Source organism: Vicugna pacos, unplaced genomic scaffold, assembly GCF_048564905.1.
Source record: "Vicugna pacos unplaced genomic scaffold, VicPac4 SAC-SAT, whole genome shotgun sequence".
NCBI lineage: Eukaryota > Metazoa > Chordata > Mammalia > Artiodactyla > Camelidae > Vicugna > Vicugna pacos.
In genome coordinates this window covers 7,166,445-7,445,727 of record NW_027328721.1, presented here as the reverse complement: position 1 = coordinate 7,445,727, position 279,283 = coordinate 7,166,445, and positions in this window count along the sequence as shown.

Here is a 279,283-nt window from a genome sequence, read left to right as displayed (position 1 = left end):
TGCAGGAAGTTCCAGGGACAGAGACTGCCTCAACAAGTTCAGGGAAGGTATTTCTCGGACTTCCCCGAACAGGGAACACCTGTGACTGAAGAGAGCTGTGTGGAGTTGTCTCTCGAGCTCCCCCACGCACTGACAACGTTTCCAGAATCCTGAGCGTGGGGAGGTTCCACCAAGGGTCGGCAGCGCGTGGGTTCTTACGGAAAGCCTAAGCTCAACTCCCCTGAGGATTTTCCTAATGTCTCTGTGCCAGGGAATGCTAGGGGGGTTTGCAGGAAATCCCAGGGTCAGAGGCTGCCTCCCCAAGGTCAGGGAAGGTATTTCTCGGACTTCTCTGAACAGGGAACACCTGTGACTGAAGAGAGCTGCGTGGAGTTGTCTCTCGAGCTCCCCCACGCACTGACAATATTTCCGGAATCCTGAGCGTGGCGAGGTTCCACCAACGGTCGGCAGCGTGTGGGTTCTAACGGAATGCCTAAGCTCGTCTTCCCTGAGGGTTTTCCTAATGTCTCTGTGCCAGGGAATGCTATGGGGGTTTGCAGGAAGTCCCAGTGACAGAGGCTGCCTCCCCAAGTTCAGGGCAGGTATTTCTCGGACTTCCCCGAACAGGGAACACCTGTGAATGAAGAGAGCTGCGTGGAGATGTCCCTCGAGCTCCCACACGCACTGACAATGGTTCCGGAATCCTGAGCGTGGGGAGGTTCCACCAACGGTCGGCAGCGCGTGAGTTCTAACGGAATTCTTAAGCTCGTCTCCCCTGAGGGTTTTCCTAATGTCTCTGTGCCAGGGAATGCTGGGGGGGTTTGCAGGAAGTCCCAGGGACCGAGGCTGCCTCCCCAAGATCAGGGAAGGTATTTCTCGGACTTCCCCGAACAGGGAACACCTGTGACTGAAGAGAGCTGCGTGGAGATGTCTCTCGAGCTCCCCCACGCACTTCACAACGGTTCCGGAATCCTGAGCGTGGGGAGGTTCCACCAACGGTCGGCAGCGCGTGGGTTCTAACGGAATGCCTAAGCTCATCTCCCCTTAGGGTTTTCTTAATGTCTCTGTTCCAGGGAATGCTAGGGATGTTTGCAGGAAGTCCCAGGGACAGAGGCTGCATTCCCAAGGTCAGGGAAGTTACTTCTCGGGCTTTTCCGAACAGGGAACACCTGTGTCTGAAGAGAGCTGCGTGGAGTTGTCTCTCGAGCTCCCCCACGCACTTCACAACGGTTCCGGAATCCTGAGCGTGGGGAGGTTCCACCAACGGTCGGCAGCGCGTGGGTTCTAACGGAATGCCTATGCTCATCTACCCTGAGGATTTTGATAATGTCTCTGTGGCAGGGAATGCTAGGGGGGTTTGCAGGAAGTTCCAGGGACACAGGCTGCCTCCCCAAGCTCAGGGAATGTATTTCTCGGACTTCCCCGAACAGGGAACACCTGTGACTGAACAGAGCTGCGTGGAGTTGTCTCTCGAGCTCCCCCACGCACTGACAACGTTTCCGGAATCCTGAGCGTGGGGAGGTTCCACCAACGGTCGGCAGCGCGTGGGTTCTAACGGAAAGCCTAAGCTCATATCCCCTGAGGGTTTTCCTAATGTCTCTGTGCCAGGGAATGCTAGGGGGGTTTGCAGGAAGTCCCAGGGAGAGAGGCTGCGTTCCCAAGGTCAGGGAAGGTATTTCTCGGACTTCCCCGAACAGGGAACACCTGTGACTGAAGAGAGCTGCGTGGAGTTGTCTCTCGAGCTCCCCCACGCACTGACAATGGTTCCGCAATCCTGAGCGTGGGGAGGTTCTACCAACGGTCAAAGCTCGTGGGTTCTAATGGAATGCCTAAACTCGTCTCCCCTGAAGGTTTTCCTAATATCTCTGTGCCACGGAATGCTAGGGGGGTTTGCAGGAAGTCCCAGGGACAGAGGCTGCCTCCCCAAAGTCAGGGACGCTATTTCTCGGACTTCCACGTACAGGGAACACCTGTGACTGAAGAGAGCTTCGTGGAGTTGTCTCTCGATCTCCCCCACGCACTGACAATGGTTCCGGAATCCTGAGCGAGGGGAGGTTCCACCAACGGTCGGCAGCGTGTGGGTTCTAACGGAATGCCTAAGCTCGTCTTCCCTGAGGGTTTTCCTAATGTCTCTGTGCCAGGGAATGCTATGGGGTTTTGCAGGAAGTCCCAGTGACAGAGGCTGCCTCCCCAAGTTCAGGGCAGATATTTCTCGGACTTCCCCGAACAGGGAACACCTGTGAATGAAGAGAGCTGCGTGGAGATGTCTCTCGAGCTCCCACACGCACTGACAATGGTTCCGGAATCCTGAGCGTGGGGAGGTTCCACCAACGGTCGGCAGCGCGTGAGTTCTAACGGAATCCTTAATCTCGTCTCCCCTGAGGGTTTTCCTAATGTCTCTGTGCCAGGGAATGCTTGGGGTTTTGCAGGAAGTCCCAGGGACAGAGGCTGCCTCCCCAAGGTCAGGGAAGGTATTTCTCGGACTTCCCCGAACAGGGAACACCTGTGACTGAAGAGAGCTGCGTGGAGTTGTCTCTCGAGCTCCCCCACGCACTGACAATTGTTCCGGAATCCTGAGCGTGGGGAGGTTCCACCAACGGTCGGCAGCGCGTGGGTTCTAACGGAATGCCTAAGCTCGTCTCCCCTGAGGGTTTTCCTAATGTCTCTGTGCCAGGGATTGCTAGGGGGGTTTGCAGGAAGTCCCAGGGACCGAGGCTGCCTCCCCAAGCTCAGGGAAGGTATTTCTCGGACTTCCCCGAACAGGGAACACCTGTGACTGAGGAGAGCTGCGTGGAGTTGTCTCTCGAGCTCCCCCACGCACTGACAATGGTTCCGGAATCCTGAGCTTGGGGAGGTTCTACCAACGGTCGGCTGCGCGTGTGTTCTAACGGAATGCCTAAGCTCGTCTCCCCTGAGGGTTTTCCTAATGTCTCTGTGCCAGGGATGCTAGGGGCGTTTGCAGGAAGTCCCAGGGACAGAGGCTGCCTCCCCAAAGTCAGGGAAGATTTTTCTCGGACTTCCCCGAACAGGGAACACCTGTGACTGAAGAGAGCTGCGTGTAGTTGTCTCTCGAGCTCCCCCACGCACTGACAATATTTCCGGAATCCTGAGCGTGGGGAGGTTCCACCAACGGTCGGGAGCGCGTGGGTACTAACGGAATGACTAAGCTCATCTCCCCTTAGGGTTTTCCTAATGCCTGTTCCAAGGAATGCTAGGGGGGTTTGCAGGAAGTCCCAGGGACAGAGGCTGTGTTCCCAAGGTCCGGGAAGGTACTTCTCGGACTTCCCCGAACAGGGAACACCTGTGTCTAAAGAGAGCTGCGTGGAATTGTCTCTCGAGCTCCCCCACGCATTGACAATGGTTCCGGAATCCTGAGCGTGGGGAGGTTCCACCAACGGTCGGCAGCGTGTGGGTTCTACCTGAATGCCTAATCTCGTCTCCCCTGAGGGTTTTCCTAATGTCTCTGTGTCAGGAAATGCTAGGGGGGTTTGCAGGAAGTCCCAGGGTCAGAGGCTGCCTCCCCAAGTTCAGGGCAGGTATTTCTCGGACTTCCCCGAACAGGGAACACCTGTGATTGAAGAGAGCGGCGTGGAGTTGTCTCTCGAGCTCCCCCACGCACTGACAATGGTTCCGGAATCCTGAGCGTGGGGAGGTTCCACCAACGGTCGGCAGCGCGTGGGTTCTAACGGAATGCCTAAGCTCGTCTCCCCTGAGGGTTTTCCTAATGTCTCTGTGCCAGGGAATGGTTGGGGTTTTGCAGGAAGTCCCAGGGACAGAGGCTGCTGACCCAAGGTCAGGGAAGGTATTTCTCGGACTTCCCCGAACAGGGAACACCTGTGACTGAAGAGAGCTGCGTGAAGTTGTCTCTAGAACTCCCCCACGCACTGACAATTGTTCCGGAATCCTGAGCGTGGGGAGGTTGCACCAACGGTCGGCAGCGCGTGGGTTGTAACGGAATGCCTTAGCCCGTCTCCCCTGAGGGTTTTCCTAATGTCTCTGTGCCAGGGAATGCAAGGGAGGATTGCAGGAAGTCACAGGGACAGAGGCTCCCTCCCCAAGTTCAGAGACGGTTTTTCTCGGACTTCCCCGAACAGGGAACACCTGTGACTGAAGAGAGCTGCGTGGAGTTGTCTCTCGAGCTCCCCCACGCACTGACAATGTTTCCGGAATCCTGAGCGTGGGGAGGTTCCACCAACGGTCGGCAGCGCGTGGGTTCTAACGGAAAGCCTAAGCTCGTCTATCCTGAGGGTTTCACTAATGTCTCTGTGCCAGGGAATGCTAGGGGGGTTTGCAGGAATTCCCAGGGAGAGAGGCTGCGTTCCCAAGGTCAGGGAAGGTATTTCTCGGACTTCCCCGAACAGGGAACACCTGTGACTGAAGAGAGCTGCGTGGAGTTGTCTCTCGAGCTCCCCCACGCACTGACAATGGTTCTGCAATCCTGAGCGTGTGGAGGTTCTACCAACGGTCGGCTGCTTGTGGGTTCTAATGGAATGCCTAAACTCGTCTCCCCTGAGGGTTTTCCTAATATCTCTGTGCCAGGGAATGCTAGGGGGGTTTGCAGGAAGTCCCAGGGACAGAGGCTGCCTCCCCAAGGTCAGGGACGCTATTTCTCGGACTTCCACGTACAGGGAACACCTGTGACTGAAGAGAGCTTCGTGGAGTTGTCACTCGAGCTCCCCCACACACTGACAATGGTTCCGGAATCCTGAGCGTGGGGAGGTTGCACCAACGGTCGGCAGCGCGTGGGTTGTAACGGAATGCCTAAGCTCGTCTCCCCTGAGGGTTTTCCTAATGTCTCTGTGCCAGGGAATGCAAGGGAGGATTGCAGGAAGTCACAGGGACAGAGGCTTCCTCCCCAAGTTCAGAGACGGTTTTTCTCGGACTTCCCCGAACAGGGAACACCTGTGACTGAAGAGAGCTGCGTGGAGTTGTCTCTCGAGCTCCCCATGCACTGACAATGTTTCCGGAATCCTGAGCGTGGGGAGGTTCCACCAACGGTCGGCAGCGCGTGGGTTCTAACGGAATGCCTAAGCTCGTCTCCCCTGAGTGTTTTCCTAATGTATCTGTGCCAGGGAATGCTAGGGGTGTTTGCAGGAAGTCCCAGGGTCAGAGGCTGCCTCCCCAAGGACAGGGAAGGTATTTCTCGGACTTCCCCGAACAGGGAACACCTGTGACTGAAGAGAGCTTCGTGGAGTTGTCTCTCGAGCTCCCCCACGCACTGACAATGGTTCCGGAATCCTGAGCGGGGGGAGGTTCCACCAACGGTCGGCAGCGCGTGGGTTCTAACGGAATGCTTAAGCTCGTCTCCCCTGAGGGTTTTCCTAATGTCTCTGTGCCAGGGAATGCTAGGGGGCTTTGCAGGAAGTCCCAGTGACAGAAGCTGCCCCCCCAAGGTCAGGGAAGTTGTTTCTCGGACTTCCCCGTACAGGGAACACCTGTGACTGAAGAGAGCTTCGTGGAGATATCTCTAGAGCTCCCCCACACACTGACAATGGTTCCGGAATTCTGAGCGTGGGGAGGTTCCACCAACGGTCGGCAGCACGTGGGTTCTAACGGAATGCCTTAGCTCGTCTCCCCTGAGGGATTTCCTAATGTCTCTGTGCCAGGGAATGCTAGGGGTGGTTGCAGGAATTCCCAGGGACAGAGGCTGCCTCCCCAAGGTCAGGGAAGGTATTTCTCGGACTTCCCCGAACAGGGAACACCTGTGACTGAAGAGAGCTGCGTGAAGTTGTCTCTCGAGCTCCCCCACGCACTGACAATTGTTCCGGAATCCTGAGCGTGGGGAGGTTGCACCAACGGTCGGCAGCGCGTGGGTTGTAACGGAATGCCTAAGCTCGTCTCCCCTGAGGGTTTTCCTAATGTCTCTGTGCCAGGGAATGCAAGGGAGGATTGCAGGAAGTCACAGGGACAGAGGCTTCCTCCCCAAGTTCAGAGACGGTTTTTCTCGGACTTCCCCGAACAGGGAACACCTGTGACTGAAGGGAGCTGCGTGGAGTTGTCTCTCGAGCTCCCCCACGCACTGACAATGTTTCCGGAATCCTGAGCGTGGGGAGGTTCCACCAACGGTCGGCAGCACGTGGGTTCAAACGGAATGCCTTATCTCGTCTCCCCTGAGGGTTTTCCTAATGTCTCTGTGCTAGGGAATTCTAGGGGGGATTGCAGGAATTCCCAGGGACAGAGGCTGCCTCCCCAAAATCAGGGAAGGTATTTCTCGGACTTCCCCGTACAGGGAACACCTGTGACTGAAGAGAGCTGCGTGGAGTTGTCTCTCGAGCTCCCCCACGCACTGACAATGGTTCCGGAATCCTGAGCGTGGGGAGGTTCCACCAACTGTCGGCAGCGCGTGGGTTCTAACGGAATGCCTAAGCTCGTCTCCCCTGAGGGTTTTCCTAATGTCTCTGTGCCAGGGAATGCTAGGGGGGTTTGCAGGAATTCCCAGTGACAGAGGATGCCTCCCAAAGATCAGTTAAAGTATTTCTCGGACTTCCCTGAATAGGGAACACATGTGACTGAAGAGAGCTGCGTGGAGTTGTCTCTCGAGCTCCCCGATGCACAGACAATGGTTTCGGAATTCTGACCGTGGGAAGGTTCCACCAACGGTCGGCAGCGCGTGGGTTCTAACGGAATGCCTAAGCTCGTCTCCCCTGAGGGTTTTCCTAATGTCTCTGTGCCAGGGAATGCTATGGGGGTTTGCTGGAAGCCTCAGTGGCAGAGGCTGCCTCCCCAAGTTCAAGGAAGTTATTTCTCGGACTTCCCCGAACAGGGAACACCTGTGACTGAAGAGAGATGCGTAGAGTTTTCTCTCGAGCTCCCCCACGCACTGACAATGGTTCCGGAATCCTGAGCGTGGGGAGGTTCCACAAACGGTTGGCAACGCGTGGGTTCTAACCGAATGCCTAAGCTGGTCTCCCCTGAGGGTTTTCCTAATGTCTCTGTGCCAGGGAATGCTAGGGGGTTTGCAGGAAATCCCAGGGACAGAGGCTGCCTCCCCAAGCTCAGGGAAGGTATGTCTCGGACTTCCCCGAACAGGGAACACCTGTGACTGAAGAGAGCTGCGTGGAGTTGTCTCTCGAGCTCCACCACGCACTGACAATGGTTGCGGAATCCTGAGCGTGGGGAGGTTCCACCAATGGGCGGCAGCGCGTGGGTTCTAATGGAATGCCTTATCTTGTCTCCCCTGAGAGTTTTCCTAATGTCTCTGTGCCAGGAATTGCTAGGGGGGTTTGCAGGAAGTCCCAGTGACAGAGGCTGCCTCCCCAAGTTCAGGGAAGATTTTTCTCGGACTTCCCCGAAGAGGGAACACCTGTGACTGAAGAGAGCTGCGTGGAGTTGTCTCTAGAGCTCCCCACGCACTGACAATTTTTCCGGAATCCTGAGCGTGTGGAGGTTCCACCAACTGTCGGCAGCGGGTGGGTTCTAACGGAATGCCTAAGCTCGTCACCCCTGAGGGTTTTCCTAATGTCTCTTTGCCAGGGAATGCTAGGGGGGTTTGCAGGAAGTCCCAGGGACAGAGGCTGACTCCCCAAGGTCAGGGAAGGTATTTCTCGGACTTCCCCGTACAGGGAACACCTGTGACTGAAGAGAGCTGCGTGGAGTTGTCTCTCGAGCTCCCCCACGCACTGACAATGGTTCCGGAATCCTGAGCGTGGGGAGGTTCCACCAACGGTCGGCAGCGCGTGGGTTCTAACGGAATGCCTAAGCTCGTCTCCCCTGAGGGTTTTCCTAATGTCTCTATGCCAGGGAATGCTAGGGGGGTTTGCAGGAAGTCCCAGTGACAGAGGCCGCCTCCCCAAGTTCAGGGAAGGTGTTTCTCGGACTTCCAAGAACAGGGAACACCTGTGACTGAAGAGAGCTGTGTGGAGTTGTCTCTCGAGCTCCCCCACGCACTGACAATGGTTCAGGAATCCTGAGCGTGGGGAGGTTCCACCAACTGTCGGCAGCGCGTGGGTTCTAACGGAATGCCTAAGCTCGACTCCCCTGAGGGTTTTCCTAATGTCTCTGTGCCAGGGAATGCTAGGGGGTTTGCAGGAAATCCCAGTGACAGAGGCTGCCTCCCCAAGGTCAGGGACGGTAATTCTCGGACTTCCCCGGACAGGGAACACCTGTGAATGAAGAAGATGCGTGGAGTTGTCTCTCGAGGTCCCCCACGCACTGACAATGGTACCGGAATCCTGAGCGTGGGGAGGTTCCACCAACGGTCGGCAGCGCGTGGGTTCTAACGGAATGCCTAAGCTCGTCTCCCCTGAGGGTTTTCCTATTGTTTCTGTGCCAGGGAATGCTAGGGGGGTTTGCAGGAAGTCCCAGGGAAAGAGGCTGCCTCCCCAAGTAAAGGGAAGTTATTTCTCGGACTTCCCCGAAAAGGGAACACCTGTGACTGAAGAGAGCTGCGTGGAGTTGTCTCTCGAGCTCCCCCACGCACTGACAATGGTTCCGGAATCCTGGGCGTGGGGAGGTTCCACCAACGGTCGGCAGCGCGTGGGTTCTAACGGAATGCCTAAGCTCGTCTCCCCTGAGGGTTTTCCTAATGTCTCTGTGCCAGGGATTGCTAGGGGGGTTTACAGGAAGTCCCAGGGACAGAGGCTGCCTCCCCAAGCTCAGGGAAGGTATTTCTCGGACTTCCCCGAACAGGGAACACCTGTGACTGAGGAGAGCTGCGTGGAGTTGTCTCTCGAGCTCCCCCACGCACTGACAATGGTTCCGGAATCCTGAGCTTGGGGAGGTTCTACCAACGGTCGGCTGCGCGTGTGTTCTAACGGAATGCCTAAGCTCGTCTCCCCTGAGGGTTTTCCTAATGTCTCTGTGCCAGGGAATGCTAGGGGCGTTTGCAGGAAGTCCCAGGGACAGAGGCTGTCTCCCCAAAGTCAGGGAAGATTTTTCTCGGACTTCCCCGAACAGGGAACACCTGTGACTGAAGAGAGCTGCGTGGAGTTGTCTCTCGAGCTCCCCCACGCACTGACAGTATTTCCGGAATCCTGAGCGTGGGGAGGTTCCACCAACGGTAGGCAGCGCGTCGGTTCTAACGGAATGCCTAAGCTCGTCTCCCCTGAGGGTTTTCCTAATGTCTCTGTGCCAGGGAATGCTATTGGGGTTTGCAGGACGTCCCAGGGACAAAGGCTGCCTCCCCAAGGTCAGGGAAGGTATTTCTCGGACTTCCCCGTACAGGGAACACCTGTGACTGAAGAGAGCTGCGTGGAGTTGTCTCTCGAGCTCCCCCACGCACTGACAATGGTTCCGGAATCCTGAGCGTGGGGAGGTTGCACCAAAGGTCGGCAGCGCGTGGGTTCTAACGGAATGCCTAAGCTCGTCTCCCATGAGGGTTTTCCTAATGTCTCTGTGCCAGGGAATGTTAGGGGGGTTTGCAGGAAGTTCCAGGGACAGAGGCTGCCTCCCCAAGGTCAGGGAAGGTATTTCTCGGACTTCCCCGAACAGGGAACACCTGTGACTGAAGAGAGCTGCGTGGAGTTGTCTCTCGAGCTCCCCCACGCACTGACAACGTTTCCGGAATCCTGAGCATGGGGAGGTTCCACCAACGGTCGGCAGCGCGTGGGTTCTAACGGAATGCCTAAGCTCGTCTCCCCTGAGGGTTTTCCAAATGTCTCTGTGCCAGGGAATGCTAGGGGGGTTTACAGGAATTCCCAGTGACAGAGGCTGCCTCCCCAAGGACAGGGACGATATTTCTCGGACTTCCCCGAACAGGGAACACCTGTGAATAAAGAGAGCTGCGTGGAGTTGTCTCTCGAGCTCCCCCACGCACTGACAATGGTTCCGGAATCCTGGGCGTGGGGAGGTTCCACCAACGGTCGGCAGCGCGTGGGTTCTAACGGAAAGCCTAAGCTCGTCTCCCCTGAGGGTTTTCCTAATGTCTCTGTGCCAGGGAATGCTAGGGGGGTTTGCAGGTAATCCCAGGGACAGAGGCTGCCTCCCCAAGATCAGGGAAGGTATTTCTCGGACTTCCCCGAACAGGGAACACCTGTGACTGAAGAGAGCTGCGTGGAGTTGTCTCTCGAGCTCCCCCACGCACTGACAACGTTTCCGCAATCCTGAGCGTGGGGAGGTTCTACCAACGGTCAATGCTCGTGGGTTCTAATGGAATGCCTAAACTCGACTCCCCTGAAGGTTTTCCTAATATCTCTGTGCCAGGGAATGCTAGGGGGGTTTGCAGGAAGTCCCAGGGACAGAGGCTGCCTCCCCAAAGTCAGGGACGCTATTTCTCGGACTTCCACGTACAGGGAACACCTGTGACTGAAGAGAGCTTCGTGGAGTTGTCTCTCGATCTCCCCCACGCACTGACAATGTTTCCGGAATCCTGAGCGTGGGGAGGTTCCACCAACGGTCGGCAGCGTGTGGGTTCTAATGGAATGCCTAAGCTCGTCTTCCCTGAGGGTTTTCCTAATGTCTCTGTGCCAGGGAATGCTATGGGGGTTTGCAGGAAGTCCCAGTGACAGAGGCTGCCTCCCCAAGTTCAGGGCAGATATTTCTCGGACTTCCCCGAACAGGGAACACCTGTGAATGAAGAGAGCTGCGTGGAGATGTCTCTCGAGTTCCCACACGCACTGACAATGGTTCCGGAATCCTGAGCGTGGGGAGGTTCCACCAACGGTCGGCAGCGCGTGAGTTCTAACGGAATCCATAATCTCGTCTCCCCTGAGGGTTTTCCTAATGTCTCTGTGCCAGGGAATGCTTGGGGTTTTGCAGGAAGTCCCAGGGACAGAGGCTGCCGACCAAAGGTCAGTTAAGGTATTTCTCGGACTTCCCCGAACAGGGAACACCTGTGACTGAAGAGAGCTGCGTGGAGTTGTCTCTCGAGCTCCCCCACGCACTGACAATTGCTCCAGAATCCTGAGCGTGGGGAGGTTCCACCAACGGTCGGCAGCGCGTGGGTTCTAACGGAATGCCTAAGCTCGTCTCCCCTGAGGGTTTTCCTAATGTCTCTGTGCCAGGGATTGCTAGGGGGGTTTACAGGAAGTCCCAGGGACAGAGGCTGCCTCCCCAAGCTCAGGGAAGGTATTTCTCGGACTTCCCCGAACAGGGAACACCTGTGACTGAGGAGAGCTGCGTGGAGTTGTCTCTCGAGCTCCCCCACGCACTGACAATGGTTCCGGAATCCTGAGCTTGGGGAGGTTCTACCAACGGTCGGCTGCGCGTGTGTTCTAACGGAATGCCTAAGCTCGTCTCCCCTGAGGGTTTTCCTAATGTCTCTGTGCCAGGGAATGCTAGGGGCGTTTGCAGGAAGTCCCAGGGACAGAGGCTGCCTCCCCAAAGTCAGGGAAGATTTTTCTCGGACTTCCCCGAACAGGGAACACCTGTGACTGAAGAGAGCTGCGTGGAGTTGTCTCTCGAGCTCCCCCACGCACTGACAATATTTCCGGAATCCTGAGCGTGGGGAGGTTCCACCAACGGTCGGCAGCGCGTGGGTTCTAACGGAATGCCTAAGCTCGTCTCCCCTGAGGGTTTTCCTAATGTATCTGTGCCAGGGAATGCTAGGGGTGTTTGCAGGAAGTCCCAGGGTCAGAGGCTGCCTCCCCAAGTTCAGGGAAGGTATTTCTCGTACTTCCCCGAACAGGGAACACCTGTGACTGAAGAGAGCTTCGTGGAGTTGTCTCTCGAGCTCCCCCACGCACTGACAATGGTTCCGGAATACTGAGCGTGGGGAGGTTCCACCAACGGTAGGCAGCGCGTCGGTTCTAACGGAATGCCTAAGCTCGTCTCCCCTGAGGGTTTTCCTAATGTCTCTGTGCCAGGGAATGCTATTGGGGTTTGCAGGACGTCCCAGGGACAAAGGCTGCCTCCCCAAGGTCAGGGAAGGTATTTCTCGGACTTCCACGTACAGGGAACACCTGTGACTGAAGAGAGCTGCGTGGAGTTGTCTCTCGAGCTCCCCCACGCACTGACAATGGTTCCGGAATCCTGAGCGTGGGGAGGTTGCACCAAAGGTCGGCAGCGCGTGGGTTCAAACGGAATGCCTAAGCTCGTCTCCCATGAGGGTTTTCCTAATGTCTCTGTGCCAGGGAATGCTAGGGGGGTTTACAGGAATTCCCAGTGACAGAGGCTGCCTCCCCAAGGACAGGGACGATATTTCTCGGACTTCCCCGAACAGGGAACACCTGTGAATAAAGAGAGCTGCGTGGAGTTGTCTCTCGAGCTCCCCCACGCACTGACAATGTTTCCGGAATCCTGAGCGTGGGGAGGTTCCACCACCGGTCGGCAGCGCGTGGGTTCTAACGGAAAGCCTAAGCTCATTTCCACTGAGGGTTTTCCTAATGTCTCTGTGCCAGGGAATGCTAGGGGGATTTGCAGGAAATCCCATTGACAGAGGCTGCCTCCCCAAGATCAGGGAAGGTATTTCTCGGACTTCCCCGAACAGGGAACACCTGTGACTGAAGAGAGCTGCGTGGAGTTGTCTCTCGAGCTCCCCCACGCATTGACAATGGTTCCGGAATCCTGAGCGTGGGGAGGTTCCGCCAACGGTCGGCAGCGTGTAGGTTCTAACGGAATGCCTAAGCTCGTCTCCCCTGAGTGTATTCCTAATGTCTCTGTGCCAGGAAATGCTAGGGGGGTTTGCAGGAAGTCCCAGTGACAGAGGCTGCCTCCCCAAGTTCAGGGCAGGTATTTCTCGGACTTCCCCGAACAGGGAACACCTGTGACTGAAGAGAGCTGCGTGGAGTTGTCTCTCGAGCTCCCCCACGCACTGACAATGGTTCCGGAATCCTGAGCGTGGGGAGGTTGCACCAAAGGTCGGCAGCGCTTGGGTTCTAACGGAATGCCTATGCTCATCTACCCTGAGGATTTTCCTAATGTCTCTGTGCCAGGGAATGCTAGGGGGGTTTGCAGGAAGTTCCAGGGACAGAGGCTGCCTCCCCAAGCTCAGGGAAGGTATTTCTCGGACTTCCCCGAACAGGGAACACCTGTGACTGAACAGAGCTGCGTGGAGTTGTCTCTCGAGCTCCCCCACGCACTGACAATGGTTCCGCAATCCTGAGCGTGGGGAGGTTCTACCAACGGTCAATGCTCGTGGGTTCTAATGGAATGCCTAAACTCGACTCCCCTGAAGGTTTTCCTAATATCTCTGTGCCAGGGAATGCTAGGGGGGTTTGCAGGAAGTCCCAGTGACAGAGGCTGCCTCCCCAAGTTCAGGGCAGATATTTCTCGGACTTCCCCGAACAGGGAACACCTGTGAATGAAGAGAGCTGCGTGGAGATGTCTCTCGAGTTCCCACACGCACTGACAATGATTCCGGAATCCTGAGCGTGGGGAGGTTCCACCAACGGTCGGCAGCGCGTGAGTTCTAACGGAATCCTTAATCTCGTCTCCCCTGAGGGTTTTCCTAATGTCTCTGTGCCAGGGAATGCTTGGGGTTTTGCAGGAAGTCCCAGGGACAGAGGCTGCCGACCAAAGGTCAGGGAAGGTATTTCTCGGACTTCCCCGAACAGGGAACACCTGTGACTGAAGAGAGCTGCGTGGAGTTGTCTCTCGAGCTCCCCCACGCACTGACAATTGCTCCAGAATCCTGAGCGTGGGGAGGTTCCACCAACGGTCGGCAGCGCGTGGGTTCTAACGGAATGCCTAAGCTCGTCTCCCCTGAGGGTTTTCCTAATGTCTCTGTGCCAGGGATTGCTAGGGGGGTTTACAGGAAGTCCCAGGGACAGAGGCTGCCTCCCCAAGCTCAGGGAAGGTATTTCTCGGACTTCCCCGAACAGGGAACACCTGTGACTGAGGAGAGCTGCGTGGAGTTGTCTCTCGAGCTCCCCCACGCACTGACAATGGTTCCGGAATCCTGAGCTTGGGGAGGTTCTACCAACGGTCGGCTGCGCGTGTGTTCTAACGGAATGCCTAAGCTCGTCTCCCCTGAGGGTTTTCCTAATGTCTCTGTGCCAGGGAATGCTATTGGGGTTTGCAGGACGTCCCAGGGACAAAGGCTGCCTCCCCAAGGTCAGGGAAGGTATTTCTCGGACTTCCCCGTACAGGGAACACCTGTGACTGAAGAGAGCTGCGTGGAGTTGTCTCTCGAGCTCCCCCACGCACTGACAATGGTTCTGGAATCCTGAGCGTGGGGAGGTTGCACCAAAGGTCGGCAGCGCGTGGGTTCTAACGGAATGCCTAAGCTCGTCTCCCATGAGGGTTTTCCTAATGTCTCTGTGCCAGGGAATGTTAGGGGGGTTTGCAGGAAGTTCCAGGGACAGAGGCTGCCTCCCCAAGGTAAGGGAAGGTATTTCTCGGACTTCCCCGAACAGGGAACACCTGTGACTGAAAAAAGCTGCGTGGAGTTGTCTCTCGAGCTCCCCCACGCACTGACAACGTTTCCGGAATCCTGAGCGTGGGGAGGTTCCACCAACGGTCGGCAGCGCGTGGGTTCTAACGGAAAGCCTAAGCTCGTCTCCCCTGAGGGTTTCACTAATGTCTCTGTGCCAGGGAATGCTAGGGGGGTTTGCAGGAAGTCCCAGGGAGAGAGGCTGCATTCCCAAGGTCAGGGAAGGTATTTCTCGGACTTCCCCGAACAGGGAACACCTGTGACTGAAGAGAGCTGCGTGGAGTTGTCTCTCGAGCTCCCCCACGCACTGACAATGGTTCTGAAATCCTGAGCGTGGGGAGGTTCTACCAACGGTCGGCTGCTCGTGGGTTCTAATGGAATGCCTAAACTCGTCTCCCCTGAGGGTTTTCCTAATATCTCTGTGCCAGGGAATGCTATGGGGGTTTCCAGGAAGTCCCAGGGACAGAGGCTGCCTCCCCAAGGTCAGGGACGCTATTTCTCGGACTTCCACGTACAGGGAACACCTGTGACTGAAGAGAGCTTCGTGGAGTTTTCTCTCGAGCTCCCCCACGCACTGACAATGTTTCCGGAATCCTGAGCGTGGGGAGGTTCCACCAACGGTCGGCAGCGTGTGGGTTCTAACGGAATGCATAAGCTCGTCTTCCCTGAGGGTTTTCCTAATGTCTCTGTGCCAGGGAATGCTATGGGGGTTTGCAGGAAGTCCCAGTGACAGAGGCTGCCTCCCCAAGTTCAGGGCAGATATTTCTCGGACTTCCCCGAACAGGGAACACCTGTGACTGAAGAGAGCTGCGTGGAGTTGTCTCTCGAGCTCCCCCACACACTGACAATGGTTCCGGAATCCTGAGCGTGGGGAGGTTCCACCAACGGTCGGCAGCGCGTGAGTTCTAACGGAATGCTTAAGCTCGTCTCCCCTGAGGGTTTTCCTAATGTCTCTGTGCCAGGGAATGCTAGGTGGGTTTGCAGCCATTCCCAGGGACAGAGGCTGCCTCCCCAAGATCAGGGAAGGTATTTCTCGGACTTCCCCGAACAGGGAACACCTGTGACTGAAGAGAGCTGCGTGGAGTTGTCTCTCGAGCTCCCCCACGCACTTGATAACGGTTCCGAAATCCTGAGCGTGGGGAGGTTCCACCAACGGTCGGCAGCGCGTGGGTTCTAACGGAATGCCTAAGCTCGTCTCCCCTGAGGGTTTTCCTAATGTCTCTGTGCCAGGGAATGCTTGGGGTTTTGCAGGAAGTCCCAGGGACAGAGGCTGCTGACCCAAGGTCAGGGAAGGTATTTCTCGGACTTCCCCGAACAGGGAACACCTGTGACTGAAGAGAGCTGCATGGAGTTGTCTCTCGAGCTCCCCCACGCACTGACAATGGTTCCGGAATCCTGAGCGTGGGGAGGTTCCACCAACGGTCGGCAGCGCGTGGGTTCTAACGGAATGCCTAAGCTCGTCTCCCCTGAGGGTTTTCCTAATGTCTCTGTGCCAGGGAATGCTAGGGGGGTTTGCAGGAAGTCCCAGTGACAGAGGCTGCCTCCCCAAGGTCGGGGAAGTTATTTCTCGGACTTCCCCGAACATGGAACACCTGTGACTGTAGAGAGCTGCGTGGAGGTGTCTCTCGAGCTCCCCCACGCACTGACAATGGTTCCGGAATCCTGTGCGTGGGGAGGTTTCACCAACGGTCGGCAGCGCGTGGGTTCTAACGGAATGCCTAAGCTCGTCTCCCCTGAGGGTTTTCCTAATGTCTCTGTGTCATGGAATGCTAGGTGTGCTTACAGGAAGTCCCAGTGACAGAGACTGCCTCCCCAAGGTCAGGGAAGGTATTTCTCGGACTTCCCCGAACAGGGAACACCTGTGACTGAAGACAGCTGCGTGGAGTTGTCTCTCGAGCTCCCCGACGCACTGACAATGGTTCCGGAATCCTGAGGGTGGGGAGGTTCCACCAACGGTCGGCAGCGAGTGGGTTCTAACGGAATGCCTATGCTCGTCTCCCTTGAGGGTTTTCCTAATGTCTCTGTGCCAGGGAATGCTAGAGGGTTTGCAGGAAGTCCCAGAGGCAGAGGCTGCCTCCCCAAGGTCAGGGAAAGTGTTTCTCGGACTTCCCCGTGCAGGGAACAGCTGTGACTGAAGAGAGCTGCGTGGAGATGTCTCTCGAGCTCCACCACGCACTGACGATGGTTCCAGAATCCTGAGCGTGTGGAGGTTGCACCAACGGTCGGCAGCGCGTGGTTTCTAATGGAATGCCTAAGCTCGTCTCCCTTGAGGGTTTTCCTAATGTCTTTGTGCCAGGGAATGCTAGGGTTTTGCAGGAAATCCCAGTGACAGAGGCTGCCTCCAAAAGGTCAGGGAAGGTATTTCTCGGACTTCCCCGAACAGGGAACCCCTGTGACTGAAGAGAGCTGTGTGGAGTTGTCTCTCGAACTCCCACGCACTGACAATGTTTCCGGAATCCTGAGCATGTGGAGGTTGCACCAACGGTCGGCAGCGCGTGGGTTCTATCGGAATGCCTAAGCTCGTCTCCCCTGAATGTTTTCCTAATGTCTCTGTGCCAGGGAATGCTAGGGGGGTTTGCAGGAAGTCCCAGTGACAGAGGCTGCCTCCCCAAGGTCAGGGAAGTTATTTCTCGGACTTCCCCGAACAGGGAACACCTGTGACTGAAGAAAGCTGCGTGGAGTTGTCTCTCGAGCTCCCCACGCACTGACAATGCTTCCGGAATCTTGAGCGTGGGGAGGATCCACCAACGGTTGGCAGTGCGTTGGTTCTAACGGAATGCCTAAGCTCGTCTCCCCTGAGGGTTTTCCTAATGTCTCTGTGCCAGGGAATGCTAGGGGGGTTTTCAGGAAGTCCCAGGGACAGAGGCTGCCTCCCCAAGGTCAGGGAAGGTATTTCTCGGACTTCTACGGACAGGGAACACATGTGACTGAAGAGAGCTGCGTGGAGTTGTCTCTTGAGCTCCCCCACGCACTGACAATGTTTCCGGAATCCTGAGCGTGGGGAGGTTCCACCAACGGTCGTCAGCGCGTGGGTTCTAACGGAATGCCTAAGTTCCTCTCCCCTGAGGGTTTTCCTAATGTCTCTGTGCCAGTGAATATTAGGGGGGTTTGCAGGAATTCCCAGAGGCAGAGGCTGCCTCCCCAAGATCAGGGAAGTTATTTCTCGGACTTCCCCGAACAGGGAACTCCTGTGACTGAAGAGAACTGCGCGGAGTTGTCTCTCGAGCTCCCCACGCACCTACAATGTTTCCGGAATCCTGAGAGTGGGGAGGTTCCACCAACGGTCGGCAGCGCGTGGGTTCTAACGGAATGCCTATTCTCGTCTCCCCTGAGGGTTTTCCTAATGTCTCTGTGCCAGGCAATGCTAGGGGTGTTTACAGGAATCCCAGGGACAGAGGCTGCCTCCCCAAAATCAGGGAAGGTATTTCTCGGACTTCCCCGAACAGGGAACACCTGTGACTGAAGAGAGCTGCGTGGAGTTGTCTCTCGAGCTCCCCCACGCACTGACAATTGTTCCGGAATCCTGAGCGTGGGGAGGTTCCACCAACGGTCGGCAGCGCGTGGGTTCTAACGGAGTGCCAAAGCTCGCCTCTCCTGAGGGTTTTCCTAATGTCTCTGTGTCAGGGAATGCAAGGGGATTTGCAGGAAGTCCCAGAGGCAGAGGCTGCTCCCCAAGGTCTTGGAAGGTATTTCTCGGACTTCCCCAAGCAGGGAACACCTGTGACTGAAGAGAGCTGCGTGGAGTTGTCTCTCCAGCTCCCCCACGCACTGACAATTGTTCCGGAATCCTGAGCGTGGGGAGGTTCCACCAACGGTCGTCAGCGTGTGGGTTCGAACGGAATGCCTAAGCTCGTCTCCCCTGAGGGTTTTCCTAATGTCTCTGTGCCAGGGAATGCTAGGGGGGTTTGCAGGAATTCCCAGGGACAGAGGCTGCCTCCCCAAGATCAGGGAAGTTATTTCTCGGACTTCCCCGACGATGGAACACCTGTGACTGAAGAGAGCTGCGTGGAGTTATCTTTCGAGCTCCCCCACGCACTGACAATGGTTCCGGAATCCTGAGCGTGGGGAGGTTCCACCAACGGTCGGCAGCGTGTGGGTTCTAACGGAATGCCTAAGCTCGTCTCCCCTGAGGGTTTTCCTAATGTCTCTGTGCCAGGGAATGCTAGGGGTGTTTGCAGGAAATCCCAGGGTCAGAGGCTGCCTCCCCAAGTTCAGGGAAGGTATTTCTCGGACTTCCCCGAACAGGGAACACCTGTGACTAAAGACAGCTGCGTGGAGTTGTCTCTCGAGCTCCCCGACGCACTGACAATGGTTCCGGAATCCTGAGGGTGTGGAGGTTCCACCAACGGTCGGCAGCCAGTGGGTTCTAACGGAATGCCTATTCTCGTCTCCCCTGAGGGTTTTCCTAATGTCTCTGTGCCAGGGAATGCTAGGGGTGTTTGCAGGAAGTCCCAGAGGCACAGGCTGCCTCCCCAAGTTCAGGGAAAGTGTTTCTCGGACTTCCCCGTGCAGGGAACACCTGTGACTGAAGAGAGCTGCGTGGAGTTGTCTCTCGAGCTCCACCACGCACTTACGATGGTTCCAGAATCCTGAGCGTGTGGAGGTTGCACCAACGGTCGGCAGCGCGTGGGTTCTAACGGAATGCCTAAGCTCGTCTCCCTTGAGGGTTTTCCTAATGTCTTTGTGCCAGGGAATGCTAGGGTTTTACAGGAAATCCCAGTGACAGAGGCTGCCTCAAAAAGGTCAGGGAAGGTATTTCTCGGACTTCCCCGAACAGGGAACACCTGTGACTGAAGAGAGCTGCGTGGAGTTGTCTCTCGAACTCCCACGCACTGACAATGTTTCCGGAATCCTGAGCATGGGGAGGTTGCACCAACGGTCGGCAGCGCGTGGGTTCTATCGGAATGCCTAAGCTCGTCTCCCCTGAATGTTTTCCTAATGTCTCTGTGCCAGGGAATGCTAGGGGGGTTTGCAGGAAGTCCCAGTGACAGAGGCTGCCTCCCCAAGGTCAGGGAAGTTATTTCTCGGACTTCCCCGAACAGGGAACACCTGTGACTGAAGAGAGCTGCGTGGAGTTCTCACTTCAACTCCCCCACGCACTGACAATTGTTCCGGAATCCTGAGCGTGGAGAGGTTCCACCACCGGTCGGCAGCGCGTGTATTCTAACGGAATGCCTAAGCTCGTCTCCCCTGAGGGTTTTCCTAATGTCTCTGTGCCAGGGAATGCTAGGGGTGGTTGCAGGGATTCCCAGGGACCGAGGCTGCCTCGCCAAGGTCAGGGACGGTATTTCATGGACTTCCCCGAACAGGGAACACATGTGACTGAAGAGAGTTTCGTGGAGTTGTCTCTCGAGCTCCCCCACGCCCTGACAATGGTTCCGGAATCCTGAGCGTGGGGAGGTTCCACCAACGGTCGGCAGCGTGTGGGTTCAAACGGAATGCCTAAGCTCGACTCCCCTGAGTGTTTTCCTAATATCTCTGTGCCATGGAATGCTAGGGGGGCTTACAGGAACTCCCAGTAACAGAGGCTGCCTCCCCAAGATCAGGGAAGGTGTTTCTCGGACTTCCCCGATCAGGGAACACCTGTGACTGAAGAGAGCTGCGTGGAGTTGTCTCTCGAGCTCCCCCACGCACTGACAATGGTTCCGGAATCCTGAGCGTGGGGAGGTTCTACCAACGGTCGGCTGCGCGTGTGTTCTAACGGAATGCCGAAGCTCGTCTCCCCTGAGGGTTTTCCTAATGTCTCTGTGCCAGGGAATGCTAGGGGCGTTTGCAGGAAGTCCCAGGGACAGAGCCTGCCTCCCCAAAATCAAGGAAAGTTTTTCTCGGACTTCCCCGAACAGGGAACACCTGTGACTGAAGAGAGCTGCGTGGAGTTGTCTTTCGTGCTCCCCCACACACTGACAATGTTTCCGGAATCCTGAGCGTGGGGAGGTTCCACCAACGGTCGGTAGCGCGTGGGTTCTAACGGAATGCCTAAGCTCGTCTCCCCTGAGGGTTTTCCTAATGTATCTGTGCCAGGGAATGCTAGGGGTGTTTGCAGGAAATCCCAGTGACGGAGGCTGCCTCCCCAAGGTCGGGGAAGTTATTTCTCGGACTTCCCCGAACAGGGAACACCTGTGACTGAAGAGAGCTGCGTGGAGTTGTCTCTCTAGCTCCCCCATGCACTGACAATGGTTCCGGAATCCTGAGCGTGGGGAGGTTCCACCAACGGTCGGCAGCGCGTGGGTTCTAACGGAATGCCTAAGCTCGACTCCCCTGAGTGTTTTCCTAATATCTCTGTGCCATGGAATGCTAGGGGGGCTTACAGGAACTCCCAGTAACAGAGGCTGCCTCCCCAAGGTCAGGGAAGGTGTTTCTCGGACTTCCCCGAACAGGGAACACCTGTGACTGAAGAGAGCTGCGTGGAGTTGTCTCTCGAGCTCCCCCACGCACTGACAATTGTTCCGGAATCATGAGCGTGGGGAGGTTCCACCAACGGTCGGCAGCGCGTGGGTTCTAACGGAATGCCTAAGCTCGTCTCCCCTGAGGGTTTTCCTAATGTCTCTGTGCCAGGGAATGCTAGGGGGGTTTGCAGGTAGTCCCAGGGATAGAGGCTGCCTCCCCAAGGTCAGGGAAGGTATTTCTCGGACTTCCCCGAACAGGGAACACCTGTGACTGAAGAGAGCTGCGTGGAGTTGTCTCTCGAGCTCCCATACACACTGAAAATGGTTCCGGAATCCTGAGCGTGGGGAGGTTCCACCAACGGTCGGCAGCGAGTGGGTTCTAACGGAATGCCTTAGTTCGTCTCCCCTGAGTGTTTTCCTAATGTCTCTGTGCCAGGGAATGCTAGGGTTTTGCAGGAAATCCCAGTGACAGAGGCTGCCTCCAAAAGGTCAGGGAAGGTATTTCTCGGACTTCCCCGGACAGGGAACACCTGTGACTGAAGAGAGCTGCGTGGAGTTGTCTCTCGAGCTCCCCCACGCACTGACAATGGTTTCGGAATCCTGAGCGTTGGGAGGTTCCACCAACGGTCGGCAGCGAGTGGGTTCTAACGGAATGCCTAAGCTCGTCTCCCCTGAGGATTTTCCTAATGTCTCTGTGCCAGGGAATGCTAGGGGGGTTTGCAGGAATCCCTAGTGACAGAGGCTGCCTCCCCAAGGTCAGGGAAGTTATTTCTCGGACTTCCCCGAACAAGGAACACCTGTGACTGAAGAGAGCTGCGTGGAGTTGTCTCTCGAACTCCCACGCACTGACAATGTTTCCGGAATCCTGAGCATGTGGAGGTTGCACCAACGGTCGGCAGCGCGTGGGTTCTAACGGAATGCCTAAGCTCGTCTCCCCTGAGGGTTGTCCTAATTTCTCTGTGCCAGGGAATGCTAGGGGGGTTTGCAGGAAGTCCCAGTGACAGAGGCTGCCTCCCCAAGGTCAGGGAAGTTATTTCTCGGACTTCCCGGAAGAGGGAACACCTGTGACTGAAGAGAGCTGCGTGGAGTTGTCACCTGACCTCCCCCACGCTCTGACAATGGTTCCGGAATCCTGAGCGTGGGGAGGTTCCACCAACGGTCGACAAAGCGTGGGTTCTAACGGAATGCCAAAGCTCAATTCCCCTGAGGGTTTTCCTAATGTCTCTGTGCCAGGGAATGCTATGGGATTTTGCAGGAAGTCCCAGAGGCAGAGGCTGCCTCCCCAAGGTCAGGGAATGTATTTCTCGGACTTCCCCGAGCAGGGAACTCCTGTGACTGAAGAGAGCTGCGTAGAGTTGTCTCTCGAGCTCCCCACGCACTGACAATGGTTCCGGAATCCTGAGTGTGGAGAGGTTCCACCACCGGTCGGCAGCGCGTGTATTCTAACGGAATGCCTAAGCTCGTCTCCCCTAAGGGTTTTCCTAATTTCTCTGTGCCAGGGAATGCTTGGGGAGTTTGCAGGAAGTCTCAGGGACAGAGGCTGCCGACCCAAGGTCAGGGAAGGTATTTCTCGGACTTCCCCGAACAGGGAACACCTGTGACTGAAGAGAGCTGCGTGGAGTTGTCTCTCGAGCTCCCCCACGCACTGACAATGGTTCCGGAATCCTGAGCGTGGGGAGGTTTCACCAACGGTCGGCAGCGCGTGGGTTCTAACGGAATGCCTAAGCTCGTCTCCCCTGAGGGTTTTCCTAATGTCTTTGTGCCAGGGAATGCTAGGGGTGGTTGCAGGAAGTCCCAGGGACAGAGGCTGCCTCGCCAAGGTCAGGGACGGTGTTTCTTGGACTTCCCCGAACAGGGAACACATGTGACTGAAGAGAGTTTCGTGGAGTTGTCTCTCGAGCTCCCCCACGCACTGACAATGGTTCCGGAATCCTGAGCGTGGGGAGGTTGCACCAACCGTCGGCAGCGCGTGGGTTCGAACAGAATGCCTAAGCTCTTCTCCCCTGAGGGTTTTCCTAATGTCTCTGTGCCAGGGAATGCTGGGGGGTTTGCAGGAAGTCCCAGGGACAGAGGCTGCCTCCCCAACGTCAGGGAAGGTATTTCTCGGACTTCCCCGAACAGGGAACACCTGTGACTGAAGAGAGCTGCGTGGAGTTGTCTCTCGAGCTCCCCCACGCACTGACAATGGTTCCGGAATCCTGAGCGTGGGGTGGTTCTACCAACGGTCGGCTGCGCGTGTGTTCTAACGGAATGACTAAGCTCGTCTCCCCTGAGGGTTTTCCTAATGTCTCTGTGCCAGGGAATGCTAGGGGGGTTTGCAGGAAGTCCCAGTGACAGAAGCTGCCTCCCCAAGGTCAGGGAAGTTATTTCTCGGACTTCCCCGAACAGGGAACACCTGTGACTGAAGAGAGCTGCGTGGAGTTGTCTCTTGAGCTCCCCCACGCACTGACAATGGTTCCGGAATCCTGAGCGTGGGGAGGTTCCACCAACGGTCGGCAGCGCGTGGGTTCTAACGTAATGCCTAAGCTCGTCTCCCCTGAGGGTTTTCCTAATGTCTCTGTGCCAGGGAATGCTGGGGGGGGTTGCAGGAAGTCCCAGTGACAGAGGCTGCCTCCCCAAGGTCGGGGAAGTTATTTCTCGGACTTCCCCGAACATGGAACACCTGTGACTGTAGAGAGCTGCGTGGAGGAGTCTCTCGAGCTCCCCCACGCACTGACAATGGTTCCGGAATACTGTGCGTGGGGAGGTTTCACCAACGGTAGGCAGCGCGTGGGTTCTAACGGAATGCCTAAGCTCGTCTCCCCTGAGGGTTTTCCTAATGTCTCTGTGTCATGGAATGCTAGGTGTGCTTACAGGAAGTCCCAGTGACAGAGACTGCCTCCCCAAGGTCAGGGAAGGTATTTCTCGGACTTCCCCGAACAGGGAACACCTGTGACTGAAGAGAGCTGCGTGGAGTTGTCTCTCGAGCTCCCCCACGCACTGACAATGGTTCCGGAATCCTGAGCGTGGGGAGGTTGCACCAACGGTCGGCAGCGCGTGGGTTGTAACGGAATGCCTAAGCTCGTCTCCCCTGAGGGTTTTCCTAATGTCTCTGTGCCAGGGAATGCAAGGGGGGATTGCAGGAAGTCACAGGAACAGAGGCTGCCTCCCCAAGTTCAGAGACGGTTTTTCTAGGACTTCGCCGATCAGGGAACACCTGTGACTGAAGAGAGCTGCGTGGAGTTGTCTCTCGAGCTCCCCCACGCACTGACAATGGTTCCGGAATCCTGAGCGTGGGGAGGTTCTACCAACGGTCGGCTGCGCGTGTGTTCTAACGGAATGCCGAAGCTCGTCTCCCCTGAGGGTTTTCCTAATGTCTCTGTGCCAGGGAATGCTAGGGGCGTTTGCAGGAAGTCCCAGGGACAGAGGCTGCCTCCCCAAAGTCAAGGAAAGTTTTTCTCGTACTTCCCCGAACAGGGAACACCTGTGACTGAAGAGAGCTGCGTTTAGTTGTCTCTCGAGCTCCCCCACACACTGACAATGTTTCCGGAATCCTGAGCGTGGGGAGGTTCCACCAACGGTCGGCAGCGCGTGGGTTCTAACGGAATGCCTAAGCTCGTCTCCCCTGAGGGTTTTCCTAATTTCTCTGTTCCAGGGAATGCTAGGGGGGTTTGCAGGTAGTCCCAGGGATAGAGGCTGCCTCCTCAAGGTCAGGGAAGGTATTTCTCGGACTTCCCCGAACAGGGAACACCTGTGACTGAAGAGAGCTGCGTGGAGTTGTCTCTCTAGCTCCCCCACGCACTGACAATGGTTCCGGAATCCTGAGCGTGGGGAGGTTCCACCAACGGTCGGCAGCGCGTGGTTTCTAACGGAATGCCTAAGCTCGTCTCCCCTGAGGGTTTTCCTAATGTCTCTGTACCAGGGAATGCTAGGGGGGTTTGCAGGAAGTCCCAGTGACAGAGGCTGCCTCCCCAAGGTCGGGGAACGTATTTCTCGGACTTCCCCGAACATGGAACACCTGTGACTGTAGAGAGCTGCGTGGAGGTGTCTCTCGAGCTCCCCCATGCACTGACAATGGTTCCGGAATCCTGAGCGTGGGGAGGTTCCACCAACGGTCGGCAGCGCGTGGGTTCTAATGGAATGCCTAAGCTCGTCTCCCCTGAGGATTTTCCTAAAGTCTCTGTGCCAGGGAATGCTAGGGGTGTTTGCAGGAAATCCCAGTGAGGGAGGCTGCCTCCCCAAGGTCGGGGAAGTTATTTCTCGGACTTCCCCGAACAGGGAACACCTGTGACTGAAGAGAGCTGCGTGGAGTTGTCTCTCTAGCTCCCCCACGCACTGACAATGGTTCCGGAATCCTGAGCGTGGGGAGGTTCCACCAACGGTCGGCAGCGCGTGGGTTCTAACGGAATGCCTAAGCTCGTCTCCCCTGAAGGTTTTCCTAATTTCTCTGTGCCAGGGAATGCTAGGGGGGTTTGCAGGAATTCCCAGTGACAGAGGCTGCCTCCCCAAGGTCAGGGAAGGTATTTCTCGGACTTCCCCGAACATGGAACACCTGTGACTGTAGAGAGCTGCGTGGAGGTGTCTCTCGAGCTCCCCATGCACTGACAATGGTTCCGGAATCCTGAGCGTGGGGAGGTTCCACCAACGGTCGGCAGCGCGTGGGTTCTAATGGAATGCCTAAGCTCGTCTCCCCTGAGGATTTTCCTAAAGTCTCTGTACGGGGAATGCTAGGGGGGTTTGCAGGAAATCCCAGTGACGGAGGCTGCCTCCCCAAGGTCGGGGAAGTTATTTCTCGGACTTCCCCGAACAGGGAACACCTGTGACTGAAGAGAGCTGCGTGGAGTTGTCTCTCTAGCGCCCCCACGCACTGACAACGGTTCCGGAATCCTGAGCGTGGGGAGGTTCCACCAACGGTCGGCAGCGCGTGGGTTCTAACGGAATGCCTAAGCTCGTCTCCCCTGAAGGTTTTCCTAATTTCTCTGTGCCAGGGAATGCTAGGGGGGTTTGCAGGAAATCCCAGTGACGGAGGCTGCCTCCCCAAGGTCGGGGAAGTTATTTCTCGGACTTCCCCGAACAGGGAACACCTGTGACTGAAGAGAGCTGCGTGCAGTTGTCTCTCGAGCTCCCCCACGCACTGACAATGGTTCCGGAATCCTGAGCGTGGGGAGGTTCCACCAACGGTCGGCAGCGCGTGGGTTCTAACGGAATGCCTAAGCTCGTCTCCCCTGAAGGTTTTCCTAATTTCTCTGTGCCAGGGAATGCTAGGGGGGTTTACAGGAAATCCCAGTGATGGAGGCTGCCTCCCCAAGGTCGGGGAAGTTATTTCTCGGACTTCCCCGAACAGGGAACACCTGTGACTGAAGAGAGCTGCGTGGAGTTGTCTCTCTAGCTCCCCCATGCACTGACAATGGTTCCGGAATCCTGAGCGTGGGGAGGTTCCACCAACGGTCGGCAGCGCGTGGGTTCTAACGGAATGCCTAAGCTCGACTCCCCTGAGTGTTTTCCTAATATCTCTGTGCCATGGAATGCTAGGGGGGCTTACAGGAACTCCCAGTAACAGAGGCTGCCTCCCCAAGGTCAGGGAAGGTGTTTCTCGGACTTCCCCGATCAGGGAACACCTGTGACTGAAGAGAGCTGCGTGGAGTTGTCTATCGAGCTCCCACACGCACTGACAATTTTTCCGGAATCCTGAGCGTGGGGAGGTTCCACCATCGGTCGGCAGCGCGTGGGTTCTAACGGAATGCCTAAGCTCGTCTCCCCTGAGGGTTTTCCTAATGTCTCTGTGCCAGGGAATGCTGGGGGGGTTTGCAGGAAGTCCCTGGGACAGAGGCTGCCTCCCCAAAGTCAGGGAAGGTATTTCTCGGACTTCCCCGAACAGGGAACACCTGTGACTGAAGAGAGCTGCGTGGAGTTGTCTCTCGAGCTCCCCCACTCACTGACAATTGTTCCGGAATCATGAGCGTGGGGAGGTACCACCAACGGTCGGCAGCGCGTGGGTTCTAACGGAATGCCTAAGCTCGTCTCCCCTGAGGGTTTTCCTAATGTCTCTGTGCCAGGGAATGCTAGGGGGGTTTGCAGGAAGTCCCAGTGACAGAGGCTGCCTCCCCAAGGTCAGTGAAGTTATTTCTCGGACTTCCCCGAACAGGGAACACCTGTGACTGAAGAGAGCTGCGTGAAGTTGTCACTTCAACTCCCCCACGCACTGACAATGCTTCCGGAATCCTGAGCGTGGGGAGGTTCCACCAACGGTCGACAGCGCGTGGGTTCTAACGGAATGCCTAAGCTCATCTCCCCTGAGGGTTTTCCTAATGTCTCTGTGCCAGGGAATGCTAGGGGGGTTTGCAGGAATCCCTAGTGACAGAGGCTGCCTCCCCAAGGTCAGGGAATTTATTTCTCGGACTTCCCCGAACAAGGAACACCTGTGACTGAAGAGAGCTGCGTGGAGTTGTCTCTCGAGCTCCCCCACGCACTGACAATGGTTCCGGAATCCTGAGCGTGGGGAGGTTCCACCAACGGTCGGTAGCGCGTGGGTTCTAACGGAATGCCTAAGCTCGTCTCCCCTGAGGGTTTTCCTAATGTCTCTGTGCCAGGGAATGCTAGGGGGATTTGCAGGAAGTCCCAGTGACAGAGGCCGCATCCCCAAGTTAAGGGAAGGTGTTTCTCGGACTTCCAAGAACAGGGAACACCTGTGACTGAAGAGAGCTGCGTGGAGCTGTCTCTCGAGCTCCCCTACACACTGAAAATGGTTCCGGAATCCTGAGCGTGGGGAGGTTCCACCAACGGTCGGCAGCGAGTGGGTTCTAACGGAATGCCTTAGTTCGTCTCCCCTGAGTGTTTTCCTAATGTCTCTGTGCCAGGGAATGCTAGGGTTTTGCAGGAAATCCCAGTGACAGAGGCTGCCTCCAAAAGGTCAGGAAAGGTATTTCTCGGACTTCCCCGGACAGGGAACACCTGTGACTGAAGAGAGCTGCGTGGAGTTGTCTCTCGAGCTCCCCCACGCACTGACAATGGTTTCGGAATCCTGAGCGTTGGGAGGTTCCACCAACGGTCGGCAGCGAGTGGGTTCTAACGGAATGCCTAAGCTCGTCTCCCCTGAGGGTTTTCCTAATGTCTCTGTGCCAGGGAATGCTAGGGGGGTTTGCAGGAATCCCTAGTGACAGAGGCTGCCTCCCCAAGGTCAGGGAAGTTATTTCTCGGACTTCCCCGAACAAGGAACACCTGTGACTGAAGAGAGCTGCGTGGAGTTGTCTCTCGAGCTCCCCCACGCACTGACAATGGTTCCGGAATCCTGAGCGTGGGGAGGTTCCACCAACGGTCGGCAGCGCGTGGGTTCTAACGGAATGCCTAAGCTCGTCTCCCCTGAGGGTTTTCCTAATGTCTCTGTGCCAGGGAATGCTAGGGGGGTTTGCAGGAAGTCCCAGTGACAGAGGCTGCCACCCCAAGGTCGGGGAAGTTATTTCTCGGACTTCCCCGAACATTGAACACCTGTGACTGTAGAGAGCTGCGTGGAGGAGTCTCTCGAGCTCCCCCACGCACTGACAATGGTTCCGGAATCCTGTGCGTGGGGAGGTTTCACCAACGGTCGGCAGCGCGTGGGTTCTAACGGAATGCCTAAGCTCGTCTCCCCTGAGGGTTTTCCTAATGTCTCTGTGTCATGGAATGCTAGGTGTGCTTACAGGAAGTCCCAGTGACAGAGACTGCCTCCCCAAGGTCAGGGAAGGTATTTCTCAGACTTCCCCGAACAGGGAACACCTGTGACTGAAGAGAGCTGCGTGGAGTTGTCTCTCGAGCTCCCCCACGCACTGACAATGATTCCGGAATCCTGAGCGTGGGGAGGTTGCACCAACGGTCGGCAGCGCGTGGGTTGTAACGGAATGCCTAAGCTCGTCTCCCCTGAGGGTTTTCCTAATGTCTCTGTGCCAGGGAATGCTAGGGGCGTTTGCAGGAAGTCCCAGGGACAGAGGCTGCCTCCCCAAAGTCAAGGAAAGTTTTTCTCGTACTTCCCCGAACAGGGAACACCTGTGACTGAAGAGAGCTGCGTTTAGTTGTCTCTCGAGCTCCCCCAAACACTGACAATGTTTCCAGAATCCTGAGCGTGGGGAGGTTCCACCAACGGTCGGCAGCGCGTGGGTTCTAACGGAATGCCTAAGCTCGTCTCCCCTGAGGGTTTTCCTAATGTCTCTGTGCCAGGGAATGCTAGGGGGGTTTGCAGGTAGTCCCAGGGATAGAGGCTGCCTCCTCAAGGTCAGGGAAGGTATTTCTCGGACTTCCCCGAACAGGGAACACCTGTGACTGAAGAGAGCTGCGTGGAGTTGTCTCTCTAGCTCCCCCACGCACTGACAATGGTTCCGGAATCCTGAGCGTGGGGAGGTTCCACCAACGGTTGGCAGCGCGTGGTTTCTAACGGAATGCCTAAGCTCGTCTCCCCTGAGGGTTTTCCTAATGTCTCTGTACCAGGGAATGCTAGGGGGGTTTGCAGGAATTCCCAGTGACAGAGGCTGCCTCCCCAAGGTCGGGGAACGTATTTCTCGGACTTCCCCGAACATGGAACACCTGTGACTGTAGAGAGCTGCGTGGAGGTGTCTCTCGAGCTCCCCCATGCACTGACAATGGTTCCGGAATCCTGAGCGTGGGGAGGTTCCACCAACGGTCGGCAGCGCGTGGGTTCTAATGGAATGCCTAAGCTCGTCTCCCCTGAGGATTTTCCTAAAGTCTCTGTGCCAGGGAATGCTAGGGGGGTTTGCAGGAAATCCCAGTGACGGAGGCTGCGTCCCCAAGGTTGGGGAAGTTATTTCTCGGACTTCCCCGAACAGGGAACACCTGTGACTGAAGAGAGCTGCGTGGAGTTGTCTCTCTAGCTCCCCCACGCACTGACAATGGTTCCGGAATCCTGAGCGTGGGGAGGTTCCACCAACGGTCGGCAGCGCGTGGGTTCTAACGGAATGCCTAAGCTCATCTCCCCTGAAGGTTTTCCTAATTTCTCTGTGCCAGGGAACGCTAGGGGGGTTTGCAGGAAATCCCAGTGACGGAGGCTGCCTCCCCAAGGTCGGGGAAGTTATTTCTCGGACTTCCCCGGACAGGGAACACCTGTGACTGAAGAGAGCTGCGTGGAGTTGTCTCTCGAGCTCCCCCACGCACTGACAATGGTTCCGGAATCCTGAGCGTGGGGAGGTTCCACCAACGGTCGGCAGCGCGTGGGTTCTAACGGAATGCCTAAGCTCGTCTCCCCTGAAGTTTTTCCTAATTTCTCTGTGCCAGGGAATGCTAGGGGGGTTTGCAGGAAATCCCAGTGATGGAGGCTGCCTCCCCAAGGTCGGGGAAGTTATTTCTCGGACTTCCCCGAACAGGGAACACCTGTGACTGAAGAGAGCTGCGTGGAGTTGTCTCTCGAGCTCCCCCACGCACTGACAATGGTTCCGGAATCCTGAGCGTGGGGAGGTTCCACCAACGGTCGGCAGCGCGTGGGTTCTAACGGAATGCCTAAGCTCGACTCCCCTGAGTGTTTTCCTAATATCTCTGTGCCATGGAATGCTAGGGGGGCTTACAGGAACTCCCAGTAACAGAGGCTGCCTCCCCAAGGTCAGGGAAGGTGTTTCTCGGACTTCCCCGATCAGGGAACACCTGTGACTGAAGAGAGCTGCGTGGAGTTGTCTCTCGAGCTCCCACACGCACTGACAATGTTTCCGGAATCCTGAGCGTGGGGAGGTTCCACCATCGGTCGGCAGCGCGTGGGTTCTAACGGAATGCCTAAGCTCGTCTCACCTGAGGGTTTTCCTAATGTCTCTGTGCCAGGGAATGCTGGGGGGGTTTGCAGGAAGTCCCTGGGACAGAGGCTGCCTCCCCAAAGTCAGGGAAGGTATTTCTCGGACTTCCCCGAACAGGGAACACCTGTGACTGAAGAGAGCTGCGTGGAGTTGTCTCTCGAGCTCCCCCACGCACTGACAATTGTTTCGGAATACTGAGCGTGTTGAGGTTAAACCAACGGTCGGCAGCGCGTGGGTACAAACGGAATGCCAAAGCTCTTCTCCCCTGAGGGTTTTCCTAATGTCTCTGTGCCAGGGAATGCTAGGGGGGTTTGCAGGAAGTCCCAGTGACAGAGGCTGCATCCCCAAGGTCAGGGAAGGTATTTCTCGGACTTCCCCTAACAGGTAACACCTGTGACTGAAGAGAGCTGCGTGGAGTTGTCTCTCGAGCTCCCCCACGCACTGACAATGGTTCCGGAATCCTGAGAGTGGGGAGGTTCCACCAACGGTCGGCAGCACGTGGGTTCTAACGGAATGCCTCAGCTCGACTCCCCTGAGTGTTTTCCTAATATCTCTGTGCCATGGAATGCTAGGGGGGCTTACAGGAAGTCCCAGTAACAGAGGCTGCCTCCCCAAGGTGAGGGAAGGTATTTCTCGGACTTCCCCGATCAGGGAACACCTGTGACTGAAGAGAGCTGCGTGGAGTTGTCTCTCTAGCTCCCCCACGCACTGACAATGATTCCGGAATCCTGAGCGTGGGGAGGTTCCACCAACGGTCGGCAGCGCGTGGGTTCTAACGGAATGCCTAAGCTCGTCTCCCCTGAGGGTTTTCCTAATGTCTCTGTGCCAGGGAATGCTAGGTGGGCTTACAGGATGTCCCAGAGACAGAGGCTGCCTCCCAAAGGTCAGGGAAGGTATTTCTCGAACTTCCCCGAACAGGGAACACCTGTGACTGAAGAGAGCTGCGTGGAGTTGTCTCTCGAGCTCCCCCACGCACTGACAATGGTTCCGGAATCCTGAGCGTGGGGAGGTTCCACCATCGGTCGGCAGCGCGTGGGTTCTAACGGAATGCCTAAGCTCGTCTCCCCTGAGGGTTTTCCTAATGTCTCTGTGCCAGGGAATGCTAGGGGGGTTTGCAGGAACTCCCAGGGACAGAGGCTGCCTCCCCAAGGTCAGGGAATGTATTTCTCGGACTTCCCCGAACGGGGAACACCTGTGACTGAAGAGAGCTGCGTGGAGTTGTCTCTCGAGCGCCCCCACTCACTGACAATGGTTCCACAATCCTGAGCGTGGGGAGGTTCCACCAACGGTCGACAACGCGTGGGTTCTAACGGAATGCCTAAGCTCATCTCCCCTGAGGGTTTTCCTAATGTCTCAATGCCAGGGAATGCTAGGGGGTTTGCAGGAAATCCCAGTGACAGAGGCTGCCTCCCCAAGTTCAGGGAAGGTATTTCTCGGACTTCCCCGAACAGGGAACACCTGTGACTGAAGACAGCTGCGTGGAGTTGTCTCTCGATCTCCCCGACGCACTGACAATGGTTCCGGAATCCTGAGGGTGGGGAGGTTCCACCAACGGTCGGCAGCGCGTGGGTTCTAACGGAATGCCTATGCTCGTCTCCCTTGAGGGTTTTCCTAATGTCTCTGTGCCAGGGAATGCTAGGGGGGTTTGCAGGAAGTCCCAGAGGCAGAGGCTGCCTCCCCAAGGTCAGGGAAAGTGTTTCTCGGACTTCCCCGTGCAGGGAACACCTGTGACTGAAGAGAGCTGCGTGGAGTTGTCTCTCGAGCTCCACCACGCACTGACGATGGTTCCAGAATCCTGAGCGTGTGGAGGTTGCACCAACGGTCGGCAGCGCGTGGGTTCTAACGGAATTCCTAAGCTCGTCTCCCTTGAGGGTTTTCCTAATGTCTTTGTGCCAGGGAATGCTAGGGTTTTGCAGGAAATCCCAGTGACAGAGGCTGCCTCCAAAAGGTCAGGGAAGGTATTTCTCGGACTTCCCCGAACAGGGAACCCCTGTGACTGAAGAGAGCTGCGTGGAGTTGTCTCTCGAACTCCCACGCACTGACAAATTTTCAGGAATCCTGAGCATGTGGAGGTTGCACCAACGGTCGGCAGCGCGTGGGTTCTATCGGAATGCCTAAGCTCGTCTCCCCTGAATGTTTTCCTAATGTCTCTGTGCCAGGGAATGCTAGGGGGGTTTGCAGGAAGTCCCAGTGACAGAGGCTGCCTCCCCAAGGTCAGGGAAGTTATTTCTCGGACTTCCCCGAACAGGGAACACCTGTGACTGAAGAGAGCTGCGTGAAGTTGTCACTTCAACTCCCCCACGCACTGACAATGTTTCCGGAATCCTGAGCGTGGGGAGGTTCCACCAACTGTCGACAGCGCGTGGGTTCTAACGGAATGCCTAAGCTCATCTCCCCTGAGGGTTTTCCTAATGTCTCTGTGCCAGGGAATGCTAGGGGGGTTTGCAGGAATCCCTAGTGACAGAGGCTGCCTCCCCAAGGTCAGGGAATTTATTTCTCGGACTTCCCCGAACAAGGAACACCTGTGACTGAAGAGAGCTGCGTGGAGTTGTCTCTCGAGCTCCCCCACGCACTGACAATGGTTCCAGAATCCTGAGCGTGGGGAGGTTCCACCAACGGTCGGTAGCGCGTGGGTTCTAACGGAATGCCTAAGCTCGTCTCCCCTGAGGGTTTTCCTAATGTCTCTGTGCCAGGGAATGCTAGGGGGATTTGCAGGAAGTCCCAGTGACAGAGGCCGCATCCCCAAGTTAAGGGAAGGTGTTTCTCGGACTTCCAAGAACAGGGAACACCTGTGACTGAAGAGAGCTGCGTGGAGTTGTCTCTCGAGCTCCCCTACACACTGAAAATGGTTCCGGAATCCTGAGCGTGGGGAGGTTCCACCAACGGTCGGCAGCGAGTGGGTTCTAACGGAATGCCTTAGTTCGTCTCCCCTGAGTGTTTTCCTAATGTCTCTGTGCCAGGGAATGATAGGGTTTTGCAGGAAATCCCAGTGACAGAGGCTGCCTCCAAAAGGTCAGGGAAGGTATTTCTCGGACTTCCCCGGACAGGGAACACCTGTGACTGAAGAGAGCTGCGTGGAGTTGTCTCTCGAGCTCCCCCACGCACTGACATTGGTTTCGGAATCCTGAGCGTTGGGAGGTTCCACCAACGGTCGGCAGCGCGTGGGTTCTAACGGAATGCCTAAGCTCGTCTCCCCTGAGGGTTTTCCTAATGTCTCTGTGCCAGGGAATGCTAGGGGGGTTTGCAGGAATCCCTAGTGACAGAGGCTGCCTCCCCAAGGTCAGGGAAGTTATTTCTCGGACTTCCCCGAACAAGGAACACCTGTGACTGAAGAGAGCTGCGTGGAGTTGTCTCTCGAACTCCCACGCACTGACAATGTTTCCGGAATCCTGAGAATGTGGAGGTTGCACCAACGGTCGGCAGCGCGTGGGTTCTAACGGAATGCCTAAGCTCGTCTCCCCTGATTGTTTTCCTAATGTCTCTGTGCCAGGGAATGCTAGGGGGGTTTGCAGGAAGTCCCAGTGACAGAGGCTGCCTCCCCAAGGTCAGGGAAGTTATTTCTCGGACTTCCCGGAAGAGGGAACACCTGTGACTGAAGAGAGCTGCGTGGAGTTGTCACCTGACCTCCCCCACGCTCTGACAATGGTTCCGGAATCCTGAGCGTGGGGAGGTTCCACCAACGGTCGACAAAGCGTGGGTTCTAACGGAATGCCAAAGCTCAACTCCCCTGAGGGTTTTCCTAACGTCTCTGTGCCAGGGAATGCTATGGGATTTTGCAGGAAGTCCCAGAGGCAGAGGCTGCCTCCCCAAGGTCAGGGAATGTATTTCTCGGACTTCCCCGAGCAGGGAACACCTGTGACTGAAGAGAGCTGCGTAGAGTTGTCTCTCGAGCTCCCCACGCACTGACAATGCTTCCGGAATCTTGAGCGTGGGGAGGTTCCACCAACGGTCGGCAGTGAGTGGGTTCTAACGGAATGCCTAAGCTCGTCTCCCCTGAGGGTTTTCCTAATGTCTCAGTGCCAGGGAGTGCTAGGGGGTTTGCAGGAAATCCCAGTGACAGAGGCTGCCTCCCCAAGTTCAGGGAAGGTATTTCTCGGACTTCCCCGAACAGGGAACACCTGTGACTGAAGACAGCTGCGTGGAGTTGTCTCTCGAGCTCCCCGACGCACAGACAATGGTTCCGGAATCCTGAGGGTGGGGAGGTTCCACCAACGGTCGGCAGCGAGTGGGTTCTAACGGAATGCCTATGCTCGTCTCCCTTGAGGGTTTTCCTAATGTCTCTGTGCCAGGGAATGCTAGAGGGTTTGCAGGAAGTCCCAGAGGCAGAGGCTGCCTCCCCAAGGTCAGGGAAAGTGTTTCTCGGACTTCCCCGTGCAGGGAACACCTGTGACTGAAGAGAGCTGCGTGGAGTTGTCTCTCGAGCTCCACCACGCACTGACGATGGTTCCAGAATCCTGAGCGTGTGGAGGTTGCACCAACGGTCGGCAGCGCGTGGGTTCTAACGGAATGCCTAAGCTCGTCTCCCTTGAGGGTTTTCCTAATGTCTTTGTGCCAGGGAATGCTAGGGTTTTGCAGGAAATCCCAGTGACAGAAGCTGCCTCCAAAAGGTCAGGGAAGGTATTTCTCGGACTTCCCCGAACAGGGAACCCCTGTGACTGAAGAGAGCTGTGTGGAGTTGTCTCTCGAACTCCCACGCACTGACAATGTTTCCGGAATCCTGAGCATTTGGAGGTTGCACCAACGGTCGGCAGCGCGTGGGTTCTATCGTAATGCCTAAGCTCGTCTCCCCTGAATGTTTTCCTAATGTCTCTGTGCCAGGGAATGCTAGGGGGGTTTGCAGGAAGTCCCAGTGACAGAGGCTGCCTCCCCAAGGTCAGGGAAGTTATTTCTCGGACTTCCCCGAACAGGGAACACCTGTGACTGAAGAGAGCTGCGTGGAGTTGTCACTTCAACTCCCCCACGAACTGACAATGTTTCCGGAATCCTGAGCGTGGGGAGGTTCCACCAACGGTCGACAGCGCGTGGGTTCTAACGGAATGCCTAAGCTCATCTCCCCTGAGGGTTTTCCTAATGTCTCTGTGCCAGGGAATGCTATGGGATTTTGCAGGAAGTCCCAGAGGCAGAGGCTGCCTCCCCAAGGTAAGGGAATGTATTTCTCGGACTTCCCCGAGCAGGGAACACCTGTGACTGAAGAGAGCTGCGTGGAGTTGTCTCTCGAGCTCCCCACGCACTGACAATGCTTCCGGAATCTTGAGCGTGGGGAGGTTCCACCAACGGTTGGCAGTGCGTTGGTTCTAACGGAATGCCTAAGCTCGTCTCCCCTGAGGCTTTTCCTAATGTCTCTGTGCCAGGGAATGCTAGGGGTGTTTGCAGGAATTCCTAGTGACAGAGGTTGCCTCCCCAAGGTCAGGGAAGTTACTTCTCGGACTTCTACGGACAGGGAACACCTGTGACTGAAGAGAGCTGCGTGGAGTTGTCTCTTGAGCTCCCCCACGCACTGACAATGTTTCCGGAATCCTGAGCGTGGGGAGGTTCCACCAAAGGTCAGCAGCGCGTGGGTTCTAACGGAATGCCTAAGTTCCTCTCCCCTGAGGGTTTTCCTAATGTCTCTGTGCCAGTGAATATTAGGGGGGTTTGCAGGAATTCCCAGAGGCAGAGGCTGCCTCTCCAAGATCAGGGAAGTTATTTCTCGGACTTCCCCGAACAGGGAACTCCTGTGACTGAAGAGAACTGCGCGGAGTTGTCTCTCGAGCTCCCCACGCACCTACAATGTTTCCGGAATCCTGAGAGTGGGGAGGTTCCAAAAACGGTCGGCAGCGCGTGGGTTCTAACGGAATGCCTATTCTCGTCTCCCCTGAGGGTTTTCCTAATGTCTCTGTGCCAGGCAATGCTAGGGGTGTTTACAGGAATCCCAGGGACAGACGCTGCCTCCCCAAAATCAGGGAAGGTATTTCTCGGACTTCCCCGAACAGGGAACACCTGTGACTGAAGAGAGCTGCGTGGAGTTGTCTCTCGAGCTCCCCCACGCACTGACAATTGTTCCGGAATCCTGAGCGTGGGGAGGTTCCACCAACGGTCGGCAGCGCGTGGGTTCTAACGGAGTGCCAAAGCTCGCCACTCCTGAGGGTTTTCCTAATGTCTCTGTGTCAGGGAATGCAAGGGGATTTGCAGGAAGTCCCAGAGGCAGAGGCTGCTCCCCAAGGTCTTGGAAGGTATTTCTCGGACTTCCCCAAGCAGGGAACACCTGTGACTGAAGAGAGCTGCGAGGAGTTGTCTCTCCAGCTCCCCCACGCACTGACAATTGTTCCGGAATCCTGAGCGTGGGGAGGTTCCTCCAACGGTCGTCAGCGTGTGGGTTCGAACGGAATGCCTAAGCTCGTCTCCCCTGAGGGTTTTCCTAATGTCTCTGTGCCAGGGAATGCTAGGGGGGTTTGCAGGATTTCCCAGGGACAGAGGCTGCCTCCCCAAGATCAGGGAAGTTATTTCTCGGACTTCCCCGACGATGGAACACCTGTGACTGAAGAGAGCTGCGTGGAGTTATCTTTCGAGCTCCCCCACGCACTGACAATGGTTCCGGAATCCTGAGCGTGGGGAGGTTCCACCAACGGTCGGCAGCGTGTGGGTTCTAACGGAATGCCTAAGCTCGTCTCCCCTGAGGGTTTTCCTAATGTCTCTGTGCCAGGGAATGCTAGGGGTGTTTGCAGGAAATCCCAGGGTCAGAGGCTGCCTCCCCAAGTTCAGGGAAGGTATTTCTCGGACTTCCCCGAACAGGGAACACCTGTGACTAAAGACAGCTGCGTGGAGTTGTCTCTCGAGCTCCCCGACGCACTGACAATGGTTCCGGAATCCTGAGGGTGGGGAGGTTCCACCAACGGTCGGCAGCCAGTGGGTTCTAACGGAATGCCTATGCTCGTCTCCCTTGAGGGTTTTCCTAATGTCTCTGTGCCAGGGAATGCTAGGGCGGTTTGCAGGAAGTCCCAGAGGCAGAGGCTGCCTCCCCAAGGTCAGGGAAAGTGTTTCTCGGACTTCCCCGTGCAGGGAACACCTGTGACTGAAGAGAGCTGCATGGAGTTGTCTCTCGAGCTCCACCACGCACTGACGATTGTTCCAGAATCCTGAGCGTGTGGAGGTTGCACCAACGGTCGGCAGCGCGTGGGTTCTAACGGAATGCCTAAGCTCGTCTCCCTTGAGGGTTTTCCTAATGTCTTTGTGCCAGGGAATGCTAGGGTTTTGCAGGAAATCCCAGTGACAGAGGCTGCCTCCAAAAGTTCAGGGAAGGTATTTCTCGGACTTCCCCGATCAGGGAACCCCTGTGACTGAAGAGAGCTGCGTGGAGTTGTCTCTCGAACTCCCACGCACTGACAATTTTTCCGGAATCCTGAGCATGTGGAGGTTGCACCGAAGGTCTTCAGCGCGTGGGTTCTATCGGAATGCCTAAGCTCGTCTCCCCTGAATGTTTTCCTAATGTCTCTGTGCCAGGGAATGCTAGGGGGGTTTGCAGGAAGTCCCAGTGACAGAGGCTGCCTCCCCAAGGTCAGGGAAGTTATTTCTCGGACTTCCCCGAACAGGGAACACCTGTGACTGAAGAGAGCTGCGTGGAGTTGTCACTTCAACTCCCCCACGCACTGACAATGTTTCCGGAATCCTGAGCGTGGGAAGGTTCCACCAACGGTCGACAGCGCGTGGGTTCTAATGGAATGCCTAAGCTCATCTCCCCTGAGGGTTTTCCTAATGTCTCTGTGCCAGGGAATGCTAGGGGGTTTTGCAGGAATCCCTAGTGACAGAGGTTGCCTCCCCAAGGTCAGGGAATTTATTTCTCGGACTTCCCCGAACAAGGAACACCTGTGACTGAAGAGAGCTGCGTGGAGTTGTCTCTCGAGCTCCCCCACGCACTGAAAATTTTTCCGGAATCCTGAGCGTGGGGAGGTTCCACCAACGGTCGGCAACGCGTGGGTTCTAACGGAATGCCTAAGCTCGTCTCCCCTGAGGGTTTTCCTAATGTCTCTGTGTCAGGGAATGCTAGGGGGATTTGCAGGAAGTCCCAATGACAGAGGCCGCCTCCCCAAGTTAAGAGAAGGTGTTTCTCGGACTTCCAAGAACAGGGAACACCTGTGACTGAAGAGAGCTGTGTGGAGTTGTCTCTCGAGCTCCCCCACGCACTGACAATGGTTCCGGAATCCTGAGAGTGGGGAGGTTCCACCACGGTCGGCAGCGCTTTGGTTCTAACGGAATGCCTAAGCTCGTCTCCCCTGAGGGTTTTCCAAATGTCTCTGTGCCAGGGAATGCTAGGGGCGTTGCAGGAATTCCTAGTGACAGAGGTTGCCTCCCCAAGGTCAGGGAAGTTACTTCTCGGACTTCTACGGACAGGGAACACCTGTGACTGAAGAGAGCTGCGTGGAGTTGTCTCTTGAGCTCCCCCACGCACTGACAATGTTTCCGGAATCCTGAGCGTGGGGAGGTTCCACCAACGGTCGGCAGCGCGTGGGTTCTAACGGAATGCCTAAGTTCCTCTCCCCTGAGGGTTTTCCTAATGTCTCTGTGCCAGGGAAAATTAGGGGGGTTTGCAGGAATTCCCAGAGGCAGAGGCTGCCTCCCCAAGATCAGGGAAGTTATTTCTCGGACTTCCCCGAACAGGGAACTCCTGTGACTGAAGAGAACTGCGCGGAGTTGTCTCTCGAGCTCCCCACGCACCTACAATGTTTCCGGAATCCTGAGAGTGGGGAGGTTCCACCAACGGTCGGCAGCGCGTGGGTTCTAACGGAATGCCTATTCTCGTCTCCCCTGAGGGTTTTCCTAATGTCTCTGTGCCAGGCAATGCTAGGGGTGTTTACAGGAATCCCAGGGACAGACGCTGCCTCCCCAAAATCAGGGAAGGTATTTCTCGGACTTCCCCGAACAGGGAACACCTGTGACTGAAGAGAGCTGCGTGGAGTTGTCTCTCGAGCTCCCCCACGCACTGACAATTGATCCGGAATCCTGAGCGTGGGGAGGTTCCACCAACGGTCGGCAGCGCGTGGGTTCTAACGGAGTGCCAAAGCTCGCCACTCCTGAGGGTTTTCCTAATGTCTCTGTGCCAGGGAATGCAAGGGCATTTGCAGGAAGTCCCAGAGGCAGAGGCTGCTCCCCAAGGTCTTGGAAGGTATTTCTCGGACTTCCCCAAGCAGGGAACACCTGTGACTGAAGAGAGCTGCGTGGAGTTGTCTCTCCAGCTCCCCAACGCACTGACAATTGTTCCGGAATCCTGAGCGTGGGGAGGTTCCACCAACGGTCGTCAGCGTGTGGGTTCGAACGGAATGCCTAAGCTCGTCTCCCCTGAGGGTTTTCCTAATGTCTCTGTGCCAGGGAATGCTAGGGGTTTTGCAGGAATTCCCAGGGACAGAGGCTGCCTCCCCAAGATCAGGGAAGTTATTTCTCGGACTTCCCCGACGATGGAACACCTGTGACTGAAGAGAGCTGCGTGGAGTTATCTTTCGAGCTCCCCCACGCATTGAAAATGGTTCCGGAATCCTGAGCGTGGGGAGGTTCCACCAACGGTCGGCAGCGTGTGGGTTCTAACGGAATGCCTAAGCTCGTCTCCCCTGAGGGTTTTCCTAATGTCTCTGTGCCAGGGTATGCTATAGGTGTTTGCAGGAAATCCCAGGGTCAGAGGCTGCCTCCCCAAGTTTAGGGAAGGTATTTCTCGGACTTCCCCGAAGAGGGAACACCTGTGACTGAAGACAGCTGCGTGGAGTTGTCTCTCGAGCTCCCCGACGCACTGACAATGGTTCCGGAATCCTGAGGGTGGGGAGGTTCCACCAACGGTCGGCAGCCAGTGGGTTCTAACGGAATGCCTATGCTCGTCTCCCTTGAGGGTTTTCCTAATGTCTCTGTGCCAGGAAATGCTAGGGGGGTTTGCAGGAAGTCCCAGAGGCAGAGGCTGCCTCCCCAAGGTCAGGGAAAGTGTTTCTAGGACTTCCCCGTGCAGGGAACACCTGTGACTGAAGAGAGCTGCGTGGAGTTGTCTCTCGAGCTCCACCACGCACTGACGATGGTTCCAGAATCCTGAGCGTGTGGAGGTTGCACCAACGGTCGGCAGCGCGTGGGTTCTAACGGAATGCCTGAGCTGGTCTCCCTTGAGGGTTTTCCTAATGTCTTTGTGCCAGGGAATGCTAGGGTTTTGCAGGAAATCCCAGTGACAGAGGCTGCCTCCAAAAGGTCAGGGAAGGTATTTCTCGGACTTCCCCGAACAGGGAACCCCTGTGACTGAAGAGAGCTGCGTGGAGTTGTCTCTCGAACTCCCACGCACTGACAATGTTTCCGGAATCCTGAGCATGGGGAGGTTGCACCAACGGTCGGCAGCGCGTGGGTTCTATCGGAATGCCTAAGCTCGTCTCCCCTGAATGTTTTCCTAATGTCTCTGTGCCAGGGAATGCTAGGGGGGTTTGCAGGAAGTCCCAGTGACAGAGGCTGCCTCCCCAAGGTCAGGGAAGTTATTTCTCGGACTTCCCCGAACAGGGAACACCTGTGACTGAAGAGAGCTGCGTGGAGTTGTCACTTCAACTCCCCCACGCACTGACAATGTTTCCGGAATCCTGAGCGTGGGGAGGTTCCACCAACGGTCGACAGCGCGTGGGTTCTAACGGAATGCCTAAGCTCATCTCCCCTGAGTGTTTTCCTAATGTCTCTGTGCCAGGGAATGCTATGGGATTTTGCAGGAAGTCCCAGAGGCAGGGGCTGCCTCCCCAAGGTAAGGGAATGTATTTCTCGGACTTCCCCGAGCATGGAACACCTGTGACTGAAGACAGGTGCGTGGAGTTGTCTCTCGATCTCCCCACGCACTGACAATGCTTCCGGAATCTTGAGCGTGGGGAGGTTCCACCAACGGTTGGCAGTGCGTTGGTTCTAACGGAATGCCTAAGCTCGTCTCCCCTGAGGGTTTTCCTAATGTCTCTGTGCCAGGGAATGCTAGGGGGTGTTGCAGGAATTCCTAGTGACAGAGGTTGCCTCCCCAAAGTCAGGGAAGTTACTTCTCGGACTTCTACGGACAGGGAACACCTGTGACTGAAGAGAGCTGCGTGGAGTTGTCTCTTGAGCTCCCCCACGCACTGACAATGGTTCCGGAATCCTGAGCGTGGGGAGGTTCCACCAACGGTCGGCAGCGCGTGGGTTCTAACGGAATGCCTAAGTTACTCTCCCCTGAGGGTTTTCCTAATGTCTCTGTGCCAGGGAATATTAGGGGGGTTTGCAGGAATTCCCAGAGGCAGAGGCTGCCTCCCTAAGATCAGGGAAGTTATTTCTCGGACTTCCCCGAACAGGGAACTCCTGTGACTGAAGAGAACTGCGCGGAGTTGTCTCTCGAGCTCCCCACGCACCTACAATGTTTCCGGAATCCTGAGAGTGGGGAGCTTCCACCAACGGTCGGCAGCGCGTGGGTTCTAACGGAGTGCCAAAGCTCGCCTCTCCTGAGGGTTTTCCTAATGTCTCTGTGCCAGGGAATGCAAGGGGATTTGCAGGAAGTCCCAGAGGCAGAGGCTGCTCCCCAAGGTCTTGGAAGGTATTTCTCGGACTTCCCCAAGCAGGGAACACCTGTGACTGAAGAGAGCTGCGTGGAGTTGTCTCTCCAGCTCCCCCACGCACTGACAATTGTTCCGGAATCCTGAGCGTGGGGAGGTTCCACCAACGGTCGTCAGCGTGTGGGTTCGAACGGAATGCCTAAGCTCGTCTCCCCTGAGGGTTTTCCTAATGTCTCTGTGCCAGGGAATGCTAGGGGGGTTTGCAGGAATTCCCAGGGACAGAGGCTGCCTCCCCAAGATCAGGGAAGTTATTTCTCGGACTTCCCCGACGATGGAACACCTGTGACTGAAGAGAGCTGCGTGGAGTTATCTTTCGAGCTCCCCCACGCACTGACAATGGTTCCGGAATCCTGAGCGTGGGGAGGTTCCACCAACGGTCGGCAGCGCGTGGGTTCTAACGGAATGCCTAAGCTCGTCTCCCCTGAGGGTTTTCCTAATGTCTCTCTGCCAGGGAATGCTAGGGGGGTTTGCAGGAAATCCCAAGGTCAGAGGCTGCCTCCCCAAGGTCAAGGAAGGAATTTCTCGGACTTCCCCGAAGAGGGAACACCTGTGACTGAAGAGAGCTGCGTGGAGTTGTCTCTCGAGCTCCCCCACGCACTGACAATGATTCCGGAATCCTGAGCGTGGGGAGGTTCCACCAACGGTCCGCAGCGCGTGGGTTCTAACGGAATGCCTAAGCTCGCCTCCCCTGAGGGTTTTCCTAATGTCTCTGTGCCAGGGAATGCTAGGTGGTTTGCAGGAAGTCCCAGAGGCAGAGGCTGCACCCCAAGGTCATGGAAGGTATTTCTCGGACTTCCACGTGCAGGGAACACCTGTGACTGAAGAGAGCTGCGTGGAGTTGTCTCTCGAGCTCCCCCACACACTGACAATGGTTCCGGAATCCTGAGCGTGGGGAGGTTCCACCAACGGTCGGCAGCGCGTGGGTTCTAACGGAATGCTTAAGCTCGTCTCCCCTGAGGGTTTTCCTAATGTCTCTGTGCCAGGGAATGCTAGGGGTGTTTGCAGGAAGTCCCAGGGACAGAGGCTGCCTCCACAAGGTCATGGAAGGTATTTCTCGGACTTCCACGTGCAGGGAACACCTGTGACTGAAGAGAGCTGCAAGGAGTTGTCTCTCGTGTTCCCCCACACACACACAATGGTTCCGGAATCCTGAGCGTGTGGAGGTTCCACCAACGGTCGGCAGCGCGTGGGTTCTAACGGAATGCCTAAGCTCGTCTCCCGTGAGGGTTTTTCTAATGTCTCTGTGCCAGGCAATGCTAGGGGATTTTGCAGGAAGTCCCAGTGAAAGAGGAAGACTCCCCAAGGTCAGGGAATTTATTTCTCAGACTTCCCCGAGCAGGGAACACCTGTGACTTAAGCGAGCTGCGTGGAGTTGTCTCTCGAGTTCCCCACGCACTGACAATGTTTCCGGAATCCTGAGCGTGGGGAGGTTCCACCAACGGTCGGCAGCGCGTGGGTTCTAACGGAATGCCTAAGCTCGTCTCCCCTGAGGGTTTTCCTAATGTCTCTGTGCTAGGGAATTCTAGGGGGGATTGCAGGAATTCCCAGGGACAGAGGCTGCCTCCCCAAAATCAGGGAAGGTATTTCTCGGACTTCCCCGTACAGGGAACTCCTGTGACTGAAGAGAGCTGCGCGGAGTTGTCTCTCGAGCTCCCCACGCACCTACAATGTTTCCGGAATCCTGAGAGTGGGGAGGTTCCTCCAACGGTCGGCAGCGCGTGTGTTCTAACGGAATGCCTAAGCTCGTCTCCCCTGAGGGTTTTCCTAATGTCTCTCTGCCAGGGAATGCTAGGGGGGTTTGCAGGAACTCCCAGGGGCACAGGCTGCCTCCCCAAGTTCAGGGAAGGTATTTCTCAGACTTCCCCGAACAGGGAACACCTGTGACTGAAGAGAGCTGCGTGGAGTTGTCTCTCGAGCTCCCTCACGCACTGACAATGGATCCGGAATTTTGAGCATGGGGAGGTTCCACCAACGGTCGGCAGCGCGTGGGTTCTAACGGAATGCCTATTCTCGTCTCCCCTGAGGGTTTTCCTAATGTCTCTGTGCCAGGCAATGCTAGGGGTGTTTACAGGAATCCCAGGGACAGAGGCTGCCTCCCCAAAATCAGGGAAGGTATTTCTCGGACCTCCCCGTACAGGGAACACCTGTGACTGAAGAGAGCTGCGTGGAGTTGTCTCTCGAGCTCCCCCACGCACTGACAATTGTTCCGGAATCCTGAGCGTTGGGAGGTTCCACCAACGGTCGGCAGCGCGTGGGTTTTAACGGAGTGCCAAAGCTCGCCTCTCCTGAGGGTTTTCCTAATGTCTTTGTGCCAGGGAATGCTAGGGGATTTGCAGGAAGTCCCAGAGGCAGAGGCTGCTCCCCAAGGTCTTGGAAGGTATTTCTCGGACTTCCCCAAGCAGGGAACACCTGTGACTGAAGAGAGCTGCGTGGAGTTGTCTCTCGAGCTCCCCCACGCACTGACATTTGTTCCGGAATCCTGAGCGTGGGGAGGTTCCACCAACGGTCGTCAGCGTGTGGGTTCTAACGGAATGCCTAAGCTCGTCTTCCCTGAGGGTTTTCCTAATGTCTCTGTGCCAGGAAATGCTAGGGGGGTTTGCAGGAATTCCCAGGGACAGAGGCTGCCTCCCCAAGATCAGGGAAGTTATTTCTTGGACTTCCCCGACGAGGGAACACCTGTGACTGAAGAGAGCTGCGTGGAGTTGTCTTTCGAGCTCCCCCACGCACTGACAATGGTTCCGGAATCCTGAGCGTGGGGAGGTTCCACCAACGGTCGGCAGCGTGTGGGTTCTAACGGAATGCCTAAGCTCGTCTCCCCTGAGGGTTTTCCTAATGTCTCTGTGCCAGGGAATGCTAGGGGTGTTTGCAGGAAATCCCAGGGTCAGAGGCTGCCTCCCCAAGGTCAAGGAAGGAATTTCTCGGACTTCCCCGAAGAGGGAACACCTGTGACTGAAGAGAGCTGCGTGGAGTTGTCTCTCGAGTTCCCCACGCACTGACAATATTTCCGGAATCCTGAGCGTGGGGAGGTTCCACCAACGGTCGGCAGCACGTGGGTTCAAACGGAATGCCTAAGCTCGTCTCCCCTGAGGGTTTTCCTAATGTCTCTGTGCTAGGGAATTCTAGGGGGGATTGCAGGAATTCCCAGGGACAGAGGCTGCCTCCCCAAAATCAGGGAAGGTATTTCTGGACTTCCCCGTACAGGGAACACCTGTGACTGAAGAGAGCTGCGTGGAGTTGTCTCTCGAGCTCCCCCACGCACTGACAATGGTTCCGCAGTCCTGAGCGTGGGGAGGTTCCACCAACTGTCGGCAGCGCGTGGGTTCTAACGGAATGCCTAAGCTCGTCTCCCCTGAGGGTTTTCCTAATGTCTTTGTGCCAGGGAATGCTAGGGGGGTTTGCAGGAATTCCCAGTGACAGAGGATGCCTCCCAAAGATCAGTTAAAGTATTTCTCGGACTTCCCTGAATAGGGAACACATGTGACTGAAGAGAGCTGCGTGGAGTTGTCTCTCGAGCTCCCCGACGCACGGACAATGGTTCCGGAATTCTGAGCGTGGGAAGGTTCCACCAAAGGTCGGCAGCGCGTGGGTTCAAACGGAATGCCTAAGCTCGTCTCCCCTGAGGGTTTTCCTAATATCTCTGTGCCAGGGAATGCTAGGGGGGTTTGCTGGAAGCCTCAGTGGCAGAGGCTGCCTCCCCAAGTTCAGGGAAGTTATTTCTCGGACTTCCCCGAACAGGGAACACCTGTGACTGAAGAGAGATGCGTAGAGTTTTCTCTCGAGCTCCCCCACGCACTGACAATGGTTCCGGAATCCTGAGCGTGGGGAGGTTCCACCAACGGTCGGCAGCGCGTGGGTTCTAACGGAATGCCTATTCTCGTCTCCCCTGAGGGTTTTCCTAATGTCTCTGTGCCAGGCAATGCTAGGGGTGTTTACAGGAATCCCAGGGACAGAGGCTGCCTCCCCAAAATCAGGGAAGGTATTTCTCGGACTTCCCCGTACAGGGAACACCTGTGACTGAAGAGAGCTGCGTGGAGTTGTCTCTCGAGCTCCCCCACGCACTGACAATTGTTCCGGAATCCTGAGCGTGGGGAGGTTCCACCAACGGTCGGCAGCGCGTGGGTTCTAACGGAGTGCCAAAGCTCGCCTCTCCTGAGGGTTTTCCTAATGTCTCTGTGCCAGGGAATGCAAGGGGATTTGCAGGAAGTCCCAGAGGCAGAGGCTGCTCCCCAAGGTCTTGGAAGGTATTTCTCGGACTTCCCCAAGCAATGAACACCTGTGACTGAAGAGAGCTGCGTGGAGTTGTCTCTCCAGCTCCCCCACGCACTGACAATTGTTCCGGAATCCTGAGCGTGGGGAGGTTCCACCAACGGTCGTCAGCGTGTGGGTTCGAACGGAATGCCTAAGCTCGTCTCCCCTGAGGGTTTTCCTAATGTCTCTGTGCCAGGGAATGCTAGGGGGGTTTGCAGGAATTCCCAGGGACAGAGGCTGCCTCCCCAAGATCAGGGAAGTTATTTCTCGGACTTCCCCGACGATGGAACACCTGTGACTGAAGAGAGCTGCGTGGAGTTATCTTTCGAGCTCCCCCACGCACTGACAATGGTTCCGGAATCCTGAGCGTGGGGAGGTTCCACCAACGGTCGGCAGCGCGTGGGTTCTAACGGAATGCCTAAGCTCGTCTCCCCTGAGGGTTTTCCTAATGTCTCTGTGCCAGGGAATGCTAGGGGGGTTTGCAGGAAATCCCAAGGTCAGAGGCTGCCTCCCCAAGGTCAAGGAAGGAATTTCTCGGACTTCCCCGAAGAGGGAACACCTGTGACTGAAGAGAGCTGCGTGGAGTTGTCTCTCGAGCTCCCCCACGCACTGACAATGATTCCGGAATCCTGAGCGTGGGGAGGTTCCACCAACGGTCCGCAGCGCGTGGGTTCTAACGGAATGCCTAAGCTCGCCTCCCCTGAGGGTTTTCCTAATGTCTCTGTGCCAGGGAATGCTAGGTGGTTTGCAGGAAGTCCCAGAGGCAAAGGCTGCACCCCAAGGTCATGGAAGGTATTTCTCGGACTTCCACGTGCAGGGAACACCTGTGACTGAAGAGAGCTGCGTGGAGTTGTCTCTCGAGCTCCCCCACACACTGACAATGGTTCCAGAATCCTGAGCGTGGGGAGGTTCCACCAACGGTCGGCAGCGCGTGGGTTCTAACGGAATGCTTAAGCTCGTCTCCCCTGAGGGTTTTCCTAATGTCTCTGTGCCAGGGAATGCTAGGGGTGTTTGCAGGAAGTCCCAGGGACAGAGGCTGCCTCCACAAGCTCAGGGAAGGTATTTCTTGGACTTCCCCGAACAGGGAACACCTGTGACTGAAGAGAGCTGCAAGGAGTTGTCTCTCGTGTTCCCCCACACACACACAATGGTTCCGGAATCCTGAGCGTGGGGAGGTTCCACCAACGGGCGGCAGCGCGTGGGTTCTAACGGAATGCCTAAGCTCGCCTCCCCTGAGGGTTTTCCTAATGTCTCTGTGCCAGGGAATGCTAGGTGGTTTGCAGGAAGTCCCAGAGGCAGAGGCTGCTCCCCAAGTTCATGGAAGGTATTTCTCGGACTTCCACGTGCAGGGAACACCTGTGACTGAAGAGAGCTGCAAGGAGTTGTCTCTCGTGTTCCCCCACACACACACAATGGTTCCGGAATCCTGAGCGTGTGGAGGTTCCACCAACGGTCGGCAGCGCGTGGGTTCTAACGGAATGCCTAAGCTCGTCTCCCGTGAGGGTTTTTCTAATGTCTCTGTGCCAGGCAATGCTAGGGGATTTTGCAGGAAGTCCCAGTGAAAGAGGAAGACTCCCCAAGGTCAGGGAATTTATTTCTCAGACTTCCCCGAGCAGGGAACACCTGTGACTTAAGCGAGCTGCGTGGAGTTGTCTCTCGAGTTCCCCACGCACTGACAATGTTTCCGGAATCCTGAGCGAGGGGAGGTTCCACCAACGGTCGGCAGCGCGTGGGTTCTAACGGAATGCCTAAGCTCGTCTCCCCTGAGGGTTTTCCTAATGTCTCTGTGCTAGGGAATTCTAGGGGGGATTGCAGGAATTCCCAGGGACAGAGGCTGCCTCCCCAAAATCAGGGAAGTTATTTCTCGGACTTCCCCGTACAGGGAACTCCTGTGACTGAAGAGAGCTGCGCGGAGTTGTCTCTCGAGCTCCCCACGCACCTACAATGTTTCCGGAATCCTGAGAGTGGGGAGGTTCCTCCAACGGTCGGCAGCGCGTGTGTTCTAACGGAATGCCTAAGCTCGTCTCCCCTGAGGGTTTTCCTAATGTCTCTCTGCCAGGGAATGCTAGGGGGGTTTGCAGGAACTCCCAGGGACAGAGGCTGCCTCCCCAAGTTCAGGGAAGGTATTTCTCAGACTTCCCCGAACAGGGAACACCTGTGACTGAAGAGAGCTGCGTGGAGTTGTCTCTCGAGCTCCCTCACGCACTGACAATGGATCCGGAATCTTGAGCATGGGGAGGTTCCACCAACGGTCGGCAGCGCGTGGGTTCTAACGGAATGCCTATTCTCGTCTCCCCTGAGGGTTTTCCTAATGTCTCTGTGCCAGGCAATGCTAGGGGTGTTTACAGGAATCCCAGGGACAGAGGCTGCCTCCCCAAAATCAGGGAAGGTATTTCTCGGACCTCCCCGTACAGGGAACACCTGTGACTGAAGAGAGCTGCGTGGAGTTGTCTCTCGAGCTCCCCCACGCACTGACAATTGTTCCGGAATCCTGAGCGTTGGGAGGTTCCACCAACGGTCGGCAGCGCGTGGGTTTTAACGGAGTGCCAAAGCTCGCCTCTCCTGAGGGTTTTCCTAATGTCTTTGTGCCAGGGAATGCTAGGGGATTTGCAGGAAGTCCCAGAGGCAGAGGCTGCTCCCCAAGGTCTTGGAAGGTATTTCTCGGACTTCCCCAAGCAGGGAACACCTGTGACTGAAGAGAGCTGCGTGGAGTTGTCTCTCGAGCTCCCCCACGCACTGACATTTGTTCCGGAATCCTGAGCGTGGGGAGGTTCCACCAACGGTCGTCAGCGTGTGGGTTCTAACGGAATGCCTAAGCTCGTCTTCCCTGAGGGTTTTCCTAATGTCTCTGTGCCAGGAAATGCTAGGGGGGTTTGCAGGAATTCCCAGGGACAGAGGCTGCCTCCCCAAGATCAGGGAAGTTATTTCTTGGACTTCCCCGACGAGGGAACACCTGTGACTGAAGAGAGCTGCGTGGAGTTGTCTTTCGAGCTCCCCCACGCACTGACAATGGTTCCGGAATCCTGAGCGTGGGGAGGTTCCACCAACGGTCGGCAGCGTGTGGGTTCTAACGGAATGCCTATGCTCGTCTCCCCTGAGGGTTTTCCTAATGTCTCTGTGCCAGGGAATGCTAGGGGTGTTTGCAGGAAATCCCAGGGTCAGAGGCTGCCTCCCCAAGGTCAAGGAAGGAATTTCTCGGACTTCCCCGAAGAGGGAACACCTGTGACTGAAGAGAGCTGCGTGGAGTTGTCTCTCGAGTTCCCCACGCACTGACAATATTTCCGGAATCCTGAGCGTGGGGAGGTTCCACCAACGGTCGGCAGCACGTGGGTTCAAACGGAATGCCTAAGCTCGTCTCCCCTGAGGGTTTTCCTAATGTCTCTGTGCTAGGGAATTCTAGGGGGGATTGCAGGAATTCCCAGGGACAGAGGCTGCCTCCCCAAAATCAGGGAAGGTATTTCTCGGACTTCCCCGTACAGGGAACACCTGTGACTGAAGAGAGCTGCGTGGAGTTGTCTCTCGAGCTCCCCCACGCACTGACAATGGTTCTGCAGTCCTGAGCGTGGGGAGGTTCCACTAACTGTCGGCAGCGCGTGGGTTCTAACGGAATGCCTAAGCTCGTCTCCCCTGAGGGTTTTCCTAATGTCTTTGTGCCAGGGAATGCTAGGGGGGTTTGCAGGAATTCCCAGTGACAGAGGATGCCTCCCAAAGATCAGTTAAAGTATTTCTCGGACTTCCCTGAATAGGGAACACATGTGACTGAAGAGAGCTGCGTGGAGTTGTCTCTCGAGCTCCCCGACGCACGGACAATGGTTCCGGAATTCTGAGCGTGGGAAGGTTCCACCAACGGTCGGCAGCGCGTGGGTTCAAACGGAATGCCTAAGCTCGTCTCCCCTGAGGGTTTTCCTAATATCTCTGTGCCAGGGAATGCTAGGGGGGTTTGCTGGAAGCCTCAGTGGCAGAGGCTGCCTCCCCAAGTTCAGGGAAGTTATTTCTCGGACTTCCCCGAACAGGGAACACCTGTGACTGAAGAGAGATGCATAGAGTTGTCTCTCGAGCTCCCCGACGCACTGACAATGGTTCCGGAATCCTGAGCGTGGGGAGGTTCCACCAACGGTCGGCAGCGCGTGGGTTCTAACGGAATGCCTATTCTCGTCTCCCCTGAGGGTTTTCCTAATGTCTCTGTGCCAGGCAATGCTAGGGGTGTTTACAGGAATCCCAGGGACAGAGGCTGCCTCCCCAAAATCAGGGAAGGTATTTCTCGGACTTCCCCGTACAGGGAACACCTGTGACTGAAGAGAGCTGCGTGGAGTTGTCTCTCGAGCTCCCCCACGCACTGACAATTGTTCCGGAATCCTGAGCGTGGGGAGGTTCCACCAACGGTCGGCAGCGCGTGGGTTCTTACGGAGTGCCAAAGCTCGCCTCTCCTGAGGGTTTTCCTAATGTCTCTGTGCCAGGGAATGCTAGGGGATTTGCAGGAAGTCCCAGAGGCAGAGGCTGCTCCCCAAGGTCTTGGAAGGTATTTCTCGGACTTCCCCAAGCAGGGAACACCTGTGACTGAAGCGAGCTGCGTGGAGTTGTCTCTCGAGTTCCCCACGCACTGACAATGTTTCCGGAATCCTGAGCGTGGGGAGGTTCCACCAACGGTCTGCAGCACGTGGGTTCAAACGGAATGCCAAACTCGTCTCCCCTGAGGGTTTTCCTAATGTCTCTGTGCTAGGGAATTCTAGGGGGGATTGCAGGAATTCCCAGGGACAGAGGCTGCCTCCCCAAAATCAGGGAAGGTATTTCTCGGACTTCCCCGTACAGGGAACACCTGTGACTGAAGAGAGCTGCGTGGAGTTGTCTCTCGAGCTCCCCCACGCAGTGACAATGGTTCCGGAATCCTGAGCGTGGGGAGGTTCCACCAACGGTCGGCAGCGCGTGGGTTCTAACGGAATGCCTAAGCTCGTCTCCCCTGAGGGTTTCCCTAATGTCTTTGTGCCAGGGAATGCTAGGGGGGTTTGCAGGAATTCCCAGTGACAGAGGATGCCTCCCAAAGATCAGTTAAAGTATTTCTCGGACTTCCCTGAATAGGGAACACATGTGACTGAAGAGAGCTGCGTGGAGTTGTCTCTCGAGCTCCCCGACGCACGGACAATGGTTCCGGAATCCTGAGCGTGGGGAGGTTCCACCAACGGTTGGCAGCGCGTGGGTTCTAACCGAATGCCTAAGCTCGTCTCCCCTGAGGCTTTTCCTAATGTCTCTGTGCCAGGGAATGCTAGGGTGTTTGCAGGAAATCCCAGTGACAGAGGCTGCCTCCCCAAGCTCAGGGAAGTTATGTCTCGGACTTCCCCGAACAGGGAACACCTGTGACTGAAGAGAGCTGCGTGGAGTTTTCTCTCGAGCTCCACCACGCACTGACAATGGTTGCGGAATCCTGAGCGTGGGGAGGTTCCACCAATGGGCGGCAGCGCGTGGGTTCTAATGGAATGCCTTATCTTGACTCCCCTGAGTGTTTTCCTAATGTCTCTGTGCCAGGGAATGCTAGGGGGGTTTGCAGGAAGTCCCAGTGACAGAGGCTGCCTCCCCAAGTTCAGGGAAGATTTTTCTCGGACTTCCCCGAAGAGGGAACACCTGTGACTGAAGAGAGCTGCGTGGAGTTGTCTCTCGAGCTCCCCACGCACTGACAATTTTTCCGGAATCCTGAGCGTGTGGAGGTTCCACCAACGTTCGGCAGCGGGTGGGTTCTAACGGAATGCCTAAGCTCATCTCCCCTGAGGGTTTTCCTAATGTCTCTTTGCCAGGGAATGCTAGGGGGGTTTGCAGGAAGTCCCAGGGACAGAGGCTGACTCCCCAAGGTCAGGGAAGGTATTTCTCGGAATTCCCCGTACAGGGAACACCTGTGACTGAAGAGAGCTGCGTGGAGTTGTCTCTCGAGCTCCCCCACGCACTGACAATGGTTCCGGAATCCTGAGCGTGGGGAGGTTCCAACAACGGTCGGCAGCGCGTGGGTTCTAACGGAATGCCTAAGCTCTTCTCCCCTGAGGGTTCTCCTAATGTCTCTGTGCCAGGGAATGCTAGGGGGGTTTGCAGGAAGTCCCAGTGACAGAGGCCGCCTCCCCAAGTTCAGGGAAGGTGTTTCTCAGACTTCCCCGAACAGGAACACCTGTGACTGAAGAGAGCTGCGTGGAGTTGTCTCTCGAGCTCCCCCACGCACTGACAATGGTTCTGGAATCCTGAGCGTGGGGAGGTTCCACCAACGGTCGGCAGCGCGTGGGTTCTAACGGAATGCCTAAGCTCGTCTCCCCTGAGGGTTTTCCTAATGTCTCTGTGCCAGGGAATGCTAGAGGGGTTTGCAGGAATTCCCAGTGAAAGAGGCTTCTTCCCCAAGGTCAGCGAAGTTATTTCTCTGACTTCCCGGAACAGGGAACACATGTGACTGAAGAGAGCTGCGTGGAGTTGTCTCTCGAGCTCCCCCACGCACTGACAATGGTTCCGGAATCCTGAGCGATTGGAGGTTCCACCAACGGTCGGCAGCGCGTGGGTTCTAACGGAATGCCTAAGCTCGTCTCCCCTGAGGGTTTTCCTAATGTCTCTGTGCCAGGGAATGCTAGGGGGGTTTGCAGGAAGTCCCAGGGACAGAGGCTGCATCCCCAAGGTCAGGGACGGTAATTCTCGGACTTCCCCGGACAGGGAACACCTGTGAATGAAGAAGATGCGTGGAGTTGTCTCTCGAGGTCCCCCACGCACTGACAATGGTACCGGAATCCTAAGCGTGGGGAGGTTCCACCAACGGTCGGCAGCGCGTGGGTTCTAACGGAATGCCTGAGCTCGTCTCCCCTGAGGGTTTTCCTATTGTCTCTGTGCCAGGGAATGCTAGGGGGGTTTACAGGGAATCCCACGGAAAGAGGCTGCCTCCCCAAGTAAAGGGAAGTTATTTCTCGGACTTCCCCGAACAGGGAACACCTCTGACTGAAGAGAGCTGCGTGGAGTTGTCTCTCGAGCTCCCCCACGCACTGACAATGGTTCCGGAATCCTGGGCGTGGGGAGGTTCCACCAACGGTCGGCAGCGCATGGGTTCTAACGGAATGCCTAAGCTCGTCTCCCCTGAGGGTTTTCCTAATGTCTCTGTGCCAGGGAATGCTAGGGGTGTTTGCAGGAAGTCCCAGTGACAGAGGCTGCTTCCCCAAGGTCAGGGAAGTTATTTCTCGGACTTCCCCGAACAGGGAACACATGTGACTGAAGAGAGCTGCGTGGAGTTGTCTCTCGAGCTCCCCCACGCACTGACAATGGTTCCGGAATCCTGAGCGTGGGGAGGTTCCACCAACGGTCGGCAGCGCGTGGGTTCTAACAGAATGCCTAAGCTCGTCTCCCCTGAGAGTTTTCCTAATGTCTCTGTGCCAGGGAATGCCAGGGGTGTTTGCAGGAAGTTCCAGTGACAGAGGCTGCCTCCCCAAGTTCAGGGAAGTTATTTCTCGGACTTCCCCGATCAGGGAACACCTGTGACTGAAGAGAGCTGCGTGGAGATGTCTCTCGAGCTCCCCCACGCACTGACAATGGTTCCGGAATCCTGAGCGTGGGGAGGTTCCACCAACGGTCGGCAGCGCGTGGGTTCTAACGGAATGCCTAAGCTCGTCTCCCCTGAGAGTTTTCCTAATGCCTCTGTGCCAGCGAATGCTAGGGGTGTTTGCAGGAATTCCCAGGGACAGAGGCTGCATCCCCAAGTTCAGGGAAAGTTTTTCTCACACTTCCCTGAACAGGGAACACCTGTGACTGAAGAGAGCTGCGTGGAGTTGTCTCTCGAGCTCCCCCACGCACTAACAATGGTTCCGGAATCCTGAGCGTGGGGAGGTTCCACCAACGGTCGGCAGCGCGTGGGTTCTAACGGAATGCCTAAGCTCGTCTCCCCTGAGCGTTTTCCAAATATCTCTGTGCCAGGGAATGCTAGGGGGGTTTGCAGGAAGTCCCAGTGACAGAGGCTGCCTCCCCAAGGACAGGGACGATATTTCTCGGACTTCCCCGAACAGCGAACACCTGTGAATAAAGAGAGCTGCGTGGAGTTGTCTCTCGAGCTCCCCCACGCACTGACAATGTTTCCGGAATCCTGAGCGTGGGGAGGTTCCACCAACGGTCGGCAGCGCGTGGGTTCTAACGGAAAGCCTAAGCTCATCTCCACTGAGGGTTTTCCTAATGTCTCTGTGCCAGGGAATTCTAGGGGGGTTTGCAGGAAGTCCCAGGGACAGAGGCTGCGTTCCCAACGTCAGGGAAGGTATTTCTCGGACTTCCCCGAACAGGGAACACCTGTGACTGAAGAGAGCTGCGTGGAGTTGTCTCTCGAGCTCCCCCACACACGGACAATGTTTCCGGAATCCTGAGCGTGGGGAGGTTCCACCAACGGTCGGCAGCGCGTGGGTTCTAACGGAATGCCTAAGCTCGTCTTCCCTGAGGGTTTTCCTAATGTCTCTGTGCCAGGGAATGCTATGGGGGTTTGCCGGAAGTCCCAGTGACAGAGGCTGCCTCCCCAAGTTCAGGGCAGGTATTTCTCGGACTTCCCCGAACAGGGAACACCTGTGAATGAAGAGAGCTGCGTGGAGATGTCTCTCGAGCTCCCACACGCACTGACAATGGTTCCGGAATCCTGAGCGTGGGGAGGTTCCACCAACGGTCGGCAGCGCGTGAGTTCTAACGGAATGCATAAGCTCGTCTCCCCTGAGGGTTTTCCTAATGTCTCTGTGCCAGGGAATGCTAGGGGGGTTTGCAGGAAGTGCCAGGGACCGAGGCTGCCTCCCCAAGATCAGGGAAGGTATTTCTCGGACTTCCCCGAACAGGGAACACCTGTGACTGAAGAGAGCTGCGTGGAGTTGTCTCTCGAGCTCCCCCACGCACTTGACAACGGTTCCGGAATCCTGAGCGTGGGGAGGTTCCGCCAACGGTCGGCAGCGTGTGGGTTCTAACGGAATGCCTAAGCTCGTCTCCCCTGAGGGTTTTCCTAATGTCTCTGTGCCAGGAAATGCTAGGGGGGTTTGCAGGAAGTCCCAGTGACAGAGGCTGCCTCCCCAAGTTCAGGGCAGGTATTTCTCGGACTTCCCCGAACAGGGAACACCTGTGACAGAAGAGAGCTGCGTGGAGTTGTCTCTCGAGCTCCCCCACGCACTGACAATGGTTCCGGAATCCTGAGCGTGGGGAGGTTGCACCAAAGGTCGGCAGCGCTTGGGTTCTAACAGAATGCCTATGCTCACCTACCCTGAGGATTTTCCTAATGTCTCTGTGCCAGGGAATGCTAGGGGGGTTTGCAGGAAGTTCCAGGGACAGAGGCTGCCTCCCCAAGCTCAGGGAAGTTATTTCTCGGACTTCCCCGAACAGGGAACACCTGTGACTGAACAGAGCTGCGTGGAGTTGTCTCTCGAGCTCCCCCACGCACTGACAATGGTTCCGCAATCCTGAGCGTGGGGAGGTTCTACCAACGGTCAATGCTCGTGGGTTCTAATGGAATGCCTAAACTCGTCTCCCCTGAAGGTTTTCCTAATATCTCTGTGCCAGGGAATGCTAGGGGGGTTTGCAGGAAGTCCCAGGGACAGAGGCTGCCTCCCCAAGGTCAGGGACGCTATTTATCGGACTTCCACGTACAGAGAACACCTGTGACTGAAGAGAACTTCGTGGAGTTGTCTCTCGAGCTCCCCCACGCACTGACAATGGTTCCGGAATCCTGAGCGTGGGGAGGTTCCACCAACGGTCGGCAGCGCGTCGGTTCTAACGGAAAGCCTAAGCTCGTCTCCCCTGAGGGTTTTCCTAATGTCTCTGTGCCAGGGAATGCTAGGGGGGTTTGCAGGAAGTCCCAGGGACAGAGGCTGCGTTCCCAACGTCAGGGAAGGTATTTCTTGGACTTCCCCGATCAGGGAACACCTGTGACTGAAGAGAGCTGCGTGGAGTTGTCTCTCGAGCTCCCCCACGCACGGACAATGTTTCCGGAATCCTGAGCGTGGGGAGGTTCCACCAACGGTCGGCAGCGTGTGGGTTCTAACGGAATGCCTAAGCTCGTCTTCCCTGAGGGTTTTCCTAATGTCTCTGTGCCAGGGAATGCTATGGGGGTTTGCCGGAAGTCCCAGTGACAGAGGCTGACTCCCCAAGTTCAGGGCAGGTATTTCTCGGACTTCCCCGAACAGGGAACACCTGTGAATGAAGAGAGCTGCGTGGAGATGTCTCTCGAGCTCCCACACGCACTGACAATGGTTCCGGAATCCTGAGCGTGGGGAGGTTCCACCAACGGTCGGCAGCGCGTGAGTTCTAACGGAATGCATAAGCTCGTCTCCCCTGAGGGTTTTCCTAATGTCTCTGTGCCAGGGAATGCTAGGGGGGTTTGCAGGAAGTCCCAGGGACCGAGGCTGCCTCCCCAAGATCAGGGAAGGTATTTCTCGGACTTCCCCGAACAGGGAACACCTGTGACTGAAGAGAGCTGCGTGGAGTTGTCTCTCGAGCTCCCCCACGCACTTGACAACGGTTCCGGAATCCTGAGCGTGGGGAGGTTCCACCAACGGTCGGCAGTGCGTGGGTTCTAACGGAATGCCTAAGTTCATCTCCCCTTAGGGTTTTCCTAATGTCTCTGTTCCAGGGAATGCTAGTGGTGTTTGCAGGAAGTCCCAGGGACAGAGGCTGCGTTACCAAGGTCAGGGCAGTTACTTCTCGGACTTTTCCGAACAGGGAACACCTGTGTCTGAAGAGAGCTGCGTGGAGTTGTCTCTCGAGCTCCCCCACGCATTGACAATGGTTCCGGAATCCTGAGCGTGGGGAGGTTCCGCCAACGGTCGGCAGCGTGTGGGTTCTAACGGAATGCCTAAGCTCGTCTCCCCTGAGGGTTTTCCTAATGTCTCTGTGCCAGGAAATGCTAGGGGGGTTTGCAGGAAGTCCCAGTGACAGAGGCTGCCTCCCCAAGTTCAGGGCAGGTATTTCTCGGACTTCCCCGAACAGGGAACACCTGTGACTGAAGAGAGCTGCGTGGAGTTGTCTCTCGAGCTCCCCCACGCACTGACAATGGTTCCGGAATCCTGAGCGTGGGGAGGTTGCACCAAAGTTCGGCAGCGCTTGGGTTCTAACGGAATGCCTATGCTCATCTACCCTGAGGATTTTCCTAATGTCTCTGTGCCAGGGAATGCTAGGGGGGTTTGCAGGAAGTTCCAGGGACAGAGGCTGCCTCCCCAAGCTCAGGGAAGTTATTTCTCGGACTTCCCCGAACAGGGAACACCTGTGACTGAACAGAGCTGCGTGGAGTTGTCTCTCGAGCTCCCCCACGCACTGACAATGGTTCCGCAATCCTGAGCGTGGGGAGGTTCTACCAACGGTCAATGCTCGTGGGTTCTAATGGAATGCCTAAACTCGTCTCCCCTGAAGGTTTTCCTAATATCTCTGTGCCAGGGAATGCTAGGGGGGTTTGCAGGAAGTCCCAGGGACAGAGGCTGCCTCCCCAAGGTCAGGGACGCTATATCTCGGACTTCCACGTACAGGGAACACCTGTGACTGAAGAGAGCTTCGTGGAGTTGTCTCTCGAGCTCCCACACGCACTGACAATGGTTCCGGAATCCTGAGCGTGGGGAGGTTCCACCAACGGTCGGCAGCGCGTGAGTTCTAACGGAATGCATAAGCTCGTCTCCCCTGAGGGTTTTTCTAATGTCTCTGTGCCAGGGAATGCTAGGGGGGTTTGCAGGAATTCCCAGTGACAGTGGATGCCTCCCAAAGATCAGTTAAAGTATTTCTCGGACTTCCCTGAATAGGGAACACCTGTGACTGAAGAGAGCTGCGTGGAGTTGTCTCTCGAGCTCCCCCATGCACTGACAATGGTTCCGGAATCCTGAGCGTGGGGAGGTTCCACCAACGGTCGGCAGCGCGTGGGTTCTAACGGAATGCCTAAGCTCTTCTCCCCTGAGGGTTTTCCTAATGTCTCTGTGCCAGGGAATGCTAGGGGGGTTTGCAGGAAGTCCCAGTGAGAGAGGCCGCCTCCCCAAGTTCAGGGAAGGTGTTTCTCGGACTTCCAAGAACAGGAAACACCTGTGACTGAAGAGAGCTGTGTGGAGTTGTCTCTCGAGCTCCCCCACGCACTGACAATGGTTCCGGAATCCTGAGCGATGGGAGGTTCCACCAACGGTCGGCAGCGCGTGGGTTCTAACGGAATACCTAAGCTCGTCTCCCCTGAGGGTTTTCCTAATGTCTCTGTGCCAGGGAATGCTAGGGGGGTTTGCAGGAAGTCCCAGGGACAGAGGCTGCCTCCCCAAGGTCAGGGACGGTAATTCTCGGACTTCCCCGGACAGGGAACACCTGTGAATGAAGAAGATGCGTGGAGTTGTCTCTCGAGGTCCCCCACGCACTGACAATGGTACCGGAATCCTGAGCGTGGGGAGGTTTCACCAAAGGTCGGCAGCGCGTGCGTTCTAACGGAATGCCTAAGCTCGTCTACCCTGAGGGTTTTCCTATTGTCTCTGTGCCAGGGAATGCTAGGGGGATTTGCAGGAAGTCCCAGGGAAAGAGGCTGCCTCCCCAAGTAAAGGGAAGTTATTTCTCGGACTTCCCCGAACAAGAACACCTGTGACTGAAGAGAGCTGCGTGGAGTTGTCTCTCGAGCTCCCCCACGCACTGACAATGGTTTCGGAATCCTGGGCGTGGGGAGGTTCCACCAACGGTCGGCAGCGCGTGGGTTCTAACGGAATGCCTAAGCTCGTCTCCCCTGAGGGTTTTCCTAATGTCTCTGTGCCAGGGAATGCTAGGGGGGTTTGCAGGAAGTCCCAGTGACAGAGGCTGCTTCCCCAAGGTCAGGGAATTTATTTCTCGGACTTCCCCGAACAGGGAACACATGTGACTGAAGAGAGCTGCGTGGAGTTGTCTCTCGAGCTCCCCCACGCACTGACAATGGTTCCGGAATCCTGAGCGTGGGGAGGTTCCACCAACGGTCGGCAGCGCGTGGGTTCTAACAGAATGCCTAAGCTCGTCTCCCCTGAGGGTTTTCCTAATGTCTCTGTGCCAGGGAATGCCAGGGGTGTTTGCAGGAAGTTCCAGTGACAGAGGCTACCTCCCCAGGGTCAGGGAAGGTATTTCTCGGACTTTCCCGAACAGGGAACACCTGTGACTGAAGAGAGCTGCGTGGAGATGTCTCTCGAGCTCCCCCGCGCACTGACAATGGTTCCGGAATCCTGAGCGTGGGGAGGTTCCATCAACGGTCGGCAGCGCGTGGGTTCTAACGGAATGCCTAAGCTCGTCTCCCCTGAGAGTTTTCCTAATGCCTCTGTGCCAGCGAATGCTAGGGGTGTTTGCAGGAATTCCCAGGGACAGAGGCTGCATCCCCAAGTTCAGGGAAGGTATTTCTCAGACTTCCCCGAACAGGGAACACCTGTGACTGAAGAGAGCTGCGTGGAGTTGTCTCTCGAGCTCCCCCACGCACTGACAATGGTTCCGGAATCCTGAGCGTGGGGAGGTTCCACCAACGGTCGGCAGCGCGTGGGTTCTCTCGGAATGCCTAAGCTCGTCTCCCCTGAGGGTTTTCCTAATGTCTCTGTGCCAGGGAATGCTCAGGGGATTTGCAGGAAGTCCCAGGGACAGAGGCTGCCTCCCCAAGGACAGGGACGGTATTTCTCGGACTTCCCCGAACAGGGAACACCTGTGACTGAAGAGAGCTGCGTGGAGTTGTCTCTCGAGCTCCCCCAAGCACTGACAATGTTTCCGGAATCCTGAGCATGGGGAGGTTCCACCAACGGTCGGCAGCGCGTGGGTTCTAACGGAATGCCTAAGCTCGTCTCCCCTGAGGGTTTTCCAAATGTCTCTGTGCCAGGGAATGCTAGGGGGGTTTGCAGGAAGTCCCAGTGACAGAGGCTGCCTCCCCAAGGACAGGGACGATATTTCTCGGACTTCCCCGAACAGGGAACACCTGTGAATAAAGAGAGCTGCGTGGAGTTGTCTCTCGAGCTCCCCCACGCACTGACAATGTTTCCGGAATCCTGAGCGTGGGGAGGTTCCACCAACGGTCGGCAGCGCGTGGGTTCTAACGGAAAGCCTAAGCTCATCTCCCCTGAGGGTTTTCCTAATGTCTCTGTGCCAGGGAATGCTAGGGGGGTTTGCAGGAAGTCCCAGGGACAGAGGCTGCCTCCCCAAGGTCAGGGAAGGTATTTCTCGGACTTCCCCGAACAGGGAACACCTGTGACTAAAGAGAGCTGCGTGGAGTTGTCTCTCGAGCTCCCCCACGCACTGACAATGGTTCCGGAATCCTGAGCGTGGGGAGGTTGCACCAAAGGTCGGCAGCGCGTGGGTTCTAACGGAATGCCTAAGCTCGTCTCCCCTGAGGGTTTTCCTAATGTCTCTGTGCCAGGGAATGCTAGGGGGGTTTGCAGGATTTTCCAGGGACAGAGACTGCCTCAACAATGTCAGGGAAGGTATTTCTCGGACTTCCCCGAACAGGGAACACCTGTGACTGAAGAGAGCTGTGTGGAGTTGTCTCTCGAGCTCCCCCACGCACTGACAACGTTTCCAGAATCCTGAGCGTGGGGAGGTTCCACCAACGGTCGGCAGCGCGTGGGTTCTAACGGAAAGCCTAAGCTCATATCCCCTGAGGATTTTCCTAATGTCTCTGTGCCAGGGAATGCTAGGGGGGTTTGCAGGAAATCCCAGGGACAGAGGCTGCCTCCCCAAGGTCAGGGAAGGTATTTCTCGGACTTCCCCGAACAGGGAACACCTGTGACTGAAGAGAGCTGCGTGGAGTTGTCTCTCGAGCTCCCCCACGCACTGACAATTTTTCCGGAATCCTGAGCGTGGTGAAGTTCCACCAACGGTCGGCAGCGCGTGGGTTCTAACGGAATGCCTAAGCTCGTCTCCCCTGAGGGTTTTCCTAATTTCTCTGTGCCAGGGATTGCTAGAGGGGTTTGCAGGAATTCCCAGGGACAGAGGCTGCATCCCCAAGGTCAGGGAAGGTATTTCTCGCACTTCCCAGAACAGGGACACCTGTGACTGAAGAGAGCTGCGTGGAGTTTTCTCTCGAGCTCCCCCACGCACTTGATAACGGTTCCGGAATCCTGAGCGTGGGGAGGTTCCACCAACGGTCGGCAGCGCGTGGGTTCTAACGGAATGCCTAAGCTCATCTCCCCTTAGGGTTTTCCTAATGTCTCTGTTCCAAAGAATGCTAGGTGGGTTTTCAGGAAGTCCCAAGGACAGAGGCTGTGTTCCCAAGGTCAGGGAAGGTACTTCTCGGACTTCCCCGAACAGGGAACACCTGTGAATGAAGAAGATGCGTGGAGTTGTCTCTCGAGCTCCCCCACGCACTGACAATGGTTCCGGAATCCTGAGCGTGGAGAGGTTCCACCACCGGTCGGTAGCGCGTGTATTCTAACGGAATGCCTAAGCTCGTCTCCCCTGAGGGTTTTCCTAATTTCTCTGTGCCAGGGAATGCTTGGGGAGTTTGCAGGAAGTCTCAGGGACAGAGGCTGCCGACCCAAGTTCAGGGAAGGTATTTCTCGGACTTCCCCGAACAGGGAACACCTGTGACTGAAGAGAGCTGCGTGGAGTTGTCTCTCGAGCTCCCCCACGCACTGACAATTGTTCCGGAATCCTGAGCGTGGGGAGGTTAAACCAACGGTCGGCAGCGAGTGGGTTCTAACGGAATGCCTAAGCTCGTCTCCCCTGAGGGTTTTCCTAATGTCTCTGTGCCAGGGAATGCTAGGGGTGGTTGCAGGAATTCCCAGGGACAGAGGCTGCCTCGCCAAGGTCAGGGACGGTGTTTCTTGGACTTCCCCGAACACGGAACACATGTGACTGAAGAGAGTTTCGTGGAGTTGTCTCTCGAGCTCCCCCACGCACTGACAATGGTTCCGGAATCCTGAGCGTGGGGAGGTTGCACCAACGGTCGGCAGCGCGTGGGTTCTAACGGAATGCCTAAGCTCGTCTCCCCTGAGGGTTTTCCTAATGTCTCTGTGCCTCGGAATGCTAGGGGGGTTTGCAGGTAGTCCCAGGGATAGAGGCTGCCTCCTCAAGGTCAGGGAAGTTATTTCTCGGACTTCCCAGAAAAGGGAACACCTGTGACTGAAGAGAGCTGCGTGGAGTTGTCTCTCGAGCTCCCCCACGCACTGACAATGGTTCCGGAATCTTGAGCGTGGGGAGGATCCACCAACGGTCGGCAGCGCGTGGGTTCTAACGGAATGCCTAAACTCGCCTCCCCTGAGGGTTTTCCTAATGTCTCTGTGTCATGGAATGCTAGGTGGGCTTACAGGAATTCCCAGTGAAAGAGACTGCCTCCCCAAGGTCAGGGAAGGTATTTCTCGGATTTCCCCGAACAGGGAACTCCTGTGACTGAAGAGAGCTGCGTGGAGTTGTCTCTCGAGCTCCCCCACGCACTGACAATGGTTCCGGAATCCTGAGCGTGGAGAGGTTCCACCACCGGTCGGCAGCGCGTGTATTCTAACGGAATGCCTAAGCTCGTCTCCCCTGAGGGTTTTCCTAATGTCTCTGTGCCAGGGAATGCTAGGGGTGGTTGCAGGAATTCCCAGGGACAGAGGCTGCCTCGCCAAGGTCAGGGACGGTATTTCTTGGACTTCCCCGAACAGGGAACACATGTGACTGAAGAGAGTTTCGAGGAGTTGTCTCTCGAGCTCCCCCACGCACTGACAATGGTTCCGGAATCCTGAGCGTGGGGAGGTTGCACCGACGGTCGGCAGCGCGTGGGTTGTAACGGAATGCCTAAGCTCGTCTCCCCTGAGGGTTTTCCTAATGAGTCTGTGCCAGGGAATGCAAGGAGGGATTGCAGGAAGTCAGAGGGACAGAGGCTGCCTCCCCAAGTTCAGAGACGGTTTTTCTCGGACTTCCCCGAACAGGGAACTCCTCTGACTGAAGAGAGCTGTGTGGAGTTGTCTCTCGAGCTCCCCCACGCACTGACAATGGTTCCGGAATCCTGAGCGTGGGGAGGTTCCACCACCGGTAGGCAGCGCGTGTATTCTAACGGAATGCCTAAGCTCGTCTCCCCTGAGGGTTTTCCTAATTTCTCTGTGCCAGGGAATGCTTGGGGGGTTTGCAGGAAGTCTCAGGGACAGAGTCCGCCGACCCAAGGTCAGGGATGGTATTTCTCGGACTTCCCCGAACAGGGAACACCTGTGACTGAAGAGAGCTGCGTGGAGTTGTCTCTCGAGCTCCCCCACGCACTGACAATGGTTCCAGAATCCTGAGCGTGGGGAGGTTCCACCAACGGTCGGCAGCGCGTGGGTTCTAACGGAATGCCTAAGCTCGTCTCCCCTGAGGGTTTTCCTAATGTCTCTGTGCCAGGGAATGCTTGGGGTTTTGCAGGAAGTCCCAGGGACAGAGGCTGCCGACCCAAGGTCAGGGAAGGTATTTCTCGGACTTCCCCGAACAGGGAACACCTGTGACTGAAGAGAGCTGCGTGGAGTTGTCTCTCGAGCTCCCCCACGCACTGACAATTGTTCCGAAATCCTGAGCGTGGGGAGGTTCCACCAACAGTCGGCAGCGCGTGGGTTCTAACGGAATGCCTAAGCTCGTCTCCCCTGAGGGTTTTCCTAATGTCTCTGTGCCAGGGAATTCTGGGGGGTTTGCAGGAAGTCCCAGGGACAGAGGCTACCTCCCCAAGGTCAGGGAAGGTATTTCTCGGACTTCCCCGAACAGGGAACACCTGTGAATGAAGAGAGCTGCGTGGAGTTGTCTCTCGAGCTCCCCCACGCACTGACAATGGTTCCGGAATCCTGAGCGTGGGGAGGTTCCACCAACGGTCGGCAGCGCGTGGGTTCTAACGGAATGCCTAAGCTCGACTCCCCTGAGTGTTTTCCTAATATCTCTGTGCCATGGATTGCTAGGGGGGCTTACAGGAAGTCCCAGTAACAGAGGCTGCATCCCCAAGGTCAGGGAAGGTATTTCTCGGACTTCCCCGATCAGGGAACACCTGTGACTGAAGAGAGCTGCGTGGAGTTGTCTCTCGAGCTCCCCCACGCACTGACAATGGTTCCGGAATCCTGAGCGTGGGGAGGTACACCAAAGGTCGGCAGCGCGTGGGTTCTAACGGAATGCCTAAGCTATTCTCCCCTGAGGGTTTTCCTAATGTCTCTGTGCCATGGAATGCTAGGGCGGCTTACAGGAAGTCCCAGTGACAGAGGCTGCCTCCCCAAGGTCAGGGAAGGTATTTCTCGGACTTCCCCGAACAGGGAACACCTGTGACTAAAGAGAGCTGCGTGGAGATGTCTCTCGAGCTCCCCCACGCACTGACAATGGTTCCGGAATCCTGAGCGTGGGGAGGTTCCACCAACGGTCGGCAGCGCGTGGGTTCTAACGGAATGCCTAAGCTCGCCTCCACTGAGGGTTTTCCTAATATCTCTGTGCCAGGGAATGCTAGGGGGGTTTGCAGGAAGTCCCAGGGACAGAGGCTGCCTCCCCAAGGTCGGGGAATGTATTTCTCGGACTTCCCCGAACAGGGAACACCTGTGACTGAAGAGAGCTGCGTGGAGTTTTCTCTCGAGCTCCCCCACGCACTGACAATGGTTCCGGAATCCTGAGCTTGGGGAGGTTCCACCAACGGTCGGCAGCGCGTGGGTTCTAACGGAATGCCTAAGCTCGACTCCCCTGAGTGTTTTCCTAATATCTCTGTGCCATGGATTGCTAGGGGGGCTTACAGGAAGTCCCAGTAACAGAGGCTGCCTCCCCAAGGTCAGGGAAGGTATTTCTCGGACTTCCCCGAACAGGGAACACCTGTGACTGAAGAGAGCTGCGTGGAGATGTGTCTCGAGCTCCCCCACGCACTGACAATGGCTTCTGGATTCCTGAGCGTGGGGAGGTTCCACCAAAGGTCGGCAGCGCGTGGGTTCTAACGGAATGCCTAAGCTCGTCTCCCCTGAAGGTTTTGCTAATGTCTCTGTGCCATGGAATGTAAGGGGGGCTTACAGGAATTCCCAGTGACAGAGGCTGCCTCCCCAAGGTCAGGGAAGGTATTTCTCGGTCTTCCCCGAACAGGGAACACCTGTGACTGAAGAGAGCTGCGTGGAGTTGTCTCTCGAGCTCCCCCACGCACTGACAATGGTTCCGGAATCCTGAGCTTGGGGAGGTTCCACCAAAGGTCGGCAGCGCGTGGGTTCTAATGGAATGCCTAAGCTCGTCTCCCCTGAGGGTTTTCCTAATGTCTCTGTGCCATGGAATGCTAGGGGGGCTTACAGGAAGTCCCAGTGACAGAGGCTGCCTCCCCAAGTTCAGGGAAGGTATTTCTCGGACTTCCCCGAACAGGGAACACCTGTGACTGAAGAGAGCTGCGTGGAGATGTCTCTCGAGCTCCCCCACGCACTGACAATGGTTCCGGAATCCTGAGCGTGGGGAGGTTCCACCGACAGTCGGCAGCGCGTGGGTTCTAACGGAATGCCTAAGCTCGTCTCCCCTGAGGCTTTTCCTAATGTCTCTGTGCCAGGGAATGCTTGGGGTTTTGCAGGAAATCCCAGTGACAGAGGCTGCCTCCCCAATGTCAGGGAAGGTATTTCTCAGACTTCCCCGAACAGGGAACACCTGTGACTGAGGAGAGCTGCGTGGAGATGTCTCTCAAGCTCCCCCACGCACTGACAATGGTTCCGGAATCCTGAGCGTGGGGAGGTTCCACCAACGGTCGGCAGCGCGTGGGTTCTAACGGAATGCCTAAGCTCGTCTCCCCTGAGGGTTTTCCTAATGTCTCTGTGCCAGGGAAAGCTAGGGGGGTTTGCAGGAACTCCGAGGGACAGAGGCTGCCTCCCCAAGTTCAGGGAAGTTATTTCGTGGACTTCCCCGAACAGGGAACACCTGTGACTGAAGAGAGATGCGTGGAGTAGTCTCTCGAGCTCCCCCACGCACTGACAATGGTTCCGGAATCCTGAGCGTGGGGAGGTTCCACCAACGGTCGGCAGCACGTGGGTTCTAACGGAATGCCTAAGCTCGTCTCCCCTGAGGGATTTCCTAATGTCTCTGTGCCGGGGAATGCTAGGGGTGTTTGCAGGAAGTCCCAGTGACAGAGCCTGCATCCCCAAGGTCAGGGAAGGTATTTCTCGGACTTCCCCGAACAGGGAACACCTGGGACTGAAGAGAGCTGCGTGGAGTTGCCTCTCGAGCTCCCCCACGCACTGACAATGGTTCGGGAATCCTGAGCGTGGGGAGGTTCACCAACGGTCGGCAGCGCTTGGGTTCTAACGGAATGCCTAAGCTCGTCTCCCCTGAGGGTTTTCCTAATGTCTCTGTGCCAGGGAATGCTAGGGGGTTTTGCAGGAAGTCCCAGTGACAGAGGCTGTCTCCCAAAGGTAAGCGAATGTATTTCTCGGACTTCCCCGAACAGGGAACACCTGTGACTGAAGAGAGCTGCGTGGATTTGTCTCTCGAGCTCCCCCACGCACTGACAATGGTTCCGAAATCCTGAGCGTGGGGAGGTTCCACCAACGGTCGGCAGCGCGTGGGTTCTAACGGAATGCCTAAGCTCGTCTCCCCTGAGGGTTTTCCTAATGTCTCTGTGCCAGGGAATGCTAGGGGGGTTTGCAGGAAATCCCAGGGACAGAGGCTGCCTCCCCAAGGTCAGGGAAGGTATTTCTCGGACTTCCCCGTACAGGGAACACCTGTGACTGAAGAGAGCTGCGTGGAGTTGTCTCTGGAGATCCCCCACGCACTGACAATGGTTCCGGAATCCTGAGCGTGGGGAGGTTCCACCAACGGTCGGCAGCGCGTGGGTTCTAACGGAATGCCTAAGCTCGTCTCCCCTGAGGGTTCTCCTAATGTCTCTGTGCCAGGGAATGCTAGGGGGGTTTGCAGGAAGTCCCAGTGACCGAGGCTGCCTCCCCAAGGTCAGGGAAGGTTTTTCTCGGACTTCCACGATCAGGGAACACCTGTGACTGAAGAGAGCTGCGTGGAGTTGTCTCTCGAGCTACCCCACTCACTGACAATGTTTCCGGAATCCTGAGCGTGGGGAGGTTCCACCAACGGTCGGCAGCGTGTGGGTTCTAACGGAATGCCTAAGCTCATCTCCCCTGAGGGTTTTCCTAATGTCTCTGTGCCAGGGAATGCTAGGGGTTTTGCAGGAATTCCCAGTGACAGAGGCTGCCTCCCCAAGGTCAGGGAAGGTATTTCTCGGGCTTCCCCGAACAGGGAACACGTGGGAATGAACAGAGCTGCGTGGAGTTGCCTCTCGAGCTCCCCCACGCACTGACAATGCTTCCGGAATCCTGAGCGTGGGGAGGTTCCACCAAAGGTCGGCAGCGCGTGGGTTCTAACGGAATGCCTAAGCTCGTCTCCCCTGAGGGTTTTCCTAATGTCTCTGTGCCAGGGAATGCTAGGGGGGTTTGCAGGAATTCCCAGTGACAGAGGCTGCCTCCCCAAGGTCAGGGAAGGTATTTCTAAGACTTACCCGAACAGGGAAAACCTGTGACTGAAGAGAGCTGCGTGGAGTTGTCTCTCGGGTTCCCCCACGCACTGACAATGATTCCGGAATCCTGAGCGTGGGGATGTTCCACTAATGGTCGGCAGAGCGTGGGTTCAAACGGAATGCCAAAGCTCGTCTCCCCTGAGGGTTTTCCTAATGTCTATGTGCCAGGGAATGCTAGGTGGGTTTGCAGGAATTCCCAGGGACAGAAGCTGACTCCCCAAGGTCAGGGAAGGTATTTCTCGGACTTCCCCGAACAGGGAACACCTGTGACTGAAGAGAGCTGCGTGGAGTTGTCTCTCGAGCTCCCCCACGCACTGACAATGGTTCCGGAATCCTGAGCGTGGGGAGGTTCCACCAACGGTCGGCAGCGCGTGGGTTCTATCGGAATGCCTAAGCTCGTCTCCCCTGAGGGTTTTCCTAATGTCTCTGTGCCAGGGAATGCTAGGGGGGTTTGCAGGAATTCCCAGAGACAGAGGCTGCCTCCCCAAGGTTAGGGAAGGTATTTCTCGGACTTCCCCGAACAGGGAACACCTGTGACTGAAGAGAGCTGCGTGGAGTTGTCTCTCGAGATCCCCCACGCACTGACAATGATTCCAGAATCCTGAGCGTGGGGAGGTTCCAACAACGGTCGGCAGCGCGTGGGTTCTAACGGAATGCCTAAGCTCGTCTCCCCTGAGGGTGTTCCTAATGTCTCTCTGCCAGGGAATGCTAGGCGGATTTGCAGGAATTCCCAGGGACAAAGGCTGCCTCCCCAAGGTCAGGGAAATTATTTCTCGGACTTCCACGAACAGGGAACACCTGTGACTGAAGAGAGCTTTGTGGAGTTTTCTCTCGAACTCCCCCACGCACTGACAATGGTTCCGGAATCCTGAGCGTGGGGAGGATCCACCAACGGTCGGCAGCGCGTGGGTTCTAACGGAATGCCTAAGTTCGTCTCCCCTGAGTGTTTTCCTAATGTCTCTGTGCCAGGGAATGCTAGGGGTGTTTGTAGGTATTCCCAGGGACAGAGGCTGCCTCCCCAAGTTCAGGGAAAGTATTTCTCGGACTTCCCCGAACAGGGAACACCTGTGACTCAAGAGAGCTGCGTGGAGTTGTCTCTCGAGCTCCCCCACGCACTGACATTGGTTCCGGAATCCTGAGCATGGGGAGGTTCCACCAACGGTCGGCAGCGCGTGGGTTCTAACGGAATGCCTAAGCTCGTCTCCCCTGAGGGTTTTCCTAATGTCTCTGTGCCAGGGAAAGCTAGGGGGGTTTGCAGGAACTCCGAGGGACAGAGGCTGCCTCCCCAAGTTCAGGGAAGTTATTTCGTGGACTTCCCCGAACAGGGAACACCTGTGACTGAAGAGAGCTGCGTGGAGTTGTGTCTCGAGCTCCCCCACGCACTGACAATGGTTCCGGAATCCTGAGCGTGGGGAGGTTCCACCAACGGTCGGCAGCACGTGGGTTCTAACGGAATGCCTAAGCTCGTCTCCCCTGAGGGATTTCCTAATGTCTCTGTGCCGGGGAATGCTAGGGGTGTTTGCAGGAAGTCCCAGTGACAGAGCCTGCATCCCCAAGGTCAGGGAAGGTATTTCTCGGACTTCCCCGAACAGGGAACACCTGGGACTGAAGAGAGCTGCGTGGAGTTGCCTCTCGAGCTCCCCCACGCACTGACAATGGTTCGGGAATCCTGAGCGTGGGGAGGTTCACCAACGGTCGGCAGCGCTTGGGTTCTAACGGAATGCCTAAGCTCGTCTCCCCTGAGGTTTTTCCTAATGTCTCTGTGCCAGGGAATGCTAGGGGGTTTTGCAGGAAGTCCCAGTGACAGAGGCTGCCTCCCAAAGGTAAGCGAATGTATTTCTCGGACTTCCCCGAACAGGGAACACCTGTGACTGAAGAGAGCTGCGTGGATTTGTCTCTCGAGCTCCCCCACGCACTGACAATGTTTCCGAAATCCTGAGCGTGGGGAGGTTCCACCAACGGTCGGCAGCGCGTGGGTTCTAACGGAATGCCTTAGCTCGTCTCCCCTGAGGGTTTTCCTAATGTCTCTGTGCCAGGGAATGCTAGGGGGGTTTGCAGGAAATCCCAGGGACAGAGGCTGCCTCCCCAAGGTCAGGGAAGGTATTTCTCGGACTTCCCCGTACAGGGAACACCTGTGACTGAAGAGAGCTGCGTGGAGTTGTCTCTGGAGATCCCCCACGCACTGACAATGGTTCCGGAATCCTGAGCGTGGGGAGGTTCCACCAACGGTCGGCAGCGCGTGGGTTCTAACGGAATGCCTAAGCTCGTCTCCCCTGAGGGTTCTCCTAATGTCTCTCTGCCAGGGAATGCTAGGGGGGTTTGCAGGAAGTCCCAGTGACCGAGGCTGCCTCCCCAAGGTCAGGGAAGGTTTTTCTCGGACTTCCACGATCAGGGAACACCTGTGACTGAAGAGAGCTGCGTGGAGTTGTCTCTCGAGCTACCCCACTCACTGACAATGTTTCCGGAATCCTGAGCGTGGGGAGGTTCCACCAACGGTCGGCAGCGTGTGGGTTCTAACGGAATGCCTAAGCTCATCTCCCCTGAGGGTTTTCCTAATGTCTCTGTGCCAGGGAATGCTAGGGGGGTTTGCAGGAATTCCCAGTGACAGAGGCTGCCTCCCCAAGGTCAGGGAAGGTATTTCTCGGGCTTCCCCGAACAGGGAACACGTGGGAATGAACAGAGCTGCGTGGAGTTGCCTCTCGAGCTCCCCCACGCACTGACAATGCTTCCGGAATCCTGAGCGTGGGGAGGTTCCACCAAAGGTCGGCAGCGCGTGGGTTCTAACGGAATGCCTAAGCTCGTCTCCCCTGAGGGTTTTCCTAATGTCTTTGTGCCAGGGAATGCTAGGGGGGTTTGCAGGAATTCCCAGTGACAGAGGCTGCCTCCCCAAGGTCAGGGAAGGTATTTCTAAGACTTACCCGAACAGGGAAAACCTGTGACTGAAGAGAGCTGCGTGGAGTTGTCTCTCGGGTTCCCCCACGCACTGACAATGATTCCGGAATCCTGAGCGTGGGGATGTTCCACTAATGGTCGGCAGAGCGTGGGTTCAAACGGAATGCCAAAGCTCGTCTCCCCTGAGGGTTTTCCTAATGTCTATGTGCCAGGGAATGCTAGGTGTGTTTGCAGGAATTCCCAGGGACAGAAGCTGACTCCCCAAGGTCAGGGAAGGTATTTCTCGGACTTCCCCGAACAGGGAACACCTGTGACTGAAGAGAGCTGCGTGGAGTTGTCTCTCGAGCTCCCCCACGCACTGACAATGGTTCCGGAATCCTGAGCGTGGGGAGGTTCCACCAACGGTCGGCAGCGCGTGGGTTCTATCGGAATGCCTAAGCTCGTCTCCCCTGAGGGTTTTCCTAATGTCTCTGTGCCAGGGAATGCTAGGGGGGTTTGCAGGAATTCCCAGAGACAGAGGCTGCCTCCCCAAGGTTAGGGAAGGTATTTCTCGGACTTCCCCGAACAGGGAACACCTGTGACTGAAGAGAGCTGCGTGGAGTTGTCTCTCGAGATCCCCCACGCACTGACAATGATTCCAGAATCCTGAGCGTGGGGAGGTTCCACCAACGGTCGGCAGCGCGTGGGTTCTATCGGAATGCCTAAGCTCGTCTCCCCTGAGGGTTTTCCTAATGTCTCTCTGCCAGGGAATGCTAGGCGGATTTGCAGGAATTCCCAGGGACAGAGGCTGCCTCCCCAAGGTCAGGGAAATTATTTCTCGGACTTCCACGAACAGGGAACACCTGTGACTGAAGAGAGCTTTGTGGAGTTTTCTCTCGAACTCCCCCACGCACTGACAATGGTTCCGGAATCCTGAGCGTGGGGAGGATCCACCAACGGTCGGCAGCGCGTGGGTTCTAACGGAATGCCTAAGTTCGTCTCCCCTGAGTGTTTTCCTAATGTCTCTGTGCCAGGGAATGCTAGGGGGGTTTGTAGGTATTCCCAGGGACAGAGGCTGCCTCCCCAAGTTCAGGGAAAGTATTTCTCGGACTTCCCCGAACAGGGAACACCTGTGACTCAAGAGAGCTGCGTGGAGTTGTCTCTCGAGCTCCCCCACGCACTGACATTGGTTCCGGAATCCTGAGCATGGGGAGGTTCCACCAACGGTCGGCAGCGCGTGGGTTCTAACGGAATGCCTAAGCTCGTCTCCCCTGAGGGTTTTCCTAATATCTCTGTGCCAGGGAATGCTAGGTGTGTTTGCAGGAAGTCCCAATGACAGAGGCTGCCTCCCCAAGGTCAGGGAAGCTATTACTCGGACTTCCCCGAACAGGGAACACCTGTGACTGAAGAGAGCTGCGTGGAGTTGTCTCTCGAGCTCCCCCACGCACTGACAATTGTTCCGGAATCCTGAGCGGGGGAGGTTCCACCAACGGTCGGCAGCGCGTGGGTTCAAATGGAATGCCTAAGCTCGTCACCCTGAGGGTTTTCCTAATGTCTCTGTGACAGGGAATGCTAGGGGGGTTTGCAGGAACTCCGAGGGACAGAGTCTGCCTCCCCAAGGTCAGGAAAGGTATTTCTCGGACTTCCCCGAACAGGGAACACCTGTGACTGAAGAGAGCTGCGTGGAGTTGTCTCTCGAGCTCCCCCACGCACTGACAATGGTTCTGGAATCCTGAGCATGGGGAGGTTCCACCAACGGTCGGCAGCGCGTGGGTTCTAACGGAATGCCTAAGCTCGTCCCCCCTGAGGGTTTTCCTAATGTCTCTGTGCCAGGGAAAGCTAGGGGGGTTTGCAGGAAATCCCAGGGACAGAGGCTGCCTCCCCAAGTTCAGGGAAGTTATTTCGTGGACTTCCCCGAACAGGGAACACCTGTGACTGAAGAGAGCTGCGTGGAGTTGTGTCTCGAGCTCCCCCACGCACTGACAATGGTTCCGGAATCCTGAGCGTGGGGAGGTTCCACCAACGGTCGGCAGCACGTGGGTTCTAACGGAATGCCTAAGCTCGTCTCCCCTGAGGGATTTCCTAATGTCTCTGTGCCGGGGAATGCTAGGGGGGTTTGCAGGAAGTCCCAGTGACAGAGCCTGCATCCCCAAGGTCAGGGAAGGTATTTCTCGGACTTCCCCGAACAGGGAACACCTGGGACTGAAGAGAGCTGCGTGGAGTTGCCTCTCGAGCTCCCCCACGCACTGACAATGGTTCGGGAATCCTGAGCGTGGGGAGGTTCACCAACGGTCGGCAGCGCTTGGGTTCTAACGGAATGCCTAAGCTCGTCTCCCCTGAGGGTTTTCCTAATGTCTCTGTGCCAGGGAATGCTAGGGGGTTTTGCAGGAAGTCCCAGTGACAGAGGCGGCCTCCCAAAGGTAAGCGAATGTATTTCTCGGACTTCCCCGAACAGGGAACACCTGTGACTGAAGAGAGCTGCGTGGATTTGTCTCTCGAGCTCCCCCACGCACTGACAATGGTTCCGAAATCCTGAGCGTGGGGAGGTTCCACCAACGGTCGGCAGCGCGTGGGTTCTAACGGAATGCCTAAGCTCGTCTCCCCTGAGGGTTTTCCTAATGTCTCTGTGCCAGGGAATGCTAGGGGTGTTTGCAGGAAATCCCAGGGACAGAGGCTGCCTCCCCAAGGTCAGGGAAGGTATTTCTCGGACTTCCCCGTACAGGGAACACCTGTGACTGAAGAGAGCTGCGTGGAGTTGTCTCTGGAGATCCCCCACGCACTGACAATGGTTCCGGAATCCTGAGCGTGGGGAGGTTCCACCAACGGTCGGCAGCGCGTGGGTTCTAACGGAATGCCTAAGCTCGTCTCCCCTGAGGGTTCTCCTAATGTCTCTGTGCCAGGGAATGCTAGGGGGGTTTGCAGGAAGTCACAGTGACCGAGGCTGCCTCCCCAAGGTCAGGGAAGGTTTTTCTCGGACTTCCACGATCAGGGAACACCTGTGACTGAAGAGAGCTGCGTGGAGTTGTCTCTCGAGCTACCCCACTCACTGACAATGTTTCCGGAATCCTGAGCATGGGGAGGTTCCACCAACGGTCGGCAGCGTGTGGGTTCTAACGGAATGCCTAAGCTCATCTCCCCTGAGGGTTTTCCTAATGTCTCTGTGCCAGGGAATGCTAGGGGGGTTTGCAGGAATTCCCAGTGACAGAGGCTGCCTCCCCAAGGTCAGGGAAGGTATTTCTCGGGCTTCCCCGAACAGGGAACACGTGGGAATGAACAGAGCTGCGTGGAGTTGCCTCTCGAGCTCCCCCACGCACTGACAATGCTTCCGGAATCCTGAGCGTGGGGAGGTTCCACCAAAGGTCGTCAGCGCGTGGGTTCTAACGGAATGCCTAAGCTCGTCTCCCCTGAGGGTTTTCCTAATGTCTTTGTGCCAGGGAATGCTAGGGGGGTTTGCAGGAATTCCCAGTGACAGAGGCTGCCTCCCCAAGGTCAGGGAAGGTATTTCTAAGACTTACCCGAACAGGGAAAACCTGTGACTGAAGAGAGCTGCGTGGAGTTGTCTCTCGGGTTCCCCCACGCACTGACAATGATTCCGGAATCCTGAGCGTGGGGATGTTCCACTAATGGTCGGCAGAGCGTGGGTTCAAACGGAATGCCAAAGCTCGTCTCCCCTGAGGGTTTTCCTAATGTCTATGTGCCAGGGAATGCTAGGTGGGTTTGCAGGAATTCCCAGGGACAGAAGCTGACTCCCCAAGGTCAGGGAAGGTACTTCTCGGACTTCCCCGAACAGGGAACACCTGTGACTGAAGAGAGCTGCGTGGAGTTGTCTCTCGAGCTCCCCCACGCACTGACAATGGTTCCGGAATCCTGAGCGTGGGGAGGTTCCACCAACGGTCGGCAGCGCGTGGGTTCTATCGGAATGCCTAAGCTCGTCTCCCCTGAGGGTTTTCCTAATGTCTCTGTGCCAGGGAATGCTAGGGGGGTTTGCAGGAATTCCCAGAGACAGAGGCTGCCTCCCCAAGGTTAGGGAAGGTATTTCTCGGACTTCCCCGAACAGGGAACACCTGTGACTGAAGAGAGCTGCGTGGAGTTGTCTCTCGAGATCCCCCACGCACTGACAATGATTCCAGAATCCTGAGCGTGGGGAGGTTCCACCAACGGTCGGCAGCGCGTGGGTTCTATCGGAATGCCTAAGCTCGTCTCCCCTGAGGGTTTTCCTAATGTCTCTCTGCCAGGGAATGCTAGGCGGATTTGCAGGAATTCCCAGGGACAGAGGCTGCCTCCCCAAGGTCAGGGAAATTATTTCTCGGACTTCCACGAACAGGGAACACCTGTGACTGAAGAGAGCTTTGTGGAGTTTTCTCTCGAACTCCCCCACGCACTGACAATGGTTCCGGAATCCTGAGCGTGGGGAGGATCCACCAACGGTCGGCAGCGCGTGGGTTCTAACGGAATGCCTAAGTTCGTCTCCCCTGAGTGTTTTCCTAATGTCTCTGTGCCAGGGAATGCTAGGGGGGTTTGTAGGTATTCCCAGGGACAGAGGCTGCCTCCCCAAGTTCAGGGAAAGTATTTCTCGGACTTCCCCGAACAGGGAACACCTGTGACTCAAGAGAGCTGCGTGCAGTTGTCTCTCGAGCTCCCCCACGCACTGACATTGGTTCCGGAATGCTGAGCATGGGGAGGTTCCACCAACGGTCGGCAGCGCGTGGGTTCTAACGGAATGCCTAAGCTCGTCTCCCCTGAGGGTTTTCCTAATATCTCTGTGCCAGGGAATGCTAGGTGTGTTTGCAGGAAGTCCCAATGACAGAGGCTGCCTCCCCAAGGTCAGGGAAGCTATTACTCGGACTTCCCCGAACAGGGAACACCTGTGACTGAAGAGAGCTGCGTGGAGTTGTCTCTCGAGCTCCCCCACGCACTGACAATGGTTCCGGAATCCTGAGCGGGGGAGGTTCCACCAACGGTCGGCAGCGCGTGGGTTCAAATGGAATGCCTAAGCTCGTCACCCTGAGGGTTTTCCTAATGTCTCTGTGACCGGGAATGCTAGGGGGGTTTGCAGGAACTCCGAGGGACAGAGTCTGCCTCCCCAAGGTCAGGAAAGGTATTTCTCGGACTTCCCCGAACAGGGAACACCTGTGACTGAAGAGAGCTGCGTGGAGTTGTCTCTCGAGCTCCCCCACGCACTGACAATGGTTCCGGAATCCTGAGCATGGGGAGGTTCCACCAACGGTCGGCAGCGCATGGGTTCTAACGGAATGCCTAAGCTCGTCCCCCCTGAGGGTTTTCCTAATGTCTCTGTGCCAGGGAATGCTAGGGGTTTTAGCAGGAATTCCCAGGGACAGAGGCTGCCTACCCAAGGTCAGGGAAGTTATTTCGTGGACTTCCACGAACAGGGAACACCTGTGAATGAAGAGCGCTCCGTGGAGTTGTCTCTCGAGCTCCCTCACGCACTGACAATGGTTCTGGAATCCTGAGCGTGGGGAGGTTCCACCAACGGTCGGCAGCGCGTGGGTTCTAATGGAAGGCCTAAGCTCGTCTCTCCTGAGGGTTTTCCTAATGTCTCTGTGCCAGGGAATGCTAGGGGGGTTTGCAGGAATTCCCAGGGACAGAGGCTGACTCCCCAAGATCAGGGAAGGTTTTTCTCGGACTTCCCCAAACAGGGAACACCTGTGACTGAAGAGAGCTGGGTGGAGTTGTCTCTCGAGCTCCCCCACGCACTGACAATGGTTCCGGAATCCTGAGGGTGTGGAGGTTCCACCAACGGTCGGCAACGCGTGGGTTCAATCGGAATGCTTAATCTCGACTCCCCTGAGATTTTTCCTATTTTCTCTGTGCCAGGGAATGCTAGGGGGGTTTGCAGGAAGTGCCAGGGACAGAGACTGCCTCCCCTAATTCAGGGAAGTTATTTCTCGGACTTCCCCGAACAGGGAACACCTGTGACTGAAGAGAGCTCGGTGGAGTTGTCTCTAGAGCTCCCCCACGCACTGACAATGATTCCGTAATCCTGAGAGTGGGGAGGTTCCACCAACGGTCGGCAGCGCGTGGGTTCTAACGGAATGCCTAAGCTCGTCTCCCCTGAGGGTTTTCCTAATGTCTCTGTGCCAGGGAATGCTTGGGGGGTTTGCAGGAAGTCCCAGTGACAGAGGCTGCCTCCCCAAGGTCAGGGAAGGTATTTCTCGGACTTCCCCGAACAGGGAACACCTGTGACTGAAGAGAGCTGCGTGGAGTTGTGTCTCGAGCTCCCCCACGCACTGACAATGGCTTCCGGAATCCTGAGCTTGGGGAGGTTCCACCAAAGGTCGGCAGCGCGTGGGTTCTAACGGAATGCCTAAGCTCGTCTCCCCTGAAGGTTTTCCTAATGTCTCTGTGCCATGGAATGATAGGGGGGCTTACAGGAAGTCCCAGTGACAGAGGCTGCCTCCCCAAGGTCAGGGAAGGTATTTCTCGGTCTTCCCCGAACAGGGAACACCTGTGACTGAAGAGAGCTGCGTGGAAATGTCTCTCGAGCTCCCCCACGCACTGACAATGGTTCCGGAATCCTGAGCGTGGGGAGGTTCCACCAACGGTCGGCAGCGCATGGGTTCTAACGGAATGCCTAAGCTCGACTCCCCTGAGGGTTTTCCTAATGTCTCTGTGCCAGCGAATGCTAGGGGGGCTTACAGGAAGTCCCAGTGACAGAAGCTGCGTCCCCAAGGTCAGGGAAGTTATTTCTCGGACTTCCCCGAACAGGGAACACCTGTGACTGAAGAGAGCTGCGTGGAGTTGTCTCTCGAGCTCCCCCACGCACTGACAATGGTTCCGGAATCCTGAGCGTGGGGAGGTTCCACCAACGGTCGGCAGCGCGTGGGTTCTAACGGAATGCCTTGGCTCGTCTCCCCTGAGGGTTTTCCTAATGTCTCTGAGCCAGGGAATGCTTGGGGGGTTTGCAGGAAGTCCCAGGGACAGAGGCTGCCTCCCCAAGGTCAGGGAAGGTATTTCTCGGACTTCCCCGAACAGGGAACACCTGTGACTGAAGAGAGCTGCGTGGAGATGTCTCTCGAGCTCCCCCACGCACTGACAATGGTTCCGGAATCCTGAGCGTGGGGAGGTTCCACCAACGGTCGGCAGCGCATGGGTTCTAACGGAATGCCTAAGCTCGTATCCCCTGAGGGTTTTCCTAATGTCTCTGTGCCAGGGAATGCTAGGGGGGTTTGCAGGAAGTCCCAGTGACAGAGGCTGCCTCCCCAAGGTCAGGGAAGGTATTTCTCGGACTTCCCCGAACAGGGAACACCTGTGACTGAAGAGAGCTGCGTGGAGTTGTCTCTCGAGCTCCCCCACGCACTGACAATGGTTCCGGAATCCTGAGCTTGGGGAGGTTCCACCAAAGGTCGGCAGCGCGTGGGTTCTAATGGAATGCCTAAGCTCGTCTCCCCTGAGGGTTTTCCTAATGTCTCTGTGCCATGGAATGCTAGGGGGGCTTACAGGAAGTCCCAGTGACAGAGGCTGCCTCCCCAAGTTCAGGGAAGGTATTTCTCGGACTTCCCCGAACAGGGAACACCTGTGACTGAAGAGAGCTGCGTGGAGATGTCTCTCGAGCTCCCCCACGCACTGACAATGGTTCCGGAATCCTGAGCGTGGGGAGGTTCCACCAATTGTCGGCAGCGCGTGGGTTCTAACGGAATGCCTAAGCTCGTCTCCCCTGAGGATTTTCCTAATGTCTCTGTGCCAGGGAATGCTAGGGGGGTTTGCAGGAAGTCCCAGGGACAGAGGCTGCCTCCCCAAGGTCAGGGAAGGTATTTCTCGGGCTTCCCCAAACAGGGAACACCTGTGACTGAAGAGAGCTGCGTGGAGTTGTCTCTCGAGCTCCCCCACGCACTGACAATGTTTCCGGAATCCTGAGCGTGGGGAGGTTCCACCAACGGTCGGCAGCGCGTGGGTTCTAACGGAATGCCTAAGCTCGTCTCCCCTGAGAGTTTTCCTAATGTCTCTGTGCCAGGGAATGCTTGGGGTTTTGCAGGAAGTCCCAGGGACACACGCTGCCTCCCCAAGGTCAGGGAAAGTTTTTCTCAGACTTCCGCGAACAAGGAACACCTGTGACTGAAGAGAGCTGCGTGGAGTTGTCTCACGAGCTCCCCCACGCACTGACAATGGTTCCGGAATACTGAGCGTGGGGAGGTTCCACCAACGGTCGGCAGCGTGTGGTTCTAACGGAATGCCTATGATCGTCTCCCCTGAGGGTTTTCCTAATGTCTCTGTGCCAGGGAATGCTAGGGGGGTTTGCAGGAATTCCCAGGGACAGAGGCTGCCTCCCCAAGGTCAGGGAAGGTATTTCTCGGACTTCCCCGAACAGGGAACACCTGTGACTGAAGAGAGCTGCGAGGAGTTGTCTCTCGAGTTCCCCCACGCACTGACAATGGTTCCGGAATCCTGAGCGTGGGGAGGTTCCACCAACGGTCGGCAGCCTGTGGTTTCTAACGGAATGAATAAGCTCGTCTCCCCTGAGGGTTTTCCTAATGTCTCTGTGCCAGGGAATGCTAGGGGGGTTTGCAGAAATTCCCAGGGTCAGAAGCTGCCTCCCCAAGGTCAGGGAAGGTATTTCTCGGACTTCCCCGAACAGGGAACGCCTGTGACTGAAGAGAGCTGCGTGGAGTTGTCTCTCGAGCTTCCCTACGCACTGACAATGGTTCCGGAATCCTGAGCGTGGGGAGGATCCACCAACTGTCGGCAGCGCGTGGGTTCTAACGGAATGCCTAAGCTCGTCTCCCCTGATTGTTTTCCTAATGTCTCTGTGCCAGGGAATGCTAGGGGTGTTTGCAGGAAGTCCCAGTGACAGAGGCTGCCTCCCCAAGGTCAGGGAAGGTATTTCTCAGACTTCCCCGAACAGGGAACACCTGTGACTGAGGAGAGCTGCGTGGAGTTGTCTCTCGAGCTCCCACACGCTCTGACAATGGTTCCGGAATCCTGAGCGTGGGGAGGTTCCACCAACGGTCGGCAGCGCGTGGGTTCTAACGGAATGCCTAAGCTCGTCTCCCCTGAGGGTTTTCCTAATGTCTCTGTGCCAGGGAATGCTAGGGGGGTTTGCAGGAAGTCCCAGGGACAGAGGCTGCCTCCCCAAGGTCAGGGAAAGTATTTCTCGGACTTCCCCGTACAGGGAACACCTGTGACTGAAGAGAGCTTCGTGGAGTTGTCTCTCGAGCTCCCCCATGCACTGACAATGGTTCCGGAATCATGAGCGTGTGGAGGTTCCACCAACGGTTGGCAGCGCGTGGGTTCAAACGGAATGCCTAAGCTCGTCACCCTGAGGATTTTCCTAATGTCTCTGTGACAGGGAATGCTAGGGGGGTTTGCAGGAACTCCGAGGGACAGAGTCTGCCTCCCCAAGGTCAGGGAAGGTATTTCTCGGACTTCCCCGAACAGGGAACACCTGTGACTGAAGAGAGCTGCGTGGAGTTGTCTCTCGAGCTCCCCCACGCACTGACAATGGTTCCGGAAACCTGAGCGTGGGGAGGTTACACCAATGGTCGGCAGCGCGTGGGTTCTAACGAAATGCCTAAGCTCGTCTCCCCTGAGGATTTTCCTAATGTCTCTGTGCCAGGGAATGCTAGGGGGGTTTGCAGGAACTCTGAGGGTCAGAGTCTGCCTCCCCAAGGTCAGGGAAGGTATTTCTCTGACTTCCCCGAACAGGCAACACATGGGACTGAAGAGAGCTGCGTGGAGTTGTCTCTCGAGCTCCCCCACGCACTGACAATGGTTCCGGAATCCTGAGCGTGGGGAGGTTCCACCAACGGTCGGCAGCGCGTGGGTTCAAACGGAATGCCTAAGCTCGTCACCCTGAGGGTTTTCCTAATGTCTCTGTGACAGGAAATGCTAGGGGGGTTTGCAGGAACTCCGAGGGACAGAGTCTGCCTCCCCAAGGTCAGGGAAGGTATTTCTCGGACTTCCCCGAACAGGGAACACCTGTGACTGAAGAGAGCTGCGTGGAGTTGTCTCTCGAGCTCCCCCACGCACTGACAATGGTTCCGGAAACCTGAGCGTGGGGAGGTTCCACCAATGGTCGGCAGCGCGTGGGTTCTAACGAAATGCCTAAGCTCGTCTCCCCTGAGGGTTTTCCTAATGTCTCTCTGCCAGGGAATGCTAGGGGGGTTTGCAGGAACTCCGAGGGTCAGAGTCTGCCTCCCCAAGGTCAGGGAAGGTATTTCTCTGACTTCCCCGAACAGGGAACACCTGTGACTGAAGAGAGCTGCGTGGAGTTGTCTCTCGAGCTCCCCCACGCACTAACAATGTTTCCGGAATCCTGAGCGTGGGGAGGTTCCACCAACGGTCGGCAGCGCGTGGGTTCTAATGGAATGCCTAAGCTCGTTTCCCCTGAGGGTTTTCCTAATGTCTCTGTGCCAGGGAATGCTAGGTGTGTTTGCAGGAAGTCCCAGGGACAGAGGCTGCCTCCCCAAGGTCAGGGAAGATATTACTCGGACTTCCCCGAACAGGGAACACCTGGGACTGAAGAGAGCTGCGTGGAGTTGTCTCTCAAGCTCCCCCACGCACTGACAATGGTTACGGAATCCTGAGCGTGGGGAGGTTCCACCAACGGTCGGCAGCGCGTGGGTTCTAACGGAATGCCAAAGCTCGTCTCCCCTGAGGGTTTTCCTAATGTCTCTGTGCCAGGGAATGCTAGGGGGGTTTGCAGGAACTCCGAGGGACAGAGGCTGCCTCCCCAAGGTCAGGGAAGGTATTTCGTGGACTTCCCCGAACAGGGAACACCTGTGACTGAAGAGAGCTGCGTGGAGTTGTCTCTCGAGCTCCCCCACGCACTGACAATGGTTCCGGAATCCTGAGCGTGGGGAGGTTCCACCAACGGTCGGCAGCACGTGGGTTCTAACGGAATGCCTAAGCTCGTCTCCCCTGAGTGATTTCCTAATGTCTCTAGGCCGGGGAATGCTATTGGGGTTTGCAGGAAGTCCCAGTGACAGAGCCTGCCTCCCCAAGGTCAGGGAAGGTATTTCTCGGACTTCCCCGAACAGGGAACACCTGGGACTGAAGAGAGCTGCGTGGAGTTGCCTCTCGAGCTCCCCCACGCACTGACAGTGGTTCGGGAATCCTGAGCGTGGGGAGGTTCACCAACGGTCGGCAGCGCTTGGGTTCTAACGGAATGCCTAAGCTCGTCTCCCCTGAGGGTTTTCCTAATGTCTCTGTGCCAGGGAATGCTAGGGGGTTTTGCAGGAAGTCCCAGGGACAGAGGCTGCCTCCCCAAGGTCAGGGAAGTTATTTCTCGGACTTCCCCGTACAGGGAACACCTGTGACTGAAGAGAGCTGCGTGGAGTTGTCTCTCGAGATCCCCCACGCACTGACAATGGTTCCGGAATCCTGAGCGTGGGGAGATTCCACCAACGGTCGGCAGCGCGTGGGTTCTAACGGAATGCCTAAGCTCGTCTCCCCTGAGGTTTCTCATAATGTCTCTGTGCCAGGGAATGCTAGGGGGGTTTGCAGGAAGTCCCAGTGACCGAGGCTGCCTCCCCAAGGTCAGGGAAGGTTTATCTCGGACTTCCACGATCAGGGAACACCTGTGACTGAAGAGAGCTGCGTGGAGTTGTCTCTCGAGCTCCCCCACTCACTGACAATGTTTCCGGAATCCTGAGCGTGGGGAGGTTCCACCAACGGTCGGCAGCGTGTGGGTTCTAACGGAATGCCTAAGCTCATCTCCCCTGAGGGTTTTCCTAATGTCTCTGTGCCAGGGAATGCTAGGGGCGTTTGCAGGAATTCCCAGTGACAGAGGCTGCCTCCCCAAGGTCAGGGAAGGTATTTCTCGGGCTTCCCCGAACAGGGAACACGTGGGAATGAACAGAGCTGCGTGGAGTTGCCTCTCGAGCTCCCCCACGCACTGACAATGGTTCCGGAATCCTGAGCGTGGGGAGGTTCCACCAAAGGTCGGCAGCGCGTGGGTTCTAACGGAATGCCTAAGCTCGTCTCCCCTGAGGGTTTTCCTAATGTCTTTGTGGCAGGGAATGCTAGGGGGGTTTGCAGGAATTCCCAGTGACAGAGGCTGCCTCCCCAAGGTCAGGGAAGTTATTTCTAAGACTTACCCGAACAGGGAACACCTGTGACTGAAGAGAGCTGCGTGGAGTTGTCTCTCGGGTTCCCCCACGCACTGACAATGATTCCGGAATCCTGAGCGTGGGGAGGTTCCACTAATGGTCGGCAGAGCGTGGGTTCAAACGGAATGCCAAAGCTCGTCTCCCCTGAGGGTTTTCCTAATGTCTATGTGCCAGGGAATGCTAGGTGGGTTTGCAGGAATTCCCAGGGACAGAAGCTGCCTCCCCAAGGTCAGGGAAGGTATTTCTCGGACTTCCCCGAACAGGGAACACCTGGGACTGAAGAGAGCTGCGTGGAGTTGTCTCTCGAGCTCCCCCACGCACTGACAATGGTTCCGGAATCCTGAGCGTGGGGAGGTTCCACCAACGGTCGGCAGCGCGTGGGTTCAAACGGAATGCCTAAGCTCGTCACCCTGAGGGTTTTCCTAATGTCTCTGTGACAGGAAATGCTAGGGGGGTTTGCAGGAACTCCGAGGGACAGAGTCTGCCTCCCCAAGGTCAGGGAAGGTATTTCTCGGACTTCCCCGAACAGGGAACACCTGTGACTGAAGAGAGCTGCGTGGAGTTGTCTCTCGAGCTCCCCCACGCACTGACAATGGTTCCGGAAACCTGAGCGTGGGGAGGTTCCACCAATGGTCGGCAGCGCGTGGGTTCTAACGAAATGCCTAAGCTCGACTCCCCTGAGGGTTTTCCTAATGTCTCTGTGCCAGGGAATGCTAGGGGGGTTTGCAGGAACTCCGAGGGTCAGAGTCTGCCTCCCCAAGGTCAGGGAAGGTATTTCTCTGACTTCCCCGAACAGGGAACACCTGTGACTGAAGAGAGCTGCGTGGAGTTGTCTCTCGAGCTCCCCCACGCACTAACAATGTTTCCGGAATCCTGAGCGTGGGGAGGTTCCACCAACGGTCGGCAGCGCGTGGGTTCTAATGGAATGCCTAAGCTCGTTTCCCATGAGGGTTTTCCTAATGTCTCTGTGCCAGGGAATGCTAGGTGTGTTTGCAGGAATTCCCAGGGACAGAGGCTGCCTCCCCAAGGTCAGGGAAGATATTTCTCGGACTTCCCCGAACAGGGAACACCTGGGACTGAAGAGAGCTGCGTGGAGTTGTCTCTCAAGCTCCCCCACGCACTGACAATGGTTACGGAATCCTGAGCGTGGGGAGGTTCCACCAAAGGTCGGCAGCGCGTGGGTTCTAACGGAATGCCTAACCTCATCTCCCCTGAGGGTTTTCCTAATGTCTCTGTGCCAGGGAATGCTAGGGGCGTTTGCAGGAATTCCCAGTGACAGAGGCTGCCTCCCCAAGGTCAGGGAAGGTATTTCTCGGGCTTCCCCGAACAGGGAACACGTGGGAATGAACAGAGCTGCGTGGAGTTGCCTCTCGAGCTCCCCCACGCACTGACAATGGTTCCGGAATCCTGAGCGTGGGGAGGTTCCACCAAAGGTCGGCAGCGCGTGGGTTCTAACGGAATGCCTAAGCTCGTCTCCCCTGAGGGTTTTCCTAATGTCTTTGTGGCAGGGAATGCTAGGGGGGTTTGCAGGAATTCCCAGTGACAGAGGCTGCCTCCCCAAGGTCAGGGAAGGTATTTCTAAGACTTACCCGAACAGGGAACACCTGTGACTGAAGAGAGCTGCGTGGAGTTGTCTCTCGGGTTCCCCCACGCACTGACAATTATTCCGGAATCCTGAGCGTGGGGAGGTTCCACTAATGGTCGGCAGAGCGTGGGTTCAAACGGAATGCCAAAGCTCGTCTCCCCTGAGGGTTTTCCTAATGTCTATGTGCCAGGGAATGCTAGGTGGGTTTGCAGGAATTCCCAGGGACAGAAGCTGCCTCCCCAAGGTCAGGGAAGGTATTTCTCGGACTTCCCCGAACAGGGAACACCTGGGACTGAAGAGAGCTGCGTGGAGTTGTCTCTCGAGCTCCCCCACGCACTGACAATGTTTCCGGAATCCTGAGCGTTGGGAGGTTCCACCAACGGTCGGCAGCGCGTGGGGTCTATCGGAATGCCTAAGCTCGTCTCCCCTGAGGGTTTTCCTAATGTCTCTGTGCCAGGGAATGCTAGGGGGGTTTGCAGGAATTCCCAGAGACAGAGGCTGCCTCCCCAAAGTTAGGGAAGGTATTTCTCGGACTTCCCCGAACAGGGAACACCTGTGACTGAAGAGAGCTGCGTGGAGTTGTCTCTCGAGCTCCCCCACGCACTGACAATGGTTCCGGAATCCTGAGCGTGGGGAGGTTCCACCAACGGTCGGCAGCGCGTGGGTTCTAACGGAATGCATAAGCTCGTCTCCCCTGAGGGTTTTCCTAATGTCTCTGTGCCAGGGAATGCTAGGGGGGTTTGTAGGAATTCCCAGGGACAGAGGCTGCCTCCCCAAGTTCAGGGAAAGTATTTCTCGGACTTCCCCGAACAGGGAACACCTGTGACTCAAGAGAGCTGCGTGGAGTTGTCTCTCGAGCTCCCCCACGCACTGATATTGGTTCCGGAATCCTGAGCATGGGGAGGTTCCACCAACGGTCGGCTGCGCGTGGGTTCTAACGGAATGCCTAAGCTCGTCTCCCCTGAGGGTTTTCCTAATATCTCTTTGCCAGGGAATGCTAGGTGTGTTTGCAGGAAGTCCCAATGTCAGAGGCTGCCTCCCCAAGGTCAGGGAAGCTATTACTCGGACTTCCCCGAACAGGGAACACCTGTGACTGAAGAGAGCTGCGTGGAGTTGTCTCTCGAGCTCCCCCACGCACTGACAATGGTTCCGGAATCCTGAGCGTGGGGAGGTTCCACCAACGGTCGGCAGCGCGTGGGTTCAAACGGAATGCCTAAGCTCGTCACCCTGAGGGTTTTCCTAATGTCTCTGTGACAGGGAATGCTAGGGGGGTTTGCAGGAAATCCGAGGGACAGAGTCTGCCTCCCCAAGGTCAGGGAAGGTATTTCTCGGACTTCCCCGAACAGGGAACACCTGTGACTGAAGAGAGCTGCGTGGAGTTGTCTCTCGAGCTCCCCCACGCACTGACAATGGTTCCGGAAACCTGAGCGTGGGGAGGTTCCACCAATGGTCGGCAGCGCGTGGGTTCTAACGAAATGCCTAAGCTCGTCTCCCCTGAGGGTTTTCCACATGTCTCTGTGCCAGGGAATGCTAGGGGGGTTTGCAGGAACTCCGAGGGTCAGAGTCTGCCTCCCCAAGGTCAGGGAATGTATTTCTCTTACTTCCCCGAACAGGGAACACCTGTGACTGAAGAGAGCTGCGTGGAGTTGTCTCTCGAGCTCCCCCACGCACTGACAATGTTTCCGGAATCCTGAGCGTGGGGAGTTTCCAACAACGGTCGGCAGCGCGTGGGTTCTAACGGAATGCCTAAGCTCGTCTCCCCTGAGGGTTTTCCTAATGTCTCTGTGCCAGGGAATGCTAGGGGGCTTTGCAGGAAGTCCAAGGGACAGAGGCTGCCTCCCCAAGGTCAGGGAAGGTATTTCTCGGACTTCCCCGAACAGGGAACACCTGTGACTGAAGAGAGCTGCGTGGAATTGTCTCTCGAGCTCCCCCACGCACTGACAATGGTTCCGGAATCCTGAGCGTGGGGAGGTTCCACCAACGGTCGGCAGCGCGTGGGTTCTAACGGAATGCCTAAGCTCATCTCCCCTGAGGGTTTTCCTAATGTCTCTGTGCCAGGGACTGCTAGGCGGATTTGCAGGAATTCCCAGGGACAGAGGCTGCCTCCCCAAGGTCAGGGAAAGTATTTCTCGGACTTCCACGAACAGGGAACACCTGTGACTGAAGAGAGCTTTGTGGAGTTTTCTCTCGAACTCCCCCACGCACTGACAATGGTTCCGGAATCCTGAGCGTGGGGAGGATCCACCAACGGTCGGCAGCGCGTGGGTTCTAACGGAATGCCTAAGTTCGTCTCCCCTGAGTGTTTTCCTAATGTCTCTGTGCCAGGGAATGCTAGGGGGGTTTGTAGGTATTCCCAGGGACAGAGGCTGCCTCCCCAAGTTCAGGGAAATTATTTCTCGGACTTCCCCGAACAGGGAACACCTGTGACTCAAGAGAGCTGCGTGGAGTTGTCTCTCGAGCTCCCCCACGCACTGACATTGGTTCCGGAATCCTGAGCATGGGGAGGTTCCACCAACGGTCGGCAGCGCGTGGGTTCTAACGGAATGCCTAAGCTCGTCTCCCCTGAGGGTTTTCCTAATGTCTCTGTGCCAGGGAATGCTAGGGGTTTTAGCAGGATTTCCCAGTGACAGAGGCTGCCTACCCAAGGTCAGGGAAGTTATTTCGTGGACTTCCACGAACAGGGAACACCTGTGAATGAAGAGCGCTCCGTGAAGTTGTCTCTCGAGCTCCCTCACGCACTGACAATGGTTCCGGAATCCTGAGCGTGGGGAGGTTCCACCAACGGTCGGCAGCGCGTGGGTTCTAATGGAATACCTAAGCTCGTCTCTCCTGAGGGTTTTCCTAATGTCTCTGTGCCAGGGAATGCTAGGGGGGTTTGCAGGAATTCCCAGGGACAGAGGCTGACTCCCCAAGGTCAGGGAAGGTATTTCTCGGACTTCCCCAAACAGGGAACACCTGTGACTGAAGAGAGCTGGGTGGAGTTTTCTCTCGAGCTCCCCCACGCACTGACAATGGTTCCGGAATCCTGAGGGTGTGGAGGTTCCACCAACGGTCGGCAGCGCGTGGGTTCAATCGGAATGCTTAAGCTCGACTCCCCTGAGATTTTTCCTATTTTGTCTGTGCCAGGGAATGCTAGGGGGGTTTGCAGGAAGTGCCAGGGACAGAGACTGCCTCCCCTAATTCAGGGAAGTTATTTCTCGGACTTCCCCGAACAGGGAACACCTGTGACTGAAGAGAGCTCGGTGGAGTTGTCTCTCGAGCTCCCCCACGCACTGACAATGGTTCCGTAATCCTGAGAGTGGGAGGTTCCACCAACGGTCGGCAGCGCGTGGGTTCTAACGGAATGCCTAAGCTCGTCTCCCCTGAGGGTTTTCCTAATGTCTCTGTGCCAGGGAATGCTTGGGGGGTTTGCAGGAAGTCCCAGTGACAGAGGCTGCCTCCCCAAGGTCAGGGAAGGTATTTCTCGGACTTCCCCGAACAGGGAACACCTGTGACTGAAGAGAGCTTTGTGGAGTTGTGTCTCGAGCTCCCCCACGCACTGACAATGGCTTCCGGAATCCTGAGCGTGGGGAGGTTCCACCAAAGGTCGGCAGCGCATGGGTTCTAACGGAATGCCTAAGCTCGCCTCCCCTGAAGGTTTTGCTAATGTCTCTCTGCCATGGAATGTTAGGGGGGCTTACAGGAAGTCCCAGTGACAGAGGCTGCCTCCCCAAGTTCAGGGAAGGTATTTCTCGGTCTTCCCCGAACAGGGAACACCTGTGACTGAAGAGAGCTGCGTGGAGATGTCTCTCGAGCTCCCCCACGCACTGACAATGGTTCCGGAATCCTGAGCGTGGGGAGGTTCCACCAACGGTCGGCAGCGCATGGGTTCTAACGGAATGCCTAAGCTCGTCTCCCCTGAGGGTTTTCCTAATGTCTCTGTGCCAGGGAATGCTAGGGGGGCTTACAGGAAGTCCCAGTGACAGAGGCTGCCTCCCTAAGGTCAGGGAAGGTATTTCTCGGACTTCCCCGAACAGGGAACACCTGTGACTGAAGATAGCTGCGTGGAGATGTCTCTCGAGCTCCCCCACGCACTGACAATGGTTCCGGAATCCTGAGCGTGGGGAGGTTCCACCAACGGTCGGCAGCGCGTGGGTTCTAACGGAATGCCTAAGCTCGTCTCCCCTGAGGCTTTTCCTAATGTCTCTGTGCCAGGGAATGCTAGGGGGGTTTGCAGGAAATCCCAGGGACAGAGGCTGCCTCCCCAAGGTCAGGGAAGGTATTTCTCGGACTTCCCCGAACAGGGAACACCTGTGACTGAAGAGAGCTGCGTGGAGTTTTCTCTCGAGCTCCCCCACGCACTGACAATGTTTCCGGAATCCTGAGCGTGGGGAGGTTCCACCAACGGTCGGCAGCGCGTGGGTTCTAACGGAATGCCTAAGCTCGTCTCCCCTGAGAGTTTTCCTAATGTCTCTGTGCCAGGGAATGCTAGGGGTTTAGCAGGAATTCCCAGGGACAGAGGCTGCCTACCCAAGGTCAGGGAAGTTATTTCGTGGACTTCCACGAACAGGGAACACCTGTGTATGAAGAGCGCTCCGTGGAGTTGTCTCTCGAGCTCCCTCACGCACTGACAATGGTTCCGGAATCCTGAGCGCGGGGAGGTTCCACCAACGGTCGGCAGCGCGTGGGTTTAATGGAATACCTAAGCTCGTCTCTCCTGAGGGTTTTCCTAATGTCTCTGTGCCAGGGAATGCTAGGGGGGTTTGCAGGAATTCCCAGGGACAGAGGTTGACTCCCCAAGGTCAGGGAAGGTATTTCTCGGACTTCCCCAAACAGGGAAAACCTGTGACTGAAGAGAGCTGCGTGGAGTTGTCTCTCGAGCTCCCCCATGCACTGACAATGGTTCCGGAATCCTGAGCGTGGGGAGGTTCCACCAACGGTCGGCAGCGCGTGGGTTCTAACGGAATGCCTAAGCTCGTCTCCCCTGAGGGTTTTCCTAATTTCTCTGTGCCAGGGAATGCTAGGGGTGTTTGCAGGAACTCCCAGGGCAGAGGCTGCCTCACAAAGGTCAGGGAAGCTATTTCTCGGACTTCCCCGAACAGGGAACACCTGTGACTGAAGAGAGCTGCGTGGAGTTGTCTCTCGAGCTCCCCCACGCACTGACAATGCTTCCGGAATCCTGAGCGTGAGGAGGTTCCACCAATGGTCGGCAGCGCGTGGTTTCTAACGGAATGCCTAAGCTCGTCTCCCCTGAGGGTTTTCCTAATGTCTCTGTGCCAGGGAATGCTAGGGGGGTTTGCAGGAAGTCCGAGGGACAGAGGCTGCCTCCCCAAGGTCAGGGAAGGTATTTCTCGGACTTCCCCAATCAGGGAACACCTGTGACTGAAGAGAGCTGCGTGGAGTTTTCTCTCGAGCTCCCCCACGCACTGACAATGTTTCCGGAATCCTGAGCGTGGGGAGGTTCCACCAACGGTCGGCAGCGCGTGGGTTCTAACGGAATGCCTAAGCTCGTCTCCCCTGAGAGTTTTCCTAATGTCTCTGTGCCAGGGAATGCTAGGGGTTTAGCAGGAATTCCCAGGGACAGAGGCTGCCTACCCAAGGTCAGGGAAGTTATTTCGTGGACTTCCACGAACAGGGAACACCTGTGTATGAAGAGCGCTCCGTGGAGTTGTCTCTCGAGCTCCCTCACGCACTGACAATGGTTCCGGAATCCTGAGCGTGGGGAGGTTCCACCAACGGTCGGCAGCGCGTGGGTTTAATGGAATACCTAAGCTCGTCTCTCCTGAGGGTTTTCCTAATGTCTCTGTGCCAGGGAATGCTAGGGGGGTTTGCAGGAATTCCCAGGGACAGAGGTTGACTCCCCAAGGTCAGGGAAGGTATTTCTCGGACTTCCCCAAACAGGGAACACCTGTGACTGAAGAGAGCTGGGTGGAGTTGTCTCTCGAGCTCCCCCACGCACTGACAATGGTTCCGTAATCCTGAGAGTGGGGAGGTTCCACCAACGGTCGGCAGCGCGTGGGATCTAACGGAATGCCTAAGCTCGTCTCCCCTGAGGGTTTTCCTAATGTCTCTGTGCCAGGGAATGCTTGGGGGGTTTGCAGGAAGTCCCAGTGACAGAGGCTGCCTCCCCAAGGTCAGGGAAGGTATTTCTCGGACTTCCCCGAACAGGGAACACCTGTGACTGAAGAGAGCTGCGTGGAGTTGTGTCTCGAGCTCCCCCACGCACTGACAATGGCTTCCGGAATCCTGAGCGTGGGGAGGTTCCACCAAAGGTCGGCAGCGCGTGGGTTCTAACGGAATGCCTAAGCTCGTCTCCCCTGAAGGTTTTGCTAATGTCTCTGTGCCATGGAATGTTAGGGGGGCTTACAGGAAGTCCCAGTGACAGAGACTGCATCCCCAAGGTCAGGGAAGGTATTTCTCGGTCTTCCCCGAACAGGGAACACCTGTGACTGAAGAGAGCTGCGTGGAGATGTCTCTCGAGCTCCCCCACGCACTGACAATGGTTCCGGAATCCTGAGCGTGGGGAGGTTCCACCAACGGTCGGCAGCGCGTGGGTTCTTACGGAATGCCTAAGCTCGTCTCCCCTGAGGGTTTTCCTAATGTCTCTGTGCCAGGGAATGCTAGGGGGGCTTACAGGAAGTCCCAGTGACAGAGGCTGCCTCCCCAAGGACAGGGAAAGTATTTCTCGGACTTCCCCGAACAGGGAACACCTGTGACTGAAGATAGCTGCGTGGAGATGTCTCTCGAGCTCCCCCACGCACTGACAATGGTTCTGGAATCCTGAGCGTGGGGAGGTTCCACCAACGATCGGCAGCGCGTGGGTTCTAACGGAATGCCTAAGCTCGTCTCCCCTGAGGCTTTTCCTAATGTCTCTGTGCCAGGGAATACTAGGCGGATTTGCAGGAATTCCCAGGGACAGAGGCTGCCTCCCCAAGGTCAGGGAAAGTATTTCTCGGACTTCCACGAACAGGGAACACCTGTGACTGAAGAGAGCTTTGTGGAGTTTTCTCTCGAACTCCCCCAAGCACTGACAATGGTTCCGGAATCCTGAGCGTGGGGAGGATCCACCAACGGTCGGCAGCGCGTGGGTTCTAACGGAATGCCTAAGTTCGTCTCCCCTGAGTGTTTTCCTAATGTCTCTGTGCCAGGGAATGCTAGGGGGGTTTGTAGGTATTCCCAGGGACAGAGGCTGCCTCCCCAAGTTCAGGGAAAGTATTTCTCGGACTTCCCCGAACAGGGAACACCTGTGACTCAAGAGAGCTGCGTGGAGTTGTCTCTCGAGCTCCCCCACGCACTGACATTGGTTCCGGAATCCTGAGCATGGGGAGGTTCCACCAACGGTCGGCAGCGCGTGGGTTCTAACGGAATGCCTAAGCTCGTCTCCCCTGAGGGTTTTCCTAATGTCTCTGTGCCAGGGAATGCTAGGGGTTTTAGCAGGAATTCCCAGGGACAGAGGCTGCCTACCCAAGGTCAGGGAAGTTATTTCGTGGACTTCCACGAACAGGGAACACCTGTGAATGAAGAGCGCTCCGTGGAGTTGTCTCTCGAGCTCCCTCACGCACTGACAATGGTTCCGGAATCCTGAGCGTGGGGAGGTTCCACCAACGGTCGGCAGCGCGTGGGTTCTAATGGAATACCTAAGCTCGTCTGTCCTGAGGGTTTTCCTAATGTCTCTGTGCCAGGGAATGCTAGGGGGGTTTGCAGGAATTCCCAGGGACAGAGGCTGACTCCCCAAGGTCAGGGAAGGTATTTCTCGGACTTCCCCAAACAGGGAACACCTGTGACTGAATAGAGCTGGGTGGAGTTGTCTCTCGAGCTCCCCCACGCACTGACAATGGTTCCGGAATCCTGAGGGTGTGGAGGTTCCACCAACGGTCGGCAGCGCGTGGGTTCAATCGGAATGCTTAAGCTCGACTCCCCTGAGATTTTTCCTATTTTCTCTGTGCCAGGGAATGCTAGGGGGGTTTGCAGGAACTGCCAGGGACAGAGACTGCCTCCCCTAATTCAGGGAAGTTATTTCTCGGACTTCCCCGAACAGGGAACACTTGTGACTGAAGAGAGCTCGGTGGAGTTGTCTCTCGAGCTCCCCCACGCACTGACAATGGTTCCGTAATCCTGAGAGTGGGGAGGTTCCACCAACGGTCGGCAGCGCGTGGGTTCTAACGGAATGCCTAAGCTCGTCTCCCCTGAGGGTTTTCCTAATGTCTCTGTGCCAGGGAATGCTTGGGGGGTTTGCAGGAAGTCCCAGTGACAGAGGCTGCCTCCCCAAGGTCAGGGAATGTATTTCTCGGACTTCCCCGAACAGGGAACACCTGTGACTGAAGAGAGCTGCGTGGAGTTGTGTCTCGAGCTCCCCCACGCACTGACAATGGCTTCCGGAATTCTGAGCGTGGGGAGGTTCCACCAAAGGTCGGCAGCGCGTGGGTTCTAACGGAATGCCTATGCTCGCCTCCCCTGAAGGTTTTGCTAATGTCTCTGTGCCATGGAATGTTAGGGGGGCTTACAGGAAGTCCCAGTGACAGAGGCTGCCTCCCCAAGGTCAGGGAAGGTATTTCTCGGTCTTCCCCGAACAGGGAACACCTGTGACTGAAGAGAGCTGCGTGGAGATTTCTCTCGAGCTCCCCCACGCACTGACAATGGTTCCGGAATCCTGAGCGTGGGGAGGTTCCACCAACGGTCGGCAGCGCATGGGTTCTAACGGAATGCCTAAGCTCGTCTCCCCTGAGGGTTTTCCTAATGTCTCTGTGCCAGGGAATGCTAGGGGGGCTTACAGGAAGTCCCAGTGACAGAGGCTGCCTCCCTAAGCTCAGGGAAGGTATTTCTCGAACTTCCCCGAACAGGGAACACCTGTGACTGAAGATAGCTGCGTGGAGATGTCTCTCGAGCTCCCCCACGCACTGACAATGGTTCCGGAATCCTGAGCGTGGGGAGGTTCCACCAACGGTCGGCAGCGCGTGGGTTCTAACGGAATGCCTAAGCTCGTCTCCCCTGAGGCTTTTCCTAATGTCTCTGTGCCAGGGAATGCTAGGGGGGTTTGCAGGAAATCCCAGGGACAGAGGCTGCCTCCCCAAGGTCAGGGAAGGTATTTCTCGGACTTCCCCGAACAGGGAACACCTGTGACTGAAGAGAGCTGGGTGAAGTTGTCTCTCGAGCTCCCCCACGCACTGACAATGGTTCCGGAATCCTGAGCGTGTGGAGGTTCCACCAACGGTCGGCAGCGCGTGGGTTCTAACGGAATGCCTAAGCTCGTCTCCCCTGAGGGTTTTCCTAATGTCTCTGTGCCAGGGAATGCTAGGGGGGTTTGCAGGAAGTCCCAGGGACAGAGGCTGCCTCCCCAAGGTCAGGGAAAGTATTTCTCGGACTTCCCCGTACAGGGAACACCTGTGACTGAAGAGAGCTGCGTGGAGTTGTCTCTCGAGCTCCCCCATGCACTGACAATGGTTCCGGAATCATGAGCGTGGGGAGGTTCCACCAACGGTCGGCAGCGCGTGGGTTCAAATGGAATGCCTAAGCTCGTCACCCTGAGGGTTTTCCTAATGTCTCTGTGACAGGGAATGCTAGGGGGTTTGCAGGAACTCCGAGGGACAGAGTCTGCCTACCCAAGGTCAGGGAAGGTATTTCTCGGACTTCCCCGAACAGGGAACACCTGTGACTGAAGAGAGCTGCGTGGAGTTGTCTCTCGAGCTCCCCCACGCACTGACAATAGTTCCGGAAACCTGAGCGTGGGGAGGTTACACCAATGGTCGGCAGCGCGTGGGTTCTAACGAAATGCCTAAGCTCGTCTCCACTGAGGGTTTTCCTAATGTCTCTGTGCCAGGGAATGCTAGGGGGGTTTGCAGGAACTCCGAGGGTCAGAGTCTGCCTCCCCAAGGTCAGGGAAGGTATTTCTCTGACTTCCCCGAACAGGGAACACATGGGACTGAAGAGAGCTGCGTGGAGTTGTCTCTCAAGCTCCCCCACGCACTGATAATGGTTCCGGAATCCTGAGCGTGGGGAGGTTCCACCAACGGTCGGCAGCGCGTGGGTTCAAACGGAATGCATAAGCTCGTCACCCTGAGGCTTTTCCTAATGTCTCTGTGACAGGGAATGCTAGGGGGGTTTGCAGGAACTCCGAGGGACAGAGTCTGCCTCCCCAAGGTCAGGGAAGGTATTTCTCGGACTTCCCCGAACAGGGAACACCTGTGACTGAAGAGAGCTGCGTGGAGTTGTCTCTCGAGCTCCCTCACGCACTGACAATGGTTCCGGAAACCTGAGCGTGCGGAGGTTCCACCAATGGTCGGCAGCGCGTGGGTTCTAACGAAATGCCTAAGCTCGTCTCCCCTGAGGTTTTTCCTAATGTCTCAGTGCCAGGGAATGCTAGAGGGGTTTGCAGGAACTCCGAGGGTCAGAGTCTGCCTCCCCAAGGTCAGGGAAGGTATTTCTCTGACTTCCCAGAACAGGGAACACCTGTGACTGAAGAGAGCTGCGTGGAGTTGTCTCTCGAGCTCCCCCACTCACTGACATTGGTTCCGGAATCCTGAGCATGGGGAGGTTCCACCAACGGTCGGCAGCGCGTGGGTTCTAACGGAATGCCTAAGCTCGTCTCCCCTGAGGGTTTTCCTAATGTCTCTGTGCCAGGGAATGCTAGGGGGGTTTGCAGGAAGTCCCAGGGACAGAGGCTGCCTCCCCAAGGTCAGGGAAGGTATTTCTCGGACTTCCCCGTACAGGGAACACCTGTGACTGAAGAGAGCTGCGTGGAGTTGTCTCTCGAGCTCCCCCACTCACTGACATTGGTTCCGGAATCCTGAGCATGGGGAGGTTCCACCAACGGTCGGCAGCGCGTGGGTTCTAACGGAATGCCTAAGCTCGTCTCCCCTGAGGGTTTTCCTAATGTCTCTGTGCCAGGGAATGCTAGGGGTTTTAGCAGGAATTCCCAGGGACAGAGGCTGCCTACCCAAGGTCAGGGAAGTTATTTCGTGGACTTCCACGAACAGGGAACACCTGTGAATGAAGAGCGCTCCGTGGAGTTGTCTCTCGAGCTCCCTCACGCACTGACAATGGTTCCGGAATCCTGAGCGTGGGGAGGTTCCACCAACGGTCGGCAGCGCGTGGGTTCTAATGGAATACCTAAGCTCGTCTCTCCTGAGGGTTTTCCTAATGTCTCTGTGCCAGGGAATGCTAGGGGGGTTTGCAGGAATTCCCAGGGACAGAGGCTGACTCCCCAAGGTCAGGGAAGGTATTTCTCGGACTTCCCCAAACAGGGAACACCTGTGACTGAAGAGAGCTGGGTGGAGTTGTCTCTCGAGCTCCCCCACGCACTGACAATGGCTTCCGGAATCCTGAGCGTGGGGAGGTTCCACCAAAGGTCGGCAGCGCGTGGGTTCTAACGGAATGCCTAAGCTCGCCTCCCCTGAAGGTTTTGCTAATGTCTCTGTGGCATGGAATGTTAGGGGGGCTTACAGGAAGTCCCAGTGACAGAGGCTGCCTCCCCAAGGTCAGGGAAGGTATTTCTCGGTCTTCCCCGAACAGGGAACACCTGTGACTGAAGAGAGCTGTGTGGAGATGTCTCTCGAGCTCGCCCACGCACTGACAATGGTTCCGGAATCCTGAGCGTGGGGAGGTTCCACCAACGGTCGGCAGCGCATGGGTTCTAACGGAATGCCTAAGCTCGTCTCCCCTGAGGGTTTTCCTAATGTCTCTGTGCCAGGGAATGCTAGGGGGGCTTACAGGAAGTCCCAGTGACAGAGGCTGCCTCCCTAAGGTCAGGGAAGTTATTTCGTGGACTTCCACGAACAGGGAACACCTGTGAATGAAGAGCGCTCCGTGGAGTTGTCTCTCGAGCTCCCTCACGCACTGACAATGGTTCCGGAATCCTGAGCGTGGGGAGGTTCCACCAACGGTCGGCAGCGCGTGGGTTTAATGGAATACCTAAGCTCGTCTCTCCTGAGGGTTTTCCTAATGTCTCTGTGCCAGGGAATGCTAGGGGGGTTTGCAGGAATTCCCAGGGACAGAGGCTGACTCCCCAAGGTCAGGGAAGGTATTTCTCGGACTTCCCCAAACAGGGAACACCTGTGACTGAAGAGAGCTGGGTGGAGTTGTCTCTCGAGCTCCCCCACGCACTGACAATGGTTCCGGAATCCTGAGGGTGTGGAGGTTCCACCAACGGTCGGCAGCGCGTGGGTTCAATCGGAATGCTTAAGCTCGACTCCCCTGAGATTTTTCCTATTTTCTCTGTGCCAGGGACGGCTAAGGGGGTTTGCAGGAAGTGCCAGGGACAGAGACTGCCTCCCCTAAGTCAGGGAAGGTATTTCTCGGACTTCCCCGAACAGGGAACACCTGTGACTGAAGAGAGCTGCGTGGAGTTTTCTCTCGAGCTCCCCCACTCAATGACAATGCTTCCGGAATCCTGAGCGTGGGGAGGTTAAACCAACGGTCGTCAGCGCGTGGGTTCTAACGGAATGCATTTGCTCGTCTCCCCTGAGGATTTATCTCATGTCTCTGTGCGAGGGAATGCTAGGAGGGTTTTCAGGAATTCCCAGTGACAGAGGCTGCCTCCCCAGGGACAGGGAAGGCATTTCTCGGACTTCCAAGAGCAGGGAACACCTGTGACTGAAGAGAGCCGCGTGGAGTTGTCTCTCGAGATCCCCCACTCAATGACTATGGTTCCGGAATCCTGAGCGTGGGGAGGTTCCACCATCGGTCGGCAGCGCGTGGGTTCTAAGGGAATGCCTGTGCTCGTCTCCCCTGAGTGTTTTCCTCATGTCTCTGTGCCAGGGAATGCTAGGGGGGGTTGCAGGGAACCCCAGTGACAGAGGCTGCCTCCACAAGGTAAGGGAAGGTATTTCTCGCACTTCCCCGAGCAGGGAACACCTGTGAATGAAGAGAGCTGCGTGGAGTTGTCTCTCGAGCTCACCCACTCAATGACAATGGTTCCGGAATCCTGAGCGTGGGGAGGTTCGACCACCTGTCGGCACCACGTGGGTTCTAACGGAATGCCTGTGCTCGTCTCCCCTGAGGGTTTTCCTCATGTCTCTGTGCCAGGGAATGCTAGGGTGTTTGCAGGAAATCCCAGTGACAGAGGCTGCCTCCCCAAGGTCAGGGAAGGTATTTCTCGGACTTCCCCGAGCAGGGAACACCTGTGAATGAAGAGAGCTGCGTGGAGTTGTCTCTCGAGCTCCCCCACTCAATGACAATGGTTCCGGAATCCTGAGCGTGGGGAGGTTTCACCAACGGTCGGCAGCACGTGGGGTCTAACGGAATGCCTGTGCTCGTCTCCCCTGAGGGTTTTCCTCATGTCTCTGTGCCAGGGAATGCTAGGGGGGGTTTCAGGAAATCCCAGTGACAGAGGCTGCCTCCACAAGGTCAGGGAAGGTATTTCTCGGACTTCCCCGAGCGGGGAATACCTGTGAATGAAGAGAGCTGCGTGGAATTTTCTCTCGAGGTCCCCCACTCAATGACAATGGTTCCGGAATCCTGAGCGTGGGGAGGTTCCACCAACGGTCGGCAGCGCGTGGGTTCTAAGGGAATGCCTGTGCTGGACTCCCCAGATGGTTTTCCTCATGTCTCTGTGCCAGGGAATGCTAGGAGTGGTTGCAGGAAATCCCAGTGACAGAGGCTGCCTCCCCAAGGTCAGGGAAGTTATTTCTCGGACTTCCCTGAGCAGGGAACACCTGTGACTGAAGAGAGCTGCGTGGAGTTGTCTCTCGAGATCCCCCACTCAATGACAATGGTTCCGGAATCCTGAGCGTGGGGAGGTTTCACCAACGGTCGGCAGCACGTGGGTTCTAACGGAATGCCTGTGCTCGTCTCCCCTGAGGGTTTTCCTCATGTCTCTGTGCCAGGGAATGCTAGGGGGGGTTTCAGGAAATCCCAGTGACAGAGGCTGCCTCCACAAGGTCAGGGAAGGTATTTCTCGGACTTCCCCGAGCGGGGAATACCTGTGAATGAAGAGAGCTGCGTGGAATTTTCTCTCGAGGTCCCCCACTCAATGACAATGGTTCCGGAATCCTGAGCGTGGGGAGGTTCCACCAACGGTCGGCAGCGCGTGGGTTCTAAGGGAATGCCTGTGCTGGACTCCCCAGATGGTTTTCCTCATGTCTCTGTGCCAGGGAATGCTAGGAGTGGTTGCAGGAACTCCCAGTGACAGAGGCTGCCTCCCCAAGGTCAGGGAAGTTATTTCTCGGACTTCCCTGAGCAGGGAACACCTGTGACTGAAGAGAGCTGCGTGGAGTTGTCTCTAGAGATCCCCCACTCAATGACAATGGTTCCGGAATCCTGAGCGTGGGGAGGTTCCACCACCTGTCGGCAGTGCGTGGGTTCTAACGGAATGCCTGTGCTCGTCTCCCCTGTGGGTTTTCCTCATGTCTCTGTGCCAGGGAATGCTAGGGGGGGTTGCATGAAATCCCAGTGACAGAGGCTGCCTCCACAAGGTCAGGGAAGGTATTTCTCGGACTTCCCCGAGCAGGGAACACCTGTGACTGAAGAGAGCTGCGTGGAATTTTCTCTCGAGCTCCCCCACTCAATGACAATGTTTCCGGAATCCTGAGCGTGGGGAGGTTCCACCAACGGTCGGCAGCGCGTGGGTTCTAAGGGAATGCCTGTGCTCGTCTCCCCTGAGTGTTTTCCTCATGTCTCTGTGCCAGGGATTGCTAGGGGGGGTTGCAGGAAATCCCAGTGACAGAGGCTGCCTCCCCAAGGTCAGGGAAGGTATTTCTCGGACTTCCCCGAGCAGGGAACACCTGTGACTGAAGAGAGCTGCGTGGAGTTGTCTCTCGATCTCCCCCACTCAATGACAATGGTTCCGGAATCCTGAGCGTGGGGAGGTTTCACCAACGGTCGGCAGCACGTGGGTTCAAACGGAATGCCTGTGCTCGTCTCCCCTGAGGGTTTTCCTCATGTCTCTGTGCCAGGGAATGCTAGGGGGTTTGCAGGAAATCCCAGTGACAGAGGCTGCCTCCCCAAGGTCAGGGAAGGTATTTCTCGGACTTCCCCGAGCAGGGAACACCTGTGACTGAAGAGAGCTGCGTGGAGTGGTCTCTCGAGCTCCCCCACTCAATGACAATGGTTCCGGAATCCTGAGCGTGGGGAGGTTTCACCAACGGTCGGCAGCACGTGGGTTCTAACGGAATGCCTGTGCTCGTCTCCCCTGAGGGTTTTCCTAATATCTCTGTGCCAGGGAATGCTAGGGGGGGTTGCAGGAAATCCCAGTGACAGAGGCTGCCTCCACAAGGTCAGGGAAGGTATTTCTCCTACTTCCCAGAGCGGGGAACACCTGTGAATGAAGAGAGCTGCGTGGAATTGTCTCTCGATCTCCCCCACTCAATGACAATTGTTCCGGAATCCTGAGCGTGGGGAGGTTCCACCAACGGTCGGCAGCGCGTGGGTTCTAAGGGAATGCCTGTGCTCGTCTCCCCTGAGTGTTTTCCTAATGTCTCTGTGTCAGGGAATACTAGGGTGGGTTGCAGGAAAACCCAGTGACAGAGGCTGCCTCCCCAAGGTCAGTGAAATTATTTCTCGGACTTCCCCGAGCAGGGAACACCTGTGACTGAAGAGAGCTGTGTGGAGTCTTCTCTCGAGCTCCCCCACTCAATGACAATGGTTCCGGAATCCTGAGCGTGGGGAGGTTCCACCAACGGTCGGCAGCGCGTGGGTTATAACGGAATGCCTGTGCTCGTCTCCCCTGAGTGTTTTCCTCATGTCTCTGTGCCAGGGAATGGTAGGGGGTGTTGCAGGAAATCCCAGTGACAGAGGCTGCCTCCCCAAGGTCAGGGAAGTTATTTCTCGGACTTCCCCGAGCAGGGAACACCTGTGACTGAAGAGAGCTGCGTGGAGTTGTCTCTCGAGCTCCCCCACTAAATGACAATTGTTCCGGAATCCTGAGCGTGGGGAGGTTCCACCAACGGTCGGCAGCACGTGGGTTCTACGGGAATGCCTGTGCTCGTCTCCCCTGAGTGTTCTCCTCATGTCTCTGTGCCAGGGAATGCTAGGGGGGGTTGCAGGAAATCCCAGTGACAGAGGCTGCCTCCCCAAGGTCAGGGAAGATATTTCTCGGACTTCCCCGTGCAGGGAACACCTGTGAATGAAGAGAGCTGCGTGGAGTTGTCTCTCGAGCTCCCCCACTCAATGACAATGGTTCCGGAATCCTGAGCGTGGGGAGGTTTCACCAACGGTCGGCAGCACGTGGGTTCTAACGGAATGCCTGTGCTCGTCTCCCCTGAGGGTTTTCCTCATGTCTCTGTGCCAGGGAATGCTAGGGGGTTTGCAGGAAATCCCAGTGACAGAGGCTGCCTCCCCAAGGTCAGGGAAGTTTTTTCTCGCAATTCCCCGAGCAGGGAACACCTGTGACTGAAGAGAGCTTCGTGGAGTTGTCTCTAGAGATACCCCACTCAATGACTATGGTTCCGGAATCCTGAGCGTTGGGAGGGTCCACCAACGGTCGGCAGCGCGTGGGTTCTAACGGAATGCCTGTGCTCGTCTCCCCTGAGGGTTTTCCTCATGTCTCTGTGCCAGGGAATGCTAGGGGGGGTTGCAGGAAATCCCAGTGACAGAGGCTGCCTCCCCAAGATCATGGAAGTTATTTCTCGGACTTCCACGAGCAGGGAAAACCTGTGACTGAAGAGAGCTGCGTGGAGTTTTATCTCGAGCTCCCCCACTCAATGACAATGCTTCCGGAATCCTGAGCGTGGGGAGGTTAAACCAACGGTCGTCAGCGCGTGGGTTCTAACGGAATGCCTTTGCTCGTCTCCCCTGAGGGTTTATCTCATGTCTCTGTGCGAGGGAATGCTAGGAGGGTTTGCAGGAAATCCCAGTGACAGAGGCTGCCTCCCCAAGGTCAGGGAAGGTATTTCTCGGACTTCCCTAGCAGGGAACACCTGTGACTGAAGAGAGTTGCGTGGAGTTGTCTCTCGAGATCCCGCACTGAATGACTATGGTTCCGGAAACCTGAGCGTGGGGAGGTTCCACCAGCGGTCGGCAGCGCGTGGGTTCTTAGGGAATGCCTGTGCTCGTCTCCCCTGAGGGTTTTCCTCATGTCTCTGTGCCAGGGAATGCTAGGGGGGGTTTCAGGGAACCCCAGTGACAGAGGCTGCCTCCCCAATGTCAGGGAAGGTATTTCTCGCACTTCCCCTAACAGGAAACACCTGTGACTGAAGAGAGCTGCGTCGAGTTGTCTATCGAACTCCCACACTCAATGACAATTTTTCCGGATTCCTGAGCATGGGGAGGTTCCACCAACTTTCGGCAGCGTGTGGGTTCTAACGGAATGCCTGTGTTCGTCTCCCCTGAGGGTTTTCCTCATGTCTCTGTGCCAGGGAATGCTTGGGGGGTTTGCAGGAAATCCCAGTGACAGAGGCTGCCTACCCAAGGTCAGGGAAGGTATTTCTCGCACTTCCCCGAGCAGGGAACACCTGTGACTGAGGAGAGCTGCGTGGAGATTTCTCTCGAGCTCCCCCACTCAATGACAATGGTTCCGGAATCCTGAGCGTGGGGAGGTTCCACCAACGGTCGGCAGCGCGTGGGTTCTAAGGGAGTGCCTGTGCTCGTCTCCCCTGAGGGTTTTCCTCATGTCTCTGTGCCAGGGAATGCTAGGGGGTGTTGCAGGAAATCCCAGTGACAGAGGCTGCCTCCCCATGGTCAGGGAAGATATTTCTCGGACTTCCCTGAGCAGGGAACACTTGTGACTGAAGAGAGCTCCGTGGAGTTGTCTCTCGAGCTCCCCCACTCAATGACAATGTTTCCGGAATCCTGAGCGTGGGGAAGTTCCACCAACGGTCGGCAGTACGTGATTTCTAAGGGAATGCCTGTGCTCGTCTCCCCTGAGGGTTTTCCTCATGTCTCTGTGCCAGGGAATGCTAGGAGGGGTTGCAGGAAATCCCAGTGACAGAGACTGCCTCCCCAAGGTCAGTGAAGGTATTTCTCGCACTTCCCCGTGCAGGGAACACCTGTGACTGAAGAGAGCTGCGTGGAGTTGATTCTCGAGCTCCCCCACTCAATGAAAATGATTCCGGAATCCTGAGCGTGGGGAGGTTCCACCAACGGTCGGCAGTGCGTGGGTTCTAACGGAATGCCTGTGCTCGACTCCCGTAGTGTTTTCCTCATGTCTCTGTGCCAGGGAATGCTAGGGGTGGTTGCAGGAAATCCCAGTGACAGAGGCTGCCTCCCCAAAGTCAGGGAAGGTATTTCTCGGACTTCCCCGAGCAGGGAACACCTGTGACTGAAGAGAGCTGCGTGGAGTTGTCTCTCGAGCTCCCCCACTCAATGACAATCGTTCCAGAATCCTGAGCGTGGGGAGGTTCCACCAACGGTCGGCAGCGTGTGGGTTCTAACGGAATGCCTGTGCTCGTCTCCCCTGAGGGTTTTCCTCATGTCTCTGTGCCAGGGAATGCTTGGGGGGGTGGCAGGAAATCCCAGTGACAGAGGCTGCCTCCCCAAGGTCAGGGAATGTATTTCTCGGACTTCCCCGAGCAGGGAACACCTGTGAATGAAGAGAGCTGCGTGGAGTTGTCTCTCGAGCTCCCCCACTCAATGACAATGGTTCCGGAATCCTGAGCGTGGGGAGGTTCCACCAACGGTCGGCAGCGTGTGGGTTCTAACGGAATGACTGTGCTCGTCTCCCCTGAGGGTTTTCCTCATGTCTCTGTGCCAGGGAATGCTAGGGGGGGTTGCAGGAAATCCCAGTGACAGAGGCTGCCTCCCCAAGGTCAGGGAAGGTATTTCTCGAACTTCCCCTAGCAGGGAACACCTGTGACTGAAGAGAGCTGCGTGGAGTTGTCTCTCGAGCTCCCCCACTCAATGACAATGGTTCCGGTATCCTGAGAGTGGGGATTTTCCACCAACGGTCGGCAGCGCGTGGGTTTTAAAGGAATGCCTGTGCTCGTCTCCCCTGAGGGTTTTCCACATGTCTCTGTGCCAGGGAATGCTGGAGGGGGTTGCAGGAAAGCCCAGTGGCAGAGGCTGCCTCCCCAAGGTCAGGGAAGGTATTTGTTGGACTTCCCCGAGCAGAGAACACCTGTGACTGAAGAGAGCTGCGTGGAGTTGTCTCTCGAGCTCCCCCACTCAATGACAGTGGTTCCGGAATCCTGAGCGTGGGGAGGTTCCACCCACGGTCGGCAGCGCGTGGGTTCTAAGGGAATGCCTGTGCTCGCCTCCCCTGAGAGTTTTCCTCATGTCTCTGTGCCAGGGAATGCTAGGGGTGGTTGCAGGAATTCCCAGTGACAGAGGCTGCCTCCCCAAGTTCAGGGAATGTATTTCTCGGACTTTCCCGAGCAGGGAACACCTGTGAATGAAGAGGGCTGCGTGGAGTTGTCTCTCGAGCTCCCCCACTCAATGACAATGGTTCCGGAATCCTGAGCGTGGGGAGGTTCCACCAACGGTCGGTCGCGCGTGGGTTGTAACGGAATGCCTGTGCTCTTGTCCCGTGAGGGTTTTCCTCATGTCTCTGTGCCAGGGAATGCTAGGGGGGGTTGCAGGAAATCCCAGTGACAGAGGCTGCCTCCCCAAGGTCAGGGAAGATATTTCTCGCACTTCCCCGAGCAGGGAACACCTGTGACTGAATAGAGCTGTGTGGAGTTGTCTCTCGAGCTCCCCCACTCAATGACAATGTTTCCGGAATCCTGAGGGTGGGGAGGTTCCACCAACGGTCGGCAGCGTGTGGGTTCTAACGGAATGCCTGTGCTCGTCTCCCCTGAGGGTTTTCCTCATGTCTCTGTGCCAGGGAATGCTAGGGGGGGTTGCAGGAAATCCCAGTGACAGAGGCTGCCTCCCCAAGGTCAGGGAAGGTATTTCCCGCACTTCCCCGTGCAGGGAACACCTGTGACTGAAGAGAGCTGCGTCGAGTTGTCTCTCGAGCTCCCCCACTCAATGACAATGGTTCCGGAATCCTGAGCGTGGGGAGGTTACACCAACGGTCGGCAGCGCGTGGGTTCTAACGAAATGCCTGTGCTCGTCTCCCCTGAGGGTTTTCCACATGTCTCTGTGCCAGGGAATGCTAGGGGGGGTTGCAGGAAATCTCAATGACAGAAGCTGTATCCCCAAGGTCAGGGAAGGTATTTCTCGGACTTCCCCGAGCAGGGAACACCTGTGACTGAAGAGAGCTGCGTGGAGTTGTCTCTCGAGCTCCCCACTCAATGACTATGGTTCCGGAATCCTGAGTATGGGGAGGTTCCACCATCGGTCGGCAGCGCGTGGGTTCTAAGGGAATGCCTGTGCTCGTCTCCCCTGTGGGTTTTCCTCATGTCCCTGTGCCAGGGAATGCTTGGGGGGGTTCCAGGAAATCCCAGTGACAGAGGCTGCCTCCCCAAGGTCAGGGAATGTATTTCTCGGACTTCCCCAAGAAGGGAACACCTGTGACTGAAGAGAGCTGCGTGGAGTTTTCTGTCGAGCTCCCCCACTCAATGACAATGGTTCCGGAATCCTGAGCGTGGGGAGGTTTCACCAACGGTCGGCAGCGCGTGGGTTAAAAGGGAATGCCTGTGCTCGTCTCCCCTGAGTGTTTTAGTCATGTCTCTGTGCCAGGGAATGGTAGGGGGCGTTGCAGGAAATCCCAGTGACAGAGGCTGACTCCCCAAGGTCAGGGAATGTATTTCTCGGACTTCCCCGAGCAGGGAACACCTGTGAATGAAGAGAGCTGCGTGGAGTTGTCTCTCGAGCTCCCGCACTCAATGACAATGGTTCCGGAATCCTGAGCGTGGGGAGGTTCCACCAACGGTCGGCCGCGCGTGGGTTCTAACGGAATGCCTGTGCTCTTGTCCCGTGAGGGTTTTCCTCATGTCTCTGTGCCAGGGAATGCTAGGGGGGGTTGCAGGAAATCCCAGTGACAGAGGCTGCCTCCCCAAGGTCAGGGAAGGTATTTCTCGGACTTCCCCGAGCAGGGAACACCTGTGAATGAAGAGAGCTGCGTGGAGTTGTCTCTCGATCTCCCCCACTCAATGACAATGGTTCCGGAATCCTGAGCGTGGGGAGGTTCCACCAACGGTCGGCAGCGTGTGGGTTCTAACGGAATGCCTGTGCTCGCCTCCCCTGAGTGTTTTCCTCATGTGCCTGTGCCAGGGAATGCTAGGGGGGGATGCAGGAAATCCCAGTGACAGAGGCTGCCTCCCCAAGGTCAGGGAAGTTATTTCTCGGACTTCCCCGAGCAGGGAACACCTGTGACTGAAGAGAGCTGCGTGGAGATGTCTCTCGTGCTCCCCCACTCAATGACAGTGGTTCCGGAATCCTGAGCGTGGGGAGGTTCCACAAACGGTCGGCAGCGCGTGGGTTCTAAGGGAATGCCTGTGCTCGTCTCCCCTGAGGGTTTTCCTCATATCTCTGTGCCAGGGAATACTAGGGGGGGTTGCAGGAAATCCCAGTGACAGAGGCTGCCTCCCCAAGGTCAGGGAAGTTATTTCTCGGACTTCCCCGAGCAGGGAACACCTGTGACTGAAGAGAGCTGTGTGGAGTCTTCTCCCGAGCTCCCCCACTCAATGCCAATGGTTCCGGTATCCTGAGCGTGGGGAGGTTCCACCAACGGTCGGCAGCGCGTGGGTTATAAGGGAATGCCTGTGCTCGTCTCCCCTGAGTGTTTTCCTCATGTCTCTGTGCCAGGGAATGGTAGGGGGTGCTGCAGGAAATCCCAGTGACAGAGGCTGCCACCCCAAGGTCAGGGAAGTTATTTCTCGGACTTCCCCGAGCAGGGAACACCTGTGACTGAAGAGAGCTGCGTGGAGTTTTCTCTCGAGCTCCCCCACTCAATGACAATGGTTCCGGAATCCTGAGCGTGGGGAGGCTCCACCAACGGTCGGGAGCGTGTGGGTTGTAACGGAATGCCTGTGCTCGTCTCCCCTGAGGGTTTTCCTCATGTCTCTGTGCCAGGGAATGCTAGGGGGGGTTGCAGGAAATCTCAGTGACAGAGGCTGCCTCCCCAAGGTCAGGGAAGATATTTCTCGGACTTCCCCGAGTAGGGAACCCCTGTGACTGAAGAGAGCTGCGTGGAGTTGTCTCTCGAGCTCCCCCACTCAATGACAGTCGTTCCGAAATCCTGAGCGTGGGGAGGTTCCACAAACGGTCGGCAGCGCGTGGATTCTTAGGGAATGCCTGTGCTCGTCTCCCCTGAGTGTTTTCCTCATGTCTCTGTGCCAGGGAATACTAGGGGGGTTGCAGGAAATCCCAGTGACAGAGGCTGCCTCCCCAAGGTCAGGGAAGTTATTTCACGGACTTCCCCGAGCAGGGAACACCTGTGACTGAAGAGAGCTGTGTGGAGTCTTCTCTCGAGCTCCCCCACTCAATGACAATGTTTCCGGAATCCTGAGCGTGGGGAGGTTCCACCAACGGTCGGCAGCGCGTGGGTTATAAGGGAATGCCTGTGCTCGTCTCCCCTGAGAGTTTTCCTCATGTCTCTGTGCCAGGGAATGCTAGGGGGGGTTGCAGGAAATCTCATTGACAGAAGCTGCATCCCCAAGGTCAGGGAAGGTATTTCTCGGACTTCCCCGAGCAGGGAACACCTGTGACTGAAGAGAGCTGCGTGGAGTTGTCTCTCGAGCTCCCCCACTCAATGACTATGGTTCCGGAATCCTGAGTGTGGGGAGGTTCCACCATCGGTCGGCAGCGCGTGGGTCCTAAGGGAATGCCTGTGCTCGTCTCCCCTGAGTGTTTTCCTCATGTCTCTGTGCCAGGGAATGCTAGGGGTGGTTGCAGGAAATCCCAGTGACATAGGCTGCCTCCCCAAGTTCAGGGAATTTATTTCTCGGAATTCCCCGAGCAGGGAACACCTGTGAATGAAGAGAGCTGCGTGGATTTGTCTCTCGAGCTCCCCCACTCAATGACATTGATTCCGGAATCCTGAGTGTGGGGAGGTTCCACCAACGGTCGGCAGCGTGTGGGTTCTAACGGAATGCCTGTGCTCGTCTCCCCTGAAGGTTTTCCTCATGTCTCTGTGCCAGGGAATGCTAGGGGGGGTTGCAGGAAATCCCAGTGACAGAGGCTGCCTCCCCAAGGTCAGGGAAGGTTTTACTCGCACTTCCCCGAGCAGGGAACACCTGTGACTGAAGAGAGCAGCGTGGAGATTTCTCTCGAGCTCCCCCACTCAATGACAATGGTTCCGGAATCCTGAGGGTGGGGAGGTTCCACCAACGGTCGGCAGCGTGTGGGTTCTAACGGAATGCCTGTGCTCGTCTCCCCTGAGGGTTTTCCTCATGTCTCTGTGCCAGGGAATGCTAGTGGGGGTTGCAGGAAATCCCAGTGACAGAGGCTGCCTCCCCAAGGTCAGGGAAGGTATTTCTCGCACTTCCCCGTGCAGGGAACACCTGTGACTGAAGAGAGCTGCGTCGAGTTGTCTCTCGAGCTCCCCCACTCAATGACAATGCTTCCGGAATCCTGAGCGTGGGGAGGTTACACCAACGGTCGGCAGCGCGTGGGTTCTAACGGAATGCCTGTGCTCGTCTCCCCTGAGGGTTTTCCACATGTCTCTGTGCCAGGGAATGCTAGGGGGTTTGCAGGAAATCTCATTGACAGAAGCTGCATCCCCAAGGTCAGGGAAGGTATTTCTCGGACTTCCCCGAGCAGGGAACACCTGTGACTGAAGAGAGCTGCGTGGAGTTGTCTCTCGAGCTCCCCCACTCAATGACTATGGTTCCGGAATCCTGAGTATGGGGAGGTTCCACCATCGGTCGGCAGGGCGTGGGTTCTAAGGGAATGCCTGTGCTCGTCTCCCCTGTGGGTTTTCCTCATGTCCCTGTGCCAGGGAATGCTAGGGGGGGTTGCAGGAAATCCCAGTGACAGAGGCTGCCTCCCCAAGGTCAGGGAAGGTATTTCTCAGACTTCCCCAAGAAGGGAACACCTGTGACTGAAGAGAGCTGCGTGGAGTTTTCTGTCGAGCTCCCCCACTCAATGACAATGGTTCCGGAATCCTGAGCGTGTGGAGGTTCCACCAACGGTCGGCAGCACGTGGGTTCTTACGGAATGCCTGTGCTCGTCTCCCCTGAGTGTTTTCCTCATGTCTCTGTGCCAGGGAATGCTAGGGGGGGTTGCAGGAAATCCCAGTGACAGAGGCTGCCTCCCCAAGTTCAGGGAACATAGTTCTCGGACTTCCCCGAGCAGGGAACACCTGTGACTGAAGAGAGCTGTGTGGATTCTTCTCTCGAGCTCCCCCACTCAATGACAATGGTTCCGGAATCCTGAGCGTGGGGAGGTTCCACCAACGGTCGGCAGCGCGTGGGTTCTAAGGGAATGCCTGTGCTCGTCTCCCCTGAGTGTTTTCCTCATGTCTCTGTGCCAGGGAAAGCTAGGGGGCGTTGCAGGAAATCCTAGTGACAGAGGATGTCTCCCCAAGGTCAGGGAAGGTATTTCTCGGACTTCCCCGAGCAGGGAACACCTGTGAATGAAGAGAGCTGCGTGGAGTTGTCCCTCGAGCTCCCCCACTCAATGACAATGGTTCCGGAATCCTGAGCGTGGGGAGGTTCCACCAACGGTCGGCAGCGTGTGGGTTCTAACGGAATGCCTGTGCTCGCCTCCCCTGAGTGTTTTCCTCATGTGCCTGTGCCAGGGAATGCTAGGGGGGGATGCAGGAAATCCCAGTGTCAGAGGCTGCCTCCCCAAGGACAGGGAAGGTATTTTTCGGACTTTCCCGAGCAGGGAACACCTGTGACTGAAGAGAGCTGCGTGGAGATATCTCTCGTGCTCCCCCACTCAATGACAGTGGTTCCGGAATCCTGAGCGTGGGGAGGTTCCAGCAACGGTCGGCAGCGTGTGGGTTCTAACGGAATGCCTGTGCTCGTCTCCCCTGAGGGTTTTCCTCATGTCTCTGTGCCAGGGAATGCTAGTGGGGGTTGCAGGAATTCCCAGTGACAGAGGCTGCCTCCCCAAGGTCAGGGAATGTATTTCTCGCACTTCCCCGAGCAGGGAACACCTGTGACTGAAGAGAGCTGCGTGGAGTTGTCTCTCGAGCTCCCCCACTCAATGACAATGGTTCCGGAATTCTGAGCGTGGGGAGGTTCCACCAACGGTCGGCAGCGCGTGGGTTTTAAGGGAATGCCTGCGCTCGTCATCCCTGAGGGTTTTCCTCATGTCTCTGTGCCAGGGAATGCTAGAGGGGGTTGCGGGAAATCCCAGTGACAGAGGCTGCCTCCCCAAGGTCAGGGAAGGTATTTCCCGAACTTCCCCGTGCAGGGAACACCTGTGACTGAAGAGAGCTGCGTCGAGTTGTCTCTCGAGCTCCCCCACTCAATGACTATGGTTCCGGAATCCTGAGAATGGGGAGGTTCCACCATCGGTCGGCAGCGCGTGGGTTCTAAGGGAATGCCTGTGCTCGTCTCCCCTGTGGGTTTTCCTCATGTCCCTGTGCCAGGGAATGCTAGGGGGGGTTGCAGGAAATCCCAGTGACAGAGGCTGCCTCCCCAAGGTCAGGGAATGTATTTCTCGGACTTCCCCAAGAAGGGAACACCTGTGACTGAAGAGAGCTGCGTGGAGTTTTCTGTCGAGCTCCCCCACTCAATGACAATGGTTCCGGAATCCTGAGCGTGGGGAGGTTCCACCAACGGTCGGCAGCGCGTGGGTTCTAACGGAATGCCTGTGGTCGTCTCCCCTGAGGGTTTCCCTCATGTCTCTGTGCCAGGGAATGCTAGGGGGGGTTGCAGGAAATCCCAGTGACAGAGGCTGCCTCCCCAAGTTCAGGGAAGTTATTTCTCGCACTTCCCTATGCAGGGAACACCTGTGACTGAAGAGAGCTGCGTGGAGATGTCTCTCGAGCTCCCGCACTCAATGACAATGTTTCCGGAATCCTGAGCGTGGGGAGGTTCCACCAACGGTCGGCAGCGCGTGGGTTCTAAGGGAATGCCTGTGCTCGTCTCCCCTGAGGGTTTTCCTCATGTCTCTGTGCCAGGGAATGCTAGGGGGGGTTGCAGGAAATCCCAGTGACAGAGGCTGCCTCCCCAAGGTCAGGGAACGTATTTCTCGGACTTCCCCGAGCAGGGAACACCTGTGACTGAAGAGAGCTGCGTGGAGTTGTCTCTCGAGCTCCCCCACTCAATGAAAATGGTTCCGGAATCCTGAGCGTGGGGAGGTTCCACCAACGGTCGGCAGTGCGTGGGTTTTAAGGGAATGCCTGTGCTCGTCTCCCCTGAGGGTTTTCCTCATCTCTCTGTGCCAGGGAATGCTAGAGGGGGTTGCAGGAAATCCCAGTGACAGAGGCTGCCTCCCCAAGTTCAGGGAAGGTATTTCTCGGACTTCCCCGAGCAGGGAACACCTGTGACTGAAGAGAGCTGCGTCGAGTTGTCTCTCGAGCTCCCCCACTCAATGACAATGTTTCCGGAATCCTGAGCGTGGGGAGGTTACACCAACGGTCGGCAGCGCGTGGGTTCTAACAGAATGCCTGTGCTCGTCTCCCCTGAGGGTTTTCCTCATGTCTCTGTGCCAGGGAATGCTAGGGGGGGTTGCAGGAAATCCCAGTGACAGAAGCTGCATCCCCAAGGTCAGGGAAGGTATTTCTCGGACTTCCCCGAGCAGGGAACACCTGTGACTGAAGAGAGCTGCGTGGAGTTGTCTCTCGAGCTCCCCCACTCAATGACAATGGTTCCGGAATCCTGAGCATGTGGAGGTTCCACCAACGGTCGGCAGCACGTGGGTTCTTACGGAATGCCTGTGCTCGTCTCCCCTGAGTGTTTTCCTCATGTCTCTGTGCCAGGGAATGCTAGGGGTGTTGCAGGAAATCCCAGTGACAGAGGCTGCCTCCCCAAGGTCAGGGAAGTTATTTCTCGGACTTCCCCGAGCAGGGAACACCTGTGACTGAAGACAGCTGTGTGGAGTCTTCTCTCGAGCTCCCCCACTCAATGACAATGGTTCCGGAATCCTGAGCGTGGGGAGGTTCCACCAACGGTCGGCAGCGCGTGGGTTAAAAGGGAATGCCTGTGCTCGTCTCCCCTGAGGGTTTTCCTCATGTCTCTGTGCCAGGGAATGGTAGGGGGCGTTGCAGGAAATCCCAGTGACAGAGGATGCCTCCCCAAGGTCAGGGAATGTATTTCTCGGACTTCCCCGAGCAGGGAACACCTGTGAATGAAGAGAGCTGCGTGGAGTTGTCTCTCGAGCTCCCGCACTCAATGACAATGGTTCCGGAATCCTGAGCGTGGGGAGGTTCCAACAACGGTCGGCAGCGCGTGGGTTCTAAGGGAATGCCTGTGCTCGTCTCCCCTGAGTGTTTTCCTCATGTCTCTGTGCCAGGGAAAGCTAGGGGGCGTTGCAGGAAATCCTAGTGACAGAGGCTGTCTCCCCAAGGTCAGGGAAGGTATTTCTCGGACTTCCCCGAGCAGGGAACACCTGTGACTGAAGAGAGCTGCGTGGAGTTGTCTCTCGAGCTCCCCCACTCAATGACAATGGTTCCGGAATCCTGAGCGTGGGGAGGTTCCACCAACGGTCGGCAGCGTGTGGGTTCTAACGGAATGCCTGTGCTCGCCTCCCCTGAGTGTTTTCCTCATGTGCCTGTGCCAGGGAATGCTAGGGGGGGATGCAGGAAATCCCAGTGACAGAGGCTGCCTCCCCAAGGTCAGGGAAGGTATTTCTCGGACTTCCCCGAGCAGGGAACACCTGTGAATGAAGAGAGCTGCGTGGAGTTTTCTCTCGAGCTCCCCCACTCAATGACAATGGTTCCGGAATCCTGAGCGTGGGGAGGCTCCACCAACGGTCGGGAGCGTGTGGGTTGTAACGGAATGCCTGTGCTTGTCTCCCCTGAGGGTTTTCCTCATGTCTCTGTGCCAGGGAATACTAGGGGGGGTTGCAGGAAATCCCAGTGACAGAGGCTGCCTCCCCAAGGTCAGGGAAGTTATTTCTCGGATTTCCCCGAGCAGGGAACACCTGTGACTGAAGAGAGCTGTGTGGAGTCTTCTCTCGAGCTCCCGCACTCAATGACAATGTTTCCGGAATCCTGAGCGTGGGGAGGTTCCACCAACTGTCGGCAGCGCGTGGGTTATAAGGGAATGCCTGTGCTCGTCTCCCCTGAGCGTTTTCCTCATGTCTCTGTGCTAGGGAATGATAAGGGGCGTTGCAGGAAATCCCAGTGACAGAGGCTGCCTCCCCAAGGTCAGGGAATGTATTTCTCGGACTTCCCCGAGCAGGGAACACCTGTGACTGAAGAGAGCTGCGTGGAGTTGTCTCTCGAGCTCCCCCACTCAATGACAATGGTTCCGGAATCCTGAGCGTGGGGAGGTTACATCAACGGTCGGCAGCGCGTGGGTTCTAACGGAATGCCGGTGCTCGTCTCCCCTGAGGGTTTTCCACATGTCTCTGTGCCAGGGAATGCTAGGGGGGGTTGCAGGAAATCTCATTGACAGAAGCTGCATCCCCAAGGACAGGGAAGGTATTTCTCGGACTTCCCCGAGCAGGGAACACCTGTGACTGAAGAGAGCTGCGTGGAGTTGTCTCTCGAGCTCCCCCACTCAATGACTATGGTTCCGGAATCCTGAGTGTGGGGAGGTTCCACCATCGGTCGGCAGCGCGTGGGTCCTTAGGGAATGCCTGTGCTCGTCTCCCCTGTGGGTTTTCCTCATTTCTCTGTGCCAGGGAATGCTAGGGGGGGTTGCAGGAAATCCCAGTGACAGAGGCTGCCTCCCCAAGGTCAGGGAATGTATTTCCCGGACTTCCCCGAGCAGGGAACACCTGTGACTGAAGAGAGCTGCGTGGAGTTTTCTGTCGAGCTCCCCCACTCAATGACAATGGTTCCGGAATCCTGAGCGTGGGGAGGTTCCACCAACGGTCGGCAGCGCTTGGGTTCTTACGGAATGCCTGTGCTCGTCTCCCCTGAGGGTTTTCCTCATGTCTCTGTGCCAGGGAATGCTAGGGGGGGTTGCAGGAAATCCCAGTGACAGAGGCTGCCTCCCCAAGGTCAGGGAAGTTATTTCTCGCACTTCCCTAAGCAGGGAACACCTGTGACTGAAGAAAGCTGCGTGGAGTTGTCTCTCGAGCTCCCCCACTCAATGACAATGTTTCCGGAATCCTGAGCGTGGGGAGGTTCCACCAACGGTCGGCAGCGCGTGGGTTCTAATGGAATGGCTGTGCTCGTCTCCCCTGAGGGTTTTCCTCATGTCTCTGTGCCAGGGAATGCTGGGGGGGGTTGCAGGAAATCCCAGTGACAGAGACTGCCTCCCCAAGGTCAGGGAAGGTATTTCTCGCACTTCCCTGAGCAGGGAACACCTGTGACTGAAGAGAGCTGCGTCGAGTTGTCTCTCGTGCTACCCCACTCAATGACAGTGGTTCTGGAATCCTGAGCGTGGGGAGGTTCCACCAACGGTCGGCAGCGCGTGGGTTTTAAGGGAATGCCTGTGCTCGTCTCCCCTGAGGGTTTTCCTCATGTCTCTGTGCCAGGGAATGCTAGAGGTGTTGCAGGAAATCCCAGTGACAGAGGCTGCCTCCCCAAGGTCAGGGAAGGTATTTCTCGGACTTCCCCGAGCAGGGAACACCTGTGACTGAAGAGAGCTGCGTCGAGTTGTCTCTCGAGCTCCCCCACTCAATGACAATGGTTCCGAAATCCTGACCGTGGGGAGGTTCCACCAACGGTCGGCAGCGCGTGGGTTCTTACGGAATGCCTGTGCTCGTCTCCCCTGAGGGTTTTCCTCATGTCTCTGTGCCAGGGAATGCTAGGGGGGGTTGCAGGAAATCCCAGTGACAGAGGCTGCCTCCCCAAGGTCAGGGAAGGTATTTCTCGGACTTCCCCGAGCAGGGAACACCTGTGAATGAAGAGAGCTGCGTGGAGTTGTCTCTCGAGCTCCCCCAATCAATGACAATGTTTCCGGAATCCTGAGCGTGGGGAGGTTCCACCAACGGTCGGCAGCGCGTGGGTTCTAAGGGAATGCCTGTGCTCGTCTCCCCTGAGGGTTTTCCTCATGTCTCTGTGCCAGGGAATGTAAGGGGGGGTTGCAGGAAATCCCAGTGACAGAGGCTGCCTCCCCAAGGTCAGGGAAGGTATTTCTCGGACTTCCCCGAGCAGGGAACACCTGTGAATGAAGAGAGCTGCGTGGAGTTGTCTCTCGAGCTCCCCCACTCAATGACAATGGTTCCGGAATCCTGAGCGTGGGGAGGTTCCACCAACGGTCGGCAGCGTGTGGGTTCTAACGGAATGCCTGTGCTCGCCTCCCCTGAGTGTTTTCCTCATGTGCCTGTGCCAGGGAATGCTAGGGGGGGATGCAGGAAATCCCAGTGACAGAGGCTGCCTCCCCAAGGTCAGGGAAGGTATTTCTCGGACTTCCCCGAGCAGGGAACACCTGTGACTGAAGAGAGCTGCGTGGAGATGTCTCTCGTGCTCCCCCACTCAATGACAGTGGTTCCGGAATCCTGAGCGTGGGGAGGTTCCACCAACGGTCGGCAGCGCGTGGGTTCTAAGGGAATGCCTGTGCTCGTCTCCCCTGAGGGTTTTCCTCATATCTCTGTGCCAGGGAATACTAGGGGGGGTTGCAGGAAATCCCACTGACAGAGGCTGCCTCCCCAAGGTCAGGGAAGTTATTTCTCGGACTTCCCCGAGCAGGGAACACCTGTGACTGAAGAGAGCTCTGTGGAGTCTTCTCCCGAGCTCCCCCACTCAATGCCAATGGTTCCGGTATCCTGAGCGTGGGGAGGTTCCACCAACGGTCGGCAGCGCCTGGGTTATAAGGGAATGCCTGTGCTCGTCTCCCCTGAGTGTTTTCCTCATGTCTCTGTGCCAGGGAATGCTAGGGGGGTTTGCAGGAAATCCCAGTGACAGAGGCTGCCTCCCCAAGGTCAGGGAAGTTATTTCTCGCACTTCCCCGAGCAGGGAACACCTGTGACTGAAGAGAGCTGCGTGGAGTTGTCTCTCGAGCTCCCCCACTCAATGACAATGGTTCCGGAATCCTGAGCGTGGGGAGGCTCCACCAACGGTCGGCAGCGTGTGGGTTGTAACGGAATGCCTGTGCTCGTCTCCCCTGAGGGTTTTCCTCATGTCTCTGTGCCAGGGAATGCTAGGGGGGTTGCAGGAAATCCCAGTGACAGAGGCTGTCTCCCCAAGGTCAGGGAAGATATTTCTCGGACTTCCCCGAGCAGGGAACACCTGTGACTGAAGAGAGCTTTGTGGAGTCTTCTCTCGAGCTCCCCCACTCAATGACAATGTTTCCGGAATCCTGAGCGTGGGGAGGTTCCACCAACGGTCGGCAGCGCGTGGGTTATAAGGGAATGCCTGTGCTCGTCTCCCCTGAGTGTTTTCCTCATGTCTCTGTGCCAGGGAATGATAGGGGGCGTTGCAGGAAATCCCAGTGACAGAGGCTGCCTCCCCAAGGTCAGGGAATGTATTTCTCGGACTTCCCCGAGCAGGGAACACCTGTGACTGAAGAGAGCTGCGTGGAGTTGTCTCTCGAGCTCCCGCACTCAATGACAATGGTTCCGGAATCCTGAGCGTGGGGAGGTTCCACCAACGGTCGGCAGCGCGTGGGTTCTAAGGGAATGCCTGTGCTCGTCTCCCCTGAGTGTTTTCCTCATGTCTCTGTGCCAGGGAATGCTAGGGGGGGTTGCAGGAAATCCCAGTGACAGAGGCTGCCTCCCCAAGGTCAGGGAAGTTATTTCTCGGACTTCCCCGAGCAGGGAACACCTGTGAATGAAGAGAGCTGCGTGGAGTTGTCTCTCGAGCTCCCCCAATCAATGACAATGGTTCCGGAATCCTGAGCGTGGGGAGGTTCCACCAACGGTCGGCCGCGCTTGGGTTCTAAGGGAATGCCTGTGCTCGTCTCCCCTGAGTGTTTTCCTCATGTCTCTGTGCCAGGGAATGCTAGGGGGGGTTGCAGGAAATCCCAGTGACAGAGGCTGCCTCCCCAAGGTCAGGGAAGCTATTTCTCGGACTTCCCCGAGCAGGGAACACCTGTGAATGAAGAGAGCTGCGTGGAGTTGTCTCTCGAGCTCCCCCACTCAATGACAATGGTTCCGGAATCCTGAGCGTGGGGAGGTTCCACCAACGGTCGGCAGCGCGTGGGTTCTAAGGGAATGCCTGTGCTCGTCTCCCGTGAGGGTTTTCCTCATGTCTCTGAGCCAGGGAATGCTAGGGGGGGTTGCAGGAAATCCCAGTGACAGAGGCTGCCTCCCCAAGGTCAGGGAAGTTATTTCTCGGACTCCCCGAGCAGGGAACACATGTGAATGAAGAGAGCTGCGTGGAGTTGTCTCTCGAGCTCCCCCACTCAATGACAATGGTTCCGGAATCCTGAGCGTGGGGAGGTTCCACCAAAGGTCGGCATCGTGTGGGTTCTAACGGAATGCCTGTGCTCGCCTCCCCTGAGTGTTTTCCTCATGTCTCTGTGCCAGGGAATGCTAGGGGGGGTTGCAGGAAATCCCAGTGACAGAGGCTGCCTCCCCACGGTCAGGGAAGGTATTTCTCGGACTTCCCCGAGAAGGGAACACCTGTGACTGAAGAGAGCTGCGTGGAGATGTCTCTCGTGCTCCCCCACTCAATGACAGTGGTTCCGGAATCCTGAGCATAGGGAGGTTCCACAAACGGTCGGCAGCGTGTGGGTTCTAAAGGAATGCCTGTGCTCGTCTCCCCTGAGGGTTTTCCTCATATCTCTGTGCCAGGGAATACAAGGGGGGGTTGCAGGAAATCCCAGTGACAGAGGCTGCCTCCCCAAGGTCAGGGAAGTTATTTCTCGGACTTCCCCGAGCAGGGAACACCTGTGACTGAAGAGAGCTGTGTGGAGTCTTCTCTCGAGCTCCCCCACTCAATGACAATGGTTCCGGAATCCTGAGCGTGGGGAGGTTCCACCATTGGTCGGCAGCGCGTGGGTTCTAAGGGAATGCCTGTGCTCGTCTCCCCTGAGGGTTTTCCTCAAGTCTCTGTGCCAGGGAATGCTAGGGGGTGTTGCAGGGAATCCCAGTGAAAGAGGCTGCCTCCCCAAGGTCACGGAAGTTATTTCTCGCACTTCCCCGAGCAGGGAACACCTGTGACTGAAGAGAGCTGCGTCGAGTTGTCTCTCGAGCTCCCCCACTCAATGACAATGGTTCCGGAATCCTGAGCGTGGGGAGGTTCCAACAACGGTCGGCAGCACGTGGGTTCTAAGGGAATGCCTGTGCTCGTCTCCCCTGAGTGTTTTCCTCATGTCTCTGTGCGAGGGAATGCTAGGGGGGTTGCAGGAAATCCCAGTGACAGAGGCTGCCTCCCCAAATTCAGGGAATGTATTTCTCTGACTTCCCCGAGGAGGGAACACCTGTGAATGAAGAGAGCTGCGTGGAGTTGTCTCTCGAGCTCCCCCACTCAATGACAATGATTCCGGAATCCTGAGAGTGGGGAGGTTCCACCAACGGTCGGCCGCGCGTGGGTTCTAACGGAATGCCTGTGCTCTTCTCCCCTGAGGGTTTTCCTCATGTGTCTGTGCCAGGGAATGCTACGGGGGTTGCAGGAAATCCCAGTGACAGAGGCTGCCTGCCCAAGGTCAGGGAAGGTATTTCTCGCACTTCCCCGAGCAGGGAACACCTGTGACTGAAGAGAGCTGCGTGGAGTTGTCTCTCGAGCTCCCCCACTCAATGAAAATGGTTCCGGAATCCTGAGCGTGGGGAGGTTCCTCCAACGGTCGGCAGCGCGTGGGTTTTAAGGGAATGCCTGTGCTCGTCTCCCCTGAGGGTTATCCTCATGTCTCTGTGCCAGGGAATGCTAGAGGGGGTTGCAGGAATTCCCAGTGACAGAGGCTGCATCCCCAAGGTCAGGGAAGGTATTTCTCGCACTTCCCCGTGCAGGGAACACCTGTGACTGAAGAGAGCTGCTTCGAGTTGTCTCTCGAGCTCCCCCACTCAATGACAATGGTTCCGGAATCCTGAGCGTGGGGAGGTTCCACCAACGGTCGGCAGCGCGTGGGTTTTAAGGGAATGCCTGTGCTCGTCTCCCCTGAGGGTTTTCCTCATGTCTCTGTGCCAGGGAATGCTAGAGGGGGTTGCAGGAAATCCCAGTGACAGAGGCTGCCTCCCCAAGGTCAGGGAAGGTATTTCTCGCACTTCCCCGTGCAGGGAACACCTGTGACTGAAGAGAGCTGCGTCGAGTTGTCTCTCGAGCTCCCCCACTCAATGACAATTTTTCCGTAATCCTGAGTGTGGGGAGGTTCCACCAACGGTCGGCAGCGCGTGGGTTCTAACGGAATGCCTGTGCTCGTCTCCCCTGAAGGTTTTCCTCATGTCTCTGTGCCAGGGAATGCAAAGGGGGGTTGCAGGAAATCCCAGTGACAGAAGCTGCCTCCCCAAGTTCAGGGAAAGTATTTCTCGGACTTCCCCGAGCAGGGAACACCTGTGAAAGAAGATAGTTGCGTGGAGTTGTCTCTCGAGCTCCCCCACTCAATGACAATGGTTCCGGAATCCTGAGAGTGGGGAGGTTCCACGAAAGGTCGGCCGCGCGTGGGTTCTAACGGAATGCCTGTGCTCTTCTCCCCTGAGAGTTTTCCTCATGTCTCTGTGCCAGGGAATGCTAGGGGGGGTTGCAGGAAATCCCAGTGACAGAGGCTGCCTCCCCAAGGACAGGGAAGGTATTTCTCGGAATTCCCCGAGCAGGGAACACCTGTGAATGAAGAGAGCTGCGTGGAGTTGTCTCTAAGCGCCCCCACTCAATGACAATGGTTCCGAAATCCTGAGCGTGGGGAGGTTCCACCAACGGTCGGCCGCGCTTGGGTTCTAACGGAATGTCTGTGCTCTTCTCCGCTGAGGGTTTTCCTCATGTCTCTGTGCCAGGGAATGCTAGGGGATGTTGCTGGAAATCCCAGTGACAGAAGCTGCCTCCCCAAGGTCAGGGAAGGTATTTCTCGGACTTCCCGAGCAGGGAACACCTGTGACTGAAAAGAGCTGCGTGGAGTTGTCTCTCGATATCCCCCACCCAATGACTATGGTTCCGGAATCCTGAGCATGGGGAGGTTCCACCATCGGTCGGCAGCGCGTGGGTTCTAAGGGAATGCCTGTGCTCGTCTCCCCTGAGGGTTTTCCTCATGTCTCTGTGCCAGGGAATGCTAGGGGGGGTTGCAGGAAATCCCAGTGACAGAGGCTGCCTCCCCAAGGTCAGGGAAGATATTTCTCGCACTTCCCCGAGCAGGGAACACCTGTGACTGAAGAGAGCTGCGTGGAGTTGTCTCTCTAGCTCCCCCACTCAATGACAATGTTTCCGCAATCCTGAGGGTGGGGAGGTTCCACCAACGGTCGGCAGCGTGTGCGTTCTAACGGAATGCCTGTGCTCGTCTCCCCTGAGGGTTTTCCTCATGTCTCTGTGCCAGGGAATGCTAGGGGGGGTTGCAGGAAATCCCAGAGACAGAGGCTGCCTCCCCAAAGTGAGGGAAGGTATTTCTCGCACTTCCCCGAGCAGGGAACACCTGTGACTGAAGAGAGCTGTGTGGACTCTTCTCTCGAGCTCCCCCACTCAATGACAATGGTTCCGGAATCCTGAGCGTGGAGAGGTTCCACCAACGGTCGGCAGCGCGTGGGTTATAAGGGAATGCCTATGCTCGTCTCCCCTGAGTGTTTTCCTCATGTCTCTGTGCCAGGGAATGGTAGGGGGGGTTGCACGAAATCCCAGTGACAGAGGCTGCCTCCCCAAGTTCAGGGAAGTTATTTCTCGGACTTCCCCGAGCAGGGAACACCTGTGACTGAAGAGAGCTGTGTGGGGTTTTCTCTCGAGCTCCCCCACTCAATGACAATGATTCCGGAATCCTGAGCGTGGGGAGGTTCCACCAACGGTTGGCAGCGCGTGGGTTCTAAGGGAATGCCTGTGCTCGTCTCCCCAGAGTGTTTTCCTCATGTCTCTGTGCCAGGGAATGCTAGAGGGGGTTGCAGGAAATCCCAGTGACAGAGGCTGCCTCCCCAAGGTCAGGGAAGGTATTTCTCGGACTTCCCCGAGCAGGGAACACCTGTGAATGAAGAGAGCTGCGTGGAGTTTTCCCTCGTCCTCTCCCACTCAATGACAATGGTTCCGGAATCCTGAGCGTGGGGAGGTTCCACCAACGGTCGGCAGCGCGTGGGTTTTAAGGGAATGCCTGTGGTCGTCTCCCCTGAGGGTTTTCCTCATGTCTCTTTGCCAGGGAATGCTAGAGGGGGTTGCAGGAAATCCCAGTGATAGAGGCTGCCTCCCCAAGGTCAGGGACGGTATTTCCCGCACTTCCCCGTGCAGGGAACACCTGTAACTGAAGAGAGCTGCGTCGAGTTGTCTCTCGAACTCCCCCACTCAATGACAATGGTTCCGGAATCCTGATCGTGGGGAGGTTCCACCAACGGTCGGCAGCGCGTGGGTTCTAACGGAATGCCTGTGCTCGTCTCCCCTGAGGGTTTTCCTCATGTCTCTGTGCCAGGGAATGCTAGGGGGGGTTGCAGGAAATCCCAGTTACAGAAGCTGCATCCCAAAGGTCAGGGAATGTATTTCTCGGACTTCCCGAGCAGGGAACACCTGTGACTGAAGAGAGCTGCGTGGAGTTGTCTCTCGAGATCCCCCACTCAATGACTATGGTTCCGGATTCCTGAGCGTGGGGAGGTTCCACCATCGGTCGTCAGCGCGTGGGTTCTAAGGGAATGCCTGTGCTCGTCTCCCCTGAGGGTTTTCCTCATGTCTCTGTGCCAGGGAATGCTAGGGGTTGTTGCAGGAAATCCCAGTGACAGAGGCTGCCTCCCCAAGGTCAGGGAATTTATTTCTCAGACTTCCCCGAGCAGGGAACACCTGTGAATGAAGAGAGCTGCGTGGAGTTGTCTCTCGAGCTCCCCCACTCAATGACAATGGTTCCGGAATCCTGAGCGTGGGGAGGTTCCACCAACGGTCGGCAGCGCGTGAGTTTTAAGGGAATGCCTGTGCTCGTCTCCCCTGAGGGTTTTCCACATTTCTCTGTGCCAGGGAATGCTAGAGGGGGTTGCAGGAAATCCCAGTGACAGAGGCTGCCTCCCCAAGGTCAGGGAAGTTATTTCTCGGACTTCCCCGAACAGCGAACACCTGTGAAAGAAGAGAGCTGCGTGGAGATTTCTCTCGAGCTCCCCCACTCAATGATAATGGTTCCGGAATCCTGAGCGTAGGGAGGTTCCACCAACGGTCGGCAGCGTGTGGGTTCTAACGGAATGCCTGTGCTCGTCTCCCCTGAGGGTTTTCCTCATGTCTCTGTGCCAGGGAATGCTAGGGGGGGTTGCAGGAAATCCCAGTGACAGAGGCTGCCTCCCCAATGTCAGGGAAGATATTTCTCGCACTTCCCCGAGCAGGGAACACCTGTGACTGAAGAGAGCTGCGTGGAGTTGTCTCTCTAGGTCCCCCACTCAATGACAATGGTTCCGCAATCCTGAGGGTGGGGAGGTTCCACCAACGGTCGGCAGCGTGTGGGTTCTAACGGAATGCCTGTGCTCGTCTCCCCTGAGGGTTTTCCTCATGTCTCTGTGCCAGGGAATGCTAGGGGGGGTTGCAGGAAATCCCAGAGACAGTGGCTGCCTCCCCAAAGTGAGGGAATGTATTTCTCGCACTTCCCCGAGCAGGGAACACCTGTGACTGAAGAGAGCTGTGTGGACTCTTCTCTCGAGCTCCCCCACTCAATGACAATGGTTCCGGAATCCTGAGCGTGGAGAGGTTCCACCAACGGTCGGCAGCGCGTGGGTTATAAGGGAATGCCTATGCTCGTCTCCCCTGAGTGTTTTCCTCATGTCTCTGTGCCAGGGAATGGTAGGGTGGGTTGCACGAAATCCCAGTGACAGAGGCTGCCTCCCCAAGTTCAGGAAAGTTATTTCTCGGACTTCCCCGAGCAGGGAACACCTGTGACTGAAGAGAGCTGTGTGGGGATTTCTCTCGAGCTCCCCCACTCAATGACAATGATTCCGGAATCCTGAGCGTGGGGAGGTTCCACCAACGGTCGGCAGCGCGTGGGTTCTAAGGGAATGCCTGTGCTCGTCTCCCCAGAGTGTTTTCCTCATGTCTCTGTGCCAGGGAATGCTAGGGGGTGTTGCAGGAAATCCCAGTGACAGAGGTTGCCTCCCCAAGGTCAGGGAAGGTATTTCTCGGACTTCCCCGAGCAGGGAACACCTGTGAATGAAGAGAGCTGCGTGGAGTTGTCTCTCGAGCTCCCCCAATCAATGACAATGGTTCCGGAATCCTGAGCGTGGGGAGGTTCCACCAACGGTCGGCCGCGCGTGGGTTCTAACGGAATGCCTGTGCTCTTCTCCCCTGAGGGTTTTTCGCATGTCTCTGTGCCAGGGAATGCTAGGGGGGGTTGCAGGAAATCCCAGTGACAGAGGCTGCCTCCCCAAGGTCAGGGAAGGTATTTCTCGCACTTCCCCGAGCAGGGAACACCTGTGACTGAAGAGAGCTGCGTGGAGTTTTCTCTCGTGCTCTCCCACTCAATGACAATGGTTCCGGAATCCTGAGCGTGGGGAGGTTCCACCAACGGTCGGCAGCGCGTGGGTTTTAAGGGAATGCCTGTGCTCGTCTCCCCTGAGGGTTTTCCTCATGTCTCTTTGCCAGGGAATACTAGAGGGGGTTGCAGGAAATCCCAGTGATAGAGGCTGCCTCCCCAAGGTCAGGGACGGTATTTCCCGCACTTCCCCGTGCAGGGAACACCTGTGACTGAAGAGAGCTGCGTCGAGTTGTCTCTCGAACTCCCCCACTCAATGACAATGGTTCCGGAATCCTGATCGTGGGGAGGTTCCACCAACGGTCGGCAGCGCGTGGGTTCTAACGGAATGCCTGTGCTCGTCTCCCCTGAGGGTTTTCCTCATGTCTCTGTGCCAGGGAATGCTAGGGGGGGTTGCAGGAAATCCCAGTGACAGAAGCTGCATCCCCAATGTCAGGGAAGGTATTTCTCGGACTTCCCGAGCAGGGAACACCTGTGACTGAAGAGAGCTGCGTGGAGTTGTCTCTCGAGATCCCCCACTCAATGACTATGGTTCCGGAATCCTGAGCGTGGGGAGGTTCCACCATAGGTCGTCAGCGCGTGGGTTCTAAGGGAATGCCTGTGCTCGTCTCCCCTGAGGGTTTTCCTCATGTCTCTGTGCCAGGGAATGCTAGGGGTTGTTGCAGGAAATCCCAGTGACAGAGGCTGCCTCCCCAAGGTCAGGGAAAGTATTTCTCGGACTTCCCCGAGCAGGGAACACCTGTGAATGAAGAGAGCTGCGTGGAGTTGTCTCTCGAGCTCCCCCACTCAATGACAATGGTTCCGGAATCCTGAGCGTGGGGAGGTTCCACCAACGGTCGGCAGCGCGTGGGTTCTAACGGAATGCCTTTGCTCGTCTCCCCTGAGGGTTTTCCTCATGTCTCTGTGCCAGGGAATGCTTGGGGGTGTTGCAGGAAATCCCAGTGACAGAGGCTGCCTCCCCAAGGTCAGGGAAGTTATTTCTCGCACTTTCCCGAGCAGGGAACACCTGTGAATGAAGAGACCTGCGTCGAGATGTCTCTCGAAATTCCCCACTCAATGACAATGGTTCCGGAATGCTGAGCGTGGGGAGGTTCCACCAACGGTCGGGAGCGCGTGGGTTCTAACGGAATGCCTTTACTCGTCTCCCCTGAGGGTTTTCCTCATGTCTCTGTGCCAGGGAATGCTAGGGGGGGTTGCAGGAAATCCCAGTGACAGAGGCTGCCTCCCCAATGTCTGGGAAGCTTTTTCTCGCACTTCCCCGAGCAGGAAACACCTGTGACTGAAGAGAGCTGCGTGGAGTTGTCTCTCGAGCTCCCCCACTCAATGACAATGGTTCCGGAATCCTGAGCGTGGGGAGGTTCCACCAACGGTCGGCAGCGCGTGGGTTTTAAGGGAATGCCTGTGCTCGTCTCCCCTGAGGGTTTTCCACATTTCTCTGTGCCAGGGAATGCTAGAGGGGGTTGCAGGAAATCCCAGTGACAGAGGCTGCCTCCCCAAAGTCAGGGAAGGTATTTCTCGCACTTCCCCGTGCAGGGAACACCTGTGACTGAAGAGAGCTTCGTCGAGTTGTCTCTCGAACTCCCCCACTCAATGACAATTGTTCCGGAATGCTGAGCGTGGGGAGGTTCCACCAACGGTCTGCAGCGCATGGGTTCTAACGGAATGCTTGTGCTCGTCTCCCCTGAGGGTTTTCCCCATGTCTCTGTGACAGGGAAACCTAGGGGGGGTTGCAGGAAATCCCAGTGACAGAAGCTGCCTCCCCAAGGTCAGGGAAGGTATTTCTCGGACTTCCCGAGCAGGGAACACCTGTGACTGAAGAGAGCTTCGATGAGTTGTCTCTCGAGATCCCCCACTCAATGACTATGGTTCCGGAATCCTGAGCGTGGGGAGGTTCCACCATCGGTCGGCAGCGCGTGGTTTCTAACGGAATGCCTGTGCTCGTCTCCCCTGAGGGTTTTCCTCATGTCTCTATGCCAGGGAATGCTAGAGGGGGTTGCAGGAAATCCCAGTGACAGAGGCTGCCTCCCCAAGTTCAGGGAAGGTATTTCTCGCACTTCCCCGTGCAGGGAACACCTGTGACTGAAGAGAGCTGCGTGGAGTTGTCTCTCGAGCTCCCCAACTCAATGACAATGTTTCCGGAATCCTGAGAGTGGGGAGGTTCCACCAACGGTCGGCAGCGCGTGGGTTCTAACGGAATGCCTGTGCTCGCCTCCCCTGAGTGTTTTCCTCATGTCTCTGTGCCAGGGAATGCTAGGGGGGTTGTAGGAAATCCCAGTGACAGAAGCTGCCTCCCCAAGGTCAGGGAATGTATTTCTCGGACTTCCCCGAGCAGGGAACACCTGTGACTGAAGAGAGCTGCGTGGAGTTGTCTCTCGAGCTCCCCCACTCAATGACAATGGTTCCGGAATCTTGAGCGTGGGGAGGTTCCAACAACGGTCGGCAGCGCGTGGGTTCTAAGGGAATGCCTGTGCTCGTCTCCCCTGAGTGTTTTCCTCATGTCTCTGTGCCAGGGAATTCTTGGGGGGGTTGCAGGAAATCCCAGTGACAGAGGCTGCCTCCCCAAGTTCAGGGAAGTTATTTCTCGGACTTCCCCGAGCAGGGAACACCTGTGACTGACGAGAGCTGTGTGGAGTTTTCTCTCGAGCTCCCCCACTCAATGATAATGGTTCCGGAATCCTGAGCGTTTGGAGGTTCCACCAACAGTCGGCAGCGCGTGGGTTATAAGGGAATGCCTGTGCTCGTCTCCCCTGAGTGTTTTCCTCATGTCTCTGTGCCAGGGAACGGTAGGGGGGTTGCAGGAAATCCCAGTGACAGAGGCTGCCTCCCCAAGTTCAGGGAAGTTATTTCTCGGACTTCCCCGAGCAGGGAACACCTGTGACTGAAGAGAGCTTTGTGGAGTTTTCTCTCGAGCTCCCCCACTCAATGACAATGGTTCCGGAATCCTGAGCGTGGGGAGGTTCCACCAACGGTCGGCAGCGCGTGGGTTCTAAGGGAATGCCTGTGCTCATCTCCCCTGAGGGTTTTCCTCATGTCTCTGTGCCAGGGAATGCTAGGGGGGGTTGCAGGAAATCCCAGTGACAGAGGCTGCCTCCCCAACGTCAGGGAAGTTATTTCTCGGACTTCCCCGAGCAGCGAACACCTGTGAAAGAAGAGAGCTGCGTGGAGTTTTCTCTCGAGCTCCCCCACTCAATGATAATGGTTCCGGAATCCTGAGCGTAGGGAGGTTCCACCAACGGTCGGCAGCGTGTGGGTTCTAACGGAATGCCTGTGCTCGTCTCCCCTGAAGGTTTTCCTCATGTCTCTGTTCCAGGGAATGCTAGGGGGGGTTGCAGGAAATCCCAGTGTCAGAGGCTCCCTCCCCAAGGTCAGGGAAGGTATTTCTCGCACTTACCCGAGCAGGGAACACCTGTGACTGAAGAGAGCTGCGTGGAGTTGTCTCTCGAGCTCCCCCACTCAATGAAAATTTTTCCGGAATCCTGAGCGTGGGGAGGTTCCACCAACGGTCGGCAGCGGGTGGGTTTTAAGGGAATGCCTATGCTCGTCTCCCCTGAGGGTTTTCCTCATGTCTCTGTGCCAGGGAATGCTAGAGGAGGTTGCAGGAAATCCCAGTGACAGAGGCTGCCTCACCAAGGTCAGGGAAGTTATTTCTCGCACTTCCCCGAGCAGGGAACACCTGTGACTGAACAGAGCTGCGTGGAGTTGTCTCTCGAGATCCCCCACTCAATGACTATGGTTCCGGAATCCTGAGCGTGGGGAGGTTCCACCATAATTCGGCAGCGCGGGGGTTCTAAGGGAATGCCTGTGCTCGTCTCCCCTGAAGGTTTTACTCATGTCTCTGTGCCAGGGAATGCTAGGGGGTGTTGCAGGAAATCCCAGTGACAGAGGCTGCCTCCCCAAGGTCAGGGAAGTTATTTCTCGCACTTTCCCGAGCAGGGAACTCCTGTGACTGAAGAGAGCTGCGTCGAGTTGTCTCTCGAAATCCCCCACTCAATGACAATTGCTCCGGAATCCTGAGCTTGGGGAGTTTCCACCAACGGTCGGGAGCGCGTGGGTTCTAAAGGAATGCCTGTGCTCGTCTCCCCAGAGTGTTTTCCTCATGTCTCTCTGCCAGGGAATGCTAGGGGCGGTTGCAGGAAATCCCAGTGACAGAGGCTGCCTCCCCAAGGTCAGGGAAGGTATTTCTCGGACTTCCCCGAGCAGGGAACACCTGTGAATGAAGAGAGCTGCGTGGAGTTGTCTCTCGAGCTCCCCCAATCAATGACAATGGTTCCGGAATCCTGAGCGTGGGGAGGTTCCACCAACGGTCGGCCGCGCGTGGGTTCTAACGGAATGCCTGTGCTCTTCTCCCCTGAGGGTTTTTCGCATGTCTCTGTGCCAGGGAATGCTAGGGGGAGTTGCAGGAAATCCCAGTGACAGAGGCTGCCTCCCCAAGGTCAGGGAAGGTATTTCTCGCACTTCCCCGAGCAGGGAACACCTGTGACTGAAGAGAGCTGCGTGGAGTTGTCTCTCGTGTTCTCCCACTCAATGACAATGGTTCCGGAATCCTGAGCGTGGGGAGGTTCCACCAACGGTCGGCAGAGCGTGGGTTCTAAAGGAATGCCTGTGCTCGTCTCCCCTGAGTGTTTTCCTCATGTCTCTGTGCCAGGGAATGGTAGGGGGGGTTGCAGGAAATCCCAGTGACAGAGGCTGCCTCCCCAATGTCAGGGAAGATATTTCTCGCACTTCCCCGAGCAGGGAACACCTGTGACTGAAGAGAGCTGCGTGGAGTTGTCTCTCTAGGTCCCCCACTCAATGACAATGGTTCCGCAATCCTGAGGGTGGGGAGGTTCCACCAACGGTCGGCAGCGTGTGGGTTCTAACGGAATGCCTGTGCTCGTCTCCCCTGAGGGTTTTCCTCATGTCTCTGTGCCAGGGAATGCTAGGGGGGGTTGCAGGAAATCCCAGAGACAGTGGCTGCCTCCCCAAAGTGAGGGAATGTATTTCTCGCACTTCCCCGAGCAGGGAACACCTGTGACTGAAGAGAGCTGTGTGGACTCTTCTCTCGAGCTCCCCCACTCAATGACAATGGTTCCGGAATCCTGAGCGTGGAGAGGTTCCACCAACGGTCGGCAGCGCGTGGGTTATAAGGGAATGCCTATGCTCGTCTCCCCTGAGTGTTTTCCTCATGTCTCTGTGCCAGGGAATGGTAGGGTGGGTTGCACGAAATCCCAGTGACAGAGGCTGCCTCCCCAAGTTCAGGAAAGTTATTTCTCGGACTTCCCCGAGCAGGGAACACCTGTGACTGAAGAGAGCTGTGTGGGGTTTTCTCTCGAGCTCCCCCACTCAATGACAATGATTCCGGAATCCTGAGCGTGGGGAGGTTCCACCAACGGTCGGCAGCGCGTGGGTTCTAAGGGAATGCCTGTGCTCGTCTCCCCAGAGTGTTTTCCTCATGTCTCTGTGCCAGGGAATGCTAGGGGGTGTTGCAGGAAATCCCAGTGACAGAGGTTGCCTCCCCAAGGTCAGGGAAGGTATTTCTCGGACTTCCCCGAGCAGGGAACACCTGTGAATGAAGAGAGCTGCGTGGAGTTGTCTCTCGAGCTCCCCCAATCAATGACAATGGTTCCGGAATCCTGAGCGTGGGGAGGTTCCACCAACGGTCGGCCGCGCGTGGGTTCTAACGGAATGCCTGTGCTCTTCTCCCCTGAGGGTTTTTCGCATGTCTCTGTGCCAGGGAATGCTAGGGGGGGTTGCAGGAAATCCCAGTGACAGAGGCTGCCTCCCCAAGGTCAGGGAAGGTATTTCTCGCACTTCCCCGAGCAGGGAACACCTGTGACTGAAGAGAGCTGCGTGGAGTTTTCTCTCGTGCTCTCCCACTCAATGACAATGGTTCCGGAATCCTGAGCGTGGGGAGGTTCCACCAACGGTCGGCAGCGCGTGGGTTTTAAGGGAATGCCTGTGCTCGTCTCCCCTGAGGGTTTTCCTCATGTCTCTTTGCCAGGGAATACTAGAGGGGGTTGCAGGAAATCCCAGTGATAGAGGCTGCCTCCCCAAGGTCAGGGACGGTATTTCCCGCACTTCCCCGTGCAGGGAACACCTGTGACTGAAGAGAGCTGCGTCGAGTTGTCTCTCGAACTCCCCCACTCAATGACAATGGTTCCGGAATCCTGATCGTGGGGAGGTTCCACCAACGGTCGGCAGCGCGTGGGTTCTAACGGAATGCCTGTGCTCGTCTCCCCTGAGGGTTTTCCTCATGTCTCTGTGCCAGGGAATGCTAGGGGGGGTTGCAGGAAATCCCAGTGACAGAAGCTGCATCCCCAAAGTCAGGGAAGGTATTTCTCGGACTTCCCGAGCAGGGAACACCTGTGACTGAAGAGAGCTGCGTGGAGTTGTCTCTCGAGATCCCCCACTCAATGACTATGGTTCCGGAATCCTGAGCGTGGGGAGGTTCCACCATAGGTCGTCAGCGCGTGGGTTCTAAGGGAATGCCTGTGCTCGTCTCCCCTGAGGGTTTTCCTCATGTCTCTGTGCCAGGGAATGCTAGGGGTTGTTGCAGGAAATCCCAGTGACAGAGGCTGCCTCCCCAAGGTCAGGGAAAGTATTTCTCGGACTTCCCCGAGCAGGGAACACCTGTGAATGAAGAGAGCTGCGTGGAGTTGTCTCTCGAGCTCCCCCACTCAATGACAATGGTTCCGGAATCCTGAGCGTGGGGAGGTTCCACCAACGGTCGGCAGCGCGTGGGTTCTAACGGAATGCCTTTGCTCGTCTCCCCTGAGGGTTTTCCTCATGTCTCTGTGCCAGGGAATGCTTGGGGGTGTTGCAGGAAATCCCAGTGACAGAGGCTGCCTCCCCAAGGTCAGGGAAGTTATTTCTCGCACTTTCCCGAGCAGGGAACACCTGTGAATGAAGAGACCTGCGTCGAGATGTCTCTCGAAATTCCCCACTCAATGACAATGGTTCCGGAATGCTGAGCGTGGGGAGGTTCCACCAACGGTCGGGAGCGCGTGGGTTCTAACGGAATGCCTTTACTCGTCTCCCCTGAGGGTTTTCCTCATGTCTCTGTGCCAGGGAATGCTAGGGGGGGTTGCAGGAAATCCCAGTGACAGAGGCTGCCTCCCCAATGTCTGGGAAGCTTTTTCTCGCACTTCCCCGAGCAGGAAACACCTGTGACTGAAGAGAGCTGCGTGGAGTTGTCTCTCGAGCTCCCCCACTCAATGACAATGGTTCCGGAATCCTGAGCGTGGGGAGGTTCCACCAACGGTCGGCAGCGCGTGGGTTTTAAGGGAATGCCTGTGCTCGTCTCCCCTGAGGGTTTTCCACATTTCTCTGTGCCAGGGAATGCTAGAGGGGGTTGCAGGAAATCCCAGTGACAGAGGCTGCCTCCCCAAAGTCAGGGAAGGTATTTCTCGCACTTCCCCGTGCAGGGAACACCTGTGACTGAAGAGAGCTGCGTCGAGTTGTCTCTCGAACTCCCCCACTCAATGACAATGGTTCCGGAATGCTGAGCGTGGGGAGGTTCCACCAACGGTCTGCAGCGCATGGGTTCTAACGGAATGCTTGTGCTCGTCTCCCCTGAGGGTTTTCCCCATGTCTCTGTGACAGGGAAACCTAGGGGGGGTTGCAGGAAATCCCAGTGACAGAAGCTGCCTCCCCAAGGTCAGGGAAGGTATTTCTCGGACTTCCCGAGCAGGGAACACCTGTGACTGAAGAGAGCTTCGATGAGTTGTCTCTCGAGATCCCCCACTCAATGACTATGGTTCCGGAATCCTGAGCGTGGGGAGGTTCCACCATCGGTCGGCAGCGCGTGGTTTCTAACGGAATGCCTGTGCTCGTCTCCCCTGAGGGTTTTCCTCATGTCTCTATGCCAGGGAATGCTAGAGGGGGTTGCAGGAAATCCCAGTGACAGAGGCTGCCTCCCCAAGTTCAGGGAAGGTATTTCTCGCACTTCCCCGTGCAGGGAACACCTGTGACTGAAGAGAGCTGCGTGGAGTTGTCTCTCGAGCTCCCCAACTCAATGACAATGTTTCCGGAATCCTGAGAGTGGGGAGGTTCCACCAACGGTCGGCAGCGCGTGGGTTCTAACGGAATGCCTGTGCTCGCCTCCCCTGAGTGTTTTCCTCATGTCTCTGTGCCAGGGAATGCTAGGGGGGTTGTAGGAAATCCCAGTGACAGAAGCTGCCTCCCCAAGGTCAGGGAATGTATTTCTCGGACTTCCCCGAGCAGGGAACACCTGTGACTGAAGAGAGCTGCGTGGAGTTGTCTCTCGAGCTCCCCCACTCAATGACAATGGTTCCGGAATCTTGAGCGTGGGGAGGTTCCAACAACGGTCGGCAGCGCGTGGGTTCTAAGGGAATGCCTGTGCTCGTCTCCCCTGAGTGTTTTCCTCATGTCTCTGTGCCAGGGAATTCTTGGGGGGGTTGCAGGAAATCCCAGTGACAGAGGCTGCCTCCCCAAGTTCAGGGAAGTTATTTCTCGGACTTCCCCGAGCAGGGAACACCTGTGACTGACGAGAGCTGTGTGGAGTTTTCTCTCGAGCTCCCCCACTCAATGATAATGGTTCCGGAATCCTGAGCGTGGGGAGGTTCCACCAACAGTCGGCAGCGCGTGGGTTATAAGGGAATGCCTGTGCTCGTCTCCCCTGAGTGTTTTCCTCATGTCTCTGTGCCAGGGAACGGTAGGGGGGTTGCAGGAAATCCCAGTGACAGAGGCTGCCTCCCCAAGTTCAGGGAAGTTATTTCTCGGACTTCCCCGAGCAGGGAACACCTGTGACTGAAGAGAGCTTTGTGGAGTTTTCTCTCGAGCTCCCCCACTCAATGACAATGGTTCCGGAATCCTGAGCGTGGGGAGGTTCCACCAACGGTCGGCAGCGCGTGGGTTCTAAGGGAATGCCTGTGCTCATCTCCCCTGAGGGTTTTCCTCATGTCTCTGTGCCAGGGAATGCTAGGGGGGGTTGCAGGAAATCCCAGTGACAGAGGCTGCCTCCCCAACGTCAGGGAAGTTATTTCTCGGACTTCCCCGAGCAGCGAAAACCTGTGAAAGAAGAGAGCTGCGTGGAGTTTTCTCTCGAGCTCCCCCACTCAATGATAATGGTTCCGGAATCCTGAGCGTAGGGAGGTTCCACCAACGGTCGGCAGCGTGTGGGTTCTAACGGAATGCCTGTGCTAGTCTCCCCTGAAGGTTTTCCTCATGTCTCTGTTCCAGGGAATGCTAGGGGGGGTTGCAGGAAATCCCAGTGTCAGAGGCTCCCTCCCCAAGGTCAGGGAAGGTATTTCTCGCACTTACCCGAGCAGGGAACACCTGTGACTGAAGAGAGCTGCGTGGAGTTGTCTCTCGAGCTCCCCCACTCAATGAAAATTTTTCCGGAATCCTGAGCGTGGGGAGGTTCCACCAACGGTCGGCAGCGGGTGGGTTTTAAGGGAATGCCTATGCTCGTCTCCCCTGAGGGTTTTCCTCATGTCTCTGTGCCAGGGAATGCTAGAGGAGGTTGCAGGAAATCCCAGTGACAGAGGCTGCCTCACCAAGGTCAGGGAAGTTATTTCTCGCACTTCCCCGAGCAGGGAACACCTGTGACTGAACAGAGCTGCGTGGAGTTGTCTCTCGAGATCCCCCACTCAATGACTATGGTTCCGGAATCCTGAGCGTGGGGAGGTTCCACCATAATTCGGCAGCGCGGGGGTTCTAAGGGAATGCCTGTGCTCGTCTCCCCTGAAGGTTTTACTCATGTCTCTGTGCCAGGGAATGCTAGGGGGTGTTGCAGGAAATCCCAGTGACAGAGGCTGCCTCCCCAAGGTCAGGGAAGTTATTTCTCGCACTTTCCCGAGCAGGGAACTCCTGTGACTGAAGAGAGCTGCGTCGAGTTGTCTCTCGAAATCCCCCACTCAATGACAATTGCTCCGGAATCCTGAGCTTGGGGAGTTTCCACCAACGGTCGGGAGCGCGTGGGTTCTAAAGGAATGCCTGTGCTCGTCTCCCCAGAGTGTTTTCCTCATGTCTCTCTGCCAGGGAATGCTAGGGGCGGTTGCAGGAAATCCCAGTGACAGAGGCTGCCTCCCCAAGGTCAGGGAAGGTATTTCTCGGACTTCCCCGAGCAGGGAACACCTGTGAATGAAGAGAGCTGCGTGGAGTTGTCTCTCGAGCTCCCCCAATCAATGACAATGGTTCCGGAATCCTGAGCGTGGGGAGGTTCCACCAACGGTCGGCCGCGCGTGGGTTCTAACGGAATGCCTGTGCTCTTCTCCCCTGAGGGTTTTTCGCATGTCTCTGTGCCAGGGAATGCTAGGGGGAGTTGCAGGAAATCCCAGTGACAGAGGCTGCCTCCCCAAGGTCAGGGAAGGTATTTCTCGCACTTCCCCGAGCAGGGAACACCTGTGACTGAAGAGAGCTGCGTGGAGTTGTCTCTCGTGCTCTCCCACTCAATGACAATGGTTCCGGAATCCTGAGCGTGGGGAGGTTCCACCAACGGTCGGCAGAGCGTGGGTTCTAAAGGAATGCCTGTGCTCGTCTCCCCTGAGTGTTTTCCTCATGTCTCTGTGCCAGGGAATGGTAGGGGGGGTTGCAGGAAATCCCAGTGACAGAGGCTGCCTCCCCATGGTCAGGGAAGTTTTTTCTCGGACTTTCCGAAGCAGGGAACACCTGTGACTGAAGAGAGCTGCGTGGAGTTTTCTCTCGAGCTCCCCCACTCAATGAAAATGGTTCCGGAATCCTGAGCGTGGGGAGGTTCCACCAATGGTCGGCAGCGCGTGGGTTCTAAGGTAATGCCTGTGCTCGTCTCCCCTGAGTGTTTTCCTCATGTCTCTGTGCCAGGGAATGCTTGAGGTGGTTGCAGGAAATCCCAGTGACAGAGGCTGCCTCCCCAAGGTCAGGGAAGGTATTTCTCGCACTTCCCTGTGCAGGGAAAACCTGTGACTGAAGAGAGCTGCGTCGAGTTTTCTCTCGAACTCCCCCACTCAATGACAATGGTTCCGGAATCCTGAGCGTGGGGAGGTTCCACCAACGGTCGGCAGCGCGTGGGTTCTAACGGAATGCCTGTGCTCGTCTCCCCTGAGTGTTTTCCTCATGTCTCTGTGCCAGGGAAAGCTAAGGGGGGTTGCAGGAAATCCCAGTGAGAGAGGATGCCTCCCCAAGGTCAGGGAAGGTATTTCTCGGGCTTCCCGAGCAGGGAACACCTTTGACTGAAGAGAGCTGCGTGGAGTTCTCTCTCGAGATCCCCCACTCAATGACTATGGTTCCGGAATCCTGAGCGTGGGGAGGTTCCACCAACGGTCGGCAGCGCGCGGGTTCTTACAGAATGCCTGTGCTCCTCTCCCCTGAGAGTTTTCCTCATATCTCTGTGCCAGGGAATGCTAGGGGGGGTTGCAGGAAATCCCAGTGACAGAGGCTGACTCCCCAAGGTCAGGGAAGGTATTTCTCGCACTTCCCCGAGCAGGGAACACCTGTGACTGAAGAGAGCTGCGTGGAGTTGTCTCTCGAGCTCCCCAACTCAACGACAATGGTTCCGGAATCCTGAGCGTGTGGAGGTTCCACCAACGGTCGGCAGCGTGTGGGTTCTAACGGAATGCCAGTGCTCGTCTCCCATGAGGGTTTTCCTCATGTCTCTGTGCCAGGGAATGCTAGGGGTGATTGCAGGAAATCCCAGTGACAGAGGCTGCCTCCCCAAGGTCAGGGAAGTTATTTCTCGCACTTCCCTGAGCAGGGAACACCTGTGACTGAAGAGAGCTTTGTGGAGTTTTCTCTCGAGCTCCCCCACTCAATGACAATGGTTCCGGAATCCTGAGCGTGGGGAGGTTCCACCAACGGTCGGCAGCGCGTGGGTTCTAAGGGAATGCCTGTGCTCATCTCCCCTGAGGGTTTTCCTCATGTCTCTGTGCCAGGGAATGCTAGGGGGGCTTGCAGGAAATCCCAGTGACAGAGGCTGCCTCCCCAAGGTCAGGGAAGTTATTTCTCGGACTTCCCCGAGCAGCGAACACCTGTGACTGAAGAGAGCTGCGTGGAGTTGTCTCTCGAGCTCCCCCACTCAATGAAAATTTTTCCGGAATCCTGAGCGTGGGGAGGTTCCACCAACGGTCGGCAGCGGGTGGGTTTTAAGGGAATGCATATGCTCGTCTCCCCTGAGGGTTTTCCTCATGTCTCTGTGCCAGGGAATGCTAGAGGAGGTTGCAGGAAATCCCAGTGACAGAGGCTGCCTCCCCAAGGTCAGGGAAGGTATTTCTCGCACTTCCCCGAGCAGGGAACACCTGTGACTGAACAGAGCTGCGTGGAGTTGTCTCTCGAGATCCCCCACTCAATGACTATGGTTCCGGAATCCTGAGCGTGGGGAGGTTCCACCAACGGTCGGCAGCGTGTGGGTTCTAACGGAATGCCAGTGCTCGTCTCCCATGAGGGTTTTCCTCATGTCTCTCTGCCAGGGAATGCTAGGGGTGATTGCAGGAAATCCCAGTGACAGAGGCTGCCTCCCCAAGGTCAGGGAAGTTATTTCTCGCACTTCCCTGAGCAGGGAACACCTGTGACTGAAGAGAGCTGCGTGGAGTTGTCTCTCGCGCTCCCCCACTTAATGACAATGGTTCCGGAATCCTGAGCGTGGGGAGGTTCCACCAACGGTCGGCCGCGCGTGGGTTCTAACGGAACACATGTGCTCTTCTCCCCTGAGGGTTTTCCTCATGTCTCTGTGCAAGGGAATGCTAGGGGGGGTTGCAGGAAATCCCAGTGACAGAAGCTGCCTCCCCAAGGTCAGGGAATGTATTTCTTGGACTTCCCCGAGCAGGGAACACCTGTGACTGAAGAGAGCTGCGTGGAGTTGTCTCTCGAGCTCCCCCACTCAATGACAATGGTTCCGGAATCTTGAGCGTGGGGAGGTTCCAACAACGGTCGGCAGCGCGTGGGTTCTAAGGGAATGCCTGTGCTCGTCTCCCCTGAGTGTTTTCCTCATGTCTCTGTGCCAGGGAATTCTTGGGGGGGTTGCAGGAAATCCCAGTGACAGAGGCTGCCTCCCCAAGTTCAGGGAAGTTATTTCTCGGACTTCCCCGAGCAGGGAACACCTGTGACTGACGAGAGCTGTGTGGAGTTTTCTCTCGAGCTCCCCCACTCAATGACAATGGTTCCGGAATCCTGAGCGTGGGGAGGTTCCACCAACGGTCGGCAGCGGGTGGGTTTTAAGGGAATGCCTATGCTCGTCTCCCCTGAGGGTTTTCCTCATGTCTCTGTGCCAGGGAATGCTAGAGGAGGTTGCAGGAAATCCCAGTGACAGAGGCTGCCTCCCCAAGGTCAGGGAAGGTATTTCTCGCACTTCCCCGAGCAGGGAACACCTGTGACTGAACAGAGCTGCGTGGAGTTGTCTCTCGAGATCCCCCACTCAATGACTATGGTTCCGGAATCCTGAGCGTGGGGAGGTTCCACCAACGGTCGGCAGAGCGTGGGTTCTAAAGGAATGCCTGTGCTCATCTCCCCTGAGGGTTTTCCTCATGTCTCTTTGCCAGGGAATGCTAGAGGGGGTTGCAGGAAATCCCAGTGATAGAGGCTGCCTCCCCAAGGTCAGGGACGGTATTTCCCGCACTTCCCCGTGCAGGGAACACCTGTGACTGAAGAGAGCTGCGTCGAGTTGTCTCTCGAACTCCCCCACTCAATGACAATGGTTCCGGAATCCTGATCGTGGGGAGGTTCCACCAACGGTCGGCAGCGCGTGGGTTCTAACGGAATGCCTGTGCTCGTCTCCCCTGAGTGTTTTCCTCATGTCTCTGTGCCAGGGAATGGTAGGGGGGGTTGCAGGAAATCCCAGTGACAGAGGCTGCCTCCCCATGGTCAGGGAAGTTTTTTCTCGGACTTTCCGAAGCAGGGAACACCTGTGACTGAAGAGAGCTGCGTGGAGTTTTCTCTCGAGCTCCCCCACTCAATGAAAATGGTTCCGGAATCCTGAGCGTGGGGAGGTTCCACCAATGGTCGGCAGCGCGTGGGTTCTAAGGTAATGCCTGTGCTCGTCTCCCCTGAGTGTTTTCCTCATGTCTCTGTGCCAGGGAATGCTTGAGGTGGTTGCAGGAAATCCCAGTGACAGAGGCTGCCTCCCCAAGGTCAGGGAAGGTATTTCTCGCACTTCCCTGTGCAGGGAATACCTGTGACTGAAGAGAGCTGCGTCGAGTTTTCTCTCGAACTCCCCCACTCAATGACAATGGTTCCGGAATCCTGAGCGTGGGGAGGTTCCACCAACGGTCGGCAGCGCGTGGGTTCTAACGGAATGCCTGTGCTCGTCTCCCCTGAGTGTTTTCCTCATGTCTCTGTGCCAGGGAAAGCTAAGGGGGGTTGCAGGAAATCCCAGTGAGAGAGGCTGCCTCCCCAAGGTCAGGGAAGGTATTTCTCGGACTTCCCGAGCAGGGAACACCTTTGACTGAAGAGAGCTGCGTGGAGTTCTCTCTCGAGATCCCCCACTCAATGACTATGGTTCCGGAATCCTGAGCGTGGGGAGGTTCCACCAACGGTCGGCAGCGCGCGGGTTCTTACAGAATGCCTGTGCTCCTCTCCCCTGAGGGTTTTCCTCATATCTCTGTGCCAGGGAATGCTAGGGGGGGTTGCAGGAAATCCCAGTGACAGAGGCTGACTCCCCAAGGTCAGGGAAGGTATTTCTCGCACTTCCCCGAGCAGGGAACACCTGTGACTGAAGAGAGCTGCGTGGAGTTGTCTCTCGAGCTCCCCCACTCAACGACAATGGTTCCGGAATCCTGAGCGTGTGGAGGTTCCACCAACGGTCGGCAGCGTGTGGGTTCTAACGGAATGCCAGTGCTCGTCTCCCATGAGGGTTTTCCTCATGTCTCTGTGCCAGGGAATGCTAGGGGTGATTGCAGGAAATCCCAGTGACAGAGGCTGCCTCCCCAAGGTCAGGGAAGTTATTTCTCGCACTTCCCTGAGCAGGGAACACCTGTGACTGAAGAGAGCTGCGTGGAGTTGTCTCTCGCGCTCCCCCACTTAATGACAATGGTTCCGGAATCCTGAGCGTGGGGAGGTTCCACCAACGGTCGGCCGCGCGTGGGTTCTAACGGAACACATGTGCTCTTCTCCCCTGAGGGTTTTCCTCATGTCTCTGTGCAAGGGAATGCTAGGGGGGGTTGCAGGAAATCCCAGTGACAGAGGCTGCCTCCCCAAGGTCAGGGAAGGTATTTCTCGCACTTCCCCGAGCAGGGAACACCTGTGACTGAAGAGAGCTTCGTGGAGTTCTCTCTCGAGCTCCCCCACTCAATGACAATGGTTCCGGAATCCTGAGCGTGGGGAGGTTCCACCAACGCTCGGCAGCGTGTGGGTTCTAACGGAATGCCTGTGCTCGTCTCCCCTGAGGGTTTTCCTCATTTCTCTGTGCCAGGGAATGGAAGGGTGTTTGCAGGAATTCCCAGTGACAGAGGCTGCCTCCCCAAGGTCAGGGAAGTTATTTCTCGGACTTCCCTGAGCAGGGAACACCTTTGACTGAAGAGATCTGCGTGGAGTTTTCTCTGGAGCTCCCCCACCCAATGACAATGGTTCCGGAATCCTGAGCGTGGGGAGGTTCCAACAACGGTCGGCAGCGCGTGGGTTCTTTCGGAATGCCTGTGCTCGTCACCCCTGAGGGTTTTTCTCATGTCTCTTTGCCAGGGAATGCTAGGGGGTGTTGCAGGAAATCCCAGTGACAGAGGCTGCCTCCCCAAGGTCAGGGAAGGTATTTTCGGACTTCCCCGAGCAGGGAACACCTGTGACTGAAGAGAGCTCCGTGGAGTTGTCTCTCGAGCTCCCCCACACAATGACAGTGGTTCCGGAATCCTGAGCGTGGGGAGGTTCCACCAACGATCGGCAGCGCGTGGGTTCTAACGGAATGCCTGTGCTCGTCTCCCCTGAGAGTTTTCCTCATGTCTCTGTGCCAGGGAATTCTAGGGGGGGTTGCAGGAAATCCCAGTGACAGAGGCTGCCTCCCCAAGTTCAGGGAAGTTATTTCTCGGACTTCCCCGAGCAGGGAACACCTGTGACTGACGAGAGCTTTGTGGAGTTTTCTCTCGAGCTCCCCCACTCAATGACAATGGTTCCGGAATCCTGAGCGTGGGGAGGTTCCACCAACAGTCGGCAGCGCGTGGGTTCTAAGGGAATGCCTGTGCTCGTCTCCCCTGAGTGTTTTCCTCATGTCTCTGTGCCAGGGAATGGTAGGGGGGTTGCAGGAAATCCCAGTGACAGAGGCTGCCTCCCCAAGGTCAGGGAAGTTATTTCTCGGACTTCCCCGAGCAGGGAACACCTGTGACTGAAGAGAGCTTTGTGGAGTTTTCTCTCGAGCTCCCCCACTCAATGACAATGGTTCCGGAATCCTGAGCGTGCGGAGGTTCCACCAACGGTCGGCAGCGCGTGGGGTCTTACGGAATGCCTTTGCTCGTCTCCCCTGAGGGTTTGCCTCATGTCTCTGTGCCAGGGAATGCTAGGGGGGGTTGCAGGAAATCCCAGTGACAGAGGCTGCCTCCCCAAGGTCAGGGAAGTTATTTCTCGCACTTCCCCGAGCAGGGAACACCTGTGACTGAAGAGAGCTGCGTGGAGCTGTCTCTCGAGCTCCCCCACCCAATGACAATGGTTCTGGATTCCTGAGCGTTCGGAGGTTCCACCAACGGTCGGCAGCGTGTGGGTTCTAACGGAATGCCAGTGCTCATCTCCGCTGACTGTTTTCCTCATGTCTCTGTGCCAGGGAATGCTAGGGGGGGTTGCAGGAAATCCCAGTGACAGAGGCTGCCTCCCCAAGGTCAGGGAAGTTATTTCTCACACTTCCCTGTGCAGGGAACACCTGTGACTGAAGAGAGCTGTGTGGGGTTTTCTCTCGAGTTCCCCCACTCAATGACAATGATTCCGGAATCCTGAGCGTGGGGAGGTTCCACCAACGGTCGGCAGCGCGTGGGTTCTAAGGGAATGCCTGTGCTCGTCTCCCCAGAGTGTTTTCCTCATGTCTCTGTGCCAGGGAATGCTAGGGGGGGTTGCAGGAAATCCCAGTGACAGAGGCTGCCTCCCCAAGGTCAGGGAAGGTATTTCTCGGACTTCCCCGAGCAGGGAACACCTGTGAATGAAGAGAGCTACGTGGAGTTGTCTCTCGAGCTCCCCCAATCAATGACAATGGTTCCGGAATCCTGAGCGTGGGGAGGTTCCACCAACGGTCGGCCGCGCGTGGGTTCTAACGGAATGCCTGTGCTCTTCTAACCTGAGGGTTTTTCGCATGTCTCTGTGCCAGGGAATGCTAGGGGGAGTTGCAGGAAATCCCAGTGACAGAGGCTGCCTCCCCAAGGTCAGGGAAGGTATTTCTCGCACTTCCCCGAGCAGGGAACACCTGTGACTGAAGAGAGCTGCGTGGAGTTGTCTCTCGTGCTCTCCCACTCAATGACAATGATTCCGGAATCCTGAGCGTGGGGAGGTTCCACCAACGGTCGGCAGCGCGTGGGTTTTAAGGGAATGCCTGTGCTCGTCTCCCCTGAGGGTTTTCCTCATGTCTCTTTGCCAGGGAATGCTAGAGGGGGTTGCAGGAAATCCCAGTGATAGAGGCTGCCTCCCCAAGGTCAGGGACGGTATTTCCCGCACTTCCCCGTGCAGGGAACACCTGTGACTGAAGAGAGCTGCGTCGAGTTGTCTCTCGAACTCCCCCACTCAATGACAATGGTTCCGGAATCCTGATCGTGGGGAGGTTCCACCAACGGTCGGCAGCGCGTGGGTTCTAACGGAATGCCTGTGCTCGTCTCCCCTGAGTGTTTTCCTCATGTCTCTGTGCCAGGGAATGGTAGGGGGGGTTGCAGGAAATCCCAGAGACAGAGGCTGCCTCCCCATGGTCAGGGAAGTTTTTTCTCGGACTTCCCCAAGCAGGGAACACCTGTGACTGAAGAGAGCTGCGTGGAGTTTTCTCTCGAGCTCCCCCACTCAATGACAATGGTTCCGGAATCCTGAGCGTGGGGAGGTTCCACCAATGGTCGGCAGCGCGTGGGTTCTAAGTTAATGCCTGTGCTCGTCTCCCCTGAGTGTTTTCCTCATGTCTCTGTGCCAGGGAATGCTTGAGGTGGTTGCAGGAAATCCCAGTGACAGAGGCTGCCTCCCCAAGGTCAGGGAAGGTATTTCTCGCACTTCCCTCTGCAGGGAAAACCTGTGACTGAAGAGAGCTGCATCGAGTTTTTTCTCGAACTCCCCCACTCAATGACAATGGTTCCGGAATCCTGAGCGTGGGGAGGTTCCACCAACGGTCGGCAGCGCGTGGGTTCTAACGGAATGCCTGTGCTCGTCTCCCCTGAGTGTTTTCCTCATGTCTCTGTGCCAGGGAAAGCTAAGGGGGGTTGCAGGAAATCCCAGTGACAGAGGCTGCCTCCCCAAGGTCAGGGAAGTTATTTCTCGGACTTCCCGAGCAGGGAACACCTTTGACTGAAGAGAGCTGCGTGGAGTTCTCTCTCGAGATCCCCCACTCAATGACTATGGTTCCGGAATCCTGAGCGTGGGGAGGTTCCACCAACGGTCGGCAGCGCACGGGTTCTTACAGAATGCCTGTGCTCCTCTCCCCTGAGTGTTTTCCTCATATCTCTGTGCCAGGGAATGCTAGGGGGGGTTGCAGGAAATCCCAGTGACAGAGGCTGCCTCCCCAAGGTCAGGGAAGGTATTTCTCGCACTTCCCCGAGCAGGGAACACCTGTGACTGAAGAGAGCTGCGTGGAGTTGTCTCTCGAGCTCCCCCACTCAACGACAATGATTCCGGAATCCTGAGCGTGTGGAGGTTCCACCAACGGTCGGCAGCGTGTGGGTTCTAACGGAATGCCAGTGCTCGTCTCCCATGAGGGTTTTCCTCATGTCTCTGTGCCAGGGAATGCTAGGGGTGATTGCAGGAAATCCCAGTGACAGAGGCTGCCTCCCCAAGGTCAGGGAAGTTATTTCTCGCACTTCCCTGAGCAGGGAACACCTGTGACTGAAGAGAGCTGCGTGGAGTTGTCTCTCGCGCTCCCCCACTTAATGACAATGGTTCCGGAATCCTGAGCGTGGGGAGGTTCCACCAACGGTCGGCCGCGCGTGGGTTCTAACGGAACACATGTGCTCTTCTCCCCTGAGGGTTTTCCTCATGTCTCTGTGCAAGGGAATGCTAGGGGGGGTTGCAGGAAATCCCAGTGACAGAGGCTGCCTCCCCAAAGTCAGGGAAGTTATTTCTCGCACTTCCCCGAGCAGGGAACACCTGTGACTGAAGAGAGCTTCGTGGAGTTCTCTCTCGAACTCCCCCACTCAATGACAATGGTTCCGGTATCCTGAGCGTGGGGAGGTTCCACCAACGCTCGGCAGCGTGTGGGTTCTAACGGAATGCCTGTGCTCGTCTCCCCTGAGGGTTTTCCTCATTTCTCTGTGCCAGGGAATGGAAGGGGGTTTGCAGGAATTCCCAGTGACAGAGGCTGCCTCCCCAAGGTCAGGGAAGTTATTTCTCGGACTTCCCTGAGCAGGGAACACCTGTGACTGAAGAGAGCTGCGTGGAGTTTTCTCTCGAGCTCCCCCACCCAATGACAATGGTTCCGGAATCCTGAGCGTGGGGAGGTTCCACCAAAGGTCGGCAGCGCGTGGGTTCTAACGGAATGCCTGTGCCCGTCTCCCCTGAGGATTTTCCTCATGTCTCTCTGCCAGGAAATGCTAGGGGGTGTTACAGGAAATCCCAGTGACAGAGGCTGCCTCCACAAGGTCAGGGAAGTTATTTCTCGCACTTCCCCGAGCAGGGAACACCTGTGACTGAGGAGAGCTGCGTCGAGTTGTCTCTCGAAATCCCCCACTCAATGACAATGGTTCCGGAATCCTGAGCGTGGGGAGGTTCCACAAACGGTCGGCCGCGCGTGGGTTCTAACGGAACACATGTGCTCTTCTCCCCTGGGGGTTTTCCTCATGTCTCTGTGCAAGGGAATGCTAGGGGAGTTTGCAGGAAATCCCAGTGACAGAGGCTGCCTCCCCAAGGTCAGGGAAGCTATTTCTCGCACTTCCCCGAGCAGGGAACACCTGTGACTGAGGAGAGATGCGTGGAGTTTTCTCTCGAGCTCCCCCACTCAATGACAATGGTTCCGGAATCCTGAGCGTGGGGAGGTTCCACCAACGCTCGGCAGCGTGTGGGTTCTAACGGAATGCCTGTGCTCGTCTCCCCTGAGGGTTTTCTTCATGTCTCTGTGCCAGGGAATGCTAGGGGGGGTTGCAGGAAATCCCAGTGACAGAGGCTGCCTCCCCAAGGTCAGGGAAGTTTTTTCTCGCACTTCCCCGAGCAGGGAACACCTGTGACTGAAGTCAGCTGCGTGAAGTTCTCTCTCGAGCTCCCCCACTCAATGACAATTGTTCCGGAATCCTGAGCGTGGGGAGGTTGCACCAACGGTCGGGAGCGCGTGGGTATTAAGGAATGCCTGTGCTCGTCTCCCCTGAGGGTTTTCCTCATGTCTCTGTGCCAGGGAATGCTAGGGGGTGTTGCAGGAAATCCCAGTGACAGAGGCTGCCTCCCCAAGGTCAGGGAAGGTATTTCTCGCACTTCCCTGTGCAGGGAACACCTGTGACTGAAGAGAGCTGCGTCGAGTTGTCTTTCGACCTCCCCCACTCAATGACAAAGGTTCCCGAATCCTGAGCGTGGGGAGGTTACACCATCGGTCGGCAGCGCGTGGGTTCTAAGGGAATGCCTGTGCTCGTTTCCCCTGAGGGTTTTCCTCATGTCTCTGTGCCAGGGAATGGTAGGGGGGGGTTGCAGGAAATCCCAGAGACAGAGGCTGCCTCCCCATGGTCAGGGAAGTTTTTTCTCGGACTTCCCCAAGCAGGGAACACCTGTGACTGAAGAGAGCTGCGTGGAGTTTTCTCTCGAGCTCCCCCACTCAATGACAATGGTTCCGGAATCCTGAGCGTGGGGAGGTTCCACCAATGGTCGGCAGCGCGTGGGTTCTAAGTTAATGCCTGTGCTCGTCTCCCCTGAGTGTTTTCCTCATGTCTCTGTGCCAGGGAATGCTTGAGGTGGTTGCAGGAAATCCCAGTGACAGAGGCTGCCTCCCCAAGGTCAGGGAAGGTATTTCTCGCACTTCCCTGTGCAGGGAAAACCTGTGACTGAAGAGAGCTGCATCGAGTTTTCTCTCGAACTCCCCCACTCAATGACAATGGTTCCGGAATCCTGAGCGTGGGGAGGTTCCACCAACGGTCGGCAGCGCGTGGGTTCTAACGGAATGCCTGTGCTCGTCTCCCCTGAGTGTTTTCCTCATGTCTCTGTGCCAGGGAAAGCTAAGGGGGGTTGCAGGAAATCCCAGTGACAGAGGCTGCCTCCCCAAGGTCAGGGAAGTTATTTCTCGGACTTCCCGAGCAGGGAACACCTTTGACTGAAGAGAGCTGCGTGGAGTTCTCTCTCGAGATCCCCCACTCAATGACTATGGTTCCGGAATCCTGAGCGTGGGGAGGTTCCACCAACGGTCGGCAGCGCGCGGGTTCTTACAGAATGCCTGTGCTGCTCTCCCCTGAGTGTTTTCCTCATATCTCTGTGCCAGGGAATGCTAGGGGGGGTTGCAGGAAATCCCAGTGACAGAGGCTGCCTCCCCAAGGTCAGGGAAGGTATTTCTCGCACTTCCCGGAGCAGGGAACACCTGTGACTGAAGAGAGCTGCGTGGAGTTGTCTCTCGAGCTCCCCCACTCAACGACAATGATTCCGGAATCCTGAGCGTGTGGAGGTTCCACCAACGGTCGGCAGCGTGTGGGATCTAACGGAATGCCAGTGCTCGTCTCCCATGAGGGTTTTCCTCATGTCTCTGTGCCAGGGAATGCTAGGGGTGATTGCAGGAAATCCCAGTGACAGAGGCTGCCTCCCCAAGGTCAGGGAAGTTATTTCTCGCACTTCCCTGAGCAGGGAACACCTGTGACTGAAGAGAGCTGCGTGGAGTTGTCTCTCGCGCTCCCCCACTTAATGACAATGGTTCCGGAATCCTGAGCGTGGGGAGGTTCCACCAACGGTCGGCCGCGCGTGGGTTCTAACGGAACACATGTGCTCTTCTCCCCTGAGGGTTTTCCTCATGTCTCTGTGCAAGGGAATGCTAGGGGGGGTTGCAGGAAATCCCAGTGACAGAGGCTGCCTCCCCAAGGTCAGGGAAGTTATTTCTCGCACTTCCCCGAGCAGGGAACACCTGTGACTGAAGAGAGCTTCGTGGAGTTCTCTCTCGAGCTCCCCCACTCAATGACAATGGTTCCGGTATCCTGAGCGTGGGGAGGTTCCACCAACGCTCGGCAGCGTGTGGGTTCTAACGGAATGCCTGTGCTCGTCTCCCCTGAGGGTTTTCCTCATTTCTCTGTGCCAGGGAATGGAAGGGGGTTTGCAGGAATTCCCAGTGACAGAGGCTGCCTCCCCAAGGTCAGGGAAGTTATTTCTCGGACTTCCCTGAGCAGGGAACACCTGTGACTGAAGAGAGCTGCGTGGAGTTTTCTCTCGAGCTCCCCCACCCAATGACAATGGTTCCGGAATCCTGAGCGTGGGGAGGTTCCACCAAAGGTCGGCAGCGCGTGGGTTCTAACGGAATGCCTGTGCCCGTCTCCCCTGAGGATTTTCCTCATGTCTCTCTGCCAGGAAATGCTAGGGGGTGTTACAGGAAATCCCAGTGACAGAGGCTGCCTCCACAAGGTCAGGGAAGTTATTTCTCGCACTTCCCCGAGCAGGGAACACCTGTGACTGAGGAGAGCTGCGTCGAGTTGTCTCTCGAAATCCCCCACTCAATGACAATGGTTCCGGAATCCTGAGCGTGGGGAGGTTCCACAAACGGTCGGCCGCGCGTGGGTTCTAACGGAACACATGTGCTCTTCTCCCCTGGGGGTTTTCCTCATGTCTCTGTGCAAGGGAATGCTAGGGGAGGTTGCAGGAAATCCCAGTGACAGAGGCTGCCTCCCCAAGGTCAGGGAAGCTATTTCTCGCACTTCCCCGAGCAGGGAACACCTGTGACTGAGGAGAGATGCGTGGAGTTTTCTCTCGAGCTCCCCCACTCAATGACAATGGTTCCGGAATCCTGAGCGTGGGGAGGTTCCACCAACGCTCGGCAGCGTGTGGGTTCTAACGGAATGCCTGTGCTCGTCTCCCCTGAGGGTTTTCTTCATGTCTCTGTGCCAGGGAATGCTAGGGGGGGTTGCAGGAAATCCCAGTGACAGAGGCTGCCTCCCCAAGGTCAGGGAAGTTTTTTCTCGCACTTCCCCGAGCAGGGAACACCTGTGACTGAAGTGAGCTGCGTGAAGTTCTCTCTCGAGCTCCCCCACTCAATGACAATTGTTCCGGAATCCTGAGCGTGGGGAGGTTGCACCAACGGTCGGGAGAGCGTGGGTATTAAGGAATGCCTGTGCTCGTCTCCCCTGAGGGTTTTCCTCATGTCTCTGTGCCAGGGAATGCTAGGGGGTGTTGCAGGAAATCCCAGTGACAGAGGCTGCCTCCCCAAGGTCAGGGAAGGTATTTCTCGCACTTCCCTGTGCAGGGAACACCTGTGACTGAAGAGAGCTGCGTCGAGTTGTCTTTCGACCTCCCCCACTCAATGACAAAGGTTCCCGAATCCTGAGCGTGGGGAGGTTACACCATCGGTCGGCAGCGCGTGGGTTCTAACGGAATGCCTGTGCTCGTTTCCCCTGAGGGTTTTCCTCATGTCTCTGTGCCATGGAATGCTAGGGGGTGTTGCAGGAAATCCCAGTGACAGAGGCTGCCTCCCCAAGGTCAGGGAAGGTATTTCTCGCACTTCCCCGAGCAGGGAACACCTGTGACTGAAGAGAGCTTCGTGGAGTTCTCTCTCGAGCTCCCCCACTCAATGACAATGGTTCCGGAATCCTGAGCGTGGGGAGGTTCCACCAACGCTCGGCAGCGTGTGGGTTCTAACGGAATGCCTGTGCTCGTCTCCCCTGAGGGTTTTCCTCATTTCTCTGTGCCACGGAATGGAAGGGGGTTTGCAGGAATTCCCAGTGACAGAGGCTGCCTCCCCAAGGTCAGGGAAGTTATTTCTCGGACTTCCCTGAGCAGGGAACACCTGTGACTGAAGAGAGCTGCGTGGAGTTTTCTCTCGAGCTCCCCCACCCAATGACAATGGTTCCGGAATCCTGAGCGTGGGGAGGTTCCACCAAAGGTCGGCAGCGCGTGGGTTCTAACGGAATGCCTGTGCCCGTCTCCCCTGAGGATTTTCCTCATGTCTCTCTGCCAGGAAATGCTAGGGGGTGTTACAGGAAATCCCAGTGACAGAGGCTGCCTCCCGAAGGTCAGGGAAGTTATTTCTCGGACTTCCCCGAGCAGGGAACACCTGTGACTGAAGAGAGCTGCGTGGAGTTTTCTCTCGAGCTCCCCCACTCAATGACAATTTTTGTAGAATCCTGAACGTGGGGAGGTTCCACCAACGGTCGGCAGCGCGTGGGTTCTAAGGGAATGCCTGTGCTCGTCTCCCCTGAGGGTTTTCCTAATGTCTCTGTGCCAGGGAATGCTAGGGGGTGTTGCAGGAAATCCCAGTGACAGAGGCTGCCTCCCCAAGGTCAGGGAAGGTATTTCTCGCACTTCCCCGAGCAGGGAACACCTGTGACTGAAGAGAGCTGCGTGGAGTTCTCTCTCGAGCTCCCCCACTCAATGACAATGATTCCGGAATCCTGAGCGTGGGGAGTTTCCACCAACTGTCGGCAGCACGTGGGTTCTAAGGGAATGCCTGTGCTCGTCTCCCCTGAGGGTTTTCCTCATGTCTCTGTGCCAGGGAATGCTGGGGGGGTTGCAGGAAATCCCAGTGACAGAGGCTGCATCCCCAAGGTCAGGGAAGGTATTTCTCGGACTTCCCCGAGCAGGGAACACCTGTGACTGAAGAGAGCTGCGTGGAGTTGTCTCTCGAGCTCCCCCACTCAATGACAATTTTTGTAGAATCCTGAACGTGGGGAGGTTCCACCAACGGTCGGCAGCGCCTGGGTTCTAAGGAAATGCCTGTGCTCGTCTCCCCTGAGGGTTTTCCTCATGTCTCTGTGCCAGGGAATGCTAGGGGGTGTTGCAGGAAATCCCAGTGACAGAGGCTGCCTCCCCAAGGTCAGGGAAGGTATTTCTCGCACTTCCCTGTGCAGGGAACACCTGTGACTGAAGAGAGCTGCGTCGAGTTTTCTTTCGAACTCCCCCACTCAATGACAATGGTTCCCGAATCCTGAGCGTGGGGAGGTTACACCATCGGTCGGCAGCGCGTGGGTTCTAAGGGAATGCCTGTGCTCGTCTCCCCTGTGGGTTTTCCTCATGTCTCTGTGCCAGGGAATGCTAGGGGGCGTTGCAGGAAATCCCAGTGACAGAGGCTGCTTCCCCAAGGTCAGGGAAGGTATTTCTCGGACTTCCCCGAGCAGGGAACACCTGTGACTGAAGAGAGCTGCGTGGAGTTGTCTCTCGAGCTCCCCAACTCAATGACAATGGTTCCGGAATCCTGAGCGTGGGGAGGTTCCACCAACGGTAGGCAGCGCGTGGGTTCTAAGGGAATGCCTGTGCTCGTCTCCCCTGAGGGTTTTCCTCATTTCTCTGTGCCAGGGAATGCTAGGGGGGGTTGCAGGAAATCCCAGTGACAGAGGCTGCCTCCCCAAGGTCAGGGAAGTTATTTCTCGGACTTCCCCGAGCAGGGAACACCTGTGACTGAAGAGAGCTGTGTGGAGATTTCTCTCGAGCTCCCCCACTCAATGACAATGGTTCCGGAATCCTGAGAGTGGGGTGGTTCCACCAACGGTCGGCAGCGCGTGGGTTGTAAGGGAATGCATGTGCTCGTCTCCCCTGAGTGTTTTCCTCATGTCTCTGTGCCAGGGAATGCTAGGGGGGTTTGAAGGAAATCCCAGGGACAGAGGCTGCCTCCCCAAGGTCAGGGAAGTTATTTCTCGCACTTCCCCGAGCAGGGAACACCTGTGACTGAAGAGAGCTGCGTGGAGTTGTCTCTCGAGCTCCCCCACTCAATGACAATGGTTCCGGAATCCTGAGCGTGGGGAGGTTCCACCAACGGTCGGCAGCGCGTGGGTTCTAACGGAATGCCTGTGCTCGTCTTCCCTGAGGGTTTTCCTCATGTCTCTGTGCCAGGGAATGCTAGGGGGGGTTGCAGGAAATCCCAGTGACAGAGGCTGCCTCCCCAAGGTCAGGGAAGGTATTTCTCGGACTTCCCCGAGCAGGGAACACCTGTGACTGAAGAGAGCTGCTTGGAGTTTTCTCTCGAGCTCCCCCACTCAATGACATTTTTTCTGGAATCCTGAGCGTGGGGAGGTTCCACCAACGGTCGGCAGCGCCTGGGTTCTAAGGAAATGCCTGTTCTCGTCTCCCCTGAGGGTTTTCCTCATGTCTCTGTGCCAGGGAACGCTAGGGGGGGTTGCAGGAAATCCCAGTGTCAGAGGCTGCCTCCCCAAGGTCAGGGAAGGTATTTCTCGGACTTCCCCGAGCAGGGAACACCTGTGACTGAAGAGAGCTGCGTGGAGTTGTCTCTCGAGCTCCCCCACTCAATGAAAATGGTTCCGGGATCCTGAGCGTGGGGAGGTTCCACCAACGGTCGGCAGCGCGTGGGTTCTCACGGAATGCCTGTGCTCGTTTCCCCTGAGGGTTTTCCTCATGTCTCTGTGCCAGGGAATGAGAGGGGGGGTTGCAGGAAATCCCAGTGACAGAGGCTGCCTCCCCAAGGTCAGGGAAGGTATTTCTCGGACTTCCCCGAGCAGGGAACACCTGTGACTGAAGTGAGCTGCGTGGAGTTTTCTCTCGAGCTCCCCCACTCAATGACATTTTTTCTGGAATCCTGAGCGTGGGGAGGTTCCACCAACGGTCGGCAGCGCGTGGGTTCTAACGGAATGCCTGTGCTCGTTTCCCCTGAGGGTTTTCCTCATATCTCTGTGCCAGGGAATGCTAGGGGGGGTTGCAGGAAATCCCAGTGACAGAGGCTGCCTCCCCAAGGTCAGGGAAGGTATTTCTCGGACTTCCCCGAGCAGGGAACACCTGTGACTGAAGAGAGCTGCCTGGAGTTTTCTCTCGAGCTCCCCCACTCAATGACATTTTTTCTGGAATCCTGAGCGTGGGGAGGTTCCACCAACGGTCGGCAGCGCCTGGGTTCTAAGGAAATGCCTGTTCTCGTCTCCCCTGAGGGTTTTCCTCATATCTCTGTGCCAGGGAGCGCTAGGGGGGGTTGCAGGAAATCCCAGTGACAGAGGCTGCCTCCCCAAGTCAGGGAAGGTATTTCTCGGACTTCCCCGAGCAGGGAACACCTGTGACTGAAGAGAGCTGCGTGGAGTTGTCTCTCGAGCTCCCCCACTCAATGAAAATGGTTCCGGGATCCTGAGCGTGGGGAGGTTCCACCAACGGTCGGCAGCGCGTGGGTTCTAACGGAATGTCTGTGCTCGTTTCCCCTGAGGGTTTTCCTCATGTCTCTGTCCCAGGGAATGCTAGGGGTGGTTGCAGGAAATCCCAGTGACAGAGGCTGCCTCCCCAAGGTCAGGGAAGGTATTTCTCGCACTTCCCCGAGCAGGGAACACCTGTGACTGAAGAGAGCTGCGTGGAGTTTTCTCTCGAGCTCCCCCACTGAATGACAATGTTTCCGGAATCCTGAGCGTGGGGAGGTTCCACCAACGGTCGGCAGCGCGTGGGTTCTAAGGGAATGCCTGTGCTCGTCTCCCCTGAGGGTTTTCCTCATGTCTCTGTGCCAGGGAATGCTAGGGGGCGTTGCAGGAAATCCCAGTGACAGAGGCTGCTTCCCCAAGGTCAGGGAAGGTATTTCTCGGACTTCCCCGAGCAGGGAACACCTGTGACTGAAGAGAGCTGCGTGGAGTTGTCTCTCGAGCTCCCCCACTCAATGACAATGGTTCCGGAATCCTGAGCGTGGGGAGGTTCCACCAACGGTAGGCAGCGCGTGGGTTCTAAGGGAATGCCTGTGCTCGTCTCCCCTGAGGGTTTTCCTCATTTTTCTGTGCCAGGGAATGCTAGGGGGGGTTGCAGGAAATCCCAGTGACAGAGGCTGCCTCCCCAAGGTCAGGGAAGTTATTTCTCGGACTTCCCCGAGCAGGGAACACCTGTGACTGAAGAGAGCTGTGTGGAGATTTCTCTCGAGCTCCCCCACTCAATGACAATGGTTCCGGAATCCTGAGAGTGGGGAGGTTCCACCAACGGTCGGCAGCGCGTGGGTTGTAAGGGAATGCATGTGCTCGTCTCCCCTGAGTGTTTTCCTCATGTCTCTGTGCCAGGGAATGCTAGGGGGGTTTGAAGGAAATCCCAGGGACAGAGGCTGCCTCCCCAAGGTCAGGGAAGTTATTTCTCGCACTTCCCCGAGCAGGGAACACCTGTGACTGAAGAGAGCTGCGTGGAGTTGTCTCTCGAGCTCCCCCACTCAATGACAATGGTTCCGGAATCCTGAGCGTGGGGAGGTTCCACCAACGGTCGGCAGCGCGTGGGTTCTAACGGAATGCCTGTGCTCATCTCCCCTGAGGGTTTTCCTCATGTCTCTGTGCCAGGGAATGCTAGGGGGGGTTGCAGGAAATCCCAGTGACAGAGGCTGCCTCCCCAAGGTCAGGGAAGGTATTTCTCGGACTTCCCCGAGCAGGGAACACCTGTGACTGAAGAGAGCTGCATGGAGTTTTCTCTCGAGCTCCCCCACTCAATGACATTTTTTCTGGAATCCTGAGCGTGGGGAGGTTCCACCAACGGTCGGCAGCGCCTGGGTTCTAAGGAAATGCCTGTTCTCGTCTCCCCTGAGGGTTTTCCTCATGTCTCTGTGCCAGGGAACGCTAGGGGGGGTTGCAGGAAATCCCAGTGACAGAGGCTGCCTCCCCAAGGTCAGGGAAGGTATTTCTCGGACTTCCCCGAGCAGGGAACACCTGTGAATGAAGAGAGCTGCGTGGAGTTGTCTCTCGAGCTCCCCCACTCAATGAAAATGGTTCCGGGATCCTGAGCGTCGGGAGGTTCCACCAACGGTTGGCAGCGCGTGGGTTCTCACGGAATGCCTGTGCTCGTTTCCCCTGAGGGTTTTCCTCATGTCTCTGTGCCAGGGAATGCTAGGGGGGGTTGCAGGAAATCCCAGTGACAGAGGCTGCCTCCCCAAGGTCAGGGAAGGTATTTCTCGGACTTCCCCGAGCAGGGAACACCTGTGACTGAAGAGAGCTGCGTGGAGTTTTCTCTCGAGCTCCCCCACTCAATGACATTTTTTCTGGAATCCTGAGCGTGGGGAGGTTCCACCAACGGTCGGCAGCGCGTGGGTTCTAACGGAATGCCTGTGCTCGTTTCCCCTGAGGGTGTTCCTCATATCTCTGTGCCAGGGAATGCTAGGGGGGGTTGCAGGAAATCCCAGTGACAGAGGCTGCCTCCCCAAGGTCAGGGAAGGTATTTCTCGGACTTCCCCGAGCAGGGAACACCTCTGACTGAAGAGAGCTGCCTGGAGTTTTCTCTCGAGCTCCCCCACTCAATGACATTTTTTCTGGAATCCTGAGCGTGGGGAGGTTCCACCAACGGTCGGCAGCGCCTGGGTTCTAAGGAAATGCCTGTTCTCGTCTCCCCTGAGGGTTTTCCTCATATCTCTGTGCCAGGGAACGCTAGGGGGGGTTGCAGGAAATCCCAGTGACAGAGGCTGCCTCCCCAAGTCAGGGAAGGTATTTCTCGGACTTCCCCGAGCAGGGAACACCTGTGACTGAAGAGAGCTGCGTGGAGTTGTCTCTCGAGCTCCCCCACTCAATGAAAATGGTTCCGGGATCCTGAGCGTGGGGAGGTTCCACCAACGGTCGGCAGCGCGTGGGTTCTAACGGAATGTCTGTGCTCGTTTCCCCTGAGGGTTTTCCTCATGTCTCTGTGCCAGGGAATGCTAGGGGGGTTTGCAGGAAATCCCAGTGACAGAGGCTGCCTCCCCAAGGTCAGGGAAGGTATTTCTCGCACTTCCCCGAGCAGGGAACACCTGTGACTGAAGAGAGCTGCGTGGAGTTGTCTCTCGAGCTCCCCCACTCAATGACAATGTTTCCGGAATCCTGAGCGTGGGGAGGTTCCACCAACGGTCGGCAGCGCGTGGGTTCTAACGGAATGCCTGTGCTCGTCTCCCCTGAGGGTTTTCCTCATGTCTCTGTGCCAGGGAATGCTAGGGGGCGTTGCAGGAAATCCCAGTGACAGAGGCTGCTTCCCCAAGGTCAGGGAAGGTATTTCTCGGACTTCCCCGAGCAAGGAACACCTGTGACTGAAGAGAGCTGCGTGGAGTTGTCTCTCGAGCTCCCCCACTCAATGACAATGGTTCCGGAATCCTGAGCGTGGGGAGGTTCCACCAACGGTAGGCAGCGCGTGGGTTCTAAGGGAATGCCTGTGCTCGTCTCCCCTGAGGGTTTTCCTCATTTCTCTGTGCCAGGGAATGCTAGGGGGGGTTGCAGGAAATCCCAGTGACAGAGGCTGCCTCCCCAAGGTCAGGGAAGTTATTTCTCGGACTTCCCCGAGCAGGGAACACCTGTGACTGAAGAGAGCTGTGTGGAGATTTCTCTCGAGCTCCCCCACTCAATGACAATGGTTCCGGAATCCTGAGAGTGGGGAGGTTCCACCAACGGTCGGCAGCGCGTGGGTTGTAAGGGAATGCATGTGCTCGTCTCCCCTGAGTGTTTTCCTCATGTCTCTGTGCCAGGGAATGCTAGGCGGGTTTGAAGGAAATCCCAGGGACAGAGGCTGCCTCCCCAAGGTCAGGGAAGTTATTTCTCGCACTTCCCCGAGCAGGGAACACCTGTGACTGAACAGAGCTGCGTGGAGTTGTCTCTCGTGCTCCCCCACTCAATGACAATGGTTCCGGAATCCTGAGCGTGGGGAGGTTCCACCAACGGTCGGCAGCGCGTGGGTTCTAACGGAATGCCTGTGCTCGTCTCCCCTGAGGGTTTTCCTCATGTCTCTGTGCCAGGGAATGCTAGGGGGGGTTGCAGGAAATCCCAGTGACAGAGGCTGCCTCCCCAAGGTCAGGGAAGGTATTTCTCGGACTTCCCCGAGCAGGGAACACCTGTGACTGAAGAGAGCTGCGTGGAGTTTTCTCTCGAGCTCCCCCACTCAATGACATTTTTTCTGGAATCCTGAGCGTGGGGAGGTTCCACCAACGGTCGGCAGCGCCTGGGTTCTAAGGAAATGCCTGTTCTCGTCTCCCCTGAGGGTTTTCCTCATGTCTCTGTGCCAGGGAACGCTAGGGGGGGTTGCAGGAAATCCCAGTGACAGAGGCTGCCTCCCCAAGGTCAGGGAAGGTATTTCTCGGACTTCCCCGAGCAGGGAACACCTGTGACTGAAGAGAGCTGCGTGGAGTTGTCTCTCGAGCTCCCCCACTCAATGAAAATGGTTCCGGGATCCTGAGCGTGGGGAGGTTCCACCAACGGTCGGCAGCGCGTGGGTTCTCACGGAATGCCTGTGCTCGTTTCCCCTGAGGGTTTTCCTCATGTCTCTGTGCCAGGGAATGCTAGGGGGGGTTGCAGGAAATCCCAGTGACAGAGGCTGCCTCCCCAAGGTCAGGGAAGGTATTTCTCGGACTTCCCCGAGCAGGGAACACCTGTGACTGAAGAGAGCTGCGTGGAGTTTTCTCTCGAGCTCCCCCACTCAATGACATTTTTTCTGGAATCCTGAGCGTGGGGAGGTTCCACCAACGGTCGGCAGCGCGTGGGTTCTAACGGAATGCCTGTGCTCGTTTCCCCTGAGGGTTTTCCTTATATCTCTGTGCCAGGGAATGCTAGGGGGGGTTGCAGGAAATCCCAGTGACAGAGGCTGCCTCCCCAAGGTCAGGGAAGGTATTTCTCGGACTTCCCCGAGCAGGGAACACCTGTGACTGAAGAGAGCTGCGTGGAGTTTTCTCTCGAGCTCCCCCACTCAATGACATTTTTTCTGGAATCCTGAGCGTGGGGAGGTTCCACCAACGGTCGGCAGCGCCTGGGTTCTAAGGAAATGCCTGTTCTCGTCTCCCCTGAGGGTTTTCCTCATATCTCTGTGCCAGGGAACGCTAGGGGGGGTTGCAGGAAATACCAGTGACAGAGGCTGCCTCCCCAAGTCAGGGAAGGTATTTCTCGCACTTCCCCATGCAGGGAACACCTGTGACTCAAGAGAGCTGCGTCGAGTTGTCTTTCAAACTCCCCCACTCAATGACAAATGTTCCGTAATCCTGAGCGTGGGGAGGTTCCACCAACGATCGGCAGCGCGTGGGTTCAAACGGAATGCCTGTGCTCGTCTCCCCTGAGTGTTTTCCTCATGTCTCTGTGCCAGGGAATGCTAGGGGGGGTTGCAGGAAATCCCAGTGACAGAAGCTGCCTCCCCAAGGTCAGGGAAGGTATTTCTCGCACTTTCCCGAGCAGGGAACACCTGTGACTGAAGAGAGCTGCTTGGAGTTGTCTCTCGAGCTCCCCCACTCAATGACAATGGTTCCGGAATCCTGAGCGTGGGGAGGTTCCTCCAACGGTCGGCAGCGCGTGGGTTCTAACGGAATGCCTGTGCTCGTCTCCCCTGAGGGTTTTCCTCATATCTCTGTGCCAGGGAATGCTAGGGGGGTTTGCAGGAAATCTCAGTGACAGAGGCTGCCTCCCCAAGGTCAGGGAAGGTATTTCTCGGACTTCCCCGAGCAGGGAACACCTGTGACTGAAGAGAGCTGCGTGGAGTTTTCTCTCGAGCTCCCCCACTCAATGACAATTTTTCTGGAATCCTGAGCGTGGGGAGGTTCCACCAACGGTCGGCAGCGCCTAGGTTCTAAGGAAATGCCTGTGCTCGTCTCCCCTGAGTGTTTTCCTCATGTCTCTGTGCCAGGGAATGCTAGGGGGGGGTTGCAGGAAATCCCAGTGAAAGAGGCTGACTCCCCAAGGTCAGGGAAGGTATTTCTCGGACTTCCCCGAGCAGGGAACACCTGTGACTGAAGAGAGCAGCGTGGAGTTGTCTCTCGTTCTCACCCACTCAATGACAATGGTTCCGGAATCCTGAGCGTGGGGAGGTTACACCAACGGTCGGCAGCGCGTGGGTTCTAACGGAATACCTGTGCTCGTCTCCCCTGAGGGTTTTCCTCATGTCTCTGTGCCAGGGAATGCTAGGGGGGGTTGCAGGAAATCCCAGTGACAGAGGCTGCCTCCCCAATGTCAGGGAAGGTATTTCTCGGACTTCCCCGAGCAGGGAACACCTGTGACTGAAGAGAGCTGCGTGGAGTTGTCTCTCGAGATCCCCCACTCAATGACAATGGTTCCGGAATCCTGAGCGTGGGGAGGTTCCACCAACGGTCGGCAGCGCGTGGGTTCTAAGGGAATGCCTGTGCTCGTCTCCCCTGAGGGTTTTCCTCATGTCTCTGTGCCAGGGAACGCTAGGGGGGGTTGCAGGAAATCCCAGTGACAGAGGCTACCTCCCCAAGGTCAGGGAAGTTATTTCTCGGACTTCCCCGAGCAGGGAACACCTGTGACTGAAGAGAGCTGTGTGGAGTTTTCTCTCGAGCTCCCCCACTCAATGACAATGGTTCCGGAATCCTGAGCGTGGGGAGGTTCCACCAACGGTCGGCAGCGCGTGGGTTCTAAGGGAATGCTTGTGCTCGTCTCCCCTGAGTGTTTCCCTCATGTCTCTGTGCCAGGGAATGCTAGGGGGGGTTGCAGGAACTCCCAGTGACAGAGGCTGCCTCCCCAAGGTCAGGGAAGTTATTTCTCGGACTTCCCCGAGCAGGGAACACCTGTGACTGAAGAGAGCTGTGTGGAGTTTTCTCTCGAGCTCCCCCACTCAATGACAACGGTTCCGGAATCCTGAGCGTGGGGAGGTTCCACCAACGGTCGGCAGCGCGTCGGTTTTAAGGGAATGCCTGTGCTCGTCTCCCCTGAGGGTTTTCCTCATGTCTCTGTGCCAGGGAATGCTAGAGGGGGTTACAGGAAATCCCAGTGACAGAGGCTGCCTCCCAAAGGTCAGGGAAGGTATTTCTCCCACTTCCCCATGCAGGGAACACCTGTGACTGAAGAGAGCTGCGTCGAGTTTTCTTTCGAACTCCCCCACTCAATGACAATGGTTCCGGAATCCTGAGAGTGGGGAGGTTCCACCAACGGTCGGCAGCGCGTGGGTTGTAAGGGAATGCATGTGCTCGTCTCCCCTGAGTGTTTTCCTCATGTCTCTGTGCCAGGGAATGCTAGGCGGGTTTGAAGGAAATCCCAGGGACAGAGGCTGCCTCCCCAAGGTCAGGGAAGTTATTTCTCGCACTTCCCCGAGCAGGGAACACCTGTGACTGAAGAGAGCTGCGTGGAGTTGTCTCTCGTGCTCCCCCACTCAATGACAATGGTTCCGGAATCCTGAGCGTGGGGAGGTTCCACCAACGGTCGGCAGCGCGTGGGTTCTAACGGAATGCCTGTGCTCGTCTCCCCTGAGGGTTTTCCTCATGTCTCTGTGCCAGGGAATGCTAGGGGGGGTTGCAGGAAATCCCAGTGACAGAGGCTGCCTCCCCAAGGTCAGGGAAGTTATTTCTCGGACTTCCCCGAGCAGGGAACACCTGTGACTGAAGAGAGCTGCGTGGAGTTTTCTCTCGAGCTCCCCCACTCAATGACATTTTTTCTGGAATCCTGAGCGTGGGGAGGTTCCACCAACGGTCGGCAGCGCCTGGGTTCTAAGTAAATGCCTGTTCTCGTCTCCCCTGAGGGTTTTCCTCATGTCTCTGTGCCAGGGAACGCTAGGGGGGGTTGCAGGAAATCCCAGTGACAGAGGCTGCCTCCCCAAGGTCAGGGAAGGTATTTCTCGGACTTCCCCGAGCAGGGAACACCTGTGACTGAAGAGAGCTGCGTGGAGTTGTCTCTCGAGCTCCCCCACTCAATGAAAATGGTTCCGGGATCCTGAGCGTGGGGAGGTTCCACCAACGGTCGGCAGCGCGTGGGTTCTCACGGAATGCCTGTGCTCGTTTCCCCTGAGGGTTTTCCTCATGTCTCTGTGCCAGGGAATGCTAGGGGGGGTTGCAGGAAATCCCAGTGACAGAGGCTGCCTCCCCAAGGTCAGGGAAGGTATTTCTCGGACTTCCCCGAGCAGGGAACACCTGTGACTGAAGAGAGCTGCGTGGAGTTTTCTCTCGAGCTCCCCCACTCAATGACATTTTTTCTGGAATCCTGAGCGTGGGGAGGTTCCACCAACGGTCGGCAGCGCGTGGGTTCTAACGGAATGCCTGTGCTCGTTTCCCCTGAGGGTTTTCCTTATATCTCTGTGCCAGGGAATGCTAGGGGGGGTTGCAGGAAATCCCAGTGACAGAGGCTGCCTCCCCAAGGTCAGGGAAGGTATTTCTCGGACTTCCCCGAGCAGGGAACACCTGTGACTGAAGAGAGCTGCGTGGAGTTTTCTCTCGAGCTCCCCCACTCAATGACATTTTTTCTGGAATCCTGAGCGTGGGGAGGTTCCACCAACGGTCGGCAGCGCCTGGGTTCTAAGGAAATGCCTGTTCTCGTCTCCCCTGAGGGTTTTCCTCATATCTCTGTGCCAGGGAACGCTAGGGGGGGTTGCAGGAAATACCAGTGACAGAGGCTGCCTCCCCAAGTCAGGGAAGGTATTTTTCGGACTTCCCCGAGCAGGGAACACCTGTGAGTGAAGAGAGCTGCGTGGAGTTGTCTCTCGAGCTCCCCCACTCAATGAAAATGGTTCCGGGATCCTGAGCGTGGGGAGGTTCCACCAACGGTCGGCAGCGCGTGGGTTCTAACGGAATGTCTGTGCTCGTTTCCCCTGAGGGTTTTCCTCATGTCTCTGTGCCAGGGAATGCTAGGGGGGGTTGCAGGAAATCCCAGTGACAGAGGCTGCCTCCCCAAGGTCAGGGAAGTTATTTCTCGGACTTCACCGAGCAGGGAACACCTGTGACTGAAGAGAGATGTGTGAAGTTTTCTCTCGAGCTCCCCCATTCAATGACAATTGTTCCAGAATCCTGAGCGTGGGGAGGTTCCACCAACGGTCGGCAGCGCGTGGGTTCTAAGGGAATGCCTGTGCTCGTCTCCCCTGAGTGTTTTCCTCATGTCTCTGTGCCAGGGAATGCTAGGGGGGGTTGCAGGAAATCCCAGTGACAGAGGCTGCCTCCCCAAGGTCAGGGAAGTTATTTCTCGGACTTCCCCGAGCAGGGAACACCTGTGACTGAAGAGAGCTGTGTGGAGTTTTCTCTCGAGCTCCCCCACTCAATGACAACGGTTCCGGAATCCTGAGCGTGGGGAGGTTCCACCAACGGTCGGCAGCGCGTGGGTTTTAAGGGAATGCCTGTGCTCGTCTCCCCTGAGGGTTTTCCTCATTTCTCTGTGCCAGGGAATGCTAGAGGGGGTTGCAGGAAATCCCAGTGACAGAGGCTGCCTCCCCAAGGTCAGGGAAGGTATTTCTCGCACTTCCCCATGCAGGGAACACCTGTGACTCAAGAGAGCTGCGTCGAGTTGTCTTTCAAACTCCCCCACTCAATGACAAATGTTCCGTAATCCTGAGCGTGGGGAGGTTCCACCAACGATCGGCAGCGCGTGGGTTCAAACGGAATGCCTGTGCTCGTCTCCCCTGAGTGTTTTCCTCATGTCTCTGTGCCAGGGAATGCTAGGGGGGGTTGCAGGAAATCCCAGTGACAGAAGCTGCCTCCCCAAGGTCAGGGAAGGTATTTCTCGCACTTTCCCGAGCAGGGAACACCTGTGACTGAAGAGAGCTGCTTGGAGTTGTCTCTCGAGCTCCCCCACTCAATGACAATGGTTCCGGAATCCTGAGCGTGGGGAGGTTCCACCAACGGTCGGCAGCGCGTGGGTTCTAACGGAATGCCTGTGCTCGTCTCCCCTGAGGGTTTTCCTCATATCTCTGTGCCAGGGAATGCTAGGGGGGGTTGCAGGAAATCTCAGTGACAGAGGCTGCCTCCCCAAGGTCAGGGAAGGTATTTCTCGGACTTCCCCGAGCAGGGAACACCTGTGACTGAAGAGAGCTGCGTGGAGTTTTCTCTCGAGCTCCCCCACTCAATGACAATTTTTCTGGAATCCTGAGCGTGGGGAGGTTCCACCAACGGTCGGCAGCGCCTAGGTTCTAAGGAAATGCCTGTGCTCGTCTCCCCTGAGTGTTTTCCTCATGTCTCTGTGCCAGGGAATGCTAGGGGGGGGTTGCAGGAAATCCCAGTGAAAGAGGCTGACTCCCCAAGGTCAGGGAAGGTATTTCTCGGACTTCCCCGAGCAGGGAACACCTGTGACTGAAGAGAGCAGCGTGGAGTTGTCTCTCGTTCTCACCCACTCAATGACAATGGTTCCGGAATCCTGAGCGTGGGGAGGTTACACCAACGGTCGGCAGCGCGTGGGTTCTAACGGAATACCTGTGCTCGTCTCCCCTGAGGGTTTTCCTCATGTCTCTGTGCCAGGGAATGCTAGGGGGGGTTGCAGGAAATCCCAGTGACAGAGGCTGCCTCCCCAATGTCAGGGAAGGTATTTCTCGGACTTCCCCGAGCAGGGAACACCTGTGACTGAAGAGAGCTGCGTGGAGTTGTCTCTCGAGATCCCCCACTCAATGACAATGGTTCCGGAATCCTGAGCGTGGGGAGGTTCCACCAACGGTCGGCAGCGCGTGGGTTCTAAGGGAATGCCTGTGCTCGTCTCCCCTGAGGGTTTTCCTCATGTCTCTGTGCCAGGGAACGCTAGGGGGGGTTGCAGGAAATCCCAGTGACAGAGGCTACCTCCCCAAGGTCAGGGAAGTTATTTCTCGGACTTCCCCGAGCAGGGAACACCTGTGACTGAAGAGAGCTGTGTGGAGTTTTCTCTCGAGCTCCCCCACTCAATGACAATGGTTCCGGAATCCTGAGCGTGGGGAGGTTCCACCAACGGTCGGCAGCGCGTGGGTTCTAAGGGAATGCTTGTGCTCGTCTCCCCTGAGTGTTTCCCTCATGTCTCTGTGCCAGGGAATGCTAGGGGGGGTTGCAGGAACTCCCAGTGACAGAGGCTGCCTCCCCAAGGTCAGGGAAGTTATTTCTCGGACTTCCCCGAGCAGGGAACACCTGTGACTGAAGAGAGCTGTGTGGAGTTTTCTCTCGAGCTCCCCCACTCAATGACAACTGTTCCGGAATCCTGAGCGTGGGGAGGTTCCACCAACGGTCGGCAGCGCGTCGGTTTTAAGGGAATGCCTGTGCTCGTCTCCCCTGAGGGTTTTCCTCATGTCTCTGTGCCAGGGAATGCTAGAGGGGGTTACAGGAAATCCCAGTGACAGAGGCTGCCTCCCCAAGGTCAGGGAAGGTATTTCTCCCACTTCCCCATGCAGGGAACACCTGTGACTGAAGAGAGCTGCGTCGAGTTTTCTTTCGAACTCCCCCACTCAATGACAATGGTTTCGGATTCCTGAGCGTGGGGAGGTTCCACCAACGGTCGGCAGCGCGTGGGTTCTAAGGGAATGCCTGTGCTCGTCTCCCCTGAGGGTTTTCCTCATGTCTCTGTGCCAGGGAATGCTAGGGGGTGTTGCAGGAAACCCCAGTGACAGAGGCTGCCTCCCCAAGGACAGGGAAGTTATCTCTCGTACTTCCCCGAGCAGGGAACACCTGTGACTGAAGAGAGCTGCGTCGAGTTGTCTCTCGAAATCCCCCACTCAATGACAATGGTTCCGGAATCCTGAGCGTGGGGAGTTTCCACCAACGCTCGGGAGCGCGTGGGTTCTAAAGGAATGCCTGTGCTCATCTCCCCTGAGGGTTTTCCTCATGTCTCTGTGCCAGGGAATGCTAGGGAAGGTTGCAGGAAATCCCAGTGACAGAGGCTGCCTCCCCAAGGTCAGGGAATATATTTCTCGGTCTTCCCCGAGCAGGGATCACCTGTGACTGAAGAGAGCTGCGTGAATTTTTCTCTCGAGCTCCCCCACTCAATGACAATGGTTCCAGAATCCTGAGCGTGGGGAGGTTCCACCAACGGTCAGCAGCGCGTGGGTTATAACGGAATGCCTGTGCTCGTCTCCCCTGAGTGTTTTCCTCATTTCTCTCTGCCAGGGAATGCTAGGGGGGGTTGCAGGAAATCCCAGTGACAGAGGCTGCCTCCCGAAGGTCAGGGAAGGTATTTCTCGGACTTCCCCGAGCAGGGAACACCTGTGACTGAAGAGAGCTGCGTGGAGTTGTCTCTCGTTCTCACCCACTCAATGAAAATGGTTCCGGAATCCTGAGCGTGGGGAGGTTCCACCAACGGTCGGCAGCGCGTGGGTTCTAACGGAATGCCTGTGCTCGTCTCCCCTGAGGGTTTTCCACATGTCTCTGTGCCAGGGAATGCTAGGGGGGGTTGCAGGAAATCCCAGTGACAGAGGCTGCCTCCGCAAGGTCAGGGAAGGTTTTACTCGGACTTCCCCGTGCAGGGAACACCTGTGACTGATGAGAGCTGTGTGGAGTTTTCTCTCGAGCTCCCCCACTCAATGACAACGGTTCCGGAATCCTGAGAGTGGGGAGGTTCCACCAACGGTCGGCAGCGCGTGGGTTCTAACGGAATGCCTGTGCTCGTCTCCCCTGAGGGTTTTCCTCATGTCTCTCTGCCAGGGAACGCTAAGGGGGTTGCAGGAAATCCCAGTGACAGAAGCTGCATCCCCAAGGTCAGGGAAGGTGTTTCTCGGACTTCCCCGAGCAGGGAACACCTGTGACTGAAGAGAGCTTCGTGGAGTTGTCTCTCGAGATCCCCCACTCAATGACAATGGTTCCAGAATCCTGAGCGTGGGGAGGTTACACCAACGGTCGGCAGCGCGTGGGTTCTAACGGAATACCTGTGCTCGTCTCCCCTGAGGGTTTTCCTCATGTCTCTGTGCCAGGGAATGCTAGGGGGGTTTGCAGGAAATCCCAGTGACAGAGGCTGCCTCCCCAATGTCAGGGAAGGTATTTCTCGGACTTCCCCGAGCAGGGAACACCTGTGACTGAAGAGAGCTGTGTGGAGTTTTCTCTCGAGATCCCCCACTCAATGACTATGGTTCCGGAATCCCGAGCGTGGGGAGGTTCCACCATCGGTCGGCAGCGCGTGTGTTCTAAGGGAATGCCTGTGGTCGTCTCCCCTGAGTGTTTTCCACATGTCTCTGTGCCAGGGAATGCTAGGGGGTATTGCAGGAAATCCCAGTGACAGAGGCTGCCTCCCGAAGGTCAGGGAAGGTATTTCTCGGACTTCCCCGAGCAGGGAACACCTGTGACTGAAGAGAGCTGCGTCGAGTTGTCTCTCGAAATCCCCCACTCAATGACAATGGTTCCGGAATCCTGAGCGTGGGGAGGTTCCACCAACGGTCGGGAGCGCGTGGGTTCTAAAGGAATGCCTGTGCTCGTCTCCCCTGAGGGTTTTCCTCATGTCTCTGTGCCAGGGAATGCTGGGGGGGTTGCAGGAAATCCCAGTGACAGAGGCTGCCTCCCCAAGGTTAGGGAAGGTATTTCTCGGACTTCCCTGAGCAGGGAACACCTGTGACTGAAGAGAGCTTCGTGGAGTTTTCTCTCGAGCTCCCCCACTCAATGACAATGGTTCCGGAATCCTGAGCGTGGGGAGGTTCCACCAACGGTCGGCAGCCCGTGGGTTATAAAGGAATGCCTGTGCTCTTCTCCCCTGAGGGTTTTCCTCATGTCTCTGTGCCAGGGAATGCTAGGAGGGGTTGCAGGAATTCCCAGTGACAGAGGCTGCCTCCCCAAGTTCAGGGAAGGTATTTCTCGCACTTCCCCGAGCAGGGAACGCCTGTGACTGAAGAGAGCTGCGTGGAGTTGTCTCTCGAGCTTCCCCACTCAATGACAATGGTTCCGGAATCCTGAGCGTGGGGAGGTTCCACCAACCGTCCGCAGGTTGTGGGTTCTAACGGAATGCCTGTGCTCGTCTCCCCTGAGGGTTTTCCTCATGTCTCTCTGCCAGGGAATGCTAGGGGGGGTTGCAGGAAATCCCAGTGACAGAGGCTGCCTCCCCAAGGTCAGGGAAGTTATTTCTCGCAATTCCCCGAGCAGGGAACACCTGTGACTGAAGAGAGCTGCGTCGAGTTGTCTCTCGAATTCCCCCACTCAATGACAATGGTTCCGGAATTCTGAGCGTGGGGAGGTTCCACCAACGGTCGGCAGCGCGTGGGTTCTAACGGAATGCCTGTGCTCGTCTCCCCTGAGGGTTTTCCTCATGTCTCTGTGCCAGGGAATGCTAGGGGGGGTGGCAGGAAATCCCAGTGACAGAAGCTGCCTCCCCAAAGTCAGGGAAGTTATTTCTCGCACTTCCCCGAGCAGGGAACACCTGTGACTGAAGAGAGCTGCGTGGAGTTTTCTCTCGAGATCCCCCACTCAATGACTATGGTTCCGGAATCCTGAGCGTGGGGAGGTTCCAACATCGGTCGGCAGCGCGTGTGTTCTAAGGGAATGCCTGTGGTCGTCTCCCCTGAGTGTTTTCCACATGTCTCTGTGGCAGGGAATGCTAGGGGGTGTTGCAGGAAATCCCAGTGACAGAGGCTGCCTCCGGAAGGTCAGGGAAGGTATTTCTCGGACTTCCCCGAGCAGGGAACACCTGTGACTGAAGAGAGCTGCGTCGAGTTGTCTCTCGAGCTCCCCCACTCAATGACAATGTTTCCGGAATCCTGAGCGTGGGGAGGTTCCACCAACGGTCGGGAGCGCGTGGGTTCTAAAGGAATGCCTGTGCTCGTCTCCCCTGAGGGTTTTCCTCATGTCTCTGTGCCAGGGAATGCTGGGGGGGTTGCAGGAAATCCCAGTGACAGAGGCTGCCTCCCCAAGGTCAGGGAAGGTATTTCTCGGACTTCCCTGAGCAGGGAACACCTGTGACTGAAGAGAGCTTCGTGGAGTTTTCTCTCGAGCTCCCCCACTCAATGACAATGGTTCCGGAATCCTGAGCGTGGGGAGGTTCCACCAACGGTCGGCAGCGCGTGGGTTATAAAGGAATGCCTGTGCTCGTCTCCCCTGAGTGTTTTCCTCATGTCTCTGTGCCACGAAATGCTTGAGGGTATTGCAGGAAATCCCAGTGACAGAGGCTGCCTCCACTAGTTCAGGGAAGTTATTTCTCGGACTTCCCCGAGCAGGGAACACCTGTGACTTAAGAGATCTGCGTGGAATTGTCTCTCGAGCTCCCCCACTCAATGACAATGGTTCCGGAATCCTGAGCGTGGGGAGGTTCCACCAACGGTCGGCAGCGCGTGGGTTCTAAGGGAATGCCTGTGCTCGTCTCCCCTGAGGGTTTTCCTCATTTCTCTGTGCCAGGGAATGCTACGGGGGGTTGCAGGAAATCCCAGTGACAGAGGCTGTCTCCCCAAGGTCAGGGAAGTTTTTTCTCGGACTTCCCCGTGCAGGGAACACCTGTGAATGAAGAGAGCTGCGTGGAGTTTTCTCTCGAGCTCCCCCATTCAATGACAATGGTTCCGGAATCCTGAGCGTGGGGAGGTTCCACCAACGGTCGGCAGCGCGTGGGTTCTAACGGAATGCCTGTGCTCTTCTCCCCTGAGGGTTTTCCTCATGTCTCTGTGCCAGGGAATGCTAGGAGGGGTTGCAGGAATTCCCAGTGACAGAGGCTGCCTCCCCAAGTTCAGGGAAGGTATTTCTCGCACTTCCCCGAGCAGGGAACACCTGTGACTGAAGAGAGCTGCGTGGAGTTGTCTCTCGAGCTCCCCCACTCAATGACAATGGTTCCGGAATCCTGAGCGTGGGGAGGTTCCACCAACGGTCGGCAGGGTGTGGGTTCTAAGGGAATGCCTGTGCTCGTCTCCCCTGAGGGTTTTCCTCATGTCTCTGTGCCAGGGAATGCTAGGGGGTGTTGCAGGAAATCCCAGTGACAGAGGCTGCCTCCCCAAGGTCAGGTAAGGTATTTCTCGCACTTCCCCGAGCAGGGAACACCTGTGACTGAAGAGAGCTGCGTGGAGTTGTCTCTCGAGATCCCCCACTCAATGACTATGGTTCCGGAATCCTGAGGGTGGGGAGGTTCCACCATTTGTCGGCAGCGCGTGTGTTCTAAGGGAATGCATGTGGTCGTCTCCCCTGAAGGTTTTCCTCATGTCTCTGTGCCAGGGAATGCTAGGGGGTGTTGCAGGAAATCCCAGTGACAGAGGCTGCCTCCCGAAGGTCAGGGAAGGTATTTCTCTGACTTCCCCGAGCAGGGAACACCTGTGACTGAAGAGAGCTGCGTCGAGTTGTCTCTCGAAATCCCCCACTCAATGACAATGGTTCCGGAATCCTGAGCGTGGGGAGGTTCCACCAACGGTCGGGAGCGCGTGGGTTCTTAAGGAATGCCTGTGCTGGTCTCCCCTGAGGGTTTTCCTCATGTCTCTGTGCCAGGGAATGCTGGGGGGGTTGCAGAAAATCCCAGTGACAGAGGCTGCCTCGAAAAGGTCAGGGAGGATATTTCTCAGAATTCCCCCTAACAGGGAACACCTGTGAGTAAGGAGAGCTGCGAGGAGTTGTCTCTCGAGTTCCCCACGCACTGAAAATGGTTCCGGAATCCTGAGCGTGCGGAGGTTCCACCAACGGTAGGCAGCGCGTGGGTTCTAAGGGAATGCCTAACCTCGTCTCCCCTGGGTTTTTTCCTAATGTCTCTGTGCCAGGGAATGCTAGGGGGGTTTACAGGCAATCCCAGTGACAGAGGCTGCCTCCCCAAGGTCAGGGAAAGTATTTCTCGGACTACCCCGTTCAGGGAACACCTGTGACTGAAGAGAGCTGCGTTTAGTTGTCTCTCGAGCTCCCCACTCAATGACAATGGTTCCGGAATCCTGAGCGTGGGGAGGTTCCACCAACGGTCGGCAGCGCGTGGGTTCTAACGGAATGCCTAAGCTCGACTGCCCTGAGGGTTTTCCTCATGTCTCTGTGCCAGGGAATGCTTGGGGGACTTGCAGGCAATCCCAGGGACAGAGGCTGCCTCCCCAAAGTCAGGGAAGCTATTTCTCAGAATACCCCCCAACAGGGAACACCTGTGACTGATGAGAGCTGCGTGGAGTTGTCTCTCGAAATCCCCCACGCACTGACAATAGGTCCGGAATCCTGAGCGTGGGGAGGTTCCACCAACTGTCGGCAGCGCTTGGGTTCTAAAGGAATGGTTGTGCTCGTCTCCCCTCAGGGTTTTCCTCACGTCTCTTTGCCAGGGAATGCTAGGGGGGGTTGCAGGAAATCCCAGTGACAGAGGCTGCCTCCCCAAGGTCAGGGAAGGTATTTCTCGCACTTCCCCGAGCAGGGAACACCTGTGACTGAAGAGAGATGCGTCGAGTTGTCTCTCGAGATCCCCCACTCAATGACTATGTTTCCGGAATCCTGAGCGTGGGGAGGTTCCACCATCGGTCGGCAGCGCGTGTGTTCTAAGGGAATGCCTGTGGTCGTCTCCCGTGAGGGTTTTCCTCATGTCTCTGTGCCAGGGAATGCTAGGGGGTGTTCCAGGAAATCCCAGTGAGAGAGGCTGCCTCCCCAAGGTCAGGGAAGTTATTTCTCGCACTTCCCCGAGCAGGGAACACCTGTGACTGAAGAGAGCTGCGTCGAGTTGTCTCTCGAAATCCCCCACTCAATGACAATGGTTCCGGAATCCTGAGCGTGGGGAGGTTCCACAAACGGTCGGGAGCGCGTGGGTTCTAAAGGAATGCCTGTGCTCGTCTCCCCTGAGGGTTTTCCTCATGTCTCTGTGCCAGGGAATGCTAGGGGGTGTTGTAGGAAATCCCAGTGACAGAGGTTGCCTCCCCAAGGTCAGGGAAGGTATTTCTCGGACTTCCCCGAACAGGGAACACCTGTGATTGAAGAGAGATGCGTCGAGTTGTCTCTCGAGCTCCCCCACTCAATGACAATTGTTCCGGAATCCTGAGCCTGGGGAGGTTCCACCAACGGTCGGGAGCGCGTGGGTTCTAAAGGAATGCCTGGGCTCGTCTCCCCTGAGGGTTTTCCTCATGTCTCTGTGCCCGGGAATGCTAGGGGGTGTTGCAGGAAATCCGAGTGACAGAGGCTGCCTCCCGAAGGTCAGGGAAGGTATTTCTCGGACTTCCCTGAGCAGGGAACACCTGTGACTGAAGTGAGCTGCGTGGAGTTTTCTCTCGAGCTCCCCCAGTCAATGACAATGTTTCCGGAATCCTGAGCGTGGGGAGGTTCCACCAACGGTCGGCAGCGCGTGGGTTCTAAGGGAATGCCTGTGCTCGTCTCCCCTGAGGGTTTTCTTCATGTCTCTGTGCCAGGGAATGCTGGGGTTGTTTCAGGAAATCCCAGTGACAGAGGCTGCCTCCCCAAGGTCAGGGAAGTTATTTCTCGGACTTCCCCGAGCAGGGAACACCTGTGACTGAAGAGAGCTGCGTGGAATTTTCTCTCGAGCTCCCCCACTCAATGACAATGGTTCCGGAATCCTGAGCGTGGGGAGGTTCCACCAACGGTCGGCAGCGCGTGGGTTCTAAGGGAATGCCTGTGCTCGTCTCCCCTGAGTGTTTTCCTCATGTCTCTGTGTCAGGGTATGCTAGGGGGTGTTACAGGAAATCCCAGTGACAGAGGCTGCCTCCCCAAGGTCAGGGAATTTATTTCTCGGACTTCCCCGTGCAGGGAACACCTGTGACTGAGGAGAGCTGCGTGGAGTTGCCTCTCGATCTCCCCAAATCAATGACAATGGTTCCGGAATCCTGAGCGTGGGGAGGTTCCACCAACGGTCGGCAGCATGTGGGTTCTAACGGAATGCCTGTGCTCGTCTCCCCTGAGGGTTTTCCACTTGTCTCTGTGCCAGGGAATGATGGGGGTGTTGCAGGAAATCCCAGTGACAGAGGCTGCCTCCCCAAGTTCAGGGAAGTTATTTCTCGCACTTCCCCGAGCAGGGAACACCTGTGACTGAAGAGAGCTGCGTGGAGTTGTCTCTCGAGCTCCCCCACTCAATGACAATGGTTGCGGAATCCTGAGCGTGGGGAGGTTCCACCAACGGTCGGCAGCGCGTGGGTTTTAAGGGAATGCCTGTGCTCGTCTCCCCTGAGGGTTTTCCTCATGTCTCTGTGTCAGGGAATGCTAGGGGGGGTTGCAGGAAATCCCAGTGACAGAGGCTGCCTCCCCAAGGTCAGGGAAGGTATTTCTCGGACTTGCCCGAGCAGGGAACACCTGTGACTGAAGAGAGCTGCGTCCAGTTGTCTCTCGAACTCCCCCACTCAATGACAATGTTTCCGGAATCCTGAGCGTGGGGAGGTTCCACCAACGGTCGGCAGCGCGTGGGTTCTAACGGAATACCTGTGCTCGTCTCCCCTGAGGGTTTTCCTCATGTCTCTGTGCCAGGGAATGCTAGGGGGGGTTGCAGTAAATCCCAGTGACAGAGGCTGCCTCCCCAATGTCAGGGAAGGTATTTCTCGGACTTCCCCGAGCAGGGAACACCTGTGACTGAAGAGAGCTGCGTGGAGTTGTCTCTCGAGATCCCCCACTCAATGACAATGGTTCCGGAATCCTGAGCGTGGGGAGGTTCCACCAACGGTCGGCAGCGCGTGGGTTCTAAGGGAATGCCTGTGCTCGTCTCCCCTGAGGGTTTTCCTCATGTCTCTGTGCCAGGGAACGCTAGGGGGTGTTGCAGGAAATCCCAGTGACAGAGGCTACCTCCCCAAGGTCAGGGAAGTTATTTCTCGGACTTCCCCGAGCAGGGAACACCTGTGACTGAAGAGAGCTGTGTGGAGTTTTCTCTCGAGCTCCCCCACTCAATGACAATGGTTCCGGAATCCTGAGCGTGGGGAGGTTCCACCAACGGTCGGCAGCGCGTGGGTTCTAAGGGAATGCTTGTGCTCGTCTCCCCTGAGTGTTTCCCTCATGTCTCTGTGCCAGGGAATGCTAGGGGGGGTTGCAGGAACTCCCAGTGACAGAGGCTGCCTCCCCAAGGTCAGGGAAGTTATTTCTCGGACTTCCCCGAGCAGGGAACACCTGTGACTAAAGAGAGCTGTGTGGAGTTTTCTCTCGAGCTCCCCCACTCAATGACAACGGTTCCGGAATCCTGAGCGTGGGGAGGTTCCACCAACGGTCGGCAGCGCGTCGGTTTTAAGGGAATGCCTGTGCTCGTCTCCCCTGAGGGTTTTCCTCATGTCTCTGTGCCAGGGAATGCTAGAGGGGGTTACAGGAAATCCCAGTGACAGAGGCTGCCTCCCCAAGGTCAGGGAAGGTATTTCTCCCACTTCCCCATGCAGGGAACACCTGTGACTGAAGAGAGCTGCGTCGAGTTTTCTTTCGAACTCCCCCACTCAATGACAATGGTTTCGGATTCCTGAGCGTGGGGAGGTTCCACCAACGGTCGGCAGCGCGTGGGTTCTAAGGGAATGCCTGTGCTCGTCTCCCCTGAGGGTTTTCCTCATGTCTCTGTGCCAGGGAATGCTAGGGGGTGTTGCAGGAAATCCCAGTGACAGAGGCTGCCTCCCCAAGGACAGGGAAGTTATCTCTCGTACTTCCCCGAGCAGGGAACACCTGTGACTGAAGAGAGCTGCGTCGAGTTGTCTCTCGAAATCCCCCACTCAATGACAATGGTTCCGGAATCCTGAGCGTGGGGAGTTTCCACCAACGCTCGGGAGCGCGTGGGTTCTAAAGGAATGCCTGTGCTCGTCTCCCCTGAGGGTTTTCCTCATGTCTCTGTGCCAGGGAATGCTAGGGAAGGTTGCAGGAAATCCCAGTGACAGAGGCTGCCTCCCCAAGGTCAGGGAATATATTTCTCGGTCTTCCCCGAGCAGGGATCACCTGTGACTGAAGAGAGCTGCGTGAAATTTTCTCTCGAGCTCCCCCACTCAATGACAATGGTTCCGGAATCCTGAGCGTGGGGAGGTTCCACCAACGGTCGGCAGCGCGTGGGTTATAACGGAATGCCTGTGCTCGTCTACCCTGAGTGTTTTCCTCATGTCTCTCTGCCAGGGAATGCTAGGGGCGGTTGCAGGAAATCCCAGTGACAGAGGCTGCCTCCCGAAGGTCAGGGAAGGTATTTCTCGGACTTCCCCGAGCAGGGAACACCTGTGACTGAAGAGAGCTGCGTGGAGTTGTCTCTCGTTCTCACCCACTCAATGAAAATGGTTCCGGAATCCTGAGCGTGGGGAGGTTCCACCAACGGTCGGCAGCGCGTGGGTTCAAAGGGAATGCCTGTGCTCGTCTCCCCTGAGGGTTTTCCTCATGTCTCTGTGCCAGGGAATGCTAGGGGGGGTTGCAGGAAATCCCAGTGACAGAGGCTGCCTCCGCAAGGTCAGGGAAGGTATTACTCGGACTTCCCCGAGCAGGGAACACCTGTGACTGATGAGAGCTGTGTGGAGTTTTCTCTCGAGCTCCCCCACTCAATGACAACGGTTCCGGAATCCTGAGAGTGGGGAGGTTCCACCAACGGTCGGCAGCGCGTGGGTTCTAACGGAATGCCTGTGCTCGTCTCCCCTGAGGGTTTTCCTCATGTCTCTGTGCCAGGGAACGCTAAGGGGGTTGCAGGAAATCCCAGTGACAGAAGCTGCCTCCCCAAGGTCAGGGAAGGTGTTTCTCGGACTTCCCCGAGCAGGGAACACCTGTGACTGAAGAGAGCTGCGTGGAGTTGTCTCTCGAGATCCCCCACTCAATGACAATGGTTCCAGAATCCTGAGCGTGGGGAGGTTACACCAACGGTCGGCAGCGCGTGGGTTCTAACGGAATACCTGTGCTCGTCTCCCCTGAGGATTTTCCTCATGTCTCTGTGCCAGGGAATGCTAGGGAGGGTTGCAGGAAATCCCAGTGACAGAGGCTGCCTCCCCAATGTCAGGGAAGGTATTTCTCGGACTTCCCCGAGCAGGGAACACCTGTGACTGAAGAGAGCTGCGTGGAGTTGTCTCTCGAGATCCCCCAATCAATGACAATGGTTCCGGAATCCTGAGCGTGGGGAGGTTCCACCAACGGTCGGCAGCGCGTGGGTTCTAAGGGAATGCCTGTGCTCGTCTCCCCTGAGGGTTTTCCTCATGTCTCTGTGCCAGGGAACGCTAGGGGGGGTTGCAGGAAATCCCAGTGACAGAGGCTACCTCCCCAAGTTCAGGGAAGTTATTTCTCGGACTTCCCCGAGCAGGGAACACCTGTGACTGAAGAGAGCTGTGTGGAGTTTTCTCTCGAGCTCCCCCACTCAATGACAATGGTTCCGGAATCCTGAGCGTGGGGAGGTTCCACCAACGGTCGGCAGCGCGTGGGTTCTAAGGGAATGCTTGTGCTCGTCTCCCCTGAGTGTTTCCCTCATGTCTCTGTGCCAGGGAATGCTAGGGGGGGTTGCAGGAACTCCCAGTGACAGAGGCTGCCTCCCCAAGGTCAGGGAAGTTATTTCTCGGACTTCCCCGAGCAGGGAACACCTGTGACTGAAGAGAGCTGTGTGTAGTTTTCTCTCGAGCTCCCCCACTCAATGACAACGGTTCCGGAATCCTGAGAGTGGGGAGGTTCCACCAACGGTCGGCAGTGCGTCGGTTTTAAGGGAATGCCTGTGCCCGTCTCCCCTGAGGGTTTTCCTCATGTCTCTGTGCCAGGGAATGCTAGAGGGGGTTACAGGAAATCCCAGTGACAGAGGCTGCCTCCCCAAGGTCAGGGAAGGTATTTCTCCCACTTCCCCGAGCAGGGAACACCTGTGACTGAAGAGAGCTGCGTGGAGTTTTCTCTCGAGATCCCCCACTCAATGACTATGGTTCCGGAATCCTGAGCGTGGGGAGGTTCCACCATCGGTCGGCAGCGCGTGTGTTCTAAGGGAATGCCTGTGGTCGTCTCCCCTGAGTGTTTTCCACATGTCTCTTTGCCAGGGAATGCTAGGGGGTATTGCAGGAAATCCCAGTGACAGAGGCTGCCTCCCGAAGGTCAGGGAAGGTATTTCTCGGACTTCCCCGAGCAGGGAACACCTGTGACTGAAGAGAGCTGCGTCTAGTTGTCTCTCGAAATCCCCCACTCAATGACAATGGTTCCGGAATCCTGAGCGTGGGGAGGTTCCACCAACGGTCGGGAGCGCGTGGGTTCTAAAGGAATGCCTGTGCTCGTCTCCCCTGAGGGTTTTCCTCATGTCTCTGTGCCAGGGAATGCTGGGGGGGTTGCAGGAAATCCCAGTGACAGAGGCTGCCTCCCCAAGGTCAGGGAAGGTATTTCTCGGACTTCCCTGAGCAGGGAACACCTGTGATTGAAGAGAGCTTCGTGGAGTTTTCTCTCGAGCTCCCCCACTCAATGACAATGGTTCCGGAATCCTGAGCGTGGGGAGGTTCCACCAACGGTCGGCAGCCCGTGGGTTATAAAGGAATGCCTGTGCTCGTCTCCCCTGAGTGTTTTCCTCATGTCTCTGTGCCACGAAATGCTTGAGGGTATTGCAGGAAATCCCAGTGACAGAGGCTGCCTCCACTAGTTCAGGGAAGATATTTCTCGGACTTCCCCGAGCAGGGAACACCTGTGACTTAAGAGATATGCGTGGAATTGTCTCTCGAGCTCCCCCACTCAATGACAATGGTTCCGGAATCCTGAGCGTGGGGAGGTTCCACCAACGGTCGGCAGCGCGTGGGTTCTAAGGGAATGCATGTGCTCGTCTCCCCTGAGGGTTTTCCTCATTTCTCTGTGCCAGGGAATGCTACGGGGGGTTGCAGGAAATCCCAGTGACAGAGGCTGTCTCCCCAAGGTCAGGGAAGTTTTTTCTCGGACTTCCCCGAGCAGGGAACACCTGTGAATGAAGAGAGCTGCGTGGAGTTTTCTCTCGAGCTCCCAGACTCAATGACAATGGTTCCGGAATCCTGAGCGTGGGGAGGTTCCACCAACGGTCGGCAGCGCGTGGGTTCTAACGGAATGCCTGTGCTCTTCTCCCCTGAGGGTTTTCCTCATGTCTCTGTGCCAGGGAATGCTAGGAGGGGTTGCAGGAATTCCCAGTGACAGAGGCTGCCTCCCCAAGTTCAGGGAAGGTATTTCTCGCACTTCCCCGAGCAGGGAACACCTGTGACTGAAGAGAGCTGCGTGGAGTTGTCTCTCGAGCTTCCCCACTCAATGACAATGCTTCCGGAATCCTGAGCGTGGGGAGGTTCCACCAACCGTCGGCAGGTTGTGGGTTCTAACGGAATGCCTGTGCTCGTCTCCCCTGAGGGTTTTCCTCATGTCTCTGTGCCAGGGAATGCTAGGGGGGGTGGCAGGAAATCCCAGTGACAGAAGCTGCCTCCCCAAAGTCAGGGAAGTTATTTCTCGCACTTCCCCGAGCAGGGAACACCTGTGACTGAAGAGAGCTGCGTGGAGTTTTCTCTCGAGATCCCCCACTCAATGACAATGGTTCCGGAATCCTGAGCGTGGGGAGGTTCCACCAACGGTCGGCAGCGCGTGGGTTATAAAGGAATGCCTGTGCTCGTCTCCCCTGAGTGTTTTCCTCATGTCTCTGTGCCACGAAATGCTTGAGGGTATTGCAGGAAATCCCAGTGACAGAGGCTGCCTCCACTAGTTCAGGGAAGTTATTTCTCGGACTTCCCCGAGCAGGGAACACCTGTGACTTAAGAGATCTGCGTGGAATTGTCTCTCGAGCTGCCCCACTCAATGACAATGGTTCCGGAATCCTGAGCGTGGGGAGGTTCCACCAACGGTCGGCAGCGCGTGGGTTCTAAGGGAATGCCTGTGCTCGTCTCCCCTGAGGGTTTTCCTCATTTCTCTGTGCCAGGGAATGCTACGGGGGGTTGCAGGAAATCCCAGTGACAGAGGCTGTCTCCCCAAGGTCAGGGAATTTTTTCTCGGACTTCCCCGTACAGGGAACACCTGTGAATGAAGAGAGCTGCGTGGAGTTTTCTCTCGAGCTCCCCCATTCAATGACAATGGTTCCGGAATCCTGAGCGTGGGGAGGTTCCACCAACGGTCGGCAGCGCGTGGGTTCTAACGGAATGCCTGTGCTCTTCTCCCCTGAGGGTTTTCCTCATGTCTCTGTGCCAGGGAATGCTAGGAGTGGTTGCAGGAATTCCCAGTGACAGAGGCTGCCTCCCCAAGTTCAGGGAAGGTATTTCTCGCACTTCCCCGAGCAGGGAACACCTGTGACTGAAGAGAGCTGCGTGGAGTTGTCTCTCGAGCTCCCCCACTCAATGACAATGGTTCCGGAATCCTGAGCGTGGGGAGGTTCCACCAACGGTCGGCAGGGTGTGGGTTCTAAGGGAATGCCTGTGCTCGTCTCCCCTGAGGGTTTTCCTCATGTCTCTGTGCCAGGGAATGCTAGGGGGTGTTGCAGGAAATCCCAGTGACAGAGGCTGCCTCCCCAAGGTCAGGGAAGGTATTTCTCGCACTTCCCCGAGCAGGGAACACCTGTGACTGAAGAGAGCTGCGTGGAGTTGTCTCTCGAGATCCCCCACTCAATGACTATGGTTCCGGAATCCTGAGGGTGGGGAGGTTCCACCATCGGTCGGCAGCGCGTGTGTTCTAAGGGAATGCATGTGGTCGTCTCCCCTGAGGGTTTTCCTCATGTCTCTGTGCCAGGGAATGCTAGGGGGTGTTGCAGGAAATCCCAGTGACAGAGGCTGCCTCCCGAAGGTCAGGGAAGGTATTTCTCTGACTTCCCCGAGCAGGGAACACCTGTGACTGAAGAGAGCTGCGTCGAGTTGTCTCTCGAAATCCCCCACTCAATGACAATGGTTCCGGAATCCTGAGCGTGGGGAGGTTCCACCAACGGTCGGGAGCGCGTGGGTTCTTAAGGAATGCCTGTGCTGGCCTCCCCTGAGGGTTTTCCTCATGTCTCTGTGCCAGGGAATGCTGGGGGGGTTGCAGAAAATCCCAGTGACAGAGGCTGCCTCCCCAAGGTCAGGGAAGGTATTTCTCGGACTTCCCCGAGCAGGGAACACCTGTGACTGAAGAGAGCTGTGTGGAGTTTTCTCTCGAGCTCCCCCACTCAATGACAATGGTTCCGGAATCCTGAGCGTGGGGAGTTTCCACCAACGGTCGTCAGCGCGTGGGTTCTAAGGGAATGCCTGTGCTCGTCTCCTCTGAGTGTTTTCCTAATGTCTCTTTGCCAGGGAATGCTAGGGGGGGTTGCAGGAAATCCCAGTGACAGAGGCTGCCTCTCCAAGGTCAGGGAAGGTTTTTCTCGGACTTCCCCGAGCAGGGAACACCTGTGACTGAAGAGAGCTGCGTGGAGTTGTCTCTCCAGCTCCCCCACTCAATGACAATGTTTCCGGAATCCTGAGCGTGGGGAGGTTCCACCAACGGTCGGCAGCGTGTGGGTTCTAACGGAAAGCCTGTGCTCGTCTCCCCTGAGTGTTTTCCTCATGTCTCTGTGCCAGGGAATGCTAGGGGGACTTGCAGGAAATCCCAGTGACAGAAGCTGCCTCCCCAAGGTCAGGGAAGGTATTTCTCGCACTTCCCCGAGCAGGGAACAACTGTGACTTAAGAGAGCTGCGTGGAGTTTTCTCTCGAGATCCCCCACTCAATGACTATGGTTCCGGAATCCTGAGCGTGGGGAGGTTCCACCATCGGTCGGCAGCGCGTGTGTTCTAAGGGAATGCCTGTGGTCGTCTCCCCTGAGTGTTTTCCACATGTCTCTGTGCCAGGGAATGCTAGGGGGTATTGCAGGAAATCCCAGTGACAGAGGCTGCCTCCCGAAGGTCAGGGAAGGTATTTCTCGGACTTCCCCGAGCAGGGAACACCTGTGACTGAAGAGAGCTGCGTCTAGTTGTCTCTCGAAATCCCCCACTCAATGACAATGGTTCCGGAATCCTGAGCGTGGGGAGGTTCCACCAACGGTCGGGAGCGCGTGGGTTCTAAAGGAATGCCTGTGCTCGTCTCCCCTGAGGGTTTTCCTCATGTCTCTGTGCCAGGGAATGCTGGGGGGGTTGCAGGAAATCCCAGTGACAGAGGCTGCCTCCCCAAGGTCAGGGAAGGTATTTCTCGGACTTCCCTGAGCAGGGAACACCTGTGATTGAAGAGAGCTTCGTGGAGTTTTCTCTCGAGCTCCCCCACTCAATGACAATGGTTCCGGAATCCTGAGCGTGGGGAGGTTCCACCAACGGTCGGCAGCCCGTGGGTTATAAAGGAATGCCTGTGCTCGTCTCCCCTGAGTGTTTTCCTCATGTCTCTGTGCCACGAAATGCTTGAGGGTATTGCAGGAAATCCCAGTGACAGAGGCTGCATCCACTAGTTCAGGGAAGTTATTTCTCGGACTTCCCCGAGCAGGGAACACCTGTGACTTAAGAGATATGCGTGGAATTGTCTCTCGAGCTCCCCCACTCAATGACAATGGTTCCGGAATCCTGAGCGTGGGGAGGTTCCACCAACGGTCGGCAGCGCGTGGGTTCTAAGGGAATGCATGTGCTCGTCTCCCCTGAGGGTTTTCCTCATTCCTCTGTGCCAGGGAATGCTACGGGGGGTTGCAGGAAATCCCAGTGACAGAGGCTGTCTCCCCAAGGTCAGGGAAGTTTTTTCTCGGACTTCCCCGAGCAGGGAACACCTGTGAATGAAGAGAGCTGCGTGGAGTTTTCTCTCGAGCTCCCAGACTCAATGACAATGGTTCCGGAATCCTGAGCGTGGGGAGGTTCCACCAACGGTCGGCAGCGCGTGGGTTCTAACGGAATGCCTGTGCTCTTCTCCCCTGAGGGTTTTCCTCATGTCTCTGTGCCAGGGAATGCTAGGAGGGGTTGCAGGAATTCCCAGTGACAGAGGCTGCCTCCCCAAGTTCAGGGAAGGTATTTCTCGCACTTCCCCGAGCAGGGAACACTTGTGACTGAAGAGAGCTGCGTGGAGTTGTCTCTCGAGCTTCCCCACTCAATGACAATGGTTCCGGAATCCTGAGCGTGGGGAGGTTCCACCAACGGTCGGGAGCGCGTGGGTTCTTAAGGAATGCCTGTGCTCGTCTCCCCTGAGGGTTTTCCTCATGTCTCTGTGCCAGGGAATGCTGGGGGGGTTGCAGAAATTCCCAGTGACAGAGGCTGCCTCCCCAAGGTCAGGGAAGGTATTTCTCGGACTTCCCCGAGCAGGGAACACCTGTGACTGAAGAGAGCTGTGTGGAGTTTTCTCTCGAGCTCCCCCACTCAATGACAATGGTTCCGGAATCCTGAGCGTGGGGAGTTTCCACCAACGGTCGTCAGCGCGTGGGTTCTAAGGGAATGCCTGTGCTCGTCTCCCCTGAGTGTTTTCCTAATGTCTCTTTGCCAGGGAATGCTAGGGGGGGTTGCAGGAAATCCCAGTGACAGAGGCTGCCTCTCCAAGGTCAGGGAAGGTTTTTCTCGGACTTCCCCGAGCAGGGAACACCTGTGAATGAAGAGAGCTGCGTGGAGTTGTCTCTCGAGCTCCCCCACTCAATGACAATGGTTCCGGAATCCTGAGCGTGGGGAGGTTCCACCAACGGTCGGCAGCGTGTGGGTTCTAACGGAAAGCCTGTGCTCGTCTCCCCTGAGTGTTTTCCTCATGTCTCTGTGCCAGGGAATGCTAGGGGGACTTGCAGGAAATCCCAGTGACAGAAGCTGCCTCCCCAAGGTCAGGGAAGGTATTTCTCGCACTTCCCCGAGCAGGGAACAACTGTGACTTAAGAGAGCTGCGTGGAGTTTTCTCTCGAGATCCCCCACTCAATGACTATGGTTCCGGAATCCTGAGCGTGGGGAGGTTCCACCATCGGTCGGCAGCGCGTGTGTTCTAAGGGAATGCCTGTGGTCGTCTCCCCTGAGTGTTTTCCACATGTCTCTGTGCCAGGGAATGCTAGGGGGTATTGCAGGAAATCCCAGTGACAGAGGCTGCCTCCCGAAGGTCAGGGAAGGTATTTCTCGGACTTCCCCGAGCAGGGAACACCTGTGACTGAAGAGAGCTGCGTCTAGTTGTCTCTCGAAATCCCCCACTCAATGACAATGGTTCCGGAATCCTGAGCGTGGGGAGGTTCCACCAACGGTCGGGAGCGCGTGGGTTCTAAAGGAATGCCTGTGCTCGTCTCCCCTGAGGGTTTTCCTCATGTCTCTGTGCCAGGGAATGCTGGGGGGGTTGCAGGAAATCCCAGTGACAGAGGCTGCCTCCCCAAGGTCAGGGAAGGTATTTCTCGGACTTCCCTGAGCAGGGAACACCTGTGATTGAAGAGAGCTTCGTGGAGTTTTCTCTCGAGCTCCCCCACTCAATGACAATGGTTCCGGAATCCTGAGCGTGGGGAGGTTCCACCAACGGTCGGCAGCGCGTGGGTTCTAAGGGAATGCATGTGCTCGTCTCCCCTGAGGGTTTTCCTCATTCCTCTGTGCCAGGGAATGCTACGGGGGGTTGCAGGAAATCCCAGTGACAGAGGCTGTCTCCCCAAGGTCAGGGAAGTTTTTTCTCGGACTTCCCCGAGCAGGGAACACCTGTGAATGAAGAGAGCTGCGTGGAGTTTTCTCTCGAGCTCCCAGACTCAATGACAATGGTTCCGGAATCCTGAGCGTGGGGAGGTTCCACCAACGGTCGGCAGCGCGTGGGTTCTAACGGAATGCCTGTGCTCTTCTCCCCTGAGGGTTTTCCTCATGTCTCTGTGCCAGGGAATGCTAGGAGGGGTTGCAGGAATTCCCTGTGACAGAGGCTGCCTCCCCAAGTTCAGGGAAGTTATTTCTCGCACTTCCCCGAGCAGGGAACACCTGTGACTGAAGAGAGCTGCGTGGAGTTGTCTCTCGAGCTTCCCCACTCAATGACAATGGTTCCGGAATCCTGAGCGTGGGGAGGTTCCACCAACCGTCGGCAGGTTGTGGGTTCTAACGGAATGCCTGTGCTCGTCTCCCCTGAGGGTTTTCCTCATGTCTCTGTGCCAGGGAATGCTAGGGGGTGTTGCAGGAAATCCCAGTGACAGAGGCTGCCTCCCCAAGGTCAGGGAAGGTATTTCTCGCACTTCCCCGAGCAGGGAACACCTGTGACTGAAGAGAGCTGCGTGGAGTTGTCTCTCGAGATCCCCCACTCAATGACTATGGTTCCGGAATCCTGAGGGTGGGGAGGTTCCACCATCGGTCGGCAGCGCGTGTGTTCTAAGGGAATGCATGTGGTCGTCTCCCCTGAGGGTTTTCCTCATGTCTCTGTGCCAGGGAATGCTAGGGGGTGTTGCAGGAAATCCCAGTGACAGAGGCTGCCTCCCGAAGGTCAGGGAAGGTATTTCTCTGACTTCCCCGAGCAGGGAACACCTGTGACTGAAGAGAGCTGCGTCGAGTTGTCTCTCGAAATCCCCCACTCAATGACAATGGTTCCGGAATCCTGAGCGTGGGGAGGTTCCACCAACGGTCGGGAGCGCGTGGGTTCTTAAGGAATGCCTGTGCTGGCCTCCCCTGAGGGTTTTCCTCATGTCTCTGTGCCAGGGAATGCTGGGGGGGTTGCAGAAAATCCCAGTGACAGAGGCTGCCTCCCCAAGGTCAGGGAAGGTATTTCTCGGACTTCCCCGAGCAGGGAACACCTGTGACTGAAGAGAGCTGTGTGGAGTTTTCTCTCGAGCTCCCCCACTCAATGACAATGGTTCCGGAATCCTGAGCGTGGGGAGTTTCCACCAACGGTCGTCAGCGCGTGGGTTCTAAGGGAATGCCTGTGCTCGTCTCCCCTGAGTGTTTTCCTAATGTCTCTTTGCCAGGGAATGCTAGGGAGGGTTGCAGGAAATCCCAGTGACAGAGGCTGCCTCTCCAAGGTCAGGGAAGGTTTTTCTCGGACTTCCCCGAGCAGGGAACACCTGTGAATGAAGAGAGCTGCGTGGAGTTGTCTCTCGAGCTCCCCCACTCAATGACAATGGTTCCGGAATCCTGAGCGTGGGGAGGTTCCACCAACGGTCGGCAGCGTGTGGGTTCTAACGGAAAGCCTGTGCTCGTCTCCCCTGAGGGTTTTCCTCATGTCTCTGTGCCAGGGAATGCTAGGGGGACTTGCAGGAAATCCCAGTGACAGAAGCTGCCTCCCCAAGGTCAGGGAAGGTATTTCTCGCACTTCCCCGAGCAGGGAACACCTGTGAATGAAGAGAGCTGCGTCGAGTTGTCTCTCGAAATCCCCCACTCAATGACAATGGTTCCAGAATCCTGAGCGTGGGGAGGTTCCACCAACGGTCGGGAGCGCGTGGGATCTAAAGGAATGGTTGTGCTCGTCTCCCCTCAGGGATTTCCTCACGTCTCTTTGCCAGGGAATGCTAGGGGGGGTTGCAGGAAATCCCAGTGACAGAGGCTGCCTCCCCAAGGTCAGGGAAGGTATTTCTCGCACTTCCCCGAGCAGGGAACACCTGTGACTGAAGAGAGATGCGTCGAGTTGTCTCTCGAGATCCCCCACTCAATGACTATGTTTCCGGAATCCTGAGCGTGGGGAGGTTCCACCATCGGTCGGCAGCGCGTGTGTTCTAAGGGAATGCCTGTGGTCGTCTCCCCTGAGGGTTTTCCTCATGTCTCTGTGCCAGGGAATGCTAGGGGGTGTTCCAGGAAATCCCAGTGAGAGAGGCTGCCTCCCCAAGGTCAGGGAAGTTATTTCTCGCACTTCCCCGAGCAGGGAACACCTGTGACTGAAGAGAGCTGCGTCGAGTTGTCTCTCGAGCTCCCCCACTCAATGACAATGGTTCCGGAATCCTGAGCGTGGGGAGGTTCCACCAACGGTCGGCAGCGCGTGGGTTCTAAGGGAATGCCTGTGCTCGTCTCCCCTGAGTGTTTTCCTCATGTCTCTGTGTCAGGGTATGCTAGGGGGCGTTACAGGAAATCCCAGTGACAGAGGCTGCCTCCCCAAGGTCAGGGAATTTATTTCTCGGACTTCCCCGTGCAGGGAACACCTGTGACTGAGGAGAGCTGCGTGGAGTTGCCTCTCGATCTCCCCAAATCAATGACAATGGTTCCGGAATCCTTAGCGTGGGGAGGTTCCACCAACGGTCGGCAGCGCGTGGGTTCTAACGGAATGCCTGTGCTCGTATCCCCTGAGGGTTTTCCTCATGTCTCTGTGCCAGGGAATGCTTGGGGTGGTTGCAGGAAATAACAGTGATAGAGGCTGACTGCCCAATGTCAGGGAAGGTATTTCTCGGACTTCCCTGAGCAGGGAACACCTGTGACTGAAGAGAGCTGCGTGGAGTTTTCTGTCGAGCTCCCCCACTCAATGACATTGGTTCCGGAATCCTGAGCGTGGGGAGGTTCCACCAACGGTCGGCAGCGCGTGGGTTCTAACGGAATGCCTGTGCTCGTCTCCCCTGAGGGTTTTCCTCATGTCTCTGTGCCAGGGAATGCTAGGGGGTGTTGCAGGAAATCCCAGTGACAGAAGCTGCCTCCCCAAGGTCAGGGAAGATATTTCTCGCACTTCCCCGAGCAGGGAACACCTGTGACAGAAGAGAGCTGCGTGTAGTTGTCTCTCGAGATCCCCCACTCAATGACTATGGTTCCGGAATCCTGAGCGTGGGGAGGTTCTACCATCGGTCGGCAGCGATTGTGTTCTAAGGGAATGCCTGTGCTCGCCTCCCCTGAGTGTTTTCCTCATGTCTCTGTGCCAGGGAATGCTAGGAGGGTTTGCAGGAAATCCCAGTGACAGAGGCTGCCTCCAGAAAGTCAGGGAAGGTATTTCTCGCACTTCCCCGAGCAGGGAACACCTGTGACTGAAGAGAGCTGCGTGGAGTTGTCTCTCGAAATCCCCCACTCAATGACAATGGTTCCGGAATCCTGAGCGTGGGGAGGTTCCACCAACGGTCGGCAGCGCGTGGGTTCTAAGGGAATGCCTGGGCTCGTCTCCCCTGAGGGTTTTCCTCATGTCTCTGTGCCAGGGAATGCTAGGGGGGGTTGCAGGAATTCCCAGTGGCAGAAGCTGCCTCCCCAAGGTCAGGGAAGGTATTTCTCGGAATTACCCGAGCAGGGAACACCTGTGACTGAAGAGAGCTGGGTGGAGTTGTCTCTCGAGATCACCCACTCAATGAGAATGGTTCCGGAATCCTGAGCGTCGGGAGGTTCCACCATCGGTCGGCAGCGCGTGGGTTCTAAGTGAATGCCTGTGCTCGTCTCCCCTGAGGGTTTTCCTCATGTCTCTGTGCCAGGGAATGCTAGGGGCTGTTGCAGGAAATCCCAGTGACGGAGGCTGCCTCCCCAAGGTCAGGGAAGTTATTTCTCGCACTTCCCCGAGCAGGGAACACCTGTGACTGAAGAGAGCTGCGTGGAGTTGTCTCTCGAGCTCCCCCACTCAAAGACAATGGTTCCGGAATCCTGAGCGTGGGGAGGTTCCACCAACGGTCGGCAGCGCGTGGGTTCTAACGGAATGCCTGTGCTCGTCTCCCCTGAGGGTTTTCCTCATGTCTCTGTGCCAGGGAATGCTTGGGGTGGTTGCAGGAGATAACAGTGATAGAGGCTGACTGCCCAATGTCAGGGAAGGTATTTCTCGGACTTCCCTGAGCAGGGAACACCTGTGACTGAAGAGAGCTGCGTGGAGTTTTCTGTCGAGCTCCCCCACTCAATGACAATGGTTCCGGAATCCTGAGCGTGGGGAGGTTCCACCAACGGTCGGCAGCGCGTGGGTTCTAACGGAATGCCTGTGCTCGTCTCCCCTGAGGGTTTTCCTCATGTCTCTGTGCCAGGGAATGCTAGGGGGGGTTGCAGGAAATCCCAGTGACAGAGGCTGCCTCCCCAAGGTCAGGGAATGTATTTCTCGGACTTCCCCGAGCAGGGAACACCTGTGACTGAAGAGAGCTGCGTGGAGTTTTCTCTCGAGATCCCCCACTCAATGACAATGTTTCCGGAATCCTGAGCGTGGGGAGGTTCCACCAACGGTCGGCAGCGCGTGGGTTCTAAGGGAATGCCTGTGCTCGTCTCCCCTGAGGGTTTTCCTCATGTCTCTGTGCCAGGGAATGCTAGGGGGGGTTGCAGGAAATCCCAGTGACAGAGGCTGCCTCACCAAGGTCAGGGAAGTTATTTCTCGGACTTCCCCGAGCACGAACACCTGTGACTGAAGAGAGCTGTGTGGAGTTTTCTCTCGAGATCCCCCACTCAATGACAATGGTTCCGGAATCCTGAGCGTGGGGAGGTTCCACCAACGGTCGACAGCGTGTGGGTTCACAGGGAATGCCTGTTCTCGTCTCCCCCGAGTGTTTTCCTCATGTCTCTGTGTCAGGGTATGCTAGGGGGTGTTGCAGGAAATCCCAGTGACAGAGGCTGCCTCCCTAAGTTCAGGGAATTTATTTCTCGGACTTTCCCGAGCAGGGAACACCTGTGACTGAAGAGAGCTGCGTGGAATTGTCTCTCGAGCTCCCCCACTCAATGACAATGGTTCCGGAATCCTGAGCGTGGGGAGGTTCCACCAACGGTCGGCAGCGTGTTGGTTCTAAGGGAAAGCCTGTGCTCGTCTCCCCTGAGGGTTTTCCTCATTTCTCTGAGCCAGGGAATGCTAGGGGGGGTTGCAGGAAATCCCAGTGACAGAGGCTGCCTCCCCAAGGTCATGGAAGTTATTTCTCGGACTTCCCCGAGCAGGGAACAACTGTGACTGAAGAGAGCTGTGTGGAGTTTTCTCTCGAGCTCCCCCACTAAATGACAATGGTTCCAGAATCCTGAGCGTGGGGAGGTTCCACCAACGGTCGGCAGCGCGTGGGTTCTAAGTGAATGCCTGTGCTCGTCTCCCCTGAGTGTTTTCCTAATGTCTCTGTGCCAGGGAATGCTAGGGGGGGTTGCAGGAAATCCCAGTGACCGAGGCTGCCTCCCCAAGTTCAGGGAAGTTATTTCACGCACTTCCCCGAGCAGGGAACACCTGTGATTGAAGAGAGCTCTGTGGAGATTTCTCTCGAGCTCCCCCACCCAATGACAATGGTTCCGGAATCCTGAGCGTGGGGAGGTTCCACCAACGGTTGGCAGCGCGTGGGTTCTAACGGAATGCCTGTGCTCTTCTCCCCTGAGGGTTTTCCTCATGTCTCTGTGCCAGGGAATGCTAGGGGGGGTTGCAGGAAATCCCAGTGACAGTGGCTGCCTCCCCAAGGTCAGCTAAGGTATTTCTCGCACTTCCCCGATCAGGGAACACCTGTGAATGAAGAGAGCTGCGTGAAGTTGTCTCTCGAGCTCCCCCACTCAATGACAATTGTTCCAGAATCCTGAGCGTGAGGAGGTTCCACCAACGGTTGGCAGCGCGTGGGTTCGAAGGGAATGCCTGTGCTCTTCTCCCCTGAGGGTTTTACTCATGTCTCTGTTCCAGGGAATGCTAGGGGGGGTTGCAGGAAATCCCAGTGACAGAGGCTGCCTCCCCAAGTTCAGGGAAGGTATTTCTCGGACTTCCCCGAGCAGGGAACACCTGTGACTTAAGAGAGCTGCGTGGAATTGTCTCTCGAGCTCCCCCACTCAATGACAATGGTTCCGGAATCCTGAGCGTGGGGAGGTTCCACCAACGGTCGGCAGCGCGTTGGTTCTAAGGGAATGCCTGTGCTCTTCTCCCCTGAGTGTTTTCCTCATGTCTCTGTGCCAGGGAATGCTAGGGGGGGTTGCAGGAAATCCCAGTGACAGAGGCTGCCTCCCCAAGGTCAGGGAAGTTATTTCTCGGACTTCCCCGAGCAGGGAACACCTGTGACTGAAGAGAGTTGTGTGGAGTTTTCTCTCGAGCTCCCCCACTCAATGACAATGTTTCCGGAATCCTGAGCGTGGGGAGGTTCCACCAACGGTCGGCAGCGCGTGGGTTCTAAGGGAATGCCTGTGCTCGTCTCCCCTGAGTGTTTTCCTCATGTCTCTGTGCCAGGAAATGCTGGGGTGGGTTGCAGGAAATCCCAGTGACAGAGGCTGCCTCCCCAAGTCAGGGAAGGTATTTCTCGGACTTCCCCGAGCAGGGAACACCTGTGAATGAAGAGAGCTGCGTGGAGATGTCTCTCGAGCTCCCCCACTCAATGACAATGTTTCCGGAATCCTGAGCGTGGGGAGGTTCCACCAACGGTCGGCAGCGCGTGGGTTCCAACGGAATGCCTGTGCTCTTCTCCCCTGAGGGTTTTCCACTTGTCTCTGTGCCAGGGAATGCTAGGGGTTGTTGCAGGAAATCCCAGTGACAGAGGCTGCATCCCCTAGGACAGGGAAGGTATTTCTCGCACTTCCCCGAGCAGGGAACACCTGTGACTGAAGAGAGATGCGTGGAGTTGTCTCTCGAGCTCCCCCACTCAATGACAATGGTTCCGGAATCCTGAGCGTGGGGAGGTTCCACCAACGGTCGGCAGCATGTGGGTTCTAACGGAATGCCTGTGCTCGTCTCCCCTGAGGGTTTTCCACTTGTCTCTGTGCCAGGGAATGCTGGGGGTGTTGCAGGAAATCCCAGTGACAGAGGCTGCCTCCCCAAGTTCAGGGAAGTTATTTCTCGCACTTCCCCGAGCAGGGAACACCTGTGACTGAAGAGAGCTGCGTGGAGTTGTCTCTCGAGCTCCCCCACTCAATGACAATGGTTGCGGAATCCTGAGCGTGGGGAGGTTCCACCAACGGTCGGCAGCGCGTGGGTTTTAAGGGAATGCCTGTGCTCGTCTCCCCTGAGGGTTTTCCTCATGTCTCTGTGTCAGGGAATGCTAGGGGGGGTTGCAGGAAATCCCAGTGACAGAGGCTGCCTCCCTAAGGTCAGGGAAGGTATTTCTCGGACTTCCCCGAGCAGGGAACACCTGTGACTTAAGAGAGCTGCGTGGAATTGTCCCTCGAGCTCCCCCACTCAATGACAATGGTTCCGGAATCCTGAGCGTGGGGAGGTTCCACCAACGGTCGGCCGCGCGTGGGTTCTAACGGAATGCCTGTGCTATTTTCCCCTGAGGGTTTTCCTCATGTCTCTATGCCAGGGAATGCTAGGGGGGGTTGCCGGAAACCCCAGTGACAGAGGCTGCATCCCCAAGGTCAGGGAAGGTATTTCTCGCACTTCCCCGAGCAGGGAACACCTGTGACTGAAGAGAGCTGCGTGGAGTTGTCTCTCGAGATCCCCCACTCAATGACTATGGTTCCGGAATCCTGAGCGTGGGGAGCTTCCACCATCGGTCGGCAGAGCTTGGGTTCTAAGGGAATGCCTGTGCTCGTCTCCCCTGAGAGTTTTCCTCATGTCTCTGTGCCAGGGAATGCTAGGGGGTGTTGCAGGAAATCCCAGTGACAGAGGCTGCCTCCCCAAGGTCAGGGAAGTTATTTCTCGCACTTCCCGAGCAGGGAACAACTGTGACTGAAGAGAGCTGCGTGGAGTTGTCTCTCGAGCTCCCCCACTCAATGACAATGGTTCCGGAATCCTGAGCGCAGTGAGGTTCCACCATCGGTCGGCAGCGCGTGGGTTCTAAGGGAATGCCTGTGCTCGCCTCCCCTCAGGGTTTTCCTCATGTCTCTGTGCCAGGGAATGCTAGGAGGGTTTTCAGGAAATCCCAGTGACAGAGGCTGCCTCCCCATGGTCAGGGAATATATTTCTCGGACTTCCCCGAGCAGGGAACACCTGTGACTGAAGAGAGCTGCGTGGAGTTTTCTCTCGAGCTCCCCCACTCAATGACAATGTTTACGGAATCCTGAGCGTAGGGAGGTTCCACGAACGGTCGGCAGCGCGTGGGTTCTAAGGGAATGCCTGTGCCCGTCTCCCCTGAGGGTTTTCCTCATGTCTCTCTGCCAGGAAATGCTAGGGGGTGTTGCAGGAAATCCCAGTGACAGAGGCTGCCACCCGAAAGTCAGGGAAGTTATTTCTCGGACTTCCCCTAGCAGGGAACACCTGTGACTGAAGAGAGCTGCGTGGAGTTGTCTCTCGAGCTCCCCCACTCAATGACAATCGTTCCGGAATCCTGAGCGTGGGGAGGTTCCACCAACGGTCGCAGCGGGTGGGTTCTAAGGGATTGCTTGTTCTCGTCTCCCCTGAGGGTTTTCCTCATGTCTCTGTGCCAGGGAATGCTAGGGGGTGCTGCAGGAAATCCCAGTGACAGTGGCTGCCTCCCCAAGATCAGGGAAGTTATTTCTCGGACTTCCCCGATCAGGGAACACCTGTGACTGAAGAGAGCTGCGTGGAGTTGGCTCTCGAGCTCCCCAACTCAATGACAATGGTTCCGGAATCCTGAGCGTGGGGAGGTTCCAACAACGGTCGGCACCGTGTGGGTTCAAACGGAATGCCTGTGCTCGTTTCCCCTGAGTGTTTTCCTCATTTCTCTGTGCCAGGGAATGCTAGGAGGGTTTGCAGGAAATCCCAGTGACAGAGGCTGCCTCCCCAAGGTAAGTGAATTTATTTCTCGGACTTCCCCAAGCAGGGAACACCTGTGACTGAAGAGAGCGGCGTGGAGTTGTCTCTCGAGTTCCCCACTCAATGACTATGGTTCCGGAATCCTGAGCGTGGGGAGGTTCCACCAACGGTAGGCAGCGCGTGGGTTTTAAGGTAATGCCTGTGCTCGTCTCCCCTGAGGGTTTTCCTCATGTCTCTGTGCCAGGGAATGCTAGAGGGGGTTGCAGGAAATCCCAGTGACAGAGGCTGCCTCCCCAAGGTCAGGGAAGGTTTTTCTCGCACTTCCCCGAGCAGGGAACACCTGTGACTGAAGAGAGCTGCGTCGAGTTGTCTCTCGAACTCCCCCACTCAATGACAATGGTTCCGGAATCCTGAGCGTGGGGAGGTTCCACCAACGGTCGGCAGCGCGTGGGTTCTAAGGGAATGCCTGTGCTCGTCTCCCCTGAGTGTTTTCCTCATGTCTCTGTGCCAAGGAATGCTAGGGGGGGTTGCAGGAAATCCCAGTGACAGAAGCCGCCTCCCCAAGGTCAGGGAAGGTATTTCTCGGACTTCCCCGAGCAGGGAACACCTGTGACTGAAGAGAGCTGCGTCGAGTTTTCTCTCGAAATCCCGCACTCAATGACAATGGTTCCGGAATCCTGAGCGTGGGGAGGTTCCACCAACGGTCGGGAGCGCGTGGGTTCTAAAGGAATGCCTGTGCTCGTCTCCCCTGAGGGTTTTCCTCATTTCTCTGTGCCAGGGAATGCTAGGGGGGGTTGCAGGAAATCCCAGTGACAGAGGCTGCCTCCCCAAGGTCAGGGAATGTATTTCTCGGACTTCCCCGAGCAGGGAACACCTGTGACTGAAGAGAGCTGCGTGGAGTTGTCTCTCGAGCTCCCCCACTCAATGACAATTGTTCCGGAATCCTGAGCGTGGGGAGGTTCCACCAACGGTCGGCAGCGCGTGGGTTCTAACGGAATGCCTGTGCTCGTCTCCCCTGAGGGTTTTCCTCATGTCTCTGTGCCAGGGAATGCTAGGGGGGGTTGCAGGAAATCCCAGTGACAGAGGCTGCCTCCCCAAGTTCAGGGAAAGTATTTCTCGGACTTCCCCGAACAGGGAACACCTGTGACTGAAGAGAGCTGCGTGGAGTTTTCTCTCGAGCTTCCCCACTCAATGACAATTGCTCTGGAATCCTGAGCGTGGGGTGGTTCCACCAACGGTCGGCAGCGCGTGGGTTCTAAGGGAATGCCTGTTCTCGTCTCCCCTGAGGGTTTTCCTCATGTCTCTGTGCCAGGGAATGCTAGGGGGTGTTGCAGGACATCCCAGTGACAGAGGATGCCTCCCCAAAGTCAGGGAAGTTATTTCTCGGACTTCCCTGAGCAGGGAACACCTGTGACTGAAGAGAGACCCGTGGAGTTTTCTCTCGTGCTCCCCCACTCAATGACAATATTTACGGAATCCTGAGCGTAGGGAGGTTCCACCAACGGTCGGCAGCGTGTGGGTTCTAACGGAATGCCTGTGCTCGTCTCCCCTGAGGGTTTTCCTCATGTCTCTGTGCCAGGGAATGCTAGGGGGGGTTGCAGGAAATCCCAGTGACAGAGGCTGCCTCCCCAAGGTCAGGGAAGGTATTTCTCGCACTTCCCCGAGCAGGGAACACCTGTGACTGAAGAGAGCTGCGTGGAGTTGTCTCTCGAGCTCCCCCACTCAATGACAATGGTTCCGGAATACTGAGCGTGGGGAGGTTCCACCAACGGTCGGCAGCGCGTGGGTTTTAAGGGAATGCCTGTGCTCGTCTCCCCTGAGGGTTTTCCTCATGTCTGTGTGCCAGGGAATGCTAGAGGGGGTTGCAGGAAATCCCATTGACAGAGGCTGCCTCCCCAAGGTCAGGGAAGGTTTTTCTCGCACTTCCCCGAGCAGGGAACACCTGTGACCTAAGAGAGCTGGGTCGAGTTGTCTCTCGAAATCCCCCACTCAATGACAATGTTTCCGGAATCCTGAGCGTGGGGAGGTTCCACCAACGGTCGGCAGCGTGTGGGTTCTAACGGAATGCCTGTGCTCGTCTCCCCTGAGGGTTTTCCTCATGTCTCTGTGCCAGGGAATGCTAGGGGGGGTTGCAGGAAATCCCAGTGACAGAGGCTGCCTCCCCAAGTTCTGGGAAGTTATTTCTCGGACTTCCCCGAGTAGGGAACACCTGTGACTGAAGAGAGCTGCGTGGAGTTTTCTCTCGAGCTCCCCCACTCAATGACAATTGTTCTGGAATCCTGAGTGTGGGGAGGTTCCACCAACGGTCGGCAGCGCGTGGGTTCTAAGGGAATGCCTGTGCTCGTCTCCCCTGAGGGTTTTCCTCATGTCTCTGTGCCAGGGAATGCTAGGGGGTGTTGCAGGAAATCCCAGTGACAGAGGCTGCCTCCCCAAGGTCAGGGAAGTTATTTCTCGGACTTCCCTGAGCAGGGAACAACTGTGACTGAAGAGAGCTGCGTGGAGTTGTCTCTCGAGATCCCCCACTCAATGACTATGGTTCCGGAATCCTGAGCGTGGGGAGGTTCCACCATCGGTCGGCAGCGCGTGGGTTCTAAGGGAATGCCTGTGCTCGACTCCCCAGATGGTTTTCCTAATGTCTCTGTGCCAGGGAATGCTAGGGGTTGTTGCAGGAAATCCCAGTGACAGAGGCTGCCTCCCCAAGTTCAGGGAAGGTATTTCTCGCACTTCCCCGAGCAGGGAACACCTGTGAATGAAGAGAGCTGCGTGGAGTTTTCTCTCGAGATCCCCCACTAAATGACAATGGTTCCGGAATCCTGAGCGTGGGGAGGTTCCACCAACTGTCGGCTGCGTGTGGGTTCAAACGGAATGCCTGTGCTCGTCTCCCCTGAGGGTTTTCCTCATGTCTCTCTGCCAGGGAATGCTAGGGGGGTTTGCAGGAAATCCCAGTGACAGAGGTTGCCTCCCCATGGTCAGGGAATGTATTTCTCGGACTTCCCCGAGCAGGGAACACCTGTGACTGAAGAGAGCTTCGTGGAGTTTTCTCTCGAGCTCCCCCACTCAATGACAATGTTTACGGAATCCTGAGCGTAGGGAGGTTCCACCAATGGTCGGCAGCGCGTGGGTTCTAAGGGAATGCCTGTGCCCGTCTCCCCTGAGGGTTTTCCTCATGTCTCTCTGCCAGGAAATGCTAGGGGGTGTTACAGGAAATCCCAGTGGCAGAGGCTGCCACCCGAAAGTCAGGGAAGTTATTTCTCGGACTTCCCCGAGCAGGGAACACCTGTGACTGAAGAGAGCTGCGTGGAGTTGTCTCTCGAGCTCCCCCACTCATTGACAATGGTTCCAGAATCCTGAGCGTCGGGAGGTTCCACCAACGGTCGGCAGCGCGTGAGTTCTAAGGGAATGCCTGTGCTCGTTTCCCCTGAGGGTTTTCCTCATGTCTCTGTGCCAGGGAATGCTGGGGGGGGTTGCAGGAAATCCCAGTGACAGTGGCTGCCTCCCCAAGGTCAGGGAAGTTATTTCTCGGACTTCCCCGAGCAGTTAACACCTGTGACTGAAGACAGCTGCGTGGAGTTGTCTCTCGAGCTCCCCAACTCAATGACAATGGTTCCGGAATCCTGAGCGTGGGGAGGTTCCACCACCGGTCGGCACCGTGTGGGTTCTAACGGAATGCCTGTGCTCGTCTCCCCTGAGGGTTTTCTTCATTTCTCTGTGCCAGGGAATGCTAGGGGGGGTTGCAGGAAATCCCAGTGACAGAGGCTGCCTCCCCAAGGTCAGGGAAGGTATTTCTCGGACTTGCCCGAGCAGGGAACACCTGTGACTGAAGAGAGCTGCGTCCAGTTGTCTCTCGAACTCCCCCACTCAATGACAATGTTTCCGGAATCCTGAGCGTGGGGAGGTTCCACCAACGGTCGGCAGCGTGTGGGTTCTAACGGAATGCCTGTGCTCGTCTCCCCTGAGTGTTTTCCTCATGTCTCTGTGCCAGGGAATGCTAGGGGTGGTTGCAGGAAATCCCAGTGACAGAGGATGCCTCCCCAAGGTCAGGGAAGGTATTTCTCGGACTTCCCCGAGCAGGGAACACCTGTGACTGAAGAGAGCTGCGTGGAGTTGTCTCTCGAGCTCCCCCACTCAATGACAATGGTTCCGGAATCCTGAGCGCGGTGAGGTTCCACCAACGGTTGCAGCGCGTGGGTTCTAAGGGAATGCCTGTTCTCGCCTCCCCTGAGTGTTTTCCTCATGTCTCTGTGCCAGGGAATGCTAGGAGTGTTTGCAGGAAATCCCAGTGACAGAGGCTGCCTCCAGAAAGTCAGGGAAGTTATTTCTCGCACTTCCCCGAGCAGGGAACACCTGTGACTGAAGAGAGCTGCGTGGAGTTGTCTCTCGAAATCCCCCACTCAATGACAATGGTTCCGGAATCCTGAGCGTGGGGAGGTTCCACCAACGGTCGGCAGCGCGTGGGTTCTAAGGGAATGCCTGGGCTCGTCTCCCCTGAGGGTTTTCCTCATGTCTCTGTGCCAGGGAATGCTAGGGGGGGTTGCAGGAATTCCCAGTGGCAGAAGCTGCCTCCCCAAGGTCAGGGAAGGTATTTCTCGGAATTACCCGAGCAGGGAACACCTGTGACTGAAGAGAGCTGGGTGGAGTTGTCTCTCGAGCTCCCCCACTCAAAGACAATGGTTCCGGAATCCTGAGAGTGGGGAGGTTCCACCAACGGTCGGCAGCGCGTGGGTTCTAACGGAATGCCTGTGCTCGTCTCCCCTGAGGGTTTTCCTCATGTCTCTGTGCCAGGGAATGCTAGGGGGGGTTGCAGGAAATCCCAGTGACAGAGGCTGCCTCCCCAAGGTCAGGGAATGTATTTCTCGGACTTCCCCGAGCAGGGAACACCTGTGACTGAAGAGAGCTGCGTGGAGTTTTCTCTCGAGATCCCCCACTCAATGACAATGTTTCCGGAATCCTGAGCGTGGGGAGGTTCCACCAACGGTCGGCAGCGCGTTGGTTCTAAGGGAATGCCTGTGCTCTTCTCCCCTGAGGGTTTTCCTCATGTCTCTGTGCCAGGGAATGCTAGGGGGGGTTGCAGGAAATCCCAGTGTCAGAGGCTGCCTCCCCAAGGTCAGGGAAGTTATTTCTCGGACTTCCCCGAGCAGGGAACACCTGTGACTGAAGAGAGTTGTGTGGAGTTTTCTCTCGAGCTCCCCCACTCAATGACAATATTTCCGGAATCCTGAGCGTGGGGAGGTTCCACCAACGGTCGGCAGCGCGTGGGTTCTAAGGGAATGCCTGTGCTCGTCTCCCCTGAGTGTTTTCCTCATGTCTCTGTGCCAGGGAATGCTGGGGTGGGTTGCAGGAAATCCCAGTGACAGAGGCTGCCTCCCCAAGTCAGGGAAGGTATTTCTCGGACTTCCCCGAGCAGGGAACACCTGTGAATGAAGAGAGCTGCGTGGAGTTGTCTCTCGAGCTCCCCCACTCAATGACAATGGTTCCGGAATCCTGAGCGTGGGGAGGTTCCACCAACGGTCGGCAGCATGTGGGTTCTAACGGAATGCCTGTGCTCGTCTCCCCTGAGGGTTTTCCACTTGTCTCTGTTCCAGGGAATTCTGGGGGTGTTGCAGGAAATCCCAGTGACAGAGGCTGCCTCCCCAAGTTCAGGGAAGTTATTTCTCGCACTTCCCCGAGCAGGGAACACCTGTGACTGAAGAGAGCTGCGTGGAGTTGTCTCTCGAGCTCCCCCACTCAATGACAATGGTTGCGGAATCCTTAGCGTGGGGAGGTTCCAGCAACGGTCGGCAGCGCGTGGGTTTTAAGGGAATGCCTGTGCTCGTCTCCCCTGAGGGTTTTCCTCATGTCTCTGTGTCAGGGAATGCTAGGGGGGGTTGCAGGAAATCCCAGTGACAGAGGCTGCCTCCCTAAGGTCAGGGAAGGTATTTCTCGGACTTCCCCGAGCAGGGAACACCTGTGACTTAAGAGAGCTGTGTGGAATTGTCCCTCGAGCTCCCCCACTCAATGACAATGGTTCCGGAATCCTGAGCGTGGGGAGGTTCCACCAACGGTCGGCCGCGCGTGGGTTCTAACGGAATGCCTGTGCTATTTTCCCCTGAGGGTTTTCCTCATGTCTCTGTGCCAGGGAATGCTAGGGGGGGTTGCCGGAAACCCCAGTGACAGAGGCTGCATCCCCAAGGTCAGGGAAGGTATTTCTCGCACTTCCCCGAGCAGGGAACACCTGTGACTGAAGAGAGCTGCGTGGAGTTGTCTCTCGAGATCCCCCACTCAATGACTATGGTTCCGGAATCCTGAGCGTGGGGAGCTTCCACCATCGGTCGGCAGAGCTTGGGTTCTAAGGGAATGCCTGTGCTCGTCTCCCCTGAGAGTTTTCCTCATGTCTCTGTGCCAGGGAATGCTAGGGGGTGTTGCAGGAAATCCCAGTGACAGAGGCTGCCTCCCCAAGGTCAGGGAAGTTATTTCTCGCACTTCCCGAGCAGGGAACAACTGTGACTGAAGAGAGCTGCGTGGAGTTGTCTCTCGAGCTCCCCCACTCAATGACAATGGTTCCGGAATCCTGAGCGCAGTGAGGTTCCACCATCGGTCGGCAGCGCGTGGGTTCTAAGGGAATGCCTGTGCTCGCCTCCCCTGAGGGTTTTCCTCATGTCTCTGTGCCAGGGAATGCTAGGAGGGTTTTCAGGAAATCCCAGTGACAGAGGCTGCCTCCCCATGGTCAGGGAATGTATTTCTCGGACTTCCCCGAGCAGGGAACACCTGTGACTGAAGAGAGCTGCGTGGAGTTTTCTCTCGAGCTCCCCCACTCAATGACAATGTTTACGGAATCCTGAGCGTAGGGAGGTTCCACGAACGGTCGGCAGCGCGTGGGTTCTAAGGGAATGCCTGTGCCCGTCTCCCCTGAGGGTTTTCCTCATGTCTCTCTGCCAGGAAATGCTAGGGGGTGTTACAGGAAATCCCAGTGACAGAGGCTGCCACCCGAAAGTCAGGGAAGTTATTTCTCGGACTTCCCCTAGCAGGGAACACCTGTGACTGAAGAGAGCTGCGTGGAGTTGTCTCTCGAGCTCCCCCACTCAATGACAATGGTTCCGGAATCCTGAGCGTGGGGAGGTTCCACCAACGGTCGGCAGCGCGTGAGTTCTAAGGGAATGCCTGTGCTCGTTTCCCCTGAGTGTTTTCCTCATGTCTCTGTGCCAGGGAATGCTAGGGGGGGTTGCAGGAAATCCCAGTGACAAAGGCTGCATCTCCAAAGTCAGGGAATTTATTTCTCGGACTTCCCAGAGCAGGGAACACCTGTGACTGAAGAGAGCTGCGTGGAGTTTTCTCTCGAGCTCCCCCACTCAATGACAATCGTTCCGGAATCCTGAGCGTGGGGAGGTTCCACCAACGGTCGCAGCGGGTGGGTTCTAAGGGATTGCCTGTTCTCGTCTCCCCTGAGGGTTTTCCTCATGTCTCTGTGCCAGGGAATGCTAGGGGGTGCTGCAGGAAATCCCAGTGACAGTGGCTGCCTCCCCAAGATCAGGGAAGTTATTTCTCGGACTTCCCCGATCAGGGAACACCTGTGACTGAAGAGAGCTGCGTGGAGTTGTCTCTCGAGCTCCCCAACTCAATGACAATGGTTCCGGAATCCTAAGCGTGGGGAGGTTCCAACAACGGTCGGCACCGTGTGGGTTCTAACGGAATGCCTGTGCTCGTCTCCCCTGAGTGTTTTCCTCATTTCTCTGTGCCAGGGAATGCTAGGAGGGTTTGCAGGAAATCCCAGTGACAGAGGCTGCCTCCCCAAGGTAAGTGAATTTATTTCTCGGACTTCCCCAAGCAGGGAACACCTGTGACTGAAGAGAGCGGCGTGGAGTTGTCTCTCGAGTTCCCCACTCAATGACTATGGTTCCGGAATCCTGAGCGTGGGGAGGTTCCACCAACGGTAGGCAGCGCGTGGGTTTTAAGGTAATGCCTGTGCTCGTCTCCCCTGAGGGTTTTCCTCATGTCTCTGTGCCAGGGAATGCTAGAGGGGGTTGCAGGAAATCCCAGTGACAGAGGCTGCCTCCCCAAGGTCAGGGAAGGTTTTTCTCGCACTTCCCCGAGCAGGGAACACCTGTGACTGAAGAGAGCTGCGTCGAGTTGTCTCTCGAACTCCCCCACTCAATGACAATGGTTCCGGAATCCTGAGCGTGGGGAGGTTCCACCAACGGTCGGCAGCGCGTGGGTTCTAAGGGAATGCCTGTGCTCGTCTCCCCTGAGTGTTTTCCTCATGTCTCTGTGCCAAGGAATGCTAGGGGGGGTTGCAGGAAATCCCAGTGACAGAAGCTGCCTCCCCAAGGTCAGGGAAGGTATTTCTCGGACTTCCCCGAGCAGGGAACACCTGTGACTGAAGAGAGCTGCGTCGAGTTTTCTCTCGAAATCCCGCACTCAATGACAATGGTTCCGGAATCCTGAGCGTGGGGAGGTTCCACCAACGATCGGGAGCGCGTGGGTTCTAAAGGAATGCCTGTGCTCGTCTCCCCTGAGGGTTTTCCTCATTTCTCTGTGCCAGGGAATGCTAGGGGGGGTTGCAGGAAATCCCAGTGACAGAGGCTGCCTCCCCAAGGTCAGGGAATGTATTTCTCGGACTTCCCCGAGCAGGGAACACCTGTGACTGAAGAGAGCTGCGTGGAGTTGTCTCTCGAGCTCCCCCACTCAATGACAATTGTTCCGGAATCCTGAGCGTGGGGAGGTTCCACCAACGGTCGGCAGCGCGTGGGTTCTAACGGAATGCCTGTGCTCGTCTCCCCTGAGGGTTTTCCTCATGTCTCTGTGCCAGGGAATGCTAGGGGGGGTTGCAGGAAATCCCAGTGACAGAGGCTGCCTCCCCAAGTTCAGGGAAAGTATTTCTCGGACTTCCCCGAACAGGGAACACCTGTGACTGAAGAGAGCTGCGTGGAGTTTTCTCTCGAGCTCCCCCACTCAATGACAATTGTTCTGGAATCCTGAGCGTGCGGAGGTTCCACCAACGGTCGGCAGCGTGTGGGTTCTAACGGAATGCCTGTGCTCGTCTCCCCTGAGGGTTTTCCTCATGTCTCTGTGCCAGGGAATGCTAGGGGGGGTTGCAGGAAATCCCAGTGACAGAGGCTGCCTCCCCAAGTTCAGGGAAGTTATTTCTCGGACTTCCCCGAGCAGGGAACACCTGTGACTGAAGAGAGCTGCGTGGAGTTGTCTCTCGAGCTCCCCACTCAAAGACAATTGTTCCGGAATCCTGAGCGTAGGGAGGTTCCACCAACGGTCGGTAGCGCGTGGGTTCTAACGGAATGCCTGTGCTCGTCTCCCCTGAGGGTTTTCCTCATGTCTCTGTGCCAGGGAATGCTAGGGGGTGTTGCAGGAAATCCCAGTGACAGAGGCTGCCTCCCCAAGTTCTGGGAAGTTATTTCTCGGACTTCCCCGAGCAGGGAACACCTGTGACTGAAGAGAGCTGCGTGGAGTTTTCTCTCGAGCTCCCCCACTCAATGACAATTGTTCTGGAATCCTGAGCGTGGGGAGGTTCCACCAACGGTCGGCAGCGCGTGGGTTCTAAGGGAATGCCTGTGCTCGTCTCCCCTGAGGGTTTTCCTCATGTCTCTGTGCCAGGGAATGCTAGGGGGTGTTGCAGGAAATCCCAGTGACAGAGGCTGCCTCCCCAAGGTCAGGGAAGTTATTTCTCGGACTTCCCTGAGCAGGGAACACCTGTGACTGAAGAGAGCTGCGTGGAGTTGTCTCTCGAGATCCCCCACTCAATGACTATGGTTCCGGAATCCTGAGCGTGGGGAGGTTCCACCATCGGTCGGCAGCGCGTGGGTTCTAAGGGAATGCCTGTGCTCGACTCCCCAGATGGTTTTCCTAATGTCTCTGTGCCAGGGAATGCTAGGGGTTGTTGCAGGAAATCCCAGTGACAGAGGCTGCCTCCCCAAGTTCAGGGAAGGTATTTCTCGCACTTCCCCGAGCAGGGAACACCTTTGAATGAAGAGAGCTGCGTGGAGTTTTCTCTCGAGATCCCCCACTAAATGACAATGGTTCCGGAATCCTGAGCGTGGGGAGGTTCCACCAACTGTCGTCTGCGTGTGGGTTCAAACGGAATGCCTGTGCTCGTCTCCCCTGAGGGTTTTCCCCATGTCTCTCTGCCAGGGAATGCTAGGGGGGTTTGCAGGAAATCCCAGTGACAGAGGTTGCCTCCCCATGGTCAGGGAATGTATTTCTCGGACTTCCCCGAGCAGGGAACACCTGTGACTGAAGAGAGCTGCGTGGAGTTTTCTCTCGAGCTCCCCCACTCAATGACAATGTTTACGGAATCCTGAGCGTAGGGAGGTTCCACCAATGGTCGGCAGCGCGTGGGTTCTAAGGGAATGCCTGTGCCCGTCTCCCCTGAGGGTTTTCCTCATGTCTCTCTGCCAGGAAATGCTAGGGGGTGTTACAGGAAATCCCAGTGACAAAGGCTGCCACCCGAAAGTCAGGGAAGTTATTTCTCGGACTTCCCCGAGCAGGGAACACCTGTGACTGAAGAGAGCTGCGTGGAGTTGTCTCTCGAGCTCCCCCACTCAATGACAATGGTTCCAGAATCCTGAGCGTCGGGAGGTTCCACCAACGGTCGGCAGCGCGTGAGTTCTAAGGGAATGCCTGTGCTCGTTTCCCCTGAGGGTTTTCCTCATGTCTCTGTGCCAGGGAATGCTGGGGGGGGTTGCAGGAAATCCCAGTGACAGTGGCTGCCTCCCCAATGTCAGGGAAGTTATTTCTCGGACTTCCCCGAGCAGTTAACACCTGTGACTGAAGAGAGCTGCGTGGAGTTGTCTCTCGAGCTCCCCAACTCAATGACAATGGTTCCGGAATCCTGAGCGTGGGGAGGTTCCACCACCGGTCGGCACCGTGTGGGTTCTAACGGAATGCCTGTGCTCGTCTCCCCTGAGGGTTTTCTTCATTTCTCTGTGCCAGGGAATGCTAGGAGGGTTTGCAGGAAATCCCAGTGAAAGAGGCTGCCTCCCCAAGGTAAGGGAATTTATTTCTCGGACTTCCCCAAGCAGGGAACACCTGTGACTGAAGAGAGCTGCGTGGAGTTTTCTCCCGAGTTCCCCACTCAATGACTATGGTTCCGGAATCCTGAGCGTGGGGAGGTTCCACCAACGGTAGGCAGCGCGTGGGTTTTAAGGTAATGCCTGTGCTCGACTCCCCTGAGGGTTTTCCTCATGTCTCTGTGCCAGGGAATGCTAGAGGGGGTTGCAGGAAATCCCAGTGACAGAGGCTGCCTCCCCAAGGTCAGGGAAGGTATTTCTCGCACTTCCCCGAGCAGGGAACACCTGTGACTGAAGAGAGCTGCGTCGAGTTGTCTCCCGAAATCCCCCACTCAATGACAATTGTTCCGGAATCCTGAGCGTGGGGAGGTTCCACCAACGGTCGGGAGCGCGTGGGTTCTAAAAGAATGCCTGTGCTCGTCTCCCCTGAGGGTTTTTCTCATTTCTCTGTGCCAGGGAATGCTAGGGGGTGCTGCAGGAAATCCCAGTGACAGAGGCTGCCTCCCCAAGGTCAGGGAATGTATTTCTCGGACTTCCACGAGCAGGGAACACCTGTGACTGAAGAGAGCTGCGTGGAGTTGTCTCTCGAGCTCCCCCACTCAATGACAATTGTTCCGGAATCCTGAGCGTGGGGAGGTTCCACCAACGGTCGGCAGCGCGTGGGTTCTAACGGAATGCCTGTGCTCGTCTCCCCTGAGGGTTTTCCTCATGTCTCTGTGCCAGGGAATGCTAGGGGGTGTTGCAGGAAATCCCAGTGACAGAGGCTGCCTCCCCAAGTTCAGGGAAAGTATTTCTCGGACTTCCCCGAACAGGGAACACCTGTGACTGAAGAGAGCTGCGTGGAGTTTTCTCTCGAGCTCCCCCACTCAATGACAATTGTTCTGGAATCCTGAGCGTGGGGAGGTTCCACCAACGTTCGGCAGCGCGTGGGTTCTAAGGGAATGCCTGTGCTCGTCTCCCCTGAGGGTTTTCCTCATGTCTCTGTGCCAGGGAATGCTAGGGGGTGTTGCAGGAAATCCCAGTGACAGAGGCTGCCTCCCCAAGGTCAGGGAAGGTATTTTTCGCACTTCCTCGAGCAGGGAACACCTGTGACTGAAGAGAGCTGTGTCGAGTTGTCTCTCGAACTCCCCAAATCAATGACAATGGTTCCGGAATCCTGAGCTTGGGGAGGTTCCACCAACGGTCGGCAGCGCGTGGGTTCTAACGGAATGCCTGTGCTCGTCTCCCCTAGGGTTTTCCTCATGTCTCTGAGCCAGAGAATGCTAGGGGGGGTTGCAGGAAATCCCACTGACAGAAGCTGCCTCCCCAAGGTCAGGGAAGTTATTTCTCGGACTTACCCAAGCAGAGAACACCTGTGACTGAAGAGAGCTGCGTGGAGTTGTCTCTCGAGATCCCCCACTCAATGACTATGGTTCGGGAATCCTGAGCGTGGGTAGGTTCCACCATCGGTCGGCAGCGCGTGGGTTTTAAGGGAATGCCTGTGCTCGTCTCCCCTGAGGGTTTTCCACATGTCTCTGTGCCAGGGAATGCTAGGGGTTGTTGCAGGAAATCCCAGGGACGGAGGCTGCCTCCCCAAGGTCAGGGAAGTTATTTCTCGCACTTCCCTGAGCAGGGAACACCTGTGACTGAAGAGAGCTGCGTCGAGTTGTCTCTCGAACTCCCCCACTCAATGACAATGGTTCCAGAATCCTGAGCGTGGGGAGGTTCCACCAAGGGTCGGCAGCGTGTGGGTTCAAACGGAATGCCTGTGCTCGTCTCCCCTGAGGGTTTTCCTCATGTCTCTGTGCCAGTGAATGCTAGGGTTGTTTGCAGGAAATCCCAGTGACAGAGGTTGCCTCCCCATGGTCAGGGAATGTATTTCTCGGACTTCCCCGAGCAGGGAACACCTGTGACTGAAGAGAGCTGCGTGGAGTTGTCTCTCGAGATCCCCCAGTCAATGACTATGGTTCCGGAATCCTGAGCGTGGGGAGGTTCCACCATCGGTCGGCAGCGCGTGGGTTCTAAAGGAATGCCTGTGCTCTTCTCCCCTGAGGGTTTTCCTCATGTCTCTGTGCCAGGGAATGCTAGGGGGTGTTGCAGGAAATCCCAGTGACAGATGCTGCCTCCCCAACGTCAGGGAAGGTATTTCTAGCACTTCCCCGAGCAGGGAACACCTGTGACTGAAGAGAGCTGCGTGGAGTTGTCTCTCGAGATCCCCCACTCAATGAATATGATTCCGGAATCCTGAGCGTGGGGAGGTTCCACCATCGGTCGGCAGCGCGTGGGTTCTTAGGGAATGCCTGTGCTCGTCTCCCCTGAGGGTTTTCCTCATGTCTCTGTGCCAGGGAATGCTAGGGGGTGTTGCAGGAAATCCCAGAGACAGAGGCTGCCTCCCCAAGGTCAAGGAAGGTATTTTTCGCACTTCCCCGAGTAGGGAACACCTGTAACTGAAGAGAGCTGCATCGAGTTGTCTCTCGAACTCCCCAAATCAATGACAATGGTTCCGGAATCCTGAGCTTGCGGAGGTTCCACCAAAGGTCGGTAGCGCATGGGTTCTAACGGAATGCCTGTGCTCGTCTCCCCTGAGGGTTTTCCTCATGTCTCTGAGCCAGAGAATACTAGGGGGGGTTGCAGGAAATCCCACTGACAGAAGCTGCCTCCCCAAGGTCAGGGAAGGTATTTCTCGGACTTACCCAAGCAGGGAACACCTGTGACTGAAGAGAGCTGCGTGGAGTTGTCTCTCGAGATCCCCCACTCAATGACTATTGTTCGGGAATCCTGAGCGTGGGGATGTTCCACCATCGGTCGGCAGCGCGTGGGTTTTAAGGGAATGCCTGTGCTCGTCTCCCCTGAGGGTTTTCCACATTTCTCTGTGCCAGGGAATGCTAGGGGTTCTTGCAGGAAATCCCAGTGACGGAGGCTGCCTCCCCAAGGTCAGGGAAGTTATTCCTCGCACTTCCCTGAGCAGGGAACACCTGTGACTGAAGAGAGCTGCGTCGAGTTGTCTCTCGAACTCCCCCACTCAATGACAATGGTTCCAGAATCCTGAGCGTGGGGAGGTTCCACCATCGGTCGGCAGCGCGTGGGTTCTAAGGGAATGCCTGTGCTCTTCTGCCCTGAGGGTTTTCCTCATGTCTCTGTGCCAGGGAATGCTAGGGGGTGTTGCAGGAAATCCCAGTGACAGATGCTGCCTCCCCAAGGTCAGGGAAGGTACTTCTCGCACTTCCCCGAGGAGGGAACACCTGTGACTGAAGAGAGCTGCGTGGAGTTGTCTCTCGAGCTCCCCCAATCAATGACAATGTTTCCGGAATCCTGAGCGTGAGGAGGTTCCACCAACGGTCGGCACCGTGTGGGTTCTAATGGAATGCCTGTGCTCGTCTCCCCTGAGGGTTTTCCTCATTTCTCTGTGCCAGGGAATGCTAGGAGTGTTTGCAGGAAATCCCAGTGACAGAGGCTGCCTCCCCAAGGTCAGGGAAGGTATTTCTAGCACTTCCCCAAGCAGGGAACACCTGTGACTGAAGAGAGCTGCGTGGAGTTGTCTCTCGAGCTCCCCACTCAAAGACAATTGTTCCGGAATCCTGAGCGTGGGGAGGTTCCACCAACGGTCGGTAGCGCGTGGGTTCTAACGGAATGCCTGTGCTCGTCTCCCCTGAGGGTTTTCCTCATGTCTCTGTGCCAGGGAATGCTAGGGGGGGTTGCAGGAAATCCCAGTGACAGAGGCTGCCTCCCCAAGTTCTGGGAAGTTATTTCTCGGACTTCCCCGAGCAGGGAACACCTGTGACTGAAGAGAGCTGCGTGGAGTTTTCTCTCGAGCTCCCCCACTCAATGACAATTGTTCTGGAATCCTGAGCGTGGGGAGGTTCCACCAACGGTCGGCAGCGCGTGGGTTCTAAGGGAATGCCTGTGCTCGTCTCCCCTGAGGGTTTTCCTCATGTCTCTGTGCCAGGGAATGCTAGGGGGTGTTGCAGGAAATCCCAGTGACAGAGGCTGCCTCCCCAAGGTCAGGGAAGTTATTTCTCGGACTTCCCTGAGCAGGGAACACCTGTGACTGAAGAGAGCTGCGTGGAGTTGTCTCTCGAGATCCCCCACTCAATGACTATGGTTCCGGAATCCTGAGCGTGGGGAGGTTCCACCATCGGTCGGCAGCGCGTGGGTTCTAAGGGAATGCCTGTGCTCGACTCCCCAGATGGTTTTCCTAATGTCTCTGTGCCAGGGAATGCTAGGGGTTGTTGCAGGAAATCCCAGTGACAGAGGCTGCCTCCCCAAGTTCAGGGAAGGTATTTCTCGCACTTCCCCGAGCAGGGAACACCTTTGAATGAAGAGAGCTGCGTGGAGTTTTCTCTCGAGATCCCCCACTAAATGACAATGGTTCCGGAATCCTGAGCGTGGGGAGGTTCCACCAACTGTCGGCTGCGTGTGGGTTCAAACGGAATGCCTGTGCTCGTCTCCCCTGAGGGTTTTCCTCATGTCTCTCTGCCAGGGAATGCTAGGGGGGTTTGCAGGAAATCCCAGTGACAGAGGTTGCCTCCCCATGGTCAGGGAATGTATTTCTCGGACTTCCCCGAGCAGGGAACACCTGTGACTGAAGAGAGCTGCGTGGAGTTTTCTCTCGAGCTCCCCCACTCAATGACAATTTTTACGGAATCCTGAGCGTAGGGAGGTTCCACCAATGGTCGGCAGCGCGTGGGTTCTAAGGGAATGCCTGTGCCCGTCTCCCCTGAGGGTTTTCCTCATGTCTCTCTGCCAGGAAATGCTAGGGGGTGTTACAGGAAATCCCAGTGACAAAGGCTGCCACCCGAAAGTCAGGGAAGTTATTTCTCGGACTTCCCCGAGCAGGGAACACCTGTGACTGAAGAGAGCTGCGTGGAGTTGTCTCTCGAGCTCCCCCACTCAATGACAATGGTTCCAGACTCCTGAGCGTCGGGAGGTTCCACCAACGGTCGGCAGCGCGTGAGTTCTAAGGGAATGCCTGTGCTCGTTTCCCCTGAGGGTTTTCCTCATGTCTCTGTGCCAGGGAATGCTGGGGGGGGTTGCAGGAAATCCCAGTGACAGTGGCTGCCTCCCCAAGGTCAGGGAAGTTATTTCTCGGACTTCCCCGAGCAGTTAACACCTGTGACTGAAGAGAGCTGCGTGGAGTTGTCTCTCGAGCTCCCCAACTCAATGACAATGGTTCCGGAATCCTGAGCGTGGGGAGGTTCCACCACCGGTCGGCACCGTGTGGGTTCTAACGGAATGCCTGTGCTCGTCTCCCCTGAGGGTTTTCTTCATTTCTCTGTGCCAGGGAATGCTAGGAGGGTTTGCATTAAATCCCAGTGAAAGAGGCTGCCTCCCCAAGGTAAGGGAATTTATTTCTCAGACTTCCCCAAACAGGGAACACCTGTGACTGAAGAGAGCTGCGTGGAGTTTTCTCCCGAGTTCCCCACTCAATGACTATGGTTCCGGAATCCTGAGCGTGGGGAGGTTCCACCAACGGTAGGCAGCGCGTGGGTTTTAAGGTAATGCCTGTGCTCGACTCCCCTGAGGGTTTTCCTCATGTCTCTGTGCCAGGGAATGCTAGAGGGGGTTGCAGGAAATCCCAGTGACAGAGGCTGCCTCCCCAAGGTCAGGGAAGGTATTTCTCGCACTTCCCTGAGCAGGGAACACCTGTGACTGAAGAGAGCTGCGTCGAGTTGTCTCCCGAAATCCCCCACTCAATGACAATTGTTCCGGAATCCTGAGCGTGGGGAGGTTCCACCAACGGTCGGGAGCGCGTGGGTTCTAAAAGAATGCCTGTGCTCGTCTCCCCTGAGGGTTTTTCTCATTTCTCTGTGCCAGGGAATGCTAGGGGGTGCTGCAGGAAATCCCAGTGACAGAGGCTGCCTCCCCAAGGTCAGGGAATGTATTTCTCGGACTTCCACGAGCAGGGAACACCTGTGACTGAAGAGAGCTGCGTGGAGTTGTCTCTCGAGCTCCCCCACTCAATGACAATTGTTCCGGAATCCTGAGCGTGGGGAGGTTCCACCAACGGTCGGCAGCGCGTGGGTTCTAACGGAATGCCTGTGCTCGTCTCCCCTGAGGGTTTTCCTCATGTCTCTGTGCCAGGGAATGCTAGGGGGTGTTGCAGGAAATCCCAGTGACAGAGGCTGCCTCCCCAAGTTCAGGGAAAGTATTTCTCGGACTTCCCCGAACAGGGAACACCTGTGACTGAAGAGAGCTGCGTGGAGTTTTCTCTCGAGCTCCCCCACTCAATGACAATTGTTCTGGAATCCTGAGCGTGGGGAGGTTCCACCAACGTTCGGCAGCGCGTGGGTTCTAAGGGAATGCCTGTGCTCGTCTCCCCTGAGGGTTTTCCTCATGTCTCTGTGCCAGGGAATGCTAGGGGGTGTTGCAGGAAATCCCAGTGACAGAGGCTGCCTCCCCAAGGTCAGGGAAGGTATTTTTCGCACTTCCTCGGGCAGGGAACACCTGTGACTGAAGAGAGCTGCGTCGAGTTGTCTCTCGAACTCCCCAAATCAATGACAATGGTTCCGGAATCCTGAGCTTGGGGAGGTTCCACCAACGGTCGGCAGCGCGTGGGTTCTAATGGAATGCCTGTGCTCGTCTCCCCTAGGGTTTTCCTCATGTCTCTGAGCCAGAGAATGCTAGGGGGGGTTGCAGGAAATCCCACTGACAGAAGCTGCCTCCCCAAGGTCAGGGAAGTTATTTCTCGGACTTACCCAAGCAGAGAACACCTGTGACTGAAGAGAGCTGCGTGGAGTTGTCTCTCGAGATCCCCCACTCAATGACTATGGTTCGGGAATCCTGAGCGTGGGTAGGTTCCACCATCGGTCGGCAGCGCGTGGGTTTTAAGGGAATGCCTGTGCTCGTCTCCCCTGAGGGTTTTCCACATGTCTCTGTGCCAGGGAATGCTAGGGGTTGTTGCAGGAAATCCCAGGGACGGAGGCTGCCTCCCCAAGGTCAGGGAAGTTATTTCTCGCACTTCCCTGAGCAGGGAACACCTGTGACTGAAGAGAGCTGCGTCGAGTTGTCTCTCGAACTCCCCAACTCAATGACAATGGTTCCGGAATCCTGAGCGTGGGGAGGTTCCACCACCGGTCGGCACCGTGTGGGTTCTAACGGAATGCCTGTGCTCGTCTCCCCTGAGGGTTTTCTTCATTTCTCTGTGCCAGGGAATGCTAGGAGGGTTTGCAGGAAATCCCAGTGAAAGAGGCTGCCTCCCCAAGGTAAGGGAATTTATTTCTCGGACTTCCCCAAGCAGGGAACACCTGTGACTGAAGAGAGCTGCGTGGAGTTTTCTCCCGAGTTCCCCACTCAATGACTATGGTTCCGGAATCCTGAGCGTGGGGAGGTTCCACCAACGGTAGGCAGCGCGTGGGTTTTAAGGTAATGCCTGTGCTCGACTCCCCTGAGGGTTTTCCTCATGTCTCTGTGCCAGGGAATGCTAGAGGGGGTTGCAGGAAATCCCAGTGACAGAGGCTGCCTCCCCAAGGTCAGGGAAGGTATTTCTCGCACTTCCCCGAGCAGGGAACACCTGTGACTGAAGAGAGCTGCGTCGAGTTGTCTCCCGAAATCCCCCACTCAATGACAATTGTTCCGGTATCCTGAGCGTGGGGAGGTTCCACCAACGGTCGGGAGCGCGTGGGTTCTAAAAGAATGCCTGTGCTCGTCTCCCCTGAGGGTTTTTCTCATTTCTCTGTGCCAGGGAATGCTAGGGGGTGCTGCAGGAAATCCCAGTGACAGAGGCTGCCTCCCCAAGGTCAGGGAATGTATTTCTCGGACTTCCACGAGCAGGGAACACCTGTGACTGAAGAGAGCTGCGTGGAGTTGTCTCTCGAGCTCCCCCACTCAATGACAATTGTTCCGGAATCCTGAGCGTGGGGAGGTTCCACCAACGGTCGGCAGCGCGTGGGTTCTAACGGAATGCCTGTGCTCGTCTCCCCTGAGGGTTTTCCTCATGTCTCTGTGCCAGGGAATGCTAGGGGGTGTTGCAGGAAATCCCAGTGACAGAGGCTGCCTCCCCAAGTTCAGGGAAAGTTTTTCTCGGACTTCCCCGAACAGGGAACACCTGTGACTGAAGAGAGCTGCGTGGAGTTTTCTCTCGAGCTCCCCCACTCAATGACAATTGTTCTGGAATCCTGAGCGTGGGGAGGTTCCACCAACGTTCGGCAGCGCGTGGGTTCTAAGGGAATGCCTGTGCTCGTCTCCCCTGAGGGTTTTCCTCATGTCTCTGTGCCAGGGAATGCTAGGGGGTGTTGCAGGAAATCCCAGTGACAGAGGCTGCCTCCCCAAGGTCAGGGAAGGTATTTTTCGCACTTCCTCGAGCAGGGAACACCTGTGACTGAAGAGAGCTGTGTCGAGTTGTCTCTCGAACTCCCCAAATCAATGACAATGGTTCCGGAATCCTGAGCTTGGGGAGGTTCCACCAACGGTCGGCAGCGCGTGGGTTCTAACGGAATGCCTGTGCTCGTCTCCCCTAGGGTTTTCCTCATGTCTCTGAGCCAGAGAATGCTAGGGGGGGTTGCAGGAAATCCCACTGACAGAAGCTGCCTCCCCAAGGTCAGGGAAGTTATTTCTCGGACTTACCCAAGCAGAGAACACCTGTGACTGAAGAGAGCTGCGTGGAGTTGTCTCTCGAGATCCCCCACTCAATGACTATGGTTCGGGAATCCTGAGCGTGGGTAGGTTCCACCATCGGTCGGCAGCGCGTGGGTTTTAAGGGAATGCCTGTGCTCGTCTCCCCTGAGGGTTTTCCACATGTCTCTGTGCCAGGGAATGCTAGGGGTTGTTGCAGGAAATCCCAAGGACGGAGGCTGCCTCCCCAAGGTCAGGGAAGTTATTTCTCGCACTTCCCTGAGCAGGGAACACCTGTGACTGAAGAGAGCTGCGTCGAGTTGTCTCTCGAACTCCCCCACTCAATGACAATGGTTCCAGAATCCTGAGCGTGGGGAGGTTCCACCAAGGGTCGGCAGCGTGTGGGTTCAAACGGAATGCCTGTGCTCGTCTCCCCTGAGGGTTTTCCTCATGTCTCTGTGCCAGGGAATGCTAGGGTTGTTTGCAGGAAATCCCAGTGACAGAGGTTGCCTCCCCATGGTCAGGGAATGTATTTCTCGGACTTCCCCGAGCAGGGAACACCTGTGACTGAAGAGAGCTGCGTGGAGTTGTCTCTCGAGATCCCCCAGTCAATGACTATGGTTCCGGAATCCTGAGCGTGGGGAGGTTCCACCATCGGTCGGCAGCGCGTGGGTTCTAAAGGAATGCCTGTGCTCTTCTCCCCTGAGGGTTTTCCTCATGTCTCTGTGCCAGGGAATGCTAGGGGGTGTTGCAGGAAATCCCAGTGACAGATGCTGCCTCCCCAACGTCAGGGAAGGTATTTCTAGCACTTCCCCGAGCAGGGAACACCTGTGACTGAAGAGAGCTGCGTGGAGTTGTCTCTCGAGATCCCCCACTCAATGAATATGATTCCGGAATCCTGAGCGTGGGGAGGTTCCACCATCGGTCGGCAGCGCGTGGGTTCTTAGGGAATGCCTGTGCTCGTCTCCCCTGAGGGTTTTCCTCATGTCTCTGTGCCAGGGAATGCTAGGGGGTGTTGCAGGAAATCCCAGAGACAGAGGCTGCCTCCCCAAGGTCAAGGAAGGTATTTTTCGCACTTCCCCGAGTAGGGAACACCTGTAACTGAAGAGAGCTGCATCGAGTTGTCTCTCGAACTCCCCAAATCAATGACAATGGTTCCGGAATCCTGAGCTTGCGGAGGTTCCACCAAAGGTCGGTAGCGCATGGGTTCTAACGGAATGCCTGTGCTCGTCTCCCCTGAGGGTTTTCCTCATGTCTCTGAGCCAGAGAATACTAGGGGGGGTTGCAGGAAATCCCACTGACAGAAGCTGCCTCCCCAAGGTCAGGGAAGGTATTTCTCGGACTTACCCAAGCAGGGAACACCTGTGACTGAAGAGAGCTGCGTGGAGTTGTCTCTCGAGATCCCCCACTCAATGACTATGGTTCGGGAATCCTGAGCGTGGGGATGTTCCACCATCGGTCGGCAGCGCGTGGGTTTTAAGGGAATGCCTGTGCTCGTCTCCCCTGAGGGTTTTCCACATTTCTCTGTGCCAGGGAATGCTAGGGGTTCTTGCAGGAAATCCCAGTGACGGAGGCTGCCTCCCCAAGGTCAGGGAAGTTATTCCTCGCACTTCCCTGAGCAGGGAACACCTGTGACTGAAGAGAGCTGTGTCGAGTTGTCTCTCGAACTCCCCCACTCAATGACAATGGTTCCAGAATCCTGAGCGTGGGGAGGTTCCACCATCGGTCGGCAGCGCGTGGGTTCTAAGGGAATGCCTGTGCTCTTCTGCCCTGAGGGTTTTCCTCATGTCTCTGTGCCAGGGAATGCTAGGGGGTGTTGCAGGAAATCCCAGTGACAGATGCTGCCTCCCCAAGGTCAGGGAAGGTACTTCTCGCACTTCCCCGAGGAGGGAACACCTGTGACTGAAGAGAGCTGCGTGGAGTTGTCTCTCGAGCTCCCCCACTCAATGACAATGTTTCCGGAATCCTGAGCGTGAGGAGGTTCCACCAACGGTCGGCACCGTGTGGGTTCTAATGGAATGCCTGTGCTCGTCTCCCCTGAGGGTTTTCCTCATTTCTCTGTGCCAGGGAATGCTAGGAGTGTTTGCAGGAAATCCCAGTGACAGAGGCTGCCTCCCCAAGGTCAGGGAAGGTATTTCTAGCACTTCCCCAAGCAGGGAACACCTGTGACTGAAGAGAGCTGCGTGGAGTTGTCTCTCGAGCTCCCCACTCAAAGACAATTGTTCCGGAATCCTGAGCGTGGGGAGGTTCCACCAACGGTCGGTAGCGCGTGGGTTCTAACGGAATGCCTGTGCTCGTCTCCCCTGAGGGTTTTCCTCATGTCTCTGTGCCAGGGAATGCTAGGGGGGGTTGCAGGAAATCCCAGTGACAGAGGCTGCCTCCCCAAGTTCTGGGAAGTTATTTCTCGGACTTCCCCGAGCAGGGAACACCTGTGACTGAAGAGAGCTGCGTGGAGTTTTCTCTCGAGCTCCCCCACTCAATGACAATTGTTCTGTAATCCTGAGCGTGGGGAGGTTCCACCAACGGTCGGCAGCGCGTGGGTTCTAAGGGAATGCCTGTGCTCGTCTCCCCTGAGGGTTTTCCTCATGTCTCTGTGCCAGGGAATGCTAGGGGGTGTTGCAGGAAATCCCAGTGACAGAGGCTGCCTCCCCAAGGTCAGGGAAGTTATTTCTCTGACTTCCCTGAGCAGGGAACACCTGTGACTGAAGAGAGCTGCGTGGAGTTGTCTCTCGAGATCCCCCACTCAATGACTATGGTTCCGGAATCCTGAGCGTGAGGAGGTTCCACCATCGGTCGGCAGCGCGTGGGTTCTAAGGGAATGCCTGTGCTCGACTCCCCAGATGGTTTTCCTAATGTCTCTGTGCCAGGGAATGCTAGGGGTTGTTGCAGGAAATCCCAGTGACAGAGGCTGCCTCCCCAAGTTCAGGGAAGGTATTTCTCGCACTTCCCCGAGCAGGGAACACCTTTGAATGAAGAGAGCTGCGTGGAGTTTTCTCTCGAGATCCCCCACTAAATGACAATGGTTCCGGAATCCTGAGCGTGGGGAGGTTCCACCAACTGTCGGCTGCGTGTGGGTTCAAACGGAATGCCTGTGCTCGTCTCCCCTGAGGGTTTTCCTCATGTCTCTCTGCCAGGGAATGCTAGGGGGGTTTGCAGGAAATCCCAGTGACAGAGGTTGCCTCCCCATGGTCAGGGAATGTATTTCTCGGACTTCCCCGAGCAGGGAACACCTGTGACTGAAGAGAGCTGCGTGGAGTTTTCTCTCGAGCTCCCCCACTCAATGACAATTTTTACGGAATCCTGAGCGTAGGGAGGTTCCACCAATGGTCGGCAGCGCGTGGGTTCTAAGGGAATGCCTGTGCCCGTCTCCCCTGAGGGTTTTCCTCATGTCTCTCTGCCAGGAAATGCTAGGGGGTGTTACAGGAAATCCCAGTGACAAAGGCTGCCACCCGAAAGTCAGGGAAGTTATTTCTCGGACTTCCCCGAGCAGGGAACACCTGTGACTGAAGAGAGCTGCGTGGAGTTGTCTCTCGAGCTCCCCCACTCAATGACAATGGTTCCAGACTCCTGAGCGTCGGGAGGTTCCACCAACGGTCGGCAGCGCGTGAGTTCTAAGGGAATGCCTGTGCTCGTTTCCCCTGAGGGTTTTCCTCATGTCTCTGTGCCAGGGAATGCTGGGGGGGGTTGCAGGAAATCCCAGTGACAGTGGCTGCCTCCCCAAGGTCAGGGAAGTTATTTCTCGGACTTCCCCGAGCAGTTAACACCTGTGACTGAAGAGAGCTGCGTGGAGTTGTCTCTCGAGCTCCCCAACTCAATGACAATGGTTCCGGAATCCTGAGCGTGGGGAGGTTCCACCACCGGTCGGCACCGTGTGGGTTCTAACGGAATGCCTGTGCTCGTCTCCCCTGAGGGTTTTCTTCATTTCTCTGTGCCAGGGAATGCTAGGAGGGTTTGCAGGAAATCCCAGTGAAAGAGGCTGCCTCCCCAAGGTAAGGGAATTTATTTCTCAGACTTCCCCAAGCAGGGAACACCTGTGACTGAAGAGAGCTGCGTGGAGTTTTCTCCCGAGTTCCCCACTCAATGACTATGGTTCCGGAATCCTGAGCGTGGGGAGGTTCCACCAACGGTAGGCAGCGCGTGGGTTTTAAGGTAATGCCTGTGCTCGACTCCCCTGAGGGTTTTCCTCATGTCTCTGTGCCAGGGAATGCTAGAGGGGGTTGCAGGAAATCCCAGTGACAGAGGCTGCCTCCCCAAGGTCAGGGAAGGTATTTCTCGCACTTCCCCGAGCAGGGAACACCTGTGACTGAAGAGAGCTGCGTCGAGTTGTCTCCCGAAATCCCCCACTCAATGACAATTGTTCCGGAATCCTGAGCGTGGGGAGGTTCCACCAACGGTCGGGAGCGCGTGGGTTCTAAAAGAATGCCTGTGCTCGTCTCCCCTGAGGGTTTTTCTCATTTCTCTGTGCCAGGGAATGCTAGGGGGTGCTGCAGGAAATCCCAGTGACAGAGGCTGCCTCCCCAAGGTCAGGGAATGTATTTCTCGGACTTCCACGAGCAGGGAACACCTGTGACTGAAGAGAGCTGCGTGGAGTTGTCTCTCGAGCTCCCCCACTCAATGACAATTGTTCCGGAATCCTGAGCGTGGGGAGGTTCCACCAACGGTCGGCAGCGCGTGGGTTCTAACGGAATGCCTGTGCTCGTCTCCCCTGAGGGTTTTCCTCATGTCTCTGTGCCAGGGAATGCTAGGGGGTGTTGCAGGAAATCCCAGTGACAGAGGCTGCCTCCCCAAGTTCAGGGAAAGTATTTCTCGGACTTCCCCGAACAGGGAACACCTGTGACTGAAGAGAGCTGCGTGGAGTTTTCTCTCGAGCTCCCCCACTCAATGACAATTGTTCTGGAATCCTGAGCGTGGGGAGGTTCCACCAACGTTCGGCAGCGCGTGGGTTCTAAGGGAATGCCTGTGCTCGTCTCCCCTGAGGGTTTTCCTCATGTCTCTGTGCCAGGGAATGCTAGGGGGTGTTGCAGGAAATCCCAGTGACAGAGGCTGCCTCCCCAAGGTCAGGGAAGGTATTTTTCGCACTTCCTCGGGCAGGGAACACCTGTGACTGAAGAGAGCTGCGTCGAGTTGTCTCTCGAACTCCCCAAATCAATGACAATGGTTCCGGAATCCTGAGCTTGGGGAGGTTCCACCAACGGTCGGCAGCGCGTGGGTTCTAACGGAATGCTTGTGCTCGTCTCCCCTAGGGTTTTCCTCATGTCTCTGAGCCAGAGAATGCTAGGGGGGGTTGCAGGAAATCCCACTGACAGAAGCTGCCTCCCCAAGGTCAGGGAAGTTATTTCTCGGACTTACCCAAGCAGAGAACACCTGTGACTGAAGAGAGCTGCGTGGAGTTGTCTCTCGAGATCCCCCACTCAATGACTATGGTTCGGGAATCCTGAGCGTTTGTAGGTTCCACCATCGGTCGGCAGCGCGTGGGTTTTAAGGGAATGCCTGTGCTCGTCTCCCCTGAGGGTTTTCCACATGTCTCTGTGCCAGGGAATGCTAGGGGTTGTTGCAGGAAATCCCAGGGACGGAGGCTGCCTCCCCAAGGTCAGGGAAGTTATTTCTCGCACTTCCCTGAGCAGGGAACACCTGTGACTGAAGAGAGCTGCGTCGAGTTGTCTCTCGAACTCCCCCACTCAATGACAATGGTTCCAGAATCCTGAGCGTGGGGAGGTTCCACCAAGGGTCGGCAGCGTGTGGGTTCAAACGGAATGCCTGTGCTCGTCTCCCCTGAGGGTTTTCCACATGTCTCTGTGCCAGGGAATGCTAGGGTTGTTTGCAGGAAATCCCAGTGACAGAGGTTGCCTCCCCATGGTCAGGGAATGTATTTCTCGGACTTCCCCGAGCAGGGAACACCTGTGACTGAAGAGAGCTGCGTGGAGTTGTCTCTCGAGATCCCCCAGTCAATGACTATGGTTCCGGAATCCTGAGCGTGGGGAGGTTCCACCATCGGTCGGCAGCGCGTGGGTTCTAAAGGAATGCCTGTGCTCTTCTCCCCTGAGGGTTTTCCTCATGTCTCTGTGCCAGGGAATGCTAGGGGGTGTTGCAGGAAATCCCAGTGACAGATGCTGCCTCCCCAACGTCAGGGAAGGTATTTCTAGCACTTCCCCGAGCAGGGAACACCTGTGACTGAAGAGAGCTGCGTGGAGTTGTCTCTCGAGATCCCCCACTCAATGAATATGATTCCGGAATCCTGAGCGTGGGGAGGTTCCACCATCGGTCGGCAGCGCGTGGGTTCTTAGGGAATGCCTGTGCTCGTCTCCCCTGAGGGTTTTCCTCATGTCTCTGTGCCAGGGAATGCTAGGGGGTGTTGCAGGAAATCCCAGAGACAGAGGCTGCCTCCCCAAGGTCAAGGAAGGTATTTTTCGCACTTCCCCGAGCAGGGAACACCTGTAACTGAAGAGAGCTGCATCGAGTTGTCTCTCGAACTCCCCAAATCAATGACAATGGTTCCGGAATCCTGAGCTTGCGGAGGTTCCACCAATGGTCGGTAGCGCATGGGTTCTAACGGAATGCCTGTGCTCGTCTCCCCTGAGGGTTTTCCTCATGTCTCTGAGCCAGAGAATACTAGGGGGGGTTGCAGGAAATCCCACTGACAGAAGCTGCCTCCCCAAGGTCAGGGAAGGTATTTCTCGGACTTACCCAAGCAGGGAACACCTGTGACTGAAGAGAGCTGCGTGGAGTTGTCTCTCGAGATCCCCCACTCAATGACTATGGTTCGGGAATCCTGAGCGTGGGGATGTTCCACCATCGGTCGGCAGCGCGTGGGTTTTAAGGGAATGCCTGTGCTCGTCTCCCCTGAGGGTTTTCCACATTTCTCTGTGCCAGGGAATGCTAGGGGTTCTTGCAGGAATTCCCAGTGACGGAGGCTGCCTCCCCAAGGTCAGGGAAGTTATTCCTCGCACTTCCCTGAGCAGGGAACACCTGTGACTGAAGAGAGCTGTGTCGAGTTGTCTCTCGAACTCCCCCACTCAATGACAATGGTTCCAGAATCCTGAGCGTGGGGAGGTTCCACCATCGGTCGGCAGCGCGTGGGTTCTAAGGGAATGCCTGTGCTCTTCTGCCCTGAGGGTTTTCCTCATGTCTCTGTGCCAGGGAATGCTAGGGGGTGTTGCAGGAAATCCCAGTGACAGATGCTGCCTCCCCAAGGTCAGGGAAGGTACTTCTCGCACTTCCCCGAGGAGGGAACACCTGTGACTGAAGAGAGCTGCGTGGAGTTGTCTCTCGAGCTCCCCCACTCAATGACAATGTTTCCGGAATCCTGAGCGTGAGGAGGTCCCACCAACGGTCGGCACCGTGTGGGTTCTAATGGAATGCCTGTGCTCGTCTCCCCTGAGGGTTTTCCTCATTTCTCTGTGCCAGGGAATGCTAGGAGTGTTTGCAGGAAATCCCAGTGACAGAGGCTGCCTCCCCAAGGTCAGGGAAGGTATTTCTAGCACTTCCCCAAGCAGGGAACACCTGTGACTGAAGAGAGCTGCGTGGAGTTGTCTCTCGAGCTCCCCCACTCAATGACAATGGTTCCGGAATACTGAGCGTGGGGAGGTTCCACCAACGGTCGGCAGCGCGTTGGTTTTAAGGGAATGCCTGTGGTCGTCTCCCCTGAGGGTTTTCCTCATGTCTCTGTGCCAGGGAATGCTAAGGGGGTTGCAGGAAATCCCAGTGACAGAGGCTGCCTCCCGAAAGTCAGGGAAGTTATTTCTCGGACTTCCCCGAGCAGGGAACACCTGTGACTGAAGAGAGCTGTGTGGAGTTGTCTCTCGAGCTCCCCCACTCAATGACAATGGTTCCGGAATCCTGAGCGTGGGGAGGTTCCACCAACGGTCGGCAGCGCGTGGGTTCAAAGGGAATGCCTGCGCTCGTCTCCCCTGAGAGTTTTCCTCATGTCTCTGTGCCAGGGAATGCTAGGGGGGGTTGCAGGAAATCCCAGTGACAGAGGCTGCATCTCCAAGGTCAGGGAAGGTGTTTCTCGGACTTCCCCGAGCAGGGAACACCTGTGAATGAAGAGAGCTGCGTGGAGATTTCTCTCGAGCTCCCCAACTCAATGACAATGGTTCCGGAATCCTGAGCGTGGGGAGGTTCCACCAACGGTCGCAGCGCGTGGGTTCTAAGGGAATGCCTGTGCTAGTCTCCTCTGAGGGTTTTCCTCATGTCTCTGTGCCAGGGAATGCTAGGGGTGGTTGCAGGAAATCCCAGTGACAGTGGCTGCCTCCCCAAGTTCAGGGAAGTTATTTCTCGGACTTCCCCGAGCAGGGAACACCTGTGACTGAAGAGAGCTGCGTCGAGTTGTCTCCCGAAATCCCCCACTAAATGACAATGGTTCCGGAATCCTGAGCGTGGGGACATTCCACCAACGGTCGGCAGCGCGTGGGTTCTAACGGAATGCCTGTGCTCGTCTCCTCTGAGGGTTTTCCTCATGTCTCTGTGCCAGGGAATGCTAGGGGGTGTTGCAGGAAATCCCAGTGACAGAAGCTGCCTCCCCAAGTTCAGGGAAGGTATTTCTCGGACTTCCCCGAGCAGGGAACACCTGTGACTGAAGAGAGCTGCGTGGAGTTGTCTCTCGAGATCCCCAACTCAATGACTATGTTTCCGGAATCCTGAGCGTGGGGAGGTTCCACCATCGGTCGGCATCGCGTGGGTTCTAAGGGAATGCCTGTGCTCGTCTCCCCTGAGGGTTTTCCTCATTTCTCTGTGCCAGGGAATGCTAGGGGGTGTTGCAGGAAATCCCAGTGACACAGGCTGCCTCCCCAAGGTCAGGGAAGATATTTCTCGCACTTCCCCGAGCAGGGAACACCTGTGACTGAAGAGAGCTGCGTGGAATTTTCTCTTGAAATCCCCCACTCAATGACAATGGTTCCGGAATCCTGAGCGTGGGGAGGTTCCACCAACGGTCGCAGCGCGTGGGTTCTAAGGGAATGCCTGTGCTCGTCTCCCCTGAGGATTTTCCTCATGTCTCTGTGCCACGGAATGCTAGGGGGGGTTTCAGGAAATCCCAGTGACAGAGGCGGCCTCCCCAATGTCAGGGAAGTTATTTCTCGGACTTCCCCGAGCAGGGAACACCTGTGACTGAAGAGAGCTGCGTGGAGTTGTCTCTCGAGCTCCCCCACTCAATGACAATGGTTCCGGAATCCTGAGCGTGGGGAGGTTGCACCAACGGTCGGCAGCGCTTGGGTTCTGACGGAATGCCTGTTCTCGTCTCCCCTGAGGGTTTTCCTCATGTCTCTGTGCCAGGGAATGCTAGGGGGTGTTGCAGGAAATCCCAGTGACAGAGGCTGCCTGCCCAAGGTGAGGGAAGGTATTTCTCGGACTTCCCCGAACAGGGAACACCTGTGAATGAAGAGAGCTGCGTCGAGTTGTCTCTCGGGCTCCCCCACACAATGACAATGGTTCCGGAATCCTGAGCGTGGGGAGGTTCCACCAACGGTCGGCAGCGCGTGGGTTCTAAGGGAATGCATGTGCTCGTCTCCCCTGAGGGTTTTCCTCATGTCTCTGTGCCAGGGAATGCTAGGGGGGGTTGCAGGAATTCCCAGTGACAGAGGCTGCCTCCCCAATGTCAGGGAAGTTATTTCTCGGACATCCCCAAGCAGGGAACACCTGTGACTGAAGAGAGCTGCGTGGAGTTGTCTCTCGAGTTCCCCACTCAATGACAATGGTTCCGGAATCCTGAGCGTGGGGAGGTTCCACCAACGTTCGGCAGCACATGGGTTCTAACGGAATGCCTGTGCTCGTCTCCCCTGAGGGTTTTCCTCATGTCTCTGTGCTAGGGAATGCTAGGGGGGTTTGCAGGAAATCCCAGTGTCAAAGGCTGCCTCCCCATGGTCAGGGAAGGTTTTTCTCGGATTTCCCCGAGCAGGGAACACCTGTGACTGAAGAGAGCTGCGTGGAGTTGTCTCTCGAGCTCCCCCACTCAATGACAATGGTTACGGAATCCTGAGCATAGGGAGGTTCCATCAACGGTCGGCAGCGCGTGAGTTCTAACGGAATTCCTGTGCCGGCCTCCCCTGAGGGTTTTCCTCATGTCTCTGTGCCAGGGAATGCTAGGGGGTGTTACAGGAAATCCCAGTGACAGAGGCTGCCTCCCGAAAGTCAGGGAAGTTATTTCTCGGACTTCCCCGAGCAGGGAACACCTGTGACTGAAGAGAGCTGTGTGGAGTTGTCTCTCGAGCTCCCCCACTCAATGACAATGGTTCCGGAATCCTGAGCGTGGGGAGGTTCCACCAACGGTCGGCAGCGCGTGGGTTCAAAGGGAATGCCTGCGCTCGTCTCCCCTGAGTGTTTTCCTCATGTCTCTGTGCCAGGGAATGCTAGGGGGGGTTGCAGGAAATCCCAGTGACAGAGGCTGCATCTCCAAGGTCAGGGAAGGTATTTCTCGGACTTCCCCGAGCAGGGAACACCTGTGAATGAAGAGAGCTGCGTGGAGATTTCTCTCGAGCTCCCCAACTCAATGACAATGTTTCCGGAATCCTGAGCGTGGGGAGGTTCCACTAACGGTCGCAGCGCGTGGGTTCTAAGGGAATGCCTGTGCTAGTCTCCTCTGAGGGTTTTCCTCATGTCTCTGTGCCAGGGAATGCTAGGGGTGGTTGCAGGAAATCCCAGTGACAGTGGCTGCCTCCCCAAGTTCAGGGAAGTTATTTCTCGGACTTCCCCGAGCAGGGAACACCTGTGACTGAAGAGAGCTGCGTCGAGTTGTCTCCCGAAATCCCCCACTAAATGACAATGGTTCCGGAATCCTGAGCGTGGGGACATTCCACCAACGGTCGGCAGCGCGTGGGTTCTAACGGAATGCCTGTGCTCGTCTCCTCTGAGGGTTTTCCTCATGTCTCTGTGCCAGGGAATGCTAGGGGGTGTTGCAGGAAATCCCAGTGACAGAAGCTGCCTCCCCTAGTTCAGGGAAGGTATTTCTCGGACTTCCCCGAGCAGGGAACACCTGTGACTGAAGAGAGCTGCGTGGAGTTGTCTCTCGAGATCCCCCACTCAATGACTATGTTTCCGGAATCCTGAGCGTGGGGAGGTTCCACCATCGGTCGGCATCGCGTGGGTTCTATGGGAATGCCTGTGCTCGTCTCCCCTGAGGGTTTTCCTCATTTCTCTGTGCCAGGGAATGCTAGGGGGTGTTGCAGGAAATCCCAGTGACAGAGGCTGCCTCCCCAAGGTCAGGGAAGATATTTCTCGCACTTCCCCGAGCAGGGAACACCTGTGACTGAAGAGAGCTGCGTGGAATTTTCTCTCGAAATCCCCCACTCAATGACAATGGTTCCGGAATCCTGAGCGTGGGGAGGTTCCACCAACGGTCGCAGCGCGTGGGTTCTAAGGGAATGCCTGTGCTCGTCTCCCCTGAGGATTTTCCTCATGTCTCTGTGCCACGGAATGCTAGGGGGGGTTTCAGGAAATCCCAGTGACAGAGGCGGCCTCCCCAATGTCAGGGAAGTTATTTCTCGGACTTCCCCGAGCAGGGAACACCTGTGACTGAAGAGAGCTGCGTGGAGTTGTCTCTCGAGCTCCCCCACTCAATGACAATGGTTCCGGAATCCTGAGCGTGGGGAGGTTGCACCAACGGTCGGCAGCGCTTGGGTTCTGACGGAATGCCTGTTCTCGTCTCCCCTGAGGGTTTTCCTCATGTCTCTGTGCCAGGGAATGCTAGGGGGTGTTGCAGGAAATCCCAGTGACAGAGGCTGCCTGCCCAAGGTGAGGGAAGTTATTTCTCGGACTTCCCCGAACAGGGAACACCTGTGAATGAAGAGAGCTGCGTCGAGTTGTCTCTCGGGCTCCCCCACTCAATGACAATGGTTCCGGAATCCTGAGCGTGGGGAGGTTCCACCAACGGTCGGCAGCGCGTGGGTTCTAAGGGAATGCATGTGCTCGTCTCCCCTGAGTGTTTTCCTCATGTCTCTGTGCCAGGGAATGCTAGGGGGGGTTGCAGGAATTCCCAGTGACAGAGGCTGCCTCCCCAATGTCAGGGAATTTATTTCTCGGACATCCCCAAGCAGGGAACACCTGTGACTGAAGAGAGCTGCGTGGAGTTGTCTCTCGAGTTCCCCACTCAATGACAATGGTTCCGGAATCCTGAGCGTGGGGAGGTTCCACCAACGTTCGGCAGCACATGGGTTCTAACGGAATGCCTGTGCTCGTCTCCCCTGAGGGTTTTCCTCATGTCTCTGTGCCAGGGAATGCTAGGGGTGGTTGCAGGAAATCCCAGTGACAGAGGCTGCCTCCCCAAGTTCAGGGAAGTTATTTCTCGGACTTCCCCGAGCAGGGAACACCTGTGACTGAAGAGAGCTGCGTGGAGTTGTCTCTCGAGCTCTCCCACTCAATGACAATGGTTCCGGAATCCTGAACGTGGGGAGGTTACACCAAAGTTCGGCAGCGCGTGGGTTCTAACGGAATGCCTGTGCTCTTCTCCCCTGAGTGTTTTCCTCATGTCTCTGTGCCAGGGAATGTAAGAGGGGGTTGCAAGAAATCCCAGTGACAGAGGCTGCCTCCCCAAATTCAGGGAAGTTATTTCTCGGACTTCCCCGAGCAGGGAACACCTGTGACTGAAGAGAGATGCGTGGAATTGTCTCTCGAGCTCTCCCACTCAATGACAATGGTTCCGGAATCCTGAGAGTGGGGAGGTTCCACCAACGGTCGGCAGCGCGTGGGTTCTAACGGAATGCCTGGGCTCGTCTCCCCTGAGGGTTTTCCTCATGTCTCTGTGCTAGGGAATGCTAGGGGGGTTTGCAGGAAATCCCAGTGTCAAAGGCTGCCTCCCCATGGTCAGGGAAGGTTTTTCTCGGATTTCCCCGAGCAGGGAACACCTGTGACTGAAGAGAGCTGCGTGGAGTTTTCTCACGAGCTCCCCCACTCAATGACATTGGTTACGGAATCCTGAGCGTAGGGAGGTTCCACCATAGGTCGGCAGCGCTTGGGTTCTAAGGGAATGCCTGTGCTCGTCTCCCCTGAGTGTTTTGCTCATGTCTCAGTGCCAGGATATGCTAGGGGGTGTTGCAGAAAATCCCAGTGACAGAGGCTGCCTCCCGAAGTTCAGGGAAGTTATTTCTCGTACTTCCCCGAGCAATGAACACCTGTGACTCAATAGAGCTGCGTGGAGTTATCTCTCGAGCTCCCCCACTCAATGATAATGGTCCGGAATCCTGAGCGTGGGGAGGTTCCACCAACGGTCGGCAGCGCGTGGGTTCTAACGGAATGCCTGTGCTGTTCTCCCCTGAGGGTTTTCCTCATGTCTCTGTGCCAGGGAATGCTAGGGGGGGTTACAGGAAATCCCAGTGACAGAGGCTGCCTCCCCAAGGTCAGGGAAGATGTTTCTCGGACTTCCTCGAGCAGGGAACACCTGTGACTGAAGAGAGTTGCGTGGAGTTGTCTCTCGAGCTCCCCCACTCAATGACAATGGTTCCGGAATCCTAAGAGTGGGGAGGTTCCACCAACGGTCGGCAGCGCGTGGGTTTTAAGGGAATGCCTGTGCTCGTCTCCCCTGTGGGTTTTCCACACGTCTCTGTGCCAGGGAATGCTAGGGGGGGGTTGCAGGAAATCCCAGTGACAGAGGCTGCCTCCCCAAGGTCAGGGAAGGTAGTTCTTGAACTTCCCCGAGCAGGGAACACCTGTGACTGAAGAGAGCTGCGTGGAGTTGTCTCTAGAGAGCCCCCACTCAATGACATTGGTTCCGGAATCCTGAGCGTGGGGAGGATCCACCAACGGTCGGCAGCGCGTGGGTTCTAAGGGAATGCCTGTGCCCGTCTCCCCTGAGGGTTTTCCTAATTTCTCTGTGCCAGAGAATGCTAGGGGGGTTTGCAGGAAACCCCAGTGACAGAGGCTGCCTCCCCAAGGTCAGGGAAGTTAGTTCTCGGACTTCCCCGAGCAGGGAACACCTGTGACTGAAGAGAGCTGCGTGGAGTTTTCTCTCGAGCTCCCCCACTCAATGACTATGTTTCCGGAATCCTGAGCGTGGGGAGGTTCCACCAACGGTCGGCAGTGCGTGGGTTCTAAGGGAATGACTGTGCTCGTCTCCCCAGAGAGTTTTCCACATGTCTCTGAGCCAGGGAATGCTAGGGGGGATTTCAGGAATTCCCAGTGACAGAGGCTGCCTCCCAAAGGTCAGGGAAGGTTTTTCTCGCACTTCCCCGAGCTGGGAACACCTTTGACTGAAGAGAGCTACGTGGAGTTGTCTCTCGTTCTCCCCCACTCAATGACAATGGTTCCGGAATCCTGAGCGAGGGGAGGTTCCACCAACGGTTGGCAGCGCGTGGGTTCTAACGGAATGCCTGTGCTCGTCTCCTCTGAGGGTTTTCCTAATGTCTCTGAGCCAGGGAATGCTAGGGGTGGTTGCAGGAAATCCCACTGACAGAAGCTGCCTCCCCAAGGTCAGGGAAGGTATTTCTCGGACTTACCCAAGCAGGGAACACCTGTGACTGAAGAGAGCTGCGTGGAGTTCTCTCTCGAGATCCCCCACTCAATGACTATGGTTCGGGAATCCTGAGCGTGGGGAGGTTCCACCATCGGTCGGCAGCGCGTGGGTTTTATGGGAAAGCCTGTGCTCTTCTCCCCTGAGGGTTTTCCACATGTCTCTGTGCCAGGGAATGCTAGGGGTTGTTGCAGGAAATCCCAGTGACGGAGGCTGCCTCCCCAAGGTCAGGGAAGTTATTTCTCGGACTTCCCTGAGCAGGGAACACCTGTGACTGAAGAGAGCTGCGTGGAGGTGTCTCTCGAGATCCCCCAGTCAATGACTATGATTCCGGAATCCTGAGCGTGTGGAGGTTCCACCATCTTTCGGCAGCGCGTGGGTTCTAAGGGAATGCCTGTGCTCTTCTCCCCTGAGGGTTTTCCTCATGTCTCTGTGCCAGGGAATGCTAGGGGGTGTTGCAGGAAATCCAAGTGACAGATGCTGCCTCCCCAAGTCAGGGAAGGTATTTCTAGCACTTCCCCGAGCAGGGAACACCTGTGACTGAAGAGAGCTGCGTGGAGTTTTCTCTCGAGATCCCCCACTCAATGACAATGTTTCCGGAATCCTGAGCGTGAGGAGGTTCCACCAACGGTCGGCAGCGTGTGGGTTCTAACGGAATGCCTGTGCTCGTCTACCTTGAGGGTTTTCCTCATGTCTCTGTGCCAGGGAATGCTAGGGGGGTTTGCAGGAAATCCCAGTGACAGAGGTTGCCTCCCCATGGTCAGGGAATGTATTTCTCGGACTTCCCTGAGCAGGGAACACCTGTGACTGAAGAGAGACGCGTGGAGTTTTCTCTCGAGCTCCCCCACTCAATGACAATATTTACGGAATCCTGAGCGTAGGGAGGTTCCACCAACGGTCGGCAGCGTGTGGGTTCTAAGGGAATGCCTGTGCTCGTCTCCCCTGAGGGTTTTCCTCATGTCTCTGTGCCAGGGAATGCTAGGGGGTGTTACAGGAAATCCCAGAGACAGAGGCTGCCTCCCCAAGGTCAGGGAAGGTATTTCTCGGACTTCCCCGAGCAGGGAACATCTGTGACTGAAGAGAGACGCGTGGAGTTTTCTCTCGAGCTCCCCCACTCAATGACAATATTTACGGAATCCTGAGCGTAGGGAGGTTCCACCAACGGTCGGCAGCGTGTGGTTTTAACGGAATGCCTGTGCTCGTCTCCCCTGAGGGTTTTCCTCATGTCTCTGTGCCAGGGAATGCTAGGGGTTGTTGCAGGAAATCCCAGTGACGGAGGCTGCCTCCCCAAGGTCAGGGAAGGTATTTCTCGGACTTCCCCGAGCAGGGAACACCTGTGACTGAAGAGAGCTGCGTGGAGGTGTCTCTCGAGATCCCCCAGTCAATGACGATGGTTCCGGAATCCTGAGCGTGGGGAGGTTCCACCATCGGTCGGCAGCGCGTGGGTTCTAAGATAATGCCTGTGCTCGTCTCCCCTGAAGGTTTTCCTCATGTCTCTGTGCCAGGTAATGCTAGGAGGGTTTGCAGGAAATCCCAGTGACAGAGGCTGCCTCCCCAAGGTCAGGGAAGGTATTTCTCGCACTTCCCCGAGCAGGGAACACCTGTGACTGAAGAGAGCTGCGTGGAGTTTTCTCTCGAGCTCCCCCACTCAATGACAATTGTTCCGGAATACTGAGCGTGGGGAGGTTCCACCAACGGTCGGCAGCGCGTGGGTTTTAAGGGAATGCCTTTGCTCGTCTCCCCTGAGTGTTTTCCTCATGTCTCTGTGCCAGGGAATGCTAGAGGTATTTGCAGGAAATCCCAGTGACAGAGGCTGCCTCCCCAAAGTCAGGGAAGGTATTTCTCGCACTTCCCCGAGCAGGGAACACCTGTGACTGAAGAGAGCTGGGTCGAGTTGTCTCTCGAAATCCCCCACTAAATGACAATGGTTCCGGAATCCTGAGCGTGGGGAGGTTCCACCAACGGTCGGGAGCGCGTGGGTTCTAAAGGAATGCCTGTGCTCGTCTCCCCTGAGGGTTTTCCTCATGTCTCTGAGCCAGGGAATGCTAGGGGGTGTTGCAGGAAATCCCAGTGACAGAGGCTGCCTCCCCAAGGTCAGGGAAGTTATTTCTCGGACTTCCCTGAGCAGGGAACACCTGTGACTGAAGAGAGCTGCGTGGAGTTTTCTCTCGAGCTCCCCCACTCAATGACAATGGTTCCGGAATCCTGAGCGTAGGGAGGTTCCATCAACGGTCGGCAGCGCGTGGGTTCTAAGGGAATGCCTGTGCCCGCCTTCCCTGAGGGTTTTCCTCATGTCTCTCTGCCAGGAAATGCTAGGGGGTGTTACAGGAAATCCCAGTGACAGTGGCTGCCTCCCCAAGTTCAGGGAAGATATTTCTCGGACTTCCCCGAGCAGGGAACACCTGTTATTGAAGAGAGCTGCGTGGAGTTGTCTCTCGAGCTCCCCCACTCAATGACAATATTTCCGGAATCCTGAGCGTGGGGAGGTTCCACCAACGGTCGGCAGCGCGTGGGTTCTAACGGAATGCCTGTGCTCGTCTCCCCTGAGGATTTTCCTCATGTCTCTGTGCCAGGGAATGCTAGGGGGGTTTGCAGGAAATCCCAGTGGCAGAGGTTGCCTCCCCATGGTCAGGGAAGGTATTTCTCGGACGTCCCCGTGCAGGGAACACCTGTGACTGAAGAGAGCTGCGTGGAGTTTTCTCTCGAGCTCCCCCACTCAATGACAATGGTTACGGAATCCTGAGCGTAGGGACGTTCCATCAACGGTCGGCACCACGTGGGTTCTAAGGGAATGCCTGTGCCCGCCTCCCCTGAGGGTTTTCCTCATGTCTCTCTGCCAGGAAATGCTAGGGGGTGTTACAGGAAATCCCAGTGACAGAGGCTGCATCTCCAAGGTCAGGGAAGTTATTTCTCGGACTTCCCCGAGCAGGGAACACCTGTGACTGAAGAGAGCTGCGTGGAGTTGTCTCTCGAGCTCCCCCACTCAATGACAATGGTTCCGGAATTCTGAGCGTGGGGAGGTTCCACCATCGGTCGGCAGCGCGTGGGTTCTAAGGGAATGCCTGTGCTCGTCTCCCCTGAGGGTTTTCCTCATGTCTCTGTGCCAGGGAATGCTACGAGGGTTTGCAGGAAATCCCAGTGACAGAGGCTGCCTCCCCAAGGTCAGGGAAGGTATTTCTCGCACTTCCCCGAGCAGGGAACACCTGTGACTGAAGAGAGCTGCGTGGAGTTGTCTCTCGAGCTCCCCCACTCAATGACAATTGTTCCGGAATACTGAGCGTGGGGAGGTTCCACCAACGGTCGGCAGCGCGTGGGTTTTAAGGGAATGCCTCTGCTCGTCTCCCCTGAGGGTTTTCCTCATGTCTCTGTGCCAGGGAATGCTAGAGGGGTTTGCAGGAAATCCCAGTGACAGAGGCTGCCTCCCCAAAGTCAGGGAAGGTATTTCTCGCACTTCCCCGAGCAGGGAACCCCTGTGACTGAAGAGAGCTGCGTGGAGTTGTCTCTCGAGATCCCCCACTCAATGAATATGGTTCCGGAATCCTGAGCGTGGTGAGGTTCCACCATAGGTCGGAATCGCGTGGGTTCTAAGGGAATGCCTGTGCTCGCCTCCCCTGAGGGTTTTCCTCATGTCTCTGTGCCAGGGAATGCTAGGGGGTGTTGCAGGAAATCCCAGAGACAGAGACTGCCTCCCCAAGGTCAGGGAAGATATTTCTCGGACTTCCCCGAGCAGGGAACACCTGTGACTGAAGAGAGCTGCGTGGAGTTGTCTCTCGAGATCCCCCACTCAATGACTATGGTTCCGGAATCCTGAGCGTTGGGAGGTTCCACCATCGGTCGGAATCGCGTGGGTTCTAAGGGAATGCCTGTGCTCGTCTCCCCTGAGGGTTTTCCTCATGTCTCTGTGCCAGGGAATGCTAGGGGGTGTTGCAGGAAATCCCAGAGACAGAGGCTGCCTCCCCATGGTCAGGGAAGGTATTTCTCGGACTTCCCCGAGCAGGGAACACCTGTGACTGAAGAGAGCTGCGTGGAGTTGTCTCTCGAGCTCCCCCACTCAATGACAATGGTTCCGGAATCCTGAGAGTGGGGAGGTTCCACCAACGGTCGGCAGCGCGTGGGTTTTAAAGGAATGCCTGTGCCCGTCTCCCCTGAGGGTTTTCCTCATGTCTCTGGGCCAGGGAATGCTAGGGGGTGTTGCAGGAAATCCCAGTGACAGATGCTGCCTCCCCAAGGTCAGGGAAGGTATTTCTAGCACTTCCCCGAGCAGGGAACACCTGTGACTGAAGAGAGCTGCGTGGAGTTTTCTCTCGAGATCCCCCACTCAATGACAATATTTCCGGAATCCTGAGCGTGAGGAGGTTCCACCAACGGTCGGCAGCGTGTGGGTTCTAACGGAATGCCTGTGCTCGTCTACCTTGAGGGTTTTCCTCATGTCTCTGTGCCAGGGAATGCTAGGGGGGTTTGCAGGAAATCCCAGTGAAAGAGGTTGCCTCCCCATGGTCAGGGAATGTATTTCTCGGACTTCCCTGAGCAGGGAACACCTGTGACTGAAGAGAGACGCGTGGAGTTTTCTCTCGAGCTCCCCCACTCAATGACAATATTTACGGAATCCTGAGCGTAGGGAGGTTCCACCAACGGTCGGCAGCGTGTGGGTTCTAACGGAATGCCTGTGCTCGTCTCCCCTGAGGGTTTTCCTCATGTCTCTGTGCCAGGGAATGCTAGGGGGGGTTGCAGGAAATCCCAGTGACAGAGGCTGCCTCCCCAAAGTCAGGGAAGGTATTTCTCGCACTTCCCCGAGCAGGGAACACCTGTGACTGAAGAGAGCTGCGTGGAGTTGTCTCTCGAGCTCCCCCACTCAATGACAATGGTTCCGGAATACTGAGCGTGGGGAGGTTCCACCAACGGTCGGCAGCGCGTGGGTTTTAAGGGAATGCCTGTGCTCGTCTCCCCTGAGGGTTTTCCTCATGTCTCTCTGCCAGGAAATGCTAGGGGGTGTTACAGGAAATCCCAGTGACAGAGGCTGCATCTCCAAGGTCAGGGAAGGTATTTCTCGGACTTCCCCGAGCAGGGAACACCTGTGACTGAAGAGAGCTGCGTGGAGTTGTCTCTCGAGCTCCCCCACTCAATGACAATGGTTCCGGAATTCTGAGCGTGGGGAGGTTCCACCAACGGTCGGCAGTGCGTGGGTTCTAAGGGAATGCCTGTGCTCGTCTCCCCTGAGGGTTTTCCTCATGTCTCTGTGCCAGGGAATGCTAGGGGGTGTTACAGGAAATCCCAGTGACAGAGGCTGCATCCCCATGGTCAGGGAAGGTATTTCTCGGACTTCCCCGAGCAGGGAACACCTGTGACTGAAGAGAGCTGCGTGGAGTTGTCTCTCGAGCTCCCCCACTCAATGACAATGGTTCCGGAATTCTGAGCGTGGGGAGGTTCCACCAACGGTCGGCAGTGCGTGGGTTCTAAGGGAATGCCTGTGCTCGTCTCCCCTGAGGGTTTTCCTCATGTCTCTGTGCCAGGGAATGCTAGGAGTGTTTGCAGGCAATCCCAGTGACAGAGGCTGCCTCCACAAGGTCAGGGAATTTATTTCTCAGACTTCCCCCTAACATGGAACACCTGTGACTGAAGAGAGCTGCGTGGAGTTGCCTCTCGATCTCCCCCACGCACTGAAAATGATTCCGGTATCCTGAGCGTGGGGAGGTTCCACCAACGGTCGGCAGCGCGTGGGTTCTAACGGAATGCCTAAGCTCGTCTCTCCTGGGATTCTTGCTAATGTCTCTCTGCCAGGGAATGCTATGGGGTTTGCAAAATCCCAGTGACAGAGGCTGCCTCCCCAAGGTCAGGGAAGGTATTTCTCAGAATTCCACCTAACAGGGAACACCTGTGACTGAAGAGAGCTGCGTGGAGTTGTCTCTCGAGGTATCCCAAGCACTGACAATGTTTCCGGAATCCTGAGCGTGAGGAGGTTCCACCAACAGTCGACAGTACGTGGGTTCTAACGGAATGCCTAAGCTCGACTCCCCTGGGTTTTTTCCTAATATCTCTGTGCCAGGGAATGCTAGGGGTGTTTGCAGGCAATCCCAGTGACAGAGGCTGCCTCCCCAAGGTCAGGGAAGGTATTTCTCAGAATTCCCCCTATCAGGGAACACCTGTGACTGAAGAGAGGTGCGTGGAGTTGTCTCTCGAGCTCCCCACGCACTGACACTTGTTCCGGAATCCTGAGAGTGAGAGGTTCCACCAACGGTCGGCAGCGCGTGGGTTCAAACGGAATGCCTAACCTCGTCTCCCCTGGGTTTTTTCCTAATGTCTCTGTGCCAGGGAATGCTAGGGGGGTTTACAGGCAATCCTAGTGACAGAGGCTGCTTCCCCAAGGTCAGGGAATGTATTTCTCGGACTACCCTGTTCAGGGAACACCTGTGACTGAAGAGAGCTGCGTTTAGTTGTCTCTCGAGCTCCCCACTCTCTAACAATGGTTCCGGAATCCTGAGCGTGGGAAGGTTCCACCAACGGTCGGCAGCGCTTGGGTTCTAACGGAATGCCTAAGCTCGATTGCCCTGGGTTTTTTCCTAATGTCTCTGTGCCAGGGAATGCTAGGGGATTTTGCAGGCAATCCCAATGACAGAGGCTGCATCCCCAAAGTCAGGGAAGCTATTTCTCAGAATACCCCCTAACAGGGAACACCTGTGACTGAAGAGAGCTGCGTGGAGTTGTCTCTCGATCTCCCCACGCACTGACAATAGGTCCGGAATCCTGAGCGAGGGGAGGTTCCACCAATGGTCGGCAGCGCGTGGGTTCTAACGGAATGCCGAAGCTCGACACCCCTGGGTTTTTTCCTACTGTCTCTGTGCCAGGGGATGCTAGTGGGGTTTGCAGGCAATCCCAGTGACAGAGGCTGCCTCCCCAAGGTCAGGGAAGGTGTTTCTCAGAATTCCCCCTATCAGGGAACACCTGTGACGGAAGAGAGCTGCGTGGAGTTGTCTCTCGAGCTCCCCACGCACTGTCAATGGTTAAAAAAATCTGAGCGTGGGGAGGTTCCACCAACGGTCGGCAGCACGTGGGATCTAATGGAATGCCTAAGCTCGACCCCCCTGGTTTTTCCCTAATGTCTCTGTGCCAGGGAATGCTAGGGGGGTTTGCAGGAAATCCCAGTCACAGAGGCTGCCTCCCCAATGTCAGGGAAGTTTTTTCTCAGAATTCCCCCTAACAGGGAACACCTGTTACTGAAGAGAGCTGCGTGGAGTTGTCTCTCGAGCTCCCCACGCACTGACAATGTTTCCGGAATCCTGAGCTTGGGGAGGTTCCACCAACGGTCGGCAGCGCGTGGGTTCTAACGGAATGCCTAAGCTGGACTCCCCTGGGTTTTTTCCTAATGTCTCTGTGCCAGGGAATGCTCGGGGTGTTTGCAGGCAATCCCAGTGACAGAGGCTGCCTGCCCAAGTTCAGGGAAGGTATTTCTCCGAATTCCCCCTAACAGGGAACACCTGTCACTGAAGAGAGCTGCGTGGTATTCTCTCTCGAGCTCCCCCATGCACTGACAATGATTCCGAATCCTGAGCGTGGGAGGTTCCACCAACGGTCGGCAGCGCGTGGGTTCTAACGGAATGCCTAAGCTCATCTCCCCTGGGTTTTTTCCTAATTTCTCTGAGCCAGGGAATGCTAGGGGTGTTTGCAGGCAATCCCAGTGATAGAGGCTGCCTCGAAAAGGTTAGGGAAGATATTTCTCAGAATTCCCCCTAACAGGGAACACCTGTGAGTAAGGAGAGTTGCGAGGAGTTGTCTCTCGAGTTCCCCACGCACTGAAAATGGTTCCGGAACCCTGAGCGTGCGGAGGTTCCACCAACGGTAGGCAGCGCGTGGGTTCTAACGGAATGCCTAACCTCGTCTCCCCTGGGTTTTTTCCTAATGTCTCTGTGCCAGGGAATGCTAGGGGGGTTTACAGGCAATCCTAGTGACAGAGGCTGCTTCCCCAAGGTCAGGGAAAGTATTTCTCGGACTACCCCGTTCAGGGAACACCTGTGACTGAAGAGAGCTGCGTTTAGTTGTCTCTCGAGCTCCCCACTCTCTAACAATGGTTCCGGAATCCTGAGCGTGGGGAGGTTCCACCAACGGTCGGCAGCGCGTGGGTTCTAACGGAATGCCTAAGCTCGACTGCCCTGGGTTTTTTCCTAATGTCTCTGTGCCAGGGAATGCTTGGGGGTTTTGCAGGCAATCCCAGGGACAGAGGCTGCATCCCCAAAGTCAGGGAAGCTATTTCTCAGAATACCCCCTAACAGGGAACACCTGTGACTGAAGAGAGCTGCGTGGAGTTGTCTCTCGATCTCCCCACGCACTGACAATAGGTCCGGAATCCTGAGCGTGGGGAGGTTCCACCAATTGTCGGCAGCGCTTGGGTTCTAACGGAATGCCGAAGCTATACACCCCTGGTTTTTTTCCTAATGTCTCTGTGCCAGGGAATGCTAGTGGGGTTTGCAGGCAATCCCAGTGACAGAGGCTGCCTCCCCAAGGTCAGCGAAGGTGTTTCTCAGAATTCCCCCTATCAGGGAACACCTGTGACGGAAGAGAGCTGCGTGGAGTTGTCTCTCGAGCTCCCCACGCACTGACAATTGTTAAAAAATCCTGAGCGTGGGGAGGTTCCACCAACGGTCGGCAGCGCGTGGGATCTAATGGAATGCCTAAGCTCGACCCCCCTGGTTTTTCCCTAATGTCTCTGTGCCAGGGAATGCTAGGGGGGTTTGCAGGAAATCCCAGTCACAGAGGCTGCCTCCCCAATGTCAGGGAAGTTTTTTCTCAGAATTCCCCCTAACAGGGAACAACTGTGAGTAAGGAGAGCTGCGAGGAGTTGTCTCTCGAGTTCCCCACGCACTGAAAATGGTTCCGGAATCCTGAGCGTGGGGAGGTTCCACCAAAGGTAGGCAGCGCGTGGGTTCTAACGGAATGCCTAAGCTCGTCTCCACTGGGTGTTTTCCTAATGTCTCTGTGCCAGGGAATGCTAGTGGAGTTTGCAGGCAATCCCAGTGTCAGAGGCGTCCTCCCCAAGGTAAGGGAAGGTATTTCTCGAACTTCCCCGTTCAGGGAACACCTGTGACTGAAGAGAGCTGCGTGGAGTTCTCTCTCGAGCTCCCCCACGCACTGACAATGGTTCCGGAATCCTGAGGGTGGGGAGGTTCCACCAACGTTCGGCAGCGCGTGGGATCTAACGGAATGCCTAAGCTCGTCTCCCCTGGGTTTCTTCCTAATGTCTCTGTGCCAGGGAATGCTAGGGGTGTTTGCAGGCAATCCCAGTGACAGAGGCTGCCTCCACAAGGTCAGGGAATGAATTTCTCAGAATTCCCCCTAACAGGGAACACCTGTGAGTGAGGAGAGCTGCAAGGAGTTGTCTCTCGAGCTCCCCATGCACTGAAAATGGCTCTGGAATCCTGAGCGTGTGGAGGTTCCACCAACGTTCGGCAGCGCTTGGGTTCTAACGGAATGCCTAAGCTCGTCTCCCCCGGGGTTTTTTCCTAATTTCTCTGTGCCAGGGAATGCTAGGGGGGTTTGCAGGAAATCCCAGTGACAGATGCTGCCTCCCAAAGTTCAGGGAAGTTATTTCTCAGAATTCCCCCTAACAGGGAACACCTGTGACTGAAGAGAGCTGCGTGGAGTTGTCTCTCGAGCTCCCCACGCACTGACAATGGTTCTGGAATCCTGAGCGTGGGGAGGTTCCACCAACGGTCGGCAGCGCGTGGGTTCTAACGGAATGCCTTACCTCGACTAACCTGGTTTTTTCCTAATGTCTCTGTGACATGGAATGCTAGGGGGGTTTGCAGGCAATCCCAGGGACAGAGGCTGCCTCCCCAAGGTCAGGGAAGGTATTTCTCAGAATACCCCCTAACAGGGAACACCTGTGACTGAAGAGAGCTGCGTGGAGTTGTCTCTCGAGGTATCACATGCACTGACAATGTTTCCGGAATCCTGAGCGTGAGGAGGTTCCACCAACAGTCGACAGTACGTGGGTTCTAACGGAATGCCTAAGCTCGACTCCCCTTTGTTTTTTCCTAATATCTCTGTGCCAGGGAATGCTAGGGGGGTTTGCAGGCAATCCCAGTGACAGAGGCTGCCTTCCCAAGGTCAGGGAAGGTATTTCTCAGAATTCCCCCTATCAGGGAACACCTGTGACTGAAGAGAGGTGCGTGGAGTTGTCTCTCGAGCTCCCCACGCACTGACACTTGTTCCGGAATCCTGAGAGTGAGAGGTTCCACCAACGGTCGGCAGCGCGTGGGTTCTAACGGAATGCCTAACCTCGTCTCCCCTGGGTTTTTTCCTAATGTCTCTGTGCCAGGGAATGCTAGGGGGGTTTACAGGCAATCCTAGTGACAGAGGCTGCTTCCCCAAGGTCAGGGAATGTATTTCTCGGACTACCCCGTTCAGGGAACACCTGTGACTGAAGAGAGCTGCGTTTAGTTGTCTCTCGAGCTCCCCACTCTCTAACAATGGTTCTGGAATCCTGAGCGTGGGGAGGTTCCACCAACGGTCGGCAGCGCTTGGGTTCTAACGGAATGCCTAAGCTCGACTGCCCTGGGTTTTTCCTAATGTCTCTGGGCCAGGGAATGCTAGGGGGTTTTGCAGGCAATCCCAGGGACAGAGGCTGCATCCCCAAAGTCAGGGAAGCTATTTCTCAGAATACCCCCTAACAGGGAACACCTGTGACTGAAGAGAGCTGTGTGGAGTTGTCTCTCGATCTCCCCACGCACTGACAATAGGTCCGGAATCCTGAGCGTGGGGAGGTTCCACCAATGTTCGGCAGCGCGTTGGTTCTAACGGAATGCCGAAGCTCGACACCCCTGGGTTTTTTCCTAATGTCTCTGTGCCAGGGAATGTTAGTGGGGTTTGCAGGCAATCCCAGTGACAGAGGCTGCCTCCCCAAGGTCAGGGAAGGTGTTTCTCAGAATTCCCCCTATCATGGAACACCTGTGACTGAAGAGAGCTGCGTGGAGTTGTCTCTCGAGCTCCCCACGCACTGACAATGGTTAAAAAATCCTGAGCGTGGGGAGGTTCCACCAACGGTCGGCAGCGCGTGGGTTCTAATGGAATGCCTAAGCTCGACTCCTCTGGGTTTTTTCCTAATGTCTCTGTGCCAGGGAATGCTAGGGGGGTTTGCAGGGAATCCCAGGGACAGAGGCTGCATTCCCAAGGTCAGGGTAGGTATTTCTCAGAATTCCCCCTAACAGGGAACACCTGTGACTGAAGAGAGCTGCGTGGAATTGTCCCTCGAGCTCCCCACTCACTGACAATGGTTCCGGAATCCTGAGCGTTGGGAGGTTCCATCAATGTTCGGTAGCGCGTGGGTTCTATCGGAATGCCGAAGATCGACTCCCCTGGGTTTTTTCCTAATGTCTCTGTGCCAGGGAATGCTAGGGGTGTTTGCAGGCAATCCCAATGACACAGGCTGCCTCCCCAAGGTCAGGGAAATTATTTCTCAGAATTCCCCCTATCAGGGAACACCTGTGACTGAAGAGAGCTGCGTGGATTTGTCTCTCGAGCTCCCCCACTCACTGAAATTGGTTCCGGTATCCTGAGCCTGGGGTGGTTCCACCAATGGTCGGCAGCGCGTGGGTTCTAACGGAATGCCTAAGCTCGTCTCCACTGGGATTCTTCCTAATGTCTCTGTGCCAGGGAATACTAGGGGGTTTGCAAAATCCCAGTGACAGAGGCTGCCTTCCCAAGGTCAGGGAAGTTATTTCTCAGAATTCCCCCTAACAGTGAACACCTGTGACTGAAGAGAGCTGCATGGAATTGTCTCTCGAGGTATCCCACGCACTGACAATGTTTCCGGAATCCTGAGCGTGAGGAGGTTCCACCAAGAGTCGACAGCACGTGGGTTCTAACGGAATGCCTAAGTTCGACTCCCCAGGGTTTTACCTAATGTCTCAGTGCCAAGGAATGCTAGGGGGTATTGCAGGCAATCCCAGAGACAGAGGCTGCATCCCCAAGTTCAGGGAAGTTATTTCTCAGAATTCCCCCTAACAGGGAACACCTGTGACTGAAGAGAGCTGCGTGGAGTTGTCTTTCGAGCTCCCCACGCACTGACAATATTTCCGGAATCCTGAGCGTGGGGAAGATCCACCAACGGTCGGCAGCGCGTGGGTTCAAACGGAATGCCTAAGCTCGACTCCCCTGGGTTTTTTCCTAATGTCTCTGTGCCAGGGAATGCTAGGGGGGTTTGCAGGCAATCCCAGTGACAGAGGCTGCCTCCCCAAGGTCAGGGAAGGTATTTCTCAGAATTCCCCCTAACAGGGAACACCTGTGACTGAAGAGAGGTGCGTGGGGCTGTCTCTCGAGCCCCCCACGCACTGACACTTGTTCCAGAATCCTAAGAGTGGGAGGTTCAACCAACTGTCTGCAGCGCTTGGGTTCTAACCGAATGCCTAAGCTCGACTCCACTGGGTTTTTTCCTAATGTCTCTCTGCCAGGGAATGCAAGGGGGGTTTGCAGGCAATCCCAGGGACAGAGGCTGCCTCCCAAAATTCAGGGAAGCTATTTCTTAGAATTCCCCCTAACGGTGAACACCTGTGACTGAAGAGAGCTTCGTAGAGTTGTCTCTCGAGCTCCCCACGCACTGAAAATTGTTCCGGAATCCTGAGCGTGGGGAGGTTCCACCAACGGTCGGAAGGGCTTGGGTTCTAAACGAATGCCTAAGCTCGACTCCCCTGGGTTTTTTCCTAATGTCTCCCTACCAGGGAACGCTAGGGGGGTTTGCAGGCAATCCCAGGGACAGAGGCTGCCTCCCCAATGTCAGGGAAGCTATTTCTCAGAATTCCCCCTAACGGTGAACACCTGTGACTGAAGAGAGCTGCGTGGAGTTGTGTCTTGAGCTCCCCCATGCACTGACAATGGTTCCGGAATCCTGAGTGTTGGGAGGTTCCACCAACGGTCGGCAGCGCGTGGGTTCTAACGGAATGCCTTATCTCGAATCCCCTGGGATTTTTCCTAATGTCTCTTTGCCAGGGAATGCTAGGGGGGTTTGCAGGCAATCCCAGTGACAGAGGCTGCCTCCCCAAGTTCAGGGAAGGTATTTCTCAGAATTCCCCCTAACAGGGAACACCTGTGACTGAAGAGAGCTGCGTGGAGTTGTCTCTCGAGCTCCCCATGCACTGACAATGGTTCCGGAATCCTGAGCGTGAGGAGTTTCCACCAACTGTCGGCAGCGCGTGGGTTCTAACAGAATGCCTAAGCTCAACTCCCCTGGATTTTTTCCTAATGTCTCTATGCCAGGGAATGCTAGGGGTGTTTGCAGGCAATCCAAGTGACAAAGGCTGCCTCCCCAAGGTCAGTGAATGTATTTCTTGGACTTCCCCATTCAGGGAACACCTGTGACTTAAGAGAGCTGCGTGGAGTTGTCTCTCGAGCTCCCCCACGCACTGACAATAGTTCCGGAATCCTGAGTGTGGGGAGGTTCCACCAACGTTCGGCAGCGCATGGGTTCTAACGGAATGCCTAAGCTCGTCTGAACTGGGTCTTTTCCTAATGTCTCTGTGCCAGGGAATGCTAGGGGAGTTTGCAGGCAATCCCAGTGTCAGAGGCTGCCTCCCCAAGTTCAGGGAAGTTATTTCTCGAACTTCCCCGTTCAGGGAACACCTGTGACTGAAGAGAGCTGCGTGGAGTTTTCTCTCGAGCTTCCCCACGCACTGACAATGGTTCCGGAATCCTGAGCGTGGGGAGGTTCCACCAACGTTCGGCAGCGCGTGGGTTCTAACAGAATGCCTTAGCTCGTCTCCCCTGGGATTCTTCCTAATGTCTCTGTGCCAGGGAATGCTAGGGGGGTTTGCAGGCAATCCCAGTGACAGAGGCTGCCTCCACAAATTCAGGGAATGAATTTCTCAGAATTCCCCCCTAACAGGGAACACCTGTGACTGAAGAGTGCTGCGTGGAGTTCTCTCTCGAGCTCCCCACGCACTGACAATGGTTCCGGAATCCTGAGCATGGGGAGGTTGCACCAACGGTCGGCAGCGCGTGGGTTCTAACGGAATGCCTTAGCTCGTCTCCCCTGTGTTTTTTCCTAATGTCTCTGTGCCAGGGAATGCTAGGGCGCTTTGCAGGAAATCCCAGTACAGTGGCTGCCTCCCCAAAGTCAGGGAAGTTATTTCTCGTACTTCCCCGTTCAGGGAACACCTGTGACTGAAGAGAGCTGCGTGGAGTTGTCTCTCGAGGTCCCCCACTCACTGACAATGGTTCCGGAATTCTGAGCGTGGGGAGGTTCCACCAACGGTCGGCATTGCGTGGGATCAAACGGAATGCCTAAGCTCGACTCCCCTATGTTTTTTCCTAATGTCTCTGTGCCAGGGAATGCTCGGGGTGTTTGCAGGCAATCCCAGTGACAGAGGCTGCCTGCCCAAGTTCAGGGAAGGTATTTCTCCGAATTCCCCCTAACAGGGAACACCTGTCACTGAAGAGAGCTGCGTGGAGTTGTCTCTCGAGCTCCCCCATGCACTGACAATGGTTCCGAATCCTGAGCGTGGGGAGGTTCCACCAACGGTCTGCAGCGCGTGGGTTCTAACGGAATGCCTAAACTCATCTCCCCTGGGTTTTTTCCTAATTTCTCTGAGCCAGGGAATGCTAGGGTTGTTTGCAGGCAATCCCAGTGACAGAGGCTGCCTCCCCAAGGTCAGGGAAGATATTTCTCAGAATTCCCCCTAACAGGGAACACCTGTGAGTAAGGAGAGCTGCGAGGAGTTGTCTCTCGAGTTCCCCACGCACTGATAATGGTTCCGGAATCCTGAGCGTGGGGAGGTTCCACCAACGGTCGGCAGCGTGTGGGTTCTAACGGAATGCCTAAGCTGGTCTGAACTGGGTCTTTTCCTAATGTCTCTGTGCCAGGGAATGCTAGGGGAGTTTGCAGGCAATCCCAGTGTCAGAGGCTGCCTCCCCAAGGTTAGGGAAGGTATTTCTCGAACTTCCCCGTTCAGGGAACACCTGTGACTGAAGAGAGCTGCGTGGAGTTTTCTCTCGAGCTCCCCCACGCACTGACAAATGTTCCGGAATCCTGAGCGTGGGGAGGTTCCACCAACGTTCGGCAGCGCATGGGTTCTAACGGAATGCCTAAGCTCGACTCCCCTGGGATTCTTCCTAATGTCTCTGTGCCAGGGAATGCTAGGGGGGTTTGCAGGCAATCCCATTGACAGAGGCTGCCTCCACAAGGTCAGGGAATGAATTTCTCAGAATTCCCCCTAACAGGGAACACCTGTGAGTGAGGAGAGCTGCAAGGGGTTGTCTCTCGAGCTCCCCATGCACTGTAAATGGCTCCGGAATCCTGAGCGTGTGGAGGTTCCACCAACGGTCGGCATCGCGTGGGTTCTAACGGAATGCCTAAGCTCGAATCCCCTGGGTTTTTTCCTAATTTATCTGTGTCAGGGAATGCTGTGGAGGTTTGCAGGCAATCCCAGTGACAGAGGCTGCCTCCCCAAGTTCAGGGAAGTTATTTCTCAGATTTCCCCCAAAAAGGGAACACCTGTGACTGAAGAGAGCTCCGTGGAGTTGTCTCTCGAGCTCCCCCACGCACTGACAATGGTTCCGGAATCCTGAGCGTGGGGAGGTTCCACCAACGGTCGGCTGCGCGTGGGTTCTAACGGAAAGCCAAAGCTCGTCTCCCCTGTGTTTTTTCCTAATGTCTCTGTGCCAGGGAATGCTAGGGCGGTTTGCAGGAAATCCCAGTGACAGTGGCTGCCTCCCCAAAGTCAGGGAAGTTATTTCTCGTACTTCCCCGTTCAGGGAACACCTGTGACTGAAGAGAGCTGCGTGGAGTTGTCTCTCGAGCTCCAACACGCACTGACAATGGTTCAGGAATCCTGAGCGTGGGGAGGTTCCACCAACGGTCGGCATTGCGTGGGATCTAACGGAATGCCTGAGCTCGACTCCCCTGGGTTTTTTCCTAATGTCTCTGTGCCAGGGAATGCTCGGGGTGTTAGCATGCAATCCCAGTGACAGAGGCTGCCTGCCCAAGTTCAGGGAAGTTATTTCTCCGAATTCCCCCTAACAGGGAACACCTGTCACTGAAGAGAGCTGCGTGGAGTTGTTTCTCGAGCTCCCCCATGCACTGACAATGGTTCCGAATCCTGAGCGTGGGGAGGTTCCACCAACGGTCGGCAGTGGGTGGGTTCTAACGGAATGCCTAAGCTCATCTCCCCTGGGTTTTTTCCTAATTTCTCTGAGCCAGGGAATGCTAGGGGGGTTTGCAGGCAATCCCAGTGACAGAGGCTGCCTCCCCAAGGTCAGGGAAGATATTTCTCAGAATTCCCCCTAACAGGAAACACCTGTGAGTAAGGAGAGCTGCGAGGAGTTGTCTCTCGAGCTCCCCATGCACTGACAATGGTTCCGGAATCCTGAGCGTGGGGAGGTTCCACCAACGCTCGGCAGAGCGTGGGTTCTAACGGAATGCCTAAGCTCGACTCCCCTGGGTTTTTTCCTAATGTCTCTGTGCCAGGGAATGCTAGGGAGGTTTGCAGGCAATCAGAGTGACAGAGGCTGCCTCCACAAGGTCAGGGATGGTATTTATCGAATTCCCCCTAACAGGGAACTCCTGTGACTGAAGAGAGCTGCATGGAGTTATCTCTCGACCTCCCCACGCACTGAGAATTTTTGTGGAACCCTGAGCGTGCGGAGGATCCACCAACGGTCGGCAGCGCGTGGGTTCCATCGGAATGCCTAAGCTCGACTCCCCTGGGTTTTTTCCTAATGTCTCTGTGCCAGGGAATGCTAGGGGGGTTTGCAGGAATTCCCAGTGACAGAGGCTGCCTCCCCAAGTTCAGGGAAGTTATTTCTCCGAATTCCCACAAACAGGGAACACATGTGACTGAAGAGAGCTGCGTGGAGTTGTCTCTCGAGCTCCCCCATGCACTGACAATGGTTCCGAATCCTGAGCGTGGGGAGGTTCCACCAACGGTCGGCAGCGCGTGGGTTCTAACGGAATGCCTAAGCTCGACTCCCCTGGGTGTTTTCCTAATGTCTCTGTGCCAGGGAATGCTAGGGGGGTTTACAGGCAATCCCAGTGACAGAGGCTGCCTCCCCAAGTACAGGGAATGTATTTCTCGGACTACCCCGTTCAGGGAACACCTGTGACTGAAGAGAGCTCCGTGGAGTTGTCTCTCGAGCTCCCCACTCACTGACAATGGTTCCGGAATCCTGAGCATGGGGAGGTTCCACCAACGGTCGGCAGCACGTTGGTTCTAACGGAATGCCTAAACTCGTCTCCCCTGGGTCTTTTACTAATGTCTCTGTGCCAGGGAATGCTAGGGGGGTTTGCAGGTAATCCCAGGGACAGAGGCTGCCTCCCAAAGTTCAGGGAAGGTATTTCTCAGAATTCACCCTAACAGGGAACACCTGTGACTGACGAGAGCTGCGTGGAGTTGTCTCTCGAGCTCCCCACGCACTGACAATGTTTCCGGAATCCTGAGCCTCGGGAGGTTCCACTAACGGTAGGCAGCGCGTGGGTTCAAACGGAATGCCTAAGCTCGACTCCCCTGGGATTTTTCCTAATGTCTCTGTGCCAGGGAAATCTAGGGGGGTTTGCAGGCAATCCCAGTGACAGAGGCTGCCTCCCCAAGGTCAGGGAAGGTATTTCTCAGAATTCCCCCTAACAGGGAACACCTGTGACTAAAGAGAGATGCGTGGAGTTGTCTCTCGAGCTCCCCACGCACTGACAATTGTTCCGGAATCCTAAGCGTGGGGAGGTTCCACCAACGGTCGCAGCGCGTGGGTTCTAAGGGAATGCCTGTGCTAGTCTCCTCTGAGGGTTTTCCTCATGTCTCTGTGCCAGGGAATGCTAGGGGGTGTTGCAGGAAATCCCAGTGACAGAGGCTGCCTCCCCAAGGTCAGGGAAGATATTTCTCGCACTTCCCCGAGCAGGGAACACCTGTGACTGAAGAGAGCTGCGTGGAATTTTCTCTCGAAATCCCCCACTCAATGACAATGGTTCCGGAATCCTGAGCGTGGTGAGGTTCCACCAACCGTCGGCAGCGCGTGGGTTCTAAGGGAATGCCTGTGCTCGTCTCCCCTGAGGGTTTTCCTCATGTCTCTGTGCCAGGGAATGCTAGGGGCGGTTGTAGGAAATCCCAGTGACAAAGGTTGCCTCTCCAAGGTCAGGGAAGATATTTCTCGGACTTCCCCGAGCAGGGAACACCTGTGACTGAAGAGAGCTGCGTGGAGTTGTCTCTCGAGATCCCCCACTCAATGAATATGGTTCCGGAATCCTGAGCGTGGGGAAGTTCCCCCATCGGTCGGCATCGCGTGGGTTCTAAGGGAATGCCTGTGCTCGTCTCCCCTGAGGGTTTTCCTCATGTCTCTGTGCCAGGGAATGCTAGGGGGTGTTGCAGGAAATCAAAGTGACAGAGGCTGCCTCCCCAAGGTCAGGGAAGTTATTTCTCGCACTTCCCCGAGCAGGGAACACCTGTGACTGAAGAGAGCTGCGTGGAGTTTTCTCTCGAGCTCCGCCACTCAATGACAATGATTCCGGAATCCTGAGCGTGGGGAGGTTCCACAAACGGTCGCAGCGCGTGGGTTCTAAGGGAATGCCTGTGCTCGTCTCCCCTGAGGATTTTCCTCATGTCTCTGTGCCACGGAATGCTAGGGGGGGTTTCAGGAAATCCCAGTGACAGAGGCTGCCTCCCCAATGTCAGGGAAGTTATTTCTCGGATTTCCCCGAGCAGGGAACACCTGTGAATGAAGAGAGCTGCGTGGAGTTGTCTCTCGAGCTCCCCCACTCAATGACAATGGTTCCGGAATCCTGAGCGTGGGGAGGTTGCACCAACGGTCGGCAGCGCTTGGGTTCTGACGGAATGCCTGTTCTCGTCTCCCCTGAGGGTTTTCCTCATGTCTCTGTGCCAGGGAATGCTAGGGGGTGTTGCAGGAAATCCCAGTGACAGAGGCTGCCTGCCCAAGGTGAGGGAAGTTATTTCTCGGACTTCCCCGAACAGGGAACACCTGTGAATGAAGAGAGCTGCGTGGAGTTGTCTCTCGGGCTCCCCCACTCAATGACAATGGTTCCGGAATCCTGAGCGTGGGGAGGTTCCACCAACGGTCGGCAGCGCGTGGGTTCTAAGGGAATGCATGTGCTCGTCTCCCCTGAGTGTTTTCCTCATGTCTCTGTGCCAGGGAATGCTAGGGGGGGTTGCAGGAATTCCCAGTGACAGAGGCTGCCTCCCCAATGTCAGGGAATTTATTTCTCGGACATCCCCAAGCAGGGAACACCTGTGACTGAAGAGAGCTGCGTGGAGTTGTCTCTCGAGTTCCCCACTCAATGACAATGGTTCCGGAATCCTGAGCGTGGGGAGGTTCCACCAACGTTCGGCAGCACATGGGTTCTAACGGAATGCCTGTGCTCGTCTCCCCTGAGGGTTTTCCTCATGTCTCTGTGCCAGGGAATGCTAGGGGTGGCTGCAGGAAATCCCAGTGACAGAGGCTGCCTCCCCAAGTTCAGGGAAGTTATTTCTCGGACTTCCCCGTGCAGGGAACACCTGTGACTGAAGAGAGCTGCGTGGAATTGTCTCTCGAGCTCTCCCACTCAATGACAATGGTTCCGGAATCCTAAGAGTGGGGAGGTTCCACCAACGGTCGGCAGCGCGTGGGTTCTATCGGAATGCCTGTGCTCGTCTCCCCTGAGGGTTTTCCTCATGTCTCTGTGCTAGGGAATGCTAGGGGGGTTTGCAGGAAATCCCAGTGTCAAAGGCTGCCTCCCCATGGTCAGGGAAGGTTTTTCTCGGATTTCCCCGAGCAGGGAACACCTGTGACTGAAGAGAGCTGCGTGGAGTTTTCTCTCGAGCTCCCCCATTCAATGACATTGGTTACGGAATCCTGAGCGTAGGGAGGTTCCACCAAAGGTCGGCAGCGCGTGGGTTCTAAGGAAATGCCTGTGCTCGTCTCCCCTGAGTGTTTTGCTCATGTCTCAGTGCGAGGAAATGCTAGGGGGTGTTGCAGAAAATCCCAGTGACAGAGGCTGCCTCCCGAAGTTCAGGGAAGTTATTTCTCGTACTTCCCCGAGCAATGAACACCTGTGACTCAATAGAGCTGCGTGGAGTTATCTCTCGAGCTCCCCCACTCAATGATAATGGTCCGGAATCCTGAGCGTGGGGAGGTTCCACCAACGGTCGGCAGCGCTTGGGTTCTAACGGAATGCCTGTGCTCTTCTCCCCTGAGGGTTTTCCTCATGTCTCTGTGCCAGGGAATGCTAGGGGGGGTTACAGGAAATCCCAGTGACAGAAGCTGCCTCCCCAAGGTCAGGGAAGTTAGTTCTCGGACTTCCCCGAGCAGGGAACACCTGTGACTGAAGAGAGCTGCGTGGAGTTTTCTCTCGAGCTCCCCCACTCAATGACTATGGTTCCGGAATCCTGAGCGTGGGGAGGTTCCACCAACGGTCGGCAGAGCGTGGGTTCTAAGGGAATGACTGTGCTCGTCTCCCCAGAGAGTTTTCCACATGTCTCTGAGCCAGGGAATGCTAGGGGGGGTTTCAGGAAATCCCAGTGACAGAGGCTGCCTCCCAAAGGTCAGGGAAGGTTTTTCTCGCACTTCCCCCAGCAGGGAACACCTTTGACTGAAGAGAGCTACGTGGAGTTGTCTCTCGTTCTCCCCCACTCAATGACAATGGTTCCGGAATCCTGAGCGAGGGGAGGTTCCACCAACGGTTGGCAGCGCGTGGGTTCTAACGGAATGCCTGTGCTCGTCTCCTCTGAGGGTTTTCCTAATGTCTCTGAGCCAGGGAATGCTAGGGGTGGTTGCAGGAAATCCCACTGACAGAAGCTGCCTCCCCAAGGTCAGGGAAGGTATTTCTCGGACTTACCCAAGCAGGGAACACCTGTGACTGAAGAGAGCTGCGTGGAGTTCTCTCTCGAGATCCCCCACTCAATGACTATGGTTCGGGAATCCTGAGCGTGGGGAGGTTCCACCATCGGTCGGCAGCGCGTGGGTTTTATGGGAAAGCCTGTGCTCTTCTCCCCTGAGGGTTTTCCACATGTCTCTGTGCCAGGGAATGCTAGGGGTTGTTGCAGGAAATCCCAGTGACGGAGGCTGCCTCACCAAGGTCAGGGAAGTTATTTCTCGGACTTCCCCGAGCAGGGAACACCTGTGACTGAAGTGAGCTGCGTGGAGTTTTCTCTCGAGATCCCCCACTCAATGACAATGTTTCCGGAATCCTGAGCGTGAGGAGGTTCCACCAACGGTCGGCAGCGTGTGGGTTCTAACAGAATGCCTGTGCTCGTCTACCTTGAGGGTTTTCCTCATGTCTCTGTGCCAGGGAATGCTAGGGGGGTTTGCAGGAAATCCCAGTGACAGAAGTTGCCTCCCCATGGTCAGGGAATGTATTTCTCGGACTTCCCCGAGCAGGGAACACCTGTGACTGAAGAGAGCTGCGTGGAGTTGTCTCTCGAGCTCTCCCACTCAATGACAATGGTTCCGAAATCCTGAACGTGGGGAGGTTACACCAAAGTTCGGCAGCGCGTGGGTTCTAACGGAATGCCTGTGCTCTTCTCCCCTGAGTGTTTTCCTCATGTCTCTGTGCCAGGGAATGTAAGAGGGGGTTGCAAGAAATCCCAGTGACAGAGGCTGCCTCCCCAAAGTCAGGGAAGTTATTTCTCGGACTTCCCCGAGCAGGGAACACCTGTGACTGAAGAGAGCTGCGTGGAATTGTCTCTCGAGCTCTCCCACTCAATGACAATGGTTCCGGAATCCTAAGAGTGGGGAGGTTCCACCAACGGTCGGCAGCGCGTGGGTTCTATCGGAATGCCTGTGCTCGTCTCCCCTGAGGGTTTTCCTCATGTCTCTGTGCTAGGGAATGCTAGGGGGGTTTGCAGGAAATCCCAGTGTCAAAGGCTGCCTCCCCATGGTCAGGGAAGGTTTTTCTCGGATTTCCCCGAGCAGGGAACACCTGTGACTGAAGAGAGCTGCGTGGAGTTTTCTCTCGAGCTCCCCCATTCAATGACATTGGTTACGGAATCCTGAGCGTAGGGAGGTTCCACCAAAGGTCGGCAGCGCGTGGGTTCTAAGGAAATGCCTGTGCTCGTCTCCCCTGAGTGTTTTGCTCATGTCTCAGTGCGAGGAAATGCTAGGGGGTGTTGCAGAAAATCCCAGTGACAGAGGCTGCCTCCCGAAGTTCAGGGAAGTTATTTCTCGTACTTCCCCGAGCAATGAACACCTGTGACTCAATAGAGCTGCGTGGAGTTATCTCTCGAGCTCCCCCACTCAATGATAATGGTCCGGAATCCTGAGCATGGGGAGGTTCCACCAACGGTCGGCAGCGCTTGGGTTCTAACGGAATGCCTGTGCTCTTCTCCCCTGAGGGTTTTCCTCATGTCTCTGTGCCAGGGAATGCTAGGGGGGGTTACAGGAAATCCCAGTGACAGAAGCTGCCTCCCCAAGGTCAGGGAAGTTAGTTCTCGGACTTCCCCGAGCAGGGAACACCTGTGACTGAAGAGAGCTGCGTGGAGTTTTCTCTCGAGCTCCCCCACTCAATGACTATGGTTCCGGAATCCTGAGCGTGGGGAGGTTCCACCAACGGTCGGCAGAGCGTGGGTTCTAAGGGAATGACTGTGCTCGTCTCCCCAGAGAGTTTTCCACATGTCTCTGAGCCAGGGAATGCTAGGGGGGGTTTCAGGAAATCCCAGTGACAGAGGCTGCCTCCCAAAGGTCAGGGAAGGTTTTTCTCGCACTTCCCCCAGCAGGGAACACCTTTGACTGAAGAGAGCTACGTGGAGTTGTCTCTCGTTCTCCCCCACTCAATGACAATGGTTCCGGAATCCTGAGCGAGGGGAGGTTCCACCAACGGTTGGCAGCGCGTGGGTTCTAACGGAATGCCTGTGCTCGTCTCCTCTGAGGGTTTTCCTAATGTCTCTGAGCCAGGGAATGCTAGGGGTGGTTGCAGGAAATCCCACTGACAGAAGCTGCCTCCCCAAGGTCAGGGAAGGTATTTCTCGGACTTACCCAAGCAGGGAACACCTGTGACTGAAGAGAGCTGCGTGGAGTTCTCTCTCGAGATCCCCCACTCAATGACTATGGTTCGGGAATCCTGAGCGTGGGGAGGTTCCACCATCGGTCGGCAGCGCGTGGGTTTTATGGGAAAGCCTGTGCTCTTCTCCCCTGAGGGTTTTCCACATGTCTCTGTGCCAGGGAATGCTAGGGGTTGTTGCAGGAAATCCCAGTGACGGAGGCTGCCTCCCCAAGGTCAGGGAAGTTATTTCTCGGACTTCCCCGAGCAGGGAACACCTGTGACTGAAGAGAGCTGCGTGGAGTTTTCTCTCGAGATCCCCCACTCAATGACAATGTTTCCGGAATCCTGAGCGTGAGGAGGTTCCACCAACGGTCGGCAGCGTGTGGGTTCTAACAGAATGCCTGTGCTCGTCTACCTTGAGGGTTTTCCTCATGTCTCTGTGCCAGGGAATGCTAGGGGGGTTTGCAGGAAATCCCAGTGACAGAGGTTGCCTCCCCATGGTCAGGGAATGTATTTCTCGGACTTCCCTGAGCAGGGAACACCTGTGACTGAAGAGAGACGCGTGGAGTTGTCTCTCGAGCTCCCCCACTCAATGACTATGGTTCCGGAATCCTGAGAGTGGGGAGGTTCCACCAACGGTCGGCAGCGCGTGGGTTTTAAGGGAATGCCTGTGCTCGTATCCCCTGTGGGTTTTCCTCATGTCTCTGTGCCAGGGAATGCTAGGGGGGGGTTGCAGGAAATCCCAGTGACAGAGGCTGCCTCCCCAAGGTCAGGGAAGGTAGTTCTCGGACTTCCCCGAGCAGGGAACACCTGTGACTGAAGAGAGCTGCGTGGAGTTGTCTGTAGAGATCCCCCACTCAATGACATTGTTTCCGGAATCCTGAGCGTGGGGAGGATCCACCAACGGTCGGCAGCGCGTGGGTTCTAAGGGAATGCCTGTGCTCGTCTCCGCTGAGTGTTTTCCTCATGTCTCTGTGCCAGGGAATGCTAGGGGGGGTTGCAGGAAATCCCAATGACAGAGGCTGCCTCCCCAAGGTCAGGGAATTTAGTTCTCGGACTTCCCCGAGCAGGGAACACCTGTGACCTAAGAGAGCTGCGTGGAGTTTTCTCTCGAGCTCCGCCACTCAATGACAATGGTTCCGGAATCCTGAGCGTGGGGAGGTTCCACCGTCGGTCGGCAGCGTGTGGGTTCTAATGGAATGCCTGTGCTCGTCTACTTTGAGGGTTTTCCTCATGTCTCTGTGCCAGGGAATGCTAGGGGGGTTTGCAGGTAATCCCAGTCACAGAGGTTGCCTCCCCATGGTCAGGGAATGTATTTCTCGGACTTCCCTGAGCAGGGAACACCTGTGACTGAAGAGAGACGCGTGGAGTTTTCTCTCGAGCTCCCCCACTCAATGACAATATTTACGGAATCCTGAGCGTAGGGAGGTTCCACCAACGTTCGGCAGCGTGTGGGTTCTAAGGGAATGCCTGTGCCCGCCTTCCCTGAGGGTTTTCCTCATGTCTCTCTGCCAGGAAATGCTAGGGGGTGTTACAGGAAATCCCAGTGACAGTGGCTGCCTCCCCAAGTTCAGGGAAGTTATTTCTCGGACTTCCCCGAGCAGGGAACACCTGTTATTGAAGAGAGCTGCGTGGAGTTGTCTCTCGAGCTCCCCCACTCAATGACAATATTTCCGGAATCCTGAGCGTGGGGAGGTTCCACCAACGGTCGGCACCGCGTGGGTTCTAAGGGAATGCCTGTGCCCGCCTCCCCTGAGGGTTTTCCTCATGTCTCTCTGCCAGGAAATGCTAGGGGGTGTTACAGGAAATCCCAGTGACAGAGGCTGCATCTCCAAGGTCAGGGAAGGTATTTCTCGGACTTCCCCGAGCAGGGAACACCTGTGACTGAAGAGAGCTGCGTGGAGTTGTCTCTCGAGCTCCCCCACTCAATGACAATGGTTCCGGAATTCTGAGCGTGGGGAGGTTCCACCATCGGTCGGCAGCGCGTGGGTTCTAAGGGAATGCCTGTGCTCGTCTCCCCTGAGGGTTTTCCTCATGTCTCTGTGCCAGGGAATGCTACGAGGGTTTGCAGGAAATCCCAGTGACAGAGGCTGCCTCCCCAAGGTCAGGGAAGGTATTTCTCGCACTTCCCCGAGCAGGGAACACCTGTGACTGAAGAGAGCTGCGTGGAGTTGTCTCTCGATCTCCCCCACTCAATGACAATTGTTCCGGAATACTGAGCGTGGGGAGGTTCCACCAACGGTCGGCAGCGCGTGGGTTTTAAGGGAATGCCTGTGCTCGTCTCCCCTGAGGGTTTTCCTCATGTCTCTGTGCCAGGGAATGCTAAAGGGGTTTGCAGGAAATCCCAGTGACAGAGGCTGCCTCCCCAAAGTCAGGGAAGGTATTTCTCGCACTTCCCCGAGCAGGGAACACCTGTGACTGAAGAGAGCTGCGTGGAGTTGTCTCTCGAGATCCCCCACTCAATGAATATGGTTCCGGAATCCTGAGCGTGGTGAGGTTCCACCATAGGTCGGAATCGCGTGGGTTCTAAGGGAATGCCTGTGCTCGCCTCCCCTGAGGGTTTTCCTCATGTCTCTGTGCCAGGGAATGCTAGGGGGTGGTGCAGGAAATCCCAGAGACAGAGACTGCCTCCCCAAGGTCAGGGAAGTTATTTCTCGGACTTCCCCGAGCAGGGAACACCTGTGACTGAAGAGAGCTGCGTGGAGTTGTCTCTCGAGATCCCCCACTCAATGACTATGGTTCCGGAATCCTGAGCGTTGGGAGGTTCCACCATCGGTCGGAATCGCGTGGGTTCTAAGGGAATGCCTGTGCTCGTCTCTCCTGAGGGTTTTCCTCATGTCTCTGTGCCAGGGAATGCTAGGGGGTGTTGCAGGAAATCCCAGAAACAGAGGCTGCCTCCCCAAGGTCAGGGAAGGTATTTCTCGGACTTCCCCGAGCAGGGAACACCTGTGACTGAAGAGAGCTGCGTGGAGTTGTCTCTCGAGCTCCCCCACTCAATGACAATGGTTCCGGAATCCTGAGAGTGGGGAGGTTCCACCAACGGTCGGCAGCGCGTGGGTTTTAAAGGAATGCCTGTGCCCGTCTCCCCTGAGGGTTTTCCTCATGTCTCTGTGCCAGGGAATGCTAGGGGGTGTTGCAGGAAATCCCAGTGACAGATGCTGCCTCCCCAAGGTCAGGGAAGGTATTTCTAGCACTTCCCCGAGCAGGGAACACCTGTGACTGAAGAGAGCTGCGTGGAGTTTTCTCTCGAGATCCCCCACTCAATGACAATATTTCCGGAATCCTGAGCGTGAGGAGGTTCCACCAACGGTCGGCAGCGTGTGGGTTCTAACGGAATGCCTGTGCTCGTCTACCTTGAGGGTTTTCCTCATGTCTCTGTGCCAGGGAATGCTAGGGGGGTTTGCAGGAAATCCCAGTGAAAGAGGTTGCCTCCCCATGGTCAGGGAATGTATTTCTCGGACTTCCCTGAGCAGGGAACACCTGTGACTGAAGAGAGACGCGTGGAGTTTTCTCTCGAGCTCCCCCACTCAATGACAATATTTACGGAATCCTGAGCGTAGGGAGGTTCCACCAACGGTTGGCAGCGTGTGGGTTCTAACGGAATGCCTGTGCTCGTCTCCCCTGAGGGTTTTCCTCATGTCTCTGTGCCAGGGAATGCTAGGGGGGGTTGCAGGAAATCCCAGTGACAGAGGCTGCCTCCCCAAAGTCAGGGAAGGTATTTCTCGCACTTCCCCGAGCAGGGAACACCTGTGACTGAAGAGAGCTGCGTGGAGTTGTCTCTCGAGCTCCCCCACTCAATGACAATGGTTCCGGAATACTGAGCGTGGGGAGGTTCCACCAACGGTCGGCTGCGCGTGGGTTTTAAGGGAATGCCTGTGCTCGTCTCCCCTGAGGGTTTTCCTCATGTCTCTCTGCCAGGAAATGCTAGGGGGTGTTACAGGAAATCCCAGTGACAGAGGCTGCATCTCCAAGGTCAGGGAAGATATTTCTCGGACTTCCCCGAGCAGGGAACACCTGTGACTGAAGAGAGCTGCGTGGAGTTGTCTCTCGAGCTCCCCCACTCAATGACAATGGTTCCGGAATTCTGAGCGTGGGGAGGTTCCACCAACGGTCGGCAGTGCGTGGGTTCTAAGGGAATGCCTGTGCTCGTCTCCCCTGAGGGTTTTCCTCATGTCTCTGTGCCAGGGAATGCTAGGGGGTGTTACAGGAAATCCCAGTGACAGAGGCTGCATCCCCAAGGTCAGGGAAGGTATTTCTCGGACTTCCCCGAGCAGGGAACACCTGTGACTGAAGAGAGCTGCGTGGAGTTGTCTCTCGAGCTCCCCCACTCAATGACAATGGTTCCGGAATTCTGAGCGTGGGGAGGTTCCACCAACGGTCGGCAGTGCGTGGGTTCTAAGGGAATGCCTGTGCTCGACTCCCCTGAGGGTTTTCCTCATGTCTCTGTGCCAGGGAATGCTAGGAGTGTTTGCAGGCAATCCCAGTGACAGAGGCTGCCTCCACAAGGTCAGGGAATTTATTTCTCAGACTTCCCCCTAACAGGGAACACCTGTGACTGAAGAGAGCTGCGTGGAGTTGCCTCTCGATCTCCCCCACGCACTGAAAATGATTCCGGTATCCTGAGCGTGGGGAGGTTCCACCAACGGTCGGCAGCGCGTGGGTTCTAACGGAATGCCTAACCTCGTCTCCCCTGGGTTTTTTCCTAATGTCTCTGTGCCAGGGAATGCTAGGGGGGTTTACAGGCAATCCTAGTGACAGAGGCTGCTTCCCCAAGGTCAGGGAAAGTATTTCTCGGACTACCCCGTTCAGGGAACACCTGTGACTGAAGAGAGCTGCGTTTAGTTGTCTCTCGAGCTCCCCACTCTCTAACAATGGTTCCGGAATCCTGAGCGTGGGGAGGTTCCACCAACGGTCGGCAGCGCGTGGGTTCTAACGGAATGCCTAAGCTCGACTGCCCTGGGTTTTTTCCTAATGTCTCTGTGCCAGGGAATGCTTGGGGGTGTTGCAGGCAATCCCAGGGACAGAGGCTGCATCCCCAAAGTCAGGGAAGCTATTTCTCAGAATACCCCCTAACAGGGAACACCTGTGACTGAAGAGAGCTGCGTGGAGTTGTCTCTCGATCTCCCCACGCACTGACAATAGGTCCGGAATCCTGAGCGTGGGGAGGTTCCACCAATTGTCGGCAGCGCTTGGGTTCTAACGGAATGCCGAAGCTATACACCCCTGGGTTTTTTCCTAATGTCTCTGTGCCAGGGAATGCTAGTGGGGTTTGCAGGCAATCCCAGTGACAGAGGCTGCCTCCCCAAGGTCAGGGAAGGTATTTCTCAGAATTCCCCCTATCAGGGAACACCTGTGACGGAAGAGAGCTGCGTGGAGTTGTCTCTCGAGCTCCCCACGCACTGACAATTGTTAAAAAATCCTGAGCGTGGGGAGGTTCCACCAACGGTCGGCAGCGCGTGGGATCTAATGGAATGCCTAAGCTCGACCCCCCTGGTTTTTCCCTAATGTCTCTGTGCCAGGGAATGCTAGGGGGGTTTGCAGGAAATCCCAGTCACAGAGGCTGCCTCCCCAATGTCAGGGAAGTTTTTTCTCAGAATTCCCCCTAACAGGGAACAACTGTGAGTAAGGAGAGCTGCGAGGAGTTGTCTCTCGAGTTCCCCACGCACTGAAAATGGTTCCGGAATCCTGAGCGTGGGGAGGTTCCACCAACGGTAGGCAGCGCGTGGGTTCTAACGGAATGCCTAAGCTCGTCTCCACTGGGTGTTTTCCTAATGTCTCTGTGCCAGGGAATGCTAGTGGAGTTTGCAGGCAATCCCAGTGTCAGAGGCGTCCTCCCCAAGGTAAGGGAAGGTATTTCTCGAACTTCCCCGTTCAGGGAACACCTGTGACTGAAGAGAGCTGCGTGGAGTTTTCTCTCGAGCTCCCCCACGCACTGACAATGGTTCCGGAATCCTGAGGGTGGGGAGGTTCCACCAACGTTCGGCAGCGCGTGGGATCTAACGGAATGCCTAAGCTCGTCTCCCCTGGGATTCTTCCTAATGTCTCTGTGCCAGGGAATGCTAGGGGTGTTTGCAGGCAATCCCAGTGACAGAGGCTGCCTCCACAAGGTCAGGGAATGAATTTCTCAGAATTCCCCCTAACAGGGAACACCTGTGAGTGAGGAGAGCTGCAAGGAGTTGTCTCTCGAGCTCCCCATGCACTGAAAATGGCTCTGGAATCCTGAGCGTGTGGAGGTTCCACCAACGTTCGGCAGCGCTTGGGTTCTAACGGAATGCCTAAGCTCGTCTCCCCCGGGGTTTTTTCCTAATTTCTCTGTGCCAGGGAATGCTAGGGGGGTTTGCAGGAAATCCCAGTGACAGATGCTGCCTCCCCAAGTTCAGGGAAGTTATTTCTCAGAATTCCCCCTAACAGGGAACACCTGTGACTGAAGAGAGCTGCGTGGAGTTGTCTCTCGAGCTCCCCACGCACTGACAATGGTTCTGGAATCCTGAGCGTGGGGAGGTTCCACCAACGATCGGCAGCGCGTGGGTTCTAACGGAATGCCTTACCTCGACTAACCTGGTTTTTTCCTAATGTCTCTGTGACATGGAATGCTAGGGGGGTTTGCAGGCAATCCCAGGGACAGAGGCTGCCTCCCCAAGGTCAGGGAAGGTATTTCTCAGAATACCCCCTATCAGGGAACACCTGTGACTGAAGAGAGCTGCGTGGAGTTCTCTCTCGAGCTCCCCACGCACTGAAAATGGGTCCGGAATCCTGAGGGTGGGGAGGTTCCACCAACGGTCGGCAGCGCGTGGGATCTAATGGAATGCCTAAGCTCGACTCCCCTGGGTTTTTTCCTAATGTCTCTGTGCCAGGGAATGCTAGGGGGGTTTGCAGGAAATCCCAGGGACAGAGGCTGCCTTCCCAAGGTCAGGGAGGTATTTCTCAGTATTCCCCCTAACAGGGAACACCTGTGACTTAAGAGAGCTGCGTGGAATTGTCTCTCGAGCTCCCCACGCACTGATAATTGTTCCGGAATCCTGAGCGTGGGGAGGTTCCACCAACGGTCGGCAGTGCGTGGGTTCTAAGGGAATGCCTGTGCTCGACTCCCCTGAGGGTTTTCCTCATGTCTCTGTGCCAGGGAATGCTAGGAGTGTTTGCAGGCAATCCCAGTGACAGAGGCTGCCTCCACAAGGTCAGGGAATTTATTTCTCAGACTTCCCCCTAACAGGGAACACCTGTGACTGAAGAGAGCTGCGTGGAGTTGCCTCTCGATCTCCCCCACGCACTGAAAATGATTCCGGTATCCTGAGCGTGGGGAGGTTCCACCAACGGTCGGCAGCGCGTGGGTTCTAACGGAATGCCTAAGCTCGTCTCTCCTGGGATTCTTGCTAATGTCTCTCTGCCAGGGAATGCTATGGGGTTTGCAAAATCCCAGTGACAGAGGCTGCCTCCCCAAGGTCAGGGAAGGTATTTCTCAGAATTCCACCTAACAGGGAACACCTGTGACTGAAGAGAGCTGCGTGGAGTTGTCTCTCGAGGTATCCCAAGCACTGAGAATGTTTCCGGAATCCTGAGCGTGAGGAGGTTCCACCAACAGTCGACAGTACGTGGGTTCTAACGGAATGCCTAAGCTCGACTCCCCTGGGTTTTTTCCTAATATCTCTGTGCCAGGGAATGCTAGGGGTGTTTGCAGGCAATCCCAGTGTCAGAGGCTGCCTCCCCAAGGTCAGGGAAGGTATTTCTCAGAATTCCCCCTATCAGGGAACACCTGTGACTGAAGAGAGGTGCGTGGAGTTGTCTCTCGAGCTCCCCACGCACTGACACCTGTTCCGGAGTCCTGAGAGTGAGAGGTTCCACCAACGGTCGGCAGCGCGTGGGTTCTAACGGAATGCCTAACCTCGTCTCCCCTGGGTTTTTTCCTAATGTCTCTGTGCCAGGGAATGCTAGGGGGGTTTACAGGCAATCCTAGTGACAGAGGCTGCTTCCCCAAGGTCAGGGAATGTATTTCTCGGACTACCCTGTTCAGGGAACACCTGTGACTGAAGAGAGCTGCGTTTAGTTGTCTCTCGAGCTCCCCACTCTCTAACAATGGTTCCGGAATCCTGAGCGTGGGGAGGTTCCACCAACGGTCGGCAGCGCTTGGGTTCTAACGGAATGCCTAAGCTCGATTGCCCTGGGTTTTTTCCTAATGTCTCTGTGCCAGGGAATGCTAGGGGATTTTTCAGGCAATCCCAGGGACAGAGGCTGCATCCCCAAAGTCAGGGAAGCTATTTCTCAGAATACCCCCTAACAGGGAACACCTGTGACTGAAGAGAGCTGCGTGGAGTTGTCTCTCGATCTCCCCACGCACTGACAATAGGTCCGGAATCCTGAGCGAGGGGAGGTTCCACCAATGGTCGGCAGCGCGTGGGTTCTAACGGAATGCCGAAGCTCGACACCCCTGGGTTTTTTCCTACTGTCTCTGTGCCAGGGGATGCTAGTGGGGTTTGCAGGCAATCCCAGTGACAGAGGCTGCCTCCCCAAGGTCAGGGAAGGTGTTTCTCAGAATTCCCCCTATCAGGGAACACCTGTGACGGAAGAGAGCTGCGTGGAGTTGTCTCTCGAGCTCCCCACGCACTGTCAATGTTTAAAAAAATCTGAGCGTGGGGAGGTTCCACCAACGGTCGGCAGCACGTGGGATCTAATGGAATGCCTAAGCTCGACCCCCCTGGTTTTTCCCTAATGTCTCTGTGCCAGGGAATGCTAGGGGGGTTTGCAGGAAATCCCAGTCACAGAGGCTGCCTCCCCAATGTCAGGGAAGTTTTTTCTCAGAATTCCCCCTAACAGGGAACACCTGTTACTGAAGAGAGCTGCGTGGAGTTGTCTCTCGAGCTCCCCACGCACTGACAATGTTTCCGGAATCCTGAGCTTGGGGAGGTTCCACCAACGGTCGGCAGCGCGTGGGTTCTAACGGAATGCCTAAGCTCGACTCCCCTGGGTTTTTTCCTAATGTCTCTGTGCCAGGGAATGCTCGGGGTGTTTGCAGGCAATCCCAGTGACAGAGGCTGCCTGCCCAAGTTCAGGGAAGGTATTTCTCCGAATTCCCCCTAACAGGGAACACCTGTCACTGAAGAGAGCTGCGTGGTATTCTCTCTCGAGCTCCCCCATGCACTGACAATGATTCCGAATCCTGAGCGTGGGAGGTTCCACCAACGGTCGGCAGCGCGTGGGTTCTAACGGAATGCCTAAGCTCATCTCCCCTGGGTTTTTTCCTAATTTCTCTGAGCCAGGGAATGCTAGGGGTGTTTGCAGGCAATCCCAGTGATAGAGGCTGCCTCGAAAAGGTTAGGGAAGATATTTCTCAGAATTCCCCCTAACAGGGAACACCTGTGAGTAAGGAGAGCTGCGAGGAGTTGTCTCTCGAGTTCCCCACGCACTGAAAATTGTTCCGGAATCCTGAGCGTGCGGAGGTTCCACCAACGGTAGGCAGCGCGTGGGTTCTAACGGAATGCCTAACCTCGTCTCCCCTGGGTTTTTTCCTAATGTCTCTGTGCCAGGGAATGCTAGGGGGGTTTACAGGCAATCCTAGTGACAGAGGCTGCTTCCCCAAGGTCAGTGAAAGTATTTCTCGGACTACCCCGTTCAGGGAACACCTGTGACTGAAGAGAGCTGCGTTTAGTTGTCTCTCGAGCTCCCCACTCTCTAACAATGGTTCCGGAATCCTGAGCGTGGGGAGGTTCCACCAACGGTCGGCAGCGCGTGGGTTCTAACGGAATGCCTAAGCTCGACTGCCCTGGGTTTTTTCCTAATGTCTCTGTGCCAGGGAATGCTTGGGGGTTTTGCAGGCAATCCCAGGGACAGAGGCTGCATCCCCAAAGTCAGGGAAGCTATTTCTCAGAATACCCCCTAACAGGGAACACCTGTGACTGAAGAGAGCTGCGTGGAGTTGTCTCTCGATCTCCCCACGCACTGACAATAGGTCCGGAATCCTGAGCGTGGGGAGGTTCCACCAACGGTCGGCAGCGCGTGGGTTCTAACGGAATGCCTAAGCTCGTCTCTCCTGGGATTCTTGCTAATGTCTCTCTGCCAGGGAATGCTATGGGGTTTGCAAAATCCCAGTGACAGAGGCTGCCTCCCCAAGGTCAGGTAAGGTATTTCTCGCACTTCCCCGAGCAGGGAACACCTGTGACTGAAGAGAGCTGCGTGGAGTTGTCTCTCGAGATCCCCCACTCAATGACTATGGTTCCGGAATCCTGAGGGTGGGGAGGTTCCACCATTTGTCGGCAGCGCGTGTGTTCTAAGGGAATGCATGTGGTCGTCTCCCCTGAGGGTTTTCCTCATGTCTCTGTGCCAGGGAATGCTAGGGGGTGTTGCAGGAAATCCCAGTGACAGAGGCTGCCTCCCGAAGGTCAGGGAAGGTATTTCTCTGACTTCCCCGAGCAGGGAACACCTGTGACTGAAGAGAGCTGCGTCGAGTTGTCTCTCGAAATCCCCCACTCAATGACAATGGTTCCGGAATCCTGAGCGTGGGGAGGTTCCACCAACGGTCGGGAGCGCGTGGGTTCTTAAGGAATGCCTGTGCTGGTCTCCCCTGAGGGTTTTCCTCATGTCTCTGTGCCAGGGAATGCTGGGGGGGTTGCAGAAAATCCCAGTGATAGAGGCTGCCTCGAAAAGGTTAGGGAGGATATTTCTCAGAATTCCCCCTAACAGGGAACACCTGTGAGTAAGGAGAGCTGCGAGGAGTTGTCTCTCGAGTTCCCCACGCACTGAAAATGGTTCCGGAATCCTGAGCGTGCGGAGGTTCCACCAACGGTAGGCAGCGCGTGGGTTCTAACGGAATGCCTAACCTCGACTCCCCTGGGTTTTTTCCTAATGTCTCTGTGCCAGGGAATGCTAGGGGGGTTTACAGGCAATCCTAGTGACAGAGGCTGCTTCCCCAAGGTCAGGGAAAGTATTTCTCGGACTACCCCGTTCAGGGAACACCTGTGACTGAAGAGAGCTGCGTTTAGTTGTCTCTCGAGCTCCCCACTCTCTAACAATGGTTCCGGAATCCTGAGCGTGGGGAGGTTCCACCAACGGTCGGCAGCGCGTGGGTTCTAACGGAATGCCTAAGCTCGACTGCCCTGGGTTTTTTCCTAATGTCTCTGTGCCAGGGAATGCTTGGGGGTTTTGCAGGCAATCCCAGGGACAGAAGCTGCATCCCCAAAGTCAGGGAAGCTATTTCTCAGAATACCCCCTAACAGGGAACACCTGTGACTGAAGAGAGCTGCGTGGAGTTGTCTCTCGATCTCCCCACGCACTGACAATAGGTCCGGAATCCTGAGCGTGGGGAGGTTCCACCAATTGTCGGCAGCGCTTGGGTTCTAACGGAATGCTGAAGCTATACACCCCTGGGTTTTTTCCTAATGTCTCTGTGCCAGGGAATGCTAGTGGGGTTTGCAGGCAATCCCAGTGACAGAGGCTGCCTCCCCAAGGTCAGGGAAGGTATTTCTCAGAATTCCCCCTATCAGGGAACACCTGTGACGGAAGAGAGCTGCGTGGAGTTGTCTCTCGAGCTCCCCACGCACTGACAATTGTTAAAAAATCCTGAGCGTGGGGAGGTTCCACCAACGGTCGGCAGCGCGTGGGATCTAATGGAATGCCTAAGCTCGACCCCCCTGGTTTTTCCCTAATGTCTCTGTGCCAGGGAATGCTAGGGGGGTTTGCAGGAAATCCCAGTCACAGAGGCTGCCTCCCCAATGTCAGGGAAGTTTTTTCTCAGAATTCCCCCTAACAGGGAACAACTGTGAGTAAGGAGAGCTGCGAGGAGTTGTCTCTCGAGTTCCCCACGCACTGAAAATGGTTCCGGAATCCTGAGCGTGGGGAGGTTCCACCAACGGTAGGCAGCGCGTGGGTTCTAACGGAATGCCTAAGCTCGTCTCCACTGGGTGTTTTCCTAATGTCTCTGTGCCAGGGAATGCTAGTGGAGTTTGCAGGCAATCCCAGTGTCAGAGGCGTCCTCCCCAAGGTAAGGGAAGGTATTTCTCGAACTTCCCCGTTCAGGGAACACCTGTGACTGAAGAGAGCTGCGTGGAGTTTTCTCTCGAGCTCCCCCACGCACTGACAATGGTTCCGGAATCCTGAGGGTGGGGAGGTTCCACCAACGTTCGGCAGCGCGTGGGATCTAACGGAATGCCTAAGCTCGTCTCCCCTGGGATTCTTCCTAATGTCTCTGTGCCAGGGAATGCTAGGGGTGTTTGCAGGCAATCCCAGTGACAGAGGCTGCCTCCACAAGGTCAGGGAATGAATTTCTCAGAATTCCCCCTAACAGGGAACACCTGTGAGTGAGGAGAGCTGCAAGGAGTTGTCTCTCGAGCTCCCCATGCACTGAAAATGGCTCTGGAATCCTGAGCGTGTGGAGGTTCCACCAACGTTCGGCAGCGCTTGGGTTCTAACGGAATGCCTAAGCTCGTCTCCCCCGGGGTTTTTTCCTAATTTCTCTGTGCCAGGGAATGCTAGGGGGGTTTGCAGGAAATCCCAGTGACAGATGCTGCCTCCCCAAGTTCAGGGAAGTTATTTCTCAGAATTCCCCCTAACAGGGAACACCTGTGACTGAAGAGAGCTGCGTGGAGTTGTCTCTCGAGCTCCCCACGCACTGACAATGGTTCTGGAATCCTGAGCGTGGGGAGGTTCCACCAACGGTCGGCAGCGCGTGGGTTCTAACGGAATGCCTTACCTCGACTAACCTGGTTTTTTCCTAATGTCTCTGTGACATGGAATGCTAGGGGGGTTTGCAGGCAATCCCAGGGACAGAGGCTGCCTCCCCAAGGTCAGGGAAGGTATTTCTCAGAATACCCCCTATCAGGGAACACCTGTGACTGAAGAGAGCTGCGTGGAGTTCTCTCTCGAGCTCCCCACGCACTGAAAATGGGTCCGGAATCCTGAGGGTGGGGAGGTTCCACCAACGGTCGGCAGCGCGTGGGATCTAATGGAATGCCTAAGCTCGACTCCCCTGGGTTTTTTCCTAATGTCTCTGTGCCAGGGAATGCTAGGGGGGTTTGCAGGAAATCCCAGGGACAGAGGCTGCCTTCCCAAGGTCAGGGAGGTATTTCTCAGTATTCCCCCTAACAGGGAACACCTGTGACTTAAGAGAGCTGCGTGGAATTGTCTCTCGAGCTCCCCACGCACTGATAATTGTTCCGGAATCCTGAGCGTGGGGAGGTTCCACCAACGGTCGGCAGTGCGTGGGTTCTAAGGGAATGCCTGTGCTCGACTCCCCTGAGGGTTTTCCTCATGTCTCTGTGCCAGGGAATGCTAGGAGTGTTTGCAGGCAATCCCAGTGACAGAGGCTGCCTCCACAAGGTCAGGGAATTTATTTCTCAGACTTCCCCCTAACAGGGAACACCTGTGACTGAAGAGAGCTGCGTGGAGTTGCCTCTCGATCTCCCCCACGCACTGAAAATGATTCCGGTATCCTGAGCGTGGGGAGGTTCCACAAACGGTCGGCAGCGCGTGGGTTCTAACGGAATGCCTAAGCTCGTCTCTCCTGGGATTCTTGCTAATGTCTCTCTGCCAGGGAATGCTATGGGGTTTGCAAAATCCCAGTGACAGAGGCTGCCTCCCCAAGGTCAGGGAAGGTATTTCTCAGAATTCCACCTAACAGGGAACACCTGTGACTGAAGAGAGCTGCGTGGAGTTGTCTCTCGAGGTATCCCAAGCACTGACAATGTTTCCGGAATCCTGAGCGTGAGGAGGTTCCACCAACAGTCGACAGTACGTGGGTTCTAACGGAATGCCTAAGCTCGACTCCCCTGGGTTTTTTCCTAATATCTCTGTGCCAGGGAATGCTAGGGGTGTTTGCAGGCAATCCCAGGGACAGAGGCTGCCTCCCCAAGGTCAGGGAAGGTATTTCTCAGAATTCCCCCTATCAGGGAACACCTGTGACTGAAGAGAGGTGCGTGGAGTTGTCTCTCGAGCTCCCCACGCACTGACACCTGTTCCGGAATCCTGAGAGTGAGAGGTTCCACCAACGGTCGGCAGCGCGTGGGTTCTAACGGAATGCCTAACCTCGTCTCCCCTGGGTTTTTTCCTAATGTCTCTGTGCCAGGGAATGCTAGGGGGGTTTACAGGCAATCCTAGTGACAGAGGCTGCTTCCCCAAGGTCAGGGAATGTATTTCTCGGACTACCCTGTTCAGGGAACACCTGTGACTGAAGAGAGCTGCGTTTAGTTGTCTCTCGAGCTCCCCACTCTCTAACAATGGTTCCGGAATCCTGAGCGTGGGGAGGTTCCACCAACGGTCGGCAGCGCTTGGGTTCTAACGGAATGCCTAAGCTCGATTGCCCTGGGTTTTTTCCTAATGTCTCTGTGCCAGGGAATGCTAGGGGATTTTGCAGGCAATCCCAGGGACAGAGGCTGCATCCCCAAAGTCAGGGAAGCTATTTCTCAGAATACCCCCTAACAGGGAACACCTGTGACTGAAGAGAGCTGCGTGGAGTTGTCTCTCGATCTCCCCACGCACTGACAATAGGTCCGGAATCCTGAGCGAGGGGAGGTTCCACCAATGGTCGGCAGCGCGTGGGTTCTAACGGAATGCCTAAGCTCGTCTCTCCTGGGATTCTTGCTAATGTCTCTCTGCCAGGGAATGCTATGGGGTTTGCAAAATCCCAGTGACAGAGGCTGCCTCCCCAAGGTCAGGTAAGGTATTTCTCGCACTTCCCCGAGCAGGGAACACCTGTGACTGAAGAGAGCTGCTTGGAGTTGTCTCTCGAGATCCCCCACTCAATGACTATGGTTCCGGAATCCTGAGGGTGGGGAGGTTCCACCATTTGTCGGCAGCGCGTGTGTTCTAAGGGAATGCATGTGGTCGTCTCCCCTGAGGGTTTTCCTCATGTCTCTGTGCCAGGGAATGCTAGGGGGTGTTGCAGGAAATCCCAGTGACAGAGGCTGCCTCCCGAAGGTCAGGGAAGGTATTTCTCTGACTTCCCCGAGCAGGGAACACCTGTGACTGAAGAGAGCTGCGTCGAGTTGTCTCTCGAAATCCCCCACTCAATGACAATGGTTCCGGAATCCTGAGCGTGGGGAGGTTCCACCAACGGTCGGGAGCGCGTGGGTTCTTAAGGAATGCCTGTGCTGGTCTCCCCTGAGGGTTTTCCTCATGTCTCTGTGCCAGGGAATGCTGGGGGGGTTGCAGAAAATCCCAGTGATAGAGGCTGCCTCGAAAAGGTTAGGGAGGATATTTCTCAGAATTCCCCCTAACAGGGAACACCTGTGAGTAAGGAGAGCTGCGAGGAGTTGTCTCTCGAGTTCCCCACGCACTGAAAATGGTTCCGGAATCCTGAGCGTGCGGAGGTTCCACCAACGGTAGGCAGCGCGTGGGTTCTAACGGAATGCCTAACCTCGACTCCCCTGGGTTTTTTCCTAATGTCTCTGTGCCAGGGAATGCTAGGGGGGTTTACAGGCAATCCTAGTGACAGAGGCTGCTTCCCCAAGGTCAGGGAAAGTATTTCTCGGACTACCCCGTTCAGGGAACACCTGTGACTGAAGAGAGCTGCGTTTAGTTGTCTCTCGAGCTCCCCACTCTCTAACAATGGTTCCGGAATCCTGAGCGTGGGGAGGTTCCACCAACGGTCGGCAGCGCGTGGGTTCTAACGGAATGCCTAAGCTCGACTGCCCTGGGTTTTTTCCTAATGTCTCTGTGCCAGGGAATGCTTGGGGGTTTTGCAGGCAATCCCAGGGACAGAAGCTGCATCCCCAAAGTCAGGGAAGCTATTTCTCAGAATACCCCCTAACAGGGAACACCTGTGACTGAAGAGAGCTGCGTGGAGTTGTCTCTCGATCTCCCCACGCACTGACAATAGGTCCGGAATCCTGAGCGTGGGGAGGTTCCACCAATTGTCGGCAGCGCTTGGGTTCTAACGGAATGCTGAAGCTATACACCCCTGGGTTTTTTCCTAATGTCTCTGTGCCAGGGAATGCTAGTGGGGTTTGCAGGCAATCCCAGTGACAGAGGCTGCCTCCCCAAGGTCAGGGAAGGTATTTCTCAGAATTCCCCCTATCAGGGAACACCTGTGACGGAAGAGAGCTGCGTGGAGTTGTCTCTCGAGCTCCCCACGCACTGACAATTGTTAAAAAATCCTGAGCGTGGGGAGGTTCCACCAACGGTCGGCAGCGCGTGGGATCTAATGGAATGCCTAAGCTCGACCCCCCTGGTTTTTCCCTAATGTCTCTGTGCCAGGGAATGCTAGGGGGGTTTGCAGGAAATCCCAGTCACAGAGGCTGCCTCCCCAATGTCAGGGAAGTTTTTTCTCAGAATTCCCCCTAACAGGGAACAACTGTGAGTAAGGAGAGCTGCGAGGAGTTGTCTCTCGAGTTCCCCACGCACTGAAAATGGTTCCGGAATCCTGAGCGTGGGGAGGTTCCACCAACGGTAGGCAGCGCGTGGGTTCTAACGGAATGCCTAAGCTCGTCTCCACTGGGTGTTTTCCTAATGTCTCTGTGCCAGGGAATGCTAGTGGAGTTTGCAGGCAATCCCAGTGTCAGAGGCGTCCTCCCCAAGGTAAGGGAAGGTATTTCTCGAACTTCCCCGTTCAGGGAACACCTGTGACTGAAGAGAGCTGCGTGGAGTTTTCTCTCGAGCTCCCCCACGCACTGACAATGGTTCCGGAATCCTGAGGGTGGGGAGGTTCCACCAACGTTCGGCAGCGCGTGGGATCTAACGGAATGCCTAAGCTCGTCTCCCCTGGGATTCTTCCTAATGTCTCTGTGCCAGGGAATGCTAGGGGTGTTTGCAGGCAATCCCAGTGACAGAGGCTGCCTCCACAAGGTCAGGGAATGAATTTCTCAGAATTCCCCCTAACAGGGAACACCTGTGAGTGAGGAGAGCTGCAAGGAGTTGTCTCTCGAGCTCCCCATGCACTGAAAATGGCTCTGGAATCCTGAGCGTGTGGAGGTTCCACCAACGTTCGGCAGCGCTTGGGTTCTAACGGAATGCCTAAGCTCGTCTCCCCCGGGGTTTTTTCCTAATTTCTCTGTGCCAGGGAATGCTAGGGGGGTTTGCAGGAAATCCCAGTGACAGATGCTGCCTCCCCAAGTTCAGGGAAGTTATTTCTCAGAATTCCCCCTAACAGGGAACACCTGTGACTGAAGAGAGCTGCGTGGAGTTGTCTCTCGAGCTCCCCACGCACTGACAATGGTTCTGGAATCCTGAGCGTGGGGAGGTTCCACCAACGGTCGGCAGCGCGTGGGTTCTAACGGAATGCCTTACCTCGACTAACCTGGTTTTTTCCTAATGTCTCTGTGACATGGAATGCTAGGGGGGTTTGCAGGCAATCCCAGGGACAGAGGCTGCCTCCCCAAGGTCAGGGAAGGTATTTCTCAGAATACCCCCTATCAGGGAACACCTGTGACTGAAGAGAGCTGCGTGGAGTTCTCTCTCGAGCTCCCCACGCACTGAAAATGGGTCCGGAATCCTGAGGGTGGGGAGGTTCCACCAACGGTCGGCAGCGCGTGGGATCTAATGGAATGCCTAAGCTCGACTCCCCTGGGTTTTTTCCTAATGTCTCTGTGCCAGGGAATGCTAGGGGGGTTTGCAGGAAATCCCAGGGACAGAGGCTGCCTTCCCAAGGTCAGGGAGGTATTTCTCAGTATTCCCCCTAACAGGGAACACCTGTGACTTAAGAGAGCTGCGTGGAATTGTCTCTCGAGCTCCCCACGCACTGATAATTGTTCCGGAATCCTGAGCGTGGGGAGGTTCCACCAACGGTCGGCAGTGCGTGGGTTCTAAGGGAATGCCTGTGCTCGACTCCCCTGAGGGTTTTCCTCATGTCTCTGTGCCAGGGAATGCTAGGAGTGTTTGCAGGCAATCCCAGTGACAGAGGCTGCCTCCACAAGGTCAGGGAATTTATTTCTCAGACTTCCCCCTAACAGGGAACACCTGTGACTGAAGAGAGCTGCGTGGAGTTGCCTCTCGATCTCCCCCACGCACTGAAAATGATTCCGGTATCCTGAGCGTGGGGAGGTTCCACCAACGGTCGGCAGCGCGTGGGTTCTAACGGAATGCCTAAGCTCGTCTCTCCTGGGATTCTTGCTAATGTCTCTCTGCCAGGGAATGCTATGGGGTTTGCAAAATCCCAGTGACAGAGGCTGCCTCCCCAAGGTCAGGGAAGGTATTTCTCAGAATTCCACCTAACAGGGAACACCTGTGACTGAAGAGAGCTGCGTGGAGTTGTCTCTCGAGGTATCCCAAGCACTGACAATGTTTCCGGAATCCTGAGCGTGAGGAGGTTCCACCAACAGTCGACAGTACGTGGGTTCTAACGGAATGCCTAAGCTCGACTCCCCTGGGTTTTTTCCTAATATCTCTGTGCCAGGGAATGCTAGGGGTGTTTGCAGGCAATCCCAGGGACAGAGGCTGCCTCCCCAAGGTCAGGGAAGGTATTTCTCAGAATTCCCCCTATCAGGGAACACCTGTGACTGAAGAGAGGTGCGTGGAGTTGTCTCTCGAGCTCCCCACGCACTGACACCTGTTCCGGAATCCTGAGAGTGAGAGGTTCCACCAACGGTCGGCAGCGCGTGGGTTCTAACGGAATGCCTAACCTCGTCTCCCCTGGGTTTTTTCCTAATGTCTCTGTGCCAGGGAATGCTAGGGGGGTTTACAGGCAATCCTAGTGACAGAGGCTGCTTCCCCAAGGTCAGGGAATGTATTTCTCGGACTACCCTGTTCAGGGAACACCTGTGACTGAAGAGAGCTGCGTTTAGTTGTCTCTCGAGCTCCCCACTCTCTAACAATGGTTCCGGAATCCTGAGCGTGGGGAGGTTCCACCAACGGTCGGCAGCGCTTGGGTTCTAACGGAATGCCTAAGCTCGATTGCCCTGGGTTTTTTCCTAATGTCTCTGTGCCAGGGAATGCTAGGGGATTTTGCAGGCAATCCCAGGGACAGAGGCTGCATCCCCAAAGTCAGGGAAGCTATTTCTCAGAATACCCCCTAACAGGGAACACCTGTGACTGAAGAGAGCTGCGTGGAGTTGTCTCTCGATCTCCCCACGCACTGACAATAGGTCCGGAATCCTGAGCGAGGGGAGGTTCCACCAATGGTCGGCAGCGCGTGGGTTCTAACGGAATGCCGAAGCTCGACACCCCTGGGTTTTTTCCTACTGTCTCTTTGCCAGGGGATGCTAGTGGGGTTTGCAGGCAATCCCAGTGACAGAGGCTGCCTCCCCAAGGTCAGGGAAGGTGTTTCTCAGAATTCCCCCTATCAGGGAACACCTGTGACGGAAGAGAGCTGCGTGGAGTTGTCTCTCGAGCTCCCCACGCACTGTCAATGTTTAAAAAAATCTGAGCGTGGGGAGGTTCCACCAACGGTCGGCAGCACGTGGGATCTAATGGAATGCCTAAGCTCGACCCCCCTGGTTTTTCCCTAATGTCTCTGTGCCAGGGAATGCTAGGGGGGTTTGCAGGAAATCCCAGTCACAGAGGCTGCCTCCCCAATGTCAGGGAAGTTTTTTCTCAGAATTCCCCCTAACAGGGAACACCTGTTACTGAAGAGAGCTGCGTGGAGTTGTCTCTCGAGCTCCCCACGCACTGACAATGTTTCCGGAATCCTGAGCTTGGGGAGGTTCCACCAACGGTCGGCAGCGCGTGGGTTCTAACGGAATGCCTAAGCTCGACTCCCCTGGGTTTTTTCCTAATGTCTCTGTGCCAGGGAATGCTCGGGGTGTTTGCAGGCAATCCCAGTGACAGAGGCTGCCTGCCCAAGTTCAGGGAAGGTATTTCTCCGAATTCCCCCTAACAGGGAACACCTGTCACTGAAGAGAGCTGCGTGGTATTCTCTCTCGAGCTCCCCCATGCACTGACAATGATTCCGAATCCTGAGCGTGGGAGGTTCCACCAACGGTCGGCAGCGCGTGGGTTCTAACGGAATGCCTAAGCTCATCTCCCCTGGGTTTTTTCCTAATTTCTCTGAGCCAGGGAATGCTAGGGGTGTTTGCAGGCAATCCCAGTGATAGAGGCTGCCTCGAAAAGGTTAGGGAAGATATTTCTCAGAATTCCCCCTAACAGGGAACACCTGTGAGTAAGGAGAGCTGCGAGGAGTTGTCTCTCGAGTTCCCCACGCACTGAAAATGGTTCCGGAATCCTGAGCGTGCGGAGGTTCCACCAACGGTAGGCAGCGCGTGGGTTCTAACGGAATGCCTAACCTCGTCTCCCCTGGGTTTTTTCCTAATGTCTCTGTGCCAGGGAATGCTAGGGGGGTTTACAGGCAATCCTAGTGACAGAGGCTGCTTCCCCAAGGTCAGTGAAAGTATTTCTCGGACTACCCCGTTCAGGGAACACCTGTGACTGAAGAGAGCTGCGTTTAGTTGTCTCTCGAGCTCCCCACTCTCTAACAATGGTTCCGGAATCCTGAGCGTGGGGAGGTTCCACCAACGGTCGGCAGCGCGTGGGTTCTAACGGAATGCCTAAGCTCGACTGCCCTGGGTTTTTTCCTAATGTCTCTGTGCCAGGGAATGCTTGGGGGTTTTGCAGGCAATCCCAGGGACAGAGGCTGCATCCCCAAAGTCAGGGAAGCTATTTCTCAGAATACCCCCTAACAGGGAACACCTGTGACTGAAGAGAGCTGCGTGGAGTTGTCTCTCGATCTCCCCACGCACTGACAATAGGTCCGGAATCCTGAGCGTGGGGAGGTTCCACCAATTGTCGGCAGCGCTTGGGTTCTAACGGAATGCCGAAGCTATACACCCCTGGGTTTTTTCCTAATGTCTCTGTGCCAGGGAATGCTAGTGGGGTTTGCAGGCAATCCCAGTGACAGAGGCTGCCTCCCCAAGGTCAGGGAAGGTGTTTCTCAGAATTCCCCCTATCAGGGAACACCTGTGACGGAAGAGAGCTGCGTGGAGTTGTCTCTCGAGCTCCCCACGCACTGACAATTGTTAAAAAATCCTGAGCGTGGGGAGGTTCCACCAACGGTCGGCAGCGCGTGGGATCTAATGGAATGCCTAAGCTCGACCCCCCTGGTTTTTCCCTAATGTCTCTGTGCCAGGGAATGCTAGGGGGGTTTGCAGGAAATCCCAGTCACAGAGGCTGCCTCCCCAATGTCAGGGAAGTTTTTTCTCAGAATTCCCCCTAACAGGGAACAACTGTGAGTAAGGAGAGCTGCGAGGAGTTGTCTCTCGAGTTCCCCACGCACTGAAAATGGTTCCGGAATCCTGAGCGTGGGGAGGTTCCACCAACGGTAGGCAGCGCGTGGGTTCTAACGGAATGCCTAAGCTCGTCTCCACTGGGTGTTTTCCTAATGTCTCTGTGCCAGGGAATGCTAGTGGAGTTTGCAGGCAATCCCAGTGTCAGAGGCGTCCTCCCCAAGGTAAGGGAAGGTATTTCTCGAACTTCCCCGTTCAGGGAACACCTGTGACTGAAGAGAGCTGCGTGGAGTTTTCTCTCGAGCTCCCCCACGCACTGACAATGGTTCCGGAATCCTGAGGGTGGGGAGGTTCCACCAACGTTCGGCAGCGCGTGGGATCTAACGGAATGCCTAAGCTCGTCTCCCCTGGGATTCTTCCTAATGTCTCTGTGCCAGGGAATGCTAGGGGTGTTTGCAGGCAATCCCAGTGACAGAGGCTGCCTCCACAAGGTCAGGGAATGAATTTCTCAGAATTCCCCCTAACAGGGAACACCTGTGAGTGAGGAGAGCTGCAAGGAGTTGTCTCTCGAGCTCCCCATGCACTGAAAATGGCTCTGGAATCCTGAGCGTGTGGAGGTTCCACCAACGTTCGGCAGCGCTTGGGTTCTAACGGAATGCCTAAGCTCGTCTCCCCCGGGGTTTTTTCCTAATTTCTCTGTGCCAGGGAATGCTAGGGGGGTTTGCAGGAAATCCCAGTGACAGATGCTGCCTCCCCAAGTTCAGGGAAGTTATTTCTCAGAATTCCCCCTAACAGGGAACACCTGTGACTGAAGAGAGCTGCGTGGAGTTGTCTCTCGAGCTCCCCACGCACTGACAATGGTTCTGGAATCCTGAGCGTGGGGAGGTTCCACCAACGGTCGGCAGCGCGTGGGTTCTAACGGAATGCCTTACCTCGACTAACCTGGTTTTTTCCTAATGTCTCTGTGACATGGAAGGCTAGGGGGGTTTGCAGGCAATCCCAGGGATAGAGGCTGCCTCCCCAAGGTCAGGGAAGGTATTTCTCAGAATACCCCCTATCAGGGAACACCTGTGACTGAAGAGAGCTGCGTGGAGTTCTCTCTCGAGCTCCCCACGCACTGAAAATGGGTCCGGAATCCTGAGGGTGGGGAGGTTCCACCAACGGTCGGCAGCGCGTGGGATCTAATGGAATGCCTAAGCTCGACTCCCCTGGGTTTTTTCCTAATGTCTCTGTGCCAGGGAATGCTAGGGGGGTTTGCAGGAAATCCCAGGGACAGAGGCTGCCTTCCCAAGGTCAGGGAGGTATTTCTCAGTATTCCCCCTAACAGGGAACACCTGTGACTTAAGAGAGCTGCGTGGAATTGTCTCTCGAGCTCCCCACGCACTGATAATTGTTCCGGAATCCTGAGCGTGGGGAGGTTCCACCAATGTTTGGCAGCGCGTGGGTTCTAATGAAATGCCTAAGCTCGACTCCCCTGGGTTTTTTCCTAATGTCTCTGTGCCAGGGAATGCTAGGGTGGTTTGCAGGCAATCCCAGTGACAGAGGCTGCCTCCCCAAGATCAGGGAAGGTATTTCTCAGACTTCCCCCTAACAGGGAACACCTGTGACTGAAGAGAGCTGCGTGGAGTTGCCTCTCGATCTCCCCCACGCACTGAAAATGATTCCGGTATCCTGAGCGTGGGGAGGTTCCACCAACGGTCGGCAGCGCGTGGGTTCTAACGGAATGCCTAAGCTCGTCTCCCATGGGATTCTTCCTAATGTCTCTGTGCCAGGGAATGCTAGGGGGTTTGCAAAATCCCAGTGACAGAGGCTGCCTCCCCAAGGTCAGGGAAGGTATTTCTCAGAATTCCACCTAACAGGGAACACCTGTGACTGAAGAGAGCTGCGTGGAGTTGTCTCTCGAGGTATCACATGCACTGACAATGTTTCCGGAATCCTGAGCGTGAGGAGGTTCCACCAACAGTCGACAGTACGTGGGTTCTAACGGAATGCCTAAGCTCGACTCCCCTTTGTTTTTTCCTAATATCTCTGTGCCAGGGAATGCTAGGGGGGTTTGCAGGCAATCCCAGTGACAGAGGCTGCCTTCCCAAGGTCAGGGAAGGTATTTCTCAGAATTCCCCCTATCAGGGAACACCTGTGACTGAAGAGAGGTGCGTGGAGTTGTCTCTCGAGCTCCCCACGCACTGACTCTTGTTCCGGAATCCTGAGAGTGAGAGGTTCCACCAACGGTCGGCAGCGCGTGGGTTCTAACGGAATGCCTAACCTCGTCTCCCCTGGGTTTTTTCCTAATGTCTCTGTGCCAGGGAATGCTAGGGGGGTTTACAGGCAATCCTAGTGACAGAGGCTGCTTCCCCAAGGTCAGGGAATGTATTTCTCGGACTACCCCGTTCAGGGAACACCTGTGACTGAAGAGAGCTGCGTTTAGTTGTGTCTCGAGCTCCCCACTCTCTAACAATGGTTCCGGAATCCTGAGCGTGGGGAGGTTCCACCAACGGTCGGCAGCGCTTGGGTTCTAACGGAATGCCTAAGCTCGACTGCCCTGGGTTTTTCCTAATGTCTCTGGGCCAGGGAATGCTAGGGGGTTTTGCAGGCAATCCCAGGGACAGAGGCTGCATCCCCAAAGTCAGGGAAGCTATTTCTCAGAATACCCCCTAACAGGGAACACCTGTGACTGAAGAGAGCTGTGTGGAGTTGTCTCTCGATCTCCCCACGCACTGACAATAGGTCCGGAATCCTGAGCGTGGGGAGGTTCCACCAATGGTCGGCAGCGCGTTGGTTCTAACGGAATGCCGAAGCTCGACACCCCTGGGTTTTTTCCTAATTTCTCTGTGCCAGGGAATGTTAGTGGGGTTTGCAGGCAATCCCAGTGACAGAGGCTGCCTCCCCAAGGTCAGGGAAGGTGTTTCTCAGAATTCCCCCTATCAGGGAACACCTGTGACTGAAGAGAGCTGCGTGGAGTTGTCTCTCGAGCTCCCCACGCACTGACAATGGTTAAAAAATCCTGAGCGTGGGGAGTTTCCACCAACGGTCGGCAGCGCGTGGGTTCTAATGGAATGCCTAAGCTCGACTCCCCTGGGTTTTTTCCTAATGTCTCTGTGCCAGGGAATGCTAGGGGGGTTTGCAGGGAATCCCAGGGACAGAGGCTGCATTCCCAAGGTCAGGGTAGGTATTTCTCAGAATTCCCCCTAACAGGGAACACCTGTGACTGAAGAGAGCTGCGTGGATTTGTCTCTCGAGCTCCCCCACTCACTGACAATGGTTCCGGTATCCTGAGCCTGGGGTGGTTCCACCAATGGTCGGCAGCGCGTGGGTTCTAACGGAATGCCTAAGCTCGTCTCCACTGGGATTCTTCCTAATGTCTCTGTGCCAGGGAATACTAGGGGGTTTGCAAAATCCCAGTGACAGAGGCTGCCTTCCCAAGGTCAGGGAAGTTATTTCTCAGAATTCCCCCTAACAGTGAACACCTGTGACTGAAGAGAGCTGTATGGAATTGTCTCTCGAGGTATCCCACGCACTGACAATGTTTCCGGAATCCTGAGCGTGAGGAGGTTCCACCAAGAGTCGACAGCACGTGGGTTCTAACGGAATGCCTAAGTTCGACTCCCCAGGGTTTTACCTAATGTCTCAGTGCCAAGGAATGCTAGGGGGTATTGCAGGCAATCCCAGAGACAGAGGCTGCATCCCCAAGTTCAGGGAAGTTATTTCTCAGAATTCCCCCTAACAGGGAACACCTGTGACTGAAGAGAGCTGCGTGGAGTTGTCTTTCGAGCTCCCCACGCACTGACAATATTTCCGGAATCCTGAGCGTGGGGAAGATCCACCAACGGTCGGCAGCGCGTGGGTTCAAACGGAATGCCTAAGCTCGACTCCCCTGGATTTTTTCCTAATGTCTCTGTGCCAGGGAATGCTAGGGGGGTTTGCAGGCAATCCCAGTGACAGAGGCTGCCTCCCCAAGGTCAGGGAAGGTATTTCTCAGAATTCCCCCTAACAGGGAACACCTGTGACTGAAGAGAGGTGCGTGGGGCTGTCTCTCGAGCCCCCCACGCACTGACACTTGTTCCGGAATCCTGAGAGTGGGAGGTTCAACCAACTGTCTGCAGCGCTTGTGTTCTAACCGAATGCCTAAGCTCGACTCCACTGGGTTTTTTCCTAATGTCTCTCTGCCAGGGAATGCAAGGGGGGTTTGCAGGCAATCCCAGGGACAGAGGCTGCCTCCCAAAATTCTGGGAAGCTATTTCTCAGAATTCCCCCTAACTGTGAACACCTGTGACTGAAGAGAGCTTCGTAGAGTTGTCTCTCGAGCTCCCCACGCACTGAAAATTGTTCCGGAATCCTGAGCGTGGGGAGGTTCCACCAACGGTCGGAAGCGCTTGGGTTCTAAACGAATGCCTAAGCTCGACTCCCCTGGGTTTTTTCCTAATGTCTCCCTACCAGGGAACGCTAGGGGGGTTTGCAGGCAATCCCAGGGACAGAGGCTGCCTCCCCAATGTCAGGGAAGCTATTTCTCAGAATTCCCCCTAACGGTGAACACCTGTGACTGAAGAGAGCTGCGTGGAGTTGTGTCTTGAGCTCCCCCATGCACTGAAAATGGTTCCGGAATCCTGAGTGTTGGGAGGTTCCACCAACGGTCGGCAGCGCGTGGGTTCTAACGGAATGCCTTATCTCGACTCCCCTGGGATTTTTCCTAATGTCTCTTTGCCAGGGAATGCTAGGGGGGTTTGCAGGCAATCCCAGTGACAGAGGCTGCCTCCCCAAGGTCAGGGAAGGTATTTCTCAGAATTCCCCCTAACAGGGAACACCTGTGACTGAAGAGAGCTGCGTGGAGTTGTCTCTCGAGCTCCCCATGCACTGACAATGGTTCCGGAATCCTGAGCGTGGGTAGTTTCCACCAACTGTCGGCAGCGCGTGGGTTCTAACAGAATGCCTAAGCTCAACTCCCCTGGGTTTTTTCCTAATGTCTCTATGCCAGGGAATGCTAGGGGTGTTTGCAGGCAATCCAAGTGACAAAGGCTGCCTCCCCAAGGTCAGTGAATGTATTTCTTGGACTTCCCCATTCAGGGAACACCTGTGACTTAAGAGAGCTGCGTGGAGTTGTCTCTCGAGCTCCCCCACGCACTGACAATAGTTCCGGAATCCTGAGTGTGGGGAGGTTCCACCAACGTTCGGCAGCGCATGGGTTCTAACGGAATGCCTAAGCTCGTCTGAACTGGGTCTTTTCCTAATGTCTCTGTGCCAGGGAATGCTAGGGGAGTTTGCAGGCAATCCCAGTGTCAGAGGCTGCCTCCCCAAGTTCAGGGAAGTTATTTCTCGAACTTCCCCGTTCAGGGAACACCTGTGACTGAAGAGAGCTGCGTGGAGTTTTCTCTCGAGCTTCCCCACGCACTGACAATGGTTCCGGAATCCTGAGCGTGGGGAGGTTCCACCAACGTTCGGCAGCGCGTGGGTTCTAACAGCATGCCTTAGCTCGTCTCCCCTGGGATTCTTCCTAATGTCTCTGTGCCAGGGAATGCTAGGGGGGTTTGCAGGCAATCCCAGTGACAGAGGCTGCCTCCACAAAGTCAGGGAATGAATTTCTCAGAATTCCCCCCTAACAGGGAACACCTGTGACTGAAGAGTGCTGCGTGGAGTTCTCTCTCGAGCTCCCCACGCACTGACAATGGTTCCGGAATCCTGAGCATGGGGAGGTTGCACCAACGGTCGGCAGCGCGTGGGTTCTAACGGAATGCCTTAGTTCGTCTCCCCTGTGTTTTTTCCTAATGTCTCTGTGCCAGGGAATGCTAGGGCGCTTTGCAGGAAATCCCAGTACAGTGGCTGCCTCCCCAAAGTCAGGGAAGTTATTTCTCGTACTTCCCCGTTCAGGGAACACCTGTGACTGAAGAGAGCTGCGTGGAGTTTTCTCTCGAGGTCCCCCACTCACTGACAAGGGTTCCGGAATTCTGAGCGTGGGGAGGTTCCACCAACGGTCGGCATTGCGTGGGATCAAACGGAAAGCCAAAGCTCGTCTCCCCTGTGTTTTTTCCTAATGTCTCTGTGCCAGGGAATGCTAGGGCGGTTTGCAGGCAATCAGAGTGACAGAGGCTGCCTCCCCAAGGTCAGGGAAGGTATTTCTCGTACTTCCCCGTTCAGGGAACACCTGTGACGGAAGAGAGCTGCATGGAGTTATCTCTCGAGCTCCCCACGCACTGAGAATTTTTGTGGAACCCTGAGCGTGCGGAGGATCCACCAACGGTCGGCAGCGCGTGGGTTCCATCGGAATGCCTAAGCTCGACTCCCCTGGGTTTTTTCCTAAAGTCTCTGTGCCAGGGAATGCTAGGGGGGTTTGCAGGAATTCCCAGTGACAGAGGCTGCCTCCCCAAGTTCAGGGAAGTTATTTCTCCGAATTCCCACAAACAGGGAACACATGTGACTGAAGAGAGCTGCGTGGAGTTGTCTCTCGAGCTCCCCCATGCACTGACAATGGTTCCGAATCCTGAGCGTGGGGAGGTTCCACCAACGGTCAGCAGCGCGTGGGTTCTAACGGAATGCCTAAGCTCGACTCCCCTGGGTGTTTTCCTAATGTCTCTGTGCCAGGGAATGCTAGGGGGGTTTACAGGCAATCCCAGTGACAGAGGCTGCCTCCCCAAGTACAGGGAATTTATTTCTCGGACTACCCCGTTCAGGGAACACCTGTGACTGAAGAGAGCTGCGTGGAGTTGTCTCTCGAGCTCCCCACTCACTGACAATGGTTCCGGAATCCTGAGCATGGGGAGGTTCCACCAACGGTCGGCAGCACGTTGGTTCTAACGGAATGCCTAAACTCGTCTCCCCTGGGTCTTTAACTAATGTCTCTGTGCCAGGGAATGCTAGGGGGGTTTGCAGGTAATCCCAGGGACAGAGGCTGCCTCCCAAAGTTCAGGGAAGGTATTTCTCAGAATTCACCCTAACAGGGAACACCTGTGACTGACGAGAGCTGCGTGGAGTTGTCTCTCGAGCTCCCCACGCACTGACAATGTTTCCGGAATCCTGAGCCTCGGGAGGTTCCACTAACGGTAGGCAGCGCGTGGGTTCAAACGGAATGCCTAAGCTCGACTCCCCTGGGATTTTTCCTAATGTCTCTGTGCCAGGGAAATCTAGGGGGGTTTGCAGGCAATCCCAGTGACAGAGGCTGCCTCCCCAAGGTCAGGGAAGGTATTTCTCAGAATTCCCCCTAACAGGGAACACCTGTGACTGAAGAGAGCTGCGGGGAGTTGTCCCTCGAGATCCCCATGCACTGACAATTGTTCCGGAATCCTGAGAGTGGGAGGTTCCACCAACGGTCGGCAGCGCGTGGGTTCTAACGGAATGTCTAAGCTCGTCTCCCCTGGGTTTTTTCCTAATGTCTCTCTGCCAGGGAATGCTAGGGGGGTTTACAGGAAATCCCAGTGACAGAGGCTGCCTCCACAGGGCCAGGGATTTTATTTCTCGGACTACCCCGTTCAGGGAACACCTGTGACTAAAGAGAGATGCGTGGAGTTGTCTCTCGAGCTCCCCACGCACTGACAATTGTTCCGGAATCCTAAGCGTGGGGAGGTTCCACCAACGGTCGCAGCGCGTGGGTTCTAAGGGAATGCCTGTGCTAGTCTCCTCTGAGGGTTTTCCTCATGTCTCTGTGCCAGGGAATGCTAGGGGGTGTTGCAGGAAATCCCAGTGACAGAGGCTGCCTCCCCAAGGTCAGGGAAGATATTTCTCGCACTTCCCCGAGCAGGGAACACCTGTGACTGAAGAGAGCTGCGTGGAATTTTCTCTCGAAATCCCCCACTCAATGACAATGGTTCCGGAATCCTGAGCGTGGTGAGGTTCCACCAACCGTCGGCAGCGCGTGGGTTCTAAGGGAATGCCTGTGCTCGTCTCCCCTGAGGGTTTTCCTCATGTCTCTGTGCCAGGGAATGCTAGGGGCGGTTGTAGGAAATCCCAGTGACAAAGGTTGCCTCTCCAAGGTCAGGGAAGGTATTTCTCGGACTTCCCCGAGCAGGGAACACCTGTGACTGAAGAGAGCTGCGTGGAGTTGTCTCTCGAGATCCCCCACTCAATGACTATGGTTCCGGAATCCTGAGCGTGGGGAAGTTCCACCATCGGTCGGCATCGCGTGGGTTCTAAGGGAATGCCTGTGCTCGTCTCCCCTGAGGGTTTTCCTCATGTCTCTGTGCCAGGGAATGCTAGGGGGTGTTGCAGGAAATCCCAGTGACAGAGGCTGCCTCCCCAAGGTCAGGGAAGTTATTTCTCGCACTTACCCGAGCAGGGAACACCTGTGACTGAAGAGAGCTGCGTGGAGTTTTCTCTCGAGCTCCGCCACTCAATGACAATGATTCCGGAATCCTGAGCGTGGGGAGGTTCCACCAACGGTCGCAGCGCGTGGGTTCTAAGGGAATGCCTGTGCTCGTCTCCCCTGAGGATTTTCCTCATGTCTCTTTGCCACGGAATGCTAGGGGGGGTTTCAGGAAATCCCAGTGACAGAGGCTGCCTCCCCAATGTCAGGGAAGTTATTTCTCGGACTTCCCCGAGCAGGGAACACCTGTGACTGAAGAGAGCTGCGTGGAGTTGTCTCTCGAGTTCCCCACTCAATGACAATGGTTCCGGAATCCTGAGCGTGGGGAGGTTCCACCAACGTTCGGCAGCACATGGGTTCTAACGGAATGCCTGTGCTCGTCTCCCCTGAGGGTTTTCCTCATGTCTCTGTGCCAGGGAATGCTAGGGGTGGCTGCAGGAAATCCCAGTGACAGAGGCTGCCTCCACAAGTTCAGGGAAGTTATTTCTCGGACTTCCCCGAGCAGGGAACACCTGTGACTGAAGAGAGCTGCGTGGAGTTTTCTCTCGAGCTCCCCCATTCAATGACATTGGTTACGGAATCCTGAGCGTAGGGAGGTTCCACCAAAGGTCGGCAGCGCGTGGGTTCTAAGGGAATGCCTGTGCTCGTATCCCCTGAGTGTTTTGCTCATGTCTCAGTGCCAGGAAATGCTAGGGGGTGTTGCAGAAAATCCCAGTGACAGAGGCTGCCTCCCGAAGTTCAGGGAAGTTATTTCTCGTACTTCCCCGAGCAATGAACACCTGTGACTCAATAGAGCTGCGTGGAGTTATCTCTCGAGCTCCCCCCACTCAATGATAATGGTCCGGAATCCTGAGCGTGGGGAGGTTCCACCAACGGTCGGCAGCGCGTGGGTTCTAACGGAATGCCTGTGCTCTTCTCCCCTGAGGGTTTTCCTCATGTCTCTGTGCCAGGGAATGCTAGGGGGGGTTACAGGAAATCCCAGTGACAGAGGCTGCCTCCCCAAGGTCAGGGAAGATGTTTCTCGGACTTCCTCGAGCAGGGAACACCTGTGACTGAAGAGAGTTGCGTGGAGTTGTCTCTCGAGCTCCCCCACTCAATGACAATGGTTCCGGAATCCTAAGAGTGGGGAGGTTCCACCAACGGTCGGCAGCACGTGGGTTTTAAGGGAATGCCTGTGCTCGTCTCCCCTGTGGGTTTTCCACATGTCTCTGTGCCAGGGAATGCTAGGGGGGGGGTTGCAGGAAATCCCAGTGACAGAGGCTGCCTCCCCAAGGTCAGGGAAGGTAGTTCTTGAACTTCCCCGAGCAGGGAACACCTGTGACTGAAGAGAGCTGCGTGGAGTTGTCTCTAGAGATCCCCCACTCAATGACATTGGTTCCGGAATCCTGAGCGTGGGGAGGATCCACCAACGGTCGGCAGCGCGTGGGTTCTAAGAGAATGCATGTGCCCGTCTCCCCTGAGGGTTTTCCTAATTTCTCTGTGCCAGAGAATGCTAGGGGGGTTAGCAGGAAACCCCAGTGACAGAGGCTGCCTCCCCAAGGTCAGGGAAGTTAGTTCTCGGACTTCCCCGAGCAGGGAACACCTGTGACTGAAGAGAGCTGCGTGGAGTTTTCTCTCGAGCTCCCCCACTCAATGACTATGGTTCCGGAATCCTGAGCGTGGGGAGGTTCCACCAACGGTCGGCAGAGCGTGGGTTCTAAGGGAATGACTGTGCTCGTCTCCCCAGAGAGTTTTCCACATGTCTCTGAGCCAGGGAATGCTAGGGGGGGTTTCAGGAAATCCCAGTGACAGAGGCTGCCTCTCAAAGGTCAGGGAAGGTTTTTCTCGCACTTCCCCCAGCAGGGAACACCTTTGACTGAAGAGAGCTACGTGGAGTTGTCTCTCGTTCTCCCCCACTCAATGACAATGGTTCCGGAATCCTGAGCGAGGGGAGGTTCCACCAACGGTTGGCAGCGCGTGGGTTCTAACGGAATGCCTGTGCTCGTCTCCTCTGAGGGTTTTCCTAATGTCTCTGAGCCAGGGAATGCTAGGGGTGGTTGCAGGAAATCCCACTGACAGAAGCTGCCTCCCCAAGGTCAGGGAAGGTATTTCTCGGACTTACCCAAGCAGGGAACACCTGTGACTGAAGAGAGCTGCGTGGAGTTCTCTCTCGAGATCCCCCACTCAATGACTATGGTTCGGGAATCCTGAGCGTGGGGAGGTTCCACCATCGGTCGGCAGCGCGTGGGTTTTATGGGAAAGCATGTGCTCTTCTCCCCTGAGGGTTTTCCACATGTCTCTGTGCCAGGGAATGCTAGGGGTTGTTGCAGGAAATCCCAGTGACGGAGGCTGCCTCCCCAAGGTCAGGGAAGTTATTTCTCGGACTTCCCCGAGCAGGGAACACCTGTGACTGAAGAGAGCTGCGTGGAGTTTTCTCTCGAGATCCCCCACTCAATGACAATGTTTCCGGAATCCTGAGCGTGAGGAGGTTCCACCAACGGTCGGCAGCGTGTGGGTTCTAACGGAATGCCTGTGCTCGTCTACCTTGAGGGTTTTCCTCATGTCTCTGTGCCAGGGAATGCTAGGGGGGTTTGCAGGAAATCTCAGTGACAGAGGTTGCCTCCCCATGGTCAGGGAATGTATTTCTCGGACTTCCCTGAGCAGGGAACACCTGTGACTGAAGAGAGACGCGTGGAGTTGTCTCTCGAGCTCCCCCACTCAATGACAATGTTTCCGGAATCCTGAGAGTGGGGAGGTTCCACCAACGGTCGGCAGCGCGTGGGTTTTAAGGGAATGCCTGTGCTCGTCTCCCCTGAGTGTTTTCCTCATGTCTCTGTGCCAGGGAATGCTAGGGGGGGGTTGCAGGAAATCCCAGTGACAGAGGCTGCCTCCCCAAGGTCAGGGAAGGTAGTTCTCGGACTTCCCCGAGCAGGGAACACCTGTGACTGAAGAGAGCTGCGTGGAGTTGTCTGTAGAGATCCCCCACTCAATGACATTGGTTCCGGAATCCTGAGCGTGGGGAGGATCCACCAACGGTCGGCAGCGCGTGGGTTCTAAGGGAATGCCTGTGCTCGTCTCCGCTGAGGGTTTTCCTCATGTCTCTGTGCCAGGGAATGCTAGGGGGGGTTGCAGGAAATCCCAATGACAGAGGCTGCCTCCCCAAGGTCAGGGAATTTAGTTCTCGGACTTCCCCGAGCAGGGAACACCTGTGACTGAAGAGAGCTGCGTGGAGTTTTCTCTCGAGCTCCGCCACTCAATGACTATGGTTCCGGAATCCTGAGCGTGGGGAGGTTCCACCATCGGTCGGCAGCGTGTGGGTTCTAATGGAATGCCTGTGCTCGTCTACTTTGAGGGTTTTCCTCATGTCTCTGTGCCAGGGAATGCTAGGGGGGTTTGCAGGAAATCCCAGTCACAGAGGTTGCCTCCCCATGGTCAGGGAATGTATTTCTCGGACTTCCCTGAGCAGGGAACACCTGTGACTGAAGAGAGACGCGTGGAGTTTTCTCTCGAGCTCCCCCACTCAATGACAATATTTACGGAATCCTGAGCTGAGGGAGGTTCCACCAACGGTCGGCAGCGTGTGGGTTCTAAGGGAATGCCTGTGCTCGTTTCCCCTGAGGGTTTTCCTCATGTCTCTGTGCCAGGGAATGCTAGGGGGTGTTGCAGGAAATCCAAGTGACAGAGGCTGCCTCCCCAAGGTCAGGGAAGTTATTTCTCGGACTTCCCCGAGCAGGGAACACCTGTGACTGAAGAGAGCTGCGTGGAGTAGTCTCTCAAGCTCCCCCACTCAATGACAATGGTTCCGGAATCCTGAGCGTGGGGAGGTTCCACCAACGGTCGCAGCACGTGGGGTCTAATGGAATGCCTGTGCTCGTCTCCCCTGAGGGTTTTCCTCATGTTTCTGTGCCAGGGAATGCTAGGGGGGGTTGCGGGAAATCCCAGTGACAGTGGCTGCCTCCCCAAGTTCAGGGAAGTTATTTCTCGGACTTCCCCGAGCAGGGAACACCTGTTATTGAAGAGAGCTGCGTGGAGTTGTCTCTCGAGCTCCCCCACTCAATGACAATGTTTCCGGAATCCTGAGCGTGGGGAGGTTCCACCAACGGTCGGCAGCGCGTGGGTTCTAACGGAATGCCTGTGCTCGTCTCCCCTGAGGGTTTTCCTCACGTCTCTGTGCCAGGGAATGCTAGGGGGGTTTGCAGGAAATCCCAGTGACAGAGGTTGCCTCCCCATGGTCAGGGAAGGTATTTCTCGGACTTCCCCAAGCAGGGAACACATGTGACTGAAGAGAGCTGCGTGGAGTTTTCTCTCGAGCTCCCCCACTCAATGACAATGGTTACGGAATCCTGAGCGTAGGGAGGTTCCATCAACAGTCGGCAGCGCGTGGGTTCTAAGGGAATGCCTGTGCCCGCCTCCCCTGAGGGTTTTCCTCATGTCTCTCTGCCAGGAAATGCTAGGGGGTGTTACAGGAAATCCCAGTGACAGAGGCTGCATCTCCAAGGTCAGGGAATGTATTTCTCGGACTTCCCCGAGCAGGCAACACCTGTGACTGAAGAGAGCTGCTTGGAGCTGTCTCTCGAGCTCCCCCTCTCAATGACAATGGTTCCGGAATTCTGAGCGTGGGGAGGTTCCACCAACTGTCGGCTGTGCGTGGGTTCTAAGGGAATGCCTGTGCTCGTCTCCCCTGAGGGTTTTCCTCATGTCTCTGTGCCAGGGAATGCTAGGAGTGTTTGCAGGAAATCCCAGTGACAGAGGCTGCCTCCCCTAGGTCATGGAAGGTTTTTCTCGCACTTCCCCGAGCAGGGAACACCTGTGACTGAAGAGAGCTGCGTCGAGTTGTCTCTCAAAATCCCCCACTCAATGACAATGGTTCCGGAATCCTGAGCGTGGGGAGGTTCCACCAACGGTCGGCAGCGCGTGGGTTATAACGGAATGCCTGTGCTCGTCTCCCCTGAGGGTTTTCCTCATGTCTCTTTGCCAGGGAATGCTAGGGGGGGTTGCAGGAAATCCCAGTGACAGAAGCTGCCTCCCCAAGGTCAGGGAAGGTATTTCTCGGACTTCCCCGAGCAGGGAACACCTGTGACTGAAGAGAGCTGCGTGGAGTTGTCTGTAGAGTTCCCCCACTCAATGACATTGGTTCCGGAATCCTGAGCGTGGGGAGGATCCACAACGGTTGGCAGCGCGTGGGTTCTAAGGGAATGCCTGTGCTCGTCTCCGCTGAGGGTTTTCCTCATGTCTCTGTGCCAGGGAATGCTAGGGGGTGTTGCAGGAAATCCCAGTGACAGAGGCTGCCTCCCCAAAGTCAGGGAAGTTAGTTCTCGGACTTCCCCGAGCAGGGAACACCTGTGACTGAAGAGAGCTGCGTGGAGTTTTCTCTCGAGCTCCCCCACTCAATGACTATGGTTCCGGAATCCTGAGCGTGGGGAGGTTCCACCAACGGTCGGCAGTGCGTGTTTTCTAAGGGAATGACTGTGCTCATCTCCCCAGAGGGTTTTCCACATGTCTCTGAGCCAGGGAATGCTAGGGGGGGTTGCAGGAAATCCCAGTGACATAGGCTGCCTCCCAAAGGTCAGGGAAGGTTTTTCTCGCAATTCCCCGAGCAGGGAACACCTTTGACTGTATAGAGCTACGTGGAGTTGTCTCTCGTTCTCCCCCACTCAATGAGAATGGTTCCGGAATCCTGAGCGTGGGGAGGTTCCACCAACGGTCGGCAGCGTGTGGGTTCTAACGGAATGCCTGTGCTCGTCTCCCCTGAGGGTTTTCCTCATGTCTCTGAGCCAGGGAATGCTAGGGGTGGTTGCAGGAAATCCCAGTGACAGATGCTGCCTCCCCAAGGTCAGGGAAGGTATTTCTAGCACTTCCCCGAGCAGGGAACACCTGTGACTGAAGAGAGCTGCGTGGAGTTTTCTCTCGAGATCCCCCACTCAATGACAATGTTTCCGGAATCCTGAGCGTGAGGAGGTTCCACCAACGGTCGGCAGCGTGTGGGTTCTAACGGAATGCCTGTGCTCGTCTACCTTGAGGGTTTTCCTCATGTCTCTGTGCCAGGGAATGCTAGGGGGGTTTGCAGGAAATCCCA